The sequence below is a fragment of the Panthera onca genome (genome assembly GCF_046562875.1).
Source record: "Panthera onca isolate mPanOnc1 chromosome E1 unlocalized genomic scaffold, mPanOnc1 haplotype 2 h2.Chr16_ul_8, whole genome shotgun sequence".
Lineage (NCBI taxonomy): Eukaryota > Metazoa > Chordata > Mammalia > Carnivora > Felidae > Panthera > Panthera onca.
The window spans coordinates 598,000-886,357 of NW_027675822.1; the positions used below are offsets into that span (position 1 = coordinate 598,000).

At 40.8% G+C, this 288,358-nt stretch overlaps 5 protein-coding genes, 1 long non-coding RNA gene and 1 pseudogene across 17 annotated transcripts; 5 read left to right on the forward strand and 2 right to left on the reverse strand.

The window, feature by feature from the left end:
- Positions 1–45,942: 45,942 nt before the first annotated feature.
- On the forward strand, positions 45,943–69,503 carry LOC144615250 (integrin beta-3-like). Of its 2 annotated transcripts, none has more exons than XR_013553689.2 (9): positions 45,943–46,029; positions 46,455–46,544; positions 47,248–47,382; positions 48,835–49,264; positions 55,205–55,427; positions 56,592–56,692; positions 59,109–59,228; positions 62,364–62,587; positions 64,891–64,955. XR_013553689.2 is itself a non-coding variant. In XM_078442131.1 (9 exons), the coding sequence occupies exons 1-9, from the start codon at positions 45,955–45,957 to the stop codon at positions 66,454–66,456; spliced, it is 1,407 nt and encodes a 468-aa protein (XP_078298257.1). In that variant the 5' UTR covers positions 45,943–45,954; the 3' UTR covers positions 66,457–69,503. The 2 variants fall into 2 exon arrangements, 1 of the variants encoding a protein (XP_078298257.1); XM_078442131.1 differs by lacking the exon at positions 62,364–62,587 and adding an exon at positions 66,391–69,503 and having other exon boundaries at positions 64,891–65,057.
- On the reverse strand, positions 58,158–58,312 carry LOC144615394 (U2 spliceosomal RNA; annotated as a pseudogene).
- A 24,043-nt stretch (positions 69,504–93,546) lies between the features above and the next one.
- On the forward strand, positions 93,547–141,560 carry LOC144615369 (uncharacterized). Of its 7 annotated transcripts, XM_081794882.1 has the most exons (14): positions 93,547–98,930; positions 101,195–101,266; positions 106,538–106,609; positions 110,464–110,535; positions 111,259–111,339; positions 122,059–122,130; positions 122,694–122,768; positions 130,581–130,699; positions 132,733–134,717; positions 135,100–135,204; positions 139,385–139,434; positions 140,972–141,026; positions 141,106–141,248; positions 141,350–141,560. In XM_081794882.1, exons 1-14 carry the CDS (start codon positions 93,562–93,564, stop codon positions 141,450–141,452), a joined length of 8,373 nt encoding a protein of 2,790 aa, XP_081651008.1. In that variant the 5' UTR covers positions 93,547–93,561; the 3' UTR covers positions 141,453–141,560. The 7 variants fall into 7 exon arrangements, with proteins under 7 accessions (XP_081651008.1, XP_081651011.1, XP_081651010.1 ...); XM_081794885.1 differs by lacking the exon at positions 111,259–111,339; XM_081794884.1 differs by lacking the exon at positions 110,464–110,535.
- Positions 99,104–113,853, reverse strand: LOC144615372 (uncharacterized). Of its 2 annotated transcripts, none has more exons than XR_014137213.1 (4): positions 113,561–113,853; positions 112,033–112,174; positions 111,283–111,337; positions 99,104–100,027 (listed from the first exon to the last, which is right to left on the reverse strand). It is a non-coding gene; the product is annotated as an uncharacterized LOC144615372 (long non-coding RNA). The 2 variants fall into 2 exon arrangements; XR_013553775.2 differs by lacking the exon at positions 99,104–100,027 and adding an exon at positions 106,873–107,059.
- Positions 141,561–153,703: 12,143 nt separating the features above from the next.
- Positions 153,704–174,173, forward strand: LOC145715194 (pleckstrin homology domain-containing family M member 1-like). 4 transcript variants are annotated; one of them, XM_081794892.1, is made up of 8 exons: positions 153,704–153,838; positions 156,266–156,408; positions 159,569–159,657; positions 163,154–163,401; positions 165,136–165,762; positions 171,404–171,630; positions 172,560–172,718; positions 173,564–174,172. In XM_081794892.1, the coding sequence occupies exons 3-8, from the start codon at positions 159,610–159,612 to the stop codon at positions 173,686–173,688; spliced, it is 1,434 nt and encodes a 477-aa protein (XP_081651018.1). In that variant the 5' UTR covers positions 153,704–153,838; positions 156,266–156,408; positions 159,569–159,609; the 3' UTR covers positions 173,689–174,172. The 4 variants fall into 4 exon arrangements, with proteins under 4 accessions (XP_081651018.1, XP_081651019.1, XP_081651021.1 ...); XM_081794895.1 differs by having other exon boundaries at positions 153,707–153,838; positions 173,586–174,171; XM_081794893.1 differs by lacking the exon at positions 156,266–156,408.
- On the forward strand, positions 173,895–189,440 carry LOC145715197 (EF-hand calcium-binding domain-containing protein 13-like). The gene is made up of 8 exons (XM_081794896.1): positions 173,895–174,015; positions 174,315–174,386; positions 177,410–177,553; positions 178,128–178,199; positions 182,005–182,154; positions 183,674–183,724; positions 187,379–187,522; positions 189,311–189,440. Exons 1-8 carry the CDS (start codon positions 173,895–173,897, stop codon positions 189,388–189,390), a joined length of 834 nt encoding a protein of 277 aa, XP_081651022.1. The 3' UTR covers positions 189,391–189,440.
- Positions 189,441–193,547: 4,107 nt separating this feature from the next.
- Positions 193,548–217,812, forward strand: LOC144615390 (EF-hand calcium-binding domain-containing protein 13-like). The gene is made up of 9 exons (XM_081794897.1): positions 193,548–193,680; positions 197,573–197,645; positions 204,044–204,187; positions 204,521–204,589; positions 207,999–208,139; positions 212,107–212,178; positions 213,064–213,207; positions 213,673–213,744; positions 217,292–217,812. Exons 1-9 carry the CDS (start codon positions 193,666–193,668, stop codon positions 217,576–217,578), a joined length of 1,017 nt encoding a protein of 338 aa, XP_081651023.1. The 5' UTR covers positions 193,548–193,665; the 3' UTR covers positions 217,579–217,812.
- The last annotated feature ends 70,546 nt before the right edge of the window (positions 217,813–288,358 follow it).

Below are 288,358 nucleotides of genomic sequence, written 5' to 3' on the forward strand. Positions count from 1 at the left end.
TGGAGGAAATTCTAATTCCACCTTTATTACTGACACTCTTAGATACAACCGAATATACATTCGACCTTTTTCTTTAAGGTGAAACCAATATCTATAACACACAGTAATTCATAGCTATTGTCACATTCTAAGGTTATTCAATGTTGCTTACATTCTTCTCTTTCTTCCAAGGAGGGATTGTTGATGTTGCTAACCTAGACACTGCTTTGCAAAACATGGGAATGAATCTCACAGGAATGGAAAATAGCGATTTGATAAAGAACCTACCTGTTGATGGTGAGTAAGCATATAAATTTTTGCATCACTGAATATAACTTGAGTTGTGAGCTTCTATAAAATCATCTCTGAAGAAGTTTGTTTGCCAGTAAGAAGATATTTGTAAAAACTTAAAAATGAGCTCAGAAAGAAAATAAAGTAATATTCTTTCTTGTCATTTTATTAACATATTTCATCAATCTTTTTAATTCTGGATCCAAAGGAATGCTAAAAACATAGTTGTTTGATTAGGACTACAAAAAGTGAGGGAATAGATAAATAATTAGGGGTGAAAATAACATGAAAAACGGTCTAGAGGAGATACAGAAAAAAATAGGAAAATAAAAGAGAAAATGTGGGAGATTAAACATGAGAGGCACATTCCAAAGCCGTATGATAGCACTCATTCATTTTCTCAGAGCGGTCTGCAAACACTCAGGCTATAACATACGGAATTTTGCCTTTTTCTGAAGCTACATAATATCCCACTCCTATTTCAAATTCCATGATCTAAATAAAGGCCACATTCTCAGGCAGCTCCCTTGGAGAACTAGAAACACTGAAATACAATTGAAGCTGAATTAGGGCTGAAATGCAGTGGTTCAATGAAAATATTATGCTAAGTGAAAGAAGCCAGTCACAAAAGAGCGCGTATTGTATGATTCCATTTATAGGAAATGTCCAGAATAAGCAGATCTGTATGTACTACATATTAATGTTTCCATTTGGATTTTTAGAAATCTTTTCCTCATATAATATACTGACACTTAGTCCTGACACTTTCCCTGACACAGATAGATTAGTGATTGTCTAGGACTGCGGTTGGGGCTATAGATGGGAACTGCAAATTAATGGTATGAGGTTTCTTTTTTGATAATGAGGTTTCTTTTGTGGAATATGAAAATGTTCCAAAATTAGATTACAGTGATAGTTGCAGAATTCAGTCTATATCCTAAAACTGTTCACTTGTATACTTGAAATGGATGAATTTGTTTGGTATGCAAATTATATCTCAATAAATTGTTTAAAAATGAGTATTGGCCTGCTCTGTACTTTTAGAGCCAGAAGATAATAAAGAACAAAAATGACATGAAGCTTCTATTTACATATTTGTCATCTACAAATTAGACAAAAAATAATAATTTGTGCAAATGCAATGTCTTAGTTGTTTTTGGTCTAGTAAGGAAAAATGAATCTGAGATCCTATAGAATCCCAAATTTCTATCTTTGTAATATGCTTTCATGTTAATGTCTTTAAATATTGATTTAAAAATATACAGAATCTCTCCTTTTAAAATTATCTCAAGCCAATCACTGAAGTGATCATTAATTTACTCATAGGGAATAAAGGAGTAAGAAACTCTGTGTCAAAAAAAAAAAAAACAAAAAAGTCAGGAACTACTAAGTACCAGCCTATTACATAAGGAGATCAATTGTAAGAGCCAGATACAAACATTAATATGTAGCACACAAAAATTGTAAATTCTGTTCCTTGTGCATGATGTAAACAGTGGAGAGTTTCCCAACGTATAGGAGTCATGAAGCAGACTCTGTGGGAAACGGTGACTTAATTTTATATCTCATCCTTAACTACCAGAGGTTTAATTTTCTGTAGTTCAATGACTCAAAGCTCTAGTAATATTTTAGAACTTCTGGCTCAAGATGAATATAGGATAAAATATTAGAGTATACATATATTGCTTTCTTTTTTAAATTCCATATTGCTAATGAGTGCCGGTGTTATATTTGTATTTGATTTACATGGCTCTCTTAACAGATAATGGGAAGGTTAAAGTGAAAAAGTTAATGGATGCATTGAAAATGTTTTCTGGTGAGTGGCAAGTTACTATAAAATTGTACTATTTTTAAAATATCTCCTCGACTTCCCCAAACTGTTTATATGTCTTTATATTATGTCTCATTGAATACTTGTTTTCAGAATCTTATGCTGTATTTATTTGTACAACTTAAATTTTAAAAATACAATGAAAATTCTGTGTCTTGGTAAGAAATCTGGCCCAAATGTTTTTAATAAAGCAATAATATCACTTACCTCACTAATATTCAAATAATCCCATACCTTGATAGGCATATATGAAGAGAAAAATCACATAATTTAGGATCTCCCCAGAATTCTAAGTTCCCCTGCCAAAATTATAAATTTCCATGATTTCCATCATTCTAATTTGCTGGCCAATCTTAAAAGCAAATCTACCCTCTGCTGCATTAGATGCACACAGATCCATCACTAAGAGAGTATGCCTTTTAGGAGATTAAGGACCTGTGTTCTATTTGTGGCCTCCCTGTGATTCTGTGTAGTTGTATGTGTTTCCTTTTACTCGCTCGCTACTTCCGAGCTGAAGGTGATCATTTTTTCATTATCTGGAATCATTAGATTCCAAATTGTCACGCACTGATGTTCCTGTCTTTTGAAAGGAAAAAAGATTGATGCCAACGATCTGCTAAAGGTCCTGGGAGCCCTGGGGATCGAGCTCCCTGAAAAGGAACTAGTGAGGCTGAGACAGACGGTGCCTATCGACGGTGAGCCATATAAGTCTCAGAACAGCCTTTCCGGGGACATTGGTTTTGGGGGTCATTGTCAGCAGTTCTAAATTGTTGTCTCTTTGTTTCTCCTAAAAAGTACTGAAAATAATTTTTAAAACAAATTAAGTTTGCTGACGTACAGATTCAACCTGTCAACCCAGCTCTTTAACCATAACCATATTGCCATCAGAGTTGATGCAGGTTGTAATAACACTACCCAGTCACGCCCCTGAGAGGCCTGCATGATAGGAAGGAAACTGAGGGAAGTGAGACACAGGTTAAAAAAAAAAGGGGGGAGGGGACATAAAGAAGTAGTGATTTTTTTTTTTTTTCCTGCACAGTATAGTCTTCCCAGCAGTCTTCTTTGTTGCTGAACACTGGGTACATTTTTGTCACAATTTTTTTCCTAAAATAATTTTTATTTGATGAGGAGATAGAACAGATTTCCTAGGGAAAGAGTAAAAAAGATTGCTCCTAGAATTACCCAGTTGCCCAAAAACTGTGTGTCCATGTTCTTTTCCTTTGGATATAAATTATGGTTTTTCTTTTTTAATAGCTACTGGAAAGGTGTATAAGAACAGATTGTTGGATGGTGTGAAGTCTGTAAAAGGTATTTAAGAACCATGATTAGCAGAAAAGTCTGCTAAATGTCAACACAAATATCAACACAAACATCTTACCCCCAGGTTTTGAGTCATGTCTACATTCCTGTATTTAGATTTTTTTTATTTCATTATGTTAAGTACTTTTGCATAATCACCCATGGTATAGTATTGCAAGGGATCCATTCACTCTTGGAGAATATTTCTAAATAGCACCCCCAAAGAATCATTTGAAATCTAATTTATACAACACATAATATACAGAATATCATAGGCAGTTTTTCTGAGTGTTTGCCCAACAACAATACAAAGGATTTTGGAGTGATCTTTAATAATTTTATGGCACAAATCAAGTTATTTTATTTTTTATTTTTTTAATTTATTTTTTTATTTTATTTATTTTTAAGGCAAAGAGAGACAGAGCATGAGTGGGGATGGGGCAGAGAGAGAGAGGGAGACACAGAACTGGAAGCAGGCTCCAGGCTCTGAGCTGTGAGCACAGAGCCCGACGCGGGGCTCGAACTCACAAACTGTGAGATCATGACCTGAGCCGAAGTCGGACGCCCAACCAACTGAGCCACCCAGGCGCCCCTCAAGTTATTTTCTATAAAACATTCTTTCCTAAAGACCAGTTAACAACAATAGCAGCAACAGCAAATGTGGAAAAGAAGCATGGTATTGTGGCCAAAATGCTTTTTTACTTCCTCTTCCTGTAGGTCCTTAGAAAAAGAGACCAGAAGGGGAAGTAGGAAGGGAAAGAGGAAAAGGGTAGAAGGTTTGCTGCTATTTAATGAGAGAAGCCTCTTGCAGGTGGCAGTTGGCCTCCTGACATCCCAGATACTTGGAATAATTCCAGTCAGCAACATTCCTTGGAGAATTTTGTGGTGAATGTGTTATTCGTGACACTTCTCTTTGAGAGCATTGAGTCCATTTTTATAGTCTTTTCATCTTTAATATACTTTTTGTATATTGCAATAGCAGAACATTGATGATCTGAATCTTGAACTATCCCTCTCAGCTGATACCTTGGCTTTGTTTTGGGGACAGACCTGCACAGTATTCTCTCTGTATTCCCCATGGGGACAGTCCTATCATTGCTATTCTTTTGGCCCCTCTTTTAACAGATGAGTATTACTTAATACTACAAATAGTAACTTTAAACACATAATCACAGCCTGTCACCCAGTAATGCTTCAACCTCAGAATATTTTTTAAGTAGGCTAAATGCCCAATGTGGGGCCTGAACTCACGACGCCAAGATCAAGAGTCACACATTCTACTGACTAAGCCAGCCAGGCACCCCCAACCTCAGAACATTTTATCTAAGTTGTTCTTGACATCATTTTAGGTGATTTACTGAGTCAACCTTATATGCCTGTTCACTAATACAAATAAATTGTACCTTTTCCTTTGTTTTTTTTATCATACTAAAATGCATGTGAGAAAAAAAATTATATATAATCTTTGGAAATCACGTAATATTTTTTTTTATGATTACTTCCTGTTTGTTTCTTAGGAATGGTTAAAGCCAATAACCTAGACAATGTTCTGGAAAATCTGGGAATTGAACTCACTGAAAAGGAACGTGAAGCTCTGGCAGAAAATCTGCCACTTAGTGGTAAGCATTGTAGATAATAATGAGCCTTAGGAGTTTACATTTATGGGCTTGTGTAAGAGAATGTATATTAACTAGTGATATTTGGTATACCAAAAGAAATTAGAAGCATTTGCAAAGATAGGGATGAACAGTCTTCATTTAAGAACAGATCACGTATTATTTAGGGTAAACTACATTTTTATTTAAAAACAAACCTGAAATTATGTCCCGGTTAAATGCAGCAGAAGTTAAATTCTTTCCCCCGTGAAAGTCCAAGGCGAGAGTATCTTTGGGTAACGGACAGTGGCTCTTCTCCATTCAGCGATACAGGGATCCAGGTTCCTTGCCTGTTGGATTCCTTTTTAAGGCCTTGTCATCGTTTCTATCGAATAATGGAATGGAAAGGAGAGCATGAAGGAGAGAGAGTGCACACGTTATTTCCTTAGCCATCCCTTTGTGGAGAACCGGTCACGTGGCTGCACCTAAATAAATGTGAGGCGGAGGTGGGGCGGTAGAGATGTAGTATCTGTCTGGGCATCCACTTCCATTTATGATTCTACGCTCTGAGAGGAAATCAGAGTATCGGTAGGTAGTTGGCTGCTTTTTGTGTTTTGTTTTGTATTCATTGACAGTTGCCTCAAATATACATGCACCATGTGATTTGAAGCCCAGGAGGCCTTCCCTAAAAAGTCTCCGTGAGACTAGAACTGAAGAAGATAAAATAAAACTAAATCAAATCAAAATAAATCAATAAAGGAACACTGTTTCCTAGTCATCTTCATTGAGGTTAACAGTATATATTTCCAGGTAACAAGCCCAACACCAGATTGCAGCAGATAGTTTTGCTTTGTCCCCAGCTGAGGACTGTTAATGCCTAAAGGAGCCTGTAACCAACCACAACTTAGACAAGCCTTAAGTTCCGCAATGGGGAAACTGGCTCATTAATAGAAAAAAGGTGTAGTCGGGGCGCCTGGGTGGCGCAGTCGGTTAAGCGTCCGACTTCAGCCAGGTCACGATCTCACGGTCCGTGAGTTCGAGCCCCGCGTCGGGCTCTGGGCTGATGGCTCGGAGCCTGGAGACTGTTTCCGATTCTGTGTCTCCCTCTCTCTCTGTCCCTCCCCCGTTCATGCTCTGTCTCTCTCTGTCCCAAAAATAAAAAAATAAACGTTGAAAAAAAAAATTTAAAAAAAAAAAAAAAAGAAAAGAAAAAAGGTGTAGTCTTAGGCTTCTTTGCTTCTCTTGCACACGCTTGGCTTCTCTGTCACCTGCCCATTCCAGCTTCATGTTCTTCAAGTCGAATCACTTACCTTCTCATTATGCTTTAAAACATCACTCAGAAATGTTAGAAAGACCTAAGGAACAGGGGTTATGGTTTATGCAGTCAGCTATCCTCTTGAGGCTTTTGGTTTATAGATTTGTGAAATTGTAGGCCTTCCTTTATTTTGCTTTGAGGAATGGTGGTGTGCAACCAGTGAGGTTAGTTGGACAGAGCCGTGATCTCAAGAGTGCCATGCTTGGGGTTTAGTGCTCTGATTTGGCCATCAAGAGAGTCTTCATAATTTGCTTTTAAATTTTTTAATGTTTATTTATTTTGGAGACTGAGAGAGAGCGTGAGCAGGGGAGGGGCAGAGAGAGAGGGAGACCCAGAATCTGAAGTAGGCTCCAGGCTCCGAGCTGTCAGCACAGAGCCCGACGCGGGGCTCGAACCCACGGGTGGTGAGATCGTGACCTGAGCCGAAGTCGGCCGCCCAACCGACTGAGCTGCCCAAGTGCCACAAGAGAGTCTTCACAATTTTATCTTTGAATTTGTGTTTCCTAATTGAAGTCTGATGGGAAACTAGAGCATGGCTGGGGCTTGGCACCCTGGTTCAGGCATGTTACTGCCCCTGCCATTTAGTCCCCAGGATGTATTCTGGATCAACCACTCCACAGCCTCTGGTATGGCCAACCTCCCTTTCACCACCATGCCTGGCAACATCTGCATCCCCTGACCCCAGCAGGGACCTGGGCATGGTTGCAGGGAGGGCTGGCATTGGCAACCTGTACCTGAAGGCATCTTGTGACAAGACATGGCAGCAGCAGTCCCCACTCTGGGCTGGCAGGGTCAAGCCTGTTCCTCATCCCCTTCCAGGTATCTAGTGTGTCCCCATGTCAAGGCTGCATTACTCTTGGGAGTCGCCTGTCCATAGTGAGTTGAGGCAACCAGTGCATAGGAAAGTGAGACACGTGACTCAATTTTCAGATGTGTGGTTCTGGCGGCAGGAGGAAGGAAGGAAGTCTGCTGCTAGTGAGCCTCGTGCATGCTGAGTAATGGGACCACCCAGGGTGCCTGTGAGGTTCTGCACTCAACCCTAGAAGATGCCATGCCTGTGACAGTGCAACATTTACCAGCTGACTTATAAACAAAAACTAAAACAAAAACACCACCATGACAGTTTGGGAACAAGACTGTGGAAGAAAAAAAAAAAGCAAAGCTTTTTTTCCTGATTTTTGAACAAGGGGTCCCACGTTTTCATTTTGTACTTGGCCCAGTAAATAAAGTAGCTGGTCTTAGGGGGTTGATCAATCCTTCCTGATATTGGAACAATGCCATATTGCTATAACTCTCTAGCTTTAGCTAATGATTTCTTTTTTCCCAAACATAGAAAGGTAGAAACATTTACCCAAACTTTATGCATGTGCTGGTAACAAAAGATTGAGAACACATAACCAGCCATTCCAAGTTAATAGTTGAAATAACTAAAGAAAAGTATTAGTAAAAGATAGAACATGAAAAATGTTTTCAACATCAACCATGGGAAGAAGCTTGCGTTTGCATCAGAAGGGCTATCAGAGACCAAACAACATACTTAGCCTACTGTAACATTCCTGCAAGCATAAGACAGAGAAAGCTTTCTTGGGTTAACCCTCTATCTACCATAGAATGAATTCTTTGCAATCAATCCATTGCATAGAAGTTTTTGGCTGGTGAGATTAAATTGTGGGGAGAATCTCTATTTCTTAATTTAGCTCCTTTATCTTTTTATAATATTGCCAAATTATGATATTTCTTACAGCTAATGGGAAGACGGAGCTCAAAAAATTGATGGAAGCAGTGGAAACTATTACAGGTTAATTAGAAGTTTCTATAAATCTAATGTCTTTATTCTTTAGCTAATTTATATTTTTATATAGAACCATCATTTTCACATTCCCTTTTTTATTCTATTCTACCCATTTTTCTTCTATATTGATGAATATCTGCATACAGTTGCCCAGAATTACACATTAGAACATTTGCATTTTAGCACTAATTTTTCAGTGTGAATTTATAGTAGCAAATTTCTTAGTTTCTGGAATATTTGCCAAGAATAGTCACTATTCTTGATTTTGAAAGCCTAAATTTGAATTAGCATAGCTAATGATACAGCAAACTTTCACAGAGATAAAATTCCGTTATCGTTAAGAGATTAGGGGAGAGATGATATCCTTAGAAAATAAATGGATCTTATGCCTACAGTGTCCTAATTTGTATTATATAAACTGCATCAGTATGTCTATTACTTTACTAAGCGTAAGAGAGAAATTCTATTTCTACCCCCAATTAATGACAGTGGCGAACAGTTAACATATTGTGTGTGTTTGCTCATTCAGCTATTGTAGCTGAAGCTGCAAAGGGTCAACAGGTTTGGGGGGGGCTGTGGTTAGGCCCTTCTCTCTACTAATCTGTGACCATTTTGTTATGTTGAAGGGGGAGAGGTTGATGTCAGTGATGTAGGAGATGTTCTGGAAAACATGGGAGTAACTGTCACAGATAAGGAATGTGTAGAGCTCGTAAAAAACCTGCCAGTTAATGGTAAGCATTTAAAATATTAATATGGTCTTGAAGGAAGCACGCATTTCTTATTTTGTTTATGGGAACTTCTATATACTTTCTGATAGCATAGAAAAAATGCTTTCAAAAACTACTTAGTATGAATGATTTCACTCATGTAATTATGTATCTTCACATACTGATAGATAATATGTAGGTATATTCTAGGTTGTTAACATGAATCATCTAGGGACTTGTGGCTGCACCATAGACTCCGAAGGAAGAAATAGAAAAAGGCACTTAAAAAAAACAAAGACCGAAAAAGTACAGCCATTGTGATATGGTTCAATTTATACACTTATGTACGCAAATAATTTTTTTAAAAAAATGAATGGTACGTTTTCACCTTAAAAGGATGCTATCTAATGGTAGAACATCAGTAACTGTAAGCTGAGTGTATATGGGGATTCATTGTTTCTATTCTACTTTTGTATATATTTAAAATTCTTTACAATAAAAACATTTCAAGAGAAGATTTTTAAGAAGGAATTCCATTAATTTTTAGTTGGAAATCAGTTGCTGCTTTATTCACAACCTGCCATCAGGGCTAAGAAGTACCTTTTGTAGTTGTGGTTCTATAGATGGGGAATTGTAAAAGTTATACTGGGTACTAACTAGGTGAGAGAACAGAAAAGGACATTAGAGAGCTGAAAAGGAATTTTAAAAAAAAGCACTAAGATTACAAGATTAACATGCTTAAGTGTCAATAATTGAATAGAGTGGATACATTGGTGGCTATATCATTTTTAAAAATTTGAAAGTAAATTGGAAATTTTCTAGAGAAAATTACAAATCCTCCTTACATTAAATAATGACTTGCTGCCTTGGTGAATCTCCACATCACTTACTTGTGTATGACCTGATTTATGTTTCCACGTAGCTAAAGGAAAAGTCTACAAGAATAGGTTACTGGATGGTTTGAAGTCTCTTAATGGTAAGTGAGAAGCATAATACAAAGCCAGTTGATTCTAAGAGACACATTATACCATGTCCTAGATATCCAATTGTGAACTTCACTAACCTCCTTAAATACTGATATCATTCCTAGCTTCTGATATAGACCTGTGAGCAAATCATCTCCATATAGAAATTTAAATAATATTTTACATAAGAGAAAATAAAGTCTGTGTCAGAACAGTAAAATTAAAGGGAAAATATTTGGGGAATTTGGTTAGGCGTTGAGACAATCAATAAAATAAACAAAAATGAGCCCACTTATTAGTGAGAAGATAAAATAATGTTTTTCATTACTATGAATTATTAAATAGTAATGCAGGCCCTTTTAAAGCTTATGCTTTGTAAACCTGTCCCCATGATCCCACTAAAGAAAGAGGTTCTTTTTAAAGAGCTATTATCTATTATTATCTATTATTGACCCTCTTTGTACTATAGACACTTGATGTTCCTGCTGAAAATAACATTAGTATATGTCAACAATTTGATGTATTTGTTAAAACAAGTCAACTGTCATGCTATATATGAGCCTATTTAAGTTATTTAAATCCAAAAACTATACAGCATGCTAATTGACTATAATAAAATGCATTCTGGACAATTAGTTCAAGATTTCAGTTTTGTTTTTTTTTTTTCTGCAGACGGAAATTTCTAAGAACTAAAATCCCCCAAACAAAAATTTTAGAAAAAGATCCCTTGCCTGCAAAAGAAAAATATTTCTGACAGGGGACACCCTTTATATTTCCACCTACACTACAGCCATGTGGGCCCATAGGTTATTTAAATATAGAAACTGTATTTTTCTTTCCTTTGGCTATTTCTTGACCATTTTGCTTTTCTAAGGAGGGATTGTTAATGCCAATAAACTTGATTCAGTTTTGAAAACCATGGGATGGAAACTCACAGAAGATGAAATTAAGGATCTCAAATGCAACCTGCCCACTGATGGTGAGCATTGAAAATATTTTTAAGTTCTTTGGGAAAAATCTTACCATGATGATTAGATTCCCAGCTCATTGTTCTCTATGGATCTTGGTTATGGGATTGAAGAAGTTCTACCCTTTTCCATTATTCTTCTTCTCACATCTGAAGAAGGCATTGAAGAATAACCCCTTCTTGGGGGCTGGGGCAACTTTCTTAGTGTACTTCCTATTTGTAGAGGGCAGGAACCCCACTTTAAGTCATGAACAGAGTACCTTTTAGTTTAAGTTTTACACTAAAATAGGGTTGACTTTTTATCTGATTGATTACGACTTGCTTAATGTGCCAGTAGTTACATCTACAATTCTTTTTGAGATGTGCTTCTCATTAGATTTAATTGTAGACCCCTTGAGTTTTATCAGACTACCCTGAGGAGAAGCACAACCTAAGATGCTTGTTCCTGAATTATTTTTTCAAATTTGGAGGATTTACTAGGCACCATGTTAATCAAATCAGAGGTTTCAACAAAAGGAATGATGATCACACTCTTCATATTGTCTTTGCCAGAAGCCTTAGTTTTGAATGCCCTTGGTCACTAAAAGAAATTCCAGGTGTTATCTTCGATTTGTAGAAGATGAGAACTAGTTCATTTTTTGTGCCATGTCACACCCAGACTCTCTGGATTCTCTCTGTTCTCCTTTATCCTTGCTTGCTAGCCAGCCAGTTGTTTTCTGGGTTCATTTCTTTTTGTAGTAACTTGTCCGTTGCTGCCAATATCAACCAGATACTCTAGTAACACTGTATTTCCTAGCTTCTTCTTCTTTTTTTTAAAGTTTATTTATTTATTTTTGAGAGAAAGAGAGAGAGGGAGTGGAGGAGGGATGCAGAGAGGGGGAGAGAAAGAGAGAATCCCAAGCAGGCTTCAGCATGGAGCCCGATGTGGGGCTCGAACCCACAAACTGTGCGATCATGACCTGAGCCAAAACCAAGAATTGGAGGCTTACATGACTGAGTTACTCAGGCGCCCCACCCAGCTTCTTCTTTTAAAGTACAAGCATATTCAGTACATTATCTGCCTTCTAAGTTGTTGAAATTGATAAACTCACCAACACCATTGCAAGGCATGGGTTCATTCCAGGCTCCAGTAACAATTTCTTCACCAAACACTTCCAGGACCAGAGCCAATGCCACATAGTTTTGGTGTTTTTGCTACTACTTTTGTTGTTGCTAAGACAGCAACACACTTGTGGTTCCAGTTCCTTTTTTTTAAGTTTCTTTATTTTGAGAGAGACAGAGATGGCCTAAGCAGGGGAGGGGCAGAGTAAGAGGGAGAGAGAGAGAGACAGAGAAACCCAAGGAGGCTCCTCAGTGTCAGTGCAGAGCCCAGCATTGTGCTCGAACTCATGAACTGTGAGATCATGACCTGAGCTGAAACCAAGAGTCAGACGCTCAACCGACTGAGCCACCCAGGCGCCCTGTGGTTCCAGTTCCTATTATCAGCTAGCTATGCCGCAGTAGCAACAAACAACCCCCAAATCTCAGTGGCAACAGAGTTTTTTTGCATGACACTCAATATTAGATACTGCCCATAGGTTGGCTGTCCATCTGTTCTCTACTATAGGGCATAGGATGCAAGAACAGTCCCTGTCTGGACAGTGTCACTTTTGTAACAGGAAAAAGAGAGATGATGGAGCCATGTGATAGTTCTTAAAGTTTCTACTCAGAAGAGACTCAAATATTTCATTTGACAAAGCAAATTGCATGGTATCATTGGGAACAGAAATATAATCCTCCCATAAGACAGACTTGATACAGAGGGGAAGAGAATATTGGAACAAACAAGATATATTCTCTTAAAACAATGGTATCTGAAAATGCAAGGAAAAGCAATTTATACCCATTTTGATGCATTTTAAAATTGATTCCATAATTACAGAACATCTAGTCAATTTAATATATGGAGCCATCAAAAGAACCAGTCAGCTCTATTCTTATATACAAACATATGCATAGAATATCTCTAAAAAAGATACACAAAAAATGTCAATGTTTGTTCCTTAGAAGGAAGAGAATTCTGACAATGGAGATGTTTATAAAGGAGATATATTTTTCACTGTATTCTTATTGGTAACATTTGAGTTATGTAATTTATGCTTATGCTGCCTAGTAAGAATACATTGATTTAGAAACATATTATGCGAAAAGCATGATTCACAAAAGGAAAAAATTGATAAATTGTACTTCATTAAAATTAAAAGCTTTCACTCTGGAAAGCTGTGTGGAGATGGTGGAAGACAACCTACAGTCTGGGAGAAAATATTTGCAAATGATACATCTGACAAAGAAGCAGCATCTATGGCAAAACTCAGCAATATAGGGGCATCTGGTGGTTCAGTCAGTTGAGCGTCTGACTTTGGCTGAGCCTCGTCTTGGGCTCTATGCTGACAGCTCAGAGCCCGGAGCCTGCTTCAGATTCTGTGTCTTCCTCTCTCTCTGCCCCTCCCCCTCTCGTGCTCTGTCTTTCTCTCTCTCTCTCAAAAATAAATAAACATTAAAAGGGTTTTTTTTTTTGATTTGAGAAAACCTCAGCAATATAAAATACAGACAAACCAATAAGAAGATGGGGAAAATATATGAAACTATATGAATGAAAATACATTGCACCAAAGAGGATATACAGGTATCAGATAAACACATGAAGAGATGCTTGACGTCATTAGGTATTAAGGAAGTGCAATTTGAAACTGCAGTGAGATATCACTGCATACCTATCAGAATAGCTAAAATAAAAAATAATGACAACACCAAATGTTGATGAGGATGCTAGAGAAACCGGACCACTCATACTTGGTAGTGGGGATGTAGTGATACAATCACTATAGAAAAAGTACCAGTTTCTTACAAAACTAAGCATAGAGCTACCGTAGCAATTACACATTTGAAACTTATGTTCGCACAAAATCTGTACATGAACGTAAGAGCCAAAAACTGGAATCAGCCCAAGTCTCCTTCAACAGGTAAATGACTAAACAAACTTGTGGTACATACATATTATGGAATACTATTATTCATCAGTAAAAGTACACTATCTGATTCATGCAACATCTTGGACAAATTTCCAGATAATTATCCAGAGCTAAAAAAAGCCAACCTCAGAGCTTACATACTGTAAGATCTTTACATATCATTTTTGAAATAACAAAATTTTAGAAATGGAGGACAGATTAGAGCTTGCCTGGATTTAGAGATAGGGGATTGGTGGAGGCAGAAGGAGGTGGATGTGGTTATAATAGGGTCCTTGTGGGACTGGAACTGTTCAGTATCTTGACTGTGGCAGTGCATACATGAACCTACACAGGTAATAAAATTGTCTGGAATTTAATAATACAGAGACATACACATGAGTACAAGTAACACTAACGAAATCTAAATAACATCGGTGGATTGTCTCAATGCCAGTATTCTGTTTTTGGTATTATTCTATGGCTTTGTAAGTCTTATCATTAAGGGAAGCTGGGCAAAAATGTACAAGGCATCTCTCTCTATTTTTTTCTACTAACTTCATATGCATCTACAATTACCCAAATAAAATTTTCAAAAAAAATATTAAATTGGAAATAAAATCTGTTAGTCTATCAGTGTGATAACTGCCCCCCCCCCCCAATTGCTAATATAAAGGATTTGTCTTCAAAGTGCTTAATAATTTATCTTGTAATCCAAATGGAGGAAATAAATCTTTCTGGGTCTGTTAAAACATCAGGGAATATTGAATGAGAACACATTACCTGAGAAAATCACTGCTGAAACCCAAGTTTAAACATTTTTGAATAGCATGTACCAAACATAACCCCGTTGTCATGGCCTGATAGAAATAAGAAAGTTCTTCAAAGTCTTAGAGCTAAAAAGTAGACCCTGGACAGCAAATGGCTTTTGAATCTTATCCCTTGACTATTGTAGGTTTGATTTTTTATAGAAGGATTAAGTCATAGTTGTACTGTTGACGTTATATTTTTCATATTCAACTTCTTTACACTCATTCTCAAGAAGAGGGTAAAAGTAGAGAATATTGTTAGTACGGAAGTGTTGCTGGAATATTTTCCTCTCCTATTACTTGTGTGTTTCACTGTCTCTTCTTATTATTTGCATTTCTTCTTACAGTATATGGGAGAGCTACAATGAAAAAGTTGTGTAGTGGATTAAACGCTTTTACAGGTCAGTGGGAAGTTATATAAAACCAAGATCTGCAGACTTTATATAGTAGTATAGTTTTAAATCATATTTTTTACCATTCTATTGCTGGTTTGTAAATTGTAGCTTTCAACCTTTTCTAATGAAACATTTGCTCCTAATGTCCCCCAGTTTACCTTTATATATAGTAATTAAAAGCCTATAATTTACTAATAACTTCTGAACTTTCTGGAGTTTTTATACTAATAATACTCACTTCAACATTATTAATAGATTCCCAAGTCAGAGTATATCAAGCAACAGCAAAATAAAGCTTTTTTTTCCCATTCTTGGAACTGGAAAGAATTATGCTGAGTGAAATAAGTCAGAGGAGGACAGATATCATATGTTTTCACTCATATGTGGATCTTGAGAAATTGAACAGAAGATGATGGAGGGAGGGAAGGGAAGAAAATAGTTACAAACAGAGAGAGAGGGAGGCAAACCACAAGAGCCTCTTAAATACAGAGAGCAAACTAAGGGTGGATGGAGGGGTGGGGGAGAGGGGAAAATGGGTGATGGGCATTGAGGAGGGCACTTGTTGGGATGAGCACTGGGTGTTGTATGTAAGCCAATTTGACAATAGATTATATTCATTTAAAAAAGCTTATTTGTTGTCAGTATCAAGAGCAAATAACATATTTCAGAAAAAAAAATTTAAATATATAGTATTCTCTGGTAAGATGTATAAATGAATTGATGTTGATATTTCATTAATCAGACAGTTATTTAGGTAAAATCTATTCTCTTCTACTTTGACTTCTTGTCAGATTAAGAAATCATACTTTTCAGTATTTTTAAGCAAATTTGATATATGACCCTTCTCAATTCTGTATGGATGTATATATCTTATTATATCTTTGAACTTCCTCAAGTTAGGAAGAAACATGCTTAACAGTATTAAATTATTACTTGAAATAATTCTATAAAATTCTTGAATGATCACGTTTCATATTTTCAAAGGAAAAAACATTAATGTGCAACATCTATCAGATTTTGTGAGGAACATGGGTATTGAGCTAACAGATAAAGAACAAAAGAGGCTGCTAAAGAAGCTTCCAGTTGATGGTGAGCCATAAAGATACTTTAGTAGCTTTCTAGAATACTTAGCTTTATGATACCATGGGAGAAGTTTTAAAAGTTCTCTTTTAGGGGCGCCTGGGTGGCTCAGTCGGTTGAGCGTCCAACTCTCGATTTTGGCTCAGGTCATGATCTCACAGTTCGTGAGACTGAGCCCTGCTCCAGGCTCTGTGCTGGCAGCATGGAGCCTGCTTGAGATTCTTTCTCTCTTTCTCCCTAGCTCTCTCCGCCCATCTCCCACTCACTCTCTCTCTCTCTAAATATATAAACTTAATTTTTTTTATTTCTCTTTTAGCATTTAAAAATATATATATATATATTTAAAGTAATTAGAAAAGGCAGATTTTAAGTTATATCTATCAATCTATATATCTCTATCTCTCTATATAACCCAGGCCACCAGGGGCAAAATAAATGCTGTCATGCCATGCCCTCTAGCCAATGACAAAACTATAAGAAAAAAAATGAAGGAATGTGATTAGGGGAGAGAATTTTAGAAGAATTGGACAAGAGAAATCAAAGGATAAAGAAACCAGCATAGGGAGACTGTCAAGTGTTCTGTCAGGGGTTTAGAATGGCATAATTGTCACTATTGTATCCCGTCTCATTTTTTTGTTGTTATTAGAGGATGAATAAGAACATATTTACTCAGTAAATGAAAACCCTCCCTGAAATTCTGAAGTATATGTATTATGTTTCTGAGCATCTATATAATGCTTTGTCTGACATAGAGTGTGATTTGCATTGTAGCTTCTGGGAAGATCTATCAAAATAGATTGTTGGATGGTCTGAAGTCTTTCAAAGGTGAGTTAATGAGCAGTTTGAGATTTAACATTTTAATTTATATCATTAGAGCTTTACCCAAGCCATCCTTTTATGAGCTGATTTTTAAATGTAGTTTCTTTATTTTAAAAGAGGTATTTTGTGATGAGTTTTTTTAAATCTTTGTAGGTCCCACATTTTCTTGTATTTTTCATAACTTAATCTTGAAAGTGTAAATTGAATTCTAGGTAGATAAAACAAAACATGAAGAGAATGGTAGGTAGTCTGAAAATTAGTTAAGCAAAGAAAATAAAAATAGTTTCTATTGTTAGAAATATTGGACATTGTTTCCTGATAGAATCCAAATCATAAATTAATGTTCATTATAATTCCCCTAAAAAGAATGTGTTTTTAGTGTGAGATTCAGTTAAGACAAAAAAAAAAAATGTAGGCAAAGGTACCAACTTGTGCCTAGGATTTGTTTTGGTTTTGCTTTCCCTCCTAGTGCTTAGTCCAAAAGAAGAGAAGAACATAAAGAGAATGAAGAAATGACTTAAAAGCTCTGCCACTTGGTACCTATTGAGAGGAGTCACCTGTCAAAAGAAGAGTGCCTCTTCGCACTCCTAGGCCCTCCAGAAGAGTGGGAGCAGGATTATTTTTTAATTTAATGTGGAAGTTGTCCACCATGCTGCCCATTTGATAGCATCTTGCTATGTGTCTTTATCAACTAAATCGTCACCTTAACAATGAGACAATGATAGCCAGATACTTGTCGGCCTCCCTGTAGTTCTCTTTCCCTACCTATCTAGTTTTTCTAGTCTCTAGGCCTCCTGTTTTACAATTTTAATAATAAATTTTCCTTTCCATGCACTCTGAGCCTCAGCTCCTGCTTCAGCTTCAGAACATTTTTAACTAAATTTTTAACATTTTAACTAAAGCCCTCTGTAAACTACCATGCTAGGTAGTTTACAAGATAATTATCTATTCTTTTTAACTAATACAAATAGTTTTCTATCTTAAAATATTCACCAAAAACTCGGTGTTCATAAACTGTTTCACAGTATGGATAAACCAGGCATAAAGTAATTGTCAGGTTCCAGTGGAAAGCAGTACAAGTTTTTTGGCAACTGAGAGTTTTTTTTCAAAATCCTTCTCTACTGCAAATTCAATTAGTTGTCTTTAGCTTAAGTTGCAAAATCCCTTCATAAATTATTTCTTGTCCATAGTTTCATCAAGGTAAAGCTTAAGGCTCTTTAACACAATGTTAAAATAGAGTTTGGTACTCATGTTTCAAAGCAATATTAATAGTACTGAAAAGGATTCTATTTTTCCTTATTCCTAGTTTTTTCATATTAATAGTAAAAACATTTTCAATATAATAGTAACAGAGCACTGATAGATTTCTAGTATTTAATGTTCTTTCATATTTTAATATTTTTTGTCATTCTTTGTGTCTCTTTCCTAAGGAGGGAAGGTTGAAAGAAGTAAGGTCAATACTGTTCTAGAAAACATGGGAATCGTGCTCACAGGAGAGGAGCTTCAAAGTCTAACAGATAACCTACCAGTTAACGGTAAGCACTGTGGTTATTACTCTGTGTTTCTGCAGAGCTTTGCCTGTGAATGTGCATATGAGAATTTTTGAAATTAGGATTATTTGATGCTGAAAGGAAATGTATCTTAGAGTAGAACCCATTCTAAAGTAAAAAGAAATCCTGCCTCATTTTTAAAATGTAAAGTTATCAACATGTTTTCATATAGAAACCAGAGAAGCCAGAATGTTTATCTGAGGAATAGTCAGAATGTAGAATAAAACTTCTACGGATTAAATTTAAAAGTGATCATACGCTTGCTAACGCTTCATTTCTTAGTTCTTCCAATCTGAACCATTTGCTTTTTTGCTTTATGTGTTCTCCCTGAGTGATTTTATGAACCCCTACTTTTAACCATCTGTTTGAACCATCAGTTATATTCTTTCCAGTCTTCTCCCCAGTCTTCAAACTATTTTATTCTAAATCTTCTGAGACATTTCTATTTAGTCCACCCCAAATAGCTGTTCAAGGATAAAATTCGTAATCTAATATATTCCATATCTTTTTAAACTGATCATCCTTTTTTCTCCTTCACTGACCCTGCCAGAAATCTCTGTCCACTTAATTACTTGCTGCTGCCTATTTAAACTCCTAAATATTTTTAAAATCCATTCCTACTCTTTAGCCCTGTATCACTACCCTTATTTCTATTTCTTTTTATCTCTTCTTAGACTGCTAGATAACTCTCTCTCTCTCTGCCTATAATTTTGTTACTTTTAAATCCACTCTACACACAGTGGGCAGAATGATCCATTTCTATGAAACTAGTTGGGGTTTTTTTCTCCCCATCTTATCTTCCCCTCTTCTACTTTTCTGTACCTTCTTTCAAAACGTTGAAATAACTCAAGGCTCTGATGGGTTCTCTAAGTGATCTTACCTACTTTTTGAGCTCTGAATTCTATCTGTATGGTAATGAATCACTGATAGATATTCCTAACCTAAAACACTCCTTGGATCTCTATTTGGCTTATTTACTACCTATTTGCAATCTCCACTTGGATAGCTCAAATAACTTGTAACTTAACTTGTCTTAGTCTGAGCTCTTGATTTTTCTACTAAAACTCATTCCTTCCCAGTATCATTACAAGGCATCACCACTGGAGTTTGTCTTGTGATGTCTTTGTCTAGCTTTCATATTAAGGTAGCACTAGCCTCATAGAATGAATTGGTGTTTTTTCCCACTTCTGTTTTCTGAAATAATTTATGTAGGACTGATATTATTTCTTTAATTATTTGTAATAATTTACCAAAGAAGCCATCTGGACATAGTCCCTTCTCTCTGAGAAAATTTCCAATGCTTAATTTTCTTGTGTGTTACAACACTACTCAGATTTTCTGTTTCTTTTTTATTCCATTTTGGCAGCTTGTGTCCATTTTGGAATCTATTTCATGTAAGTTGTTTAATTTCTGGCATAAAGTTGTTCACAGTATTCCCTCTTTAGCCTTTAAATTACTGTTAAGTTCAATAGGTTAATCCTTTCTTTCATTACTAATTTTAGTCATCTGTGTCCTCTCTCTTTTTTTCTTGGCTAGTCAATTTTGATGATGTTTTCGAAGACTAAATGTTTGGTTGCATTGAGTTTCTCTGTCATTGTTCTCATATCCACTCTAATCTTCATTATTTTCTTCCTTCTGCTTGTCTTTGGTTTGGCTTGCTCTTACTTCCCTAGATGAAGATAAAGACTTAATTATGGATTTGAGATCTCTCTTCTTCTCTAACATAGTTATTTAAGGCTATAAATTTTACTTTAAGCGCCACCTTCACTGTGTCTCATGTATTTAATTTTTATTCAGATAAAAATACATTCTAATTTCTCTTGTAATTTCTTCTTTGACTCATGGATTACTTTGAAATGTGTTGTTTGATTTCAAAATATTTGAATTTCTCGGATTTCCTTTGGTTGTTCATTTCTAATTTAACTCTGTTGTGGTCAGCGAGCATACTTTGCATGATTTCAGTCCTTTGAATTTTGTTAACACTTGTTTTACGATTTAGCATACAAGACAATCAGACGCTCTTTGGAGTCTCCAAAAACTTCTAACAGCGTAAAGGGATTCTGTGACCAAAATATTTGTTTTAGAGCCTTTTTTTTTTTTTTTTTTTTTTTTTTGATAATTCTAACACTTGAGTCATCCAAGGATTGGCATGTGTTGATTGCCTTTTCACTTGATAATTGATCTCATTTTCCTAACTTTTTGTATGTTAAATAATTCTGAATTGTATCCTCAACTTTGTCAACTATTTTGTTGTGTAGACTCTGGGTCCTTTTAAAATTCATTGAACAATGCTGGTGGGTTTTGTTTTAGCAGGTAATCAACTCTGAGATTCAGAACACAAATTCCATCTCCCATTTCTCTGGATGGTTCCAGTCTCAGTTCATTCTACAAAGCTTTGTTTTACTGCTGTGGGTCTGTCTGCATGTGCCACTTGGGTTAGTCTGAGACTTGGGCCCTGGTTTAAATCTTAATTCAGTTCTCAAAGCCGTTGCAAGAATGCTTTCTTTGTATCTGTCTCATGCATGCACAACTCAAAAGTGAGCCCAAGACTTTTACAGATTCATACACAGAATTAGGGGATCCCTTTCTCCATTGTTCTCTCCTCTCTGGAATTACGCCATATTTTCCAACCTGAAGGGGCCTCTTTTCCAGGTTTCCCTGGTCAAAGAGATGGAGTTTTTATCAATCTTAGCTTCCTGCTCTGCCTCGCAGTTCTGTGATTGGGGCCCCACCCTCAGGACAAAGACATTAGGGAAAAGAGAAAACAAAAACAGAAGGCTCACTCCCCTTGCCAGTCACTTCTGCAAGTTTTGGTTCTCTTCTACAGTCTAGTGTTGTTGCTTTTTGTGTTTTCTTTAGACTTTTAGTCTAATCATCAGGAAAAATAGATTGTAGAGAGCTGATACGGCCATGGCAGAATCAGAATCAGCCTCATATTTCATTATTTAAAAAATATATATTCTTTAAAATTAAAAAAAAATTAAAAAATATATATATGTAAATAATACTTTCACATTTTAGCATGTGAATCAGGATGCATCTTATAATTGTTACCAATCACATAGTAGAGTTATTACATTCTTGTCATTGAGTCTGCATTTGTGAATTTGGTTTTAGCCTGTCACTGTGGCACGTTACCACTTTAAGTTGTGTATTGTTGGTACCCCATGTGTGGAGTTTAATTGCTGTTTAAAAACTTCTCCAAAAAAATTGCGCTGTCATTAAGAATTGAAGGGAAAGTTGTGTCTACAGGAAAAGCATGGAAACAGTGGCAAAGTATAAATTTATGATTAGTGAAGAAAACATCTCACCATTGGAGGAAAGACCACAATTCTGTTTTTCAAAATTTTATTGCAAAGCTACAACAAAATGCTTTTTGGACCTAAGAAAGAAAGAAACCCACAAGTAGAAAATCTATACTACCTGTTGTTAATGATGCATACACAAAAGAATTGCCTATGATACACCATACAGTGTAAGTGAAGGCAAAAGAAACTGCCAAATCCCTCACAAAGGTAAAATAAAGTTCAAAGCAATGAGGATGGACATCAGACATCAACTTGTCAAAATTTCTTGTTAACTTTAATTGCACCAAAAAGAATGAAATGGGAATAAACTTAACCAAAGAGGGAAAAAAATCTGTGCTCTGAAAACTATAACACATTGGTGAAAGAATTTGAAGATGACACAACAAACAAATAGAAAGATATTCCATGCTTAGGGATTGGAAGAACAAATATTGTTAAAATGCCCATACTATCCAAAGCAACCTACAATTCAGTGCAATTTACCAAAAGCGCGTTCTACAAAACTAGAAAAAATAATCCTAAAATTTGTTTGGAACTGCAAAAGACCCCAAATAGCCAAAGTAATCTTGAGAAAGAAAAACAAAGTTGGAGATATCACAATTCCATATTTCAAGATCTACTTCAAAGCCATACTAATCAAAACAGTATGATGCTGGCATAAAAATAGACACATGGATCAAAGGAACAGAATAGAGAGCCCAGAAATAAACCCGTGATGACATGGTCAATTAATCTATGACAAAAGAGGCAAGAATATACAATAGAGAATAGACAGTTTCTTCAACAAATGGTATTGTTGGACCATTTGTCCGGAAAACTAGACAGCTACATATAAAATAATGAAACTGGACCACTCTTTAATACCACACACAAAAATAAATTCAAAATGTATTAAAAACCTAAATGTGAGACCTGAAACCATAAAAGTCCTAGAAGAGAACACAAGCAGTAATTTCTTTGATATCAGCTGTAGCAACATTTTTCTAGATATGTCTTCTAACACAAGGGAAACAAAAGCAAAAGTAAACTATTGGGACTACCTCAAAATAAAAGCCTTTTTTGCACAGTGGTGGAAACTCAACAAAACAAAAAGGCAACCTACTGAATGGCAGAAAATATTTGCAAATGATATATCCAATAAGGGGTTAATATCCAAAATATATGAAGAACTTATACAACTCAACACCAAAAAAAAAAATCTGATTTTTAAAATGAGCATAGGATCTGAATAGATACTTTTCCAAAGAAGTCATACAGATGGCCAAAAGACACATGAAAAGATGCTCAGTATCACTATCAGAGAAGTGCAAATAAAAACCACAATGAGATATCAACTCAGACCTGTCAGACTGGCTAAAGTCAAAACAATGAGAATAATAAGTGTTGGTGAGGATAACAATTGTTGGTGAGGATGTAGAGGAAAAGAACTCTTGTGCACTACTGATGGGAATGTAAATTGGTACAGCTACTATGGAAAACAGTATGGAGGTTCCTCAAGAAATTAAAACTAGAAATACCATATAATCCAATAATTCCACTACTGAGTATTTACCCAAAGTAAACAAAAATACTGATTCAAAAAGATAGATGCACTCTATGTTTATTGCAGCATTATTTATAATAGCCACAATATGGAAGCATCCTAAGTGCCTATCAATAGATGAATGGACAAAGAAGACACACACACTGGAATATTACTCAGCCATATTCATCAAGAAAGATGAAATCTTGCCATTTGGGACAACACGGATGGACCTAGAGGGTATTATGCTAAGTGAAGTAAGTCAGAGAAAGACAAATATATCAATTCACTCACACGTAGAATCTAAAAAAAAAGTCAATAAACGAACAAAAAAACAATCAGACCTGTAAATACAGAGAACAAACTGATTGCCGGAGGGGTGGGGATGTGAGTATTAGCAAAATGGATGCAGAGGAGTAGGAGATGCAGGCTTCCAGTAATGGAATGAATAAGTCATGCAATAAAAGACACTGTATAAGGAATATAGTCAATTGTATTGTAATAGTGTTGTATGGTGACAGATGGTAGCTAGACCTGTGGTGCTATGGCATCACGTGTAAAAACCTATCAGATGACTGCGTTGTACACCTAAAACCAATGTAGCCTTATGTGTCAACTACTCTCAAAAAACATTTTTAATTTCTTGTTAGCTTTAAATAAAAAACTCTAGTGGAGCCCTCATCTAAGAAATGCTGTGTCACCAGTGCTGTTGATAGCACACTGGACAATATTTTGGAGACAAAAGCAGACACCAGTGATTCTGAGTTGAAGAGCTGAATGGCAATTTAAAAGAATTAGATTCTAAATATGAAATTATAGTAATTGCAAGTTTATCTCGCATATTTTTATGTTTACATAAGCATGACATTTTAATTTTTTTTAATTTTTAATTTTTTTTAATGTTTCTTATTTATTTTTGAGAGAGAGAGAGAGACTACAAGGAGGGAAGGGGCAGAGAGAGAGGGAGACACAGAATCTGAAGCAGGCTCCAGGCTCTGAGCTGTCAGCATAGAGCCCGAGGTGGGGGGCTTGACCTCACAGACTGCGAGATCATGACCTGAGCCGAAGTCGGATGCTCAACCAACTGAGCCACCCAGGCGCCCCTGCATAAGAGTGATATTTTAAAAATCGGTTTAACTCTAAACATCATTCAATGATATAAAATAAATATTCTAAATTATAAGGAAAAAAAAGCAAGTTAGCCGATTTCCAGGCCTAGATGATTTTCATATTCTTCTTACAGTTTGTAATCTATCTTTTACAATAGGACATATGTATATTTAAAATACTTTGCTTAAAGGCAACAACCTCTTTGACCTCAGCCACAGCAATTTCTTGCTCGACACCTCTCCAAAGGCAAGGAAATTAAAAGCAAAAATGAACTATTGGGACCTCATCAAGTTAAAAAGCTTCTGCACTACAAAGGAAACAATCAACAAAACTAAAAGGCAACCGATGGAACGGAACGGGAGAAGATATTTGCAAATGACACATCGGATAAAGGGCTAGTATCCAAAATCTATAAAGAACTTGCAAACTCCACACCTGAAAAACAAATAATCCAGTGAAGAAATGGGCAGAAGACATGAATAGACACTTTTCCAAAGAAGACATCCAGATGGCCAATGGACACATGAAACGATGCTCAATATCACTCATCATCAGGGAAATACAAATCAAAGCCACACTCACGCTGAGATACCACGTCACACCAAGTGATCAGAGTGGTCAGAGTGGCTAAAATGAACAAATCAGGTGATTATAGATGCTGGCCAGGATGTGAAGAAATGGGAACCCTCTTGCACTGTTGGTGGGAATGCAAACTGGTAGAGCCGCTCTGGAAAACAGTGTGGAGGTTCCTCAGAAAACTAAAAATAGAACTATCCTCTGACCCAGCAATAGCACTGCTAGGAATTTACCCAAGGGATACAGGAGTGCTGATGCATAGGGGCTCATGTACCCCAATATTTATAGCAGCACTTTCAACAATAGCCAAATTATGGAAAGAGCCAAAATGTCCATCAACTGATGAATGGATAGAGCAAATATGGTTTATATATACAATGGAATACTACTTGGCAATGAGAAAGAATAAAATTATGCCATTTGCAGCAACGTGGATGGAACCAGAAGGTATTATGCTAAGTGAAATAAGTAAGTCACAGAAAGACAGATACATGTTTTTACTCATGTGGATCTTGAGAAACTTAACAGAAGACCATGGGAGATGGGAAGGGGAAAAAAAAGAAATAGTTAAAAACAGAGAGGGAGGGAGGCAAACCACAACAGATACTTAAATACAGAGAACAAACTGAGGGTTGATGGAGGGTGGGGGAGAGGGGAAAGAGGGTGATGGGCATTGAGGAGGGCACTTGTTGGGATGAGTATTGAGTGTTGTATGTAAGCCAATTTGATAGTAAATTCTATTAAAATATATATATAAATAAATAAAATACTTGACTCAACAATAATAGATAATAATCTCCTAATTTAACTTGTTATTTATGGAAAAGGAAAATTACTATGTGGTGTATATGGGAAAATTTCAGGCAATTTGATCAGAGTCTTCCATAAAAGTACACTATCTCTGAATTTTATTTACTCAGCATACCAGTTTTTCTAAACTCTGAAGTCCTTGAAAGTAGAAAGTGTACTTTAATTATCTTTGTACCCTTAAGACCTAGCATATTTCAAATATTAGATATGTAATTTGAGGGAAATGGTTCTTCTCTAACAACTTTGCACATCTCCACCTAGGCCACATAAATATATCTTGACCACAATCTTACCAAAGTCTTTCTTGAAAGCGTCACACTTCCTCCTGGAATAAGGAGAAGTAGACAGCCTTGTGAAGAGCTGCCACCAAGCAGTGTCTCCATCTGTTTCCCTATCTACAGGAGACAGTCACAGGTCATTTCTCATTCATCTCCCTAGTTTCAGTTGAACACAACTTTCCGCCTCTCTCCCTTAGGATACAGCTGCAGATTTCTGTATAAGTCTATAAAACTTGCTGCGTACCATTTGAGTGAGCTCCCCAGCAGCAGAACAACTCATCGTATGTCCCACCAGTCCACTGTCCAGCTGGTTCCGTGTTGTACTCTGGGACTAAAGTGTCAGAGATCCAACACCATGCTGATCTTACTTCTTGGGTATAAGTAATAAACTATCTTAATCCATTTGGGCTCATTGTCTCATTACCATCAAAATCTGTGGAAATGTGACGAGCCAACCTAGCAGTTTCAGTGGCAATCTTTGTGATCCTGTTAAATACCATACCTCTTCTTAGGAACTTCTTGACCACTTGTCAGTAACTAATGTATGATGACTAAGTAAATAAAAGTAGTGGAAAATAAGAAAAAAAAAAAAAAGGGAAATTTGCCTATAATGAGATGAATGAAGTTTTTTAACAATTGCTTCAAAAATACACCAGTCATATGTCACTAGCCATTCCATGATTATCATAGTAATTGAAAAGACTTTTTTAAAAAATTATATTGGGAATATATGAAAGATTACTTCATTTTTCCTTTTATTATACAATGATAGGTAGGATTTATGGATATACCATAATTGAGGAGGGTCATAGAACATGGCCAACATCAATAATAGTTTCTTCCAGGTTTATAAAGTAGGGTGAATCTAAACAATTCAGGAGTATAAATTGCCTCTGAGTGGACTCTATCTTCTAGGGCAGGGTCAGCAATGTTTCTATAAAGGGCAAATAATAAATACTTCAGGCTTTGTGGATGATGTCATACTTCTCCATTATGTTGGTGTAGTACAAAAGCAGCTGTAAACAATGTGTAAACAAATCAGTGTGGCTGTGTTCCAATAAAATTTTATTTATGGACACTAAAATTTTAAATTTGTGTAAGTTTTATGTGTCACAAATAATATCCTTTTGGGTTTTACAATCATTTGAAAATGTAAAAATGATTCTTAGCTCATGGGCCATATAAAAATAGGTGGTGAAAAAATAAAAAGATACGTGGCAGTGGGCTGGATTTGGCCAATGGACGATAGTTGGCTCATGTCTGACAGGGAATAGGGCACGTCTTCTATCACAGGATTTCTGAAGAACTGGATTTATAAGTTGAGGATTGACATAGAGCACAACGAAGAGAAGTGGACTTTCACAATATAAGGTTTTCATACTCTGTTTTTCTGAGTCTGCATCATTTTATTATTTTTATCTTTACCTTTTTTTTTATAGATAATGGGAAGGTTGATCTTGATAAATTGATGGATGGAGTGAAAACTCTTACAGGTGAGAAGTTAATATAAATCTAAGAATATACTCAAAATTATATTTCAAAGACTTTTATTTCTTTGCTTATTCTACCATTTTATCCTTCATTTAATAGATCGTTTTTTATCTAATTTCTTAGAGTTAGACTTTTAAATCTCTGCATGTTAGTAATAAAATTTAAATTCTGGGGTGCCTGGGTGGCTCAGTTGGTTAAGCAGACGACTTTTGATTTTGCCTCGGGTCATGGTCTGAGGTTCATGAGATCAAGCACCACATGGGGCTCTGCCCTGAAAACATGGAGCCTGCTTGGGATTTCTGTCCCTCTCTTTATCTCTGCCCCTCCCTCACTCATTCTCTCTCTCTGTCTCTGTCTCTCTTTCTCTTTCAAAATAATAAATAAGAATAAATAATTTCAATTCTGTGTCTTGGTAGCAAATTCTTTTTTTTTAAATTTGACATTAATATATGACACCTCTTCTATGTTGGGGAAAAATATTCTGTATTAAATCAGTGAATAATAGAGTTAGGACGGAGGGGAAGATGGCGGTGTAGGAGGATGCTGGGCTCACCGCGTCCTGCTGATCACTTAGATTCCACCTACACCTGCCTAAATAACCCAGAAAACTGCCAGAAGACTAGCAGAACGGAGTCTCCGAAGCCAAGCGCAGACGAGAGGCCCACAGAAGAGGGTAGGAAGGGCGGAGAGGCGGTGCGTGCTACGGACTGGCGGGAGGGAGTCGGGGCGGAGGGGCAGCCCGCCGGCCACGCGGAGCCCCCCGAGTCTGGCTGGCAGAAGCGGAAGGGCTGGACGGAGTGTGTTCCGACAGCAAGCGGGACTTGACATCTGGAAGGTTATAAGCTAACAGCTCTGCTCGGAGAATGGGAGGGCTGGAGGACAATGGGAGGGAGAGTTGCTGAGCCCCGGGACGACAGAGCTCAGTTTGGCGGGGAAGAAAGGCACTCGCCAGCGCCATCTCCCTCGCCCACCCCCCAGCCAAAATCCCAAAGGGAACCAGTTCCTGCCAGGGAACTTGCTTGCACCACGCAAACACCCAACGCTGTGCTTCTGCGGACCCACACCTCCGGCGGCGCACCTGACTCCCTCCAGCTGCCGCAGGGCCCCTCCCAAAGCGGATCACAGAAGGAGAAGCGAGCTAAGCCTGCCCCTCCCGCCCCCATGCACCTTGCCTATCTACCCCAGCTAATACGCCAGATCCCCAGCACCACAAGCCAGGCAGTGTGCAAGTAGCCCAGACGGGCCACGCCACCCCACAGTGAATCCTGCCCCTAGGAGAGCGAAAGAGAAGGCACACACCAGTCTGACTGTGGCCCCAGCGGTGGGCTGGGGGCAGACATCAGGTCTGACTGCGGCCCGCCTGCCAACGCGAGTTATTCAAGACAGCACAGGGGAAGTGCCCTGCAGTTCCGCACCACTCTAGGAACTATCCAAAATGACCAAATGGAAGAATTCCCCTCAAAAGTATCCCCAGGAAATAACAACAGCTAACGAACTGATCAAAAAGGATTTAAACAATATAACAGAAAGTGAATTTACAATAATAGTCATAAAATTAATCGCTGGGCTTGAAAACACTATAGAGGACAGCAGAGAATCTATTGCTACAGAGATCAAGGGACTAAGGAATAGTCAGGAGGAGCTAAAAAATGCGATAAATGAGCTGCAAAATAAAATGGAAATGACCACGCTTCAGACTGAAGAGGCAGAGGAGAGAATAGGTGAACTAGAAGATAAAATTATGGAAAAAGAAGAAACTGAGAAAAAGATAAAAAAAAATCCAGGAATATGAGGGGAAAATTAGAGAACTAAGTGATGCACTAAAGAGAAATAATCTACACATAATTGGTATTCCAGAGGAGGAAGAGAGAGGGAAAGGTGCTGAAGGTGTACTTGAAGAAATCATAGCTGAGAACTTCCCTGATCTGGGGAAGGAAAAAGGCATAGAAATCCAAGAGGCACAGAGAACTCCCTTCAGACGTAACTTGAATCGATCTTCTGCACGACATATCATAGTGAAACTGGCAAAATACAAGGATAAAGAGAAAATTCTGAAAGCAGCGAGGGATAAACATGCTCTAACATATAGAGGGAGACCTATAAGACTCATGATCGATCTCTCTTCTGAAACTTGGCAGGCCAGAAAGGAATGGCAGGAGATCTTCAATGTGATGAACAGGAAAAAATATGCAGCCGAGAATCCTTTATCCAGCAAGTCTGTCATTTAGAATAGAAGGAGAGATAAAGGTCTTCCCAAACAAACAAAAACTGAAGGAATTTGTCACCACGAAACCAGCCCTACAAGAGATCCTAAGGGGGATCCTGTGAGACAAAGTACCAGAGACATCGCTACAAGCATGAAACCTACAGACATCACAATGACTCTAAACCCGTATCTTTCTATAATAACACTGAATGTAAATGGACTAAATGTGCCAACCAAAAGACATAGGGTATCAGAATGGATAAAAAAAACAAGACCCATCTATTTGCTGTCTACAAGAGACTCATTTTAGACCTGAGGACACCTTCAGATTGAGAGTGAGGGGATGGAGAACTATTTATCATGCTACTGGAAGTCAAAAGAAAGCTGGAGTAGCCATACTTATATCAGACAAACTAGACTGTAAATTAAAGGCTGTAACAAGAGATGAAGAAGGGCATGATATAATAATTACAGGGTCTATCCATCAGGAAGAGCTAACAATTATAAATGTCTATGCGCCGCATACAGGAGCCCCCAAATATATAAAACAATTACTCACAAACATAAGCAACCTTATTGATAAGAATGTGGTCATTGCAGGGGACTTTAACACTCCACTTACAGAAATGGATAGATCATCTAGACACACAGTCAATAAAGAAACAAGGGTCCTGAATGACACATTGGATCAGATGGACTTGACAGATATATTTAGAACTCTGCATCCCAAAGCAACAGAATATACTTTCTTCTCGAGTGCACATGGAACATTCTCCAAGATAGATCACATACTGGGTCACAAAACAGCCCTTCATAAGTATACAAGAATTGAAATCATACCATGCATACTTTCAGACCACAATGCTATGAAGCTTGAAATCAGCCACAGGAAAAAGTCTGGAAAACCTCCAAAAGCATGGAGGTTAAATAACACCCTACTAAAGATTGCATGGGTCAACCAGGCAATTAGAGAAGAAATTAAAAAATATATGGAAACAAACGAAAATGAAAATACAACAATCCAAACGCTTTGGGATGCAGCGAAGGCAGTCCTGAGAGGAAAATACATTGCAATCCAGGCCTATCTCAAGAAACAAGAAAAATCCCAAATACAAAATCTAACAGCACACCTAAAGGAAATAGAAGCAGAACAGCAAAGGCAGCCTAAACCCAGCAGAAGAAGAGAAATCATAAAGATCAGAGCAGAAATAAACAATATAGAATCTAAAAAAACTGTAGAGCAGATCAACGAAACCAAGAGTTGGTTTTTTGAAAAAATAAACAAAATCGATAAACCTCTACCAGGCTTCTCAAAAAGAAAAGGGAGATGACCCAAATAGATAAAATCATGAATGAAAATGGAATGATTACAACCAATCCCTCAGAGATACAAGCAATTATCAGGGAATACTATGAAAAATTATATGCCAACAAACTGGACAACCTGGAAGAAATGGACAAATTCCTAAACACCCACATGCTTCCAAAACTCATTCCCATTGTATATATGCCCCATATATACCCTCATATCCCATTGTATATATACCCCACATTTGCTTTATGTATTCCTCCATCAATGGATGCTTAGGTTTTTTCCATGTCTTTGCTATTATAAATTATGCTATAATGGATGTGAAGATGCAGTTATCTCTTCAAGACAGTGATTTTGTTTACTTTAGATATATACCCAAGTCATAATTTCTGGATCATATGTAGTTCCATTTTTAATTTTTTGAGGAACCTTCATACTCTTCACGTTGACTGCACCAATTTACACTTTCACTAGCAGTGCACGAGGCTTCCCTTTCCCCCACATCCTTACCAGTACTTTCTATCTCTTGTCTTTTTGATGATAGCCATTCTAACAGGTGTGGGGTGATACCTCATTGTGGTTTTGATTTACATTTCCCTGATGATTAGTGAGGATGAGCCACCTTTTAATGGACCTGTTGGCCATTTGAATATCTTCTTTGGAAAAATGTCTTCTCAGATATTTCACCCATTTTTAAATTGTGTTATTTGGTTTCTTTGTTATTGAGGTATATGAGTTCCTTATATAGTTTGGATATGAACCTCTTATAAGATATATGGTTTGTAAATATTTTCTTCCATTACATAGGCTGTCTTTTCATTTTGTTGATTCTTTTTTTATTATTATTATTCTCAAGTTAGTTAACATACAGTGTAGTCTTAGCTTCAAGAGTAGAACCCAGAGATTCATCTCTTACATATGACACCTAGTGCTCATCCTGAAAAGTGCCCTCCTCAGTGCCTGTCACCCATTTACCTCCCCTCCAAACCTCATCAACCTCAGTTTGTTCTCTGTATTTAAGGGTCTCTTATGGTTATTTTGCCATGCAGAGAAGCTTTTCAGTTTGATGTAGCCCTACTTATTTGTTTATTTTTTATGTTGTTGCTTGTGCTTTATAGGAGTCACATCCAAAAAATCATTCCCAAGAGCAACATCAAAGAGCTTTTTTCTCCGTTTCCCTTGGGAATTTTATGTATGATTTCAGGCCTTACATTTAATTCTTTAATTCATTTTGAGTTGATTTTTGTGAACAGTTTAAGACAGTGGTCTAATCTCACTCTTTGTCATATAAATATCCAATTTTCCTAACACCATTTAATGAAGACACTCTTTTCTCCATTGAGTATTCTAGGCTTGCTTGAATATTGTTGGCTTCTGTGTCAAATAGAAGTTGGCCATATATGTATGAGTTTGTATCTAAGCCCTTGATTCTCTTTCATTGGTCCAAGTGTGTGGTTTTATGCCAGTGCCATACTGTTTTGATTACTATAGCTTTATAATATGGTTTGAGGTAAAAAATTGTGATCCTCCAGCTTTACCCTTCTTTTGAGGATTGGTTTAGCTTTTGTGGTTCCAAATGAATTTTAGGATTATGTTTTATGTATGTGTAAAAAATGCCATTGGAATCTTAAGAATTACATTGAATCTATAGATGGCATTGCCTTAGTGTGGACATTTTAATGTTAATAATTCTTCTAATCTATGAACACAGGATATCTTTCTATTTGTGTCTCTTCCAAATTTACTCCTAAGTACTTTATAGTTTGTGATGCTGTTGTAAGTGAGATTATTTTCTTCATTTCTTTTTCTGATAATTCATTGTTAGTATATAGAAACACCATTGATTTTTGTATGTTGATTTTGTATCCTGCATCTTTACTGAATTCATTCATTAAATTTAACAAGTTGTTATTTTTTTTTTTTGGTTGAGTCTTTAGGATTTTCTATACTTAAAATAATGTCATCTGCAAATAGACACACTTTTACTTCTTTCTTTCTTTCTTTCTTTCTTTCTTTCTTTCTTTCTTTCTTTCTGATTCTGGTGACTTTTATTTCTTTTCTTGCCTAATTGTTCTAGCTAACACTTCTAGTACTATACTGAATAGGAGTGGTAAGAGTGAGCACTTGTCTTATTTCTGATTATAGAGGAAAAGCTTTCAACCTTTCACTGTTACAGTATGATGTTAAGTATTGAGTATTGTCATACATGGCCTTTATTATGTTGAGATTCTTTCCTTCTCTACCTAATTTAGTGACAGCTTTTATCATGAATGGATGTTGAATTTTGTCATATGCTTTTTCTGCATCAATTGAGATGATCATGTGATTTTTATCTTTCATTCTATTAATGCAGTATGTCACATTTATTGATTCGCACATGTTGAAATACCTTTGCATCCTAGGGATGAATCCCACTTAATCATGCTATATTATCCTTTTAATGTGCTATTGAATTGGTTTGCTAGAATTTTGTTGAGAATTTTTGCATTTATATTCGTCAGGGACATTGGCCTATAGTTTTAATTTTTTTGTAGTATCTTTGTCTGGCTTTGGTATCAGGGTAAATGCTACCTTGTAAATGAGTTTGGCAGTGTTCCCTTCTCTTAAATTTTCTGGGAAGAATTTGAGAAGGATTGGTATTAATTCTTCATTAAATGGTAAAAATTCAGCAATAAAACCATTTGTCCTGGACTTTTGGGGAAGAAGATTTTGATTATTGACTCAATATCCTTACTTGTTTTTGGTCTCTTCAGATTTTCTGTTTCTTCATGATTCAATCTCAGTAGGTTGTATGTTTCTAGGAATAATTTATCCGTTTCTTCTAGGTTGTCAATTTTGGGGTCTCTGCTCAGGCACCATTATAACCAGATCTGTAGGATGGACTATGCAACTTCCCAGGTGTTCTGGTTAGGCTTCTTGGTCAGATAAGGCTGGAAGCTATATTCATCCCTGGTCAGGACTTTGAATTTCCTTCCCAGCCCAGTCTCTGTATCATAGGCTCCTTTGCTGCTAAGTCTTATTGGCTGGGTACCTGAGTCAGGCAGGAGTATCCGTCAATATCCCTGGCCAGATAGTGCCACTAGCTCAGTTCTGCAGAGAGGCAGAGCCAATGAGTGGGCTCTTCACTCAGGCACTGCTGTAAGAGGGGCTGTAGGGTAATCTACACAGTCTCTGGGATGCTCTCAATAGGTTTTCTGGTCAGGCAGGACAGAGGACTATCTATACTCAGCAATAGGCAGGAGCCATGAATTTGCTTCCTCATCTGGATGGGGTGATAGAAGAGGCTCCAAGGTCAGAAAGGCTTATTGGCTCGGGACCCAACTCAAGCAGAATGGTTCCCTGGCCAGAGGGACCACCATCTTGGCTCTGCAGATGGGCAAAACCACTGTGTCAGATATCTACTCAGGCACTGCTGCTAGGAGAAACAATCTGCCAAGATCCACGTGCTGGTTAATGTAAGCCATGTTTCCCTTCTCCATCTCATTCTGATCTCAAATGGTTAAGACCCACGGATACCTCCCCCCCCCTCCCCAATACCTATGGGACAGGACCCAGGTGGGCCTTCCAGGAAGCAACCCCCAACTCTGGAGGAGCTGGATGTCTACCTTGGGCTCTCTTTTTCCCACCAGAGAAACCATAGCTCTGGGAAGCCCTCTCAGTGCAGCACTATACTAGCCTGGGAGAGGGGCAGTGCAGCCAGAGCATAGCTGATTGTCTTACCCTTCTAATGTGGTCCTTCTCAGTCTCTGTGGTTCAGGGAGATTCATCAGCCTCACAACCATATCCTGGGATTTTCACAATGGTGTCTTGTCTGTGGATACTTGCAAGATGGTCTTTTTGTGAGGGGGACTGAAGTCAGGAAAAACTTATGTCACCGTCTTGATGACATCACTCTCTAGATATTTCAATATAAATGTAATTTTGTAATAATAAAATTAATTATAATTTAAAGTTAAAGAAAATTAAAATAAAATGCAAATTGGTCCATATCATTCCTGAACTTATAACCACTCAATGATTCTATATAACCTAGTAGATAAAGGCTAAGCTTCTTAAAATTACTTACAAATCCCTTAATAATCTGAGTCCAACCTACCTCTCTTGTATGAACTTTCCTTTCCCAAATCCATACTTTATTCTTCTGCAGTGCTGAACCGACTATAGTTCTCCATGCACTGCATATGTATATGTTGTATATGTTGTACCCAGGTGTGGTTTTACTTTATATTTCTCAGCCCCTCTTCCATGTAGAAGACTCTTTCTATGCATTCCCCTTTCCTTTAGTTAAAATCTGATATTTTAACTTGTCCTGGCACTACATACTCTATGATGTATACATTTAACAGTCTAGTTTGAATTAGTGGTTCCTATATGAGCTATGGCACTCATGGCTCACAGCAGTACCTGAAGTGCTACCAGAGAGCTGATAAATACCAATGATCCAGAAACACTGGAAAAATAGATCAGCTTAAATCCTTGAAATTCACAGATTTAATATAAGTATGTATAAAATTATGATATTAATGGAATTTATGTGGAATTTTCCATCAACATATATCCTTTGTATATGTTTTTTGGAGCTCATGACATTGATTACATGTCTCAATTGTCCCTTCTCTTCATAGCTAATGGAAAAGTTGATCTGAATAAAGTGATGGATGGCGTGAAAGCTGTCACAGGTGATTGAGAAGTTAATGTAAACATAGGATCCTAATTTTTACAGTACTGTTTTTCTTCATGCCTTAATTGCTAGGCTAATTCTATCATTTTTACCTCCTATTTGTTTAAGGTTTTCATAGCCAGTAGCCCAGAAATTGGAGAATTTTCTGATGTATTCTTCACGAATACGCTTCATTTTCCTTATTTTAAGACAGCCAAAACGTACAATAAAGGGTGAAATGAATCTTTGGAAAAGACCCTGGTAATTACTTAAAGGAGAGGTGATACATTCTTCATGTCAATAGAATTATGAAGATAAGCCATCTGCAGCTTGAAAATTGGCAAAAGAGATCTATAATACCCACTTTGTGTCATTGTCATTTTGAGTATGTTAGTCCAAGCCTCCCAAGAAGCAAAAGCCGGGGCAGGGTTAAACATGCCAGGACATTATTAGGGGAAATGCCTGCGTAAGAGAAAATAAGGAGGATGCCTGAAAGGCTGGGAGGCTGTCAGACTGCAGGGCAAATCTGGCACCAGGTGAAGGAAAGAGGAAGAAATGTTTGGGCGGAAGCATCCTAGATTGTCATGCAGTCTGAGGAGGGCCTGGCAAAAGTGCTTTCAAGAATCCTCTGGTTAGAATCACCATTCTGTATCTTCCAGGAACAGGGCTCCCCTAGTATCTTGGCTGCACTTGTGATTGGCCAGTGCCAATGATACATATGGCATTAGTGCAAAAAAACACAGGTTAATTTCAAAGCAGAAGGTGGGGCCCTTGGTTAATTATGTTCTCCATAGTTGGAACTCCTGTGGATACATTCTCATGACCGCCGTTGAGAGTGCCATCTCTCTCTCTCTTGTTTTTTTATTAAGTATAATTTATTGTCAAATTGGTTTCCATACAACACCCAGTGCTCATCCCAACAGGTGCCCTCCTTGATGCCCATCACCCACTTTCCCCTCTCCCCTACCCCCGATCACCCCTCAGTATTGTTCTCAGTATTTAAGAGTGAGAGTGCCATCTCTTATTAGCCTTTAGAAAGCTGGGGCACCTGGGTGGCTCAATCGGTTAAGCGTCTGACTTCAGCTCAGGTCACGATCTCATGGTCCGTGAGTTCGAGCCCTGCGTCGGGCTCTGGGCTGATGGCTCAGAGCCTGGAGCCTGCTTCTGATTCTGTGTCTCCCTCTCTCTCTGCCCCTCCCCCATTTATGCTCTGTCTCTCTCTGTCTCAAAAATAAATAAACTTATTTTAAAAAAAGGCAATTATGTTTCCATAAATGACATTATCTCCATGTATTTGGGCAGAGCTCAGTGATCATTACTTTCCCCAGCTCATAATCCTATTGTTTTAGCATCATAATTTAGTTTAATTATTTGCAATAATTTGATTGTACTTAAATTCCATGTATGTCATTGTTTTGATCTTTTTGTTAAGGAGAAAATGTTGATGTCAGTAGCGTTAAAGCTGTTCTGGGAAACATGGGGATCGAGCTCAAAGGTAAAGAATGCTTGGAGCTGGTGAAAACTCTTCCTTTTAAGGGTAAGCATTTTAAATATTGATGTATTCAAAGAGTGGTTTTTTTTAAGTTTATTTATTCATATTGAGAAGGTGAGAGCATGTGTGAGTTGGGGAGGAGCAGAGAGAGAGGGAGAGCGAGAGAATCCCAAGCAGGCTCCGCACTGTCAGCACGGAGCTGGACTCGGAGCTTGATCTCACAACCCGTGAGATATGACCTGAGCCAAAACCAAGAGTTGGATGCTTAATTAACTGCGCCACCCAGCTGTCCCCAAAAAGAAGTTTTAGATTTCTGCGTCTGCGAGAAGCTCTAAAATTACCTCCATTTCCTAAGTTCTAGGATATAGAAAATCCATTTCAAAAAAAAAAAAAATGTTTTTTTAGAAAGTCCACTTATACCTGAAATGAATCCCTAGGTGGTTTTACTTTTAGATTAGGAAGCAGCATTTCCATTATGATGAGTCTTTTTATCAATAGGGAAAAACAAAAAAGGAAAAAACAAAGGTTAAACTGGGATTTGTGAAAGAAGAAAGGATTAATAATTGGAAGTGAATAAAGGCAGGATTGGGAAGAAGAACAGAGGTGTGCATGATGTGCTAAATTTCACCCAATTTTCTCTCAAATTTTATTAAAATAAGAGAAAACTCTCGAAAAGTCATTTTTCCTAATTTCTCTGTGATTTTCCACATTTCTCTCTGACTTAAATTCTGCCTTTTCTTACAGATGATGACAAGATCTTTCAAAACAGGTTGCTAGAAGTTGTGATGTCTCTAAAAGGTACATGAGCGGCATAATGAGAGTGTAGACCAATATGGGATCCTTGCTTTTATACTGTTTCCAAGGTATCAGTGGTTGCTGCTATACTGATCGTATATACTGATTGCAAATTTATGCTCCCACTGAAGATCAAGCTTCACGGTAGCTGCTGATCTTTTACTTTATATCTAGGAAGAAAGCCTTCTACTTTCTCAAGATTCTTCCAAACTTTTCAAGAGAAAAAATACCAGATTTCAAGTTTGCATAGCAAAATGTGACAGACAAGAATTAGTACTGATTCAGGGAATTTAATCAGCTGCAGATAAATACTAAACTGGGAATTCAGTCATCAAAACCTATTGTTTAGAAGTAAAAAATGTTTGCCTCCAGAACTAGAATTCACTTAGCATTTATTCAATGATATTTAAAACTTTGTATTTTGTAGTCTGATCCCCAAGACAAATCTCACGAGAAGTGACCTTCGTTCTAATGTCATAGTTGACTTTCTCTATAGGCATAATAAGGTCCTTAGTCTCTTGTTCTAAAATTGCTGTGGTTTTTTTTTCTCCACATTTTAGAACAAGGATTATTAACCTTACTACTAAGGGGGGTCTGTGAATAGGCTTTAGAGAATATATGACCCCCCCTGAAATGATATGTAATCTTTGTGAACACTAGCATATAGCTCATGAAATTCACAACAGGGCATGTGTCTCTAAAAGGTTTATGAACCTCTTTTTTGAAGTTACATAATTTTCTTCATGGACTCTCTTTCCTTAGATGGGAAAGTCAATGTCAACGACTTGAACGCAATACTGGATAATATGGGAATCAAGCTCTCAGATAAGGAACTTGAGGCTCTGACTCAAAATCTCCCTGGTGATGGTGAGCAAGTTTCCAGATACCATAGTTCCATGTTGGGAGAGCTTGGACAATAAAGGTTGAGGGGAAAGGGCCCTTAGGAATGGTAATCTACACTGATAGTAAGAAGCTATAAATATGGGCAAAGCATGTAAAGAGCATATAAGCAGCCAGCTACCAAGTCACCGTGAAAACATTGCCCTTTGTATGAATGTCTTTTATGTTCTTTACCCATATTATGGTCACTAGAAGACAGTCTTCCACATTTTAAAAAGAAAAATGCAGGCCACTTAGATGACAGTACTTCTGAATTTCTTCCCATTACTAATGCATATAGCTTTGAAATAGTATAGAACTATAAGTAAAATTAATATTTTTGAAATGGCATGTTGTTATGTTTAGGCTTTTCTTTCTAGTATTAATGAAGCCAATGAAAACTGAATAAATTAATAGCCTAGAAAGATATTCTTCAGTAAATAGTTCTTAAGTAAGCATATATAAAGTACTTAAGATAATGCCTGGCACATAGTCAGTTAGGATTTATTATATTTACTCCGACATTGTCTTTCACAATATTTCATGAGTCTTTTATATCTCATTATGACTTTAATTTTCTTCTACAGTTGATAGGAGGACTTCTCCTAAAACACCGATGAAGGAACTGCAAACTTTTACAGGTAAATGAGAAGTTGATGTAAATCTAGGGTTTCAGTCCTTTATAATAGTTTTTTTCAGTGGTATTTCTGGTATCTTATAAATTCTGATGTTTTATTTTTAAATATATGAATCATGGATTGACATTAGGAAAGTTTCTACACTAGGATACAAGACTATATGTCAATTTTAAATCCTAAGTTTTCTGTTACTTGTGCAAGTAATATGCTTCGGGTCACAAATGTTTAAATGAAAAATATCTAGAAATGTATAGAAAATGGCATGGTGAAGCTTAGAAATGATCAAGATAATGTATTCCTGATATCATCAATAATTCTTACCAAAGCAAATGTTTTTGAAGAATAATTTATATAAGAATCTGCGTTATCTTAATTCACTCATCAGATTTTATTCTGAAAGTTGTTTTTTTCCAGCTTTAGGAAAAATGGTCTTCAATTTATAATAAATGTGGTATTTTATTACCATAAGATACCATAAGATACGCTCATAAAGATATGCTTTATTACCATAAGATATGCTCAAGGGTTCTGCAATTGAGAATATCTTCGCCTAACACCTCATCTTGAAATTAGGATATCATTAAACTTCATAGTACATATTTTACAACTTGATATAATACCAGAGTTCCGAAAGCTTATATGTCTATTGTTCCCTCTCTTAAAAGATGAGAAGGTTGATTCTAATAACCTGAAAATTTTCCTGGGAAGCCTGGGGATTGAGCTCACAGATCAGGAAAAAGAGAAGCTACTGAAAACACTGCCAATTGATGGTGAGATTGATAGAGGTGTCATGGAGGTCTTTTGTTGGTCTTTAGGTCTGTGCAAATATTTTCAACTTTGTTTCTATTTATTTTTCCCCAAAAGTATAAAAGAAAAAATATTAAATTGAGTTATAAGTATATAGCAACCTGTCACTGTCGCTTAGAATTTATATTGGAAGTTAAATAACCCTTTAGACAAGAGTTGACATTAACAGATAAACATATTGTTACCTATCAAGCTACTAATTTGTTCATATCATGAGAAGAGAAAAAAAAAGAAAGATTGGAGATCCATGAAAAAAAAATAAAGATGGGAAGCAGAAATTTAAAAGCAAAGGGAAGCTATACTCATGTTTGAGCAAGGAGACTTCCTCAGGTACTGGAATAAAGAGGTTTGTCACAAGGAGAGAGGTTTCTGTTTCCAACCTTCATTATATTAGATGAAATAAACTAAAAATTAGAGACAACTCTTCTTAAAATGTTATTTTTGAAATTGTTTATTTAAATTATTATTTATTTCACACCATTTTTGCGATTTCATGTTAATTTCCCCATTGCATGAATTATGGCTTTTCTTACAGCTGCTGGAAAGGTATATCACAACAGGTTGCTAAAGGGTGTGAAATCTCTCAATGGTGAGTAAGACCTAATTAAAAGTCATACTGTCTGACATTCCCCAACTTGACAATTTTATTCCAATTATGAATCCTGGCTCCTCACTTTGGTATCATTCCTTATTTATGATTCTTGCAGTCTACCCACATTTTAACTGATAACAGCGTATATTTTATCTTGTAGGAAGTTCCATATGGAACTTGCATTTTTTTTCAACTCTGTACACCCCTTCTCTATGCACGAAAAAATCACTTCACCTTAAACAAACAAACATAATAAATAAATAAATAGAAAGTTGATATGCATGCAGAATTTTGGCATAATACACTTTTTTTTCATGTTCCTACCTTCTATCTTTCCTAAGGGGGAAAGGTTCATGTAAATAACCTGGACAACACCCTTAAAAAATTGGGACTTGAGCTCACGGAAGAGGAACTTGCAAAGCTGTCAAAAAATCTACAAGTTGATGGTGAACACTACAGATGACCTCAGGCCGTTTTTTAATTTTTCCTTTATATCTGATATGTTTGAAAATAGATTTAATTGACAGATACATGTTAGAAAGCTTGGAGGAGAGCCCAATTTTATTTTTTTTACTGAAGTCTTTAATTTTAATTCCAATATAGTTAACATAGAAAATTATATTATTTCAGGTATATAATATATTAACAATTCTATATATATGTGATAAGTATACTCTTTAGTCCCCATCACCTGTTTCACCCATTCCCGCACCCACCTCCCCTCTGGTAACTACCAGTTTGTTCTCTATAGTTAAGAGTCTACTTCTTGGTTTGTCTCTCTCTTCTTTTTTTTTTCTTTGTTTACTCATTTTGTTTCTTAAATTTCACATATGAGTGAAATCATATAGTATTTGTCTTTAACATTTCTCTTAGCATTATACTCTTTAGCTCCATCCATGTTGTTGCAAATGGCAAGATTCCATTCTTTTTTAAGGCTGAATAATACTCCATCATACACACACACACACACACACACACACACACACACACACACACACATGTTCTACGTCTTTATCCATTCATCTATTGATGGACACTTGGAGGAGAGCCCAATTTTAAAGTCAGAATAAATCTTGGATCTTCATTACAATTAACCTAAAACAGCATCACCTCTCCGTAAATATACCAAAAACTGCAGAGGGTGCTGTCAGGACTCTAATAGTCTAAACAATAAGAAAGCAAAATAATAGGGATCTGAAAATCTATTTATAGAGAAGTCAACAAGCCATTCTTCTATCTATCCTCCTGTCTAATGAAATCTTCATTCGAAAACGTGTTCAAAGATTTTTATCATAGTGCATGAGACCTTCAAGCTCCATCTGCCTGTGTGGACATATCTTCTCTCATTTTTCTACTGTTCCAGCCATGTTGAGCTGCTTGTAGTTTTACCCACATAGCATGATGTCCCTGGACATTTTTCTCAACTTCTCCTCCATGTGAAGGCTCTTCCATCCTTCCATATTTCGTATCAACTGCTCTGATACATTAATGTAGTTCACACACATCTCCTGCAGGAAGCAATCTTAGAACATACCAAGCTGGATTAGTGGTCCCTTCCTCAGCTGTTTGTGGGTACATGAAGTAAAGTTACCAGAATACCTGGCCAACTCCAATAGTATCTTCAGCTATGGCTTATAATGGCATCCAAAATACTAGGAAGAGCACACTTTTCCTGACCCAGTTTCTAGTATACAAGAGACCTTTGTATTGATGGAGATCATCTTAACTCCCTGAGATCCAGGCATTTTCTAAATGGTCTCAGGTAAAATGAAGATGTAAGGAATTTTTAATGGAATTGTTTCCTTAAAATATATGTCTTAAATTTGTCTTCTGGGCTTCTGACATTATTTTCATTGTGCCTTTTCTTGTAGCTAATGGAATGGTTGGTCTGAAAGAGGTGATGGATGGAGTAAAAGCTACTACAGGTAAGAGAGAAATTATGAATCTAAAACATTTAGTATTTATAATAATTACATTTCATCATTATTCCTCAATTGCCATATTAGTTATGGCATTTATTTCTTGGTTCATTAAATTACTAGCAACTCATTTGTTTTCTGGTATATTTTTTATTTGTATATTTTGTTCTTCTCTTTTTTAGAATGGCCAAACTCTGTACTAGTGAAATAATATATGAAGTAAAATTTTGATAAAGACTACAGATAACTGACAAAAAATGAGACTAACAGATCTTACCTTATTTTATACATTTATTTGAATAAGTAATTTATAATATTCCAATTGAATAGCAGATACATAATGTAAATCTCACAGGGTTCAGAGTTGCCTTGCCATTGTCATTGTGACTGTGACTTCTTTTATTAGCACTTAGAGATCAAATTCTTTTTCTGTGAAAGTCATCGTCAGTATATTTGGAGAGGTCTCATTGGCCTATGCTCTTTATTCTGTACCGATTCAATCTATATAGCCATAGATTAATTTTCCCTGTTTGGAGTCATTAGATGATCCTTTAAATTCGTATATGTAATGATGTCTATTTTTTTAAGGAGGGGAGGTTGATGTCAAAGATGTGAAAGCTATTCTGAAAAACATGGGAATAGAGTTCACAGATAAGGAACGTTTGAAGCTGCTGAAAAATCTGCCTTTCAATGGTAGGCATTTATATACTGATGTGACCTTAAAGTGTTCTTTGAAGCTTTTAAAGATTTTTTAATTTAAATTCCAGTTAGTTAACATACAGTGTAATACTAGTTTCAGGTGTACAATTTGGTGATTCAACACATCCACACATCACCCTGTGCTCATCTCAAGTGCCCTCCTTCATCCCCATCACCCGTGTCACCCTTCCCTCACCATCTTCCCCTCTGGTGACCATCAGTTTGTTCCCTATAGTTAGGAGTCTGTTTCTTGGTTTGCCTTTCTTTTTTACCCCGTGTTTGTTTTGTCCCCTCTTAAGCTTTTTTTTTTTTTTTTTTTTAGAAACTCAAACTATCCCCATTTGCTAAGATGCAACAGTAAATAAACAAGCAAATGCCAAACAAAATAATTTAAATGTTCACTTATTGTAGAGGGAAATTTCCATCTATGCAGTTTAACTCTCTGTTTTGGAATAATCATCCCCATGATGCTGACTCATGCCATCAAGGGGACTACATTTCTGAGGCTACCCTTACCTTTTTAGATACCTATAGGCAGTTGTGGGAAGCAACCAAGGGAAAGAAGTGGTGTTAGACCGGAAGGGGATAAAAGGTCAGAGGTGATATTTTCCAAAAAAGCTGTGCATGTTATAGAGTGCCTTGTATGCTAAATTTTAGATAGACTTACCATATTATAAACTTTCCCTAATTTTCTCTCAAACTTTATTTTAATGAGGGAAGTTTCTAGGGCAAATCATGAAAATCTCAGTTTTACTAGAGTTTTAGTGAATAGCCACATCATTTCTCTATGACCTTAATTGTGTTCTTTTTTATAGATGATAACAAGGTCTTTAAAAACAGGTTGCTAGATGGTGTGAAGTCCCTTAAAGGTGAGTGAGAAACATAATAAGAATACAAATGAATATGAGATCTTCATTTTATACTGTTTCCAAGATATGAATTTGAATGCTGCCATCTGTCATATGTACTGATTGCAAATGTATGCTTTTTTGGACCTCAATCTTTATTTTAGCAGTTGAATCTGATGTTCTATCTTGGAAGTAAAGCACCACACTTTCTTGTCATATTCGAAATTTTCAGGAAGAGAAATATCAAATTTCATGTTTACATGGGAAAAAATATAAATGATTAGCAGTGATTCAGAGAACTTAATAAATAGAAAAAACTAAATTGGAAGTTCATTCATCAAAAGTCAACCTACTATTGTTTAGAACTACATAATGTTTGCCTCCAGTACCAGAATTCCCTAAGCATTCATTGAACATCATTTTTTTCAACCAGATTTTTTTTAATTCATTAAGAAAATTGAGGCTGGCAAGAGTGATAGCCCTCAGCTTTACATCTTCAATTCCTTTTTTTTAATTTTTTTTTTTTTTTAATTTTTTTTTTCAACGTTTTTTTTTATTTATTTTTGGGACAGAGAGAGACAGAGCATGAACGGGGGAGGGACAGAGAGAGAGGGAGACACAGAATCGGAAACAGGCTCCAGGCTCCGAGCCATCAGCCCAGAGCCTGACGCGGGGCTCGAACTCACGGACCGCGAGATCGTGACCTGGCTGAAGTCGGACGCTTAACCGACTGCGCCACCCAGGCGCCCCCAAAAAAAATTTTTTTTAATGTTTATTTATTTTTGAAGGAGAGAGAGACAGTGTGAGCGGGGGAGGAGCAGAGAGAGAGAGAGAGACAGAATCGGAAGCAGGCTCCAGGCTCTGAGCTGTCAGCACAGAGCCCGATGCGGGGCTCGAACTCACGGACCGTGAGATCATGACCTGAGCCGAAGTCGGATGCTCAACCGACTGAGCCACCCAGGCACCCCTATGCTTATTTATTTTAAACGTTTTATTTATTTTTGAGAGAGAGAGGGAGAGAGAGCGCGCACGTGCGCATGCATGGGTGGGGTAGGGGCAGAAAGACGGAGACAGAGGATCAGAAGTGGGCTCTGTGCAGACAGCAGCAAGCCTGATGAGGGCCTTCAACTCACAAACCGTGAGATCATGACCCCGTCAACCAACTGAGCTGCCTGGGTTCTCTTTAATGTTTATTTATTTATTTTGAGAGAAAGAGAGAGCACACGCAGTGTGCAGGGAGGGGCAGAGAGGGAGGGAGGGAGCGAGAATCCCAAGTAGGCTCCACGCTGTCAGTGCAGAGCCTGATGCGGGGATCAGTCTCATGAACTGTGAGATCATGACCTAAGCCAAAATCAAGAGTCAGACACTCAACCAACTGAGCCAGCCAGGTGCCCTGAGATGCTTGGCTTTGACCAGCCTTTGCCTCTTCATCTGTCCCTGGAGTTCACAACTGGGTTTGCGTTGCCACTTAGTCCATTGCCTCACACTGATCATGGCGTGAAAAGGTTTCAGCACCACCACCGTCTGGGCCACAGCCCAAATCAGCCAAGTTCTAAGGTGTAGAATTCAGGTGAATTCTTAACTGACTTCCACATCCTCCCATTTTACAGGAGTATCCCTCTCTGGGGCTGATGACCGAGAAGCTATCCCAGAAAAACATCAATTTGATCTTTGCTGTAACGGAAAATGTAGTCAGTCTCTACCAGGTGACTGTGCCTTCAGGGATTTCGGGAGTGGGGTCTGTATTGGGTGGAGCCGTCTCTGGGAACCCAGGCACACTAGCACGGGCCATGCTTCCCAACCAGGAAAGCCCCTCCTCCAGCCTATTCCCAGGGGCAAATGGCTCCTTTTTATGGTCTCTCTCCTCCAACCTTGAACCTCACGGGATGGGTGTGTTGGTGTTTGTGGTGCTGGAGGGGAGTAATTTATTGGGGGAGAGGGGTGTGAGAAGTTCTTTATAATTTTTCTCAGGGCTGCAAAACTGCTAGGTTTGTTCCTGGAAGTGACAAGTAAAATATCCCATCCTTCCCTCAATCTTCGTTTCAAGACCCTCATTCTGATTTGGGGAGGGCTTTTGAGATCACCCTCTTCATTTAGTCAGCCTTGTACATCTCTCTGTCTTACCTTCTAGAACTATAGCGAGCTCATCCCAGGGACGACAGTGGGGGTTCTGTCTGCCAATTCCAGCAACGTCCTTCAGCTCATTGTTGATGCTTATGGGGTAAGTGTCTCGCACTGGGGTTGGGTCTGCTAAGAATCCACCTCACTCGGCATTCCCCAGGAGGGAACGCAGATTTTGGAGTCCTGGATGTGAGTCCACGATGCAGCCTTCACTGCCTTCCTCTTATTCTTCTAGAGGCTGGCTGGTGGCCAGCACTGGGAGGAATGCAGCCTTCTGAGAGGGAAATGGCTCAGAAAGAATTGCCAGGGAGTGTCAGGAGCAGTGGGTGGAAGAGCTTAGAGAAGGTGGAAAGGAAAGAGAGGTTGGGGGTGGTGATGAGGAAGGACAGGGTGAGGGATAGGGCTCCAACAATAGAGAGAAGAGGGAGCTGAGCCAAGGGGAAGATGAGGTTGGTTAAAAATTAGGTAAAAAAAGCTACTATCCAAGGTGACCAGTGCTAGCCCTCCCTTTTTGCATGTCTCTGAGGCTTGCAGGAGGGTGTGGCTGGTTTAGATTTTACCCAGATTCAACTAGACACCAGGGGGCACAGAGAGAGAGAGAGGAGCAGACCTTGGGCAGGAAATATTGTAAGAAATAGGCTCCTAAGGATGCTCTCCTCTGGCAGCTTCTAAGCAAACCCCAGCACCCAGCACTGCCGCGGTGAGTCCATGGCCACCTGGTATTTTACTTGGGGTGGAATTGGTTCCTGTCTACTTCCTCTCGGCTCATCTCCTTAACCTTCTTTTGCCCCCTTTCTGCTCAGAAAATCCGCTCTAAAGTAGAGCTGGAAGTGCGGGACCTCCCCGAGGAGCTGTCTCTATCCTTCAACGCCACCTGTCTCAACAACGAGGTCATCCCTGGGCTCAAGTCTTGTGTCGGACTCAAGATTGGAGACACGGTGAGGTGGGCTGGGCTGGGCAGGGGCTGAAGCTTCAGCTCTGGCCCTGGCCTTTGCCCCTGAGCGTCTGTGGGCACCCTTCCATTCCTCCCCTGCACCTTCTTCCCGAAGGTCATTACAAGTTGGATATAACGGAGCTGCCAACCTTTTCCTCTGACTCCTGTTGTCTAAACTTCTCCGCTACGTGGAGATCTTTAAAAAACTTGCGTTTAGCTTACCTCTGTTTGTTTATGCACAGCTGATTGCAAATGAAAATATTTCTTACCTTTGGCCCAGTCTCCAGCCTCCCCTAAGGTAATACCTGTCTTTCCTCTACAATGTGAAATGGCAGTCACATCTACCGATAGTTGCTGAGCGCCAACTTTGTGCCAGGCATCATTCGCTGCTGGAGATTCAACAGCAAATGGAACAGGCAAAAATACCAAATACCCACTGTCATAGACTTCCAGAACGCAAATGTTCATTTTGCCTCTCAGGTCCCTCTGTGGCCTCTATGGCTTTCTTTCCTTACTGGTTCTCTTCTGCTTCTGCCGATGGGGGGAGGGGTTGGTGAAGAGGGAGGGAAGCAGAAAGGGGGATAGCTATATCTCTATCACCGGTATCACCTGTATCTCTATCATTTCTGTATCTAGGTCCATCCATCTGTCCGTACACCTATCTATATTCTAGAACATGTGCACATATCCTGTCTAAGAAATATTGGCCGGAAAGGTGTTTGACTGCACAAGTGATGATGTACTATATGGAAATTAAACAGTAGATCCTGAGCCTTTGGTCACTGTGTGGCATCGTGTGGTGCCATATAGTGCTTTGTGTGTCTGGCTGACTGACCTTGTGTATAATCAGTCCAGCTGGCTTCATTGGCCAGAGAAGAATTTTTATAAGATCACAGGTTCTGTTCCGCTTGAGCTGGCTTATTTCACAGGTGGAATTAAAACACACACACACACACACACACACACACACACACACATATCCAGGGGCACCTGGGTGGCTCAGTTGGTTGAGCATCCAACTTCAGCTCAGGTCATAATCTTGTAGTTCGTGAGTTCGAGCCCCACCTCAGGCTCACTGCTGTCAGTCTGTCAGCGCAGAGCCTGCTTCAGATCCTCTGTCCTTCTCTCTGCCCTTCCCCCACTTGCAGTCTCCCAAAAAATAGATATATATATAAAAAAAACCAAAACCAACCTCTCTCCTGACTGTAAATTATGTCTGTGCACCCAACCAGATACAACTGGACAACTGTCCTCAGGCTTTTCTTTTTGCTTTGCAGACCTTGGTCATTTGGAGGCTGAGGAACTCCAGGTTGCTGGGGGATGAGACACCCAGTTTGGATATTCCCGGGCAGGGCAGGGCGGGGCAGGGCGGGGCAGGGCGGGGCTTCTTTCCCTCCAGGGCTGGAGTGATAACAGGGTGCGCCTGTGTTTGAATGCGGTCTTCCTTTCCACCCAGGTGAGCTTCAGCATTGAGGCCAAGGTGCGAGGCTGCCCGCAGGAGAGGGAGAAGTCCTTCACCATCAAGCCTGTAGGCTTCAAAGACAGCCTCACCGTTCAGGTCACCTTCGACTGTGACTGTGCGTGCCAGGCCCATGCTGAGCCTTACAGCCGCCGCTGCAACAATGGCAACGGGACCTTTGAGTGTGGGGTGTGCCGCTGCGGGCCCGGGTGGCTGGGGTCCCAGTGCGAGTGCTCCGAAGAGGACTACCGCCCCTCGCAGCAGGAAGAGTGCAGCCCCCGGGAGGGCCAGCCCGCCTGCAGCCAGCGGGGCGAGTGCCTGTGTGGCCAGTGCGTCTGCCACAGCAGTGACTTTGGCAAGATCACGGGCAAGTACTGCGAGTGTGATGACTTCTCCTGCGTCCGCTATAAGGGGGAGATGTGCTCAGGTGAGTGAAACTGCACACCCTCCCGCCCCTGTACCCGCGCACGCTCGCTCGCACATCCACAGCCTCTGGAAACTTAGGCCGGGGCTTAGGTGGGCACAGGAAGGCCCAGCAGGCAGAGCCGAGTGGATGGTCCTTCCACTCCAACGGCAGAAGACAGGAAGGAGGTTCTCTGTAATTCCGCTCTGCTCCCCGCGTCCTTGCTCCTGGGGTACACAGCGGAAGGGAGCCTCTGCTCTCCTGGAGCATGGGAACGAGTGGGGGAGCCTGAAGGTGAAGACCGTTATTTTCTTTTCTTCCACCTGCCATCCTGCTAATACTTTAAATCACTGGCTCTTGATCATTTCAAGGATGCGGAACAACTCCCTTTTTAGGTTAAAAAAAAAAATCTCTGGCTGCTGGTAATTAGATTTTTAGTAGTTACAGATTCGGAAACTGCATGGTATCAGAATGCGTAGTAAAGTTGGTAGTAATTATTTTACATGAATTTGTCTTTTCATGACAAGACTTGGAAAATAGTAAAAAAGCAAGGCAATGGAGCACGTTTAACAGCCAATACACTCGGAACAATGAGTGGAAAATCATAAGCTCTTTTTACATGCTGGCACTATTTTGTTATCGCTATTGGCACTATAACGTTTTGGATTCTAGATCTGTGCTGTCAGATATAGTAGCCCCGTGTGGCTATTTATTTGTAAATTAGTCACATTGAATTATAACTTAAATAAAATTTAAATAAATTTAAGTTAAATGAAAAATGAGGGGCGCTTGGGTGGCTCAGTAGGTTAAAGCTCTGACTGCACTGCCAGGGTGTTGACTGCATAGAGCCCGCTTGGGATTCTCTCTCTCTCTCTGCCCCTCCCCCATTGGAGGTTTTTTTTTTTTTCCTCTCTCTCAAATGAACTTAAAAAAATGTAAAAAATAAATGAAAAATGAAAAATTCATTTCCTCTGTTGCTCAGGAGCTCCACGTGGCTCGTGGCATGCTGGACAGCACAGACATGGGAAAGGATTGCCATTGAGAGGCCCAGCCTGCAAACTGGGGGTTACGATTTTGGCTCCTTCTACCTGCAGGATACTTTTTGTCCTTCTCATTACAAAATTCAGTAAAGTCTTGAGGCCCACGGAAAATCTCAACCTGGTCTTTCCTTGCCCTAAAGACTGCTCCTAGGCTACTTCCCCAGCTAGACCAAGTGGAACTAATGTGAATGTCGTCTGTATGTGCTGACAATACTTGCAGAGGCAACTAGGCAGCCTGAGTAGTTCCTGGGGCACTGGGGATAGGTTTTCGCTGGATTATGGTCTCTGAGGCTTGATTCCTCTTGTGACAGAGAGATCAAAGACATTTGCAAGTTGTTTAGGATTGGTTTATGGGTGTATTGTGTGGTTAATTAACACAGATTATAATTGGCTTCTTTGGTGATCAAATCTATGGCGGAGATTGGCTTCCTTTGCAATGGGGCTTAAAGGAGCCGAACTAATCCAACCAGATGTTCACTTTAACATCTGCCTTTAAGAAAGCTTGATTAGAAAGGGCTGCCAGTGTGGTTCAGATGGTTAACTGACTCTTGATTTCGGCTCAGGTCACAATCTCAGGGTTTGTGAGTTTAAGCCCCACGATGGGCTCCTCCCTGACACTGTGGAGCTTGCTTAGGATTCTCTCTCCCTCTCTCTCTGCCCCTCTCCTGCTTGAGCTCGCTCTCTCTCTCAAATAAATAAACTTTAAAATTTATATATATATATATGTATATATATATATGTATATATATATATGTATATGAAAACTTGATTAGAAAGGTAAATCTATGTCATTCTTTTAAAAAAAAATTAAAAAGGGGGCACCTGGTGGCTCAGTTGGTTAAGCATCCTACTTCAGCTCGGGTCATGATCTTGCAGTTTGTGAGTTTCAGCCCTGCGTCAGGCTCTGTGCTGACTGCTCAGAGCCTGGAGCCTGCTTCAGATTCTGTGTCTCCCTCTCTCTTTGCTCCTCCTGTGCCCATGCTCTGTCTCTGTCTCTCAATAAGAAATGTTAAAAAAACAATTTGATTCTAAAAAAACTTAAAAAATTTTTTTTAATGTTTATTTATTCTTGAGAGAGAGAGAGAGAGAGAGAGAGAGAGAGACAGAGACAGAGCATGAGTGAGGGAGGGGCAGAGAGAGAGAGAGAGAGGGAGACACAGAATCCGAAGTGGGCTCCAGGTTCTAAGCTGTCAGCACAGAGCCCGACATGGGGCTCGAACTCACAAACCTTAAGATCATGACCTGAGCTGAAGTCGGAGGCTTAACTGACTGAGCCACCCAGGTGCCCCATAAATCTATGTCATTCTAAAACATGCCCAAGTCACATAAAAAAGACTTCTTTTTATTATCTACAACATTGTTTCCTTTATTCATGTCAGCAAAATTTGACAGAGATTGGAAAAAAATGGTAGCAGGGAGATTAGGGGAGAAAGAGATCAGGCACGGACCCCCCAACAGCAGTTTGAATTAGAGGGTGAGGGAGGCATTTCAGCTCATTTTACTAGTGAATAGTACTTACATCATATTCAGAGTACCAAAAGGAATGGTAAGTTTGATGTGGGAGACCACGGGGAGTAGGGTGGGGCTGAGGGGAAGAGGGTTGTCCTACGTGAGGCCTACAGATAGCCCCTTGGGGGCACCAGGGACAGAGGGAGGGCCACTTGTCCTCCAAGCCTCCTGGTTCCTGGTCTGGTATGAGGCAGGGTGGGAGGGACCGCGGGCAGAGTGTGTTTCCTTCAGCTGCTGGCCCCACCGATGCTGCGAAACAAAGCCATCGGGTTCAGCAGCCTGCTTCCTGCCTCTCACTGGTGCAAGCACAGCTCGTCAGCAATGCGCTCCACCCAATTCAGGAGGGAACCCCAGGCAGCAGCTCAGAGGCCTCCCTCCCCCACTGCCAGCCCGGGTGTTGTGTGCCTACTGGCTGCAGGTCTGGATCCTGTGGTGCTGCCGTCACACTCCCCAGTGACGGATGCTCAGGGACACACACTTATTGAGCACCTGTTCTGTGCCAGGCGCTCAGTCCACACGGGTGAACAGGGGGCATGCGTGATTCCTGACCACTCAGTTTGTAGACCAGTTCACCATTGTCTCTTCCCTGGGCTGCTGGCCTGGTCTGTTCTTTGCTGCAAGCAGTGGCTCACGAGGGGGGCATGCTATGACTTAGCCATTTCCCCAGCCTCTGGCCTTCCCCCTCCCCGCTGGAGGCATGGTCTTTTGTGGTCATCTGTTATCAGCACTTCCTTCGGAAACATCAGGGAGTGCATCCTTCTCCCCGAGGGACTCCCCGAGGGACTCATCCTTCTCCCCGAGGGACATCCATGAGCATAGATTGATCAGACACCCCTGAGCCAGGTTCTGTGCTGTAGTGTTGTGGGATAGGGAGGCATGAATAAGACAGTTTTGCCCTTAATTAACTTACCTGAGGATAATTCACAACATGAGGCAGAACGTGCCAGATCTTAGAAGTGAGGCGTCCTTGGGGCGCCTCGGTGGCTCAGTTGGTTAAGCGTCCAACTTCGGCTCAGGTCATGATCTCGTGGTTTGTGAGTTTGAGCCCCGCGTTGGGCTCTGTGTTGACAGCTCAGAGCCTGGAGCCTGCTTCCGATTCTGTGTCTTCCCCTCTCTCTGCCCCTCCACCCACTCTCACTCTGTCTCTCAAAAATAAATAAAACATTTTTAAAAAATTAAAGAAAAGAAGTGAGTTGTCCCTGGGGAATGTTATAGGAGTCTCCTGGAGAGAGACCCAGTGTGAACAGAGGAGGCCTGGGTGGCTTCATGGAGGAAGTAGGATGTCAGACAAAGGGTCGGCTCATAAGGCAGGGAGGAGTGGGGCTGACATCGGCCTGGGAGTCACGCTCTATAGGGAGAGGTCATTCCCTCTGACCTAAAATACTTGCTCCTCCCTTACCCCTCCCCCTCCCTCATCTCCACCCCTCCCCTGCTGCCTTCTTTTCTATTTCCCTCCTCTTTCTTACACTCTCTCTTCATTTCTCACCCTCCTCCTCTGACTTTGCTGTGAACCCAGGCTCAGCCACCCTTTTGCTGGAGGGATGCCAGTCCTGTGACATTACCGCACTGTAGCTTCCTTCTGAGGGCTGACCCTGCCAGGGCTCGGGCTCGGCCTGCCGGCTCCGGCCCGCCACTCTACTTCCAGCCTCGCTCCGTGGCTGGCCTGGCAGACCATCTTCTCAAAGGTTACTTTGTTTGGCCTCACAAAGGAAACACTATGGGACAAGGGTTTCTGAGGAGGCGGAGGCCTCCGGGTGCTGCCAGACCTCTGTGGCGTCTGCCTTTCCCTGTTCGGGAGCCATCACTGAAAGCTGCTTGTAGTAGACACTGTGGGGCCCCTCCAGCTGCTGTTAGGGCTGCTGATAATGGCTCACAGCTGCCCCTTCCTTGGAATTATCTTCAGCTGACAGGAGCTGTCTTGCCCTCAGACCTGGGCCAATGACTGGTGGACAAAGGTTACACAAGACCATTCCCTTTGCCTCCGGGTGGAGCGGGCTCTACTCTCCAGATATTTGGAGCTGGGGCAGCTGACCTTATGTTTGCCATCCAGAAAGAAGCAGACATCTCTTTCCAAGGCAGCAAAGGTGTGTCTGAGTCTTGAATAGAGGATGGTGCTAGGATCACTGGCAGAGAGACTCATTGACCAAGGGCCTCTAGTCAGACCCACTGGGGTCCCTGGGGAGCAGAAGATGCCAGCTAGTGTCTGTTTGAGCCTATGCACCTCGCTCTCCTCCACCATCTTGGGGCCCATCCGCTCACACAGTGACATGATTTTGAGACCCGTTGAGGTTACTTCCCCTTGGCTCCCTGCCTTTCCTCTGATTAACAGTCAGATTTTTATTATTCATCCACTTCTTCCTGATTCGGAATCCTTGAGAATGAGTCACCCTTTCTTCTGAGTTTGGGAGAGCCAAGTTTTCAAGCCTTGTTAAGTGATTAGGGGGATGTAGCACTGAGAGTTAACACCTGCATTTAACCAATCTACCCCCTACCCCAATCTCTCTTTCCCATTCCTACATTCATGCAGTAAAGTGAGTAGGTCTTTCCTACTAGGGCTGATGGCTCTCTGCAGTACTGTGATGATACAACACAGGGCACATGCTGGTGAATGTGTGTGTGGTTCCCAGGATTTTTTTTTCTTTTTTAATGTTTATTTACTTATTTTGTGTGTGAGAGAGAGAGAGGGAGAGAGAGAATCCCAAGCAGGCTCCAGGCTGTCAGCCCAGAGCCTGATGCAGGGCTTGACCTCACTAACCAAACCGTGAGATCATGACCTGAGCTGAAATCAAGAGTCAGATGCTTAACCAACTGAGCCACCAGGCACCCTACCCAGGAACTTAACTAGGACACAAGCTCCACGGTAATAGGGACCTTTCCTGTCTCATTCACTGCCGAATCTCCAGTGCCCAGTGTGAGCTCAATAAATATTTGTTGCATAAATGGATAAAGAAACATTAATTGCATGCCTACTGTATTTCAGACGTTACGCTAATCCCTGCCGACGGACAAATTGATATGTCCTCTCTCACTGTGGAGCTCAAAATCTAGAAAGAGAAACAGATAGGCAAGCAAATGGGCTGGTCATGAGGGTTAAAATAGAGGCATATGTAAGTGCTGGGAGAACACGTAGTAGACAATTTGCTCCGGGGAGGTCAGAAAAAGTTATGGAGGGGAAGGAACTTTTGAGTTGAGCTTCGAAAGGTAAGTGGGAGTTTGGTAGCGATCACAGGACGAAAGGGCGTCAAGGCAGAGCTAGCAGCATGAGGCTAGAAGGATAGAAGGTGGTGACGCTTCCGTGGGGTGTTAATGAGTGGCCGTGGGAGGAGGGTGGATGAGGGTAAAGCTGGAGAGCAGGCTGAGCCACGGGTTGGGGCCCCTCACCTGCTGCCCGCCCCCTCGGGCTGTGTGCTTTCAGGTCACGGCCAGTGCAGCTGTGGGGACTGTCTGTGTGACTCCGACTGGACCGGCTTCTACTGCAACTGTACCACGCGCACCGACACCTGCATGTCCAGCAACGGGCTGCTGTGCAGCGGCCGGGGCGAGTGTAAGTGCGGCAGCTGCAAGTGCATCCAGCCCGGCTCCTACGGGGACACCTGTGAGAAGTGCCCCACCTGCCCTGACGCCTGCACCTTTAAGAAGTGAGTGGGCAGAGAAGTGAGTTGGAGCCAGTCGGGTGCTAGAAGGAGGGAGGGGGTCCCCCAGGCTAGAATCCCCAACCCTCCAGGTTCTTACTCACCAAAGCTTCAGGAGGAGGCGTCCGCTGCAGCTAAGAGGCTAGCTTTCCTCTTCCCACGGAAAAGTTTGGGCAAAGAGGGAGGGAGAGCCAACCATGCAGGGGCCAAAGTAGCACCCGCTGGACTCCAGTTGGAGAAACCCCTCTCCTGGGATGGCATCCTGAATCCCTGAGTTGGGAGGAAGGCTAAACCAGGGAACTTCTGGGGAACGTTCTCATGTTCCGATCGTGTGGGAGAGTTGGGCTGGAGTTATGAAGGATTCTGTGAAACAGGAGATGTTCGCTAGTACAAACTCCACTCATCTGGGGTCAGGGGAAGCTCCTGCCATTTCTCTTGCCACTTTCAGCAGGGCTGGGCTCATAGGCATGCAACCTGTGCATTTGTACAGAGCCCTGTGCTTAGAAGGGCCCCATGCTTGGTTTACCGCTCTGCTGGCACTGTCTTGTAATGCTTAGGGATTTTTGAACAAGGGGCCTGACATCTTCTTTTGTGCTGGGTCCCCAGATTACATGACCGGTTCTGCCTTTAAGGCTCCTCGAAGTGGCACACGCCTTACCTCCTGTCACACTCTCGGATGGGACATGAAGAAGTTTAATGAGGGGACTGGGGCCTTCTGCCTGCCAGGCTCTGCCTCTGGGTGAGGAGGAACTCCCACCCCTGAACTCCAGACCCGACCCTCTGGGTCCCCCAGAATTGTCTTACAGGGGTTTTTGTTTCGGTGTTTGTTTTCCAAGGTGGGGCAGCTTTCTGGTGTGTGGATGTCAGAGCTGGACTGACACACACGTAGGTTTGCTCCTCTCTCGTCTTTTTTGTTTCTTTATTTTTGAGAGAGAGAGAGAGAGACAGAGTGCAATTGGGGAGGGGCAGAGAGAGGGACACATAGAATCTCAAACAGACTCCAGACTCTGAGCTGTCAGCGCAGAGCCTGACGCAGGGCTCAAACTCACAGGGCTCGAACTCGAAGACGGCGAGATCATGACCTGAGCCGAAGTCGGATGCTTAACTGACTGAGCCACCCAGGCGTCCCTCTCCTCCCTTGTCTTAATCTCTGTGTCGTCTCTCTTTTAGGAAGTGTGTGGAGTGTAAGAAATTTGACCGAGGAGACCTACATAAAGAAAATACCTGCAGCCGTTACTGTCGTGATGAGATTGAGCCTGTGAAGGAGCTCAGTAAGCTCAGCATGTCTTAGAATTGTGCACATATGCGGCTGCTGAAGTTTTCAGTTGATCCCAAAACGTGTCTATGTCTCATCAGTAAAATGGAAGAGTAATCCCTGCCTCAAAGGCATGTTGTACAGACCTGATGCACACTAGGCACTTAATAAAGGCCAGCTTCCCTGAGTCCTCTTGTGCCCTCTGCTAATTTGTTCCACAGTCCCTCCCCATTCTGCTGCTTCCCGGCACCCACAGACTCAGCAAGACCCTACAGATAACTTTTAAAGTATGTAGAAATCAACCCTAACTTGACCTCCCCAGGGAGAGGAAGACAATGCATCCCATTTTACGGATGAAGAAACCTAGGCTAGGTGATGTCAGTTTAGGAGGCTAGTAACCATTTACTGAGTTTACTTAACTGAGAGTGTTCAGCAATGCCCAGGCATACTGCTCTGCTGGTTTGGAGGGAAACCTTCACCCTTATGGATTTTAGCTAAAATCATAATGCTGTAGCCTTTTTTGGCTCTCTGGAGCCCTTCCTAGAATAAGACAGATAAAAATACAGTGGTGAGCAAAACTCTTGCCTGCAGTCATTGTAGTTTGAATTTCTTTTTTTTTTTTTTTTTTTTTTTTAATTTTTTTTTTTTTCAACGTTTATTTATTTTTTGGGACAGAGAGAGACAGAGCATGAACGGGGGAGGGACAGAGAGAGAGGGAGACACAGAATCGGAAACAGGCTCCAGGCTCTGAGCCATCAGCCCAGAGCCTGACGCAGGGCTCGAACTCACGGACCGCGAGATCGTGACCTGGCTGAAGTCGGACGCTTAACCGACTGCGCCACCCAGGCGCCCCTGTAGTTTGAATTTCACCTTGACCAAAAAGGGGATAATCTTTGTTGCTGTCAGCACATCTGATGTTATCTGGGTCAGCTAGGCATTGGTTGGTCTAGGGAGATGGCAATCTCTCCTGAGATAGCTGTCTCTCACGAAGGCAGGAAACATGTTTTCAGTGAGAGCCACAGTGAGACACAGCCAGTCAGTCGGCTTCTGGCTTGGGGTGTTACAGAAAAGGGTCAGCTCTCTGGATCCTTTGGCTAATATCAGAAGTGGGGCTGGTGGGGGGGGGTGGTGAGGGGCATGATTTGGGGATTGAGTTTGAAGAGACGGCTTTTCCTCCTGAGGAGAATCGGTATGCTGTGATTAGCTCAGGCGGGCAAGACTGCTGAGAGAGATGTGAGATGTTTTTATTACCTAGACCAGAGGGGAATCTCAGGTTAGTTGAAAGTATTTCTCTTACCCCCACCCCCGTGCCATGATAATCATAAAGATAAATGCTTGTTTGTATGGAATTGTGTAACTTATAAAAGTTAGGCAAGTATCTTTTCATACACATGATCTTGTCTTTTTCTCAGCCACCTAGTAGAGTAGAACTGTGGTACTGTTGTTATCTTCATTTTGCAGATGAGGAAACTGAATCTCAGGAAAGCTACATAACTTGCCCGAACAAGTTAAGCTTAGAATGAATCTGGAAATCCTTACTCTTTCCACTGTACTCTTATACCACTAGTTTTCGGGCGGCTCATTGAGTTCAAGTCTGATACTACACTTGATCTTAGCCAAAAGGCCGAGAAACAATCATTGAGTTCAAGTCTGGTGTGCTCTGAGACTCCTGTTTTAGTTCTGTTCCATCACGTACTTGTGTTGTGATCTTGGTGCATTTGCTTAACATCATCGTGTGTCAGTTTTACCTGTCTGGTTGCATCACTATAGGACGTGGTGCAAATGATAGAGGGGCACCTATAGTTTCCCTGTCAGAATAAGAGGCTTCAGAATTAGAAGGGGTGAAGCCTACAAAAAAGTGATGGGAGTCAGAGAAGAGAGGCTGGCTCTGGAGAGGAACACTGGATCAGACGCAGAAACGGAAGAAATGTAAGGGCTTTGCCAACAAACTATTGAGAATAGTTGAGCCAGGAGGGAAAGGAAAGAGAGGGAAGGGAACACCCTTCTCTATTAGGTACTGTTCACTTGACATCATTTAGTTCTCTACCAGTGTTGTGAGGTGGGTTATCCTTTTCCTTTCATAGATGAAGAAAGAGCCAATGAGGTCAAGTAACTTCCCCAATATTACGCAGCTGACAGGTGGTAGAGCCAGGCTTTGAATCACACTGTGTCATGTGTTCTGTCATGTCCCTTCCAAGGGAAGGAATACGAACCAAAAAGGGTCTGGGAGGGACAAAATTCAGCAGCGAGGGTCATCTAGAGGCAATTGCCAGGCACAACAGCCATCTCAAGTCTAGGCATCTTGCCTAATGTCAGGCATAGGGTTTCCTGTTGCATACTTTCTCAGAAGTCCCATGACTGGGGTTTGGGGATGGCCCCGTCTTCCAGGAATTGCCTTGTTTTTCACTCTCCCATATTTTCCCCTTCCTCAGAGGATACTGGCAAGGATGCAGTGAACTGCACGTACAAGAATGAAGATGACTGTGTTGTCAGATTCCAGTACTATGAAGACTCCAGTGGAAAGTCCATTCTCTATGTGGTAGAGGAGCCAGGTACGTGAACCGCCAGGGCCCCTGACACTGCACCTATAGGGAGAGGGAGAGCCACGTTAGGCAGCAATTTCCACCCATTACGCCTCTTACACAGAACAGCCAAGTTAAGACTACCTTACAAGTGGTAAGTTAGGGCCTGTCATCTGGGGGTGGGAGATATTTAAATACCAATCTTTGTGAGAAAGTGACTTGCTAATTGAGGAGGCAGAAAAAGAAGGTGAGTAAGGAAAGGAAGAAGGTAGATATGGATCCCACGAAGGGACAAAATACATCCTGGCATTTTTTTGAGGTGACAGTATTAAGAAGTGAGGAATTTAAAGTCTGGGACTCTTCAGCATCCGCTCCACTTAAGGTCAGGTGGTTGCCAAGGGCAACCTGTTCGCTGCTTCAGAGGAAGGCCTGATGCTTTGAGGTGTTGACCTTACCAGGGTCACCATGAGACACAGTACTGGCTTTGAGGCACCAAGCCAAGGTGTTCTGAGCACTGAAAAGATAGTGCTTGCTCTCACAGCCTTCTGGAAGCAGGAGGAGCTCATCCGTCATACACAGACCAACCACAGGTTTGTCGCCATCCAGTGTAGTAGATTAGCTCTCTTCCCCTTACCACCCCCGTCTCCTTCCTTTCTCTTACACAACAGACGAAGCGATGAATCACTAGAAAATATTTTCGAGTACTTATTGTATATCAGCCAGTAGACTAGGTGCTGGGAATATAACAATAAATCAAGCAGATGTGGCACTCACAGGCCAGGGGGAGAGGGACATGTAAATTGATAGTGATACTGCTGAGGGACAAGGGCTGTGCCAAGGCGGGGGGTAGACAGGAGCTTCTATGAGTGAAGGAACAATGTCTGAAGGCAGAGACTAAGTCAGTTGGTTGCTCGTCAGTTGATTCCTACAGCTGTAGAAATTTCTTCAAATCCTCCTTCAGACCAGGGTCCAGCAAACACTTTCTGTTCAGGGCCAGGGGTTAAATATTTTAGGCTTTGGCGGCACCTGGGCGGCTCAGTTGGTTAGGTGTGTGACTCCTGATTTCAGCTCAGGTCATGATCTCATGGTTCATCGGTTTGAGCCCCACATTGTGCTCCGCACTGACAGTGTGGAGCCTGCTTGGGATTCTCTCTCTCTCTCTCTCTCTCTCTCTCTGCCCCTCACCCACTCGTGCTTTCTCTGTCTCAAAATAAATATTTTAGGCTTTGTGGGCCTTGTGGTCTCTGCCATGACTACTCTGCCATTGTAACAGGAAGGCAGCCATAGTCTATATTTAATGCACAAGCCTAAGTATATTTAGAAAGACAGGTGGCAAGCCACATTTGGCTCCCAGACAATAGCTTGCTGGCCCCTGCTTTAGGAAAGTGGGTCTCCAACTTTTCTATGTTCCCCTTGCTAAAAAATCGAGAGTCCTGAGCCCCATGCTGCTTCCATGAGCCTCTATGTTCTTTTTATTTGATTTTTTATTACATTTTTAAATGTTCATTCATTTTTTGAGAGAAAGATGGAGCACGAGTCGAGAGAAAGATGGGAGGGGCAGAGGGAGAGGGAGACACAGAATCCGAAGCAGGCTCCAGGCTCTGAGCCCAACGCAGGGCTCGAACCCATGAACTGTGAGATCATGACCTGAGCCAAAGTCAGACACTTAACCGACTGAGCCACCCAGGTGTCCCCAGCCTCTGTGTTCTTGAATAGTGCTCCTGGCAGTTGTGAGACGCCCCAATATTTGAGTGCCTCTGCTTTGGACACATCACTTCCCCTAGTGAGCCTTCTCAGACCTCCTCCATCATCCTTTCTTCTGATTCGGTTGGGTGCTCCTGTTTGAGTCCCAGAGCAGCTGTGTTTCCCTTAGATGGGCCTTCATTCCACCATTAACTTGCTTCTTTAATCACCCATCTCCCTCAGTAGATCACGTGCCCCACGAACACACGAACCATCTGTCTTATCTATCGTTATATCTCCATACTTGGCTCAGTCATCTACAGAGAAGATACTTAGTAAACGGGTTTTGAATGAGTTACTAGGACTGATTATTCGAGTTGACAGGCAGGCTTGCATACATGTTGATAACCTGCTCGGAGAACTTTGGCTGCTTGGAGAAGGAAGCGGGTGACAGTGGAAAGAAGCTCTACTACATCCGGGTCAGCCAGGGTGTTGCTGGCTGCATGGGTACCGGAGAGCATGGCGCCCCCTACCGTGATATTGTTCACCTGCCTTTCCCAGGGCTCTCACCCTTCAGAAGGGAGAAGGAAGGTAAAGGAAAGGGTATGACCTTAATTTTATTTAGCGACTCAAGGGAAAGCTGACATGGGAAGGGGAGAGGGCAGAGTCTGGGTATGTATCTGTGGGGGAGCACATGTGGATTATTTGGCCATGACCCCTCACACTTTCCCGCCCACCTGTGTTAACACGTTTCATGGATTTTTCCACACCCGCCCTATTTGCACCTTTGTGCTTTCTCATTTTTGAAGGGCAGTACGTTCTTGCTTTGGGGTTTAACGTTACTTCATCTCTGCTATAACAATCCTTGCAGGTGCTTCTGCTGTAACACCAAAATCTTTTGGCTTGATATTCTTAGATGGAATCCACTACTTGGAATTATGGGGCAGAAAGATGGTGATAACCTGAGCTGGTACAAATAACCCCCCAGGGTGGGGGGTGGAGTAGCTTTTCTGATGTAGATTCCATCCTCCACATGAGGAGATGGGACCCCAGACCCATATTCCCTATCTTGTTGCCCTGGAATTCTGAATTTGACCTCTCTTCTCACCTACCGCCCCCAACTATTTTCAGGGGTTCTGGCTTTGTGCAGAATGTGTCATCTGAGGTCCCAGAGCATAGGAGGGGATTATTCTCATTCTCTTCCCCAACTCATGCCTTTGCGGATGGTCTCCCTGAAGGGCTGGGCCACTGCAAGGCAGTAGAGACAGCACTGCCAAAGGGCTTGGCCTTGACTGGGTGGTGTTCAGCCTACTATGTGGAGTGGGCTCCGCTGAGCTGGGTCCTTATCACTCCCAGATAGAGTTGCCTCGTCGAATACAATATGTCCCATTCAACATTTAGTACCTACTTAGGCTGAAAAATTATTGTTTATCTGAAATTCAAGTTTAACTGGATTTCCTGTGCTTTTGTCAAACCTGCCAGCCCTGCCCAGTCTTTCCTGACCTTGGGTCTCCACGATGGGTCCTCATCACCGTGGCTGAGAGAGCTCTCTAGAGACTAGCTGATCTCATCATCTTCTTCCGGGAATCCTGCCATCTACTCCTTTCAGGACAAATGCTTAATAGATGTTTTTGCCTGAAGACCTCTTGACATTCTACTTGTCCTGCCCATACTGACATGCAGAATTGAAGAGATTTCACTCTGAGGTTTGAGGGTCAGCCCTCTCTTCCCAAGAATTCATAATTGTTGTTCCCGGAAGAGCTGGTGCCCTTCACTCCTGGGAACTCAGACACTGGAACCTCACAGCCTCTCTCCAGATGCTCCTTTAATTATAGACAGGTTATAATTTGGTAGCTTGGGAAATAGCCAGCTTGGGTCTGCATCGGTGGTTGTTTTTGGGTCATGTGTGGTGAGCATAGGGTGTATGTTTAGAGAAGAAGGTGGGAGACAGTGTGGAAAGTAGGCATGACCACCTCTCCAGACCCATCAATACCCGTATATTCAAACACCTAATTACATAACACCTGAGAAGTTACTGGAGTGAGGTCACCCATCAGACACCTGTGGTTTATGGGAAGCAGAGCTCTGCAGAGCACAGTCAGCTTGGTCTTCAGAGGGGTGATGCACCTCTGTCTGTGTTGGTTGTTGACTAGGGTTGAACAGGAAGTCGGCTTTCAATAGGGTTAGGATTAAAGATGACGAAATATTTTGGGAAGGAACCCAAAATATTGTCTGGGTTGGCAGGCTTCCTGGTCTCTGTGCTAACAAGGACATTAGGTTCCCAGCCCTCAGAGATGTACATATCCAAACCAGAGAAACAAATACAAATGCCTAAGGAGCTAGGTAAATAAATTAGTGAAAACAGGTGTAACAAGAACACGAGTAATAATGGTAGCTGATAGTTATTGAGCACTGAGTCTGTGCTAGGCAGTGTTCTGAGTTCTTTAAATATATTTAACTTATTTGTTTATTTTTACAGGTTTCTTTTTTTTTAAATATTTATTTTGTGGGAGGGAGAGAGAGAGAGAGAGAGAGAGAGAGAGCATGCACGAGTTGGGGAGAGGGGCAGAGAGAGAGGGAGAGAGAGTCCCAAGCAGGCTTCATGATCAGCATGGAGCCCGATGCCTGGGTGGCTCAGTTGGTTAGGCGTCCTACTTCAGCTCAGCTCACGACCTTGCAGTTCGTGGGTTCAAGCCCCTATTGGGCTCTGTGCTGACAGCTCAGAGCCTGGATCCTGCTTCAAATTCTGTGTCTCCCTCTCTCTCTGCTCCTCCCCCACTCATGCGCACTCTCTCTCTCTCTCTCTCTCTAAAAAAGAAATAATCCTTAAAAAAATAAATAAGTTGGGGTGCCTGGGTGGCGCAGTGGGTGTTCGACTTCAGCTCAGGTCATGATCTCACAGTTCGTGAGATCGAGCCCCGCGTTGGGCTCTGTGCTGGCAGCTCGGAGTCCGGAGCCTGCTTCGGATTCTGTGTCTCCCTGTCTCTCTGCCCCTCCCCCATACATGCTCTGTCTCTCTCAAAAATAAATAAACGTTAAAAACAATTTTTAAAAGTATATATTTAACTTAACTATGCTTCATAAGTTTTGGAATTCAGTGCTATTACTTTCTCCATTTTAAACATGGAGAGATAGGAAACAGACACCCAGAAAGGTTAAATAGTTTATCAAAGGTCACATAGCAAAGTAAGTTGTCAGCCAGGATTCGAACCCTGGCGGTCTAGCTCCAGAACCCACAGTAGCACAGCCTCCATGACAAGTTAACATGTTGCCTCTGTTTAGTGGAGAAAAGAGGGTGGTGACAAGTCTGGCAAACTAGAAAATGTGTCCCATCTAAAGGGGACAGCAGCTACTCACATCTAACCAGAGCTGCCCTGTGGGTGCAGTGTTTCCAGACCTTTTTATTTATGTTTAAAAAATTTTTTTTTACTTTTATTTATTTTTGAGAAACAGAGTGAGACAAAGCGTGAGCAGGGGAGGGGCAGAGAGAGAAGGAGACACAGAATCTGAAGCAGGCTCCAGGCTCTGAGCAAGCAGTCAGCACAGAGCCTGATGCGGGGCTCGAACCCACAAAGTGTGAGATCATGACCTGAGCCGAAGTCAGACGCTCAACCGACTGAGCCACCCAGGCGCCTCTATTTATTCATGTTTTTAAAGGGAAGAAGAAGAATCTGAAGTTTTAGGGGGATAATCTCCTGATTATTCCATGCTGCCAACAAAATAAAAATTTAATCAAGCTTTTGTTTTAAATCCAGTAGAGTTAACATAAAATCAACTTTTTAATAAACACTTGAGTAGGTTAGATTCTACCGGGGGTGACCTGCTTATGACCTCTAACTTAAACTACTCAGGACAGATTATTGCTGTCTTAAATATTGGTGCTCCCCCCCCCCCTTTAAAAATTTTGATTTATTTTGTAAGCCCTGTTTCCCTCAGAGAGATTTCTAGTAATTTCTTACTTGGTCAGGTTGCCTTTACAACGTCCCTGCTCTGTGCTCTCTCCTGACAGAGTGTCCCAAGGGTCCTGACATCCTGGTGGTCCTACTCTCAGTGATGGGGGCCATTTTGCTCATCGGCCTTGCTACTCTGCTCATCTGGAAGCTCCTCATCACCATCCATGACCGGAAGGAGTTTGCTAAATTTGAGGAAGAGCGAGCCAGAGCAAAATGGGACACAGTAAGAGTCGGGGCTGGGCATTTTCTTAAGTCATTGGTTTGAGAGCCTCAACTGGAAATAGTAGGTACTTAGGGGAGCCAGGTTCAGCCAGCACCATAATTTCCCAGTTAGTCTCTGTTGTGGAAATTGGGAGATGGTCCTGTTGTCTTTATTATTCCTGAAAACCACCTGAGTCTCTCACTGCCACACAGTGACCATAGGTCCCATAGGTGAGAACTGACTGAGTACAGGTAGGGCCCAGCTCTGCTCTGGACACTGACATAATCAAAAGGAAACATATTCTCTAATTGAGGAAGACAGGACAAATGATGGGGGGTGGGGAACGTTATTATTGCCAGTTTGTAGATAAGAAAACTGAGCACAGAGACGTTCAACAGCTTGCCCAATTGTGGGAGAGAATCAAGTTATGATAGAAATGACTCTTTGGGCCAGCCTCTTAAAACATATCCTCTCTGCAATTTATTCTGATTGCATTCAATCAAGCATCTATTGAGAACTTTCTATATACTTAATTTTGCTCTGTTCTCCTTTGGCTCATCTTCCACATTCTGACTTTTTTTTCTGGACCTTCCAAAATGGCTGTTTGAGTCCATGAATGTCTAGCGGGAGGCTGAAAGTTTGTTCTCATTTGATGGTCACCTCAGGCCTTGGTACTCAAGGGTCCCAAGAAACTTGAGATGTTTCTGTTCGTACAGTGTAGAAATCTGGAATCTCAGCGGCACATGAGAATGTGTTGTATTTCTTGAAATGGGACTCCTAAAGACGGCCAGATCTTATGGGATTTATCACTTTTTGTTAGAAAATAATTTGGGCAACCCAGTGAGGGTCTTATTTTTTCCTGCTAACATGACAGTGGGTAGCGCTTGGAAGGATGAGATGAGAACAAATTAAAATTATTTTGAGTGAAAGCTATCCTCTCTGTTTCAGCTACCACCTGCTACATTTCTCGTCTCTGCCCGCATCCGCCAGCATAGTCACAACAAAAGAAAAAAAAAATTGGAGAAGGGCAAAAGAGAGAGTTCAGGAGAGAAGCAGGAAATAGATACTGGCTACAAGTGGTACTGAGGTGTTTGGGGATCACCAAAAAGTAATGGGTTGAATTCAACCCCTTCGAAACAGCAGCACAATGGCATTCCACTTTCTCTCTCCTCTTATTTCCTACCCACTCCCATCTCAGGAGCGAATATGGGGTTACAATGAGCACTAAGCGATTCATGGATGGTGTAGCCCGGAGAAAGGTGTCTTGGGTAAACTCTTCAGGCGAAATGTAATCATTGAGGGCAGGGAACAATTGAGGAATTCACTGTAAGACACATTTCTGTTCTCTCCGCAGGCCAACAACCCACTGTATAAAGAGGCCACATCCACCTTCACCAACATCACCTACCGGGGCACTTAATGACAAGCAGTCATCCTCAGTTCACTGTCAGGCTGTCCCAGAATTGTGGACACATCTGCTGTCATGTTTACAGGGAACGAAATCCGTGGGGCAGGATCGGGGGCTGGGAGTGGGGTGGGTTACAAGAATGTCAGTATGTGGAGGTGTGGGTCTCTGTGCGTGTGTGCGCGTGAGTGTGCTGCATGTGGGGGAGTGTGTAATTTAAAACTTGAGGTGTGTCCAGACACGTGGAGCTCCTCAGCCTTTGTCCGCAGAATGCCTCCTTCAGGGATCCTTCCTGCTTAACCTTAGGGTGACCCACGTAGCTGAGCAGGTACTGTTCATTACCTCACTGAGAAGCCAGCTTTCCTTTTCCGGCCATTTCTCCCGAAGAGAAGGGCAGGGCTGAGCCTCTCGTTCCAGAGGAAGGGGCCTTGACTCTGCCTTGAGTTGACGGTTCTTGGGTCCGACGCTCAGCAGCTCTGATAGCAAATGCTGGGCTCCGCAGCCTTGTCGTGTCATCTGGACTTTGATCTCCTTTGCCTTCCCTCAGGCTGACGGAGAAATCAGAAGCAAGAGCAGCCATCGGAGTTGCCTATGTCTTTTGCTGTCCCCTCAATCCAGTATGGTTCTCTCACAAGGGGAGCCCTTGCCAGCAATTCTGTTGGGAGTGAGGATGGGAAGGCCACTCAGGGGTCATGCATGGCCTGGATGAATGTGCCAGAGTCCCCCAGTTCATAATCATCACCCTTCACATTTGTCTCCTTGGCACCCCACCCTAGAAGTTCGATTGGAGGACGCGTGTTACCCTTAGACCAGCATCACCTCTTTACCTGCTACGTCTACACTCTCACTGCTGTAGACATTTGCTACATACTGGGAATTTCTTTCATGACCGGACGCTTTTCCTCCCAGGGAGAGTGCTGTGATGAGAGCCAGAGATCTGGCCCCACCCTTCAGGCCCTCTGCCCCTTGTCCAAGGCACCCCCCCGCCCCTACACCCAATCTGGTGCTTCTGTGTGCTACATCCATCCATGGGGCTGATTGCACTTATCTACCTCTTGGCTGTCTTGTGAAGGAATCATTCCCATGGGTCTCTGAGTCTGCTGGGCATATGTGCCACATTTAGAATGATGGGCCAGTTGTATCAGCGTGTGTGGCCTATTCTCCTACGGGCTGGGCAACCTCATTTTAACTCAGTCTTTAATCTGAGAGGCCACAAGTGCAATTTTATTTTATTTTTCTCATTGGGTCACCTGAAACCATGATGAGGCTTGCTTAATCTAAAGGAACATGTACAGAAACACATTTGCATTATATTTTGTAGTTTTATTTGAGGAGGAAGGAGCATATTTAAAAACAAACAAACAACCCCACATAGACTTGGGATGGATACAGACCCTCCCACTTGGCATCATTCATAGGGAGTTGCTGCCCATTTGCTGGATCTGTAGGGGCTCTCTCATCCTGGGAGCCTGTGGGGATGGCCCCACGGGCATGCTGGGCCATTCTGAGCAGGAGGGGTACAAGTGGTTCTTTTCTCCTAGCAGTTGCTTCCTTGGTGTTCACATTGGTCTAAACATTAACAACCACCCTCACCCCCCATTCATCAAGAAAAAGGAAAGAGCTATAGACAGTGGTCTGACGATCAGAAAATGTAAGTCCTGGCCTCATTGTTGCAGCTGAGGAAGTTTTACCCTTAATTAAGGCAAGCCTCTCTTCCTTCCCTTCGGGGCTCAGTTTTCTAGTTTGAAAAATGATAGTTTGGACCAGCCAGTCTGGAAGGTGTCTTTCAATATTGATAATCTGAGATGCTGGGATTTACTGTGGCATCAGACATACAGTCAAGATTCCATGAGATGTTGATACTACTTTTTTTGTTAAGTTGGGAGATCTGAGAGACCAGCTTTTGCAAGAGCAGATGTCATTCCACATCACCTTTCTCAATGAAAAAGCCTCATTCTGTCCTCTCTTAGAGCCCCTTCTCCAATGTTTGTTAGCAGTCACATTTCCTAATGTAGCACTTAAGCTCCACTTAGTTTATTATTCCTTAGCTCACTTTGCACACGTTTGCATCCACATATAAGGGAGAGGAATCCATTAAGAAGTAGCTGAAATGTGTATTCTGTATTCGTGTGTTAACACTGAGAATAAGCCTTGGAATTAGGAGTAGGGCAAATGACTGAGCCTTGTCTCACCCATGGATTACTCTTTACTGAAAGGGATGGTAGTACAGTAGAGGGGTAAATGGGGGAGGGGAGGGTCGATAATGAATCCCAGAAGTTTAGAACCTAACTATACCCTTTGGCTACTGAGACAAGAGTCCATTAAAGCAGTAGTTGGACCTTTTCTTTAGATAAGATGGTTTATATGAAGACACTATATCAAAGGAGGAAGAACATATATTTAAAGGATGAAAAAATCAGTAGGACTCTTTGAGCTTCTGGAAAGAGACTCCTAGGCTTTAAAAAGGCGCCGGGTGGTTCAGTTGGGTGTTTGACTTTGGCTGAGGTCATGAACTCACATTTCGTGAGTTCCAGCCCCACATCAGTCTCTGTGCTGACAGCTCAGAGCCTGGAGCCTGCTTCGGATTCTGTGTCTCCCTCTCTCTCTGTTCCTTCTCTGTTCACGCTCTCTCAAAAATAAATAAAGATTAAAAAAAAAAAAAGACCAATACTCTTTGTATGCGGGGAGAACCTGTAGCTGCGTTCGCAAGACAGCAAATGGCAGTCAGTTTGGGCATCACGTAGGGTGAACATCTAAATAGTATTTTGGTATCAGCACAGCCCAAAGAAGTTATTTATTTGTGCTCAGCTCATCTGGAGAGAATGTATGTTCAGTCTCAGGGTGTGTGGATAGTAATGGGAAGCTTGGGATGCTCCTGACAAGTTGTCACATAACGAATCCCTTCTTTCTCTCTCAGATATTCCTAGACCATCCATGATTTCAAGATCCCTCTCTTTGTTAGGTATTCCTGGTTGAAATGACTTAAGTGCCTTCCTGACTTCCTAACCACCCCCTCTGTTTGAATTGTGCAACAGTAAATTAAATGTGCTTTCCAAAAAGAATTGACCTAAGGCTGCCCAGTTCTTCCTGTGTTGTTATTTCTGTTTTCTTTGGGTGAAAAGAGTAAATGTCATCGCCTCAAAAATGATTATTTTAGAACAAGCCTGTTTCCAAATGTAACCAAATGATGACCACCATGGGGACTGAAGTTTACTCCAGAACCCAGAGCGTTTCTTTAGACTTTCATAATGTTTTCAAACTGAGTAGGTTATTGCTGTTCTAAGAGTTGGAGTTTTTTGTCTTTTAATTGGGGATTTTTTAGGAACTTGTGCAATCTCAATAGAACAGACTGTCAGTTTGGCCTAGGTTTTGTTTGCAGGAGGCATAAATCAGTACAATAAAGGCTTGATGGCAGATTATTGACAGGATCATTTAAATGCCCAGCTTTAGGGGGAAAAATGCCCAACTTTTATTTAAGGAATTGGGTCTCAAAATGTGGTTTGAGGACCAGCAGCCTCCATATCACCTGGGAAGTTGTTAGGAATAAAAATGCACAGGCCACGCCCCAGGGCTACTAACTCAGAAAATCTGAGATGGGGCCGGGCCCGGTGTTCTGTTTCAGCAAAGCCCTCCCTGTGATTCTGCTGCTTACTCAAGTTTGAGAACCACTGACTTAAGAAGTCACTTACCTGTCCTTCTGGCTTACTAAGTTTGCAGTTAAATCATCTCAGTTACTAAAAGATTATGAATACAGCTTGGCGGGTATATTAAGAGAACCAAATATCTACCCACACAAAATGAAAATGCACTTTTGATCCATTTTCCAAATTAAGTGATCAGAGGCTTCTGGTTCCCTCACAGCCACAAATTCCCATGAAAAACTAAAAGAAGTACTAGATCAAAATCACAGGGAAAGAAACCCAACTAACAGGATACTTGGCAGGCATCTAAGAAAACCTTTAATTCACAGGAGATGGGATGAATATCGAAATTATTAGCATTATCACTTTATAGGGTAAGACTCTAGAATTTGCAACTTCACTTTTTGCTATTTAAAATGTATTGAGCATTGACAGTGTGGGGTTGAAGTACTTTATGGCACACTCATCATCTTTGCCTTTGGGTCTTCCATTCCTTAAATAACGTGCATTTTTAAAAAACATGACGGTGCATGACGTCATAAAAGGATTATGTGAACACACACTGAGACCTTTTATGGTGAAATTTTGTAGGTACACTGTGTTTTATTTACTTCATGGTAACTGATGACTACATATCTGGGTAAAATGGAGGACTTTATGTGAAAATGAAATGAAAAGCTATATATCAAATCATATTTGTAATCCCCTAACTCTTGGCCTGTGTAGTCTGAACTCTATAGTGACAGCCATGTAATGACCACCGGGATCAATTACAAGCAAGTTGCCTTGGAATTATAGTGCAACTATAATTTTCATTTTTCACACTGATGTAAGGAAACAGTAACATATGCTGTGCAAGAAAACCATTTAATGCTTGTTGAAAAATAATTTCTATTTGGTTTTGTAACATATTTCTTGAAATATCTATTTCTGATAGTTTGTAGTTTGACTAAAGCACACAGGCAGTTTTAAATGCTTGTGATTGGGGTTATCTATATTGTTAAATTTTAAGGGGCGCCTGGATGGCCCAGTCGGTTAAGTGTCCGACTCGGTTTTGGCTTAGGTCATGATCTCACAGTTTGTGAGTTTGAGCCCCACATTGGGCTCTGTGCTGATGGTGCAGAGCCTGCTTGGGATTCTCTCTCTCTCCCTCTCTCTGCCCCTCCCCCACTTGCTCTGTCTCTTTCACAAAAATAAACTTAAAAAATTTTTTTAAAAATCCACTTAATGAGACTATCCAAGAATAGTTAGCATGTGAAAAGAAAATTATAGGTCAGTTAACATGATTGTGTTCCTTGCGATTGCTGCCATAGTGCTGTCTCTCTAAACTTTTGCACAGAGAAGACATTTTCCATCAGCTGTGTATTTTCTGACAATACACGGGAGAATGCTCACAGAATAGAAGCATTTAGAAAGCAACATTTAGGAGATTTAACAGCCTTCAGGCAAAATCTCCACAGTAAATTCTTTATCAGTGTCCCTGAAAAGAGCTTTGTAAGAAAAAAAAAATTTCGCAATTCATTGTGGGTTTTTTTTTTTTTTTCTATTAGTTGGGTTTTCCTGTGACTCATACAATTGGCATGATTTCTTTGGAGAGATCACAGTGCTGGGTGTGTAAATATCATTCGGTGGCCAATGAAGAGATTGGTTAGGAAAAATGTTAATGGATCTATGCTCAACTTTGCTTCTCCTGACCCTTATAATCCCCCATTGTGACAGAGGTTGCTAATTGTGCCCCCATATGTGTTTTCCTCTTCTCACATAGTCAGAACTCCTAATTTCCCGTTGGACACATGGCTGCCTGGAATAGATACTATGTCTCCAAGCTTCTCCTAGGCTGCCCTGTCCATCTTGTAGACAGATGTGAATGGAAGAGGTTCATACCACTTCCATCGCGTGCCATTTAAGAAGGGAGCATGCCTCCCCTCTCCCCTTCCTTCTTCAGGTAGGCCGACTGTAGAGACAATAGCTAGAACTTAAGCAGACCTCACGGAACAGGATGGGACCTGAGGGATTGTGGTAGTTATCTATTGCTGCATAATAAATTACCCCACGATTTAGCAGCTTAAAACCACAAACGCGATCTTGCAGTTTTTGCGGCATGTTAGCTGGCTTCTCCCAAAGTGCGGAAGCCAAGAGAGAGCCAGGAGGAAGCTGCAATATCTCTTGTGACGTAGTTTTGTACGTGTCACGTCAGCATTTCCACCATACTCTATTCGTTGTTAAGCAGCCCGCTACAACTAGTCCACATGCAAGAAGCGTGGACCAGATGCCACTTTTTTTTTTTAAATTGTTTTAAATGTTTACGCTTTGAGAGAGAGAGAGACAGAGACAGAGTATGAGTGGGGAAGGGGCAGAAAGAGAGAGAGGGAGACACAGAATCTGAAGCAGGCTCCAGGCTCTGAGCTGTCAGCACAGAGCCTGACGCGGGGCTAGAACTCATGAACCTAGATGCCACTTCTTGAAGGTATGAGCGCCCTGGTAGATAAAATTGTTGCCCCTGCCCATCCCCCTCTCCCAAAGGCACCCATGTTCTAATCCCCAGAACCAGCGGATATGTTACCTGGCATGGAATGAAGAATTTTGCTGATGTAATTAAGGGCAGAAACAGGGAAATTTCATGGATTATGTGGATAGCCTTAATACAATCATAAGGGGGTCAGAGTGAGAATAGGAAATGTAATGATGGAAACAGGTCAGTGTGAGGTTGCCACGAGTCAAGGGATGCAGAAGCCTCTAGAAGCGGGAAAAGGGAAGGAGTAGATTTTCCTTTAGAGCCTCCAGAAATGCAGCCTTTGTAAGGCCAATTTTGGACTTCTGACCTCCAGAAATGTAATACATTGTTGTTGAAGTTTGTGGTAAGTTGTTACAGTAACAAGAAACTAATACACCAAAGAACTTGTGGACATAGTTCAAAACTGCCACAGTCCACCCTCTGGTCACTCCTTATTCCTAGTTCCCTCACTTGCAACAAGTGCTCCCCCTTCCCAAGGACCCCGGGTCTTATCTCATTATAGCATTCACTCAAAGTCCAGAGTCTTGTCCTCTAAATAGGTCCTGGGGCAGAGGAGTCTTCTTGGATATAGTTCCTTACATTTGGCTACTTGAGTATAGTGCCTCTTAATCTGAAGTCCTGTGAACTAAAGGAAAAAGCTATAATGCTCTCTTCCTGCAACAACCAATTAAAATGGCAGGACAGATAGGGTAACTGTTATAGACATTCCAGTTTCAAGGGGCAGAAAACAGGTTTGCAGAAGCCCCCAGTCCATAGCAGTTCTGAAAGTCACTTGGGTATAGGCTGGCAGTTCCATATGAAAGGCCTGGGAATAATTCTCCATGGATTTTCATTCTATCTTCTAGGCTTTTGGTTTTACCCTTTAAGCCATCTTTATTCCATTAAAGGTAGCATATATTTACATGGAAATAGTTTTCTCAGCCTGCTTCCTGCTTATAGAGCTTGAGGGTCCAAAGACCTCTTTCCTTTTCATGCTCTGACTCCTTCAGCCCAAGCTGGCAGTGTTTCTGACAATTACAATACTCTTTTAAAAAAATTATGAATCTCCTGCAAATCTTAATTGGGTTTCAGTCCCATAAAATAAAAGCCCTACCCATAAATATCTTTGAGCTAAATCTTTTGCTACCTCGGGCTTCTGCAGAAGGACAAAAGCCTTAAGCTTCTTAGAAGCCATATTATTTGAATGAGAGGATCCAAGAAGCATAACCTTAAAATCTTTTGAGAGTCTTTTGCCTGTGATATCTCCCTTAAGCCACCACTGGAAAAAATGCCACCGGAGCAGTAAAATAGAAGACTGTGTCCTTGCAACTATGGTTAGCAATATTCACCCTTGAGTGACCATCTCTGAACCTCTTGAATGTGAGAAATAAAATTCTATCTTGCTTAGGCCACTGTTATTTAGGGATTTTCTGTTAGGTGAAAGAATCTAATCCTAACTACTATACTCTTGGTGCTATTTGGTGAGCGTCTCTGAAACTGACTAATACAGTAACTAACTCATCAATAGACTCAGTACTAACAAACTACAAGTGCTCAAGATTGTGAAGCGTCCACAATCTGGTGATCAGACAGACTGAAACCATTATAATCCTTACACGTTAGAAGTTGATGTCTTATGAATAGATGGAAAATGGGCTCAGCTCATTAATAGAGGTGGACTGTAAACAGTGTGTGTGGGTAGGTGGGGAAGTAGGGAATGGAGGGTGGGGTGTTTACAAAAATAAAAGACATGGTCTCAGCACTCATTACTTACAGACTGTTTAGGGAGATAAAACACATACATGTTAAAATACTAAAGAATACTAAAAATACTAAAGAATACTAAAGAATGCCTACACAACAGGATTTGAGATATAAATGGGCACAAGTATCTCTGAAGTAATTAAATGTTTTAACATTTTTTGAGCACTGCATAAACATTTTTGAATTATCACAATTCTGAACGAATGAGAAAACTGAGGCTTAGAGAGCTTAGTTTGCCCCACTGCATACAGTAAATAATTAGGATAATTGACTCAATAATTGAATTTGCATAGATCCAGCTCTAAAGCCCACGCTGCTCACCACAATGTTAACAACGGAGAGCTCAGGTTGGCTCAATCAATGTGAATTTTACCTTTTTGAAAATTTACCTTTACACCTCAAATCATGAGCTTTAGAGGGAAAATATTTGCAAAACGCTCTCCGCTTGACAGAACATTACGACTCTAGTGTAGCAAAAACCTTAAAAATGATTAATTTCACTGTCTTGGATTCGTACAACGTTTTAGCGACATAATATTTGGGGCAAGCCGTGAAAAATCGCTTTGTTGTCTTTTACCAGTAACATTTCATCTGCAGCACGCACACACACAAGAAATTGATCTTCGAAGAAACACAAAGCATCTCTTCCCAAAGAGAGCGTTAGTCCTCTGAAGGGCAGCCTGGAACAGATTTCAGCAAAGTGTCGGGACAAAGAGCTCTGCGCTGTTGTCCGGTACGGAGCGGTAGAAACCAAGAAGGATGGAATGTTTTCGAAGGCAGGGCGGGAAGTATTCAAAGGATGGATACAGGATAATCCTGAAAAGATGTCAGACTGGGGCGGGACACTGCACCAGGGAACGAAGACAGCTGCAGGAAGGGTAGGGAGTGCGGGATGGACGGCGAAATCCAGGTGCCGGGAGGACAGCGCGCGGGGAGGAGCTCGCGTCTGGGCCGCCGAGCGGGGCCGGGTGAGGTCACAGGCCCTTGTGAGGTGGGGTGGAGCCGCGGGGCCGCAGCGCCGTCCAGTCGGCGCGGAGGCGGCGGCGAGCTCAGCCGCTCCCGGCTGCCCCGGAGCCCCTGCGCGGTGGCGGAGGCGGTGGCGGTGGCCGTGCCCTGGGTCCCGCGCTCTTCCAGCGCGGGCCTCTCAGTGGGCGGAGCGTCGGCCTCGGTCAGGTGACCTGGGGGCGGGGCTTCGTCGCGTGGGAGCCCGGGAAGGCGGCGCAGCGAGAGCGCCGGGCCACGCGGGGGGGCTGAGCGGCCTGCAGCTAGGACCTTCGGATCCCGTTGGGCTAGGGCCTCGGCCCGTGAGGCGGGAGGACGGGGACACCCTTGGGAGCCCGAGGGGGTTCACGGTGGGACACCCCCCCCCCCCCCCCGGGGGGACACAGGTGGAGAGGCAAGACTTGCCGAGGAGCGTGCCACCCGGTGCGAGGGACAAAGTAGAACAATTACGGAGATGGACGAAGGTTCCAGAAGGGGCAGCGATGTGACTGGGCGGGCCGGGCACTAAAGGGGCAGACGCGGCTGGATCCCGTGGTGCCTCGGAAATGGTGGTGGTTCTAGAAGGGTGGAGGTCATGGTGGCTGGGACGCTTCCCTGCTTCTTGAGCAAACCCTCAGACCTCTAGTAGAGCACTTGTTTTCATCTGGTGAGTGGTTTAACGTGTTCACAGGTCTACTCACTTTCTTCGCCAGAAGGCTAAACGAGCAGGGCCTGTTGGAATGTTCCACAGCACAGGTTCTTCCATGAAGTGGAAGTTCAGTCAGTATTGTTAAAGGTGGTAGTTGGGGGTGGTGCCGGTCATGTGTGAACGTTAAGGGCAACAGGTGCGGTGAAGAGGTGTCTGCAGTTGCTGTTAATGGACGTTTGCGGTCATCGCTGCAAGGGAAGTGAGGGAGGAAGTGAGGGGCGGTTTGGAAGGGAACCCAAATGGAAAGAGTAGAAAGTACTTTGCAGAAGTGGTGGGTGATGGGAGGGAAGCAGATGTGGAGGTGGTGGTAACTCAGCAAGTGAGAAAGTGCAGTTGTGAAAGCGCAGTGCAAACATCAGAGCGCTAAAAACAAAATAAAGTTAGATTCTCCATATTTCTGCCTAGCTGTGCCTCTGGGTTTACTAAGCAGCAGTGTAAATTTAGTGAAAGTATCCCTGGATTTGGGAGTCAGGGACCTGAATTTTGCTACTATTTTGTGTACGTTGTGTGAGCAAATCACAATCTTTCTGTGTATCAGCTTCCTTATATATAACTAAGGTATTGGACCAGAAAGATTTCTTTTTTTTTAAATGTTTATTTTTGAGAGAGAGAGTACAAGTGCGGCAGGGGCAGAGAGAGAGGAAGACACAGAATCTGCAGCAGCCCCCAGACTCTGAATTGTCAGCACAGAGCCCGATGTGGGGCTCGAAACCCCCCGCCCCGTAAGATCATGAGCTGAGCTGAAGTCAGAAGCTTAACCCACTGAGCCACTCAGGCACCCCTGACCAGAAAGATTTCTGAAATCATCCTAGCTCTGTTGTGGATTCTATGATTTCATGTAACAATAAGCACTCCTCCCCGACTTCATTTACGGCTTTTAAAGTTTGTTTATTTAAATTTCAATATAGTTAACATAAAGTGTTAGTTTTAGGTGTACAATATTCAGCAATTGTATACATTACTTAGTGCTCATCATAAGTGTACTCTTAATCCCTTCAGCTATTTGACCCATTCTCCACCCACCTCCCCTCTTGTAACCATTAGTTTATTTTCTATAGTTAAGAGTGTTTCTTGGTTTGTCCCTTTTTTTCCCTTTGTTTCATAACATATGAGTGAAATCTTGTGGTATTTGTCTTTTCTGACACATTTCACTTAGCATTATACTGTCTAGCTCCATCCGTGCTGTTGCAAATGGCAAGATTATTCATTCTTTTTTATGGCTGAGTAATATTCCAGTGTGTGTGCTTGTGTGTGTGTGTGTATATGTATACCACCTCTTTATCCATTCATCTATCAATGGATAGATGGGCTGCTAACACTTGAGCTGCTTCCAAAATTCGGCTATTGTAGATAATGCTGCAGTAAACATAGGGGTGCATATAGTTTTTTGTTTTTTTTTGTTTTTTTTTGTTTTTTTTTTTAATATATGAAATTTACAGTCAAATTGGTTTCCATACAACACCCAGTGCTCATCCCAAAAGGTGCCCTCCTCAATACCCATCACCCACCCTGCCCTCCCTCCCACCCCCCATCAACCCTCAGTTTGTTCTCAGTTTTTAACAGTCTCTTATGCTTTGGCTCTCTCCCACTCTAGCCTCTTTTTTTTTTTTTTTTTCCTTCCCCTCCCCCATGGGTTTCTGTTACCTTTCTCAGGATCCACAGAAGAGTGAAACCATATGGTATCTGTCTTTCTCTGTATGGCTTATTTCACTTAGCATCACACTCTCCAGTTCCATCCATGTTGCTACAAAAGGCCATATTTCATTTTTTCTCATTGCCACGTAGTATTCCATTGTGTATATAAACCACAATTTCTTTCTCCATTCATCAGTTGATGGACATTTAGGCTCTTTCCATAATTTGGCTATTGTTGAGAGTGCCGCTATAAACATTGGGGTACAGGTGCCCCTATGCATCAGTACTCCTGTATCCCTTGGATAAATGCCTAGCAGTGCTATTGCTGGGTCATAGGGTAGGTCTATTTTTAATTTTCTGAGGAACCTCCACACTGCTTTCCAGAGCGGCTGCACCAATTTGCATTCCCACCAACAGTGCAAGAGGGTTCCTGTTTCTCCACATCCTCTCCAGCATCTATAGTCTCCTGATTTCTTCATTTTGGCCACTCTGACTGGCGTGAGGTGATATCTGAGTGTGGTTTTGATTTGTATTTCCCTGATAAGGAGCGACGTTGAACATCTTTTCATGTGCCTGTTGGCCATCCGGATGTCTTCTTTAGAGAAGTGTCTATTCATGTTTTCTGCCCATTTCTTCACTGGGTTATTTGTTTTTCGGGTGTGGAGTTTGATGAGCTCTTTATAGATTTTGGATACTAGCCCTTTGTCCGTTGTGTCATTTGCAAATATCTTTTCCCATTCCGTTGGTTGCCTTTTAGTTTTGTTGGTTGTTTCCTTTGCTGTGCAGAAGCTTTTTATCTTCATAAGGTCCCAGTAATTCACTTTTGCTTTTAATTCCCTTGCCTTTGGGGATGTGCCGAGTAAGAGATTGCTACGGCTGAGGTCAGAGAGGTCTTTTCCTGCTTTCTCCTCTAAGGTTTTGATGGTTTCCTGTCTCACATTCAGGTCCTTTATCCATTTTGAGTTTATTTTTGTGAATGGTGTGAGAAAGTGGTCTAGTTTCAACCTTCTGCATGTTGCTGTCCAGTTCTCCCAGCACCATTTGTTAAAGAGACTGTCTTTTTTCCATTGGATGTTCTTTCCTGCTTTGTCAAAGATGAGTTGGCCATACGTTTGTGGGTCTAGTTCTGGGGTTTCTATTCTATTCCATTGGTCTATGTGTCTGTTTTTATGCCAATACCATGCTGACTTGATGATGACAGCTTTGTAGTAGAGGCTAAAGTCTGGGATTGTGATGCCTCCTGCTTTGGTCTTCTTCTTCAAAATTACTTTGGCTATTCGGGGCCTTTTGTGGTTCCATATGAATGTTAGGATTGCTTGTTCTAGTTTCCAGAAGAATGCTGGTGCAATTTTGATTGGGATTGCATTGAATGTGTAGATAGCTTTGGGTAGTATTGACATTTTGACCATATTTATTCTTCCAATCCATGAGCAGGGAATGTCTTTCCATTTCTTTATATCTTCTTCAATTACCTGCATAAGCTTTCTATAGTTTTCAGCATACAGATCTTTTACATCTTTGGTTAGATTTATTCCTAGGTATTTTATGCTTCTTGGTGCAATTGTGAATGGGATCAGTTTCTTCATTTGTCTTTCTGTTGCTTCATTGTTAGTGTATAAGAATGCAACTGATTTCTGCACATTGATTTTGTATCCTGCAACTTTGCTGAATTCATGTATCAGTTCTAGCAGACTTTTGGTGGAGTCTGTCGGATTTTCCATGTATAATATCATGTCATCTGCAAAAAGCGAAAGCTTGACTTCATCTTTGCCAATTTTGATGCCTTTGATTTCCTTTTGTTGTCTGATTGCTGATGCTAGAACTTCCAGCACTATGTTAAACAAGAGCGGTGACAGTGGGCATCCCTGTCGTGTTCCTGATCTCAGGGAAAAAGCTCTCAGTTTTTCCCCGTTGAGGATGATGTTAGCTGTGGGCTTTTCATAAATGGCCTTTATGATCTTTAAGTATGTTCCTTCTATCCCGATTTTCTCAAGGGTTTTTATTAAGAAAGGGTGCTGGATTTTGTCAAAGGCCTTTTCTGCATCGATTGACAGGATCATATGGTTCTTCTCTTTTTTTTGTTAATGTGATGTATCACGTTGATCGATTTGCGAATGTTGAACCAGCCCTGCATCCCAGGAATGAATCCCACTTGATCATGGTGAATAATTCTTTTTATATGCTGTTGAATTCGATTTGCTAGTATCTTATTAAGAATTTTTGCATCCATATTCATCAGGGATATTGGCCTGTAGTTCTCTTTTTTTACTGGGTCTCTGTCTGGTTTAGGAATCAAAGTAATACTGGCTTCATAGAATGAGTCTGGAAGTTTTCCTTCCCTTTCTATTTCTTGGAATAGCTTGAGAAGGATAGGTATTATCTCTGCTTTAAACGTCTGGTAGAACTCCCCTGGGAAGCCATCTGGTCCTGGACTCTTATTTGTTGGGAGATTTTTGATAACCGATTCAATTTCTTCGCTGGTTATGGGTCTGTTCAAGCTTTCTATTTCCTCCTGATTGAGTTTTGGAAGAGTGTGGGTGTTTAGGAATTTGTCCATTTCTTCCAGGTTGTCCAATTTGCTGGCATATAATTTTTCATAGTATTCCCTGATAATTGTTTGTATCTCTGAGGGATTGGTTGTAATCATTCCATTTTCATTCATGATTTTATCTATTTGGGTCACCTCCCTTTTCTTTTTGAGAAGCCTGGCTAGAGGTTTATCAATTTTGTTTATTTTTTCAAAAAACCAACTCTTGGTTTCGTTGATCTGCTCTACAGTTTTTTTAGATTCTATATTGTTTATTTCTGCTCTGATCTTTATGATTTCTCTTCTTCTGCTGGGTTTAGGCTGCCTTTGCTGTTCTGCTTCTATTTCCTTTAGGTGTGCTGTTAGATTTTGTATTTGGGATTTTTCTTGTTTCTTGAGATAGGTCTGGATTGCAATGTATTTTCCTCTCAGGACTGCCTTCGCTGCGTCCCAAAGCGTTTGGATTGTTGTATTTTCATTTTTGTTTGTTTCCATATATTTTTTAATTTCTTCTCTAATTGCCTGGTTGACCCACTCATTCGTTAGTAGGGTGTTCTTTAACCTCCATGCTTTTGGAGGTTTTCCAGACTTTTTCCTGTGGTTGATTTCAAGCTTCATAGCATTGTGGTCTGAAAGTATGCATGGTATGATTTCAATTCTTGTATACTTATGAAGGGCTGTTTTGTGACTCAGTGTGTGATCTATCTTGGAGAATGTTCCATGTGCACTCGAGAAGAAAGTATATTCTGTTGCTTTGGGATGCAGAGTTCTAAATAGATCTGTCAAGTCCATCGGATCCAATGTATCATTCAGGGCCCTTGTTTCTTTATTGACCGTGTGTCTAGATGATCTATCCATTTCTGTAAGTGGGGTGTTAAAGTCCCCTGCAATGACCACATTCTTATCAATAAGGTTGCTTATGTTTATGAGTCATTGTTTTATATATCTGGGGGCTCCGGTATTTGGCGCATAGACATTTATAATAGTTAGCTCTTCCTGATGGATAGACCCTGTGATTATTATATAATGCCCTTCTTCATCTCTTGTTACAGCCTTTAATTTAAAGTCTAGTTTTTCTGATATAAGTATGGCTACTCCAGCTTTCTTTTGGCTTCCAGTAGCATGATAAATAGTTCTCCATCCCCTCACTCTCAATCTAAAGGTGTCCTCAGATCTAAAATGAGTCTCTTGTAGACAGCAAATAGATGGGTCTTGTTTTTTTATCCATTCTGATACCCTATGTCTTTTAGTTGGCGCATTTAATCCATTTACATTCAGTGTTATTATAGAAAGATACGGGTTTAGAGTCATTGTGATGTCTGTATGTTTTATGCTTGTAGCGATGTCTCTGGTACTTTGTCTCACAGGATCCCCCTTAGGATCTCTTGTAGGGCTGGTTTCGTGGTGACAAATTCCTTCAGTTTTTGTTTGTTTGGGAGACCTTTATCTCTCCTTCTATTCTAAATGACAGACTTGCTGGATAAAGGATTCTCGGCTGCATATTTTTTCTGTTTAGCACACTGTAGATATCATGCCAAGCCTTTCTGGCCTGCCAAGTTTCAAAGGAGAGATCAGTCACAAGTCTTATAGGTCTCCCTTTATATGTGAGGGCACGTTTATCCCTTGCTGCTTTCAGAATTTTCTCTTTATCCTTGTATTTTGCCAGTTTCACTATGATATGTCGTGCAGAAGATCGATTCAAGTTACGTCTGAAGGGAGTTCTCTGTGCCTCTTGGATTTCAATGCCTTTTTCCTTCCCCAGTTCAGGGAAGTTCTCAGCTATAATTTGTTCAAGTACCCCTTCAGCACCTTTCCCTCTCTCTTCTTCCTCTGGGATACCAATTATGCGTATATTATTTCTTTTTAGTGTATCACTTAGTTCTCTAATTTTCCCCTCATACTCCTGGATTTTTTTATCTCTCTTTCTTTCAGCTTCCTCTTTCTCCATAACTTTATCTTCTAGTTCACCTATTCTCTCCTCTGCCTCTTCAAGCCGAGCCGTCGTGGTTTCCATTTTGTTTTGCATTTCGTTTAAAGCGTTTTTCAGCTCCTCGTGACTGTTCCTTAGTCCCTTGATCTCTGTGGCAAGAGATTCTCTGCTGTCCTGTATACTGTTTTCAAGCCCAGCGATTAATTTTATGACTGTTATTCTAAATTCACTTTCTGTTATATTATTTAAATCCTTTTTGATCAGTTCATTAGCTGTTGTTATTTCTGGAGATTCTTCTGAGGGGAATTCTTCCGTTTGGTCATTTTGGAGAGTCCCTGGCGTGGTGAGGACCTGCAGGGCACTTCCCCTGTGCTGTGGTGTATAACTGGAGTTGGTGGGCGGGGCCACAGTCCACCCTGATGTCTGCCCCCAGCCCACCGCTGGGGCCACAGTCAGACTGGTGTGTGCCTTCTCTTCCCCTCTCCTAGGGGCGGGATTCACTGTGGGGTGGCGTGGCCCATCTGGGCTACTTGCACACTGCCAGGCTTGTGTTGCTGGGGATCTGGCATATTAGCTGGGGTGGGTAGGCAAGGTGCACGGGGGCTGGAGGGGCAGGCTTAGCTCGCTTCTCCTTAGGTGATCCACTTCAGGAGGGGCCCTGTGGCAGCGGAAGGGAGTCAGATCCGCTGCCGGAGGTTTGGCTCCGCAGAAGCACAGAGTTGGGTGTTTGCGCGGAGCGAGCAAGTTCCCCGGCAGGAACTGGTTCCCTTTGGGATTTTGGCTGGGGGATGGGCGGGGGAGATGGCGCTGGCGAGCGCCTTTGTTCCCCGCCAAGCTGAGCTCTGCCGTCCGGGGGCTCAGCAGCTCTCCCTCCCTTTGTCCTCCAGCCTTCCCGCTTTCTGAGCAGAGCTGTTAACTTCTGACCTCCCAGACGCTAAGTCGCGCTTGCTGTCGGAACACAGTCCGTCCGGCCCCTCCGCTTTTGCCAGCCAGACTCGGGGGCTCTGCTTGGCTGGCGAGCCGCCCCTCCACCCCAGCTCCCTCCCGCCAGTCCGTGGAGCGCGCCCCGCCTTGCCGCCCTTCCTACCCTCTTCCGTGGGCCTCTCGTCTGCGCTTGGCTCCGGAGACTCCGTTCTGCTAATCCTCTGGCGGTTTTCTGGATTCTTTAGGCAGGTGTAGGTGGAATCTAAGTGATCAGCAGGACGCGCGGTGAGCCCAGCATCCTCCTACGCCGCCATCTTCCGGAACCTTCTATTTCTGGGTTTTCTATTCTGTTACATTGATCTATGTGTCTTTTTGTGCCAGTACCATACTGTTTTGATTACTACGGCTTTGTAATATAACCTGAAGTCCAGAATTGTGATACCTCCAGCTTTGCTTTTCTTTTTCAAAATTGCTTTGGCTATTTGGGGTCTCTTGTGGTTCCATATAAATTTTAGGGTTTTTTTCTAGTTAAAAAATGCGTTGGTATTTTGATAAGGATTACAATAATGTACAGGTTGCTTTGGGTAGTATAAACATTTTAAGAATATTTGTTCTCTCAATCCATGAGCATGGAATGTCTTTTCATTCATTTGTGTTTTCTTCAATTTCTTTCATCAGTGTTTTACAGTTTTCAGAGTAGAGGTCTTTCACCTCTTTGATTAGGTTTATTCCTAGGTATTTTGTTATTTTTGGTGTAGTTGTAAATGGGATTGTTTTCTTCATTTTTCTTTCTACTACTTAATCATTAGTGTATAGAAATACAACAGATTTCTGAATATTGATTTGTATCCTGTGACTTTACTGAATTCATTTATCAGTTGTAGTAGTTTTTGGTGAAGTCTTTAGGGTTTTCTTTTTTATTAGTATGTTTTATTTAAACTTTAACAGTTCCCCCTCCCTTTTTTCTTGCCATTCATTTATTAAAGAAACTGGGTCATCTGTTCTAATATTTCTTACATTCTAGATTTCATTGATTATATCTCCAGGGTGTTCCTCAAATTTTTTTAAGTGTTTTATTTATTGTTGAGAGAGAGAGAGAGAGAGAGAGAGAGAGACAGCACAAGTGGGGCAGGAGCAGAGAGAGTGGGAGACACAGGCTCCGAAGCAGGCTCCAGGCTCCAGGCTCCAAGCTGTGAGCACAGAGCCTGATGTGGGGCTTGAACCCATGAACTGTGAGATCATGACCTGATCCAAAGTCAGACACTCAATCAACTGAGCCACACAGGCAGCCCTCCAGGGAGTTCTTTAAATGTTCCTCTACCACCTACACATTCTGTACACTAGGCAGACCTAAACACTTGATTAGATTTCAGGTTTGCTTTTTTTCCCCAGAAAGAATATTTACACCTAGTATCATGTGCTTCATATTGCATCACATGAGGAAGTGCATTAGCTTATATCTCTTTCTTTTTTTTTTGTTTTTTGTTTTTGTTTGTTTTTTTGTTTTTTTTTTTTTTTTTTTTTTTTTGTATCTCTTTCTATATGATGTGAAAATCTACATCTGGACTCTGATGATGTCATTCTGATCCCATCCATCATAATATTCTCTGTCAGCCTTTTACCTAATTAATAGTTTTTAGCAGCTATTGATAATCACTACTTAAACCCATTATTTCACTTGGAGTTGCAAAATGGTAAAAATTCTTCATTCTTCCTGCATTTATTAACTAAAATACTTCTGAAAGAATTCTCTCACTAGTTATTTGGATTTTTACTTTTTAAAAATCTGAAATCTGAATCACTTACATCTTCAACTTAAGAACAATGACTTAATTATTAGATTTATACAAAAAGAAATCAATGTTCAGTCTACAAATTTAGAAAAATATACAACTGTTTGGGTAACAACAAACATCCATATACTGGTATTGCAAAGCTCTTATTACAAGAATAATTCCTATTCTAGTTCAAAGACTTTTTCAACAAGAAGACTATATGACAATCTTGTAATTTAGAAGTAACTATGTATCATAGTCTCTTGGGCACCTGGCTGGCTCAGCGGGCTAAGCGTCTGACCCTTGATTTTGGCTCAGGTCATGATCTCAGGATTCAGGAGTTCAAGCCCCATCTCAGGCTCCGTGCTGATGGTGCAGAGCCTGCCTGGGATTCTCTCTCCCTCTCTCTCTGCCCATTTCCCACTTGCTCTTTCTCTCTCTCAAAATAAATAACTTTAAAAAAAAAAGAATCTCTGTACATCAACAGATGAAGTAAAGATAAGCACCTGTGGCAAATGCTATGTGGATATCTCTGAATCAAGAACAATATCTGCTAGTAATGGAAAGACTGCAGACCCTGGCCACCCCCATCCAAAAAAAAAAAAAAAAAAAAAAAGTTGTTCAAAAGAGTGTCTGGAGATTTTGAACAAATCCAGACAAGCATGAAGAAGCGTGTCTGGAGCTGAGCCATGGTGAGGAGTATAGATAAGACTTGTCTACAGAAACATAGAGGCTAATAGTCAGACAACAGGTGCTCTGCTCTCTTAAGACTACAAAAAGAGGCAGCTCAAAATTAGCTTGCACACTGTCTTTCCTGGGGTCTCCTCAGCAATGAAAAACTACAAGGCTCCGGGGTTTTCTATATAGAGTATCATGTCATTTGCAAATAGTGAGTTTTACTTCTTCCTTACCAATTTGGATGCCTTTTATTTCTTTATGTTGTCTAATTGCTGTGGCTATGACTTCCAGTACTATGTTGAATAAAAGTGGTGAGAATGGACATCCTTGTCTTTGTTAGCCATGGATTTTTCATATGTGACCTTTATTATGTTGAGGTGTGTTCCCTCTAAAACTACTTTGTTGAGGGCTTGTGTCATGAATGGATGTTGTACTTTATCAAATTCTTTTTCTGCATCTAGTGAGATGATCATATGGTTTTTATCCTTTCGTTTGTTGATGTGATGTATGACGTTGATTGATTTGCGAATACTGAACCACCCTTACATCCTAGGAATAAATCCCACTTGATCATGGTGAATGATTTTTTAAAAGTATTGTTGGGTTCTGTTTGCTAGTATTTTGTTCAAGATTTTTGCATCTATGTTTATCAGAAATATTGGCAGTGGTGTCTTTATCCGGTTTTAGTATCAAGGTGATACTCACCTAATAAAATGAATTTGGAATTTTTCCTTCTTCTATTTTTGGAATAGTTGGAGTAGAATAGGCATTAACTATTCTTTAAATGTTTGATAAGATTCACCTGTGAAGCCATCTGATCCTGGTCTCTTGTTTGTTGAGAGTTTTTTAGTTACTGATTTAATCTCCTTGCTGGTAATCATTCACTTCAAATTTTCTATTTCCTCCTGCTTCCATTTTGGTAGGTTATATATTTCTAGGAATTTATCCATTTCTTTTCAGTTGTCTAATTTGTCGGTGTATAGTTTTTTCTAATATTCTCTTATAATTGTATTTATGTGGTGGTGTTTGTTATTTCTCTTCTTTCACTGGTGATTTTGTTTGTTTGAGTCCTTTCTCTCTCTCTCTCTCTCTCTCTCTCTCTCTCTCTCTTTTGATGATGAGTCTGGCTAGTTTATCAATTTTGCTGATCTTTTAAAAGAACCAGCTCCTAAAAATCTATAAAGAACTTATCAAACTCAACTTATCAACTCAGTGAAGAAATGGGCAAAAGACATGAACAGATACTTACCCAATGAAGACATGGCTTCCAATGAAGATGGCTAACAGACACATGAAAAGATGCTCAACATCACTTATCATCACAGAAATACAAATCAAAATCACACTGAGATACCACCTCACGCCTGTCAGAATGGCTAACATTAACAATTCAGGAAACAACAGATGTTAGTGACATTGCAGAGAAAGGGGAACACTTTTGTGCTGTCGGTGGGAATGCAAACTTGTGCAGCCACTTTGGAAAACAGTGTAGAGTTTGCTCAAAAAATTAAAAATAGAACTACCCTATGATACAACTGCACTACTAGGTATTTACCAAAAGGATACAAAAATGCTGATTCAAAGGGGCACGTGCACCCCAATGTTTTTAGCAGTACTGTCAACAATAGCCAAATTATGGAAAGAGCCCAAAGGTCCAGCGACTGATGAATAGATAAAGAAAATGCAAAATATATATGCAATGGAATACTATTCAGCAATCAAAAAGAATGATATTCTGCCACTTGCAACAACGTGGATGGAGATACAGTGTATTATACTAAGGAAAATAAGTCAGAGAAAGATAAATATCATAGGATTTCACTCATATGTGGAATCTAAGACACAAAGCATGTGAACATAGGGGAAGGGAAGGAAAAAATAAGATAGAAACAGAGAGGGAGGCAAATCATAAAAAGATTCTTTTAAAAAAAAGTTTTTATTGTTTATTTATTTTTGAGAGAGAGAAAGACAGAATGTGAGCAGGGGAGGGGCAGAAAGAGAGGGAGACACAGAATCTGAAGCAGACTCCAGGCTCTGAGCTGTCAGCACAGAGCCGGACATGGGTGAACCCATGGACCTTGAGATCATGACCTGAGCTGAAGTCAGACACTTAACCACCACCCAGGTGCCCCCATAAAAGATTCTTAAGAGAGCGGGAAGCAAAGCATAAAAGACTCTTAATGGCAGAAAACAAAATGAGGGTTGATGGAGGGAGGTGGGCAGGGGATGGGCTAAATGGGTGATGGGCATTAAGGAGGGCACTTGTTGGGATGAGCACTGAGAGTAATATGTAAGTGATGAATCACTAAATTCCACTCCTGAAACCATTATTACATTATATGTTAACTAACTTGGATTTAAATAAAGTTTTTTTAAAAATTAAGGGGCACCTGGATGGCTCAGTTCATACGGCATCTGACTTCAACTAAGGTCATGATCTCACAGTTTGTGAGTTCGAGCCCCACATCAGACTCTCTGCTGGTCAGCACAGAGCCCACTTTGGATCCTCTGTCCCCCTCTCTCTCTGCCCTTCCTCCATTCATTCTCTCTCTCTCTCAAAATAAATAAATCAACTTAAAATCTTAAAAATAAATAAATACAACTTTAAAAATTAAAAAAAAAATTAATATGAAATTTATTGTCAAATTGGTTTCCATACAACACCCAGTGCTCATCCCAAAAGGTGCCCTCCTCAATACCCATCACCCACCCTACCCTCCCTCCCACCCCCCATCAACCCTCAGTTTGTTCTCAGTTTTTAACAGTCTCTTATGCTTTGGCTCTCTCCCACTCTAACCTCTTTTTTTTTTTTTTCCTTCCCCTCCCCGATGGGTTTCTGTTAAGTCTCTCAGGATCCACATAAGAGTGAAACCATATGGTATCTGTCTTTCTCTGTATGGCTTATTTCACTTAGCATCACACTCTCCAGTTCCATCCACGTTGCTACAAAGGGCCATATTTCATTCTTTCTCATTGCCACGTAGTATTCCATTGTGTATATAAACCACAATTTCTTTCTCCATTCATCAGTTGATGGACATTTAGGCTCTTTCCATAATTTGGCTATTGTTGAGAGTGCTGCTATCAACATTGGGGTACAAGTGCCCCTATGCATCAGTACTCCTGTATCCCTTGGGTAAATTCCTAGCAGTGCTAGTGCTGGGTCATAGGGTAGGTCTATTTTTAATTTTCTGAGGAACCTCCACACTGCTTTCCAGAGCGGCTGCACCAATTTGCATTCCCACCAACAGTGCAAGAGGGTTCCCGTTTCTCCACATCCTCTCCAGCATCTATAGTCTCCTGATTTGTTCATTTTGGCCACTCTGACTGGCATGAGGTGATATCCGAGTGTGGTTTTGATTTGTATTTCCCTGATAAGGAGCGACGTTGAACATCTTTTCATGTGCCTGTTGGCCATCCGGATGTCTTCTTTAGAGAAGTGTCTATTCATGTTTTCTGCCCATTTCTTCACTGGGTTACTTGTTTTTCGGGTGTGGAGTTTGGTGAGCTCTTTATAGATTTTGGATACTAGCCCTTTGTCCGATATGTCATTTGCACATATCTTTTCCCATTCCGTTGGTTGCCTTTTAGTTTTGTTGGTTGTTTCCTTTGCTGTGCAGAAGCTTTTTATCTTCATAAGGCCCCAGTAGTTCGCTTTTGCTTTTAATTCCCTTGCCTTTGGGGATGTGTCGAGTAAGAGATTGCTACGGCTGAGGTCAGAGAGGTCTTTTCCTGCTTTCTCCTCTAGGGTTTTGGTGGTTTCCTGTCTCACATTCAGGTCCTTTATCCATTTTGAGTTTATTTTTGTGAATGGTGTGAGAAAGTGGTCTAGTTTCAACCTTCTGCATGTTGCTGTCCAGTTCTCCCAGCACCATTTGTTAAAGAGACTGTCTTTTTTCCATTGGATGTTCTTTCCTGCTTTGTCAAAGATGAGTTGGCCATACGTTTGTGGGTCTAGTTCTGGGGTTTCTATTCTATTCCATTGGTCTATGTGTCTGTTTTTGTGCCATGAATATGATTCTTATATTAGGGTCAGCTATATTTTTGTGAACCTTGAAAGTGGTCAGGCTATTGAATAGCATCGATTGTGTTCTCTATTGAGTTCTACGATGGTGTGAATGTTACAGGCTGTGCTCCAAGGGAATTTTATAATTAGTAACGAGTCCCCAAACAATTGCCGCCCCCACCCCGCCCTCGCCGCTTCACAGTCTTGCAGGCTTAGAGACTGAGAAATCCTAGCTAAGTTTCAGAGGCCTTATTTGCCCATAAGAGTTGACCCTGGATTGGTCTCAGGCTTCCAGCCTGGACAGCTCTTGCAGTGAAAGTTGACTTCCCTGGTCATCAGGTAGAATCTCCATTAGCTGTCAATTCTGAGTAACAACCTTTAAGAACCAAACTAAACCTTTGGGTTGCTGACCTCTCCCTAACATGCTATGGTATCCCTTGTACACGATCAAAATGTTGTAGCTGTACTTTGCCTTAAGGGGAATTGTATTGTCTATAAGGGACATGGGCCATTTCTGCCAATAAACTGTCCAAGCGCATTCTCTCCCTCCCCCTCCCCCTCCCCCTCCCCCTCCCCCTCCCTCTCCCTCCAAAGCATTGTTCATCGTATCTGGTGGGATTTTGTTTCCGGGGAGTAGACACTTGCCTTGTTTCTAACATGAAGTATCAGCTATAGTCCATGGTCTGTATTCCAGAACTCACACTGACCTCTACCTAATGCCTTACTGTCTAGTCATCTGATTTTGAACATTGTTGTTTCCATAGTTTTAACTTCCTGTGTCATTATTCCTTAGTTCCTATCTCTTAAGATGATAGCGTTTTTGAACTACACAGTTGTTAACTTCATGTGTATTTTTTCACACATAGTTATGATTAAAAACTGAAGTGTGAGATGAGAAAACTTCTAGGGAAATGCTTTTATTTTCTGCTTTTATAAATAAAAAGAATGTCTAGTTATTGGGTGCTATCATTGTATACAGCTAGTTTTAGAACAAGGAAAATTCTGAATTGATCTTGTTAACTTTATTTTTTAAATGTTGATTTTTGAGAGAGTAAGCAGGGGAGAGGCGGAGAGAGGGGGACAGAGGATCTGAAGTGGGCTCTAGTGCTTACAGCAGAGACCCCAGTATGGGGCTTGAACTCATGAACCATGAGATCATGACCTAAGCTGAAGTCAGACGCTTAACTGACTGAGCCATCCAGGCGCCCTCTTTTTTTTTTTTTTTTTTTTTTCCAATCCTTATTCACTTTATTTCAGAAAGTGGTAAAATAGCTGTGGAATACAGACCCTGTGAAGAGATCACAGATGCCAGTACTGAAGACGAGCTGCAGGATTTAATTCAAGTATGTGGAGATTAAAGTTCAAGGGTGACATAGCCACTGTAGCCATAATGTAAAGCAACCAGCAGAATTTGGAAGACTTTGGCATTAGCTCTATCATCCTTTGGGAAATGTGAAACTCAAAAACTGCTTTTGACTGCAGGGGATTTCTGGGGCTTTTCCTGAAGTCCTGACCCTTGGCTCTGACCCCTTATTTGAAATTTGGAGAGCAAATTTCATCAGAGCACTGCCACAGTTGTGGACATAGGAGAGGACACAAGCCTTTTAGAGCTCCCCTCAAACAGAATCTCAAGGATTTGGGAACAGAGTAACTATGGCCTTAAATGTGATTATACTACAGCGTTTGAAACCATTATGCCATTCAAATAGGATGTATCACCCAGATGTCGGCATCTCATATATATCTTGCGTGAATATCTTGCTGAAGAACTTTTCTGTAAATCACTCACATGGATGTCCTGTTTTAGGGATGAAGTTGCCGAAATAATTTCTAAAAAAAATTTTTTTTTTACATTTATTTATTTTTGAGACAGAGAGAGACAGAGCATGAACGGGGGAGGGTCAGAGAGAGAGGGAGACACAGAATCTGAAACAGGCTCCAGGCTCTGAGCTGTCAGCACAGAGCCCGACGCGGGGCTCGAACTCACGGACCACGAGATCATGACCTGAGCCGGAGTCAGCCGCCCAACCGACTGAGCCACCCAGGCGCCCCGCCAAAATAATTTCTAAAAGAAAATAGTAATGTGCCACATACAGAATGTTAAAAAAAAAAAAAAAAAAGCAAAAATGTGTTTCAGCTCATTGAGAGCTTAATTTGGGGCTAGATTTGTGAATTTTTTTTTTAGATTTTTTTTTTTAATGTTTATTTATTTTTGAGAGTGAGAAAGAGCGTGAGCTGGGGAGGGGCAGAGAGAGAGGGAGACGCAGAATCTGAAGCAGGCTCCAGGCTCGGAGCTGTCAGCACAGAGCCCGGCGCGGGGCTCGAACTCACAGACTGCGAGATCATGACCTGAGCCGAAATCAGGCACTCAGCCAGCTGAGCCACCCAGCCGCCCCTCGATTTCTGAATATTTCACTCACCCCACAGTTGCAAAGTTTGTTTTGAAGGGAAGAGAGTGGAGAAAGAGAAGATGGTTACTTTCTGAAAAAGCACTGGAAGATTTTTCGTGCAAAATAATAATGTTAATTGAATCTAAATCAAACCAGTCGAGGAAACTTCAGACGTTTCCAAGTTTAGGCTTTGAGAAGTCTCGCTTCCTGGGGTGCCTGGGTGGCTCCATAGGTTGAGCATCCGACTCTTGATTTTGGCTCAGGTCACGATCCCAGAGTTTGTGGGGTCAGCCCCACGTCGGGCTCTGTGCTGAGCGTGGAGCCTACTTGGGATTCTCTCTGTCTCTCCCTCTGTCCCTCTCCTCCGCTCACGCTTTCTCTCTCTCAGGAAAAAAAAAATTAAAAAAAAAAAGTCTAGCTTCCTGAAAAAGGTGAAAAGATGAGAAAAAGATTCAGCATTGATGCTAAAGATTTCAGAAACCTGATTATAGCAACAGATCCATTCCTGCATGAGGCCAGTCTTGGAATCAGTTCCATATAAAAACTATTCCTGTGTGCTAGACATTGGGATTAAGATAAAAATCCCCTCTCTCTTGCATTTTACATGCTAGAGGTTGTGCCAGACCATAAGCAAGGACTAAAAATACATTAGAAAAGGGGCTGTGAAGGAAGTAAACTGAGTGCTAGTTGCAGTATTTCAAGAAAATTGTTTAACACGCTGACTATAACATCCTAAGTGCCTTCTCCATGTGGGCGCACAGAGTGGACCTCTGAAAAGTGGCCTTGTTACTTTTTCTAGATCAATGGCTATGTCCAGTCAAGATGAGATGGGGGAAGTTTTCCCACCCAGTGTAAATAAAGGGCTAGAATTGGTTTCCGGCCCTCTTTCCCAGAATGAATTGCTTAGCACTCCCCCCAAACTCCTCCTACAGACATTTAGGGGCCATCGCAGATTCAGTGGTAGGCCCCCATCTAACAGCGTGGTGAATTAATAATCAGCCATGGGTACTGAGAATTTAGAGGAAATGGCAACATTTTAGAATATCTGACTGTGAAGTGTGTTCTCCTCCCCATCGCCCTAACTGGTGCTTATTTTGCAGGTCAGCTACTTTTCTTGGAAGCAGTATGGCCAGGGGGAGGAAGAACGTCTCTCGGATTTAAGCTTTGAAGAGCAAGAGTTCAAATTGCTAGAGCTGGACTAGCATTTTTTAATTTCCCAGGATGCCAGGTCCTGTGGCTTCCTTGGAAGCTCTGCTCCACTCCCCCACCCTTCCACCCCTCAGAGCTGCGGGAGTGCGGGGCCACCCAGATCTGAGTCCAAGTACTACCTTGCTGTGAGCAGCCCCGGGCCGGGGAGGGGGGGGGAGGGGGGAGGGGGGGAGTGGGGGGGAGTGGTGGCCTTTGCAGGGTGGAGGGAGGCCTGGGCCCCAAGTGATTCTGGGAAAAGGGCCCGCTCTGCTGGTGCGGAGCCCATCTCCAGGGAGCTAATAAAGGTGGCGTAAATAAAGACATCATAAATAAAGGGTGGGACGTGGGCGGGGAGGGCGCACAGTTGCTAACTGCGCGTGCGCATCATGGGGCTGCCATAATGGTTTGGCTCCCGCTCAGGGCCCAGCGCCAGTACCCCACTCGCCTGGGTCGCTGCACCCCGGAGCCTCCGCGTGTCATGTCCCGGCTGCGCCTGTTGGCCCCACTGCTTCTCTTTATGTGGCAACCATTGTGGCTGCTGGTCCAGGCAGCTCAGCCTCCGGAGTGGGCCCTGGACCCTGCCCAGCTGACTTCCGACCCCCTGGAGGCGGCTGAGCCCTGGTCTTCTCACTCCTCTGATCCCCCGCCCGAATCGCCCCAGGCACTTACACCCCCAGCTGAGCCGGGGGGCTTTAATTACCTGGGGTCCTCTGCTCCAGCCCAGATGTTGGCCCCGCCTAAGGAGTTGACCGAGACTTTGGTTCCATTGCTGGACACGGATTCGTTTGGAGAACTACCCCCAGGGCCAGATGAGGATCTGAATCACCAGCTAACCCAGCATCAAAGGCTCCCAGAGGTGGTTCCAGTGCCAGGTTGGGATCAGAATCAGACCATAGCTCCGCCTCCTCATCTCAAAAGTAAGACTAAAACTGTAGGTTTAGATCAGGCCGAAGATCACCAGTCATTTGATTCCAATATGGGTCTCCTGTATCCTGAGGAGAACCTACCTATGGGTTTCCCAGGGGGACCAGATCAACTTCCAAACTTCTCTGAGGAGGCTGAAATTCCTCCACCCTTGCAGAAGACCCCACATCATCTAGAGTCCCCTGAGGAAGCTGAATCTTTTTTGCCCCAAGGGGAGGCTCAGGCTCAGCATCCAGAGCCCTCTGAAGAGACAGAACCATCTCTACTTGAGCAGGAGGCTCCATCTCAGCGTCCAGAGTCCCTTAAGGATGGAAATTCAGCAAACCCACAAGAAGCCCCAGCTGAGCCTTCAAGTACCCCTGAAGAGGTCGAACCTTCTTCAGTCCAGCAGGAAGCCTCAGCTCACCCTACAGAGGCCCCCGAGGAAGTGGAACCTTCTCCAACCCCCCAGGAGGCCCCTGCTCAGCCTCCAGAGCCATCTAAGGACATCATATCTCAACTGTTAGCACATCATGAAGTAAATGTGCTATCTCCAAGTCAGAGTGAAGCTCAGAAGCCAAGCTTCCCCAATGTCACTGTTAAACCTCTGGATCTTACCATAACTCTAACTCAGCCTGCGGAGCACCCTGAGGAGGCTGGACCTACCCCAGTCCAGCAGGAGGCCCCTGCTCAGCGTGCAGAGCGCCTCGAGGAGGTTGAACCTACCCCAGTCCAGCAGGAGGCCCCTCCTCAGCCTGCAGAGCGCCTCGAGGAGGTTGAACCTACCCCAGTCCAGCAGGAGGCCCCAACTCTAGTTCCAGAGTTCCCTATCGAGTATTTAACTCAACTTGCAGTAAGTGATGAGGTGACATCTCTACCTCTAGGTCAGTATCCAGATTATTTAATGTTTCCCAGGGTTATAGGTAAGCCTTTAGATGTGGAATTTACCACAACTCCAGGGCCTGATAAAGGTGTTGAATCTTCTATAGCCCAGCAAGAGGCCCCACCTCAGCCTCTTGAACATACTGAGGAAGCAGAACTTTCTCTAACCCAGCAAGAGACCTCGGGTAAGCCTCCAGAGGAGGTTGAGCCTTCAAGTGAGCAGGAGACCCCAGGTCAGCCTTCCGAGCCTCCTGGGGTGATTGATCCTTCTCTAAGGCAGCAGGAGACCCCAGCTCAGCCTTCAGTGCCTCCTGAGGAAGGTAAGCCTTCTCTAAGCAAACAGGAACCCCCAGCTCAGCTTCCAGACCGTTTTGGAGAAGCTGAACTTTCTCCAACCCAGGAGGAGGCCTTAGCTCAGCTTGCAGAGCTCCTTAATGAGGCAGAATCTTCAACCCAGCAGGAGACTCCAGCTCAGTCTCCAGGGGAGATAGAATCTTCTGCAACCCTGCAAGAGCAACCAGCTCAGCCTCCAGAGCTGCCTTCCAGGGAGGTGGAACCTTCTCCAACCCAGCAGGAGCACCCAGCTCAACCTCTATGGCATCATAAGATGACAGTTTCACCTCCAGGTCACTACCATGATCAACATTTAAACCTGCCCAATGTCAGTGTGAAACCTCCAGATGTGCAGCTTACCATGACTGCAGAACCCACTACAGAGGTGGGACCTTCTGCAGTTCGGCACGAGACTATAGCTCAGCCCTCAGTGCCTCTTAATGTGGAACCTTTTGAAACCCAGCATGAAGCCCCAACTCTGCCTCCACAGTCCCCTGAGGTTGAATCTTTGCCAGTCCAACAGGAGACTCCAACGCAATCTCCAGAATCTACCACACAGGAGAAACTTCCAACACAGCAGGAGACCCCAGTTCAGTATCCAGAATATCCTGGAGAAGTTGAACCTTCTACAACCCAGCAGGAGGCCCTAGCTCAGCAATCACAGGCCCCTGAGGAGGGTGAATCATCCTCAACCCAGGAGGAGGCCCCGACTCAGCTTCCAGAGGCCCAGGAAGAGGGTGAACCTTCCCCTCTCCAGGAGGAGGGCCAGGGTCAGCACCCACAGGCCTCCGAGGGGAGTGAACCACCTACAACCCAGGAGGAGTCCCCAGCTCAGCATCCACAGACCCCTGAGGAGGTTGAATCTTCAACCCAGCAGGTGGCCCCAGCTCAGTTTCCAGTCCTCCAGGAGTCCCCAGCTATATCCCCTGAGCCCCCTAAGGAGGTGGAACCTTCTCCCACACCTCAGGAGCCCCCAGCTCAGCCTTCAGAGCCCGGTAATGAGGCAGAATCTTTTCCAACTCAGCAGGGAGCCCCAGTTGTATCCCCTGAGCCCCCTAAGGAGGTAGAACCTTCCACACAGCAGGAGGCCCCACCTCAGCCTTCAGACCCTCCTGAGAAGGTGGAACCATCTCCAGTCCAGCAGGAAACCCTATCTCTACCTCTCGAGCCACTTAAGGAGATAGAACCTTCTCTAACACAACAGGAGGTACAAGCTCAGCCTTCAGAGGCCCCTGAGAAGGTAGAACCATCTCCAATTCTGCAGCAGTCTCCAACTCAACCTCCGGAGCCCTCTAAGGAGGCAGAAACTCCTCCAGCCCAGCAGGAGGCCCCAGTTCAGCCTCCAGAGCCACCTGAGGAGGTTGTAGCACAACCTCCAGTCCATAATGAGGTGACAGTTCCACCTCTAGGACAAGAGCAAGCTCAGCATCCAAACTTGCCCAATGTTACTGTTCAGCCTGCTGACCTGGAGCTTACTGTAACTCCAGAACCTACTGTGGAGGCTGAGCAGTCTACAATCATGCAGCAGACTCTAGCTCCTCCAGAGGACACTGAGGCGACACCTCCACATCCAGAGCAGGTCCAGGCTCAGCATCCAAATTTGACTGAAGTCAGAGTTCAGCCTTTAGACCTGGAACTGACCATAACTCCAGAACCCACTACAGAGGTTGAAACTTCAACCACGCAAGAGATCCCAGGTCACCCTTCAGAGCCACCTAAGGAGGTTGTAGTTCAGCCTCCACTGTTTCAGGAGGTGACAGTTCCAACTCCAGGTCTGGATCAAGCTCGTCATCCATCGTCACCTAATGTAACAGTTCAGCCTTTGGACCTAGAGCTTACCATAACTCCAGAACCCCCTATGGAGGTTAAAGCTTCTACAGCCCTGAAGAAAACTACAGCTCCTCCAAAGGACCTTGAGGTAACATTTGCACATCTAGAGCAGGTTCAGGTTCAGCATTCAACCTTGAATAAGGCCACAACTCAACATTTGGACCTGGGGCTTACTATAACTCCAGAATTCAATAAGGAGATTGAACTTCCTCTACCTATGCAGGAGACTCCAATTCAGCCTCCAAAGCCACCTGAGGAGGTTATTGGAGCTCAACCTCCAGTATATCAGGAGCAGACTGTTCTGACACCAGGTCAGAATCAAGCTCAGCATTCATCACTCCCCAATATAACAGTTCGACCTTTGGACCTGGAGCTTACCATAACTCCAGAGCCCACTGTGGAGGTTAAAACTTCTACAGTCCTGAAGAAAACTACAGCTCCTCCGAAGGACCTTGAGGTGACATTTCCACATCTAGAGCAGGTTGAGTCTCACCATCCGACGTTGACTGAGGTCACAGTTCAGCCTTTGGACTTGGAGCTTACCATAACTCCAGAATCCACTACAGAGGTTGAACCTTCTCCAGCCATGCAAGAGACCCCAGATCAGCCTCCAGAGCCGCCTAAGGAACTTGTAGCTCAACCTCCAGTATATCAAGAGGCAGCAGTTCCAACCCCAGATCAGGATCAAGCTCAGCGTCTGTGGTTGCCGAATGTAACAGTTCAGCCTTTGGACTTGGTGCTTACTGTAACTACAGAACCCACTACGGATGTTAAACATTCCTCAGCCCTGCAGCAGACTACCGCTCCTCCAAAGGACCTTGAGGTGACATTTCCACATTCAGAGCACATTCAGCATCCAACCTTAACTAAAGTCACAGTTAAACCTTTGGACCCAGGGCTTACCGTAACTCCAGAATCCACTACAGAGACTGAACCTTCTCTAACCATGCAAGAGACCCCAACCCAGCCTCCAGAGCCACCTAAGGAGGTTGTTCAGTATCCGTCCCAACAGGAAGTGACAGTTCCTACTCCAAGTAAGGATCAAGGTCAGCAACCAACATTGCCCAGTGTCACAGCTCATCGTGTGGACTTGGGGCTTACCATAACTCCAGAACCTACTACAGAGGCTGAACATTCTACACCCGTGAAGGAGACTACAGCTCCTCCTCCAAAGGACCTTGAGGTGACACTTGCACATCCAGAGCAGGTTCAGAGTCAGCATCCAAACCTGACTGAAGTCACAGTTCCACCTATGGACCTGGAACTTACTGTAACTGCAGGATCCAGTGTGGAGACTGAACCTTCTCCAACCATGCGAGACACCCCAACTCAGCCTCCAGAGCCACCTAAGGAGGTTGTAGTTCAATATCCATTCCAGCAGGAAGTGACAGTTCCAACTCCAAGTAAGGATCAAGGTCAGCATCCAGCATCACCCATCATCCCATTTCGTCATGTGGAGCTTACTATAACTCCAGAACCTATTACAGAGGCTGAACATTCGACAACCCTGAAGAAGACTACAACTCCTCCCCCAAAGGACCTTGAGGTGACACTTGCACATCCAAAACAGGTTCAGAGTCAACATCGAAACCTGACTGAAGTCACGGTTCCACCTATGGACCTAGAAATTCCTGTAAGTCAGCAACCAGAGTCATTTGAGACAGGTTTTCCTCCAACAACTGAACATCCTGTGGTGCATTTTGTAAAGTATACCTCAGAAAAGGCATACACAACTTTAACTTGGCAACCAGAACAGAATGCCACCACAGACCTCAAAATATGTGAGCGCTGTACCTGCAAAGAGGAGACACTGTCGTGTGTTGGTCTCAGCCCACAGCAGAGGCTCCGCAGAGTGCCCGTGCTGGAGCCCGACACCTACAACGGCACCTTCACCATCTTGTAAGAATCGCCTTTACTTGTTTGTTCTCTGCCTCCTGCTTGACATGGCAGTCTCTTCCTCAATGTCGCCCTGGGCCTTCCTCATCTCCCCAACCACGTTGACTGACTTTCTGTTTTTACCTTTTCTTTGTCAACTATCCCTTATCTTCATTTTCCTTTTTACTACTGTTCGCCCTTCTGCAATCTTTTACTTGTAATTGTCCTTATTCTTTTTCCTTATCCAATTTTTAGCCCCATTATTTCATTCCTTAACCTCTACTCTCCCATTTTTGCTCCATCCTCTATAATAGGATACAACAGAGTAGTGAAGAGTAGAGATTCTGGAACTAGATTGCCTGCGTTTGGGCCGAGGTCTGTCATCTATTAGCTTTGTGACTCAGTTTCCTTTTCTGTGAAATGGAAATTATGATAGTTACCATCTCATGGGATTATGGTGAGATCTAGATGAGGTAATACATATGAAGCACTTGGATCAGTGCCTGGCGAAATATGAGTGTTAGCTGTTATTATTTTGATTCCCCAGACCTCATCTTTGACGCCCGGCCTTCCACATACAGTACTCAGTTTGGGCCCAACCCAAGAGTAAGTACTATGGGCGCCACACTAGGATGAAATCGTCTTCAGAACATGAAATGACAGGTGGGAAGAAAGGAAATGGTCATAAAAAGGGAGGTGGCATGTAATTAAGTACTAAAAGAGGTACCATGGGTGTTGGAATTCAGCAGACTCTGTAATCAGCGGAGTATGGAGGTCAGGGAGAGCTGCATGGATAAGCTAACACTTTAGCTGAGACTTAAAGAGTGGCTCTGATGTGTTAAATAGAGAAAAAATGGGTATAAGTCTAGGCAAAGGCACGGCTGCAGGAATGATCAGGAATTAAGAATTAGGTTAAGCAGTTAAAGATCCAATTACGAGAAACCTTGACTATCAGCTAGAGAGGTTTGAACGTTAGATTCTGAGTTATAGAGAGCCATTGAAAGTTTTCAAGCATGAGATATACAGACCGCTGAAACAGGATTATTTTCAGTTCCCCATATAGGCCGATCTGGAGAGGAGAGCTTGATCCAGCGAGACCAGATAGAATGTTCTAACAAAACCTGGGAATAAAGTAACAAGGGGCCGACTCAGAGTGGCTGAAAAGAGTAGAAAGAAAAGCCTTGAGAGCACTGCAAAGGAGGAAGTGACAAGATAGACTAACTGATGACAGTCGCGGGTGGGGTGTGCACGGGAAAGAGAAAACTCAGATATTACTCTGAAACTTCTGTCCCAGATAAGAATGATGGAAGTTGAGGCATCTTTTACCAGGGAACACAGAGCAACCAGAAGGCTTCAGGTTGACTGGAAATGTCCACCAGGCACATGGGCAGATGGGTATCTGTTTTGAATTTATTCCTGACTCCCCTGAAAAAAATGTGTATATAAACTGACCAGGTAAGCTGTTGCTGAGGGAAGAGGACAAAACTAAAGGTAAAGATTCAAAGTCATACGCAGAGTTAGCGGTTGAAACTGAACCTCAGGCATTTAATAGCTTCTCTTAAACATGTGTAATTCATGGATACATGAATTATCATGGATACTTTTTTTTGTTTTTAATGTCACAGGTATAGAGGATAAAACGTGAAAATCCCACCCCACCCTCCCTACCACTCATAAGATAACTCCTGTCACCTTTTTGGTGTGTGTCCTTCCTTCCCATCTCTTTCCTTTGCATTTTTTCCTAATTTCCTAATGAGGGGATACTTTTTAATTCCTTGCCCAGTGATTTGTTGCTTTTCCCTATACAATATGTCTAAGAAATCTTTCCATGTTAGTTATTCTAATTTCTAACTTCCCTTATCCTTCTAACACCTAGAGAGGTTTCAGTAGAGGGCTTCTTTACATTTGTTTGCTGATAATGGTAAATTTTTTACCATTTTTTTCGTTGAATTATTATTTTCTCATTGATTTGTGGAAGGAACCATTTTAGACACATAAGTGATTTGGGGAAAAAAAATACTTATCTCCAGAGTAATTAACAGGCGTTATCTACCCAAGGAATGGAACAAATAGGAAGTTCAGGTTCTAAGGAGCTGGCTTGTTTGTGCCAGTGGCCCCACGCTATCTCTTTATTAATTGCACCACCTGGGATGCTGATAGCCGCGGAAATTAGAAAGTTGGCATTTACTGCATTGGAATATTCCCCACAAGGTTGCCAGTGATTCTTTTATTTATTCTGTTCATTCCTTTCCTACCTATTCAAGGATCTGAACTGTGTTTCTTCACAGAAATTTCCAAGGAAACTCTATTTCTCACATTGATGAAAATGTATGGAAGGGATACCGTTGGGCTGAGAAACTGTGAGTATATTCTCTCCAAATACGAATACAAAAAAAAAAAAAAAAAAAAAAAAAAAAAAACTAACTGCATTCTAAGGTCCTTCTTGGTCCAGAACTTTGAAGTCAGTAGCTCTGAGGAAAGGTGTTTCCCCTTCCATATCCCAACTCGACCTCTACCGATTGCAATTCTGTGTTAATTTTTTTTTTTAACGTTTATTTATTTTTGAAACAGAGAGAGACAGAGCATGAACGGGGGAGGGTCAGAGAGAGGGAGACAGAGAATCTGAAACAGGCTCCAGGCTCTGAGCTGTCAGCACAGAGCCCGACGCAGGGCTCGAACTCACGGACCGCGAGATCATGACCTGAGCTGAAGTCAGCCGCTTAACCGACTGAGCCACCCAGGCGCCCCATCTGTGTTTATTTTAAAAATTAAATTTGGCAGGTTCCCTTTAAAATTAGAATCAATTTCAACTTATTTTCCATTATACAAGGAATACGTGATTATAGTCTCAATATATAAAAATGAAATAACAGGGGGGCCTGGGGGGCTTATTCGGTTAAGTGTCCAACTTCGGCTCAGGTCATAATCTCAACGGTTCGTGGGTTCAAGCCCCACGTTGGGCTCTGTGTTGACAGCTCAGAGCCTGGAGCCTGCTTCAGATTCTGTCTCCCTCTCTCTCTGCCCCTCTCCTGCTCATTCATTCCCTCTCTCTCTCTGTCTCAAAAATAAATAAACATTAAAAAAAATTTTTTTGATGAAATAACAGATCTAGTGAACACCTGCCTTATGTTCTAATCCCCCCACTGCTGGGATAGCCACTACTCTGGATTTAGTATATATCCTTCCAGACCTTTTTCCATGCATTTGCCTACATACATATTTACAGCAAAATAGGTTTGTTGTGTGATTTTCTTATCTTTTTTTTACATAAATTGTAACATCCTACAACTCGATTCTTTTGCTTCGTGGTATGTCTTAGACTTTTTTTCTTCCAGTACATAGAGGGTTACCCCATCCATGCAAGCTGCTGCATAATATTCCATAGTATGAGTGTATTATGATTTAGTAATTCCCCTCCTGATGGATGTTTAGGCTGTGTCCAGTTTTCTTATTACATGCATTGCTGCATGGACCACCTCATACATGCATCTTTGTGTACGTGGGTGGGTATTTCTGTAGAATAGATCCCTGGAAATGGAACTGTTGGGATGAAGACGATGTCGATATATACAATTTTAATTGCCCTCAAAAAAGGTGTGCCAATTTACACACCAATCCATACACCATGACAGCATTCATTTCCTCCTACCCTCCCACTCTTGGATATTCTCCATTTCTTGGCTGATCTGGTGGGTGAATAAAATGGGTCCCTTCTGAATTTGAATTTTTCTGATTACGTATACATTTAAATATCTCTGTATGTTTCCTGGGCATTTGTGTTTCTTGTCTGAATTTTCTGTCCTTTGCCAATTTTGTTGTTATCTTTTTTTTAAATTGATTTGTAGAAAAAGTCAGTGTAGACACAAGTAATTTTGGAAACAATATTATACTCAAAGTAACTGACTGGCATTTTTCATGACAGATTGTGTGTCATATCATTAGTTCAACTTGGGTAGATAAGTCATAAATGACTTCTGAATTAATAATAAAAGACATAACAGTCATAGTAATCTAAATGTAGGGATTATGATCCCCCTAAAGTAGATTCCCCCCTGCCCCTTAGTCTGATAACCTTACTGGTAAGGGACAAATGGTAGAACAAGGTAGTTGTTTTCTTATGAATTTTATGAATTTCTTAAATACTATATATAGTTTATATTTTCTCATGATAGTATCTAACTTGGAGATCTTATTTCCCAAACTTGTAAGAAAAATGAAAGTAATTTGGCACAAGGAACAAGAGAGAGTGGAGAGAGTGGGTAGGCTGAGGGACAGGGGTAGGAGAAAAACTTTGAATTGTGTATTATATACCTTTGGAATTCTGAGCCATGCAAATATATATTACCTATTAAAAAAAATAAACTGAAGTTAAAAAAATATTTTTTGAAAAGCGTGTATTTGGTAGTTTATATACTAGAAGATGAATCTGGTAAGATTTGATGATTCTTAAAAAATTTTTAAATGTTTATTTATTTTTGAGAGAGAGAGAGAGAGAGAGAGAGAGAGAGTGAGCAGGGAAGGGGCAGAGAGAGAGGGAGACACAGAGTCCTAAGCAGGCTCTAGGCTCCGAGCTGTCAGCACAGAGCCTGATGTGGGGCTCGACCCCACAAACTGTGAAATGATGACTTGAGCCGAAGTCAGACACTTAAGCAACTGAGCCACCCAGGTGCCCCAAGATTTGATGATTTCTAATTCAGCTTGAGGGTTATGCCTTGTAAGACAGAAGTTTTTAACTATGGGTCAATAGTCCCCTGGGGCAGGATTTTTAACCTTTTTTTCTATATATCAAATTTTTAAAAAAATTTTTTTCAACATTTATTTATTGCTGAGAGACAGAGCATGAACAGGGGAGGGGCAGAAAGAGAGGGAGACACAGAATTGGAAGCAGGCTCCAGGCTCTGATCTGTCAGCAGAGAGCCCAATGTGGGGCTCGAACCCACGAACCGTGAGATCATGACCTGAGCTGAAGTTGGACACTTAACAGACTGAGCCACCCAGGCACCCTTCTATATATGTATTGATGATCTGCAGAAGCTTATGTTCTTGGGATGATGTTTTCAAATGTATAATAAGTTAAAATATATAGGAAAAGGAAATTATGTGGAAATAGAGTTTTCAAAAAATTTTTAAAAAGATTAGTGATATAGCAATAAATCTGCTTCTGTTAGAATATTAAATAACAAAATATAATGGTACGCCTACTAACTATTATAACTTCAAGGTACTGATGAGAATAAATGATATTTTGAGATATCCATGCCAAATATGTGATATGAAAATATCTGATTTCTGCTGGGGACCAAATTAACTACACTAATCTGTGGTTTGTTGCCTACATTCATAATGGAAGGAAATGCTAATTCTAGTTAGAGGTTTGTGAAAATAGAGATGTGATTCTATTTCCCATCCAAGTTTGGCACCCACAAATTCAGTCCATTCTATTCACGGACCTGAGCCCTAAAGGGATGGTCTGCAAATTGAAATCGCATGCACACCTTTGCACGTATTCAAGAAAGTGCAGTTTTCTAGGGAAAGGGTCCATTCCATAGCTTTTATGAAATTCTCAAAAGGTTCTTGTCTCAAAAGATTGAGTCACAAATTGGGGCGGAGGTGGAGAAAGACATTTGTTTTCCTGTGAAGTTGTACTTATTCTCATAAATGATGATAAATGAATGATTTGTTTTAATTAAAAGTAGTATATTTGCAAATTGATACCTGTCACTTTCTGAATTCATTCAACAAATATTTATGGAGCATCTCCTATGTCCCAGGAACTGTTTTACATGCCAGGGATATAAGCCCAAGAACAAAACTGACCAAATATCCCACTTGTCAAGGGGTTTACAAATATATAATATAAAAACAAATATGTAAATATAATAAATACATAGAATTTCAAGTATTGGTAAGAAATCAGTGGCCAGATCTCTCAAGTTTTCTAATTTATTCAACGACCGTTTCTGCTGCTCATAGACTGAGTTTTTTACTAATGATAATACTTTTCATTCATATAATCTTGAGTTGGTTCTTTTTATTAGATGTACTGTTTACCTCTGTCTGAGGATATATTAATGATGCCATTCTAAATTTTGTATACTGTTTAGTTTTGAGAGAGAGAGAGAGTGAGAGACAGAGTGCAAGTTGGGGAGGGGCAGAGAGAGAGGGAGACACAGAATCGGAAGCAGGCTCCAGGCTCTGAGCTTCAGCACAGAGCCCAGTGCAGGGCTTGAACCCATGGACTGCAACCTGAGCCGAAGTCGGATGCTTAACCGACTGAGCCACGCAGGTGCCCCATTAATGTTGGTATTCTCAAATCCTTTTGTGTTTTCTCTGTTAACTGTGTCATTGACTATAAGCTGTTATATTTGTTTTTTATTTTCTGTCCTGAATAGAATTGGCTTTCTCACTCCATTTGGTCATTCCTGAGTGCAATTTATCTTTGTAGTTGAGATTTGACTTGCTTCTGTTTTCTGGTCCTAAGGAAGAGGTGAAATGAACCACGGGGCTTGTTATTGGTGACAGGTCCCCCTGAGAGTTAAAGAAGAGGTGGGAGGTGACTTCTAATGGCTAGTCAGAGTGTATACCCTTCCTCCAGGGTTCTGGGACCCTGCCCCCTTCTAACACCAATGGCTCCTGCCTGGAAGAAAACACCCTTTGCTGCCAGATCCAAGGAGGAAGGATGTGGGGTTGATGTGCTGTCCTTGGTCCTACTGCAGTATCCCAGCTAATCACCCTGTAGGTGGCTCCAAGGCATTTCTGGTGGGGAGTGTTTGTAGAGCTACTCCCTTGGCTTTGAGCTAAGGTTGTGGATTTTCTAATTGTATCTTTTCTAATCATCCTTAGGGACTTTGGTGGAGTTTGGAGTTTGGTAGAGACTTGGCATGTTTCAATCTGCCAGCTTGAAATAGCACAACCTCTTAGGAAGACAATTTTGTACCCCTGTTAAATCCTGGAGAAACTTAGGCAAATGTGTACTAGGATATAAACAGAAAAATGTCCAAAGCAGCACTGTTTATAATAACTAAAAATTAGAAAAATCTAGTATCCACCAACAGTAGAATGAACAAATAGTGTTACACGGGTATTTACTCTATACTTATTAAACTGAGCATTTATGTTATGTGCATTTTATGCACATTTTTAGTTCTCACAGATATTTTTTAGATGGGGAAAAAATTAGATGGCTTTACTTGTAGCACTGATATGGTTATAAATAGGGCTTCCACAATAAAATTTGGGAAAAGAGAGGAGGAAGTGGCAGTTCTGTCCATGTTTTTGCCACTCAGGGCTGGGTTCTAACAGAGATTTTATGATCCAGAGAGTAGGCATTAAATGTACATTTTGGTGTGAAGAGTGGATAGGGGTGTGTGTGTGTGTGTGTGTGTGTGTGTGTGTGTGTGTGAGAGAGAGAGAGAGAGAGAGAGAGAGAGAGAGAGAGGGAGAGACAAAGGAGTATGTGAGAAGAAAAGATTTGAATCAAACAGCAGAGATCACCATCCCTACATTAAATAAGAATTAGTGTATTTGGTGGCACCATTACCCAGGTTTCTCTCACATCTAGCGGTCCTGTGTAGCAAATAGTTGTAGTTATTTTTGCATTTTGACCCAGAAATGACCTTTTCATTTTGCAGAATTCTCAGGGACAATTATCTGACCGAATTACATAAAGACACATTTGAAGACCTGCTATCCCTCCAGTATTTGTAAGTTAATCAGTTCATCATTTATTATGAGTTTTTAGTTATATTATTTATTAAAAAATACAGGGTTCAAATTGGATAATTGCAACAATTTCTTCTAACAGTAGAATTCTATAATTCTCTATAGTGGAATTCTATAATTCTCTCTATTAAATTCTATAACTCTGTAAGTCTGTGGGGACCCAGCCCATCTCTAGCATTAAATACCTCCTATGCATTTTCAACTTTTTAATTTTATAGACAAGATATAGGAAAAAGCCCTTCAGTTGTAGAGGAAAAGGGGTAATGAAGTCTGAGCAATTATGGACACCCATATGAACCTTGTTATGTAAGTGTTCATATACCATCTGCTTTTATTTATATTTATTATTTGTGGCCCATGGATCAAATCCTGTGTATGGTCTGTCTTGATACAACCTATGAGTTCAGAATGATTTTCATGTTCTTAAAGGGCTGTAAAAGAGAAAAGAAGAGAAAGAAACAGAGAATATGTGACAGAGACCGTATATGGCCTGCAAAGCCTAAAATATTTACTGTCTGGCCTTTACAGAAAAGGTTTGAAAAAGTTGGCTTAGTAAAATGAGAGGAATTGAAGTTAACCTCAAATTGTCACCTACAAGACAAGAAAATATAGAACACTTACATTAATTTGAATGCCATTAACCCAGAATTTTTAAATAATTTAATCTAAATTAAATATTTAAATATTAAATATTTAACTAAGCAGGTGAATTATGTAAGCAGTATTACCAAGTACATATTAAATTATTAAGAGATTAAGGATTTCAGTGTGGGAAATTTTATTAGTTTATTTTTTTATTATTATTTTTTATGTCATTTATTGTTAAGTTAGCTAACATACAATGTGCACTTGGCTTCAGGAGTAGATTCCTGTGATCAGTGTGGAAATTCTTATGCCACCATAAAAATAGATGTTTAAAATGATGGTTAAGGGGTTGGGGCTCCTGGGTGGCTCAGTTGGTTGGGCGTCCGACTTTGACTCAGGTCGTGATCTCACAGTTTGTGGGTTCGAGCCCCGTGTCGGGCTCTGTGCTGACAGCTCAGAGCCCGGAGCCTGTTTCAGATTCTGTCTCCCTCTCTCTCTGCCCCTCCCCCACTCATGCTCTGTCTCTCTCAAAAATAAATAAACATTAAAAAAATGATGGCTAAGGGGCACGTGGCTGTCTCAGTCATTAGAGTCTGCAACTCTTGATCTCGAGGTTGTAGGTTAGAGCCCCATGTTAGGTATAGAGATTACTTAAAAAAAATGAAATCTTTAAAAATATAATGATGGTTAAGTGGTATAGTTAGAAATGTTTACACTAAACAAACATCAGAAATGCCTCTAACTTCGCTAATTACAGAATAAACATCTCTCCAGCCTCATTGTCAAGGAAGAAATGTTTGCATATATCTCTGTACATTAGACATACAGAGATACTAATGTTCTTTGCTATGGAGGTTCAGTGTTTATTCTTTGTCCATGCCATGCAAAGCTGTGTATTTCATTAATCCTTTTTAAAAAAATTTTTTAATGTTTATTTATTTTTGAGAGAGAGAGAGAGAGAGACAGAGTATGAGCAGGGTAGGCACAGAGAGAGAGGGAGACACAGAATCCGAAGCGGGCTTCAGTCTCTGAGCTGTTGGCCCAGAGCCTGATGCGGGGCTCGAATTCATGAGCAGTGAGATCATGACCTGAACCGAACGAAGTCAGATGCTCAATCGACTAAGCCATCCAGGCACCCCTCATTAATCCTTATTAATGATGTGCTTTAGAAAATAGATTCTTCTTGCAAATGTGGAAGGCTTAAGGGTAGTGAGTAAAAAGAATCTCATATGACACTAAAAATAGCCCTTCAAATTATCAAACCTTCCAAGTCTTAGGGGACAACCACTTTGTATTGGTCTTCTTGGCTACCTCTGCCATCTGGGCTCCAAACGTTACAAACACAGTTTGGAGAAAACCAAAAGAGACAAACTGCGCAATGGATAGGGCCTTTCATTATTTCTACTATGAGGTACTTTGTAAGCCAATTATTTCATGTCAGGTGAAGTGTTCTCATTCATTCATTCAAAAAAAATGTGAATCAAAACCTAAAAAAGAATGTGACAGGCCCTATGCCCAGTACCATAGGCACGCAGATGGTTAAGACAGGCTTCCCACCCTTGTAGGAACTCATGATTTCACAGGGAAAATAAACAGAAGCTTAAACCATAATGCCTAAGCACTAAATGGATGATGAAGCACTGACAAAGTGCAGAAGAGGGAGCCACAAAGTCGTAAAACCACATTTCTTTTCAGTCGTTTTGCTCCTTCTACTCACTACCCAGCTGTTAATTTATTTTATAAATATTTGAGTTTGTTCTTTGTCCATGCATCAGTTTTAAACACAGTAGACAACGCAGATGAGCAAGACTAGTCCATACTTTCATGGAGTTTATGCCCAGAGGAAATGGAATGCCAGAATAACTATATTAAGAAGAAATTGGGGCACCTGACCGGCTGAGTCAGTAGAGCATGCGACTCTTGATCTCAGGGTCGTGAGTTCAAGCCCCAGGTTGGGCGTGGAGTCTACTTTAAAAAATTAAAAGAAGGAGAAGAAGGAGGAGGAGGAGAGGGGGAGGGGAAGAAATGGATTTGGGCAATGAGAAGTATAAGTTGTTTTTGGAACACAGAAGAGGGGGGGAAGACTTCAAGTTGGATCAGGGAAGTTACTAGAGAAATACTGTTTGAACAGAACCTTGAATGGCTATGACGTATCATCAGATAGACATCTTGGGAAGAATATGCTTGCAAGATAGAGTGAGTGAAAGGCAAAATGCAGGAGAAATTTCTTTGGTATCTGTAGAGTAGGAAACTAGAGCCGGATTTAGGATTTTGAAGGCCTTGGATGATATGCCACGCTACCGTGTTATCACAGCAGTGCTCTAGGACAAACTTTAGACTGCACCAGGGTCACCGGGAGGCCTTGTCAGAACACAGGTTCCACCTCCACAGTTCCTGATTCACTCAGTCCAGAGTAGAGCTGAGAATTTGCATCTTGAGTAAGTTCCCAAGTGACTCTGATATTTGAGAACCACTCCTGGAGAATTAATCTGGTGACTGTGTGCAGTATAGATTAGAATGGGAGAGACCAGAGATGAAAATGCCAGTCAGAAGATGGTGGTACCCATGTAGGTGGAAAGTGAGGGACTCGGCTGAAATCCATGGAAATAAGAGGGTCAACCATAATCAAGAATGGGTGTTTCCAAATAAAAATCCAGGACCGTGTTGTTTTTTTGTTGGCCCCACTTGCAGCTGAAGCAATTGATAAATTCATAGACCGTTTAGGCAACGTACAACCAAAAATAAATTTCTATTAATATGATAATATAATTCTGAGTTCGTTCAAAGTTAGGTATTGATTAGAGGAGTAACTTCTTTTCAAGTTAAATGAAAAGGTATCTTTTACCTCTTCTGGTATTGACTTGGTGTCAAGAAATAGAACTAAACCAGGAAGGTGTGCTAATGTGAGAATATCCCTTTTAATATTAGAAATTATATGTGGCGATCACAACTTTGAGCTCATAATTTAGAAATTGATGAGGCCACAAACAGTCATTTAATCAATTCTTCTGCTCTCAGGAAAGATTACTTCCAAGATCTATCAAGATCTATAGTTGCATATTTTATGTATGAAGATCACAAAGGTGAGACTCTTAAGAAAGGTGAGGACAGGGTTAGGGGCTCTGGAAGGTTCAAATAACAATTCCTAATACTCAGAGTTTAGCCAAAAGCTACTTATTCAATACTACCATCCTACTAATTAGATATCTTATAGCTAATTGAGGCAATATTTTCCTTTTCCTTTTCCTAGAGATTTATCCTGCAATAAAATACAATCTATTGAAAGACGTACATTTGAATCACTACCTTTTTTGAAGTTTATGTAAGTTACAAATATAAATTCATTATATTTGGAATTTGTATTAAACTTAATTGTAAACCTCTTTGTTATTCATTTGGAATGAATGAAACTTTATTAGTCGAAAGCTACTAAAATTATGTAGCAAATCTTTTTTGTCTGTGGCAAAGTTTGGTGTGAGAGTTATTATAGAGATCAGAGTGAATCGTTCTAGAGCAGCAGTTCTCTGCCAGGGTGATTTTGCATCCAGGTGACACTTGGTAGTGTCTGGAGACATTTTTGATTGTCAGACTGTAGATGTGCTCCTGGCATCTAGTGGGTGGAGGCCAGGGCTGCTGTCACACCCTACAGTTCACAGGGCAGCACCCCCCCCCCCCATAACAAAGATTATCCAACCATAAATCTCAACAGTGCTAAAGTTGTGAAACGTTTTTCTAGAGAAATAAACTTACTTCTCTAGAAAAAAATACTTACTTAACACAAGTATTTATTGAGCATTTACTGATTTGTATCTAATGCACCACATGTATAAACATGAAAGTATAAATCTTTCATGCAAATATTTTTTTAAAAAGGCAAGTATCTTTCATAGTGAGATTTCTTTAGTGTATGGAGAGAGTATTGTGGTTATGTTTCATTATCTATAAATTAGAATCACTGCCAAAGGATAAATATTCTGAAAGAATATCTTTTTTTTCTCTTTGTTTGTGTCTTGTTTTGTGTGTGTGTGTGTGTGTGTGTGTGTAGAAATCTTCGTTGCAATTTACTCACCGAACTGAGCTTTGGAACATTTCAGGCCTGGCATGGAATGCCGTTTTTACACAAGCTGTAAGTGAAATAGAAAATGAATACATGTAAAAAAAAAAAAAAAAAAAAAACTACATGTAAAAATATCATACAGTGATTGGTTAGGTGTGTGTTAATAAACCCAGTATGAATTCTGGAAAGTAGGTCTTAAAATCCATTTTTTTTTTCAAATGAGGAAACTAAGGTACAAAGAGGCCAAGAGACTTGTCTTAACTCCTAAATGGCACTCTCTGCCCTCCCTCGTAACCAGCTTTCGTGGGCAATGAAAGCCCCAAGCAAGTAACACCCAAGTCAGTATTATCATGGGAATTCGTGACAGTGATGCTTCCCCAAGGTGTGCATGGTCCTTGAAATCCACTTTTGAATTTAACTTTGATTCCTGCTCATGTGCAAGTTTCCTATGCAAAAGAGAACTTCAAAGAACTAAGTTTAGCACAGAGTTCTCCAGGCAGCAAAAGGTGTGGGTGCTTCTTGAGCCATCAGGAAAGCAGAAAGAACTCCTGAATGCCTGCCACAGGGCACTGCTCTCCATGTGTTTTCTTTCCTGACCACTCTTCAATTAAGAAGTGTGTTATTCCCTTTCAGCCGGAAAATTCTGTGATTTCTCTGTAAAAAAGCAAATCATACTGGACATGTTCAGTGGCCTGAGGGGGATTTTTAGACTCAAGGTTGAAGACCCTCCTCTAAAGCAGACGCTGGAAAAGACTGTCTTACTGTCTTGTGGTTCAGAAATCCGATTTCACAACTTATCTTCCATTAGATGAAAGTGTTTACGGTGTGTCCGGAGCTGGAGTTAAGTTCCTGCGGGTGCCCAAGAGCAGGGGCCTCCTCTCTCCTCTCATTAATTTGCTGATGCCTAACTTGGGGAAAGAATACTGAGGGTCAGTTTTTTGTTTTGCCGGCATGCCAGAGAACGGGCTCATTGAGTTTCTCCACCAAGAGGTTTTAGTGGTGTCAATATAATGTCTTAAAACTCACCACCTCTACTAAGCATCTTATAACACCGAGAGTCTCTTCTAAGAATCTGAATTTCATAGTTATGTAGGCAATACAGGACAAAATAGGGTGGAATCCGTTGATAACAATGAATGAATTCATTGAAAAACACTCAGTGCCACGCGCACTCTGTGTCGACAGTGTACTAAGTACTGGGGGTACAAAGAATACACAGGGACTGTCCCCAAGAATCTTTCATACTGGAAGGAGAAAAAGATGGCCGTTGATGGGAAAACGTATGTGAGCCATGCTGGCATCAGTGCAGCAGGGTAACGAGCTAGGGGGTGACAAAGTAGGGGATGGTTGTGAAATAGAACAGATTTGTCGTGGACAAGGCAACAACTTGCTTGTGTTGAGTTTTCACGTTCATCTTGATGAAGTTTTGGGGAGATGGTGGGGAGTCGGGAGCCGACGGCCAAGAAAGAATTCTTGAACATGTCTTTGGTGCAAAAAGGCGATTTTATGAAAGCACAGGGACAGGACCGTGGGCAGAAAGAACTGCACTGGGGTTGTGAAGAGTGACAGGTTATATGCTATGGAATTGGGAGGTCAAGTCAAAAGGGAAGTCTCCAGAGGGACTGTGATATGTGAAAGAGGACTCCTAAGATACCAGAGGCCTTGCTATTGTCAAGCTAAGGTTGTTTTTCCGTCTAGCAAAGCAATAAGACAGTAGGGAGTTCCTGGAGAAATATTTTATTTGCCTGCCTCAAGTATCTGTCAATAGGCTGCAGGTTATAAGGAAATTTAATTTTACCTGAGATTTCCTTCTTGCCTTTGTTCCCCATATCACTATGGAGGGGTGATGTTGGGGCTCCAGGACGCTGATTCTGTAGGTTTCTGGCGATTAGGCTATTGATAAGATTGCCTTTTTCTTGTAATTTACTAAGATATTTGTAAACTGATGGAAACTCCTATCTTGCCCGACTGAGATCTCTTATCAGTTAACCATTTGTTTTCTTTCCTTTCCTTTGTCCTCGAGCAGCCAGAATCACACATATCCCACCTGGGGCAGGGGCATGTGCTAACTTGTATCTTGCCCTCAACTTGCCTCATGCTCCCTCATCGATCTTACATGACAGAAAAAGGTAATTAAAGAACCAGAGCTAGCTGGTATTGAGAATAAATTAATACTCATGTCATGTGTGTTATGCCCAGAATTCGTGATCCCCAAATACCGCCAGGGAGCCGAGTCCGATGTAAAAGCAAAAGAGCCTTTATTCGAGCTAGCTCGAGCTCAATCCCCTACCTGCACTGATGCAGAGGTGAGATACCGGGGAGAGAGAGCCAGTTTCAAAAGGACAAAGGTTTTATGGGGGCCTAGGGGCAGTTGGTGAGGTAATGGCTGTGGCCTCAGCTGATTGGCTGGGGAAGGGTCCTGGGGAAGAGTGCTGTTAGGCAGTTGGGGGGGGGGGGTTACTCAAGGGGAGGAGGTGTGGTCAAGGTGAAGGACACAGAACAAGATGGAGTCAGCCGGCGTAGGCCCGCCCTTTCAATGTGGTTTGAATAGAGCTGTACTACTAAAACGAATTCACAGTTAACTTCCAAAAAATTATCACAGTACAGTAAGTGTGTATTGGAGGCTGGGCTCCTTGTTTGGGGCCAAACTTTTCTTTTCTTTTTTCTTTTTAACGTTTATTTATTCTGAGAGAAAGAGAGCATGCGCAAGGGAGATGCCATCCCGTGAATTCAGTCACGTTATTACCTATGTGACTTAATTACTGGGGTGTTTATAAGTTGAAACAATATTTTCTCCAGCATTAAATAAGTTTGTAAGCCTTTTGGGCCCCAGCTGAGGTGGATTTATCTTGAACTGACTGAAGCTTAAACTTCAGGTCTTCTCACTTACATAGGCCCCTTCCGAAGTCTTGGGAGGGACCCTCGCAGTTCCTGTACGCATAATTTTGCATGTTTTGATGAGGCAGGATTTCCCAAAGTAGATGAGGTCCAGACCCTACAAGGCCTCGATTCACCCCTGGGTTTCAGGTAATTCTATCTCAGTAAGTTTTTTGAATGAAGCCTCTTAAGTTATTGATAAACACTGAGTGAACACGTTAGCGGTGTGGTAAAGTCTATTTTGAATCTGAAATCCACCTCAAAGCCATGCCAAGAGTTTATTAATAAGGTACCACTTTTTGAATGGTAGTAATAATCCTATTTCTTTCAGATGAAATCAGGAATGAAATATATTATGGAAAACCAACAGTGGTTGATAATCCTAAATGTTAAGTATACTTTTTTTTTCCTGACTTTAAAGTGCTTCTCCTTCATTCACCTACACAGGTGCAGACCGATGGCTTATTTTAAAAAATTCACTTCATTGCTTCTAACAGTACGAGCTCCATGAGTTTAGAAGCCGAAGGACTCTACGATGTAGAAAGGCTGTACCTTATCGGGATAGAGCACATTCACATGCTGGCTCGTCTGTGGCGCATCAGTATTGTGCCAAGAACATAAGCTCTAAGGGAGAATAAGGAAAATCTAAGCCTTACCCCTTTTGAATTATTGTTGAGAATATCGTTGAGGTAGGTGTGGCCACCCTCTGAAGGCAAAGTCGAGCCGCAGTCACAGAGACGCCCTAACGCTCCCCCAGTCAACCACCATCTGCTTCCTTTTAGACGGCTGCGTGCCCACACAAGTTGACACACTTCAGGATATTGTCATCGCTTTTTGGTATGTACTGGAAATCCTGACAGCTTCTTCTCAGATTCAGAAAGGCATCAACGTTAAGGATGAAGATGACAACTCAGGGCTGTCCTTTTGGGGTGATTTAGGGTAACTTTTATTATTTTCCGTGTGTGGTAGTTCAGAAGCTTTGCGATAGTCATACCCAACTGTTACTTTTCTTCTCCCAGCTGCCTCTGATTCTTCCCACGTATATGCCAAGGCATCTTCTTTCTCTGGGAAGCATGGTAGTTGCTCCTCTGCCCCATATCATTTCTTTAATACCTACCTCTGTTAGGTATTTACTGCGCCCCGGCACTACGCTGAGACCTTTCGCTTGTGCTGCAAGTAAGACAGTGTGTCTTAAACTCTTAGAATAGAGCCTGGCACGTGGGAAATGCTCCGGACGTGGCCCCTCACACGGCACTTCATTTTCGTTTTTCCAGCAACTCTTGTGATACAGGTAGTATCATCCTCATTTCGGGGATGAGGAAGTTGAAACTCAGAGACATCGGGTGACTTGCCTAGGTTCACACTGTCAATAAGTGACAGAACCACTTAAGAAGCTTCGCGAGTAATACAATTCCGCATTCCCTGGCACTAGGTAGGACCTGAATGACAACCGGCCTTTTGGGCGTCGTCCCTTGGAGTCAGCTTCTCACTGGAATAGGACCTTTCGAGCAGGGAGCTCCTTTTCCCTATGCTTCGGGAGCTCCTGGCCATGCCACCTATGGGCATCCCCAGGCTTCCTGCTCACCGCCTGGTGCAAATATCACATCGTCACTGCTAGGCACCCACTCTGTGCCCAGCCTTATGCTAGGTGCTTTGCACATGCTCTTTCCTTTAATCCTCAAATTGCCTTATGAGGTAAATGCTGCTAAAAAGACTCGGAGACGTTCGTTACTTAAGTCCCTTCACCAGGAAGTGACAGCCAGAATTCAGACCTAGGTCTGCCTGATTCCGGGGCCCTTGCTTCTTGGGCTGTTCCTCACTGCCAGAAACTCCTCTTCAAGGCTGTTCTCAGAACTTGAATTAAAACATGGGCTCACCATTTCAGATTCTTTAGGCTTCGCCCCTCCCCCCGCCCAACCCCTGAGAGAGGATCTACGTGATGCCGTTAGATGTCTTGTATTGAGGAGCTTCGCATGGGGAGTCATGTTCTCATGGCTCATGGACCTATGTAGATGAATAAAGGAAAGGGGTTATTCTATCCCCAAGTACTTCAAACATACTGGAATAGGGTCTAGATCACTCTACTTATTTCTTCAACTGCTTTCCTCCAAGGAGCCAGTTTTCCCTCCATGCCTTGGGATTCCAGCATAGAGAGTTTGGAGTCTGTCCTATTTGAAATGTATTTTCACTGCCTGCTTTGGACATTTTTTCAGCCAAAGCTGTTAGGATTTCAGGACATTCAGGACAGTGGTGACAAGCTTCAGTCCTCAAGTCTTCTCTGTCTCCTCAGTTAATAGAAAGGAAACGTAGCCCATCTGTCTGGACCTCTGTAGAAGAATTTGGAGAAAAAAAAAATAACACGTAAGAAATGTTCCCTTATTTTGTGAGCTACCTTTAGTCTGTCCCGTTGCTCTGCAACGGAAAGCTTTTGCAAAAATACTTGAGTTTTCCTCTTCAAATAAGATAGAGTTTTTTAAAAAACAAAAAAATATCTAGAACAGTATTTCTTCAACTTTGATTATGAGACAGTCTTTGAGGATAACTGTTGTTATGTTTTACTCCCATAAAGATAAGCCCACGAATATCCAAAAGCCAATAGACTGAGTCAGCACACGTTTTATCTGTAAAATGAGGGAATTGAACGGAAATGGAGATGATGTCTAGTGCAGCGTCCACCGTTCGTGCGTATCGCAGTCTGTGGAAAGACAATTGCTGTCGGTCCAGCAGATGTAACCTGTCGGGTCAGTTCTCATTCTCCCCTTGGCTCAGGCACAATAGCTCCATGAAGAGAAGGCGGCACTAAAGACAGGAGGAGATAGGATAACTTGGAGTGGCCTGTATTTTGTTTTCACTACAGATAAACACAGGGCATTCATCTCAGCAGGAGGGCTGCCTGGGTAAGAGGAAGCACCGAGCCGATGGGTATAAGGCCATGGGTGAGCTACCAGGAAAGAGGGGGGGACAGTGGGGGTAGAGCACTGAGATAGTTGGGGGAAGGATAACAAACTACTAAATTGTTTTGGCTGCATAATTCTTCATAGTCTTTCTTAATAGGGAGCCAGGGGGGCGGGGCGGGGGGGGGAGAAGTGGGCAGGGGAAGACACACACGTGGAAGAGGTTACTTGCACAGAGCCCGCCAGTAAGCTTGTAGGTATTAATGCCATTTTTATTTTTTCAAAGCCAAAGGACATTCGGAGCCTCAAGGTTGAGGAACTGTGTTTAACCAGACATGTGACACTCACGTTCTTTCTCTTCATAACATCGTCTGACTGGATATTAACTAGTGTTACACAAACCCGACATGTTAATGGGCCTGAAAAAACGTAGAAGAAGGGGCTGGAATAGGAAGAATAGGGGAGTTTCCAAGGCAAGAACAAAAATGCATGGCTCCCAGCCGCACCGCTAACTCCCTCTGACCTCCGTTGTGGAAGAGTTTGAATCTTCGCTCCCCTTTTCTCCACCTACTAACATGTTTGATCTTCTGGCAACTGGTTCTCTATTTATCACAACATGGTTCTTTTTTTTTTTCTTCAAATTGAGATATAGTCCGCATAATAGAATATGCAACATTATAAAGTATATAGTCCAATGGTATACTTTGATAGACAATAATCACTGCTAATTCCAGAACATTGTCATTGCCCCCCTCGAAAGAAATACCATACCCATCAGCCTTTACTCCCCATTCCCCCCTCCTCCCAGGCCCCTGGCAACAACTAATTTACCTTCTGCCCCTATGGATTTGCCTATTCTGGACATTTCATAGAAATGTGTGTCTAGTTTCTTTCACATGGCTTGTTGGCTTCAAGATTTATCCGGTTGTAGCATGTTTCAGTACTTCATTCCTTTTTTTAATGTTTATTTATTTTTGAAAGAGAGCGCACACACAAGCGGGGAAGCGGCAGAGAGAGAGGGGGACAGAGGATCCAAAACCACAGAGCCTGATGTAGAGCTCGAACTCATGAACTGTGAGATGACGACCGGAGCCAAAGTCAGATGCTTAACCGACTGAGCCACCCAGGTGCTCCAGTCACATTTTGTTCATCCATTCGTGAGTTATTGGACATTTGGATTATTTTGACTTTTTGGCTATTGTGAATAATGCTGCTATGAGTATTCATGTACAAGTTTTTGTGTGGTCATATGTTTTTAATTCTCTTGGGTACATACCTAAGAGTGGAATTGCTGGGTCATGTAGTAACTCTATATTTAACCCTTTTGAGGAACTGCCGAACTGTTTTCCACAGTGACTACACCATTTTACATTCCCACCAATGTATGAAGATTCTGGTTTCCCCAAATCTTGCTACCACTTATCATTGTCTCTCTGTTCGATCATAGCCATCTTAGTGAGTGTAGAGTAGTATCTCATTGTAGCTTTGATTTATATTTCCCTAATGACCTAAGACATTGAGCATCTTTTCATGTGCTTATTGGCCATTCATGTATTTTCTTTGGCGAAATGTCTCTTCAAATCCTTTACCCATTTAAACATTTGATTATTTGTCTTTTCACTGAGTTTTAAGAGTTCTTTATATATTCTGGATGTTCTGGATACTAGACTTGTATCAGACATATGATAGTTTTGGGTTGTTTTTTTATTTTTAAATAAAGTCCAGTTTATCTATTTTTCCTTTGGTTTGTTGTGCTTTTTGTGTCATGTCTAAGAAACCGTCGCCTAAATCCAAGGTCATAAAGATTTCTCTCCTGAGAGTTTTATAGCTTGAGCTCTTCCTTCTAGGTCTTTGACTCATTTTGAGTTAATATTTATATATGGTGTGAAGTGTAGGAATCCAACTACATTATTTTGTATGGGGATATACGGTTGTCCCAGCATCATTTGAAAAGACTAGTCTTCCCACGTTGAATGGTGTTGGCACCCTTGTTGAAAATCAGTGGGCCATAAATGTGAGGATTTGTTCCTGGACTGTCAGTTCTGTTCCATCAACTTACATGTCTGTTCTTTTGCCAGTACCACACCGTGATTACTGTAGTTTTGAAGTAGGTTTTGAAACCAGGGCGTGTGAGTCTTCCCATTTTGTTGTTCTGTGTCAAAATCGTTTTGGAGCACCCGGGTAGCTCAGTTGGTTAAGTGGCCGGCTCTTGATTTCAGCTCAGGTCATGACCTCATGGTTTGTGAGATGGAACCCCGTGTTGCAATCTGCACTGACAGCATGGAGCCTGCTTGGGATGCTCCCTCTCCTTCTCCCTCTGCCCCTCCCCTGCTCACACTTTTCCCCACTCACACTCGCTCATGTTTGCTCTTCTGCACGGGTGTGTATGCTCGCTGTCTCTCAAAATGAATAGATAAACTTTTTTTTTTTTTTTAAAAAGATCATTTTGGCTATTCTCGGTCCCTTGAATTGACATACAGATTTTAGAATTAGCTTGCCAATTTTTGGAAAGAAGTCAGTTGGGGTTTGGATAGGGATTATACTGAAACCACAGTTCAATTTGGGGTATAGTGCCATTTTAACAATATTTTCTTCTGATCCGTGAACATGGCATATCTTTACACTTATTTCAATCTTCTTTAATTTCTTTCAACAACGTTTTGTGGTTTTTAGTGTGATTCTTGCACTTCTTTGGTTAAATGTTTTCCTAAGTATTTTGTTCTTTTGAGTACTGTTATACATGGAATTGTTTTTCTAATTTTATTTTTGGAATAGTCATTGCTGATGTATAGAAATAAAGCTAATTTTTACATATTGATCTTGTGTCCTGTAACCTTGCTGAACTCATTTATTAGTGCTAAGGTTTTTTTTCTACATTCCCAGGAATATGTCTTGTGGTCTTCTAGTTACCCAGGAAGATGTTGGAGCATTTCAAAGTCCCTATGGACATCTCATTTCTCAGCTTTTTCCTTTTAGGCTTTTTGTTTAGGCTATTTTTTGTCTTGTTATCAATTGCCTCACATAGCTGCCAGATTAAAACATTTATCTATAATTGTTTTCAAAAAATGCCCCTTGGGAAGAGGCTATTTTAGCACTGTGCAGTTCTCAGTGAGGTCAAGGGCAAGGCTTTCAAGTGAAGTTTTTTAGGGACCCCACTAGACAGGTAAAACAATGACAGTTTGTTCCTTGGGAATGAGGCTTTAAGGAACTTGAGCTCCATTCTGTTCCCCTGGGATGTGGGCAATTTTTAAGGCTACCATCACGATGGAGAGCAGAGGTTGAGGACAAGTTAAAACAACAGAGCTCACTGTTCTCATAGAAATTAGTAATTTTTTCTTTAATAAATGCTCTCCGGGTTGCTGCAAGCCCATTGGTTAAAATTTCCAAAGTTCTGAGAAAGTTGATTTTGACCATTTTTGCTAGTTTTTTGTTGTTGTTGTTGCTTTTACGGAAGGATGAATTTTCAGACGTCCTTCCTTTCTCATTTTCACTGATTCACCTGTAACAGGGCTTTAAAATGTCTAAAGTCTCAGGGCACCTGGGTGGCTCAGTTAACTGCCTGACTCTTGATTTCGGCTCAGGTCATGATCTTGCGGTCATGGGATCAAGCCCCATGTCAGGCTCTGCACTGGGCATGGAGCCTGCTTGGGATTCTCTCTCTCTCTCTTCCTCTGCCTCTCCTTCACTCATACTCTTGTACTCTCTCTCTCAAAAAATAGAATACAAAAATAAAAAATGAAATCTCTAAAGTCTCAATGATCACAGGCTAATTAAATACTTAATCATGGGAGATGATTAGAGGAAAGGAATAAAAATAGAAAATGTAATTCTTAGAGAAGCTCTCCCAGATGGAGAGATGAAGTTCAGCAAAGTGTTTCTATATTTAATGCTCTCAAAGTTAAGTTTAAGGTAACGGCTATTTTAAACCCCCTTTTTTTTTCATACAAGTTAAATACAGGCTTTGGAGTCAGAACTGAGTTCAGATTCCAGCTCTGCTTCTTGACTGGCTTGACAAACTGGGACAAATTATACAACCTCTCTGTACTTCAGTTTCCTCACTTGTAAAATGGGGTAATGATGTATCTATCACATAAGGTTATTGTGAGGTTTAAATGTGAAATGCTGATCACAGATGCCCTATGGCTCAATAGTATTGGTTGTGATGATTATCCTTATAATTTTGCAAAAGTACAGTGATGATTCTTGAGCAGAGTCAACCTAAAGGCAGATTTTCTTTTCTTTCTTCCTGTTTCCTTCACTTTATTTTTGCTGTAAAGAACTGAGAAGAAAATCTACTTGGCATTTTGGAATAAAAACTTGTGTCAAGCAGTGACAAAAAGTTATTTATTCAACAAGCCTTCACTAAGTAACTAGTAAATAACAAGCACTCTGTCAGGCACAGGGACAAAAATGACAATAGAGTATGGTCCCTGCCCTCAAGGAGCTGGCAGTCCAGGAGATGGATAAGGAAACGGGATCATATGCCACCTAACAAAGGCTGTCATAGGAGAATACACATGGTGGGGGTATAGCTTTCACCATTTCCTCTTAGATTAATCCCTTTGTCTTTGGCCCCCAAACTGAGGAATTGGTCCTATTTTTGTCTTTAACCGGGTGTTTTAAACTGTGGAATTTTTTACATTTCTAGAGATAAAGGAAAAGCACCTAGAATTACAGAGGACACTAGAAACAGTATTTCCTACAGAGCCTGGGCTTCCTACCAGCATAGTCACTTCTAGGATTTTCAGCCCAAAAAGTTCTTTGGCATATCTTTGCTTTGCTGTCCACGTAAAAAAAAAATTTTTTTTTTTCCTCTTTCTGTTCTCCACTTTATCGTCCAGAGAGCTGGGTAGTTCCCAAAGGAAGAGTGCTTTACAGAATCTAAGGGTGATTTATAGGCAAAGGCAGAAAATGATTAGTTTTCACCTTCCAGTTCCATACCCCCAAAATGAACATAAACTTTCATGGTAGTCATTACTGGAAATGCAGATAATTTTAATTCCATTGCATTTTTCAGAATTATCAGTCGTAACCCTCTGTCAACTGTTGAAGATTCCTATCTTTTTAAGTTGCCAGCATTAAAATATTTGTAAGTATTGCAACAATCTCATGGCTCATGAGATGATTTCTGATCTTTTTTGTTGTCATCAAAAGATTAAGTATTTTGCGTTTTGGTTAAAAAGTCGTAATTTAAATTTTAACTGGGTTATTGAAATAAGCATTATTAGCAAAGAAAAAACGTATATGGGCAAGATAGCCTGCAGAGGAAGGAGTAGTATTGAAGAACACATAACAGACATGGGACTTGTAGATGTAGGTAGAAATACCATTTATCTCAAAGTGGAAAGTGGAGTAAGGTGTATATTAAAAGAAAAAAAGACTAATCAAGAGAGGTGGATGCAATTGAGAATGAAAATGAGGATAAGAGTAAAAAGGATTGTACTGTTGAGCACCAAGGTGATTAATTTGATGATGCACATAAAATGTCTTCATTGGGAGCTTTCTGAAATTATTGTCCATAGCAAGAAAACTCTTGAGCTGACTTGACAAAGAAGCCAGAATTGAAGTAATCACATGTTGCTAAGTATCTTTTTAGGTACAGAATTTTTATCCTTGGGTTCAAATCACGCATGTTTGGGCTTTCTCCTTCAGAGACATGGGATCAACACAGGTGTCACTTACAACAGTTGAGAGCATCCTCATGATGACCGTTGAATTGGAAACACTGTAAGTTGATTTTTCTTATGTGTATTTTCACTTAGTTGTTTACTTAGATTTGTTTTATTGTTTTCTTAAGTCAGATTTATTGAGGTATAAAATTTACTCTTTTTAAGCATACAGTTTGATGAGTTTTGACAAACGTGTAGTTATGTAACCACCACCACATTTGAGACGTAGAACATTTCTGTCACCCCAAAAGGCCCCTATGTGCCTTTGCAGCCAATCCCCTTTTCTCACCACCAGCCCTGGCAACCACCAACCTAATTTTTGTCCCTATAGTTTTGCCTTTTCTACAGTGTCTTATAAATGAAATCATACAAGGGGCACCTGGGTGGCTCAGGCAGTTAAGCGTCCGACTTCAGCTCAGGTCATGATCTCGCGGTCTGTGAGTTCAAGCCCTGCATCGGACTCTGTCCTGACAGCTCAGAGCCTGGAGCCTGCTTCAGATTCTGTGTCTCCCTGTCTCTCTACCCCTTCCCCATTTGCACTCCATCTCTCTCTCTCTCTCAAAAATAAATGAACATTAAAAAAAATAAATAAATGAAATCATACAGTATGCAGTCTTCTGTGATTGGTTCCTTTCAGCATAATCCTTTTGAGATTCATCCATGTTTGTTTTTTTTTTAACTTTTTTAACGTTTATTTATTTTTGAGAAACAGAGAGCATAAGCAGGAGAGGGGCAGAGAGAGAGAGAGAGACACAGAACCCGAAGCAGGCTCCAGGCTCTGTCAGCACAGAGCCCAATACAGGGCATGAACCTGCGGAACATGAGATCATGGCCTGAGCCAAAGTCGGTCACTTATCTGACTGAGCCACCCAGGCACCCCAGAGACTCATCCATGTTTTTGCACATGTCAGTAGTTCATTTCCTTTTTATTGCCGAGTAGTATTGCAGTTGTGAGGATATACCAGTTTGTTTATGCATTCATCAGTTAATGGGCATTTGAGTTGTTTCTAGCTTTTTGGCCTTTATGAATAAAGTTGCTTAAAACACTTACATGCAGGTCTTCGTGTGAGCATATGTTTTCATTGGGGGAGGGGGGCAGGTGGTAAAATACCTAATGGCAGGATTGCTACATCATATGCTGAGTGTATATTTAACTTTTTAAGAAACTGCTTACCTGTTTTCTAAAGTGGATGTACCATTTTGCATTCCAGCCAGCAGTATATGAGATCTTCTATCTATCCTTTCTTCTAATGTCTTTATCTATTTTTCATAAGGTGAATGTTGGCCTTAAAATTGAGTTGGGAAGTATTCCCCTCTCTTCAATTCTCTAGTACAGTTTGTGCAGAATTGGCATTATTTTTTCCTTAAATGTTTGCTAGAATTCACCAGTGAAGCCATGTGGGCTTGAAGCTTTCTTTGTGAGAAAGTGTTAAACTACAGATTTTATTTTTGTAATAGTGCTACTTAAATTACATACTTTATTTTTTTGAGTAGTTCATGTCTTTCAGGGAATCTATTTCATCTTGAAGTTATTGACATAAAGTATTTTATAATAATCCCTTATTATCCTTTTAGTATCTGTAGAATTGTAGTGATGTCATTCCTCTCATTTTTGATATTGATAATTTGTGTCTTCTCTTGTCTTTTCTTGATAAATCTGGCCAGAAGTTTATCAGTTTTACTTATCTTCTCTAAAAAGTGCCTTTTCATTACACTGACTTCTCTATTTTTGTTTTCCTTTTCAAAAATTTCTGCTTTGATCTTTATCATTCCATTTTCTCTCCTTACTCAGTGATGAATTTCCTTTTCTTTTTCTAGTTTCTTAAAAGTGGACACTGGGGAAGATGAATACTATATGAGCAACATCCCACATGTTGACATGTTGTGTTTTCAGTTTCAGTTGGTACAAAATAGTTTCTAATATCCATTTTGACTTATTTGACCAATAGGGTTACTTAGGAGTGTGTTGGTTAGTTTCTAAATATTTGGAGATTTTACAGATCTGTTAATTTGTTATTTAATTCCATTGTGGTCACAGAACAATATGTTGGATGACTGAAATCCTTTTAAATTTATTGAGGCTTGTTTTATAGCCAATGAATTCTGGTAATAGATGAGAATATGGCCTATTTTGATAAATATTATGTGTCCACTTGAAAGAAAATATGTAGTCTGCTGATTTGGTGTGGAGTATTCTATAAATGTCAACTAGGTCAAGTAGGTTGGTAGTATTTTTCAAGTCTGATGTATCATTACTCATTTTCTATATATTTTTTCTGTCAATTATTGAGAGAGGGATATTGAAATCTCCAACTATAATTGAGTGCTTATGTGTCTCTCTTTCCTATTCTCCTTAATATATTTGGAAGTTCTATTATCAGACACATAAATTCTTAAGTTATGTCTTTTCTAATAGTTGACATTTCTATCACAATGGAATAACCTCATTTATCCCTGGTAATATCTTTGCTTTGAAATTGACTTTGTCCTATAGTAAATATAGCCACTCAAGGTTTCGTTTGATTAGTGTTAGCAAAGCATAATTTCTTCCATATTTTTAACCTACTTATATCTTTGTATTGAAGATGAATCTTATAGACAGCATATAGTTGGCTTTTGCTTTTTTATCCAGTATGACAACTCTATCTTTTAATTAGGTGATTATACCATTTATATTTAATGTAATTATTTATATGCTTACATTTAAAGCTACTGTCTACTCTTTTCTATGTATCCCATCTGTTCTTTGTTTCTTTTCTTTTTCTTTTTCTTCTTCTTCCTGCTCTTGGGTTGATTTAGTACGTTTTATTATTTTTTGGTGGGGGGATAAATAGTTACAACTCAGGTTTTGTTATTTTAGTAGCTGTTTAATGGTTTGTAGTGTTCATGTTTAACTTATCACAGTCTATCTTCAAATGATATTATATGATTTCATGAATAGTATAAGAACCTTACAATAAATAGTGTACTTCCATTGTTCCCCTCCTGACCTTTGTGCTATTGTTTTCATACATTTTACTTTTAGCACACCATATTATTTTTTTTGTTTAAATAGTCAGTTATCTTTTTTTATTTTTGTATTTTTGAGAGAGACAGAGTGCAAGTGGGGGAGGGGCAGAGAGAGAGGGAGACACAGAATCTGAAGCAGGCTCCAGGCTCTGAGCTGTAGACACAGAGCCTGATGTGGGGCCTGAAATCACAGACTATGAGATCATGACCTGAGCTGAAGTCAGATGCTTAACTGACTGAGCCACCTGGGTGCCCCTCAATTATCTCTTTTATTGAAGTATATATAGATCATGTAATATTAAATTAGTTTCAGGTGTACAACACAGTGATCTTTTATATACATTATGAAATGCTCACAACACAGTGATCAATTATATACATTATGAAATGCTCACCACAATAAGTATATTACAGTATTATTGACTATATTCCCTATGCTGTACTTTTCATCTGGTGACTTATTTATTTTATAACTGCAAGTTGGTACCTCTTAACCCTTTTCACTCATTTTGTCCATATCCCCAGTTTGTTCTCCGTATTTACAAGTGTTTTCTCTTTTTTGTTGTTGTTTATTCATTCATTTGGTTTTTTGTTTATTTTTTGTTTATTTTTTACCTTGTTTTATTTTTTATTTTTTAAAATTTGCATCCAAATTAGTTAGCATATAGTGCAACAATGATTTCAGGAGTAGAGTCCTTAGTGCCCCTTACCCATTTAGCCCATCCCCCCTCCCACAACCCCTCCAGTAACCCTCAGTTTGTTTTCCATATTTATGAGGCTCTTCTGTTTTGTCCCCCTCCCTGTTCTTACATTATTTTTGTTTCCCTTCCCTATGTTCATCTGTTTTGTCTCTTAAAGTCATCATATGAGTGAAGTGATAGGATTTTTGTCTTTCACTGACTAATTTCACTTAGCGTAATACCCTCCAGTTCCATCCATGTAGTTGCAAACGGCAAGATTTCATTCTTTTTGATTGCCAAGTAATACTCCATTGTATATATATACCACATCTTTCATCCATTCATCCATCAATGGACATTTGGGCTCTTTCCATACTTTGGCTATTGTTGATAGTGCTGCTATAAACATTGGGTGCACATGCCCCTTCAAATCAGCATTTTTGTATCCTTTGGTTAAATGCCTAGTAGTACAATTGCTGGGTTGTAGGGTAGTTCTATTTTTAACTTTTTAAAAACCTCCATACTGTTTTCCAGAGTGGCTACAGCAGTTTGCATTCCCACCAGCAGCGCAGAAGGGTTCCCCTTTCTCCACATCTGTTGTTTCCTGAGTTATTAATTTTAGCCATTCTGACACATGTGAGGTGGTATCTCATTGTGATTTTGATTTGTATTTCCTTGATGATGAGTGATATTGAGCATCTTTTCATGTGTCTGTTAGCCTTCCGGATGTCTTCTTTGAAAAACTGTCTATTCATGTCTTCTGCCCTTTTCTTAACTGGATTATGTATTTGATTTTTTGGGTGTTGAGTCCTTTATATATTTTGGATACTAGCCCTTTATCAGATTATGTCATTTGCAAATATGTTCTCCCATTTCATCAGTTGCCTTTTAATTTTGTTGATTGTTTCCTTTGCTGTACAGCTTTTTATCTTTTTTTCATGGATGTTTATTTTTGAGAGAGAGAGCACAAGAGTGGGGTAGGGGCAGAGAGTGAGGGAGACAGAGGATCTGAGCAGGCTCCGCACTGTCAACAGAGAGTCGATGCGGAACTCGAGCTCACAAACCGTGAGATTATGACCTGAGCTGAAGTCAGAAGCTTAACCGACTGAGACACCCAGGTGCCCCAGAAGGTTTTTATCTTGATGAGGTCCCAATAATTCATTAAAAAAAATGTTGTTTGTTTGTTTGTTTATGTTTATTTTTGAGAGAGAGAGACAGAGTGCAAGCAGGGGAGGGGCAGAGAGAGAGAGGGAGACACAGAATCTGAAGCAGGCTCCAGGCTCCAAGCTGTCAGCACAGAGCCTGACACGGGGCTCAGACTCACGAACTGTAAGATCATGATCTGAGCCAAGTGAGATACTTAACCAACTGAGCCACCCAGGTGCCCCTATTAATTAATTAATTAATTAAGAACATGGACACACACATACATGTATGCATGGGGGGGAGCAGAGAGAGAGGGAGAGAGAGAATCTCAAGTGGAGAGAGAATCCTGATGCGGGATTCAATCCACGACCCTGAGATCACGACCTGAGCCAACACCAAGAGTCAGGCATTCAACCCGCTAAGCCACCCAGGCACTCCTCAGTAGTTCATTTGTACTTTTGTTTCCCTTGCCTCTGGAGACATGTCTCTAGTAAGAAGTTGCTTTAGCTGAGATCAAAGAGGTTTCTGCCTGTGTTCTCCTCTAGGATTTTGATGGTTTCCCGTCTCACATTTAGGTCTTTCATCCATTTTGAATTTATTTTTGTGTATGGTGTAAAAAAGTGGTTTAGTTTCATTCTTCTGCACGTTACGGTCCAGTTTTCCCAACACCATTTATTGCGAAGACTATCTTTTTTCCACTGGATATTCTGCTTTATCGAAGATTAGTTGACCATATATTTGTGGCTCCATTTCTCGGTTCTCTATTCTATTCTATTGATCTATGTGTCTGTTTTTGTGCAGTACCACACTGTCTTGATGATTCCAGCTTTGTAATACAGTTTGAAGTCCAGAATCATGATGCCTCCAGCTTTGTTTGTTTGTTTTTTCCCAACATTATAATTCGGGGTCTTTTCTTGTTCCATACAACTTTTAGAATTGTTTGTTCTCGCTCTGTGAAAAATACTGGTGTTTGATAGGGATTGAATTGAATGTGTAGTTTGCTTTGAGTAGTATAGACATTTTAACAATATTTGTTCTTCCAATCCTTGAGCATGGGATGTTTTTCCATTTCTTTCTGTCTTCTTCAATTTATTTTCATAAGCGTTCTATTGTTTTCAGCATACAGATCTTTTACCTCTTTGATTAGGTTTATTCCTAGGTATCTTATGGTTTTTGGTGTATTTTTTTTTTAATTTTAGAGTCAGAGTGTACAAGTTGGGGAGAGGGGCAGAGGAGAGAGAGAGAGAGAGAGAGAGAGAGAGAGAGAGAATCTTAAGAGAATCTTAATCTAATCCATGCTGAGTGTGGAGCCTGACACAGGGCTCGATCTCACGACCCTGAGATCCTGAGCCGAAATCAAGAGTAGGATGCTTCATCGACTTAGCCCATCCAGGCACCCCTTGTTTGTTTGTTTTTTTCTGAGATTCTACATATAAGTGAAATCATATAGTGAAATGATATACATACATATAGTGAAGTGAAATCATAACCTATATAGTTACCAGTTCTAATGTTCTTCATTCCTTTGTGTGGATCCACATTTCCGTCTGCTATCCTTTTCCTTCTGCTTAAAAATACTTTCTTTAGGGGCACCTGGGTGGCTCAGTCAGTTAAGCATCCAACTCTTGATTTTGGCTCAGGTCATAATCTCACAGTTTGTGAGCTCAAGTCCCGCGTTGGGCTTTGCTTGGGATTCTCTGTCTCCTCAGTGCTCTTTCCCCCTTGCACACGCATACTGCACGTGCCCTCTCTCTCTGTCTCTCAAATAAACATTTAAAAAAATACTTCCTTTGGCATTTCTACAGTGTAAGCCTGCTAATGATGAATTCTTCCAGCTCTTGTATGTCTCAGATAGTCTGTCTTGCTTTTATTTTTGAAAGATTTGGGTATAGAATTCTAGCTTGATAGCTATTTGGTCCCCCTCTCCTTTTCACTGCTTGAAAGATGTTGCCCCACCGAGTTCTGGCTTACATTATTTCCAACAAGAAATATGTTGTCATTGTTATATCTTTGTTGCTCTGTGTGTCATGTGTGGTTTTGTTCCTTTGGCTGCTTTTAAGATTTGCTCTTTATCGCTGGCTTTGACCAGTTTGATTATCATGTGCCGTGGTGTAGTTTTATCCGTGTTTAATGGATTAAACTAAACATGTAGTTTAATCCATGTTGTGCTCAGATTTCATTGACCTTGCTGGATTTGTGAGTTTATAGGGTTTACTTATTTGGAAATGTGGGGGCTATTAGTTTTTCAAATTTTTTTTATATCTCCTCTCCTTCGTGGACTCTAAGTATACATATATTAGGCCACTTGAAGTTGTTGCACAATTCATTGAGTTAAGGAGAGGCATGGGGTTTTTTCCATATATGAAATACTGTTATAATAACTTTTTTAAATGCCCTTGTCTGCTAATTGTAGCATTTGTGTAGATTATGGATTAGTTTTTGATTGATTGCTTTTTTAAAAAAAAAATTTAACATTTGTTTATTTTTAAGACACAGAGAGTGATCAGGGAAGGGGTAGAGAGAGAGGAAGTTAAATCTGAAGCAGGTTCCAGACTCCGAGCTCTCAGCACAGAGCCTGATGTGGGGCTCAAACCCATGAACCACGAGATTATGACCTGAGCCAAAGTTGATTGCTTTTTATCCTCAGTATGGGCCATATTTCAGATTTATTCAAACTCTTAGAAGTCTACCCTCTTTCTGTGTGCTCTCAACCCGAAGTGAGACTTTTGGCTTGGAAGGAGTTACCTGTGTATTAAACTACTGATCAGTGTCACCCAGTTCTAATCTCTATCTCATTCTAAGGGTACCATACCCCATGTCATCCTTACCTTTCCGTTGGGCACCTCTGTCCTTCTATCTGTGTATTTATAATATTCAAGAGCAGCAGTTGGCCAACTGGTCCCTACCCAACCATCCAGGCCATGTGCCTCAAGAATTCCTTTTTGCACAGCCCTGTGATGACTTTGGCCCGCCTCTTCTACCTGCTCGAGTAACTCCTTTACCACTAATTTAATTGTCTGTGTTTCCATTTATAGGATTTTACCTAGCCGTATGGCCTGCTGTCTCTGCCAATTTAAAAATACTATTGAGGTTGTCTGTAAGACAGTCAAGCTACATTGTGACAGTGCATGTCTGACAAATGGCACACGTTGTGGTAAGTCCTAATTGCCTGATGATAAATTTGTAAATTTTTATTTTATTTGTGGTTTAACTTTTATTTTTAATCAACAATGATAATTTTTTTTAATGTTTATTCATTTTTGAGAGAGAGAGCATGCACGTGCGTGAGCTGGGAGGGGGCAGAGAGTGAGTGAGGGGGACAGAGAATCCGAAGCAGGCTCTACACTGACAGCAGCAAGCCCCATGCGGGGCTGAACTGTGATATCATGACCTGAGCCAAAGTCGGATGCTTAACTGACTGGGCCACCCAGGCACCCTAACAATGGTAAATTTTTAAACTAATGATGTCATTGCATTATTTTTACTCATTCAGAGTTCAGATCCCTAAATTTCTAAGAACTATTCCTTTGTGAAAAGTCAGATTCTCAGTTACATTATTAAGTCAACTACCCACCCCCAAATGAAAACCTGTTCACATAGTACATCACAGCTTATAAGCTGATTTTACGTGCGTTAGGTCTCAGGTGCCCTTTGTCTTATAGGACAGGTGGAGATACCTTTTTGTTTATTTTGTTGTTTTTATAAGTGTGTAAGAGTACAAGTGATGCTGATTTCTGAAAAAGTTTTATTTGGAGCCTCTGTGTTTCTGTGCCCTAACCAGAAGCTGCTACCCAACCGTTCTAACAGATGAGAGGGCTCTTCTATTCTTGGGCTGTCCAACTCTTGTTCTGAATCTTAAGCTTTTCTATCCAAAACACAGGTGCTTTTAGGTATTTTTCTGTTCTTAGGTTTTATTGGCACTAACTTGGTGACTTCCAAAATGTGCTTTTGCACCTGGATAGCTTGAATATGGGTCCCTGTCAATGGTCTAGGGCACAGCATAAATTACACTTTGCTACTTCTATAAGTGGTGTTGCTTGTTTTCCAAAACAATGTTTTACCAATTATCTTACTCCCTTCTCCCTTAGAGGTGGGCAGAATAGGCATTTTTTTTTTTTATCTCCTTTGACAGGCGAGGAAAAATGAGATCAGAGGTGCCTTAGCCTAGCACTCGAGTCTCCTCTCCCGTTTTGGGCGCTCCGCCAGCCCGCTGCTCCTCCTCTCTCGTGACCTTTATCACCTCCTCCTCCGATTCTCACCAGCACCACTAAAAATACTTTTAATTCTTCTGGAAAAACCCAGCTGCACAGTGCTGTTCAGTGTACACAAGCTGTACGCTTGACCTTCATGTAGTTGGAAGCTCTGGATGGTTCCCTCAGTAAAGCTAGAAATCTGGAAATGAAAGGAAATGAAAGCAAAGTAGGCATTTGACCAAAGTTTCTTTATCCCTTCTGCATTTTAAAACCTCAAGTATCATTCCGTTGATTTTTTTGAATGCCCCACAGTGGCATCTCTCTCATAGCTGGAAAATCTCTTAACCTATACCCCACATCTCTGCCCAAATTTAAGCAAAGAACCAGGGTGGACTTAGCGGGTCTTGTGTTTAGTTTTTTCTGTCTAGAGCTTATGTTACGGGAGGTGCGATATATGGGAGCAGGGACCAAGCGAAGGAATTGGTGGGTGGGCGGAGAGGGCGTGTCCAGATGAGGGCCTGCTGGTGACGGGTGTTGTCCCGTGCATATGTGATGGTAGCAAGAACTCAAGCCCACTGAAGACGTAGAAGGAGGAAGACTCGCGCTCCCTCTGCCCCCGAAGCAGGACAGGGTGGGGTATGTGAATGCCAGGAGTCGCACTAGAGCTGCACACAGTTTAGCCGAGTATCTTCCGGCCTTGGCTTTTCTTGAGGCCTGGGCAATCGGCCCTTAGGGACCAATGGAATAACTCTAAATATACTTATTCACACTGTGGAATGTTCTGAGGAAATAGCTACTTTTTCAAAACACATCTTTTTGTCCTTTTGTTGTTGCCAATCGTGGGTCCAAGTTTGAGTTCGTCTCCTCTCTAAATGGCGCTCGAGTATTTGCTGATTCTTAATTTGCTTGACTGGGACGTATGACTGTGCATTGACAAAGAGCTGTGCTGTCAGTCTTCCATTATCAGAACTCATCTCTTCTTCTTCTTCGACAGATCAGGAAGTATACCTAAGGAAGGCAGAGGGATCATTCATGAAGGTATTGACAGCTCGAAAGAAGAGCGCCAGCACGGAGCTGACTATTGAGCCAGAGAAGGCGTCCTCAGACATAGATCGTGTCAGTTTGTCAGCCTTTATGAACGAGCAGCTAGACTTCAATGACGAAAGTGATGTCATTAGTGCACTGAATTACATATTGCCTTATTTCTCGGAGGGCAATCTAGAAGACGTAGAATCGACGCTGTTACCGTTCATTAAACTTCTGTTTTCAAATGTGCAAGAGGGAGACAAGCCCGTGGGTCACTCGATGAACGACACAGGGGACCCTTCTCTTAAACCTGGATCCAACAATTCAACTTACAAGAATAAACTGAGAAAACTCTACTTTCTGGAAAATTTGGTAGATGCAGAAATTCAGGAAAAAATTGATGACGTGAAAAAGAAAGAAAAAATGGCCATGCTTATACATTCCAGCCTTTTAGGTCCCAAGTTTAAACGTCAAATCTTTCCAAAGAAATTGGAAACTGCCCAACCGCAGGAGAAGAGCCTAGACGAGGTTGAGAGTGTGGGGAAAAAGTTCCTGAGAGTGAACAAGGTCATCAAGGGCCCAAAGGGCATACGGAAAAGGCACTTAAAAGAACTGAGACGTCAGAACATCCAGAGGAAACAGAGCGCCCAGCCATCTGTGGAGAACATGGCCAAGGAAAGAAGGCTCAGGACACCATCCCCGGGGGAGCTTCCCGTGGCGCACAGGCCCAGCAAATCAGTGGGAAGCTCCTTCAATACAGAGCCTTCGTTCATAGATGAGCACAAGGCAGCGGTCTCTTCTCTCATGAAGCAATACTTTTTGGACAGGCCTTCTGCCACCCCCGCTCCCAAGGAAAGAAGGCTCAGGAGACCATCCCCAGGGGAGCTTCCCGTGGCGCACAGGCCCAGCAAATTAGTGGGAAGCTCCTTCAATACAGAGCCTTCGTTCGTAGATGAGCACAAGGCAGCGGTCTCTTCTTTCCTGAAGCAATACTCTTTGGGCAGGCCTTCTGCCACCCCCGCTCCAAAATCCCCACCTGACGTGAAAAAAGAATCAAAAGACTTAACGTACACCATTTTTGTTTTAGAAGATGCAAATGCTAGAGTTAGAAATATGAAGCCTTTCAGACCAGCCTCACTCCCCAGAAAGACACACCGCTTTCATAAAAGTCGCTCCCGTGTGGTCCACAGAACACCCAAGGCCAAACTGAATCGAAAGTCCAGAAAGGAAAGTTCACTCAGTAATAGACAGCTGCTTGCAAAGAGGCCTCCATCCTCTGCAGTCAGGAGCCTCATAAATTCCCCTTCACGAGAGGATTTTTCATCTCCGGGAGAACTGAGTCCTCAGAAAAATCCTTTTCCAGAATTATTTGCTCCTTCAGGAACTTACAGAGAAAACACTACTGTAGAGAACACTACTGCCCAAAATGTTTCTGAAGAAAATATTTCTACAGGAAACACTACTGTGCCAGAACAAACCCTCCCTGAATTCACAGACCGTAAGAATCTTTCCACTGCTAATTCTACTGTTACTGCAGACAACTCTATGCCGACCATTAAACAAACCAATGATACACAACGGGAATACCACAATGTGGGCACTGGCTTGCCCCCAAAAGCCACAGGCTTCACTGTGTCAAAGCTCTCGTCCCCAGGTGATCTGTTTGAAATTCAGTTAAACCAGCAGCTACAGTCCCTCATCCCCAGCAATGACGTGAGAAGGCTCATTTCTCATGTTATCCGGACTTTGAAAATGGACTGCTCTGAGACCCAGGTGCAGCTGGCCTGTGCCAAGCTCATCTCCAGAACAGGCCTCCTGATGAAGCTTCTCAGCGAGCAGCAAGAAGTAAAGGTGTCCAAGGCAGAGTGGGATACGGACCAATGGAAAAATGAGAATTATATCAATGAGAGCACAGAAGTCCAGAGTGAACAGAGAGGGCAGGAGTCAAGGGAGGTGAGGATAAATCCCCAAATGTGGGGTCTCGACATTTAGGTGGTTTAGGACATGGACCCAAGCACAAGGACCAGGGGCTCCTAGTCCGGGTCTTGTCTTGGCCACATAATTTTGGCTAAGGCAGTGATCTGCCACTTTGCTCATTTAGGAAACAGTGCCGCTGTTCCCAGAGGAGACAAAAAGAGGACCTAACATACAAGATACATCAAGTCTTGAAGAAAATGCTAATGATTAAGATTACATATCACATTAGATTTGGTATATTCCTTAAGAACCTATAAGCGATTCATCGGAAAGAATGGGGTTTTAGAGTCGTTAAAGAATAGTTAACTTTCATCCTATCTCTGTTTTCTAAAAAAATTGTTCTTTCCCTTTTTTTTAGCTCACAAAAGAAGTTCCAGGCTATGGCTATAACAACAAACTCATCTTGGCAATATCTGTGACTGTAGTAGTGATGATTTTGATCATAGTGTTCTGTCTCATTGAGGTAAGGACAACAATTAGTTCAGATTCCCAGACTATATTCCTTCTTTATAATAGATTCAGAACCCACAAACTGAAAATCAAAGCCACTTTCCCACCTATCACGACTTGATATCCCTCTTCAGTCTGGAGGACTGAGATATGCTTTGTCCTTTTATTGCAAAGTATATTCCAGGGATTTTAAAAGGAACCCCACTGCCGGGAGACATCTGTGGATTGTAACCAAGATAACAAGCCATTAGCTTGTTCTGAGACATTAGGTCTAAGAAGGCCACAGTTGACATGATAGTAAAATTTCTTCAACTCAAAAAAATGATGTCGATTCGATGCACTCACCAGTCATCCTCCTACTACCACTGATTTCTTTCCTCGTTGGCTAAAATGATGAGAGAGAAATAGTCTTCACCTTCATGGAGCTATCAGTCATCTTGGAAGAAAGGGCATGGCTTAGAGATAAAAGTGTCATCTTGTTGATTAATTAGATGTGCCTACAGCTCTCTCCCCCACTTCGCAAGGCATTGTGTAAACAGGTTCAGTTAAAACCCTGCAGCTAAAATCCTGCATCAGGCTACTCAGAGCGTGTCATAATTACAGTTGCCTATTCCTGGAGCTTGCCTGTTTACCTTTTATTCAATTATGTATGAATTGAATATATATTCAATATATTTATTCAAATATACATATGCTTATTATATATCTATATCTATATCTATCTATCTATCTATCTATCTATATATATATAGATATATATATATTGCCATCTGTCATGGCAACCCTCCATTTCAGCCAAAACAGCCCCTCACCATCCCCTAGTCAGACCATGCCCATTCCTACTTTTGTTGGTGACTTTGCCCACTTGAAATTCCTTTATTTCACTCTGCTGGTGGAAGTCCCGTGAGCCTTCAAAAGCCAACTCGAGTTCATCTTTCTTCACAAAGCCTTCCCCGAATACTGTAATACTCCTGGACCTAGTCCTTCTGTGAGATTGTCACCATTTCTTAGGGTCTACAGTGACGCATTCCCCTCCCCTGATAACAAAAATATGCTAAACAGTTTGTTAAAAGGCAGCTCCTCAAGAGAGAAATATCAAGGTCATGGATCAGAGCAGAGATATGTAAGGCTTCCTGGTCTATCAGATTTGAGTAAAACCTGACTGGATGTATTAACTGCTAAGGAGAAACATGTCTGTCTTCTGGAGGGTTGGTCAGTAGTAAAAGCATAGAAATGGTGAGGAAGAGACCAACATGGGCAGTGCCCACCTAGCCTTGCCTAAGAGTAGAGATGGCACCTCAGGCAGCAGATGAGAGTCAGGCCCACCAGCCGGGCTGTGCCCGCGGGGCAGATGGATGGATCTAGCTACCTCCGTCCTTTCCATGAAACACTGGATTCAGCTAATTACTTTTCTTCCACTTCTCTTCTCACCAAATAGCCTTCTGATTATACTTCAGTGTGCCACAGAGGCCTGTCTCCACAGGAGGTGATGCCCAATCATGTGGACACAGATGCCCTATCTGTGGAATGGATGTTTTCCTTATTGTCAAGTCATGACCTGACATTCTGATTTTGATCAATCCTGTGACATTGGTAAGGTGATATTGCCTCCATGCAGAAAGAAGTGCGTTCTCTCTTGATGAGATCAGAGTCTGATTTCTCAGCCTAAGAGCCTAGGAACTAGCGTGGGGTCAACTTACCATGACCTCTGGGAAGAGAAATCATTGGCCATTGTCCAGTCAGTACTCTGCATCTTGAGGTGGCCTGCAGCCTTTTGCTTTTGGGAAGTTCTATAAACTCCTATTGCTGTTTTAAATTCCTATGTGGTTTAACCTTGTGTTTATATTTTTTTATGTGGTTTCATTATTTCCTCTCCCTACTTAGATGATACACTTTTTGAGGTCAGAGACCATGCAGTTTTTTTCCTGTAGTGGACAATAATGATGTTCAAAGGAAGAGATGAGGCATTGTGTCAATTTCACAATGAGGAATAATGCAACGTAATATTTATGTGAAGTAGCCTACAGAGTCCAGCAATAGACAGATCCGTGGGTGACGAGGACTTTTAAAATGTTACCTTTTAGAGGCGCCTGGGTGGCTCAGTTGGTTAAGCGTCCTACTTTGGCTCAGGTCATAATTTCATGGTTCAGGAGTTCGAGCCCTGTGTTGGGCTCTGTGCTGACAGCTCAGAACCTGGAGCCTGCTCTGGATTCTGTGTGTGTGTCTCTCTCTCTTTGCCCCTCTCTCACTCTTACTCTCTCTCTCTGTCGCTCTCAAAAATAAATAAATAAACATTGAAATGTTACCTTTTAGTATTCAAATCAGTGGAAGAAAATAAATAAATGGTAATAGAACAACTGCTTAATTATTTGGGAGGAAAATAACAACAGATCCCTATTTCTCACCTTAAAAAAACATATTTCAGTACATGTAACAAAAGAGAAACAGGAACCCATCAAAGTGCTAGAAGAAAACAGAATCAATACTTTTATAATCTTGTGGTGAGAAAAAGCTTTGTGACCTGATACCACATGCAGAAACATTTGATAGATTTGATCGTCTTGTCTGATTTCTGCTTGGAATAAACCAGACATCTGATTTAATCCCCACAGTCCTGTGAGGATGATATCACCATCCTTCTTTCCTACATAGAAGGGGATCAGCTTAAGGCCCCTGTGGCAAAACCCAAAGCAGAACCCAGCTGTGCCTGCAGTCAGCCTGTGCTCCTATCCCACTGTTCCGTCTCCTTCACGATAAAAACACTGACAAATATTTGAAACATTGAAATTCAGTGAAAGCCTTTGAAAGGATTAATATATTTCATATGAAGAGAGTTTTATAAATCAACAGGAAGAGGACAAACAATCCAGGGGATCAAGGGGGCAAGGACTACGATGAACAGGGGGTGTGGACAGTCCGTCACCATATCTGCCTCATGGCTTATGGGACATGGGCCTCGTTAACAAGGCCTTTTCGCCTCATGGTATAAAAATAGTCTCTGATATTTTCTTCTGTACTCTTATAATATTTGTTGTGATTTATTTATTTTTAATCTGTATGGAATCTGTCTGGTGTTTTGGTACGGTCGAGGTAGGGGATCTAACTTTTTTCCCTTGCATAAAGATCCAGTTACTTTAAAATCTTTTATTGAATGGTTCATTCTTTCTTCATGGATCCAAAATACTAGTGTTATCTGGACTCTATTCTATCAACCTGGTTTTCTTTTCCTGTATCAGTATCACGCTACATACTTAACTGCAGTTGCTCTGTAAGAACGTATTTTAACGTCTGCTCTGTGATCTTCTTCTTCATCCATTTTGTAGCTATGCTTGCACATTTTCTCTACCAAATGTCAGCTGGCCAGTTTTTGTTTGAAAAACTGTCTTGGGATTTGAATGGGATTGCCCCGAATTTGTAGGTTAATTTGAAGGGAACTGACATCTTTACACTATTCTCGGAAAATAGTGTCTCACATCACGTATTCGTTTCTTCTTAATGTCCTTCAGAAGAGCTTTAGTGTTTTCATCTCATAGGTCTTACCCATTCTTTGCTAAGTTTATTCCTAGGTACTTTATGCCTTTTTATTGATAATTGTAAATGGGATAATTCTTCCATCTTTTGATTAATTATTTATGGAACATAGGAAAGTCATTGAGGTTTACATGTTGATCTCTTGATTTTATATATATCTAGCCATCTTGCTGAATTCTCATGTTTCTTCCAACAAAATTTTAGTTGATTCTCTTGGGCCTTTTAGTTTGTCTGTAATTTCATATGCAAATACGTCTTAGTTCTTCCTTTCCACGACTCCATTTTTTCCCAGTGCATCAGTTAGGACCTCCTCAACACCAATGAATAGCAGCAGTGATAACAGACATCCTACTCTTGTCCTTGATTTTAAAACAGTGCTGCTGTTTAGGTTTCTGGTAGACACTTTTCTTTTCCTCCTCCCAAGAATTTTTATTAGGAATTACCTGTTGAATGTTATCTGAGGCAGTCAGTAAAATGTATTACCAGCTGCACGCGAGTTAGGTGTTATTGAAGAGTCAAAGGACTATTCAACAAATTCCTGTCCTAGGAAAAGTTATCATCTCACTGGGTAGATAAGACCTAAAATGCAAAGGAATGAATAAAGATGTGGAGGGAGTGGTTATTGTGATGGGTAACTGTGATCATGTTTTCTTCCAAAACAGATTTATTCTCATAGAACAGCAGCCAAGGAAGGTAAAGAAGGAAGCTCAAGGTAAATATTAGTCTGGCAATCGTTAAAGTAGAATTTTAGAACTAGATTTTCAAACTCATCTATTTCAATCCCCTTGTTTTACAGCCAGGAAATCACCAAAGGCAGAAAGAATACATATTTGGCCTAATGCTTTGCCTGGATCCAGCAAAGTTAGCTGCCCAGCCAAACCCGAGTTAGAATGGGACTGGCACAGAGCACCTGCTCACTAGACCTTTAAAGAAAGATCGTGGGGGGACGGGGGTAGAAATGTTCAGACCCGTTCCCGCTGGCGGTGGGCATCAGGCCTGGCCACAGACCTTCTCAGAGGCTCTGGAGAAGGGATAGGGAGGGCCAAAAGTCGTGGGGTAAAGGGGCTAGTCTTCAAGCATGATGGAAGGTAGAATACATGAGTCCTTCCCGTAAAGTAGGGGGAAAACTTCCTTCTTCCTCCTTCTGGTTTTCGAGGCCCCGCTCTCCATTCCCTTTATCCAGACCCAATAGAATTTGAACTGGGAGAGACCTTAGATAATCATTTATCTCTTCCTTTTATAATAATGAGATGGAGAAGGAGAAAAGGAAGATATCTTGCCGGATGGTTGTATCACTAGTACCACTAGAACCAGAAAGAAGATGGTTCCTTTCCAGTTGGGCACGTCTCTGACTACACTGTGCTTGGGCTGTGAACTGCATTTTATGTCACACGCAGTGCACACATACCGTATAGACATAAGTACCTTCTAAAACAAACTTACCATACACTCTGATTCTTTCTGTTCTGTTTTTTTTTAAGTTTATTATTTATTTGGGGGGGAGGGTGGAGCAGAGAGAGAGAGAGAGAGAGAGAGAGAATCCCAAGCAGGTTCTACACTATCAGCACAGAGCCAGACACAGGGCTCGATGTCACAATCTGTGAGATCATCACTTGAGGCAAAATCGAGACTTGGGCTGCTCACCTGACTGAGCCACCCAGGTACCCCCTATTCCATTTGTATTCAAAAAGAGTATTTTGTGTTTTAGCGCTAGCCGTGTGTTTTCAGGTGATTTCACGACTCACTCACTCATCTGCCTGCAGTGTGAAAGTCAGTGAGCTAGATAACTGCTGGTTGGACTCAGGCATTCACTCGGTGCGATTCATCTTGTAAGGTAAAGCAGCTAGGAAAATAGAAACACCTCCCCACCCGCCAGCAAATGATGCCTGTGAGGCTAAGCCTGGCGGGGACTGATGTAAAATGCTTCTGGAGAGAGTTGGTGCTTCTGCCGTGTGGTCACCCAGTTTGTTGACTGTACAAGGGCACTTGGCCAAGGGCCAGAAGGTGAGCAGGGTGAAAATCCTGCCTATACTTCATGTCAAGTTACATACAAAGGTCTCCCAGGGACACTGTGGGGCCATTATGGACAGACACAGGAAAATTCTGAAAGCCCAGCATGTATGGAATTATTTCTGAGATCCCAGGTCTGTGTTGATTTTGCTTGCTAATAAGACTGGAGAAATACATTGTGAGAGGCATGGAAAATGGTACGAATCACTAATTGTCTGTGTGTGTGTGTTTCCTTCAAGGGGCTTCTTTGGATCTCTGCTGCGTAAGAGATGCTCAGAGGAAAGTGACAATCAGGTAAATCTGAGGAGGATAAAGTACCGTGGCTGGAGAAGGCAGGGGAAACAGACCTAACGTTGTCCTTTCTGTTTTCTAGGAGGGCTTTTTCTGGAGAAGGCGGCCACTTTGGCTTAGGGACATGTACAGACCCCTCAATGCCACACGCAAGAAAAACATGGCACAGAAGCTACACGACAAGGATTCTTCTGATGAAGATGAGATTTTCAACATGGAACTAGGGTACGTGATTGGGGAAGATTTTCTCTAAAACGAGGAAATTATGAAGAGTTGAATTGTTCCTTTCGAGAGTCAAAGCCTTGGCATTCTTCTCCTTTTCCCAGGGAGGCTGGCAAAGCCACAGCAGAGAAGACTCGGACCACAGATTCCACTACTGAAGAGCTGGGTGACGAGAGTGAGACAGCATGTGAGATTGTCACAGAGTGAACGCCGTCCTGCCTCAGGCCACCTACAAAGTTTACTTTCCGATACTGGCTTCTCAGCATTGCTTGTAAAATACTTGTTTTTCTCATATTAAAATGTATAAATCCATAACCAATTCTAGCCACGTGGTAAGGAATTAAAACGTAAACGGTTAAATATTTATCTACAGACAACAGGGGCCACAGGCGAGAGAAGCAGGACTGAAGCCAGAGTCCCTCGTGGTAGCCAGTATTTCCACAAGACACAGTATGGGCAAAGTAGGGTGAACGGGGCGTCTTTCCGTCATTTCCCTGATACGGTCAGTCTCTGGAAACTGGAAAACGTATCTTCAAGGGGCTTAGACTATTAAGTTAATTAACAGCCTATTCTGGTGCTCTCTCCCCTGGCTCACCAAATACCAGTTATTCACAACGCGCTTGACCCCCTGCCCATAGAGGATCATCTCTCTCTGGCCCCTCTGTGAGGTCTTTGGGGTTGCCAGAATATTTGGATCGCTGAGCCGACCTCCACTGTAGGGCTGAGGCCTGTCTTTCTTCCCAAGAGCTCAAACTCAGACACAAAATGTGTAGTTGGAAGTAGGGTGTTCCTCAACCTTACAAGCTAGTAGATAATTCCCATTGGGTTTTTTTGTTTGTTTTCTTTAAAAAAAAAAAAAAAAAAAGTCCCCACCCTCAGAGAGCTAGCAGGGAGATGCTGGAGGGTTAGAGTAAAGAATGTGTGAGAGCAGTAATTACCCAGGACTGCCCTGCTCAGGCCTTTATTTCAGAACACTTATTGGTGGGGGCACTTACTGTTCACCTGTACCCCACTAGCCTCTGCTGACCCCACTGAGGGTCGGATGCGTGCGGCTGGGCTCTCTCCAGTTCAGCCCAGCACCACACCTACCACTGCTTTCCTACCCAGCTCAGATCAGGGCTGCACGATTCCAAGAGATAATGCAGCACAACGTGCAGAAGACGCAAACATCCCTCCACTTCTGCAGAGGAGGGCGTTAACCAGTCACATTTAGGATGTTGGGAGGAGTCGGGGTGCCTGGGTGGCTCAGTCCAGTGAGCATCCGACTTTGGCTCAGGTCATGACCTCATGGTGTGGGAGTTTGAGCCCTGCATTGGGCTCTCTGCTGTCAGCACAGAGCCCACTTCAGATCCTCTGTCTCCCTTTCTCTCTGTCCCTCCCCCCAGCTCACACACTGTCTCTCAAAAATAGATAAACATTAAAAATAATGAAGTCATCTATGCTTTCTGAGTACATGAATGACAGGTTTTAGAAAAAGGACGTCAGAGTCAAAATACAGTAGTGAATAAAAGAAATCCTGAATTAACAAGGTTTGATAATCTCTTTTCTTAATGTCTGTTTATTTTGAAAGAGAGCAAGGGGGGAGGGGCAGAGAGAGAGGGAGAGAAAGAGTCCCAAGCGGGCTGTGTGCTCAGTGTGGAACCCGATGCGAGGGACTCGATCTTACGACCGTGAGATCACAGCCTGAGCTGAAGTCAAGAGTCGGATGCTTAACCGACTGAGCCGCCCAGGCGCCCCTGACAATCTCTTTAAATGCCCCCAAATAAATGCTGGTGGCTTAGCGATAGGTGATGGAATATGGCACCAACCGCTGGCCACCAACAGAGTCCCCCGAGGGGACAGTAGGACTGGGGCACAGCCCAGCAGGTTTGGCAGGGTTGGTAGGAACGGTTCCAAGCGGGGTGATTGGCCCATCAGTGCCTCTTCGGCTTTATTAGTTTGCTGCTGCTGGGCAAGGACACCTGTTCTCCTGGTGCCTGCTCCCGTTCCCCCAGCGTTTTAGTGAGAACGGCCACCAAGTGTCTGTCTCTGTGTGGTGACGTCAGCCAACAAATAACTGTGTTGAAAGCACAAGACTAGAGAGTAACAGTAATCGGAAGCGGCAGCAGCACCTAGTTTACTATTTGCTTACTTGGTGTCAAGGCCTGGGTTGGGTGTTTTGCAGTCTTAATTTAGCCCAACAGTCCGTGAAAACATACTTTATTATCCCCATCTGGCAGATAAGGGGACAGGGCTTAAAGGATGTAGGTACCCTGTTCAGGTGCCCAAGGCCGCAAATCCAAAACTGCCAGGTAGGGGTTTAATCCAGGCCTGTTAACTCCAAAGCCTGCTGACGGTTATACTGCCCTGCTGCAGGGTGCAGGGGTACAGAGACGTCTAAGCCATGGTTACCATCAAAGAATCAATAATTATAACGATGAGGATGGTGGCCGCTACTGTTTGTTGAGCACCTGCTTTGAGCCAGGCGCAGTACTAGGCCCTTTAGTCACTCTTAGGTCACAAGGGCAGAAACTCCTCATGCCAGCTCAAACTCCTTCATGAGCTGGGTGGAGCGGGGGCCGGTGGTGACTTTTTGAAGAAGAGAGGTGGACACAGAGACAGAGCTGACGAGAAACCAAGAAGACCCATCTGTGCATAGTTGGGCTTCCCGAAGTGTGGGCCGGGATTCCAGGCAACTCCATTCTCCTATTTTGGAATATTTCCATTAGCTCAAATGTGGTTCATAAAGTGAAGCTTAGAAAATGTTGTTTCTATAACACGACCTCAAATTTGCACAATACTTATCAGTCTCAAATGCTACCTTGCCGTATTTCTTTTAATTTTTTTAACGTTTATTTTTGAGAGAGAGGGAGAGAGAGAGACAGAGCATGCGGGCAGAGAGAGAGGGAGACACAGAATATGAAGCAGGCTCCAGGCTCTGAGCTGTCAGCACAGAGCCCGATGCGGGTCTCGAACCCATGAACCAACCACGAGATTATGACCCTCTCTGCCACCCCTCCACTCGCACTCTATGTCTCTGTCTCTTTCTCTCTCCAAAATAAACATTTAAAAAAATTTTTTAAAAACAACAATAAACATTTATTCCTCAAAAAACATCTTTTTTAATGTTTATTTTGAAGAGAGAACAAGAGAGAGAGGGAGACACAGAATCTGAAGCAGGCTCCAGGCTCTGAGCTGTCAGCACAGAGCCCAATGCGGGGCCCGAAGCCATGAATGGTGAGACCATGACCTGAGCCAAAGTCAGACGCTCAACCAACTGAGCCACCCAGGCGCAATACCCATCCCCAACCCTCCCCTCCCTCCCACCCCCCATCAACCGTCAGTTTTGTGAACATATTTTAAAACTACCATAGCCAGGAAAACAAACCATTCTAGATATTGCAAACACACACACACACACAAAGGTCATACAAGCAATTGGTGCTCACCACTGGTGGGGCTCGCGGTGGTGAAGGTCAGGGCCAGGGGGGAATCGCACCACTAGCTCTCAGGTTACTTTACCACAGTTGCTCTCCATAGATTCAAAGCTGCTGCTGCCACTCGGTCAGGAAACTTCGGGAAGCCACTGCCGGGGTCACTACAGCCCCATGGCCCCAAGCCTGACTGGTGGGGAGTATGGACTCCAACATTCGGCCCGCATGTCTGCTGCTACAGAGGAGAAAAGCATGGCTTCCACCTCCTTCCACCTCCGCCTTCCAAATTTCACACAGGTACGCTTTATTGGCACAATTCTGCTGTCGAGGGAATCTGTCAACGATGGTTCGTGGGTTTCCAGGACCTGCAAAGAAGGGGCTAGAAATGGGTGTCAAGAGCCAACCAACATCATCCAGCAAACCCCTCCTGATGGGGGGGTGTTCAAAGGCTTTGTAAAAGGGGGGTGGTGTCCACGTGGAGTAACCTGGTGGTCGTGTTTCTAAGTCGGAAACCCTGAAAGGTGTCATTCTAGCTGGGCAGCAGGTGAGGCGCTGGATGCTGACGACATACACTCATCCCCAGAGGTGACTGGAGAAGCGCCTGGAGTTGATTCTTAGTTTCATCTCTGGAACGTTCTCACTGGAATTAAAGCTGGATGGACTATTGGCAATGCAGTATCTGAGAAAACATAGCCCCCATTCAAAAGGGCTGCCAGAGAAAAGATCTCCACAGGGAAACATGTTTTCTCAAAATACAGCCTTTGGACCTCTATACGCAAACATCCCTGGGATGCTTACTTAAAAAGCTGATCCTGAAAATAATTTAATTTCAAAGGCTGTTGGGGCACCTGGGTGGTTCAGTCAGTTGAGCGACCGACTTCGGCTCAGGTCATGATCTCACGGTTCTTGGGTTTGAGCCCCACGTCGGGCTCTGTGCTGACAGCGCGGAGCCTGGAGCCCGCTTTGGAGTCTGTGTCTAACTCGCTCTCTGCCCCTCCCCCACCCCCCTGCTTGCACCCTGCCTCTCTCTCAAAAATAAATATTAAAAATAAAAAAATTAAAAGGCTGATCCTGCACACCTCCCCTGATGAAAACAAACAAAAGCAGACACTACTTAAAGTAATCCAGACAGATTTCAGTCAGTAACATAGTATTGCAGTGCCGTAGGGGAAAGGGTTCATCGTGAGCAGGCACCCGACTGGGATTATTACAGAGGTGATGGGGTATTTCACAGGGAGAATGAGGGACTAGGGAAGGGAATGAGTGGGGGGCTCTATAATCAGAAGTGAAAGATGACAAAAAGCAGGAAGGGACGCTGGCCCATATGAGACCCATCTGGCTTTGCTGACACTTCTCAAAGTTAAGCTCCTGCCCTCTCACAGAAGCTGGGAGACAGGGGCCCGATCTTCAGGCGTTGGCTGGACTCAGCAGCCAATCCTTTAGACAGCCGGGAGTTTTGCAGGCAGGCACTTTAAGGGAGGCTAGGGTCCTACTAGGGATGCGGCCACGAGCTGCCAGCAACCACGTCCGTGTTTGTTCGCCTTCACAGGCCAAGCAAGGTCGAATCAAGAAGAGGGCTCGGAGGAGCCTGGCGAGCATTTGGAGAAAGAATCTGTCACCCTCCGAACCCACATGCCCACCCCTCCTGAGCCCATCCCCCAAACAGAGGGACCACTTTGACAGGCCTTTTTATGCTCACCAAACGACTGAAGTAGGACAAGGCGGACGGGGAGGTGGGGGAAGCAGAGGTTCTCCGGCTTCTTCAGGGCTGGAGGTCGGCAGGGATTTGGGGGTGGGAGACGAAGGGCAGAGCAGATTGAGGATGACCAGGAGGCTCAACTGGATTCTTAACCTGGGAGTCCCGACTGGTCATGCTGGCCGGCTCCTGCCCCCACGGAGGTCAGGGCCTCTCAGTCCTGAGGACCACCAGGCACGACCAGCTCTGGCTCCTGTGGTCCTGGTGGGGGTATGTTGTTGAGACCTGGGGGATGGCGTGGAGCACCAGCTGGGGGGCGGGAGCACACTCATTCAAGAAGAAGAAAAGTCCCGAGGCCCAGAGCAGAGGCAGGAATGGTGCTTAGGCTGCGTGTGTTTCCAGGGCAGCGGCAGAGAGCGGTCTGGCGCCACACTGTGGAGGAAATGAAGATTTCAACGGTACAAAGGCCTCGTCTGGATGAGGGCTACACCCCAGGGTGGTAGAGCAGGAAAACAGAAGGAGCCTGGCTCCCTGACATAAGAGCCACCGAACCAGCCCCAGATCCAGTACTTAACCGGATTATCATATGAGAGATCAAGAAGCTGCTTCTTAAAAAAATTTCTTTTCAATGTTTACTTATTTTTGAGAGACAGAGACAGAGCATGAGCAGGGGAGGGGCAGAGAGAGAGGGAGACACAGAACGTGAAGCAGGCTCCAGGCTCTGAGCCGTCCGCACACATCCCGACATGGGGCTCGAACCCATGAACGGCAAGATCGTGACCTGAGCCAAAGTCAGACACCTGACCGACTGAGCCACCCGGGTGCCCCCAAGAAGCTGTTTTTTAATTTAACCCACTGTTGGGGCGCCTGGATGGCTCAGTCGGTTAGGTGTCCGACTTCGGCTCAGGTCAGGATCTCACCGTTCGTGGGTTCAAGCCCCACATCGGGCTCTGTGCTGACGGCTCGGAGCCTGGAGCCCGCTTCAGACTCTGTGTCTCCCTCTGCCCTTCCCCCACTCAATCTCTGTCTCTGTCTCAAAAATAAATAAACATTTAAAAACAAAGGAATTAAAGGGCGCCTGGGTGGCTCAGTCGGTTAAGCATCCAACTTCAGCTCAGGTCACGATCTCGGGGTTCGTGAGTTTGAGTCCCACATCGGGTTCTGTGCTGTCAGCCTGTCAGCACAGAGCCCGCTTTGGATCCTCTGCCCCACTCTCTCTGCCCCTCCCCCGCTTGCACTCTCCCCCCCGCCCCCCGAAAAAAAGGATTAAAAAAAAAGAATTAAAAAAAATCACTTAACCACTGTTGTGTTGGGTCTCTACTGCAGCAGCTGAACCTGTACGTAACCTGATAACGGAGGGAATCCATGTATCTGTTATCTTTTGCCACAACAGTGCTAACTAATAGACCATCCTCAAAACTCAGAGGAGGCTGGGAAACCGATTCTCACAGGTTGGCCGTTACCGCTGTACTTTAATGCCCTGCTGGCTGGATCGGCGCTGCTTCTCACTGCTGGTCTTTTCTCCCTGTGTTGCTGCCGGGACCCAGGCTGAAGAGGCAGCGGCTACCCAAGAGAAGCGTAAGAGAGCAAGCAAAAGAGCCATCGGGCCTCTTCGAGCCTAAGCACGGAACCAGCCCCCAGCCCCAAGCCAGGGGATGGGAAAGTACACTGTGGCCACGAGGAGACACAGCAGGAGCGGGGATGCGGGGAGGGCCCATAATTCTCTCTCCCAGAATGTGACAGAGTCCTGGGTCAGAGGCTACAACACGGTGGCCCTGCTCTTCTAGGCGTCACCTACGAATGGCGCAGAGTGAAAGACAGCGTCCGTCCATGTGAAGACTCAACCGCAGTTCTCTATCAGGTCAGGAGCCCTGACAAGACAAGAATCACATCTCCTTCCTCTTCCCAACGCCTAGGGCCAGGCCCTGCCCTCAGGGCTGACTCAGGGAGATTACTGGGTGAATCTGAGACCATTTCTTCACTCTCTGCGTCGGATTCCTTATGTGATACAGACTGACCTCCTAAAGGTCAGCACACAGTGCTAGGGGTTTGCCCGCAAAGCTGCAAAGGGACTGTGCCATTGGGAACTGAGATGTGTACCTAGGTCTGTCTACACCGCATCCTGGATCCACTGCCTGCCAGAGGGACCTCCAGAAGAAAGGACTTCTACAAGTTAAATATCGCAGACTTCACACTCCAAAGGAGAACCGTTTGAAGAGAGCCATGGTTAACCCTGACGAATGCCACCATCACCACAGAATTCCAGGCACCGGGCATGTGGGTAGAAAGCATATTTTAGGGCAGTGACTCATGGTAAGTCGTTTCCTCCAGTCCCTAAAACGGGCTATTCAATGTCAAGCTGTCTCAGGCTCAGGCTGATAACAGGGCAGCCATAGGGGACCTAGTGGGAGCTGCGTTGTCACGGTCCAAGTCTGTACGCACCGCTTGTATAACCTGCCCAAGTTCACAAAGACAGGATATCAGTCGCCGCTCTTTATGCTCCCAGTGAAAGAAATCCAACTAAAATATGCTTAAGCCAAAAATGTCATACGGTGTATCGGCTCACATAACCGGGAAGCCTAAGATCTTCAAGCTGGCCGCATCTAGCGCTCAAACGTCATTCTCTCCCCAACTATCCCTCAGTTGTGCTTTCCTCCATGACGGCTTCAGGCCACAGGATGGATGCCCCAAGACTGCAAAGATAGTCCTTAGTAACTCCAACTCTCCACTGAGGTTGAGCAAGCCTCATAAAGGAAAGCCAGTCTTCAAAAAGCCTCTGATTGGTCTGCTTGGACCCTGTATCTGGCAGGAGGAGACCCTGATTGGCCAGCCATGGTCAGCGTGCACCTGCAAGGTGGGCCTTAAACCAGTACTTAAGTCTCTGCTAGGGCACAGGAACTGAATAGAAAGTCAAGAGAGGGGGTTGTCTCACGGCAAGTTGAGGGGGCGAGGTGACAAATGGAAGACCAGACATTGAGGCTAGATTGAACTAACCCTAAGCCTAAACTTTGAACAGGCTTTCACACGTTCATAGATGCTATTGTGAGTAAAACACAAATTCACTTAAGAGCAGGAGTGCCTTCATAGTAACTTTTGGTCTTTCTGTATTTTTTGTCCCAATTAATAGATATCGAAAGGATCCCTACGATCACGAGCAGGTCCGAAGACCATTCTATTTTTTAATATTAGAAAGGGATTCTTAACTGCAGATTAAGAGAGAGAGTAAAGAAAGCAAGAAGAGAAGGGAGCCAGGAAAACCCCAGCCCAGGAAGCAGCGAAGGAAGGTTCCAGGACAGCAGCGTATGACAGGTCAAGGAGGTAGCCGAGGGAAACGGCACTAACTGTCATGCCAGAGCACTGGAGCGGAGTGGAGGAGTGATCGTGGCGGGCAGCACAGAAAGAGAAGGAGAAGAAATTAAACCCCGGGGGGTCAGGGGACAGAAACGAGTGCCATCGGACTACATGAGCAAGCTCTGCGGTGAACAATGCTTACCTAGTCACAATTCTGCAACCACTATCAATCATGGGGCAAGAGTGACAAAACTAAACCCCAAGAATGGAATGGGTGGGGGGTGTTAAAGACCTAACTCCTTGCCTGTGTTGCTAGGAAGTCCACAGATAGCGTCTAAAATGGGTGAATCAGAGCACCTGGGTGGCTCAGTCGGTTGAGCGTCTGACGTCAGCTCAGGTCACGATTTCACGGTTCGTGGGTTCGAGCCCCGCATCGGACTTTGTGTTGACAGCGCAGAGCCTGCTTGGGATTCTCTCTCTCCTTCTCTCTCTTTCAAAAAAAAAAAAAAAATTAAAAAACTCTTTTAAATGGAAGAATTAAGAGCTAGAAACACAAGATAGGTGGAGATAAGCACCAGAAGATCCAGCGAGAGGTAAGGAGGACCGAGGACTGGCGAGCTGGCCCAGGAGGGTGGGGATGGTCGAGGCAAGAAGCTGCTGCGGGTCATTCTGTTTCCTCACCACTTCATTTCGTACTATTTGAACTGTAAACTATGTGTGATAACATTTGGGAGGCTTAAAGAGTCCATTCTTTTGTCAACGGCACCTCAAAGCTGTATTTGTGTCCAACTTTATTGAGATAGAATTGACACATAATTTTTACGAACCCTTTAAATCCATTTTTTAAAGAGAGTGGGAAGAACCAGCTTCCTGCAACAGAAGCCATGAGAACATTACCTATTCCGGTTTCAAAAGAAATGGTGGCATTAGTTCTGCTTAGATGATTTCGGTCAGAGACCAAGTAAGCATACATCTGGGGTTCAAACAAGAGAGGCTCTCACTCCAGTGCTCAAAGACCAGTTAGAAAACGGAGATCTGACTGAACTGGGTAGGTACGAATTAGCCAAAACTGTAACAATAATAATAATAATAATAATAATAATATAGCTAGTTATCCTCAAGTGCTTACTTCAGACCAGAAACCGTCCTGAGGATATTATCTTATTTAATCCTCATGGCAACTGATATTTTCCCCAATTTACAGATGAGGAACTGAGGCTCAGATAGTTTGGGGAACTTCCCGGAAGTCACACACTCTGGCCCCTCTGCCTGAGGCAGAGGGGCCTCAGCGTGTTGTGATTTACTTCTCTTTTCTAACCACCAATCAAACTTAGAAGTTTCTATCTCTGGTGCCATCTCGAGGGGCCTATGAAAACCACTGACTGTGGCAGTGGTCTCAGGCCCACACTTGCTGGGTTGTGCTGGGCCCTGCGCTGTCTTAGGGAAGGCCTAGAAAACAGTATGGGGTAGAGCCGGTATTCAAACCTAAGCATTCCCGGCTCCAAAGCCCACTTGCTCGGCCACTGAATTATGCTAGTTCTCCAGCTAGAATCAGAGCTGGGTGAGGATCCCACCTGTAGTAATTATGAGTTGTATGGCCTTGGGCCCCCAAGTTCCTTAACCTCTCTTAAGCCTGTTTTATCATCTATGCCATGGGGATAACAATGGTGCTTACCTTCAGGGTGGTTGCTAAGGATAAATCAAAATTCCTATCTGGCAAATAGGAGCCTCTATTTTCCACACCTGTTAAATCCCTTGCCCTTCAGCTCCTAGGTTAAGGAGAGATTCTCACATTTTCTCACCCTTCAGATCCACGGGTGGTAGGGCAAGAGACAGAAAAGGTTTGGGTCAAGGCTAAATACTTGGACCTCATCCCAGAGTGACTCTCCAGGGCAGGGGCGGGGTTCAGGAATCTACACCTTAGACCCCCGAGAAATTCAGATGCCTGCAGTCCTCCTGCCTGGCTTTGAATGACTATGCGTAGTGCTTGAAATCTGACAGACCAGTGCCTTTGTGAGCGTCTGAGCCCTTCCTGCACTGGCCTCCAGCTCTGTCTGTGCCTCCTCCCTTTCCCCATTGCCCAATCTGTCTTTATCTCCCCCTTCCATTCTAAGCCCCCTCCCCTTACTCTAGCCTTACTTCCTAGCTTCCTCTCCACCTCTCCGTGCACCCTCCCCTGAGCTCAGTCTGCATTCCTACCCACCGGCCGTTTCTCTACCAGTCTCTTCGCAGGCATTGCCCTTTCCTGTGTCCACCCGGAAGGCTCAGATAAAAGTTGCTTCCGCCAGGATAACCTTCAAGGCCTCTTCCCTGGCACCATGGCACTTTGCACGTACCTTTATTATTGCTCAAATAACAGGGTAATGGGAGATTTTTTTTTCCGGCCTCAGATTACCTGGTGGACTCGTGGCCCACGAATGGTGGAAATGTGCGCCAGAGTAAGATGGAGAGAGGAGGACAAGCCCGTAGACTTTGCAGAGGGGCCGAGAGGCCTGAGAAGTAAGAGAAGACCAGGAGACAGGGGCTCCTGAAAAGATAGATAAGAGATTACCATGCGGGGTTCCCACAGCTTTTGCAGACAGCGGCTGCGCAAAAATTCATTGGAAGAACTGAGGAATGTTGCTGGCTCCATCTGGGGGAGGGCATGCTTGTATCAAGACACTGATGCTCTTGATGTGCTATAATTATAACCAGAAACACTATCCTTTTGCCCAGGAAACTGGATTTCCCAGTAAATTCCTTACTTTCCAAGTTGTTTAACGCTAAGATAATGCTTTGCTTCTGTGTCCTTATTTATTTATCTTTAACGTTTATTTACTTTGGAGAGGGAGAGCACAAGCGAGGGAGGGGCAGAGAGAGAGAGAGAGAGAGAGAGAGAGAGAGAGAGAATCCCAAGCAGGCTCTGCACGGTCAGCGCAGAGCCCAATGCAGGGCTGGAACTCACAACTGTGAGATTGTGACCTGAGCCGAAGTCAGACACTTAACCGACCGAGCCACCCAGGCATCCCTCCGTGTCCTTATTTCTAACTTTCTGTTCAACTGTTAACCATACTAAATGTACTCAGATTCATCTAGTCTAAAATCGAGGAGAGGTGGTTCTCGCTCCTAGAGACAGAATTATTGAAGAGGCAGCCCGCACACACTCAGGTGCCACATCTCCAACAGCTGGTTTTATAAATGGAAACAGGCACTGGGACCCCTTCTTCTCCCCTTCCCAGAAAGGCTGATGGAGAGCCTGGCCCAGATCAGTGGAGCTTTCTTCCAAGAACTGTCCCGTTCCCAGACCAGCCCTGTAGACACCCCCAAAGTCCCCCTGGACCTGCAGGTAGCAGTACCTCTCCACCCCAGTACTCACCCCACACTCAGGCCCTAAGATCCCACTTGACCTGAGCCTGCAGGTATGAAGTGTCCAAAGCACAAGACATCTGTCCCCACCCCCACCAACACACACTCTTGACCTTTTGTTCTGGGTCCATGTGAAAGAGAAATGTCAACTCTACCAAGTAAAGGAAACAAACAACTTCCTGGCTAGATGAGAATAACCAGAACCTTAAGCTTCATGCCTGGGGGCTGACGGGTACCTAAAGGTGCTCCCTTGGTGATAGGGGTGATCAAAACCTGTATGCTTGTCCTGAGAACCACCAGGCGGGAAGCACCAACTGCACTGATGCCCTCAGGGAGGCAAAACTAGGGTAGACGTTATTGGTCCGATTTTACAAGTGGGAACCTTCCGGGCAGGAGGCCAACAGACAGCCTCGGTAGACAGCACGGTAGATAGTGCTGTGCCCAGGCAAGGTCGTGAACCCAGAAGGCGGCCGGGATCTAGTGAGACGCAGACACTGCTGGGGGCGGGCAGTAGGACACGTTCCGCCCGACACTGGTGGGCTAGCCTGGTGGCCTCGCCTCTTCGTGCGCATCTCGGGTCGCAGAGTCCCCAGCCTCCCAGATCACTCACCTGCTCTGGAGCTGGGAACTTGGGCTTTCCTGAGCGCTGGCCCCGCCCCGAGGCTCCGCCGGCCCTGCGCTGGGCTCCGCGGTCCGGGGGCGGGGCCGGACGCCGAACCAACGTGATGGCGTCAGGCGCCGCGAGCGCCGTTTCCTGTTGTCCCTGGCCCGGAGGCCGCAGCGCCTGGTCGGAGGCTTAGGGGCTGCAGTGGCCAGGAGTGCCCCGCGCCCCCTCCCCGCTCCCTCTGGTGAGTTAGGGGTCAGAGGGCGAGGAGGGTGAGAAGGGGACGGCGGGGCCGAGACGAGAACGGGCGATGGGTCACCAGCCCTGTCCGTGATCGCAAACCCTTGGTTGCTTTGAAACTGTCCTGCTTCAGAGCCTTTTCCCTGCCCGGCCTGAGCCCCGCACCCTACCCCACTCGGACCCGAGCCTTCAGCCCAAACAGCCAGTGCTGACCCGTCCCCTTCCTCTTCTCCACCCGTGACCCGAGCCCAGCCCTTACCCTCACCCGTTCACCACTGGTCTTGCGTAAGTGCAGCCACACTCGACCCCACGGTAGCCCACTTCCAACCCCTAGGACAGCCACTTCCCTCCGCCTCCCTCTAACGCATCTCCTTCTCACCCCTCAACCCCTTTGGCAATCCCAGTGCTCCACGCAAACCTCCTCGAGCCCCCCCTCCCCCTCCCCGTCTTTCTGGCTTACCCCTTTTCAGGCTCAGCTTTCTTATCCCAGCCCCCCTGCTCAGCCCCCCAAGGTCTGCTCAGCCAAAACACCCACCTCCCCCCACTCATTTAATACCTACCACTACAGTAGATGCCCTATTGCGCTTACCCCCCTCTTCTTGATAACTCTGATCTCAGCCCTATCTCAAGTCTTGTATGTATCTTCTTGCCCTCACCCACTCAACCCCTAACTTCCAAGCCCACCGCATACTTTCTTTCCATCCCCAGCCAGCCTGAGGACACTTCATTCCTGAGTCTTTGCTAAACCACCCCCCAACTCTTGCTGCCCTAGTTCCCACCACCCCTACCCAATCTTGTTAGATTGACGTCTTCCTATCCCCATTTCAACTCTTCATCCCAGCTCTGTGCCCACTCTTCCCTTGATGTGGTCCCCATTTGATCTGAGAACCTAGTGCAGTCCCCTGCCAACCCCACCTGCTTTCTCAGAGCCAGGCACTTGCCGAACACCTCAATTGAGGCAGGGCCTCAGATGGTAAGTAAGTGTGGAGGAGTAGAGATCCTTCTCCCGTGGGTCAAGTGCTTTTCCTGGATGTCAGGCCCCCTGTACCTGTCCTTAAGGATTGTATTCCTGGCATCCATATTACATTACTCGCGTTGGCTGCTGGAATGATAGGTATCATCCAAATACCTGGAAGGTGAGGGAGCTACTCATTCAGCTGGGGCAGTGGAAGCTTATCACTTCCTTTTGGGTGACGATCTGGAGAAACTCAAGCGGTTCCACTGTGTGGGGTTGGCTGTGGTCACAGAATCATGTCCATGTGCATTGCCCTGCCGCTCAGAAAGGACCCTCACCCAGTGCTCCTCCTGGCCAGAACTGGTTGTAGATTAGTCCCGCTACCGAATGTGCCAGAGGTGACGTTACATGTTGTGAAGAGTAGAGATGAGTGGATCCTGGGGACGCCGAGGCCTCCGTGGAGGCTGTTGAATTGCTTCCTCTTTTTGCAGGTGCTGGATCATTGAGTTTTGACCATTTTGATTACCCATGAACACAGAGAGTCAAGTTATCTCAGAGTAGCTAGACATTCTTGAGGCACCCAGGCTCCATGGTTAACATTTATAATCTCCTGGGATTTGGGGGTGCACATCCCCTCTAAGTTCTGGTGACCAAACTCCAAAGGATTGGCCACTTGACAGCCATTGTAAAGGACCCCAAAGAAGACCCCTTGTGTTTGCTTGCATTTATAGTCTCACGCCTTTGAGAATCGGATGTCCTTTTACCTTCAATATCCCCTTCCGTTAAGGTGTGATCTCTGAAGGGTTTCAGCCTGTTGGCAGCTTGGTGTAATGGAAGGAGTTCTGCAGTGACCCCACCACTGAGAAGTTGTATACCTCAACTTCTTACAGTCTGAAACGGTCTGAGCCTTTTTATTTTACTCATCTGTTCATTCAGCAAGTATTTTGTGAGCACCACTGTGTGCCGTGCACTGTTTGAAGCATTAGAAAGACAATGGTGAATGAGTCAGGCAAAGGTCCTGCTTTCATTCACTCAGAGTTTGGTCCTTGCCAGAATCTTAAGGGATCTGGGACAAGAATATGGGAGAGATGGGTGTTGTTGGATGGAAGGAGGGAGGGAGGAAAGAAAGATACCCAGTGTTCCTAGACCTCACATTTCTGGCCTCACCCACTAGCCTTTGGACTGGGAATCACGAGCTAGAAGTTGCTTGCCCTCCAGCTGATATTCAGTTGCTTTGTCGCCCTACCCACTCCCCCCCCCCCACACCCATCCCACCCCCCACAGGGCTCTTGTCTAGAAATCCAACTTTCTTCAGGTAGAAGGAGGTGCTGTTTACTCAGCACTCACATGTCTGAAGTATCAGCTGTCTTTCTGAATCAGAAGATAACTTTGTCATTTGTTTCCAGCTGAAAACCCTGACTCATCACCTGGTACAGCAGCTGGAGGGCTTAAACACCGGCCTGTTGTCCTGCATAGCCAGGTGCAGGATCGGAGTCAGGCCGTAGAGACGAGGCTGTCGCGGATGGCGGGGAAGTCTCTAAGAAGAAGAGGTTGCTGTTTACTGATGAACGGAGTGTTTCGAAAGTGGTGAAGCCAGGTTATCCATTTCTTCTTCTAATGTAAGTCTCATCTGAGTCCTTCTCCTCTTTTCGTTCTTCCTTAGTCTCTGGAGGAAGTGAAATTGGATGTTTATAGAAGGCCAGGCAGTATCACGAAGAGAATCAACCCCAACGATTCCTTCCTGTGTGTTGGAACATTTGAGGAGGGACAGCTCGGAAACCTGGCTGCCATGGAAAGGACCTGTGGTCAGCTAGTTGGGGCCACAGATCTGATGGGCAAGATTGTTTCTTGTCAGTGTTAGGCCTTCTTTGATAAGGTGGAGCTTCTGAAGAGTCTGTGAATAATAAGTTTGCCTGAAACTCTTTGAACCAAGGACCTGGGACAGTATGAACTGACGAAAGGCACAGAGCTTGGAATGAGAAAATTCTGTCCCTCACCTGAGGCATGTTTCTACTGAGCCTCAGTTTTCTCTTCTGTGAATGAGGGATACTCATCCTTCTCTCACAGGATTGTTTTAAGAATTAAATGAGGATAGAGAATGAGATCCTGTGCCAGAGTGAACCAATACAGAGGGGCAGAGGTAGACGAAGGGTGACTTAAGAGTTTCCTAAAGGCACACGGCACTCACCTTTTCTGCTCCACTGTATCAGGGATGTTTGAACTCTCTACTTGCTCTCTTTCTTCTGGGTCTCCTGAAGACCCACCCCTCTTTCGTTTGCTTCTTGGTGTCAGTGAAGACAGCTCTGAAGATAGAAAGTGAAACCAGTCCCATAGCATGGTAGATGGGGGTCTGGCTCACCCAAGGAGCCTGCTGGAGTGCTGACCTAGCAGTCAGGAGACCCAGAGCCCAGAGATCTCACATCGTAGATGGTCGTGGTCCTGCCTCTGAGCCATTTCCTGCCTTCCTGAGGCGTTCTAGAACCGACAGGCCTATGTAGGGAGCTTTGGCTTCCTGCAAGGAAAGATGTGCCCGGAACTTTGGCCTGACCCCCACGTCTCAGTTCTGTTTTGTGAATTGTCAAGTGGCAATTCTTCTAGGTTTCTCTGCACTGTTGTCCTTTTGTGACGTTCCCGACACTGTTTTAGGTCACAGTTGTCTCTTGTCTGGCCCTGCTCTGACCTCAGTGTCAGTTTACTTTGTTTTTTCAGCAGACCCTGACTTGGCCAGAGCACCCACTTAATGATAAGCCTCCCTCCCTCCAGTGAATATTATATTCAGTGAATTAGTTGATGAGGCCTCAATGGTCTTCCTCTTCAGATTGCTGAGGCCCAAGCCTTGAGGCCGGCTGAGGGAAGGGCAGTTTTAGGGCTTGAGGCTCTGTCTAGAAGGGCAGGCCCCCGGAATTGCCAGAGGGGATTGGATGCCAGGGTCTCAAAGCCAGCGAGCCTGAACGTGGCCTGCAGGGCTGCGTAGGGTAGCCTTGAAGAAACCCAGCCTCTAGGATCAGGCACGGTTTCAGGACCGACTCTATAGTATGTCCCCTTCTCCCGGTGCCCTGGTGGCCAGAGCATGGAGCTGGTCTCCAGCGAAGGGTCCTGAGGATTCCCAGTGGGTAGGAGCTGGGAAAGTGGTGGAGGGAGAGACAGTCTGATGGGCTGTGGCCAGGGGCTAGTGTTCCTCCTGTCAGTCTGTTGTGCGCTGACCAGAGCTGGTTTCGTGGGGGCCGTCCTCCACACACCTATCTGCCTTTGCATGTCCTTACTTAGGAAGGTCGGCGCTGGGTCCTGTTCACCCTCTGCCGGATCCAGAGGCCAGGGCTTGAATCAGAGCGTCTTTCATCATTTAGGGCCACCCTGCCGTTCTCCATGCCTCACTGTTCGCCTGTAAACCTTTCCTGCCAGACTCAACCCTGATGCTCCCTTGCATCCCGCCACCTGGGCCCCCAGCTGGAGAGCCCTCCTCCCAAGACTTCCCTGCCCCCTCCCCAGCCACCCCTTAGCCCTAGCTCACACCCGCCTCTTCCAGAAGGGTGGATGTCATCCTGGCCGAAGGTGGTAGAGCCCGCCACTGATCAGCCCTGGGATCTTGGGAAGTTCCCTGACCTGGGTCAGCTTTGATTTATCTGGATAATAAAAGAGCTCGCCTAGGGTGGTTACAAGGAATGAATGAAGCAATGTGTGTAAACAGTACAAAATCCATTCATCATGCCTCCATTTGATAACTTCTTTGGGCCATAGGTTTTTGAGAACAGAGACAGCGATGACCTATTTTTTGGTGTCCCTCCATGCTCGGCAGCGTGGTCACTAGAGATCTGTTTAGATGGGAATGTGCCTGCCCAATCCTGGTCCGTCCAAGTGGCTGGGGCGGTCCAGGCGAGCCAACAGCCACCCCCCGAGGCTCAGGTTGAGCCCCCCCCCCCCCCCCCCACCTAAGCCACCCCCGGGGGGGTGGGGGGGAAGCCAGTGCCCTGAGGGATTTACCTGTGTACTGACTTCAGGTAGTTGAGCGGACTCATTCAGACAGTGGCCTTTGCCTATAAGGCTTGGCCACATCCAACCGGGGTAATAGATACCATTTATCCTTAGTACCGTCAGGCACTGTGCTGGGCGTTTTCCACATTCATAACCTCCGTTTGAGACGTCTGCCGTGGTGCCCCACCTAGCATGCCTAAGTGGTTAGTGGCAAATTGAGATTCGAACCCGTGTTGTTTCCCTTTAGGCGTGTCCCTGTGCTGCTCCAGCTGGACCCTCGTGCCTGGAGGGGAAGCAGCTATGTAGCAAGAGGCCCTCCCTTTGGAAACTTCCTTCAGTTGTGCTTGTCCCTGCCGAGCTGGCAGACATCGGGCTGGCACAGGAGTCAGAGGCTCCGAATGTGAATTGTGAGCCCCTGCTTCCTGGTCCACGTGGGCTCTTGGCACCTCCAGCGGCAGCATCCCCCTCGCACCCTTAGTTCTGTATCCAAATCGGCCCCTCATTCCCTGCTTTTTTGTGCCAGCGTTTGGTGTGGCATACAGAGGCCTCTCCATGCCCTGATTAGGGTGGACCCACCCACGGCACATAGGATTCCCCACCTCCTGAGATTCGAGCCCTCAGATTTCTTCTCTTCCCTTGTTTCCTTCCTTAAAATCCACTCTTGGCTTTTACTTTTGAATTCAGAGGCCTTTGCATTGCAGTTTGAGGAAGATGGGCTGACCCGCTGCCTGCTGGGGGGAGGGGGAGAATTGGCTGGGGGTGGTGAGCTGGAACCTGCTCATCTGGCCGCGCCGTCTGTCTCTGCAGGTGTCATGTGATTCTCCGAGGGAGCTGCAGTGTGAGCGGAAATGCTCTCGGTGGTGGAGAATGGACTGGACCCCCGGGCTGCCATCCCGGTAGGCAGTCGGAGAGGCTCAAGGGTGGGGAAGGGGGCACGGGACAGCCATGTCATTGGTCTTCCTCACTTTGAAATGAATGAGTACTGTCTGGAAAGCGAGGCTTCGGGCTGAGAAAGAGTTATAGCAGAAGCAGGCTCTGAGGAGACCCTGCCCTTTCTAGAACATCTTATTGGTGATAGAATGGGAATTGATAAAAAACAACGGATTTTAATAGGGGCTGCCTGAAGACCAAGGATTTCTCAAAGGAAGTCATACATATGGGGCGCCTGGGTGGCTCACACGGTTAAGCGTCATGATCGTAAGCGGCTCATGGTCTTGCAGTTTGTGAGGTCAAGCCCTGCATTGGGCTCTCTGCTGTCAGAGCAGAGCCTGCTTTGGATCCTCGGTCCGCTCTGTCTCTGCCCCCTCCCCCACAGGCACATACATGTATGCACATTCTCTCTCTCTCTCTCCCTCTCTCTCCCTCTCTCTCTCTCTCTCTCTCTCTCTCTCTCAAAAATAAGTAAACATTAAAAGAAGGGGCAGCTGGGTGGCTCAGTCGGTTGAGCATCCGACTTCGGCTCAGGTCATGATCTCACGGCTCATGGGCTGGAGGCCCGCATCGGGCTCTGTGCTGCCAGCTCAGTGCCTGGAGGCTGCTTCATATTCTGGGTCTCCCTCTCTCTCTCTGCCCTCTCCCTCCCATGCTGTCTCTCTCTGTCTCTCAAAAATAAATAAACATTAAAAAAAAGAAAAGAGGGCATTAGGGTGGCCTGGGTGCCTCAGACGGTTGAGCGTCCATTTGGCTCAGGTCATGATCTCACGATTTGGGAGTTTGCTGCTGTCACTCCCTAGCCCACTTTGAATCCTCTGTCCTCCTCTCTCTTTGCCTCTCTCTCTCTCTCTCTCTCTCTCTCTCCAGTCAAATAAGCAAACAATAAAAGAAGTATATGACCCATAAGTCATATGAAAAGATGTCTAACATCAAAAGACTGCATACTGTATGACTTCATTTACACAAAATGTCCAGAATTGGCAAATCCATAAAGACAGAAAGTAGATTAGTAGTTGCTAGGGGTTGAGGGAGAGGGGACTAGAGAGGAGTGACTGCTCATGGGCACAGTGTTCCTTTTTGAGACAATGAAAATGTCCTAAAATTAGGTAGTGGCTGTAGTTTCACTATTCTGTGAACATACCAAAAATCACTGAACTGTATAGTTTAAATGAGTGAATTTTAGGCAATGTAAATTGTGTCTCATTAAAGCTGTTATAAAGAAAAAAAAAAAAAAAAACAGGGGCTCCTGGGTGGCTCAGTTGATGGAGCGTCCGACTTCGGCTCAGGTCATGATCTCACGGTCCGTGAGTTCGAGCCCCGCGTCGGGCCCTGTGCTGACCGCTCAGAGCCTGGAGCCTGTTTCAGATTCTGTGTCTCCCTCTCTCTCTGACCCTCCCCCGTTCATGCTCTGTCTCTCTCTGTCTCAAAAATACATAAACATTAAAAAAAAAAAATTTTTTTTTTTAAAAAAAAAAGAACATTCGACTTTTCAAAGAACATTAACATGAACTGTTTGGGCTAAGATAAAAATAAAACAGTAAAATATTTATCCATAATCCTATCAGCTAACAGTTCAAACCAGGTTTTCTGTATTCCCTCCCAATCCTTTTCCAAAACACATAGGTAATTTTGACATGCTTATACTATGACAGAACTGTCTTTATCTTTCCAAAGGATTTTACATATATGTATTTTATAATTGATTTATGTAACAGACCTTAACGGAATACTTACATGTGTCAGGAACCAAGCCAAGTGTTGAGGATGCAAGAATGAAAAAAAAAAGCAAGTCCTGCCCTCAGAGTAATCCCCCCGCCCCCCAACTCCTGTGCTGTAGGTCAGGAAGTATTCGTTCCGTTTAACAGATGAGGAAATTAAGCTCAGTGAGGTTAAGTGAAATGTCTGTAGTGACCCAGCTGTTGACCAACAGAGCTGAGACTAACATCTGCCTCTGACTGCCAGGTCAAGGATCTTTCCTTTTTTCTTTCTTTCTTTTTAAAGTTTATTTATTTATTTTAGGGGCGCCTGGGTGGCTCAGTCAGTTAAGCGTCCTATTTCAGCTCAGGTCATGATCTCACGGCTCGTGGGTTTGAGCCCTGCATCAGGCTCTGTGCTGACAGCTCAGAGCCTGGAGCCTGCTTCGGATTCTGTGTCTTCCTCTCTCTCTGCCCCTCCCCCCTCCTCATACTTTGTCTCTCTCTCTCTCTCTCTCTCTCTCAAAAATAAACATTAAAAAGATATTTTTAAATAAATAACGTTTATTTTATTTATTTTGAAAGGGAGAGTGAGCATGAGCAGAGGAGGGGCAGAGAGAGGGAGAGAGAGAGAGAGAGAGAGAGAGAGAGAGAGAGAGAGAATCTCAAGCAGGCTCCACACTGTCAGCACAGAGCCAGATACGGAGCTCAAACTCAAAAACCGTGAGATCATGACCTGAGCTGAAATCAAGAGTCAGATGCTTAACTGACTGAGCCGCCCAGGTGCCCCTAGGATCTTTTTTTTTTTTTTGAATTTTTTTTTTTTCAACGTTTTTTATTTATTTTTGGGACAGAGAGAGACAGAGCATGAACGGGGGAGGGGCAGAGAGAGAGGGAGACACAGAATCGGAAACAGGCTCCAGGCTCCGAGGCATCAGCCCAGAGCCCGACGCGGGGCTCGAACTCACAGACCGCGAGATCGTGACCTGGCTGAAGTCGGATGCTTAACCGACTGCGCCACCCAGGCGCCCCCCTACGATCTTTCTTAATGTGGACCATGCTCCTGTTTTCTTGGTGTTTTTATGGTTCTAAAGTGGCACTTGTTGCCTCTTCATGGAATCGTAGACCCCTAAACAAGGTGGAAAGCTTCACCCCTGCCCTAGATGGATCACCCAGGCTCCCACACCTGTAACTATGATGGAGCCGGTATTTAAACACAAGATTTCTATGGCTATCAAATCACTGAAGTTCGGTTTAAAAAGCAAAACAAAAGAAAAATATACAAATATCTTTGCAAAAAAATAACTATCTCTGGGTGGTATAAGTACGTAATTTTCCTTTTCTCCTCTATGCTTTGTCTCTGTTTTCTTTCTTTTTTTAAAATTTTTTCCAACGTTTATTTATTTTTGAGAGAAAGAGAGAGCGTGCGTGCGTGTGCAAGTGGGGGAGGGGCAGAGAGAGAGGGAGGCACAGAATCCAAAGCAGGCTCCAGGCTCTGAGCTGGCAGCACAGAGCCCGACGTGGGGCTCGAACCCATGAACCGTGAGATCACGACCTGAGCCGAAGTCGGACGCTCAACCGACTGAGCCACCCAGGCGCCCATCTTTGTTTTCTATGATTAGCTTGTGCTAGTTTTGCTGTATACACACCCACAGGTAGACGTGAGCACGTGTGTGGGTGTGCGTGTATTTGGTGATAAGCACTTACCTTCCAGGGGTCACCGCAGGATCTTCTAAAGGCCTGTGTTATGTCTGACACCGACTAGGTCATCAAGAAGAAGCTAGTGGGATCTGTGAAGGCGTTGCAGAAGCAGTACGTGTCCTCGGACACAGTGGTCACTAGCGAAGACGGAGATGCCAACACCATGTGCAGTGCCCTGGAGGCCGTATTTATCCACGGCCTGCATGCCAAGCACATCCGAGCCGAGGCCGGAGGGAAAAGGAAGAAGAGCGCCCACCAGAAGCCTCTGCCTCAGCCTGTCTTCTGGCCCCTCCTGAAAGCTGTCACCCACAAGTGAGATCAGCAGGGGAGGCTTTGCTTTGGGGAGGAGCTTCAGTGTGGGTGACCCTGGGCTCTCCCTCTACAGCTATATGGGAAAGCAGCAGAGATGCTCTGTGTTCTAGAATGGAGATGGGTGAGATAGGGGTTATTGTTAGACCAAGCCTCAAGAGCCCCTCAGCGCACAGGCAATGGCCTGGGGCTGCTCAGGCCCCTGGCTGGTCGCCTTTAGCAGGAGCCGCCTTTTTGCCACACCGTGGCAAAGTTGGGTAGTTGGAACAGAGAATGTGTGGCCTGCAAAGCCTAAAATCTTTACTAAGTGGCCCTTAACAGAAGAGGTTTGCTGACCCTGCCTTGGAATGTTTGAACATCTCTATGCTAAGTATTATATCCTAACAGGCTATGGCATTTTTTAAAGACGTGGAATCCAGATCATCTGAATATCCACCCTGGGACGTTTGCCTCTGCGGCCCTGGCCCTAACTGCCTGGGCTTTGGAGCAAGCAGCTGCTGGCACGTTGCCTCTAAGGGCTATTAAATGCCACCTTCAGCCTGAAGGTGCCTTGTCAGTCTGTATCTTCCTTTTCATGCTGACTGCCACCGCCCTATCTCAGGTTCTTACCTCACTCCTAGGTGGCAGTGGCTTTCTGATTGTCCCCCTTATCTCATTGTGTCTGTCCTTAGGTCAGGCAGCTGGTCAACATTTATTGAGCTTAAGCTAACCCGAGCTCATTCCCTGAGCCCTGTGGCGCACGCACTCCTATGGGCGAGACGTGCTCAGGGCACTGTGATGGTCAGAGGAAGGGCATTTACATCAGACCAAGGGTTCGGGAACTGAGTTGGGTACATGATCTTATCCCGAGCAGCCCACCCAGAAGTCTGCGCGACTGCGGTCAAGTCATTTCCCGGTGTAAAAACTCTCAGGCTCCCCAGTGCTAGCCTGGAGTTCCATTCACTTCGTTGGGGCCCCGGAATCTGTATCCTGACCAGGTTCCCAGGTGATTCTGACGCACAGCCAGGTGTGGGGACCCTTGCCCCACCTTGCCTCACCGGTTGGATGCTCAAGACCCTGCATCACCTGACTTTGCAACCCAATCAGCCACTCCTCCTCCTCCCCGTGCTGTAACGGGAGTGCTCACCACTCCTGATACACAGCTGCTGCTTCCCTACCCTTGGTGCCTTTTCTCTGTCAGTCCTTGGTGCCTGAGGTTCCCCTTCCATCTTTGCGGCTTGAAATCGCTCAAGGCCCAGCTCAATGCCTTGCCTGTGCCTAATCCCTATGCCTAATCCCGCAATGCCTTGCCTAAGGCATTGTCCTTACTGCAACCTGGAAGTGATTGCCTTCCCCCCACCCCAGCTCTACTGACAACAGGGTTCACTTCCGTGTGCCCTTGAAAGGTAGTAACCTGGACTGAGGGCAGGACCATGTCTGTATCCTGTATCTTCACAGCTCCAAAGACCTGGCACTTAGGGGCTCATCACATGTATGCCGGATGAGCAGGTGATGTCAAGGGCGCCTGGGGAGTTGAAACTAAAATGGCAATTATCCTGCATGACAGTAACCTTGAAAAAGTGGGGAGTTGTAGCTAAATATTTCTCAATTCCCTGTAGAACACTGCTATCTGAGATATTTTCCCAAGCCTGTATATACTTGCAGTCGTTATTACTGGCTCCTGCTCACCAGTGGATAAAATGATCCTCTGTGATCTGAACTCACTTCTTGAAACAAGCCTGTCCTCTCCACCCCCAGGCACATCGTCTCGGAATTGGAGCACCTGATCTTTGTCAGCACGGACGTGGGCCGCTGCCGGGCCTGGCTGAGGCTGGCCCTCAATGACGGCCTGATGGAGTGCTACCTGAAGCTGCTCCTCCAGGAGCCCGCCCGCCTGTGCGAGTACTATCAGCCCACAGCCCTGCTTCGAGACGCCGAGGAGGGCGAGTTCCTCCTCAGCTTCCTGCAGGGACTGACGTCCTTATCCTTCGAGCCCTCCTACAAGTCCGCCATCTTAAACGAGTGGACGCTCACCCCGCTGGCTCTCTCTGGGCTTTGCCCGCTCTCTGAGCTCGACCCCCTCACCACCTCTGGGACAGAACTACAGCGGAAAGAGTCTCTGGATTCAATTTCCCATTCCTCAGGCTCGGAGGACATCGAAGTCCAGCACTCAGGCCATAAGATCCGACGGAACCGGAAGCTCACGGCCTCCTCCCTCAGCCTGGACACCGCCGGTTCATCCCAGCTGTCTTGCAGCCTAAACTCTGATAGCTGCCTACTCCAAGAGAATGGCTCCAAGAGTCCAGACCGTTCCGAGGAGCCCATGTCCTACGACTCCGACCTGGGGACAGCAAATGCCGATGATTCAGACCCGTCTCTGCAAGAGTGAGTGTCCTTCCCCCACTCCTCTCCTCCCCCTGCCTTCCTTCCTTCTCCTCTTCCTCTTTCTCTCCCTCCCTATAGCATGTGATTGCCTGTCACTGAGCATTGACCTCTCTAAGGGCATAAAGGAAAAGGGGATCGTGGCTCTTCCTCAGGGACTGGAGTTGCCGGGACTTGTAACTGGAGGCAACATGGGGCAGCGAGGAGAATGGATTCAGGGAGGGCTCGAGCTGAATCAGGCTCCAGCTCTGCCCCTGGCTGATCTTCGACCAGTTACCTAATTTCTCTGAGGCTTCGTGTAAAATATTATTGCCTCTAGGGCGGAAACCAACGGTTCGGAGTTAGATATACAACTTCCAAAAGACGCAGTGAAGCCCAGCGCGTCTGGGTGCTCCGCTGCGACCTCCCAGAAGGCCTCTGAAGGACACAGACCCTGAATGAGGCCTGGAGGAGGTGGTGCACAAAAGGGGCCAAGCGAGTGAGTGGAGGAAGAGCACAGGGAGCAATGAACTTGACTAGAGAAGGGACGCTGGGCAGAGCTGTCTCTTTAAAAGAACTTTTTTCTATTTGAGTATTGTTGACACACGGTGTTACATTAGTCTCAGGTGTACAAGGTAGTGAGTCACCATCTCTCTATGTTGTACCATGCTCACCCCAGCAGAGCCTTCTTCGTTCAGGCCCTTTTTAAACACTCATTTTTTAATAGATTTATTTTTATGGTAAGAAAAAAAAGTCTACCTACAGTGAAACGTCTTCTCCACCTTTGTAACCATAATTATTAATTCCTTACATCTTTCTTTTTCTTTTCTTTAAAGTTTATTTATTTATTTTTGAGAGAGAGAATGAGCAGGGGAGGGGCAGTGAGAAAGGGGGACAGAGGATCTGAAGCAGATTCTGTGCTGACAGCAGAGAGCCCAACGTGGGGCTCGAACTCACGAACCGTGAGATCATGAGCTAGGCTGAAGTCAGACATTTAACTGACCGAGCCACCCAGGCACCCCCTTTACATGTCTTTTTCTGATGTTTCTAAATGCATCTAACAGATATGAATAGATCTGTTAATAACTGTTAATATCTGTTAATAGATCTGTAATAGACTTTTAAATGTCTTTTATATTTCTTATCTCTGCCCCATCCCCACAAAGCTATTATAAATATACTGTTTGATACCTTGTCTTAGAAGAGATCAGGATTTTTGTTTTGGAGCTTCATATCAGTTTCTTAATTTTTTTTCCCCCCTATGGCATGTGTTTCCATTGTATGAATGTACCTTAGTTTATTTGACCAGCCCTGTATTTCCTGGACACTGGAGTTCACTCTTTCTGTAAATAACCGTGTGTATGTGATCTTTGAATTCTATGCAACTATCTCTGTTCAGTAAAGTCCCAGAAACAGAATTGCTGAGGCAAAGGATAAATGAATCTACAATTTTCATAGATAATCGCCTGTTTACACTCTGTCAGGAATGTACCTGTGCCCCCTCGGCCTTGTAGGCAGAAGGTATTATCAAACTTTTGGATATTTGCTCATCTAATAGGTAGAACATGATAAACTTTTTTTTCAAGTTTATTTACTTGTTTTGAGAGAGAGAGAGAGAGAGAGAGAGACAGCAAGCGAGCATGAGTGGGGGAAGGGCAGAGAGAGAGGCGGGGGGAGAGAGAGAGAATCCCAAGCAGGCCCCTCGCTGTCAGTGCAGAGCGTGATGCAGAGCTTGATCCCAGGAACTGTGAGATCATGACCCAAGCCAAAATCAAGAGTCGGGCTGGTACGGAGTGAGCTTAGAAGACATCTGTGAGGAAACAAGGCCATTAGGGCAGCCATCTTGCCCAAGCAGCAGCCTGTGGGTGGAGGAACCTAGGCCTTTGCTCTCAGGAACATACACCTGCTTTCAGGGGAAAGATACGCATGCACACACCCACCACACACACACACATGCACACGGTGACAGAAATAGCCCCATTCTGTGTTTTCATGGCATTGATAGTTTTTTTTTCCCAATGTTTATTTATTTTTGAGAGAGAGAGAGAGAGACAGAGTGTGAGCGGCAGAGGGGGAGAGAGAGAGGGAGACACAGAACCCAAAGCAGGCTCCAGGCTCCAAGCTGTCAGCACAGAGCCCGATGCTGGGCCTGAACCCATGAACCACGAGATCATGACCTGAGCCGAAGTTGGATGCTTAACCGACTGAGCCAGCCCAGGTGCCCCATCCAGTTCTTCACCAAGCTTCCCACCACCTTAGATTTAATATCCATTGATGATTCTTGCCCAAACTAATCTATGATGGCTGCAGAGTGATGATTTTCCAACCTCATGACCACCTCCACGTTTATCACTCACCATCTTATTGTCAGGAAGAGCTCCAACCCCATCCCCGTTATGTATCTGTTTGTCTATTTATTACTATTAAGGACTCAGGGATTCCTATCTCTTTCACTAGATTATAATCTGTCCCTATCCTTATTTTTTTCAAAGACGCTCTAGGCCCAAGGTGGGGTGCTAACTCATGACCCTGAAACCAAGAGTCGCTCGCTCCACCAACTGAGCCGGCCAAGCTCCCCTGTCACTATCTTTATTTGTGTCGATGGCCAAACTGTCCCAGACTACCTTAGAAACCATTCTGTATTAATTCTGTAGCTACGATACCAAAAGCGTAAGCAACAAAAGAAAAGATAGAGAAAACAGTCTTCATCATCATTGAATTCTTTTGTTTCTAAGAATACCATCAAGAAAGTGAAAGGCAACCCACAGAATGCGAGAAAATATTTGCAAGCCATGTATCTCATAAAGAATTTTTTATTTTTTATTTTTTTTAATTTATTGTTTTTAATTTTATTTTTTATTTGTTAAGAGTTACATGCAAATTAGTTAGCATCTAGTGCAACAATGATTTCAGGAGTAGATTCCTTAGTGCCCCTTACCCATTTAGCCCATCCCCCCTCCCACACCCCCTCCAGTAACCCTCTGTTTGCTCTCTATATTTATGAGTCTCTTCTGTTTTGTCCCCCTCCCTGTTTTTATATTATTTTTGTTTCCCTTCCCTTATGTTCATCTGTTTTGTCTCTTAAAGTCCTCATATGAGTGAAGTCATATGATGTTTGTCTTTCTCTGACTAATTTCACTTAGCTTAATACCCTCCAGTTCCATCCACATAGTTGCAAATGGCAAGATTTCATTCTTTTTGCTTGCCGAGTAATACTTCATTGTATATATATATACAGTCATCCGTCATCCATCGATGGGCATTTGGGCTCTTTTCATACTTCAGCTATTGTTGATAGTGCTGCTATAAACATGGGGGTGCATGTGTCCCTTCAAAACAGCACACCTGTATCCCGTGGATAAATGCCTAGTAGTGCAATTGCTGGGTTGTAGGGTAGTTCTATTTTTAGTTTTTTGAGGAACCCCCATCCTGTTTTCCAGAGTGGCTGCACCAGCTTGCATTCCCATCTGATAAAGAATTTTTACAACTCAATAAAGAAGGACAAATAACCCAACTAGAAAATGGGCAAAAGATCTGAATACTGAATTTCCCCAAAGATATGCAAATGGCCAAAGAGCACATAGAAAGATGCTCAGCGTCATTAGCCACCAGGAAAATGCAGATCCAAACCATCATGTGTACGACTTGGCACCCATTAGGAGAGCTTTGATCAGAAAGACAGTTAATAGCAAGTGTTAGTGGGGGGGGGGGTGCTGGTGGGCTCAGTTGGTATAGAGCATGGTGACTCTCAACATCAGGGTCATGGGCAGAACCTACTTAAAAAAAAAGAGTAAATTGAATTAAAAAAACAAACAAGCGTTGGGGCACCTGGGTGACTCAGTCAGTTGAGCCTCTTGATATCAGCTCAGGTCATGATCTCACAGTCTGTGGGCTCAAGCCCCGCATTGGGCTCTGCGTTGACAGTGAGGAGCCTGCTTGGGATTCTCCCTCTCTCCCTCTCTCTCTGCCCCTCCCTAGCTTTTGTGCACCCTCTCTCTCTCTCTCTCTCTCTCTCAAAATAACTAAATAAACTTTATAATTTTTTTTTTTTAAAGTAACCAGTGTTGGTAAGGATGTGGAAAAGCCGATGGCAATGTAAAATGGTACAGCCACTTTGAAGTCAGGCAGTTGCTCCAAAGTTGAAACTTGAAGTTACTCTATGGCTCAGCAGTTCCATTCCTTGGCGTATATGCCCGAAGGAATGAAAACATTTGTCCACACAAACACTTGTGCGTGAATGTTCACAGCACCGTCATTCATAATAGCCCCAAAGTAGCCCAAAAGTCTATAAAACGATCAATAGAGAGACAAAAGAAGGATTCATCACAAGGAATGAGATCCCAGTGGCTGCCACAACATGAATAAATCTTGAAAACATCGTTAAGCGAAAGAAGCCGGGCTCAAAGGCCACCTATGGTGTGACTATTTGTGTGCAGTGTCCAGGTTAGGTAAATCTAGAGAAATGGAAAGTAGGCTTGTGGTGGGCAGGGGTTGGAGGAGGGGTGGATTAGTGACAGCTAATGGGTATGGGGTTTCCTGTTGGGTTGATGAAAATGTTTTAAAATTGACCGCGATCATAGTCGCACGGCTCTGCAAACACACTATTGAGCTGCACGCTTTAAATTAAGTGATTGTGCGGTATGTGAATTATGTACTGTGAATTTTATCTCAATAAAGCTGTTACCAAGAAAGTGTTCCAGATTTGGCCAGTGGGTGCCCCTCTGAGCTGGCTCTCATGTCCATTTGACGTGCCCCAATCCATATTTTGAGCACTTTCTTACTTTCTAGCACAAGATAATTCAGACTTATTTTATACTCTTTCCTAACTCCAGCCTAGGAATCAACCTTTGTCCCAGAAGTCTTGCTTCCTATTTTGGGGGGGAATGCAAAACCAAGATTTAGGCATTTATCATTTCGTTTAATCATCATGACAACCCTAGTAAGTGGGTACTGGCATATCTTCCTTTTACAAATGAGGCCCGGAGAGGTAAAGTATATTGCCCAAGGTCACACTGCAGCCCAACCTTTGAAAGCAGGCGATGTGAATCCAGAGTCCCCGCCCCTTGCACCTCCCCCTACACACACACACACACACACACAGAGTGTGAAAGTGAAGTTTATTTCTTCAACAAGGTCACTTTTACTTGAGTGACCCCAGTTTTGAGTGGAAACAAAGGTGTAGAGCTTATAAGACAGCCTCTCAGGAATTGCACATGGCAGGGTATACCCTTGGGAAAAGTCACATATCATGCGTCTGGGAGCGTGGGGTTGAGGGCAGACCAACACCCAGTGGCCTGGCCCTTCCTACGAGAGCACATGTTCAAACCCACACACGCAAGTACCAGTAAAGTCCAGTGCTCATCAGTCTCCTTTGCCAGCCTCACTCCCCACCCCTGTACCCAAATGCTGCCCATAGCCAGGTGTCCTTTACAAGAGTGAGAATGGCTAAAACAGGAGAAAACCTATAGATGAAAGGAGATCAGCCTCGGTTTTTCACTGTTGACGCTGGGCAGTGGCTACATGGAGATTCATGATATTATTCTCTCTTATTTTGTAAATGTTTGAAAGTTTCTGTAGTAAAAGAAAGTATAAAATGGTGAGAGGAAAGAGAAATAGCCAGGCGGGGAGCCGTGAGTGAGCCGGGACATTTGGCTGCTGTCTCCAGATTCCTCAGGTGCTCAGAGGAGACCAGCAGCACGTCTGGGAGATCCTCGGGACCACAGGCCCTCAGCTGCACCTTCTCCCCTCCGAAGATGATGAGGATGCTACTCATGTCCTTGGTCAGCTGCCTCGTTGCCATAAATGAGGCCAAGCTCATCAGTCGCTGTGACTTGGCCAGAGTGCTGCACAAGGAGGATCTGGATAGGTGTGAGGGCTACTCCCTGAGTGACTGTGAGTGCTGCTTTCTCACACTCCCGCCCCCCCATTCCTCTTCTGCTCCTGGTCACCTCCTATGTGGCCATCTTTCCATCATTCATCTTTCAAAGCCAAGTTCAAAAAGCAGCCCTCCCCGAGAAGCCCCTCCCAACATTCTATATTCCTTCCACTGAATATTATTAACTGAGCACTTACTATGTACCGGGAACTATTTTAGGGGCTGGGGACAGAGACATCAACAAAGCCCCTTCCTTCACAGTGTTCGCATTCTAGGGGGAGAGGCGAGTCCCAAACAAACACACAAACATATGAAGCACTTCCTGGTGGTGATAAATGTTATGCAGCAGAATAAAGCCAGGGGAGTGAGAGGTAACCTTGTCCTTGAAGGGGAAGTCAAGGAATACCTCTCTGAGGAGGTGACATTGAGCAGCACTGAATGAGGCAAAGGACCGGGTCACCCAAATGTCTGGGGAAGAGCATTCCAGGCAGAGGGAGCAGGCAGTGCAAAGGCTTCGTCCTCCTCCCTGGTGGGGCTAGCTTCCTTTTGCCCAGATTTTGCACACACCTGTCTTGTGCCGTCCTTCTCGTTTTATCTTGTCTTGTGGTCCTTTAAGGGGTGCGTCTTCGTTCTTGCTGAAGGCACCAGCTGCCTTTGCCCCAGCTGAATGTCCCTCACTGGGCTTTGCACGGGTCATGGCACACAGTAGGCGATCATCAAGTGCAGGAGATGCGGATGGACAGCGGGATGATGAGCGGTTGTACTGAGGGGCAGGTGGATGGACCGAAGGGCGAGGAGAGAAGCTAATGGGTGTTTCCGGCCAGCTCGCCCCGTCTAGCCTCTTAGGCCTTGTTCCTTTCTTCTGCTTCCCCGTCTCCCTTTCTCCTCCGTGTCCTTTGTCCCTCAGTTCAGAGCCCTCTAAAAACCTTCTTCTCCCTGTTCTAAGGGCTGTGCCTGGCTTTTGTGGAGAGCAACTTCAACCTATCAAAGGTAAATGAAAATGCAGACGGCAGCTTCGACTATGGCGTCTTCCAGATCAACAGCCACTATTGGTGCAATGATCACAAGAGTCACTCGGAAAACATTTGCCACGAGGACTGCAAAGGTCTGGCCGGGGTCTCAGGGTGGGAGAGGGGAGAGGATGAGTGGGGTCTACTCACAGGACTTCTCGTCCCACTCCAAGCCTGGGAATGCACCCAGGAGTGCCTTTGCTGAGCAGAGGATTTCACTAGTGGCTACGATGCCCCTCCGGTTAGGAGATTCTCCGGGGTGCAGGCTCCAGAAAGGCTCTGCACACCCAGTAACAGAGGACAGCAGCGGCCAACATTTAGCGAGAGTGTGTTGTATGCTGAGCACTTCACATGCCAGCTTCTCATGCGGTGGAAACTATTATGATCCCCGCTTTACAGACGAGCAAACTGAGGCTCATAGAACCAGTGCTGAATGCCAGACTGGTGGCCCTGAAGGCTCAGCTCTAACCATCAAGTCCTGACTTTGGTCAATGGCCTGATTGATTCGAGGCCAAGGGCAAACTCCCCACCTCAGAGCCACTCGTGGAGGCTCCACAGGTCCATGACTTTGCCCCTTACTCCCTCTTTCGTACTCTGATCAACATCCCTGCACTCTTCACCTGAAGAGCCTCTCTCATTAGGCAAGGTTTACCTCGGCCTCTGTGCTGCCTGTTTTGACATTTCCTTTCCCTAGAAACCCTCAAACGTGGCGCGAACCAGCATGTACCCTAGCTAGGATGTGTGGTAGTAAACATACATTTACTCCTGCCCCTCCTGCCCCCACCCCTAGCCACCCTTGACCTCTAGCAGCCATTGTAGGGATATCTCCATGGGCCTCTGGGAGGGAGCCCTTGCCTAATCTGGAAGGACTCAGCCCCCGGGGGGCGGGGAGAGCCGGTGTGTGCCTCAGTCTCTGGGACTGTCCTCTGTGTTCTCACAGGTATTCTCTGTCTCCCCTTCAGAACTGCTGAGCCCCGATCTTCTCTCAACCATCAACTGTGTGAAAAAGATTGTGTCTGGAGCAGGGGGAATGAAGAACTGGTGAGGAGGTCACTGTGGGACTAAGTCAGCAGGCAGAGCCCCAAGAAGGATGTAGTGACAGGAGGGGACAGGAGGCAAGGACTCCACCCCTTCTAACCATCTAGAAAAATGTGGGAGAGCGGCGGGCTTGGAACTGGGACTTACAAGACTTGGGATCTGGGTCTTTCTCTGATGTTGTATTAAAACTGTTTTGGACACAGTAGCAAAGGAACTTGAGTTAGCTGAGGGAGATGGCTTCGGAGGGGACAAGGTGTCTCACCGAGCTTACCCAAGGGGTCTCTTCTCTGGAAGAGAACGGAGGCGGAGCTGGGAACTGTCAGTGTGGCTTTCCTGACAAGTTTCTGCCTCCTCGTGCATTTCCTTCACTACTTTCTTTGTAGAGCAGTATATTCTGCTCCCCATTCCAGAGGACAGACTGTGGCTGCCCCCAAGTTAACGGGCTAATGTTCTGAGCAGTCACGGAGACTGGCTAGTCTCAGCCCCAGAGTCCAAGGGGCTGGGATAGAGAATCTGATTGACTCGAGCCCCTTGTCTGGCTCTGTGCTGACAGGATGGAGCCTGCTTGGGATTCTCTCTCTCCCTCTCTCTCTTCCCCTCCCCCCCCCCCTCAAAATAAATAAATAAACTGAAAAAAAATGTTTTTCTTGCAGAAGATGATGAAGTACAAATAGAAGAATTTGGACAAGTGGTAAAGGATATTCGTGATGCCTCCAGGTTAAAAGGTAACTAGTAAATTATTTGTGACTGTTAAATTTACTTTTATTGAATGGATGTCTTTGTGTTTTGTTTTTTAGAATTTCTAGTTCTGTTAATTTCTGCTTACCATGTTGGCATTGATCTGTTTTAAGGCAGGCAAAACTTGATTTTGATTAAAAGTTGGCAGCATCCATGATGAAAGAAAAATGCCTTTTTCTGGAATGGGGCCTGTGTAACCTATTTTAAATCCCTTTTTTTGTTGTTGTTATTTGTGTGTGTGTGTGTGTGTGTGTGTGTGTGTGTGTGTGTGTGTGTTTTGTTCTGGACTTTATGTAAAGTCAGATACTAGCTTTACAATTTTTCAGATATGAAAATTTTCTATACCATTTTTAGCCTCAGACTTAGGACTCTACCCTGTGTAAAGGCTTATATATTATAGAATTTCTCAGAAATCTTCTACCTCTTCCTTTAGTAGACATTCCTCATGTTCCTTTCTTTGGATTTTGTTAACATACAAGAGTGACCATGTGCATTTTGGTACCATGGCTATTTCCTACCACTTGACTTCCATTTTTGCTTAAAAGTTAAATCATAGACCTAAAACCAATGGAGATCATACTCATGGAGTTTGTGTACTTTTCTATTGGGAAAATAAGTTTAAAACTTAATTATCACTGGTAATTTATTTGAATAACATTCAAATGACTGTTTGGTCAATGAGCGCTGTCAGGAGAAGAATAACAACATAGGTATATGTTTAGGAAAACGGAAGCGGAGTCATTTCTGGGTGTAAAGAAGTAGATAGATACTTTTCAGATTTTTCATAACCACTCTGCCCTGGTATAAAATTTTTAACATCATTGTTTCTCTTTTAGGTTAAGAAAAGTACTTAATAATTCCCTGTTGACATATAAATATGTTACCTGGGTCACATAACATAATTAGCATCAATATAGTATAGTGAAATAGATTAGCTGTGCTATAGGAAACAATGCATACAGGTAGAAAAGAACATGGGCTATGGAGTTTGATACATGGTGGTTTGTGGGTTTTTGACTTACCAGCTGGGTAGTCTCTGTAGGTCATTCTGGTTTCCTCATCTTTAAAACAAGGAAGCTAATAAAATCACGTTTCTCCTAGAGTTGTCAGGATCAACTGCAAAAACACATATAAAGCACATAATCTAATTATTAGGCACATACTATATACTTGGTAAATGGTAGTTAATTTTGAAATCAGAAAACAGAGTTCAGAAAGACTGGTATTCAGGACAGATAACTTTTTATGTGGAGGAAGGAAAAAAAAATGGAAACTAAACCATTGAGAAAGGAGAACAGTGAAAAAGGAGAAAGGTGTAGTTTAGGTACCTGAATCTGGGAGCTGGTCATAATGATTGGGGGTTGACACTGGAATCTGTCAGCCAGTGCAAGAAAAGGCCAATAATTACAGGGAAGAGTGAGGAAGGGCCACCCTGGAAGAAAAGTGTTAACATAGCAGGCCTGAAACTGCTCTTTTTAGAAAAGTCTCCTTGCAAGGTTGACTGTCATATGCTCAGACTGTTCCCTTCATTACTGACTGATAAGGTTAGTTCACTGTGCCTGGACTATTTGTTGACAAACTTGGAGGGGCTGAGAAAACAGGCATATTGTGGATCAAGTTCTATGCTTTCCTTCAGTATACACACAGTTTTAAGGGATTATGGTCAGTGTCTGATCTTGTAGTTGAAGATTTTAGAGGTTGGGCAGGCAGTTCTAGGTATTGATGAGGATTAAGGATAGCCATTGATCTGGATGACTTTGGAAAGGAAGTGAAAGTTTTTGGAGTTGAGAGGTCAAGGTCATTCTTATTGTCATCAGATGATAATGGGAAATGGGGCTGAGGGAGGATTATGAGCAGGGTGACCAAAGATCCTCCAAGAAGGTGAAAGAGTGATCAGAAAGTCAGTAGATGATGGTGTCCGGAGGGTAGTGTAGGTCAATGACAGGCCTGAATCTCAGGGGAGGGATAGGTTTGATTGAAGGTGGAACTAAAATAGCCAGACAGCAGAATCTTAGGAGTGTTTCTCTGCTTCCTGGTCCTATGTGGAGCATGGGAGGATGAGCAGACTCCTCTTAAGGTGTCTGTGCAAAGAAACCATATTTTAAAGGGAACCAAGCTTTAGGTAAAACAAGCAGAGCTGATACAGGTTTTTAGGTGACTGTCATTTGCAGTTGCCTCGCTGAGATGTTAGGGGGACAGAAAGTGAAGCGGGATCGAAGGTACTAAGAAGCTGTGATTACTGTTTGCAGCTATTCCTGAAGGCTTAATAATAATAATAATAATAATAATAGTAACTTTATTGCTATTAATATGACACTTAGTGTTTGCTATATACCTAATGTTGTTTTAAGTGTTTTTCATACATCATATATTTAATCTCCATATTAACTGTGTGAGGTAGATAGTATTATTAAATTATTTTAGATATAAGACTACTGAATTTGATAGAGGGGTTAAATAGTAATAATTTGCTCAAGGTCAGATAGTTTCAGGTCACAAATCCTGGAGCCAGGATTTGAATGTACTTAACACTGCCTCCTTTGAAAGGGCTGGAAATAAAGCAAAATTCCAGATGCCAGAGTACAACTGGATCTTGGTAGAATTGAAAAGAAAAGGTGAGTGAGTCTTTGTGATACTTGTGTTTACAATTTTACATTTCTCATGATTCTGAAATCTATTTCACTTCCACCAGGATGAGTTAATTTTGTTTGCTACCATTAGAGCTCTAGTTTAAAATAACTACTTTGTGTCATTGCAGTGAAAAATTCAGCCATAGCAACCATTTTGGTTGTGCCAATTTTATATTAGCACCAAAGAAACATGGCAGACCAAGCATATTGTTTTGCTGGACTTAGAATTTCCTGAGGGCTGGATTCTTCACTGAGATTTCTTATTCAAGAGGTGATCATAAATCATGGACTACCACTGACAAAAGTCTTGAGTGATGGCTACTGTTGTTTTTTAAGTCAGAGGTTAGTTCAATTACCGAATCACTTTTTTCTGTTTCTAGAGTTACAAGACATTGTCTTAGCTCTTGATGGGCTTGAAGGTGACATGATATCTGGGAAGAACTTGGAGAGCTTTCTAGGCAATATTGGGATTAAGTCACCTGAAGAAGAGGTAGAGAAAATTCTTCAGTCAGATCTTGTTTCTGGTAAGCATTTAAATATTATTATCCATTTTTTTGTTTTGGGTAGGAGTAACTGAAGAAAGTGTGCAAGGTTTTTGTTCAAGCGAATAGGGCTCCTTTGAGCTAATATCTATAGGTATTTGCTTGTATTGCTGTAAATGTCCTTAAAGAGGAGACTTTCTTTTAAAGTCCTTTTTTACAGTTAATGAGAATACTCTTAGCAAGCAGGTAGAAATTTTGTGGGGGAGTGGGCTCATTGGTATCCACTCTCTTTAGATAGATCTTGATTTAGTGACTAACACATAGTTTGGAAATTCCAGCTCTGTGAATAGAAAACCTAGCTTTGCTGGTTTGTACCAAGTAAAGTTATTGGACTTACAACTTTCTTAGTAGGTTAGTTGCCTTACAGGTAGAATCAGAACTAGCATATCTACAATCTTGTAAGGTTAATTGCAAGGCACAGTGGGTGAAAATGAATCCCAAGTATCTTGTATGTAAAGTAAAGAAATTGTATGCTGGTTTTGATTTTCATATGAGCTTTTTAATATTACGTTTTCCAGGGATTCTTGTCTGTTCCCCTCCCCTCTCTCTCTTACAGATGACAACGTGGTGAATGTTAAAGACTGTATGAGGGCTTTGAAGGACACTCAGAAATTTTCCACTTTTGTTGGTAAGAACTTTATGGTAAAACTGTTGAATGGCAAACAACACAGGACTCATTCAGAGGTCACGTAGCCAAACATTATATTTGGTGCTCAGATCTTCTTTGTAGTATCTGTGCCAAATGTTTGTTTCATCTACATTTGAACTCTTCCAGTTATGGCAAACTTGATTACATTTGTTTTTCATTTAAGAATTTGTATTTGAATGGAAAAGATTGGGAAAATGACAAGGTTATGATGTTTTCCAATAGCTAAAGTAAGGACATTTTATTATATAATAATGGTAATTTTGAAACTGTTATAAAAAAATTTAGTGACCAGAAATGTAAGAGATATAAAGTGCAAGGCTCATGTAATGTCACCTTCTGGAAATATCCCTGTTAAAGTGTGGTAAATATCCCTTTAGCCTTTTTTATTTGAATCTATGAATATTTGTGTATTCTGATATTATTTAAAAATTAGACGCACTTGGGTGGCTCAGTTGGTTAAATGTCTGATTTTGGCTCAGGTTATGATCTCATGGTTTGTGAGTTCAAGCCCCACATTGGGCTCTCTGCTGTCAGCACAGAGCCCACTTCAGATCCTCTGTTTTCTTCTCTCTCTGCCCCTGCTTGTTCTCTAAATAAATAAATCAATTAATTAATAATTAATTAATTAAAATAAAATTACCATGGGGGCGCCCGGGTGGCTCAGTCGGTTAAGCGTCCGACTTCAGCCCAGGTCACGATCTCGCGGTCGGTGAGTTCGAGCCCCGCGTCAGGCTCTGGGCTGATGGCTCAGAGCCTGGAGCCTGCTTCCGATTCTGTGTCTCCCTCTCTCTCTGCCCCTCCCCCGTTCATGCGCTGTCTCTCTCTGTCTCAAAAATAAATAAAACGTTAAAAAAAAAATTTAAAATAAAATTACCATGTCCATAATATTCCACGACTTGCAGGTTTAAAGAAATTAACAGTGTATCTTAGATATTGTTCCATGTTCCATTGTATCATAAACAACCTCATTCTTTTTTTTTTTTTTTTTTTTTTCAACTTTTTTTTTATTTATTTTTGGGACAGAGAGAGACAGAGCATGAACCGGGGAGGGGCAGAGAGAGAGGGAGACACAGAATCGGAAACAGGCTCCAGGCTCCGAGCCATCAGCCCAGAGCCTGACGCGGGGCTCGAACTCACGGACCGCGAGATCGTGACCTGGCTGAAGTCGGACGCTTAACCGACTGCGCCACCCAGGCGCCCCGCAACCTCATTCTTTTTAAAGACTGCAATAATATTCCATTTGGGGGATGTACTGTCATTTTATCCACAACACTTTTGATGATATTTGCCAATTAAAAATCTGAAAATTTGCCAATTTTTCACCACTGAAACATTTTGATGAGCATTGTTGTATGTATATATGTGCATAAAGTTCTCCTGGGGGATAAAACCCTCAGAAGTCACACTGCTAGACTGAAATATATGCAGATGTGAGATGTTAACAGCTACTGCTTAATTATCCTCCAAAAAGTTTGTAAAAATTCACACTTTTATCAGTAATGGATATTATTTATTGAAAATTCTGCTGGTAAAAGAATTCTATTATTGTTTTAATATGCATGTCTTTAATGACTAGTGAGGTAAAACATTTTTCATATGATTGTCGAATATGCTTTTCTTTTATTTTAATTAGATTGTCTTTTTCATATGAATTTATAAATAGCTCTTTTTTTTTTTTTAAATAGCTCTTTATATATAAGGGACATTAATGTTCTGTCTTGTCTATTGCCATTTTTTTTCTAGTTTATTATTCATCTTTGACTTTGATTTTGGTGGACTGCTTATTGCCATCCTCTGTTTTATTTTGTCAGTTTTGGTAATTTTTATTCTCCTAGGAAATTTATTTTATTCAAGTGTTTTTTGGGAATATTAGTACAATCCTATGCAGTGATAATTCTTTTGATTTTTTTGTGTCTGGTTATTTTCTCATTCTTAAATTTGTATATATATATTTGTGTGTGTGTGTGTGTGTGTATATATGTGTGTATATATACACACATATATACACATATATATATATATATCTTCTTCTAGATTTCCTAGCAGATCTTTTAATTATCTCTCTTTTTAAAGCTCTACATCTTAGATTTATCTTTAGTGTTTCTATTTGTAGTAAAAAAAAAATTCTGCTTTTATCTTTAGGATGTCCTTTCTATTGTTCCCTTTTGTCCATTTTGTAGTTTTTCTAAGTTGTTTAAATTATGAACTTACTTTTTTCTTCTTACTGAGAAATAAATGTTTAAGACTATCAATTTTCATTTCAGTAAGACTTTGGTTTATCAAAGTCTTTATTCTTGTTTTTTTCTAAGCATATTCAGTTGTATTTTGATTTTCTCCTTGATGTAAGAGTTGCCTAAGAGAAAAACCTTAAATTTTAAAGCAATTATTTGAAAAATTTTAAATGAATTTAAAAATTTTAAATTTGAATTTGAATTTCATTATTGTCCTCTCTTTGTTGTTTATTTTTAGTTTACTGTGGTCAGAGAATGAGGTCTATAGTAGAGGATTTGATAGTTTCTGTGTTAATTAGATACGGAGTTTTTTCGATTTTTACATGTTTATTTAAAAACCGCATTAGGGGTGCCTGGGTGGCTCAGTTGGTTGAGCGTCCGACTTTGGCTCAGGTCATGATCTCGCGGTTTGTGAGTTCGAGCCCCGTGTCGGGCTCTGTGCTGACAGCTCAGAGCCTGGAGTCTGCTTCAGATTCTGGGTCTCCCTCTCTCTCTGCCCCTCTCCCACTCATGCTCTGTCTCTCTCTGTCTCAGAAATAAACATTAAAAAAAAATTTAAAAAACACATTAGTGGGCTTCAGGGACAGGCTAATCGTAAGGGACACTCATCCTACTGTTTGTCTTGGAAATCCTTATGACTCTTTGAAGCAGCGCATTCCATAATTTTTGGACAGCTGTAGAACTAGTCAATTGTTCCACATATTTGATGGAAATCCTGCCTTATAATTCCATTCCCAAACTTAACATTTGGACTCTTCCCCGTCAGTAGCCCTCCAGGGATGGGAGGAGAGCTCTTATATTTTCTTTCTTTTATGTTGAATCATCTTTTCTCTGGACTCAGATTTCCTTTCAACCATTCCTCACATGGCCTATTTTTGAAACTTCTTACCAATGACTAATGACTAACTCATGGAACAACATAATATATTAAATTATACTTTCACATAAATTAGCTAATTTTAAAGTAATTTATTATATATTTCTCTTAATGAATTCTGAAAGATTATTTTTTTAGACATGTACTTTAGAAATGTGAAGAGGTTTTTGTTTGTTTTAATTAAGGGGGGGGTGGTCAGTCATGGATTTCCTAGTTCAGATGTTTGATATTATCATGCTAAACATAATAGGCTTTGCTGATTCTCTAAATTGGGTAAAGTGAGCTGACAGGAGCAAGGGGTGTAGGGAAAGAAAGTAGAAAGGGAAGGATTGGAGTTTGGGAGCAGGTGTGACGAATGGAGGGTATTTTTTATGAAATGGTGAGCTCGTTAATAGAATCCCTAGAGAAACTTTGGCATACTTTTTTGTTCATAAAGGAATAGCCCACGCAGAACCCAGAGTTTTAACAAAATAATTTTAAGAATAAAGATAAGGGGCTATAGAAAACTATAGTGGAGAACGGATTGCTCTACCTTTTTAAATGGCCACATGTGGGTAGTGGCTGCCATTTTGGACAGTGCAAAACTGGAAGAATCCATCAGTTTTACTGTTATGTTCCAAAAATTTAGATCCATGGACTGAATTACATGTTGCATGTATATTCTCTGTGTTTGTAGTATTGAATGACATCATCGGTACATTGGAATGTATGGAAGAAAGTGATCAGTCTGGCAAGGACAACTATGCAGATGTACTTGGAAACACCAATAGAATTTATTTCACTGATAATAGTTTTCAAGAAGTGTTGGATGATTCCTTGCTCGACGGTGAGTTGATTGAGCAGATAACCAGCAACTTGTAATAAAAATTTCTTCTAAAATTTTATCCAAGGTTTTAAAATATTTTACCAAATACTAATTAATTAAATCTTAATACTTAGTTCCTAAATACTACTGTAAATGTATTGAAATGCAATTTACTACAGATCAGATTTAGAGATATATCTTATATTCTATATTCACGGAGATTTAGTTATTACAGTATCAAATTCCTGGATGATCTCTTGGACTGCATTGTAAACTTGGTCTGAAAGTATTTATATACGTTGTCATATGGCTTTAAAATGTTTCTTTCTAGAGTAATTTCATTTCAAAGTTAATCCCTTTCCTTTTATGAATTTTAGAGAGGTCCTAATAGTTGTCTAGCTTTCTTTTTCTTTTAGGTGACAGGCTCTTTGAAAAATACAAGTTATTGTTGAACAATTAAACCATTGGTCTATATAACATTCTGTGTAAGTGTTGATCTGGCTATTTGCTCTATTTACAAAGAATTTACCTGATCCATCCATATTCTTATCTGGGATATACCCAGATGGGTTTTATCAATACTTGGAAAGCCATCCCCTGCCTTTAAATTTAACTTCAGCTAAAAAATGAGATCAGATCTGTGTCTCAGGGAAAACTGGCAATCTGCAAAGACAGTTTAGATTGTCAAAACTGATGGGGGAGGAATGCTGGGATCTGGTGAGTAGAGGTGAGGGATGCTACTAACCACCCTATAATGTATAGGACAGCACTCCCCCACATAATTAGCTGGCCCCAAATGTAATTTTGCTCAGGTTGAGAAATTCTGTTTTAGAGTTATCTTGTAAAATTGCCAAACCTACTATTTTGAAAGTACTTTTTAATAGGTTAGTTATATTTTTTTAATCCTGCTTGGATCACATTTTAAAAATTAATGTAAATATAATGTATCTTGATTCTAACCTCCTTTTGCTTCAAGGTAATACCTGTACTAGTTGTGAGTTATTCTAAACTGCTCTCTAACTGCGATGTGGTCCATCTATGCAAATGGACATATTTTGTTTCTATCACTTGTCCCTCAAATAGATCTCTGTATCAATTTGCATTTGTGTAGAAAATGTATAGGATGAAGCGTATAACTGCACCTTGTCCTTAGGAAAAGCTCCAGAATTAGATAGATAGGTAGGCAGGCAGGACTAAAAAAGGACAATTCAGACTAATAATTAAACACGTTATTGAATATATGAGCCTGGGGATTAAGCTGTTCTCTTAGGGATAAAGGAAGCATTTGTAACATTAGAATCTCAGCCACATTTAAGAAGCTTGGTGGAGCTTGACGAATCCATGGAGTCTAAGAAGTAAGAGGAAGATGAGTAGAGAACGTTATTCTGGAAGCTAGTGGAGGATTTTGAGAAGAAGGGGATGGTCAATGCTAAATGTTATTGAGAAATGAAGTATGTAATTTATCCATTGGTTTTCTTCCAAACTGGGTAAAATCAGGATGCTGTTCCTTATGGCATAATCTCTCTATTTAAATTTGCAGACTTTAGGAAAGAGGCTTTGTCTTCAAATCTGAAACTACCAACAGCAGATGGTAAGGACTTTATATATGTATACAAGAAAGCATTCCCTATGAAGGAGTTATTTTTTAGGATCATTGCCAGGTGCCAATGGATTCCTAGTCCATTCTTCCCACTCCAGCCAGAGTAATTTTTTTTTTTTCAAAAAAGTAATCTGATTGTGTGATGTCCCCCTATTTTCAACTCTTTAAACATTTTTCATTGTTGTTAAAGATCAAAATCCTGCATGTCCTAGCTCTCTGGTATAATTTTGTACCATTACCCTTGCTTTCTGCATTTTCAAGTACAATGGCTTTCTTTCATTTCCTTAGAACTCCAACTACAAAGCTTTTGCGTATTTTGTTCCCTGGAATAGTTTTCCCTGACACTCTTTGCCTAGTTAATGTTTACTCATCTTTCAAATGAGTGATGGGGTGCCTGGGTGACTCAGTTGGTTAAGTGTCTCACTTTGGCTCAGGTCATGATGTCGTAGTCTGTGAGTTTGAGCCCTGTGCTGAGCTTTGTGCTGACAGCTCAGAGCACGGAGCCTGCTTCAGATTCTGTGTCTCCTTCTCTGTCTCAAAAATAGACATTAAAAAAAAAATTGAATGAATGTCAATTTCCTCTAGGGAGCCTGTCATTATCTGCTAGTCGAGGTCAGCTTCTTTTATTATAAGCTTTCATTAAACTATGTCTTTTTCATAGCATTTACTTCATACTATAAATACCCATTAATATTTTTTTAAATGACACTAGAAATGCTCAATATATTTTAGCTTATATAGTGACAAAAGTAGGAGCATCTGACTGGTTCAGTTGGTAGAACATGCAACTCTTGACCTCAGGGTCATGAGTTCAAGCCCCATGTTGGGTGTAGAGCTTACTTAGGAAAAAAAGTAGCAAAAATATTAGAGAACTTTGAATTATCTTAATTCATTAAGACCAAAATAATATAATTTCTCATTAAACTTTTTTTATTTGAGTACGGTGGACACACAATGTTATATTCGTTTCAGGTGTAGTGATTCTCTATACATTTTGCTATGCTCACCACAAACATAGCTATTTGTCACCATACAACAATATTACAATATCACTGACTATATTCCCTTTCCTGTGCCTTTTATTCCCATGACATAGTCATTACATTCCTGGAAACCTGTATCTCCTACTCTCCTTTACCCCTTTTACCCATTATCCCCCTTTCTCTCCGGCCACCATCAGTTTGTTCCTGTATTTATAGGTCTGATTTTGCTTTTCTTTTTTTTATTTGTTTTTTAGATTCCACATATGAGTGCAATCATATGGTGTTTGTCTTTCTCAGTCTGACATATTTCACTTAGTATAATACCCTCTAGGTCCATCCATGTTGTTGCAAATGGCAAAAAAAATCTCATTCTTTTCCATGGTTTTGTCAAATTCCATAATATACCACATCTTTATTCATTCACCTATTGATAGATAGTTGAGATACTTCCATATCATGGCTGTTGTAAATAATGCGGCAATAAACATATAGGGGTGCATATACCTTTTTGAGTTAGTGTTTTTGTTCTCTTTGGGTAAATACCCAGTAGTGGAATTATTGGGTCAAATAGTATTTCTGTTTTTACTTTTTGAGGAACCTCCATACTGTTTCCACATCAGCTGTACCAATTTACATTCCACCAACATTGCACAAGGGCTGCTTTTTCTCCACGTCCTCGCCAGCACTTGTTACTTCTTATGTTTTTGATTTTAGTCATTCTGACACGTGTAAGGTGATATCTCATTGTTATTTTGATTTGCATTTCCCTGAGATTGGTGATGAATATCTTTTCGTGTGTCTGTTGGCCATCTGTATGTCTTCTTCAGAAAAATGTCTATTTAGGTCTTCTGCCCATGTTAAAATCTGGTTGTTTTCTAGTCATATTTTTGATTATTTGGTTAATGATTCTTTTTCTTACGTGCCTGGAAGCATCATTGGGCCAAGAACCATGTTTCCATTTTGCTACAAGTCCTAGCATTGTTTCTCCAGATCCTAGCACAATTTTGGCTTTCAGAAGCCCCTTATTAATAGCTAATTTAATAGCTAATATTAGATGATATTTACTGTGCTAGGCATTGTTTCAAATCTTTTATATTATTGACTTATATAATTGTGAATATTTATGGAATTAAAGAATGACAATAAATCTGTCTTCTTATCTCATTAGCCTCATCTCTCATCACTTCTGCATTTGTATTTATTCTGTAACCATATTACTTATTATAATTTAAATTGGTTCCATATCTTCCATGTGCTTTTGGTTCCATATATTTGCATGTGCTGTTTCCTTTCTGTATATTTTCTGTCAAACAAATTCACATTTTCCCCCCAAACTCAGCTCAAACATCACTCCTCAACCCATAAGACTTTTCAGAGTTATAGGTTAGGTGAACTGTCTCAGTGCTTTATATCTGAGTGCTCAGTGCTCATATCTGGCACACATTTTTCTCATAGTACCAACTATATAATGTATTATAATTTTATTTACAGACATGACAAATTCAGTCCCTGTCTTCAAGGAATTTAAAGGAAACTCTTTAAGAGGGCTGAAATTTTCATTGTTGGTCTTAGTAGCTATAAGATAAATGTTAGTAAAAATGAATATAGGTCTAAAATGGTATTATGGTATTCTTTCCAACTGAAGGTTTAGATCTGTTAGTATAATGCAACGATTTTCGGACTGTGGAAACATACATGACAACTTCGTTTTGGGGTTGAGAGAGAAATGGGGTGAGAAATGGTATTGACAAAAAATTGAAACTCCCAGTAATGATCATGTTTTATATTTTAAATTGGTGTGGTATCAACAGGACTACATTTGGTTGTATGGGTTGTGCTTGCACAAAGATGCCTGGTTGAGAGGGTACAAGTAGAGACTGAAATGCATTCTACATTCCACTGTGCTCTCCAGGCTAGGACCACCAATGCTAGATTGCAGCTACCTAGAGGAAGGTATGCCTCTTTGTAATTGATACATAGAGAGGGGTGCCTTTTTTCAATTCACACAAAAGCACAATATAGACTGGTAGTGGCCCTGGAGATCAAGAGCTTTAATCTCAAATTTTAGCATTTTTTTTTCGTTTATTTCATCAGTTGATAGAAGTCTTTAGATCTACATGTACAGGATGTTACTATTATTTAAGAAAGGGTCACAGCTTACTCAGTATTTAATGGATGAGTGGATTCAGGTAACCCATCATATTCTGCATATAATTTTTTGGTTTAATTTTTTCTTTTCTTAAAATGTTTAGTTTTAAGAGACAGAGAGAGAGAGAGAGAGAGAGAGAGAGAGAGAGAGGGAGAGAGGACAAGTGGAAGAGGGGCAGAAAGAGAGACACAGAATCTGAAGCAGGCTCTAGGCTCTGAGTTTTCAGCCCAGAGCCCAATGCGGGGCTTAAACCCAGGAACCATGAGATCATGACCTGAGCTGAAGTTGGATGCCTAACCGACTGAGCCACCTAGGCGCCCTTAATTTTTTTAAATGCTGCTTGAAATAAATAGGTTGTCAGTTACAAGTAGAAAATACTTTGCTTTTTTTCTGCAGAGATTTTAGTTAAATATATATACTTAAATTGAGAGTTCACCTATAGTGGACTCTGGGCAAACTATTTTGCATTTTTTAAAATAATAGTATCTTATATATATTTATTTATCTTTGTAGCAGTTAAAGAAGCTGCTTATATCTTGACAAGTGTTGATAATGGCAAGATTGGCATACGTAACTTGGAGCATGCCCTGAAAAGTTTGAATGTTAATTTAGCTGAGGAGGACGTCAGTGAAGCCCTTAAATATTGTGACATCGGTGGTGAGCATTTTTTTTGGCTTGAGATTCTGCTCATTTTTTCCTGTTTATAGGAACCAGTTTTAGAGTGTTTTATATGGAGGTAAAATGCTAAAGGCAGTCGCAGTGAGGCCTAGGTTGATATAAATTAGAGCCAAAATAGTCTGCTAATTTATTTACTGACCGTATCTATCTGTTCATACTCTACATATGCTTATTTAGATAATTAGCATTCATTTCTTGTAAGCATGGGTGGGAAAATACCATTATGTAATAAAACAAAGACATGACATCAGCAGCTTCATTTTGATCTGCAGTCTTTCTTCAGAGGAGACCCAATTTCACCTTTTATTTTGCTTGTCCCATTCTGCTTTTTTAACCAAAGGAAATACCCAAGGTTTCATTACATCTCAGAAGAATAATTATTTAGTCTTGATCATTGTTTCCAAGTGGTCACATATTTATCTTTGTTTTCCATCTTTGACTTCATGTATTGTGAACTTGATCTCCTTTCCTATTTACATCCACTCTTAAGTGTCAAATCGTGTGGGAATACTTCTAGAAGCTGGTGAGTTTTACCAGTTTTAGGTGGCTTTTTATTTGGGGTTTATCTTAACCAGCTTGTTTTTTCTATGGGAATCCCATGAGCATGTCTTAGGTTTAAGAGTACCTCCCCAGCATTGATTGGTTATTGCTTTTGCCATAGATTATTATTGACCTCAATCAATTTTTATGTTTTGACCTGGAGTTTTTCATATCATGAGAGTGGTATAAATTTAGACCCTAAGCCCACATGAGTTGCAGGAGATTTTTCACAGGTGATCTTTTTTACCCACTGCCTCTCAAAATTGGGAAGATTTAGGTCACCCTGGTGTTTACATGGGCCAGTGAATATAATATTTTAATCTCCCTTTCACTGGATTGAAATTCTTTAAGCATCCCAGTTTCATTTGGTATCTAAATTCAAACTCTCCGTGTAGCAGGACCCAAGATTTCTTTTATGAATATGCATGAACATTTAAATCAAGCACCTTGCTGCTTTTGGATCTAATATGTATCCCCAAATAGCTGTAGGCTTAGTATTCACTTGGTTTTCCCCTCTGGATCTCTGTGCCCACTTAACGTTTTATTATTTCCTTTTCATACAACTTGATAATGCATTTATAGAATAAAGTATTTCATACAGCATCTTTAGGAATTTGTAATCATTCCTGTGCTACCCAGCTTGCCATTTTGTTATAAGTTAAAGTCTTTTCATTGTAGGTATAGCCCTATATTTTCTGCTGTGGTTACATTACTGCATTTTATTTCCTGTGTGTGTGTGTGTGTGTGTGTGTGTGTGTGTCCCAATAGTTAACATTGTCACCTCTGGCCTTAGACTGCCTTAGTTCAAATACAGCCTCGAGCACTTTCTGGCTCTTGTGACCTAGACAAGTTATTTAATTTCTCTTTGCTTTCATCTTTTAAGGATAGGCACATCAAGCATGTTATAGAATGAATTCTTGTGCATATTTTAGTTAATAAATGTGAAGCATCATAAAAGGATACTTAGTATACATAAGGAACTCAAAAGTTATTTTAAGTTCTTACTTTTGAGTAAGAAGTCAAAAAAAGTGAACTATTAATATCATTAACTGATCAATAGGTGTGGTTCCTGAAAGTATGAAAAATTACATTGAAATAGTTTCAGCCATTTGAGAGAGAAAATAAGGTAGAATGAGACTTTAGGTATTGTTAATCAGAGCCTTTATTTTGTGTACTGACTGAGTATCAGGGTTTTAATGACAATATGCTTGATTTTGATATTTCCAGATAATAATGAGGTGAATTTAAAAGATTTCTTTGAAAGAATTAAAGGAAGTCCACCTTTCAAAGAGTCCGTAGGTAAGTGAATACTTCCAGTTTAAAGAAGTGACTGTAAAATAAAGATAATGAAATCACATTTAAAAAAAATCACTAAATGGATTTCAAGTGTTTAATTTGTAGTCTCTATAGTGTCAAAAAGGATTTCAAGCAGCTTATGCGATATAAAAAAAAAAAAAAAAAAAACAAGTGAAAATGGGACAAAGTTATAAAGGAGGGAAAAGAAATAAAACAGGGTCGAAGAAGATACACAGTAAATACCTTTGCTGTTAATATAAAGTCCTTCCTCAAGAGGAGATAAATTTTTCTTCACTCAAGGGGTTCTGGATCTATGAATTAAATCAGGTGTGGAAATTGGGTGAAGGACCACTACCCTCTGTGCTGTCTCAAGACAGGCCTTTGGAGTTTTCAGGTTTACCCAAATGGACTGGCCATTGATTTCATTTATAGAAATCTTAGCTTCATCTATCTAGTTTCTTTAAATGCTTGGGCCATTAATCCCTGTATCATTCTTACTACCATGTCATTTCTGTGGCCTAACCACATCATTTTGCCCCTGCTGCATAAAGACAATTGCTTGGTCTTTGTCCCCAAAGTTCCTCTCGTGCTCCTTGAAATTAGGGAAACCATTTCAACACCAGCATCTTTCCCTAAACGCCCATGTCTACAGAGAACACCTACCAAAGAACTCTCCGCAAATGCAGACACCCCTGCCAACAATGTATTTCTAAATGCGTTGGGGAAACAAATGTCTTTTTTTCTTCACGTTTGAATATCTCTAAAATTAGAACACCTTTATAATCAATGGCATTATTTATCAAATGTACATTTTTACTGAGATATAAATCACGTACCATAAAATCTCATCCTTTTTTTAAAAAAAAAATTTTTTTAATGTTTATTTTTGAGACAGGGAGAGACAGCATGAACGGGGGAGGGTCAGAGAGAGAGGGAGACACAGAATCTGAAACAGGCTCCAGGCTCTGAGCGGTCAGCACAGAGCCTGATGCAGGGCTCGAACTCACGGACCGCGAGATCATGACCTGAGCCGAAGTCGGCTGCTTAACCGACTGAGCCACCCAGGAGCCCCAAATCTCATCCTTTTAAGGTGTTCAATTCAGTGGTTTTTGGTATATTCACAAAGTTGTGCAACCATCACACTCTAATTCTGGGACATTTTCATCACGTCAAAAAAACCCCTGTACCCTGTAGTGCTTATTTCCCCACTCTCCCCAGCCACTGACAACCACTAGTCTGCTTTCTATCTGTGTTGATTTTTGAACATCATATAACTAGAATCATATAATTTGTGGCTTTTTGTGTCTGGCTTCTTTCATTTGGCATACTGTTGTTTGTTTTTTTTTTTTTAATTTTTAATGTTTATTTTTGAGAGAGAGAGAGCGAGGAAGGGACAGAGAGAGAGGGAGACACAGAATCTGAAGCAGGCTCCAGGCTCTGAGCTGTCAGCACGATATGGGGCTCGAACCCACGAAACCATGAGATCATGACCTGAGCTGAAGTCGGCCGCTCAACCGACTGAGCCACCCAGGCGCCCCAGCATACTGTTTTTAAGGTTCACCTGCATTATAACATAAATGAGTACTTTATTCCTTTTCGTGGTAGAATAATATTCTGTGGTTATACCACATTTTCTTTGGCCATTTATAAGTTCATAGACATTTGGGTTGTTTCCCTTTTTTGGCCACTAAGAATAATGCTGTTATGAACATGTGTACATTTTTTTGAGTACAGGTTTTTGTGTGGACGTACATTTACATTTCTCTCAGGTACCTACCTAGGAATGGAACTGCTGGGTCACGTGGTAACTTTACATTCAACTTGAGGAGCTGCTGGAACATTTTCCAAAGCAGCTGCCCCATTTTACATTCCCAACAGCATTGTACATTTCTTTAAATCCTTGTCAGTACTGGGGTGCCTGGGTGGCTCAGTTGTTAAGCGTCCGACTTCGGCTCAGGTCATGATCTCGCGGTCCGTGAGTTCAAGCCCCGCGTCAGGCTCTGGGCTGATGGCTCAGAGCCTGGAGCCTGCTTCCGATTCTGTGTCTCCCTCTCTCTCTCTGCCCCTCCCCCGTTCATGCTCTGTCTCTGTCTCAAAAATAAATAAAAACATTAAAAAATAAAAAAAAAGTTTTTAAATCCTTGTCAGTACTTGTTACATTGTCTGTCTTTTTTATTCTAGCCTAGTCTCACAAGTATCTCACCGTGGTTTTGTTTTGCATTTTTCTGATGGCTAATAACTTTGAACATCTTTACATGTGTTTACTGGCCATTTAGAGATATGTACCCTTTGCTTATTTTAAAATTGGGTTATTTGTCACGTTGTTAGGGTTCTTATGTCCTGGATACTATAGCTTTATCAGATAGATGATTTGCAAATCTTTTCTCTAATTTTATGGGTCTTTTCGCTTTCTTGGTGGTGTCCTTTGAAGCACAAACGTTTTTAAATTGGGTGAAATCCAGTTTATATTTTCTTTTGTCACTTCTTTTGATATCATGTCTAAACATAATCCAAGATCATTAAGATTTATACTAATGTTTTCTTCTAAGAATTTTATAGTTTTAGCCTTTTAATTTCAATCTTTGATTCATTTTGAGTTAATGTTTGTATGTGGTGTGAGATGGGAGTCCACTTTAATTCTTTGGCATGCAGATAGCCAGTTACCCCAGCATCATTTGTTGACAAGATCATTCTTTTCCCCCTTAAATAAATGGTTTTGCCATCCTTGTAAAAAATCAATTGATCAGAAATGTATGGATTTATTTCTAGACTCCCAGTTCCATTCCATTGATTTTTATTTATTCTTATGCCACATGGTCTTAATCACTATAGCTTTGTAGTAAAGTAATAACCTAAACAGTAATTTTCAACCAGAGCAGGGCATCAAATTTACCTATAAAGCTTGAGTTACCTGGTTCTACTTCTGACTATGATGGAGTAGCTTATGTGAAACCAACCCTCCTGCTGAGAACAGCTAGTAAAATGTGGATTAAATTAAACAGCATCAACAACCACAACTGTTTGAAGGCATTGGAAAGTGACCAAGGCTGTCAAGATTTGTGGGGCTATAAGATAAATATAAAGAGCACGACTTACAGAAACAGCACCTTCTTCTTCTTCTTATTTTGTCTCTGTAACATAACTTTAAGTGAAATAAGGCAATAAAGTTTTGATGTAAACTTCTTTGTAATGCTTCACAATTATTTCAGGGTCCACATATGAAGTATTATGTAGCTGTAGGCATCATGGTTGACCAGTTACATACGTCTACTTGAAAGGCACAGTAGTTAAGAGCATGGGCTTTGGAAATATCGTGCCTGGATTTGAATCCTGGCCCTGCCACTTAATACCAGTGTATTCTTTAGTAAATCACTTAACCTCACAAACCTCGGGGCGCCTGGGTGGCTCAGTTGGTTAAGCGCCCAACTTCAGCTCAGGTCATGATTTCGCGGTTAGTGAGTTTGAGCCCCACGTTGGAGTCTGTGCTGACAGCTCCGAACCCGGAGCCTGCTTCAGATTCTGCATCTTTGTCTCTCTCTGACCCTTCCCCGCTCGTGGTCTGTCTGTCTGTCTGTCTCTCTCAAAAATAAATAAACATTAAATTTTTTTTTTAAATCTCACTAACCTCAATTCCTTCATCTGAAAAATGGGGATAATAATGCCTATCTTGGAATTATTATAGGTAATAATAGACTTAAGTAGGTAAAGTAGAAGTACTCAGAAGAGTCTCCAGCACTTAGTGTTCAGTAACTGCTAGCTGTTACAATACACAATGGTTTTTTTTGTTTTTTTTTTTTTTTTTTTTTTTTTTTTCAACATTTTTTATTTATTTTTGGGACAGAGAGAGACAGAGCATGAACGGGGGAGGGGCAGAGAGAGAGGGAGACACAGAATCAGAAACAGGCTCCAGGCTCCGAGCCATCAGCCCAGAGCCTGACGCGGGGCTCGAACTCACGGACCGCGAGATCGTGACCTGGCTGAAGTCGGACGTTTAACCGACTGCGCCACCCAGGCGCCCCTACACAATGGTTTTTAAAACTACTAGTAATTTCATGTAAAGTTCTTTTATGCAACTCAAGCCCATTAAGTGAAAGTGAACAATGTACTCTTATTTCTGCTGTTGAAGCACGTTTTTGCTCTTTTTTTTTTTTTCTCAGTGACACAGCTACTCTTCATTACTATTCAAATTCTCCAGAATGATCTAATTGATGTCTCTAGCCTCAAGGCATTATTGATGAACAATGACTTTCATGCAGCTAATGTTTTACTTGATGAAGTATTAAGACATGGACCTGAACATGGTTAGTAGTCTGAATGCATCTAGTTGTAAAGGCCATCATCTACCAGTGGGGATGGGAGATGTATGGATGGGATATACAGCAATGGAGGGCACCCTGGGGGGGGGGGGGGGGCGCTGCAGTGAGATGACTGGTGAGCACCAGTGCCACCATAGTGTGCCAAGCCTGAGCTCTGTGAAACTGAACAGATGGGTGAGTCTGGGCCTACTTTATCCCTGTGGGTGGTGGTACTTGGGAGATGAGGTCACTTTGTGAACTGACTGGCACGGGCAGTATTCAGTCAGAATGCCATGCACAGAGTACAACAGAGTCCGTGAGGCCCTTCGCCACGTGTTAACCCTTTGGAAGGTAAACTATGCTGATATCCAGGAATACCTCAGGGGGTGTTGCCTGCGGCATTGGCTCAAGGAAGCAGATGTTTATAAATGTACAAAATAACTGCGTTATTTTAATGACTGGTATTGTTGAATATCATTTTTGTTACGTTTTCAAAAGAGTTGGGGAATATTCTTTACTTTCCTATTCTCTGTAAGAGATTTTTTTTCTTCCTCAAATGTTAAGCAGAACTCACAGGTGAAGCCTTATGGGCCTAGAGTTTTATTTATGGAAAAATTCTGGACTATTGATTTAATTTCTGAAATTGTATGGTATTACCAAGAAAATATTCTATTTTCCTGTCAATTTTGGCAGGCTGTGTCTTTATAGGAATTTGTCCACTTCATCTGACTTTTCAAATGTATTGGATAAAGTTGTCCTTGACATCTGCTTTTTATCTTTTTTGATTTCTGCTTCATCTGTAATGATACCTTCATTTTCATCCTCAATATTAGTGACTTAGAGCTTTTTTTTCCCCCCACTCCACCTCCACAGAGTTTTTCTTTTCCTTTTTGTAAAATTGAGATAGAATGGGCATATAATAACATTATGTAAGTTTAGAGTGTCCAATGTGTTGATTTGATACATTTATATATTGCAATATAATTATCACTGTAATGTTATCTAACACCTCTATCACATCACGTAATTATCACAATTTCTTTTTTTGTGGTGAGAACATTTAAGATCTAGTCTCTTAGCAACTTTCAATTATGTAATACAGTATTAGATCAGCACAGCATTAGATTTCCAGAATTTATTCATTTTAACTGCAAATTTGTACTTTTTAACAGTATCTCCCCAATCACCCCACCCCCTAAGTCCTTGGTAACCACCATTCTGCTCTCTTTCTGTGAGATCGGCTTTTTTAGATTCCACATATTAGCGATATATACAACATTTGTCTTTGGCTTATCTCCTCTAAGCATAAGGACTTCAAGATCCTACCATCTTGTTGCAAATGACAGGATTTCTCTCTTTCTCATGGCTGAAAAATATTCTGTTGTCTATTTTCACACTACCTCTGTTTATTCATCTGTTGATGAGCACTTAGATTGTTTCCATATTTTAGCTATTGTGAATAATGCTGAAATAGACACAGGAGTATGTCTTCAAGATCCTGTTTTCGTTTCCTTTGAATATACACTTGTAAGGGGAATTGATGGTTCATATCGTAGTTCTATTTTTAATTTTGAGGGGAATTTCTATACTATTGTCCATAGTGGCTGCACCAATCTACATTGCCACCAACAGTGTATGAGGGTTCCCATTCTCCACATCATCACAAATCCTTATCTCCGGTCTTCTTGATGATAGCCATTCTAACGGGTTTGAGCAATATCTCATTGTGGTTATGATTTGCATTTCCCTGATGGTTAGTGATGTTGAACACCTTTTCATGCACCTGTTGGTCATTTGGATGTCTTCTTTGGGAAAATGCCTATTCTATTGCTCTGCCCATTTTTAAAATAGTTCATTTGCTTGTTTGTTATTGAGCTGTGTGAATTCTTTGTTATATATTTTGGATAATAATCCTTTATCAGATATATGGTTTGCAAATATTTTCTCTCATTCTGTAGGTTGCCTTTTCATTTTGCCGATTGTTTCTTTTGCTGTACAAAAGTTTTTAAGTTGAATGTAGTTCTGGGGTGCCTGGGTGGCTCAGTCGGTTAAGCGTCCGACTACAGCCAGTTAAGCTTTCGACATCAGGTCTTGATCTCATGATTCTTGAGTTCAAGCACCATGTCGGGCTCTGTGCTGACAGCTTGGAGCTTGCTTCAGTTTCTGTGTCTCCCTCTCTCTCTGCCCCTCCCTGCTCATGCTCTGTGTCTTTCTCTCTCTCAAATAAATAAACATTAAAAAAAAGAAAAATCTTAAATGGCATCTAGTTCTACTTGTTGATTTCTGCTTTTGTTGTTTGTGCTTTTGGTGTCATGTCCAAAAAATCATTGCCAAGACCAATGTCTGAAAGCTGTTTCCTTATGTTTTCTTTACAGTATCAGATCTTACAATTAAATCTTTAATTCATTTTGAGGTAATTTTGGGGAGTATCCCAAGTGGTTATTCAGTTTCCCAACACCATTTGTTGAAGAGACCATCCTTTCTCCATTGAATGTTCTTGGCTGCCTCGTCAAATATTAGTTGAGCATATGTGGGGTTTATTTCTGGGCTCTGTCACTTCTGCTGTAAACTTTTCTACTTTTTTTTTTTTTTTTTTTGCATTGGGTTTTTTTTTTTTTCTTCCTTTTCTCTCTCCCCCTCCTTTTTTTTTTTTTTTTTTTCCTTTTGGTTCTTTTCATGTCTATCCTTTATGTCCCTTACTATAGTTTGTCATATCCATTCTACCTTGTGTACCTTTACTTTACTTGAGTCTTTATTTTGGAGCTGACTTGGTCTTTCTACACAGTCTATTTTCTGAGTTGTTGGCTCCCATCTCAGATCTTCCTTTGTCCATTTCTATCCTGATTTGTTGAAAGAGTTGAGGGTGTTGGGTGGCACATTCAGTGTGGAGCTCTGTCTTCAGTTTCTACTGAAGTAAATGAAGTCCGTTTACTTTAATGGCACCTTTGGGGCAGAGGGTGGGAGGTGGGGGTAGTGAGCCTTCTGACATTTTGATACTGTTTAGTAGGGACTTCATCTTTAACTGCTTCTTTCTTTTCCTTCACCACCAAATTCTGTGCACTGAGTTCCACATCAAGATGCCATCTTTGGTCCTATGGATTTCTAAGCCTTTTTCTTAGATTTCTCCAGAGTAAATTTAGGTGGTTACCATTATCCTAAAAGTAGTGTTTCTTAACCTTTAAAAAAAAATATCACTCCCCTAAGGAGACTTTTTAGACATTTTTGTCTTTTTCACCATCCCACACGCTATGAATGTTTAATGCCAAAAATAAATATTTGCTTATGTACTGTGGCCACAAACCATTGTAATGGCTAAGATTTTTTCCCCTCCAAGAACCTGTTTTCCTTCCTGAAAGCCTATCACCCTCAGTGAAAATGCATGTCCTAAAGGTATCTAGAACTTTAGTTTCTGCTTATACTGCTAAACCCTATTTTCTAGAATTTCACTTAGATGTTAACACATTTGTAAGGAATATTGGCCTATAGCCTCTTTGCCTGCCCACCGTGTGTTTGTTTTGTTTTGCTTTTGTAGTTTTTGGACAAGTAGGAGCTACTGAAGGGTTTTATTCAGAGGAGTAACCAGATTTTTTTTTTAAAGAGAAAGACCTCTCTTGCTGCATTGTTTAAAATAAATGGAGAGAAATGAGACTGATGCGATAGATTTTTAGCAATGCTATTGTAATAGCATAGGCATTAACTAATATAGTGATATATTCAAGCAGTATTTGGAAATAATTGAATAGAAATTGATAATCATATGTATGCAGAAGTTAAGGAAGAAGGAACAGTACAGGCTGACCCCCGGGCTTTTCACCTTTGTTATAACTTGACTATTAACTGCTGACAGATTAATTCAGAAGCAGTAATTCCTTCATCTACATTTTACTTTGCATTACAGAAAATGGCAAGATTACCTTTGAAGAATTTTTTTATTAAGTTCTGTGATACATTGAACATGCCTAAAGCCTCAGGTGAGTTCCACTTAATATGTATCTACTGGCTCTGTGTGGAAGGACAGGCAGTGGTTTTCATGTTAAAACAACACAGGATTGGGGCGTCTGTGTCACTCAGTTGGTTGAGCAACTGACTCTTGACTTCGGCTCAGGTCATGATTCCAGGGTCATGGGCTCAACCTGCATCCATTCGCGCTGAGTATGAAGCCTGCTTAAGATTTCCTCTCTCCCTTCATCCTTCTCCCCAGCTTGTGCTCTCTCTCTCCCTAAAATAGTAAACAAACAAACAAACAAAGATGTTTTCAAAAAAAAGATGTTTTTTAAAACATCTTTTAAAAAACACACAGGATTAGATAAAGCACAGGTAAGTAAGAAACAATATAAAGATAAAACAATATAGGGGCACCTTGGTGGCTCAGTTGTTTAAGCGTCAGACTTCGGCTCAGGTCATGATCTTGTGGTCTGTGAGTTGGAGCCCCCCATCAGGGTCTGTGCTGACAGCTCAGAGCCTGGAGCCTGCTTCGGATTCTGTGTCTCCCTCCCTCACTGCTCCTCCCCCACTCGCTCTCGGTTTCCCTGTCTCTCTCTTTCTCAAAAATAAACAAACATTAAATTTTTTTAAAGATAAAACAATACAGTATTAGTTTATATAACTTGTGTTTGAATTATATGGCAAAGACTGCTAAATTTACCCCAAACTCAAAGTTATGGGTGGTTTTACTTTGATAGTGCTAGAAAAATATTAGATTATATACTGTTCTCTGAGATTATTCACTAGGTATATCTGACCTGAATTTATTAGAATATTATAAACAATGAGAAAATAATTTTTAGAATGCAAATTGGTGCAGCCACTGTGGAAGACAATATGGAGTTTCCTCAAAAAGTTAAAAATAGAACTACCCTATGACCCAGCAATTTCACTACTAGGTATTTACACAAAAGGTATACAAATACTAATTTGAAGGGCCACATGCACCCTGATGTTTATAGCAGCATTGTCAACAATTGCCAAATTATGGGAAAAACCCAAATGTCCATGGATTGATGAATGAATAAAGAAGTTATGGTGTATGTATATGTATATGTAATGGAATATTACTCAGCCATCAAAAGAATGAAATCTTGCCATTTGCAACAATGTGGATGGAACCAGACTGGATTATGCTAAGTGAGATAAGTCAGGCAGAGAAAGACAAATACCTATGATTTCACACATGTGGAATTTAAGAAACAAAACGAATGAACATAGGGGAAGGTGGGGGAAAGAGAGAAGCAAACCATATGAAGAGTCTTAACTATAGTGAACAAACTGAGGGTTGGTGGAAGGAGGTGGGCGGGGGATGGGCTAAAAGGATGATGGGTATTGAGGGCATTTGTTACGTTGAACACTGGGTGTCATATGTAAGTGATGAATCACTAAATTCTACTGAAACCAATAGTACACTATATGTTGACTAACTAGAATTTGAATAAAAATTTGAAAAATAAAAAGAAGACAACTTTAAAACTTTTGACCAACCTAGCAAAGTGGATTTTATACCTATCTTTTCTGTTTTTATGTATTCTCAACTACTCTCTTGACTATATTTTTGAGGAGCAAATTTATATTTATTGCAGTATAACTTGCGTGTAGTAAAATTCACCTTTTTTTAGGTATATTGTTTTTTGAATTCTTAAAAATAATGTCATGTAACCATTACTAAACAGCACATAGACTGTATCACCACAGAAGTTTCTTTGTGTCCTTTTGTAGTCCATCCATTTCGCTAACCCTCATTCCTGGTGACCCCTGATCTATTCTTTGACTCTAAAGTTTTGCCTTTTCTAGGTTGTCATGTAAATGGAATCATAACATATGAAGCTCATTTGAGTCTGGCTTCTTTCACATAGCATATTATACTTTACATTCATCAACTTTTTGCATGCAGTGTGTTTATTTTTATTGATGAGTATTATTCCATTACATGAATGTAATGTTTGTATATTTACCAATTGATAAACTATTGAAGTTTCCTGGGTTTTGGTGATTATGAGTGAAGCTGCTATAAATATTTATGTACAGGTATTTGTGTGGACATATATTTTCATTTCTCCTAGTTGAATACCTAGAAATGGGATTGCTGGGATATATATTTAAATTGATAGAAACTGCCAAACATCAATTTATGATAGATAACATCCATTTATGATTAAAAAAAACCTCTCAACAAAGTGTGTACAGAAGAAACATACCTCAGCTTAATGAAGGCCATATACGAAAGGCCACATATATGCTCAATGGGGAAAAACTGAAAGCTTTTCTTCTAAGATCAGGAACAAGACAAGGATGCCTATTCTTGCCAGTTTTTTTGTTTTGTTTTGTTTACTAAAATATAGTTTACATAAAATGTTATATTAGTTTCAGGCATACAACATAGTGATTCAATAATTCTATGTATTGCTCACGTCTCACCATGATAAGTGTAGTTATCATCTGTCACAATAAAATGTTATTACAGTGTTATTGACTATATTCCCTATGCCGTAATTTTTCTCACTACTTTTACTCAACTTGTGTTCATAGTATTGGAAGTCCTACCGAGAACAATTAGGCAAGAAAAGGAAACAAAGTCATCCAAATTGGAAAGAAAGAAATAAAACTGTTACTATTTGCAGATAACACAATATTATATGTAGAAAACCCTAAAGGCCCTATTAAAAAAAAACTGTTAGAACTAATAAACAAATTCAGTAAAGTTGCACCATATGAAATCAAATAGAAAAACCAGTTGCATTTCTATTTGCTAATAAACTATCAGAAAGAAATTAAGAAAACTATCCCATTACAATTGCATTGAAAAGAATAAAATACCTAAGAATAAATTTAACCAAGGAGGTGAAAGACCTGTACACTGAAAACTATAAGACATTGAAGAAAGAAATTGAAGATGATGCAAATGAATGGAAAGATATTCCATGCTTGTGGAGTCAAAGAATTAATAATGTTAAAATGTCCATACTACCCAAAGCGATATACGGGCTCAATGCAATCCCTATCAAAATTCCAATGGCATTTTTCACACCTAGAACAAACAATCCTAAAATTTGTATGGAGCCATAGAAAACCCTGATAGCCAAAGCAATCTTGAGAAAGAACAAAGCTGGAGCCATCATACTTTCTGATTCCAAACTTTATTACAAAAGTATAGTAATCAAAACTCTATGGTATTGGCATAAAAACAGACATCAGTGGAACAGAACAGAGAGCTCAGAAATAAACCCTTGCATATACGGTCAATTCATTTATGACAAACGAGGCAAGAATATATAGTGGGGAAAGGACAGATTCTTCAATAAGTGGTGTTGGGAAAACTAGACAACCACATGCAAAAGAATGAAACTGGATTCCTATCTTAGACTATGATTAAATACTTGCTCTTGTAAGACCTGAAACCATAAAACTCCTGGAAGAGGAGCGCCTGGGTGACTCAGGTAAGTGTCTGGCTTGGCTCAGGTCATGATCTCGCGGTCTGTGGGCGTCGGGCTCTGTGCTGACAGCTCGGAGCCTGGAGCCTGCTTCGGATTCTGTGTCTCCCTCTCTCTCCTCCCCTCCCCGGCTCATGCTCGCTCTCTCTCTCTCTCTCTCTCTCTCTCTGTCTCACAAAAACAAATGAAAAATGTTAAAAAAATTTTTTTAACGTTTAAAAAAAATCTAGGAAAAAACATAGGCAGTAAGCTCTCTGACATCCATCTTGGAAAAAATTTAAAAAAAAAACAATTTTATCTATTAATACAATATCATAGGTAAAGTCAAAGAACAAATAACAATATGGTAGAAACTATAATGTATATCACAGAAGAAAAATAGAAAAATGGGCAAAAGTCATGGATATATAAATCATAAAAAAGATCTTAAATGGCTTATGAACATATTAAGAGATGTTTGATTTTACTCATAATAAGAAATATGCAAATTGAAATGGACATACAATTTCTCACCCATTAGATTGGCAAAAATTGAAAACCTTCACAACTGTTAGGTTGTAGAGAAAAAGACGTTTACCTATAGCTGGTGGGCGTTTAACATGCTACCAGTCTAATGGAGGGAATTTGGCAATGTCTAACAAAACTACATATGCCTTTACCTTTGGACCCAGCAATCCTGCTTCTAGGAATTTTCCCTGAAGATACCTTCCAACAATGTGAAAATATAGATACATAAGATTATTCATTACAGAATTATTTGAGATGGCAAAAGAATGAAAATACTTAATGTGTAAACATTGGAGGTTAGTTGAATAAACTTTAGTTTCTATGTACAGTAGAGTATTATACAACTCTAAAAAAGAATTTTTTAAAAAGGAGTTTCAGGGGTGCCTGCATGACTTAGTCGGTTAGGCGTCCGACTTTGGCTCAGGTCATGATCTCACGGCTCGTGAGTTCAAGCCCCGTGCCAGCCTGGAGTCTGCCTTGGATTCTGTGTCTCCATCTCTCTCTGCCCCTCCCCTACTCATGCTCGCAGGCGCGCTCTCTCTCTTTCAAAAATAAACATTAAGAAAAAAGAATTTCATACCACTACTTTTTGTACTACTGATTTTATACCTTTCCAGCATTTAAAACTACAAATTTCCCTCTGAGCACTTTCACAGCATCTCACAAAATTTTATATGTTGTGATTTGATAATCACTTATTTAAAATATTTTCTTTTTTTTTTAAATTTTTTTTTTTCAACGTTTTTTATTTATTTTTGGGACAGAGAGAGACAGAGCATGAACGGGGGAGGGGCAGAGAGAGAGGGAGACACAGAATCGGAAACAGGCTCCAGGCTCCGAGCCATCAGCCCAGAGCCTGACGCGGGGCTCGAACTCACGGACCGCGAGATCGTGACCTGGCTGAAGTCGGACGCTTAACCGACTGCGCCACCCAGGCGCCCTAAAATATTTTCTAATTTACCTTGTGATATCTCATTTGAAACATGAGTTATTTAGAAATGTACTATTTAGGGGCACCTGGGTGGCTCAGTTGGTTAAGTGTCCAACTTCGGCTCAGGTCATGATCTCATGGTTCCTGGGTCGGAGCCTCGTGTCGGGCTCTGTGCTGACAGCTCAGAGCCTGGAGCTGCTTCGGATTCTGTGACTCCCTCTCTGTCTGCCCCTCTCCCACCCACGCTCTGCCTCTCTCTGTCTCTCAAAAATAAATCAACATTAAAAAAATTAAAGAACTATATTATTTAATTTCCAAATATTTGGACATGTGCTAGGGATCTTGTTACTGATTTCTAATGTAATACACCTTGGTCAGAGAATTTATTTCGTACAATTTAAATTCTTTTAAATTCATTAAGATTTGGTTCAAAGACTAGCATGTGGTCTACCTAGGTGAATATTCCATGTGCACTTGAAAGAATGTATATTCTGTAGTTGTTGGGTAGTGTTCTATAAATATCATTTGGTTAGATTGTTTGCTAGTTTTGTTGGATATTCTAATTTCTGATTTTTTTTAAACATTAAAATTTTTTTTGTTTTAATATTTATTTTTGAGAGAGAGAGAGAGAGAGAGAGAGAGAGAGAGAGAGAACGAGCAGGGGAAGGGCAGAGAGAGAGGGAAACACAGAATCCAAAGCAGGCTCCAGGCTCTGAGCTGTCAGCACAGAGCCCAACACAGGGCTCTAACTCATGAACTGTGAGATCGTGACCTAAGCCAAAGTCAGACACTTAACTGACTGAGCCACCCAGGCGCCCTTAATTCTTCCTGATGTTTATTCTAGTTGTTCTATTAATTACTAAGTGCAAGATTTTCAAATCTGCAGTTCTGATTATGGGTTCATGCATTCCTCCCTTTAATTCTGCAAGTTTTTGCTATATTTGGAAGGCTCTTGTTAGATGCATGCACATTTGATATTGTTGCAAAATTTAATGTATATGACCTTATGAAATGTACTTTGTCTGTTGCTCTCTTTTGTCTTATTTTTGCTGCTCTTCTGTTTCTTTCCCCCAGTTTCCTTACTTATATTTATACATTTCTGTGTACCTATTGTCACCTATTTTAAATTATTGTAGGTACATAAATAAATACAAATACTGCCTTTTCTCTTAAGTATAATTTTATATCTTGGGAGATTTTTTTCCCCACTTTTTTTTAAATATAAAGGAGACGGGTGTCTGGGTGGCTCAGTCGGTTGAGCGTCTGACTTCAACTCAGGTCATGATCTCGCGGTCTGTGAGTTCGAGCCCCGTGTCAGGCTCTGTGCTGACAGCTCAGAGCCTGGAGCCTGCTTCAGATTCTGTGTCTCCCTCTGTCTCTGCCCCTCTCCAGCTCATGCTCTGTCTTTCTCTCTCTCTCTGTCAAAAATAAATAAACATTAAAAAAAATTAAAATATAAAGGAGAAACATGAAAATTCCTTTCTAACTGAAGGTGATTATCTCTTCCCAGGAAATAAAAATCAATTTTACAACATCAACATTTACAAAAATGAACTTAAAGACATTCCTGTACTTCAGCAAAATTTAAATGCCATTGGAATCTATCTAACAGATGATAAAATAAAGGAGACTTTGGATAACACTAATCCTAACGGTGAGTAATTATTTCAATTTAAAATAACAAATTTTGCATATTTCAGAAGTTTCACTCTAAATGCCAAAGGAAATATACTGCCATATATCTTTTAAAAGAGAAATTAAAAGTTGTTTCTTGTCTATCAATTTACGGGTTTTTATCAGAGGAATTGATGTTCAAAGTGCATCTCTGACAGCTTTATTTTAGGTCTATTCTGCATATCACATGTGTCACAATAGGATTACCAGTCCTCTCCATTATTTTTGTGTTTATAGCTCTGGTGTTATAACATCAAATGGTCCTTTTTACAATAATACCTAAATTCTTTCTTTTTTTCTTTTTTAAAAAAAGATGAAGTGGTGAGTTTTAAGGATTTCATCAGAGAATTGAACAACAGTGATGAATTTATCGAGTGCCACAGTAAGTATGAAATTCAAAATGCATATGAACAGAAACTTCATTTTTGGGGGTTGGTGTATGTATAGGTATGTGTGTATATAGACTTTATATATACTCTACCAAACCCCCCTTTTATGCATTTTCTCATTTAAACTCAGTTCATGTTGTAAACTCTAGGTTTTCACACATAGATGCATATTTTCCATACTGTAATATTCTTGAATTATTTAAAAAAATTTCTGTTGTCTCTCTTTCTTCCTTGTCATGTGTTTTATTGCTATATTCTTTCTTTTGTCCTCACTAATGCTGATGGGGTTATCCATCTTATAATCAAAGTAACAGGTTTGCTTTTTTAAATCACATCTAATGACTTTTCCCCTCTGTATTCTTATCTTTCTTGTTTATTTCTTCATATATATATTTTTTTACATTTGCTCTCTATCTCCTTGTGAAAAACACTGGCTAAATGCTTAACTTTTTTCGGTTTGTTTTGAAATTTCAGCACAGTTCTATCATGGGGACACTAAAAACAGCCTTGGACCACAGACATTGAGATTGAGAACTGTAGTCCTAAAACTGGGGTTTTAAAAGAAGTATTGAAATAAGTGGATTCTCTCTAAATAATCTGTACTTGGAATGCAGTTCCACTCACTATCTCAGGATAAGTTTGGTGGGAACCTTGACAAATTAATGCTATATTCATTATAGAAGATTATAGATCTATGAATAGCTAAGACCCTTTTGGGAAAAAAAAAGATAAAGATCTTGCTTTGTCACATGTTAGTACATAGCATAATGCTGTTTTAATATAGACCTGTGAAAATAGACCAGTGCATCACAATATGGAACCCAGTAGAGACTTCTATTAATGGGAACTCGGAATGTGATAGAAATGACATCATCAGTTAGTGGGGGAAAAGATGTATTATTTAGCTTCTGATTTGAGAAAATTGCCTTACAATGCAGAGAAAATGAAGTAGAATCCCTATGTCATACCATATACAAAAATAACCTTCAAAGAATCAAATGAATGTTAAAATGGATCTCAAAGATTAAACTATAAAGCTGTTGGAAGAAAATGCAAGAAAAACTATTGTGCCTTGTGGTTATGGATGCCTTCTTAAAGATGTTACTCCCCAAAAGCACAACCATGGGGTAAAAAAGGATTTGATCACATCAAAATTAAGGATTTCTGGTAAATGAAGGACTCTAAAACATGTAACAGACTGGAAGAAGATAATTACAAGATAACTAACAAAAAATTAATATCTCAAATATAAGGGAATTCTGCAAATCAACAGTAGAAAGAAAGAAATCAATTGGAAAAATAAGTAAGGATATAAGACTTAGTATACAGGAGGAGAAACCCACATAGCTAAATATGTGTATGAAGAGAGTTGGCAATACTCACAAATTGCTAGTGAGTAGGTAAAATGGTACAGCATTCCAGATTGCAATCTAGCAGTACTTGTCAAATTCAGTATGCATATTTCTTATGATCCAATAATTCTATTGTCAGATAAATAGCCCAGAGAAGTTTCTTGTAGAGACATGTACAGGGATGCTCCCTGCAACATTATGGGAGGGAAGAAATGAAAACAATCTATGAGTCCATGATTTGGGAAATGGTTGAATAAAATATGGTCCATACATACACGTCATAACAGTAAACTAGATTTACATTTGCACCAGAGAGAGACCTCAGTAATAATACGGTTCCATGAAGAAAGGAAAAAATGGAATACGTGTATAACAAAGAATGCTTTATATAAGTTGGATTTCTACTAATGCCCATAAAACACAACCATATTTATATCTATTTCCAGGTAAACACTGAATTCTAAATAGATAAGATTGAAATAGACGGATTGAAAGAAATTGAGAAAGAGATTGAGATTGAAGTGACAATATTAACAAAGTTGACTTCAGAAACAGATTAGAGTACTCTGTATGCTAAAAACATACACATTCTTTTCAAATACTTATGGAATATCCACAAAAATAGATGATGTATTTAAGCCACAAATAAAAATTTCAGTGAATTCTGAAAATCAGAAGTCATTCAGACCACATAGTCTGACCATGATGTTGTGACATTAAAATTATTTGTGAAAGAAAGGAAAAGTGTTGCTTTTAAGATGAAAAACAAATTGCCTTGTAAGTAATTCCTTGGTGGAAGAATAAAAGAAACCTGAAAGATTTTAGAAATGATGACAGTGAAAGCACTATGTATCAAATCGTGTAGAGTGTGACCAAAACAATCTTACAGGATATTTTATAGCATTAAATGCTTTTATTAGAAAACAAGAAATATCAAAAATAATTTATCTTTTTTTAAGTTTATTTATTTTCGGAGAGAGAGTGCATATGACGGGGGGGAAGAGCAGAGAGAGAGAAGGACAGAATCCCAAGCAGGCTCCTTGCTGTCAGCGCAGCTGACATGATCATGACCTGGGCCAAAATGAAGAGTGGGACGCTTAACCGACTGAGACACCCAGGCGCCTCCAGAACAATTTATCTTAAACGTTCAGTTTACAGAGCTAACCAGCAGCATAAACAACAAAAGAGCAGTACAATCCCCCTGAAAAGTGCTAGTCAGGAGCTAACAAAGTGGAAAGTTGAAGTTAGTGAAATAGAACACACACACACACACACACACACACACACACACGCACTTATCCATATAACCAAAAGTTGGTTCTTTCAAAAGACTAATAAAGAACTCTTTAGGAAGTATGATGAAGGGGAAAAAATAGGGAGGACATAATAAAGAAGACAGTTGTAACTTGGATACAAGGGAGATTAAAAGATATAAATGAATAACACTTGAGTTAGTAAAGCAACAAATTATTGGCATGTCATCAACAACACTGTCATTCTTTCCAAATGTTTAGATAAAGACAGAAAGGGCTGCCTTTTTTTAAATGTTTGTTTATTTATTTTTGAGAGAGAGAGAGTGAGCGAGCATGAGTAGGGAAGGGGCAGAGAGAGAGAGTGCCAGAAGATCTGAAGCTGGCTCTGCGCTGACAGCACAGAGCCTGATGTGGGGCTCGAGCTCACAAACCGTGAGATCAAGACCTGAGCCAAAGTCAGACACTTAACTGACTGAGCCACCCAAGTGCCCCCTTTTGTTTCCCCATCATGGCACTATTTTCTTAGAGATAATTTTGGTATTTTGTTGTTTTGTTTACCTTCCTGTGTTGAACTAGTAAGGTAAACTATTTCAGTGTGTCTTGTTTTCTGATATAAGCATTGTAAACCTATAAATGTTGTAGAGCTTTCAGTTTGGAGAATATTTCAGAGAGGCAAAATCTCTCAAGACTGGGTATTCTAGAAAATGAATACATCTCACCCAAATCAAGTTGTTATGTGCTTCTCTGGATAGACTGACCAACTAGATATCTTTGTATTTTGTCATGTCTCTGTTTAGGAATAGAAGATGCATGTAACGTTGTTAATAGTGTCTTTGATAGGAAAGTTGAAGTTACAGACCTTTTATCTGCGTTGGAGGGCCTGGAGAAACCTTTAAATGAAGAAAAACCTGAGGTGTTACTGAACTCTGAAACAGATGGTGAGTTCTTGAGTTACCTCTCAGTTTTCCTGTTTAGACTATACGTGTTCATGCTGGCTCATTTTTTTTTTTTTTTTTTTTTTTAAGAATACTAATACCATAGGTTTAGGAAGATTGTTATGGGACTGCTATGTTTATAAACTGGTTACTGAGAATTGTTGTAACCCTTTTGGAAAGTGTGTGGATACTCTTCTTTATTTGGAGAAGACTAGTAGAAACAAGTACTGTTTTTATCCAGGTTTTAAAATCAGATACTTCTTGGGGTGCCTGGGTAGCTCAGTCAGTTAAGCGTCCAACTCATGATTTTGGCTCAGGTCATGATCTCACGGTTTGAGATCACGATCTCACAGTGCTCTGCACTGACGGACGGAGCCTGCCTGGGATTCTCTCTCTCTCTGCTCTCTGCCCTTCCCCTGTTCTCTCCCTCTCTCTCTTCCTCCAAACATAAATAAATAACCATTAAAAATGTTTAAAAAGATGTTTCAAACATTTTAAAAAATAAATAAAATCAGATACTTCTTTTTTAAAGATTTTTAAAAATGTTTTTATTTATTTTTGAGGGAGAGAGAGTGGAGGAGGGTCAGAGAGAGGGAACACAGAGTCTGAAGCAGGCTCCAGGCTCTAAGGTGTCAGCACAGAGCCTGACACGGGGCTCAAACTCATGGACCACGAGATTATGACCTGAGCCGAAGTCAGACGCTTGACTACTGAGCCACCCAGGCGCCCCATCTTTTTTCTTTTTAGGTCATTTATGCTAGCGGTTTGTCAATTTTAATAACTCTTAACTAATTCCTGGCTTTCTGATCCTCTCTATCGTGTTTATTGTTTCCTCAATTTATGTTTTCATCTGTATCATTTTCTTCTCTACCATTGATTTTGTGACATTTTGTATATATATTTCACATAGAGAATGAAATGATCACAACGATAGATCTAGTTAACACGTCACCATGCATAGTTAAAAAGGGGTTTTTTTCTTATGTTGAGAAATTTTAAGATTTACTCTCTGAGCAACCTGCGAATATGCAATACAGTATATTTTTGGATATATATGTATTTTCTATTCTTTTAATTTCACTCTTTCTGTACTCTTCTAAAAAAAGATAAATTTGAAAACATGTAAGGGAAACTAAAATTTGAAAAGAAAGAAACAGGACTTAAAGAAATTAAAAATATAATAATTAAAATTAATTAGCAGACAACAATATTAGCAGATTAAACATAGGTGAAGAGAGAAATATGAAGTGCAAAGGAGTTTGAAGAAATTATACAGAATGCAGCATAGAAAGACAGAGTTGGAATATAGGAAAGAGGTTAGTGGCGCTGGGGTGGCTCAGTTGATTGAGTATCAGATTTCTGCTCAGGTCATGATCTTGTGGTTTGTGAGTTAGAGCCCTGCATTGGGCTCACTGCTGTAAACATGGAGCCCTCTTCAGATCCTCTGTCTCCCTCTCTGCACATCTCCTACTCTCTCTCTCTCCCCCAAATAAATAAACATTAAAAAAAAGAAGAAGAAGAAGCTAAAAGGAAGGCAGAATGAAGAGGTCTACTTATTGTGGCAATCAGTTTGAAATATATATGTGTATCTGATTACGTTATATATTAGTTACAACTAATATAATGTTACATGTCAGTTATATCTCAGTAAAGCTAGAAAAAGAAAGAATGAAAAGATGTGATATATAGCCACACAGGAGAGAAGAGACAGAGTGGTTGCAGAGAAAATATTTGGAGAACTATAGCTGAGAATTTTCCAGAATGAGAAAGACCTAAACCTACCAATACAAGAATTCCAGTGAATCCCACATAGGATGAAAGGAAATCCATACATAGGGTTATCATGATGAAACTGTGACATACCAAAGAGAAAGAAAAATCTTAAAGGTAGCTAGAGAGAAAAGTCAAATTATCTATAAAGGAGGAACGTTTTCTTATTCTTGATATTTTTTTCTGGGTCTTGAAATCTAGAGAAACATTTTTGTAAATTGAGGATAACCACCCCACGTTCCCCTCCACTTTGGGAGGAACTTAGGCTTTGTCTGAGCCTTTGAAACTACAAACTAAAATTCATCCAATTTTGTTTTGTTTTGTCTTTGGCAAACACTCTTTGGGTAAAAACAGTCGCCGTGTTTCTGGATTACAGCCTTTCATCAGTTGTTTGGTCTGGGAATTTCTTACTTTCTTGGCAACACATTGATGAATTCAAGATTTTTTTAAAATTTTTTTTTTTAACATTTATTTTTGAGACAGAGAGAGACAGAGCATGAGTCGGGGAGGGTCAGAAAGAGAGAGGGAGACACAGAATCTGAAACAGGCTCCAGACTCCAAGCTGTCGGCACAGAGCCCGACGCGGGGCTCGAACTCACGGACTGTGAGATCATGACCTGAGCTGGAGTCGGACGCTTAACCGACTGAGCCACCCAGGCGCCCCAAGATTTTTTTTTTTATAGCAATAATTTTATTTAGAATTTTTAGTTGTTTTTAGTAGGAGGGCTGATCCAGATATCTGGCTACTAAATACCAGAAATTGAAATCATTTTTTTCTTTCAATTAAATTAAATCAGACCCTGGGGGCAGGGTGGTTGATTACTGGCACCCTCTCCCATTCCAAAGTCACACCATAATGTGGGAGACAGAGGAAGAGCTTTTAAAACTTCCTTGCATTGTGTTTCTACTGATGCTTTGTTGTTGGAGCCTGTGGTAATCCTGCATCTGTGTGAAGGGAAGCTCCCACAGGGTAATTCTCACTCTTTCCCATCAAACCTCTAGTCTCTCAACCCCTCCCTGTCCCTCTCTTTCCTTCTGTCTCTGTCTCCAGACAAACTCTTCCTCTCTATTTAGGCATTTGGCATATTTTCTTCAATGATTCTAGGTTTTTGCAAACATAGTCCCTACCAAAACTCTCAGTCTACAAAAATCTCAGGAGTGAGGAAATATTTAAGGCCAAGCTAACTGCTTCGAATAGGAAAGATGGGTCAAATTATCCTGCCACTTCAAAAGGTATAGTGCCATAGCTCCAATATTTGCCATTTAGATAAATTACAATAGACTTCAATAGAGAAGGGTAACTTTTGAATCAGGCTCTGCAGAGTCCGCTAACTCAAATGCCTGCGGTAGCCAGGCACGTAATGCAAAATTAATAAAATGAGTTGGCTGTAAGACAAAAGGAAGGGGTGTGGACTGTAAGGTAACTTGAGAGCATGTGTCCTAGATGAAGATAGTTAAATTCAAATGGAAAGAAAACCCCACCACTCCCTAGGACAATGGACATGACTGACTCTCAGCTATATTCAGTCTGTGGGCTACCAGCCTATGACCCCTGAAGCAGGCTTCTGTAGGAGTGGGAAAACAATCTTTTCCTTCTGCCCTTCTAGGTTCCCAGCTGGAGCTCTGTAACAAGAGACAGATCAACAAGAGAAAAGCATTCAAAGTTAATATAAATTTTACATGAAAGGGAAATATTCATAAGGAGTTGTTAAAGCTGAATGTTTTGGTGTTAGCTTTGATGAAGTGTGGAAAGTGGTAGAAAACTGTGATAGGACAAAATGAGATGAGCTGAGGGTGGTAAACCAGGGGAAACTTAGTAAGGTCTGTTCGTTCAGATTCCTCTTGGTGTCCCTCCAACCCTCAGTCTTCAGAGATAAGGATGCACCCTCCCTCTGGGTATAGCAAGGGCATCTCTCACATGAGTGTCTTATGACCTGCCTCGGGGCAGGGGATGGGGAGGTCTGAATCCTAACTGTACCTTGCAATTCCCAGATTGTGTTTCCTTGCATTCCCTTTTTGTGTGTGTGTACGTGTGTGTGTGTGTGTGTGCACACGCACATGCTCATAATCTAAGTGTATTTCTTACCATGCATTATGGTCACAGAAGTTTGAAAGCTGAATGAAATTGAAACAATACCAGATCCCTGCTTTAATGAGCTTAAAATCTATTTAAATTCCATTTTATTTCTTAACTTTGCAGAAAGTAAAAAGATCTTAAAAGATGTAATTGATGTTTTCATTAATTCACCTAAACCATCAACACCATTCAATAGTAAGTATAGTAAAAGAATGAAAATTAAAAGTAAATTTCTAAGATCATTCAATGGTATTCTTTTTCTAAAATATAGTTTGTTTTCCCCTGTATTTTTAATTCCTTAAGTTTTCTTTGCTGTATCAAGATGTTATAATCTGCTTTCTTATTCCTTATCATATTTAATCTGTGCTTTGACTGTAATGAATTATTTAGAATTACATTCCTAGAATATGCTTTCTTAAAGCAAAATAGTTTGTCTCAGTATATGCTCCAGTATAAGGTACACATTTTCTCCCCTGGTGAATCTAATACAATTTTCTCTCACCTCCGATAATTTCCATATGCTTCTTTTTCTCACCTATAGTGAAACGTTAAAAAAAAGTACAAAAAAAAAAAAAAAAAAGGATTTACTGCATGTAATACTAGTAGGTAGGCTAGCAAGAAAGAGAGGCTTTCTAATGCCTAGGAGAGGGTGTGACTGTTTTTCAGAGTATAACAGATTTATATTTTTCAGTTTTCCTTTTGCCAACTAGCTGGGTTCTATTTTTGATATTTGACTTCATTCTAAGCTATTTATTATCAAGCTGTTCTTGAAATGCTTTACAGTCTATGAAAGACTGGAGCATGTAGTAGAAAAACCTTTGAGGAGAAATAGTTAATAAATAAAAGCAAACTTCTACAAAATGTTGCAGAAACTCAACTTTTAGCTGGCTAGGGGTATGTTAAATTTTGCTTATTGTTTAAGTGACTTCTGAAAACAGAGCCCACTGACATGTTTTGAAAGCCCTCTAACTCAGAATTCCTTTTGTAATGCATCTACTCTGTGCAGGTTAGGGTGTTAAGTCTAAAAAAGGGCTTTGCCTCAACTTCCTCATCACTTCTCTATTCTTGACATGTTTACAGATTTATTTAAAGAGATTACAACTCTTGATAAGATCAGAAATGATAAGATGCCTATAAATGAGCTGAGGTCCCAACTCCGGAAGGCTAGAATTCTATTAAGCAACAAGACGTTCCAGGAAATTCTGGGTCAAGCATCTATTGATGGTGAGTCCTTTTTAAAAGAACAATCTCTGTTGAAGTCCTAGTTTTACTGTGTGCTTGGGATATGTTTTATATATGTATGTTTTAGATAAACTAGGTCTTAGAAACATAATGAGAATGTAGGCATACTGAGAACAAATTAAAATTAATATTTTTTTACTCTTGGAAATATTTTTAAGAGTCACCCTCTGTCTGGCATCACATTTGTAAAATGTATACATCAATATTTAATTAAGACAAATAATACCGTTAGAATTTTTTCTTGTTTTAAGGGAATAGATTCGTGGTAAAATTATTTTAAATTGATTAGTTTTTATCTGGCTAATTTTCAGACATTAACAAAATTTGTCCCCTCCCCCCCCCCCCCCCCCCACACACACACACACCATTCCCTGTCATGGTTATTTTAATGATGATTATTAATATTGACACCTTGCCATTTTATAATCCTTATACTTTACTTTTTAGAAAATAGTGAAGTAAGTCTCAAACAAATTTTGGAGGCTTTGAACACAAATAAGCCAGCTCCTGAATTTGAAGGTGGGTCATATTTCCCATTGCCTTTTGTTATTATTAAACAGTATTGTGAGCTATAAATGATATTCAAAAGCTGTATATTTTTATAATTAAAAGTACACAGTTTGACATATGCACACACCTATAAATCTGTCATCACAATCAAGGTAATGAACACATCCCTGACCTGCAAAACTGCCTCATGCTCCTTTGTAATCTCTCCTGCCTTTTTCCCATCCTCTTCCTCATCCGTAGGCAACGACTGATCTGCTTTTTGCCAGTATAGATCCATTGGCATTTACCAGACTTTTATAAAATGGGTATATTCTTTTTTGCTAGATGCTTTCATTCAGCATAATTATTTTGAGATTCATCCACGTAGGATGTATCAGCAGTTCATTGTCATTTATTACTGGCATAGCACTCCATTTTGCTGATACACTGAAGTTTGTCTACTTACCTGGTGCGGCTCGTTAGGCTATTTCCAGTTTGGGGCTCTTATAAATAAAGCTGTTATGAACAGTTGTGTACAACAATATTCATCGTATGAATATATGCTTTCCTTTCTCTTGAGTAGTTACCAAAGATTGGCTGGTTCACATGGTAGGTGTATGTTTCACTTTTTAAGAAACTGCCAACTGGTTTCCAGAGTGGCCACACCATTTTACATTTCCACCAGCAGTGTATGAAGAGGTCCAATTCCTCCATATCCTTGGGAGTGCTTGGTGGAGTCAGTCTTTTTAATTTTAATCATTCTAATAAGTGTGTAGTAGTATCTCATTGTGGTTTTAATTTGTGTTTCCTCACTGATTAATGATGTTGAGCATCTTCTCATGTGCTTATTTGTCATCTGTGTATCTTTATAAAGTGTCTGTACAGATCTTTTTTAATGTTGGATGGGGGGGCGCCTGGGTGGCTCAGTCAATTAAGCGTCTGACTTCAGCTCAGGTCATGATCTCACGGTCCGTGAGTTCGAGCCCTGCGTTGGGCTCTGGGCTGATGGCTCGGAGCCTGGAGCCTGCTTCCAGTTCTGTGTCTCCCTCTCTCTCTGCCCCTCCCCCGTTCATGCTCTGTCTCTCTCTGTCTCAAAAATAAATAAACGTTAAAAAAAAATTAAAAAGTTGGATGGGTTTTGGGGCGCTTGGGTGGCTCAGTCGGTTAAGCGTCCGACTCGGCTCAGGTCATGATCTCACGGTTCGTGAGTTCAAGCCCTGCGTCAGGCTCTGTGCTGACAGCTCAGAACCTGGAGCCTGTTTCGGATTCTGTGTCTCCCTCTCTCTCTCTGACCCTTCCCTGTTCATGCTCTGTCTCTCTCTGTCTCAAAAATAAATAAACGTTAAAAAAAAATAAAAAAAAATAAAGTTGGATGGGTTTTTTTGTATTTCTGTTTGTATTCTGGATACATGTCCTTTATGAGATATATACTTAGCAAATATTTTCTCCGAGTCTTCTACTGAGCACATTTTTCTCTGAGTGTCTTCATTTTCTTAAGTGTCAAGAGCATTAGTTTTAATTTTGATGAAGTCCAGTTAATTAGTTTTTTTTTTCTTTTATATATTGTGCTTTTGGTGTCACATGTATGAAATCTTTGCCTCACCCAAGGTTACAAATGTTTTATTATATTTTCTTCTAAAAGTATTATGGGTTTTGGTTTTGCATTAAAAAATATTTTTTTAATATTTTTATTTATTTTTGAGAGAGAGAGAGAGAGAGAGAGAGAGAGAGAGAGAGAGAAAGCACAAGTGGGGGAGGGGCAGAGAGAGAGGGCGACAGAATCCAAAGCAAGACTCCAGGCTCTGAGCTATCAGCACAGAGCCTGAGGCGGGCTCAAACTCACGGGGAGATCATGACCTGAGCTGAAGTCGGATGCTTAACTTACTGAGCCACCCTGGCACCTCTGGTTTTGTATTTTAGCTCTGTGATCTATTTTGAGTTAATCTTTATATGTGGAATAAAGTATGGATCAGAGTTCCTTTTTGTTTTGTTTTGTTTTTGCATATGGACCTTCATTTGTTCCAGCACCACTGTTGAAAAGATTGTATTTTCTCTATACTTTCTATACGGAAATTCCTTTGTAGTTTTGTAACAAATAATATAAATATACATATATATTTATTTCCTGGATTCTCTCTTCTGTTCTATTAATCTTTGTCAGTTTTTTTTTTTTTTCAACGTTTTTTATTTATTTTTGGGACAGAGAGAGACAGAGCATGAATGGGGGAGGGGCAGAGAGAGAGGGAGACACAGAATCGGAAACAGGCTCCAGGCTCCGAGCCATCAGCCCAGAGCCTGACGCGGGGCTGGAACTCACGGACCGTGAGATCGTGACCTGGCTGAAGTCGGACGCTTAACCGACTGCGCCACCCAGGCGCCCCTCTTTGTCAGTTTTTACACAAACCACATTGTCTGACTGCTGTTGCTTTGCAATAAACATTGAAACCATTCAGGTAGTATTGGCCCTCTAACTTTGTTCTACTTTTAAAAAGTTGTTTTGACTGGGGCACCTGGGTGGTTCAGTCAGTTGAACGTCCGACTTCAGCTCAGGTCATGATCTCATGGTTCGTGGGTTTGAGCCCCATGTCAGGCTCTGTGCTGACAGCTCAGAGCCTGGAGCCTGCTTCGGATTCTGTGTCTCCCTCTCTCCCTGCCCCTCCCCTGCTTGCTCGCTCGCTCTCTCGCGCTCTCTCTCTCTCAAAAATAAACATTAAAAAAATGTAAAAAAAAAAGTTGTTTTGACTATTCTAGGACTTTTACACTGCCATGTGGATTTTAGAATCAGTTTGTAATGTCTACAAAAAAAACCTGCTGGGATTTATTGGAGAAATAAGGCACTCATGAATTAGGATTTGTTGGAAAATGTCTTATCTAATAATGTCTTACTAAATAGTACAACTCTTTCCTGCAATTCTTTTGAGTACCAGTACTTTGCCTCCTTTTAAATATTCTCTTAGATAAACTAGAGATTATAATCCAAACAGTGACCTTGAGTGTACCATGATTTGTGGGAGTCATTGAAAAGGCAGACAGAGGCTTGGCTCTAATCCTAAGGACCCCATTTAGAAGGGAAAATCCCTAGAGGTTTTAGATAAGAGCTGGGAATGGGGCACCTTAATACTCCCACACTCCTTGGCGGACTTCTAATAATAGAGTGAAAGTTATGAAGAATATGCAAAAACTGAAAGCAGTAGCAAAATAAGCAGAAGAAAATTCAGGACTAATATTTTTATACTCTGAAATTTGGGCTATTTCATATAGACAGAAGTAAGCCCCAAATTCTGTCTCATGCATATACAATGAAACATTTCCCTAAAAGATGCAATGGCCTATTTTAACTTTTGAGAAGCTGATACCTTGAGTGTATGATGATTTGTGTAACTCATTGGTAAGGCAGTTAAGTTAAAAAACAAAAACAAAACTGAGTCATCTTAGTTTTTTTAGTTTGAGACAAAAATAACTGAACATCTCAGGGAAATATGCTTGGAATAAAGGGATGTTTGGCTTATTAATTTTGGAATCATAATGATAATATTAATTGAAATATATGACCTATAGAATCCCCCTGTGTTTTCAGGTTTATGTACTGCCCTCCAAACTGTCAACTTGATGAACTGCAACAGAATTCAGATTGGTGACTTGAAAGATGCTTTTGATGACCTCAGTGTTTCTGTAAAGCCTGAAGAACACCAGATGTTAGTGAAAACGCTTGATGTTGATGGTATATATAACTACGTTGACTTTCCAAATAAAGTGATAGCAAATTTTCCATTCCCCTTCCCTATCCTCCATTCATCACTCCCCAATAATTTTTTTCTTTATTATCCTAATGGAAAAAGTACTCTAAGAGAGCGTGTCTACTGAGATCATAGATTTATCTTGACAGAAAAATCTTTGAATAAGATTAATAAGATTTTTTATGACCCATGAAGTATCCTGTGTTGATTCCATCAGAGTGTATCTGTGTGTATGTTTTTAGCATCTTCAGGGAAGGCAAGGTCATTCTCTGTGAAAGCTGTGCTGAAGGGAAACTGCTCTGAGCCAGGAAGAGACTGAGGGAGGACTTTCTCCCCTCTGCAGGAGACATTTGTGGGAGGAGACTGATTGAATCCTAAGAGGTTTCAGAGAAAACAAGGTATAATTTTCAAATTTTGCCAATTATTATGTGGTTCTTTTATTCATTTAAATTCAGTTCCTAAAAGTATTTTCTTTATCCCATTATTAAATGGGTTTAAGCATTGTTTCATTAATCATATTGACTGGAGCCGCTGTACAGCACAACTTATGGGTGCTTGTAAACAGCACCCTTCAGCGTTAGGCAGTGCCTGGCCTGTATGACTATGGGACAGACCTGATCCTGAGTGTCTTTGATATGTAAGGGGTCATGTAATGTGTCAGATAATCGAGTAAATATAAAATATTCATAGGAAGCTTTCAGTCTAGTTGGTGAGGCAAGCTGTAAACAACAAAAGGGTATATAACAATATAAGAGATAAAAGTTTAGTGAATTTACAATGGTATATGGCAGTACTTGAGTAATAGCCAGGGACATAGTGATGTGATGTGTTGTGATTTATAATAAGAAATATATATTTGCCCTTCAACCCCATTCCTGGCACGGAGCTCCTAAAACACTGGCAAATCCCTAAGTGATGAGAACTCTAGGGGCATCTGTTGTTCTAATAGGTGATTCTGGGAAGGCTTCTGGTTTCTAGGTGGGGACTTGTCACCATAAGGATAAGCCATGATTGGAACTTTGGAATTTTCAGCTCTATCCCCCACCCGCATTCTTCAGAAAACGGAGAGGGTCTGGAAATGGAGTGAATCATTGATTATGCCTATGTGAGGAGGTCTCCATAAAATCCTAATAGTATGGGGTTTGGGGAGTTTCCACGTTGGTGAACACATCTACATACCAGAAAGATAACTGACCCAACTCCACAGGGACAGAGCTGCCGTGCTTGGGATGCTCCCAGACCTCCCAGACCCTATGTATCTCTTCATCTGGCTGTTCATTTGTATATTTTATCATATCCTTTAATAAACTGATGAATGTTAAGTATTTCCCTGAGTTCTGTGAACTATTTTAGGAAATAATTGAGTCCAAGGGAGAGAAAGTCATGGGAACCTCCAATTTGTAGCCAAGTTGGACAGAAGTTGTAGGTAACCTGGGGACCTACTACTTGTGATTGGCATCTGCAGTGGAGGGGGAGCAGTCTCATGGGACTGAACCCTTAACCTGTGAGACCTGATGCCATCTCCAGGTAGATAGTGTCAGAATTGCGTTAAATTGTATGACACTCAGTTGGTGTTGCAGAGAATTGCTTGGTGGGAGAAAACCCCCCACATATCTAGTGTCAGAGTGCTGTAAGCGTGGCCGTAGAGTGAGAGTAAAGAAGAAACACAGGAGGAGGACTGAGTTTTTTCCTCCACAAGTGATGATAGTGAGTTGTATGAGAGTTCAGAGGTGAGCTATTTCATTCATTCAATGAAAGTTTATTAAGCACTGTTGCTTGCTAGACACTAAGTATATAAAGATAAAAGAGCTTACAGTCTGTCAAGATGACAAACAACGCGAATTCCAATTGTTAAATACCACGACAGAGGTAAACAGAGTGTTATGGGAACGTATACAATAGGTACCTAACCCACACAGGGTTGGATAAGGTAGTCAGAGAGGCTGTTTGGAGGAGATGCTGTTGGAGTTGAGTTTTGAAATATGAGTAGGAACTAGCCAAGAATTGCAGGTGCAGGGAAAGGGGCTGAAAGGAGTTAGGAAGGAATGTTCAGTATGTACAAAGTACAGAAGAACAAAGCTCATGGAGAAGCCAAGGAACTCTAAGTAGTCCAGTAGGACTTACAGCATTGGATCTCAGACTGATTTACATCAGAACTACCTAGGAATTTGTTAAAAACCCAGAATATCTGAATCATGGCCAAGGTGTATGTGTGCGTGCGTGCGTGCGTGCGTGCGTGTGTGTGTGTGTGTGTGTTTAACAAGCTTTACAGTTCAGGTTGATGTTTGACTATCAACTTGATGGTGCATAGTGGTGGAAGGAGTGGGAAAAGAAAGAAATGAAGTGGCCATATAGTCAAGAGCAGATCCAGAAGGGCTTTGTTTTTATCTTTGTTGTTCTCTGAGCAACAGAGTTTGAATTTTATCTTGAAGACTCTAGGGAGTCATTGAAGAAGTCAAATTTGAAAAGTGACATGACTAATTTTGCACTTTGTAATGGGCATTATGATAGCAGTGTTAAGAAAGAGCAGAGGGGGGCAAGATTGGAAGCAAGGACACATTTTAGAAGGCATGCAAGAATTCGGGTTAAAAGTAATGAGTGTTGATGTAAGGCATTGGCTCCAGGGATGGGAAGAAGGGAACAGATATGAGTTCTAGGAGGCAGAAATTCTTCATTGTTTGGTTAAGTTAGGGAAGGAAAAGAGAGAGGAATTGAGAATGATTAACAGACTTCTGGTTTGGGAGACATTTCATGGTGATGTCTTTTTTTTTTTTTTTTTTTTTAAGTGTATTGATTTATTTTTGAGAGAAAGAGTGTGAGCTGGCTAGGGGCAGAAAGAGAAGGAAAGAGAGAATCCCAAGCAGGCTCCATCCTCTCAGCGCAGAGCTGATGTGGGGCTCAAACTTACGAACCACTAGATCATGACCTGAGCCAAGATCAAGAGTCGGTCACTTAACCGAGTCATCCAGGCACCCAAGTGATGCATTTTAATAAGCTGGGGAATATAGGAGGAGGCTTTAGTGCAAAGATGAATTCAGCTTAGGATATATTGTGTTTGATGAAGGGCATGATGGAGGGAAGAGATTGAAATGAGAATAGATAAATCTAAATTCCTTCACAAAATGCACAAGGCCTTTTTAAATCTAGTTCCCGTTACTGGACCTGTTAAGATTAACCTTTGCCCACAAACTTTCTGACACATTTTTGTAAGGTTTCAAGACACTTACTAGACACAAATAGAATAATTTAAACTAAATCCAAAATTAAAAAAATACTTATAGTTTCCAGAACGCATCATACTCACTTATATACATTTTCCGTATGAGTCTTTCTGTCAACCTTCAAATATGCCGCCAAGTCAGTAAAAATGTAACCTCCTTGAAGCTTTTCTTAATTCATTCAGTTAGATGTGGAAGCCTTTTACATTTCAATAACATGCCATGTTTAGCATCATTGAGACAATTTTGCTTTATAACTGTTTGAGAAAAGTGATATTATTTTGGAGAAATTTCCATGAGAATTATGAGGAGAGGATACATTTTGAGCATTTGGTTACTGATGAAAAATGAATACTTAAACTGTAAGCAAATTAAAAGTATTCTGTGGGGAGAACAGGTTAAATATTTACAGCCATAATACAATGTGAGGTAGGTAGAAAGATCAAATGAGAAACATATGTTTTTGTTTGGGTTTCCACTTCTTACTTTGACCTACATCACAGTATCTCATTTATTTTGCAGGTTCTTCCAGCTAACGGGAAAAATATAAGTACTTGCATATTTCTGAATATACAATATGTACATATTGCTTTAAAAAATTTAACAGGAGGGGGGCGCCTGGGTGGCGCAGTTGGTTAAGCGTCCGACTTCAGCCAGGTCACGATCTCGCGGTCCGTGAGTTCGAGCCCCGCGTTGGGCTCTGGGCTGATGGCTCGGAGCCTGGAGCCTGTTTCCGATTCTGTGTCTCCCTCTCTCTCTGCCCCTTCCCCCGTTCATGCTTTGTCTCTCTCTGTCCCAAAAATAAATAAACGTTGAAAAAAAAAAAAAATTTAACAGGAGGGGTGCCTGGGAGGCTCAGCATCAGACTTCAGCTCAGACCATGATCTCACCATTTGTGAGTTCGAGCCCCGTGTCGGGCTCTGTGCTGACAGCTCAGAGCCTGGAGCCTGCTTTGAATTCTGTGTCTCCCTATCTCTCTGCCCCTTCCTCCTCTCTCTCTCTCTCTCTCTCTCTCTCTCTCTCTCTCAGAAATAAAATAAAAACATAAAAAAATTAATAGGAACTACACTACCACTGGGTAGGTGGTCATTTTTAAAGTTTGCCCCCTAGATGAATCTTCAAGTTTCTTGTTTTCAATTGTTTAAAAAGTAAGAAATTGTTAGACAAATAGTCATTGGTTTACATTAAAACTGACTTCTCAGAAATGCTCATTCTTTTAACCAATTAATATGTGAAAACTAATTCCTTTCAGATATATGTTATAAAACCCAAAATAACAGTTTAAACTGAGATGGGAGGGTTGATTTATAATAAAATGATTTTGTTTTAAAAAGAAGATGCAAATTAATCCAGTTATTGCTTGCTTTAGACCTAATTTTGCCTCATCTTAATTTTTCATTCTTTTATTTAAATTTTGTGTTTACCTCTTCTGTCTTCAATATAAAGTAATACACCAGGAAAGAAAGTGGTGAAAATAAGTAAGAGAATATCATAAAAATAATTTGTAATAACATTAGTCAATACTTTTATATATCTAGCGCATCCAATTATCCTAGTTCTTTTTTCTCTGCATCCATTGTGCCAATTGACACTAGACACTTCAAACTAGACTCATACTTAGAGTCTGTGAAAACTTCGTACAGTGTTCATTAAAGAAGGATGTTAATACAACTGTCAAAACCACAGAAAGTTCAGAGCCATGTCGAGTAAGAAGTTGCTGCGGCTGAGGTTAAACAGGTTGTTGCCTGTTTTCTCCTCTATGGTTTTGATGGTTTCCTGGCTCACATTTAGGTCTTTCACCCGCTTTGGGTTTATTTTCGTGTATGGTGTGAGAGAGTGGTCCAGTTTCATTCTTCCGCATGTTACTGTCCAGTTCTCCCAGCACCATTTGCTAAAGAGACTGTCTTTTTTCCATTGGATACTCTTTCCTGCTTCGTCAAAGATTCGTTGGCCATACACTTGGGGGCCGAATTCTAGGTTCTGTATTCTATTCCATTGGTCTATGTGTCTGTTTTTGTGCCAGTACCATACTGTCTTGATGTTTACAGCTTTGTAGTAGAGCCTGAAGTCTGGGATTGTGATGCCTCCTGCTTTGGTTTTCCTGTTCAACATTACTTTGGCTATTCAGGGTCTTGTGTGGTTCCCTACAAATTAAAACATTGTTTGCTCTAGCGCTGAGAAGAATGCTGGTGCAATTTTGATTGGGATTGCCTTGAATGTGTAGATTGCTTTGGGTAGTATCGACATTTTAACAATATTTGTTTTTCCAGTCCATGAGCGTGGAATGTTTTTCCGCTTCTTTGTGTCTTCTTCAAGTTCTTTCGCAAGTTTTCTATAGTTTTCAGCATATAGATCTTTTACATCTTTGGTTAGGTTTATTACTAGGTATTTTATGGTTCTTGGTGCAATTGTAAATGGGGTTGATTTCTTGTTTTCTCTTTCTATTGTTTCATTATTGGTGTATAGAAATGCAACCAATTTCTGTACATTGATTTTATATCCTGTGACTTTACTGAATTCATGTATCAGTTCTAGCAGCTTTTTGGTGGAGTTTTTCGGGTTTTCCACGTAGAGTATCATGTCATCTGCAAAAAGTGAAAGTTTGACTTCTTCTTAGCCAATGTGGGTGCCTTTTATTTCATTTTGTTGTCTGATTGCTTAAGCTAGGACTTCCAACACTCTGTTAAATAACAGTGATGAGAGTTCCAAAAGCGAGGGAAATAAAAGCAAAAATGAACTATTGGGACCTCATCAAAATAAACAGCTTCTGTACAGCAAAGGAAACAGTCAACAAAACTGAAAGGCAACTGATGGAATGGGAGAAGATATTTGCAAATGACATACTGGATAAAGGGCTAGTATCCAAAATCTATAAAGATGTTACCAAACTCAACACATGAAAAACAAATAATCCTGTGAAGAAACAGGCAGAAGACACAAACAGACACTTTTCCAAGGAAGACATCCAGATGGCCAACAGACACATGAAAAGATGCTCAACATCACTCATTATCAGGGAAATATAAATCAAAACCACACTGAGATACCACCTCACACAGGTCAGAGTGGCTAAAATTAACAACTCAGGAAACAACAGATGTGGGTGAGGATGTGGAGAAATGGGAACTCTCTTGCACTTGTTGGTGGGAATGAAAACTGGTGCAGCCTCTCTGGAAAACAGTGTGGAGGTTCCTCAAAAAATTAAAAGCAGAATACCCTACGACCCAGCAATAGCACTACTAGGAATTTATCCAAAGGATACAGGAGTGCTGATTCATAGGGGCAAATGTACCACAATGTTTATAGCAGCACTATCAACAATAACCAAATTATGGAAATAGCCCAAATGTCCATCAACTGATGAATGGATAAAGAAGATGTAGTTTATATATACAGTGGAATACTACTCGGCAATGAAAACGAATGAAATCTGGCCATTTGCAACAACATGGATGGAACTGGAGGGTATTATGCTAAGTGAAATAAGTCAGTCAAGGAAAGAGAGATCTATGTGTACACTCATGTGGAATTTGAGAAACTTAACAAGAGATCATAGGGGAAGGGAAAGGGAAAAAATAGTTTCAAACAGAGAGGGAGGCAAACCATAAGAGACTCTTAAATACACAGAACAAACTAAGGATTTATGGGGGGGTGGGGATCAGGGGAAAGTGGGTGATGGGCATTGAGGAGGGCACTTATTGGGATGAGCACTGTATATTGTTGTATGTAAGCAATGAATCATGGATTCTACTCCTGAAGCCAAGAGTACACTGTATACATTGAATGTTAGCTAACTTGACAATAAATTATATTAAAAACACACACACACAGAAAGTTGTCCTCTCTCTTTTCTTACAGCTTCTTAAGTTATGAAGGTAAAACAAAATGTAATTAGAATAATCCACTAGGATCTTTATTTGCCACCTACCATTCTCTGAATGCCTGCTGATCAAAGTTTTTAACTGCAGATTTTCCTTGATAGACTGGAATGAGGAAAGTTTCCGTCTACTGTCAGTGCTCCAGCTGCCACAGGGGGATAAATATAGAACTGATCAAATTAAAATTTGGCAATATGGAAGTAAAAAAATGTATCTGATCTGTCCCAAAGAGTTGTTATTTGCATGGAAATAAAATCATCAGTTCATTTGAATTCACTGAATTCATTGAATCACATTCAATATATCGCACATTGGATTCATTGAACCACATTCAATATATCACACAAAAAGGAAATATTGTGTTTGAGGGCATGGAGTGGACACGGAGTTGAAGATGTGCAGTAGACAATGGTCTAGCCTAGAAATAGAAACTTGAGAGTCAGCAACATACAGTTTGTAGTTACAAGAGAATTCAGGAATGGTTTATAGAGTGCAACAAGAAGAGGGCCAAGGACATTGAAATGCTAACATTTAAGTAACGGTGGAGAAAGAATAGTTTATAAAGGACGTAACAGGAAGTAACTAGAACGAACGGTAGGAGAGAAACCAAAAGAAAGCTATAGCAACAAAACAAAGAGAAAAAAGAGTTTGAAGGAGGAAAGTATTAGATAAGACCAACAAATTAAGAAGCATTCATTAATTTGGGAATGAAAGAGGAAAGTATTAAATAAGACCAAAAAAAAAGTATTCATTGATTTGGCAGTAAATAGTTAATGGGTGAACTTGGTAAAAGCAGTTTTGAGAGGGTGGAAGCTAGATAAGACCAGTTTGATGTGTGAATGACAATATGATTATGATGAATAAGAACATTTCTTTCCAGAAAATAGTTTGGGAAGGAAAGAAAAAGGAAAGAGTAGTGGTTAGAGGGTATCATCTAGGTTCAACAGAAGGCTTTTTAGAAATCTAGACTTAGGAGCTGGTTTTGACATATGAATAGGATTTAAATAGGCAGACTGTAGATTGCATTCAGGACAAAAGTTTACGTAGCTAGAAAACCATAAGATGCTTTAAGGGGCAGCAAGAGAACCGATTTAGCTCACTGTGGAAGTACTTTATGTTTCTTGAATCTACTAATTTTTCTTCTGTTTTTGTCTTCACAGAAAAGGGAGATACTTCTCTAAAGACTGCCCTTTTAGCACTGAAGAGCATTAAGCGTTTTCGAGATTTTAGAGGTGAGAATAATTAGGAAGTTTTGAACACAGTTAGAATATAGGAAACTTTTAGCTAGTTGTTGAAAAGTGATGGACTACTTACATCAACATATAACTAATATGCTACAAGATTAAATGAATGGTATACGCTCAGTATTTTGGGTATTCAGATGAAGGTGAGCTTCCTGTGTTCACGTAAGTCTAGTTTGAAACATTGCAAGTTTGTAATTGAAGCAAATAATATATCTTCTAACAAGGTTGCCAAAAATACATGACCCTAAAAATATTTTAATAAATTTAAGGGTTTTGATTAGGTAATACATTCACACAGATCATAAATAAAAAAGTATTGGGGTGCCTGGGTGGCTCAGTCGGTTAAGCGTCCGACTTTGGCTCAGGTCATGATCTCACAATTCATGGGTTCAAGCCCAGCATCAGGCTCTGTGCTGACAGCTCAGAGCCTGGAGCCTGCTTTGGATTCTGTGTCTCCCTCTCTCTCTGCCCCTCCCCTGCTCATGCTCTGTCTCTCTCCGTCTCAAAAATAAAAATAAAACATTAAAAAAATTTTTTTAAGTAAAAATAAGTAAAAAAGTATTTAAAGATACACAATGCGGGGCGCCTGGGTGGCCCGGTCGGTTAAGCGTCCGACTTTGGCTCAGGTCACGATCTCGCGGTCCGTGAGTTCGAGCCCCGCGTTGGGCTCTGTGCTGACAGCTCAGAGCCTGGAGCCTGTTTCAGATTCTGTGTCTCCCTCTCTCTGTGACCCTCCCCCGTTCATGCTCTGTCTCTCTCTGTCTCAAAAATAAATAAACGTTAAAAAAAAAAAAAAAAAGATACACAATGAAAATCTTCTTGCCTGGTCTATTCAGTTCCTATTCCTTTTCCCCAGTAACTAACTAATAAGTAACTAGTTTCTTTTTTTTTTTTAATTTTTTGTTAATGTTTTATTTATTTTTGAGGCAGGAAGTACTTAGATCATTCAAGAAAATATGAATATATGTATGTATATATATGTATGAATATATATATATATGATATATATATATCCCTCCCTCACTTTTTACGTGAGAGCATGATATGTACATTGTTCTGTATCCTTGATTTTTTAATACAGTAATATATTTTGGATATTTGTTCCTATCAGAATATAAAGGCCTTTCTCATTCCCTTTTATAGTTGCATAGAGAACATGTGAATTCTCATTCTGATGGAAATTTATTCTTTTAATTTATTTTTAAAAAATTTTTTTGTTTATTTATTTTGGAAAGAGAGAGAGGCAGAGTGTGAGCAGGGGAGGGGCAGAGAGAGAGAGGGAGACCCAGAATCCGAAGCAGGCTCCAGGCTCTGAGCTGGCAGCACAGAGCCCGACATGGGGCTTGAACTCACGAACCGTGAGATCATGACCTGAACCAAAGTCAGACGCTCAACTGACTGTGCCACCCAGACACCCTTTGGAACTTCATATATTTAACTTATTGGGATCAGTGATCCTTCCAACTTGAATCTTTGTCTTTTCGATTGTGGTACCAAGAAACATTTTGCAGCGTCACATGATGGATGCCCTGTGTGAATTATCTAACTTTTGAGTATAATTTTGAAAATATCTAACTCACTTTAAAAATGAGTTAATTGAATTGCACCAAGAAGCATAAAATACCTAGGAATAAATCTTTTTTTTTTTTTTAATTTATTTTTTTAATATATGAAATTTACTGTCAAATTGGTTTCCATACAACACCCAGTGCTCATCCCAAAAGGTGCCCTCCTCAATACCCATCACCCACCCTGCCCTCCCTCCCACCCCCCATCAACCCTCAGTTTGTTCTCAGTTTTTAACAGTCTCTTATGCTTTGGCTCTCTCCCACTCTTTTTTTTTTCCTTCCCCTCCCCCATGGGTTTCTGTTACGTTTCTCAGGATCCACATAAGAGTGAAACCATATGGTATCTGTCTTTCTCTGTATGGCTTATTTCACTTAGCATCACACTCTCCAGTTCCATCCACGTTGCTACAAAAGGCCATATTTCATTTTTCCTCATTGTCACGTAGTATTCCATTGTGTATATAAACCACAATTTCTTTCTCCATTCATCAGTTGATGGACATTTAGGCTCTTTCCATAATTTGGCTATTGTTGAGAGTGCTGCTATCAACATTGGGGTACAAGTGCCCCTATGCATCATACCTAGGAATAAATCTAACCAAAGATGTAAAAGATCTGTATGCTGAAAACTATAGAAAGCTTATGCAGGTAATTGAAGAAGATATAAAGAAATGGAAAGACATTCCCTGCTCATGGATTGGAAGAATAAATATTGTCAAAATGTCAATACTACCCAAAGCTATCTACACATCCAATGCAATCCCAATCAAAATTGCACCAGCATTCTTCTCGAAACTAGAACAAGCAGTTCTAACATTCATATGGAACCACAAAAGGCCCTGAATAGCCAAAGTAATTTTGAAGAAGACCAAAGCAGGAGGCATCACAATCCCAGACTTTAACCTCTACTACAAAGCTGTAATCATCAAGACAGCATGGTATTGGCGCAAAGACAGACACATAGACCAATGGAATAGAATAGAAACCCCAGAAGCTAGACCCACAAACGTATGGCCAACTGATCTTTGACAAAGCAGGAAAGAACATCCAATGGAAAAAAGACAGTCTCTTTAACAAATGGTGCTGGGAGAACTGGACGGAAACATGTAGAAGAATGAAACAAGACCACTTTCTCACACCATTCACAAAAATAAACTCAAAATGGATAAAGGACCTGAATGTGAGACAGGAAACCATCAAAACCCTAGAGGAGAAAGCAGAAAAAGACCTCTCTGACCTCAGCCGTAGCAATCTCTTACTCGACACATCCCCAACGGCAAGGGAATTAAAAGCAAAAATGAACTACTGGGACCTTATGAAGATAAAAAGCTTCTGCACAGCACAGGAAACAACCAACAAAACTAAAAGGCAACCAACGGAATGGGAAAAGATATTTGCAAATGACATATTGGACAAAGGGCTAGTATCCAAAATCTATAAAGAGCTCACCAAACTCCACATCCGAAAAACAAGTAACCCAGTGAAGAAATGGGCAGAAAACATGAATAGACACTTCTCTAAAGAAGACATCCAGATGGCCAACAAGCACATGAAAAGATGCTCAACGTCGCTCCTTATCAGGGAATACAAATCAAAACCACACTCAGATATAACTTCATGCCAGTCAGAGTGGCCAAAATGAACAAATCAGGAGACTATAGATGCTGGAGAGGATGTGGAGAAACGGGAACCCTCTTGCACTGTTGGTGGGAATGCAAATTGGTGCAGCCACTCTGGAAAGCAGTGTGGAGGTTCCTCAGAAAATTAAAAATAGACCTACCCTATGACCCAGCATTAGCACTGCTAGGAATTTACCCAAGGGATACGGGAGTACTGATGCATAGGGGCACTTGTACCCCAATGTTTGTAGCAGCACTCTCAACAATAGCCAAATTATGGAAAGAGCCTAAATGTCCATCAACTGATGAATGGAGAAAGAAATTGTGGTTTATATACACAATGGAATACTACGTGACAATGAGAAAGAACGAAATATGGCCCTTTGTAGCAACGTGGATGGAACTGGAGAGTGTGATGCTAAGTGAAATAAGCCATACAGAGAAAGACAGATACCATATGTTTTCATTCTTATGTGGATCCTGAGAAACGTAACAGAAACCCATGGGGGAGGGGAAGGAAAAAAAAAAAAAAAAAAAAGAGGTTAGAGTGGGAGAGAGCCAAAGCATAAGAGACTCTTAAAAACTGAGAACAAACTGAGGGTTGATGCGGGGTGGGAGGGAGAGGAGGGTGGGTGATGGGTATTGAGGAGGGCACCTTTTGGGATGAGCACTGGGTGTTGTATGGAAACCAATTTGACAAAAAATCATATATTGAAAAAAAAAAGAGTTAATTGCCTAATGTTTTATGAACTTACCAAAACTCTTCTTTAACTCTTATTTTCAGTATTAAAAGTATCTTAGGGTCAAAAGTACATAGTTTTATTTCATAGTCTCTAAAGGTATACTTTATTTTCTTTGGTTTCAAATAATATCATTAATGGTTGGCAAATAATATTTTTGCATAGTGTTTGATGTTTTACCAAGCACTTTCACATAATTTATTTTTTAATAATTATTCTTTTTTTAAAAATATATATTTATATTGAGAGGGACAGAGACTATGAGCAGAGGAGGGACAGAGAGAGGGACACAGAATCCGAAGCAGTCTCCAGGCTCTGAGCTATCAGCACAGAGCCTGATGCAGAGCTTGAAATCACAAATTCACAAATCGTCGTGAGATCATAACCTCAGCCGAGGTTGGACGCTTAACCGACTGAGCCACCCAGACGCCCCTCACATAATTTATTTTTTAACTATTCTTTATGACTATCCTGTTAAGTAGAAATCTTACAATAAAGAAAGAGAAAAGTAAAGTTCGAGGAAATTGTACCTTACCTAAGACCCCACAGCAAGTGTTGGACTCCATGTGCAGCTATTTTTTTTTACTGTATTATAGGTTAATGGTTCGGTTTCAAAATTCATTTAATGCTATAACTTACAGATTAATATTATCATGATCAGCACACATATATTGAACACAAAAATATGCATAAAGTAGGCCGTGAGAAATCTTAAAATCTAGATGAAAAGATAGGTCATTTACATAAAAATATAACTAGTATTCTGTAAGGGCAAATTAGTGATGCATATTATTTTAAGAGTTTAGGTGAAGATTAGATTCCTATGAAAAAAATGGAGGAACTGTGAAGGAAGGGTAGCATCTTGCTTGATAGGTAGAGGGAAAACCAGAAAACATTGACACCTAGAGATTTAAAAGGGAAGAAAAGATCAGAGGCGTAAGTAGGATTTGAAAGATAAGGAATGAGAGATAGTTGGTAGGTCTACATTGGAGGAGATATTAAATGTTTTGCTCAAAACAGGTCTCACTATAGTCTTTGGGCAAGAGAGTGTCAGGTACTAAGCTGTCTCTAAAAATTGATTTAACAGTGGATTGGACTAAGGAGCCACTAGAAGCAGGAAGATCGTTTATTTAATCCATTCAGTCAGCAAATGAGTGACACTATGCCGGTAACCAAGATAGGTAAATACTGGTCTCTGACCCCAGAGAATTCACTGAAGAAAGACAGATGAGCAAATAAATAACTACAAATTGTGCTAAATGTTAAGGAGAAAATGTACAAGGAGGAGGTAGAGCGTTAAGGTGCAGGGACTTAATTTAAATAGGATGGCCAGGGAAGCATGTTCTGACATGTGACATTTAGGCTGAAACCTACAGGATTAGAAGGAATCAGCTGCTGGAAGAGTTGGCAGAAGCGTCTTTCAGACAAGAGGAAGAAGCTGTGAATGGTTCTAGGGTAGGAAATAACACATATGTTTAAGAAACTGAAAGGCCTTTCTGGCTGAAGTCTAGTGAAAGCATAAGAGACTGTTAAAAACTGAGAACAAACTGAGGGTTGATGGGGGGTGGGAGGGAGGGGAGGGTGGGTGATGGGTATTGAGGAGGGCACCTTTTGGGATGAGCACTGGGTGTTGTATGCAAACCAATTTGACAATAAATTTCATATATTGAAAAAAAAAATGTAAGGAATTTGAATCAAATTCAAAATATAATGGAAACCAATGAAGTGTTTTTATTTTATTTTTTTTTAATGTTTATTTTTGAGAGAGAGAGAGTGAGAAGGGGAGGGGCAGAGAGAGAGGAAGGCACAATCTGAACAGGCTCCAGGCTCTGAGCTGTCAGTACAGAGGCCAATGTGGGGCTCGAACTCGCGGACCACGAGATTATAACCTGAACCGAAGTCAGAGGCTTAACTGACTGAGCCACCCAGATGCCCCCAATGAAATGATTTTAAACAACAGAGTGATATGATCAATTTAGTCACTCCCATTGCAGTGTGGAGATTGGATTGAGAGAGGGAAAGTATTTAATGGTATTTAGAAAAATTTGGAAATAATACAGGCCTGGGGAGGTGAGGACCTGAATAGGGTCCTCAGTATGGACTAGTGAGGAAAAATGAATGAAAGAGATATGCTAAAAGGGGAAAAAACTGTGGTGTCTGGGTTTAGAGAGAAACAAATGAAAACAGAACCATGGGTTCCAACTTAGGTTAATGAAGGAATGAATCTAGTTGAAAGTATATTTATTTCAAGTTAGTAGCAATGATGGTACCTCAGAGACTATCCAGAGAAATAGGCACATGAGAAAAGCTGGAGATGCAATTTGGCCATGTAATTGCCTCATGGAGGTAACAGCTGGATAACAATCAGGAGAAATAAATCTCAGAGATGATATAGAGAAGAAAAAGCAATGACCAAGACCTTCTAGCCTAGATTCTTAATCTGTTTAGTCAATTTCATTACTTTGATTGTTTTATCAATCTTTGAGTTAATGCTAATCCCCTTAAGGTAAAATGAGAAAGATTGTGGTAGGTAAAATGTGAAAGATTTTACCATTTTATGGATAGATGTCGCATATCATACATAAGTCACTTCTCTTTAATTGATAAATGTAATATAATTCCTGAAGAGATGTTTTTGTGGGAAGGTGTTGGAGGAAATGATTGACAGCATGATCTTAAAGTTCTTCCAGAAGAATAAGAAGAGAATAAGGAGAAATAGGAGTTGGAAAGGATGTGGTGAAATGAATGGCTTTTTTTTTTTTTTTTTTCACTACCTACGTATTTGTGTAAATTGGGCCAATTCTTCTGAAAGAAAATTCTAAGAGGGTTCATTATTAAGATTCCACTGAATTTTGGATTAGGAAGATAGGATGCAGTGGAATACTATGTGGTCATTTAAAAATAATACTCCTAGAATAATATGCTGACAAGGGAAAATGTTGAAAATACATTGCTAAATGAAATGAAACTTGATATTAAAGAGTATTAAGACCAAACACCGTTAAAATGTAAATCATTAAGCACGTGGCACGGCGTGTACTAATTCTGTAATTGGAAGGAAGGAAGCTAATTAAGACGTGAGAGCAGGTAGTCAGCTACCCAAATTGTACAGAGGACAGTGAAGGCTAAGATTATTAGATCTGACAAAGAAGGGGATTGAGAGGTTATTTGCTGTTCTTTGTAATAGCAGAAGCATTGTGCTCTGCATCAGAATGTTTGACCTGTAGTCTAATGTTTTCTTCCTCATGATCTTGGACAAATCACTTCATCTAAATATAAAATACAGGTATATGTGCTGAACTATAGATAATAGTACATGTCCTATATATTTCATAAGATTTTTTTGTGGCTGTCAAAAGAACTAATATAGAAGTACCCCATAAGTTATAAAAAGTGTCAAATGTAAAGTAGTATTGTTCCAAGAGAGCTATGGGAGCTTAAAATAGAGATTGGGTGATGAAATAGGGGCAAGAAATACTAAATTACTCATTTGAGAAGCTCAGTAATACAGAATGGAGGGAAGTAGAATAGTAGGTAGGCATGACAATAGGATAGAGGAATGGAAACATTAAGGGAGCAGAGGAGAAAATACATTAAATAGTCAATAATCAAGTAACAATTAGTGAGTCTATTTGGTATGCATAGTAGAGATCGTAGAAGTATTATAGCGCAAGGGTCTTGTGCTCACAAGGGAGATTATGGTGAGATTAGAGAAAAAAAGACATTTAGAAGATTGTATACTAGATCATGTGGCACCAGCCATAAGAGCTACAAGAATTTAAGTATAATGAGAAGAATACATCTTATATATACTGATATTATGCCATTATTATATATAATGGTATATCAGAACGAACTATGATAATCTGGGGAAGCCTAAAGGAGCAGATAGAGCTTGAACTGGTTGCTGGACTGGGGAGAGAATTTAGATGTATATTCTAGATGAGGAGACTAGCCTGCCCAAACAAAACATGTGAGAATGACTTAGATGTCTATGAGGAATAAAGTAGAAAGATGTGGGATAGATTTGGGAATGCACAAAATCTGAATGATAAAATACCTACTTTATAACATTGCAAATTATAATATGGCTGAGTTTGTCTTTCCCCAAATACATAATGGAATTACTAACTACCTTATAGCTATCATATTTTTAGGTGTCTATTTCTAGGCAGAAAAGTTTTACCTGAATACAAAGGCAGTGTCAGCAAATTTTGTACCTAGGAAGTACAGTCATCACAGTCAGAAGTTATAAATCCATATTCCAAAGTGCTAAATTCAGATTGATTATATACTATTAGAGAATAAATACGGGTTTTTCCTAGACAGAATACATAACTACTTAAAGTGATAGGAAGGATAGTTAACCTCTAAAAAAAAAGCTCTGTAGGATCTTTCACAGCATCAGAAATTACTATCATTAAGACATTCTCTTGTATTACCTATCTTAGGCCACTATTAAAGTATTGTTATTAAATAAGAAGGAAACTGACATGGAGGGGGAAGCAAAGCTCTCTCTTCTGTTAACAATTATTATTGTTAAATTATTAAAAAATTATTAAAAAATATTAAAATTTTTTAAATAAATTATTTAAAAAATTATTTAAAAAATAACAATTCTAGGTTGATGGGGGGTGGGAGGGAGGGGAGGGTGGGTGATGGGTATTGAAGAGGGCATCTTTTGGGATGAGCACTGGGTGTTGTATGGAAACCAATTTGACAATAAATTTCATATATTAAAAACAATAACAATTCTATCAGCAGATTAATTAGCTGTTACTTGTGTATACCAAGGTTCTCAGATCTAAGTACAAGAGAATCAGTATAAGACAAATTAAGTTTAATAAAGGAACGGGAAAGAGGTAGATTTGAGGTGGCAGTGACTAGGGGCAGCAGAGAGATCCCTGGACACATACCGAAAGGATGTAAGAAACTTGAGAGGCAAAGATAGATGGACAGAAGGAGACAGATAGCAAGGCTTAATTTCTACTACGAGTTTGCCCTATAAGTGATCTATTTTGTAGGTATAAAATGAGAGTTAGATGTGTATGTACCTCAAGAGAATATTTAAGGTGAATGCTTAAAAAAATGCTAGGTATCTATATTAGTTTTTTGAATCATAGTTTAAGCTAATTGTTTAGAATTTGCATCTAAACTGAAAGTATTTTCTCTTGATAGAGGTTAATGAACTTGCAAAGGCCTTAAACAAAGTCACCAATGAAAAAGTTGTTGTTGATGATATAAAACCTATACTGAAAGGCTTGGGGATTTATTTGCCAGAGGAAGAATTGCAGGAGATGCTTACATCCATTTCTCTTGATAGTAAGTATTTCTTTTCTGAGTCATTTATTACATATCACACTTGTGTTTACTTTCACTCATAAACCCACAGAGCTGATTGATTAGGAATCAAATGCAGTGAGTTCAACAACATTAGATTTTCCCTATTAGGCTTGGGTGAGAATTTGCTTTGGATTATTCTCATATTGAATTATCCTAGGGATGTTGGATATCCTAGGGATGTTGAATTATCCTAGGGATCCTGTCTTCATCCCATTGCTTTGCCTCCTGAGGTTTGAATCATACGTTTTTATTGGACAGGAGCTGTGCAGCTCTCTCAAGCCCCTGAAATGCAGGGCCAAGCCTTAGTGTGGTGACACACACTTACCAGTTTGGTTTCCCCACAGTCCTCAAAGGGCTACAGTGGTGTTTTTGGAATCCTGCCAGTGGGAGGTTTAACTTACATGCAAAGCAAAGGGGTACTTTTCTTCTTCTTCAGTTCCAAATACATGGCCAATAAAAAACAAAAGATGCACACTTCCTTTACTAATATATCTTTGCTTATAAGTATATATATAGTCTCCATTAGGTATTTCGGTTGGGGTTTGGTTTATGGTACTTGTAGGGAATATCTTCTTCCTTCGTAACATAGATAGTGGTAGTAGGACTTGTAATGCTGAAAAATTCAGAGAATGTCACATACCAAAAAACACTGGTCCCAAGTGGTTAAAATATATGTAAAATTCATAAAACACTCATTGGCTCTACAACAAAAAAGACTGCAAGTGTTATCATAATCATGTTCCTTTTTATAGTCTGAGGTGTGTTTAGCAGAATCAGAGTTAGAAAACAGGACTAACTTGGTTCTGAAGATTTGGTAAGCATGCATATCTTTTGAGCTCATCCCTTTGTATCTTTGGGTTAAAGACCATTCATTTCTTGATGTTTCATTTTCAGATGAGGGGAAAGTGAACTTAAAAGATTTCCTGACTCAGTTAATGAAAATGCCATATTTTACAAAAGTTCAAAGTAAGTGAGAATTTTTTAACAATAAAAATTTTGAGTGGAAACCTTTAGTTTTGATTATATGCATTTGTGCAGTTTTCTAATGCTGAAGCACATCATGTATATAACAAATGTACTCTGGATGATGAATCAGTAAGGGATCCTAGTCCTGACCTTTTCTTGACTTAAATTTTATGAACTTATAGTATTTTTCCATCACTCAAAAGGGATTAACTAAGTGTTAATAGCTGAATGAATAAGGAAACCATAAAAAGGATGAGATCATGCCATTGGAGACAACATAGATGGACCTAGAGGGTATTATGCTAAGTGGAATAAATCAGACAGAGAAAGATGAATGCCATATGATTCAAATTATAAGTGGAATCTAAAAAAAGCCAAACAGGGGCACCTAGCTGGCTTAGTTGGTGGAGCATGTGACTCTTGATCTCAAGCTTTTAAGTTCAAGACCCAAATTGGGGGGGCGCCTGGGTGGCTCAGTCGGTTAAGCGTCCGACTTCGGCTCAGGTCATGATCTCACGGTCCGTGGGTTCGAGCCCCGCGTCGGGCTCTGTGCTGACAGCTCAGAGCCTGGAGCCTGTTTCAGATTCTGTGTCTCCCTCTTTCTCTGACCCTCCCCTGTTCATGCTCTCTCTCTGTCTCAAAAATAAATAAATGTTAAAAAAAAAAAAAAAAAGACCCAAATTGGGTGTAGAGTTCACTTAAAAATACAACGAAGAATTATAAATAAATAAATAAATAAATAAAGCCAAACAAACAACAAATAAATAAATAAGCAAATAGCAGAATCAGACCTATAAATACAGAAACAACTTCGTGGTTGCCAGAAGGGAGGGTCTTGAGGGTTGGACAAAAAGGGTGAAGGTGAGAGGGAGATACAGGCCTCCAGTTATGAAATGAATAAGTCACAGGAATAAAAGGCACAGCATAAAGAATACAGTCAATGATATTGTAATAGTGATGTAATGGGACAGATGGTGGTTACCCTTGTGGTGAACAGAGCGTAACGTATAAACTTGTCAAATTACTAAGTTGTATACCTGGAACTAATGTAACATTGTGTGTCAGCTATACTAAAAAAAAAAAAAAAAAAATCAATGTTACCTTTTCTTTTTTTATCCTATTATATGTTCATAAAAATGGGATTTTATCATGAGAAGATTAACTATTGAAACATGTAGGAATATGTTGAAACATACAAGCTTCCTCCATATTTTGTAAGAGGTATTCTTCTCATTATTCCACTGCCTTAGCCATGAGGCATTGAATGTAATCTGGTTTTAATGTGTTCATTTAATTGACATCTCCAACTGTGAGATATCTGTGATATCTGTGGAACTTCTGGGTCTCCTTGGAGCCTTTGTTCTTGAGATTAATTGAAATGGCTTAATTTCCTCTAAATTTTAATTCCCGAGATTGAAACTGAACAAAATTCAGAAGGCCTAATTTAGGTAGCTACAAAAATGAAATTATTCCCTAGATTGTAGGTGTTTAGGATGTAACCAAAATGGTATGTTTTTTCAACTGACAAAATATTTTGTCCTTAATCTCTGGTTTTCTGAATGGGATCTATAAAACTCTCCTAGGTATGTTGTTTATCAGCAAATCTCTTACAGGATTAATGTTTATGATATGATAGTGTTTATCATAATACATTTAAAATTTGTTTTCTTACTTGAACAATTGAACCATGATACTTTCAGAAATGAATGTTACCTTTTTTTGGTATTGATAGCAGTGCTGATCCTTCCATTATTTGGGGGACTTTTTGTATGTATGTGTTGGATATATCCAAGTATCCATTGAATGAAAAAAATTAAGAATAGTCACATCAAACTATGGCTGGTTATCTAATTTTTGGCAAGAGAATTGCTAGAATTACTTTTATGCTTAGTTATCCTAGCTTTAATGGAATTCCCAGCCTCTGATATGCCAGAGATGAGTATAAGCGGATGTCCTGAGATTCCTTTATATGTAATCATTCCTCAATCTCAAATTAAATATTTACAATGCCCTGTTTAGCCTAGCGCCTAAACGTTCTATGAAATCAGATAGCCTGCACTTCACACTTGGCTTTACATTTAATAACTGTGTATGCTTAGACAGACTAGCCTCTCTAAGGCTAGGTTTCCTTATCTGTTAAATAAGGGAAATATTGGTAACAACCTCACAGAATCTTTGTATTAAAATGGGATGGTGGAGGGGTGCCTGGGTGGCTCAGTCAGTTAAGCATCCGACTTCAGCTCAGGTCATGATCTCGCGGTCTGTGGGTTCAAGCCCCGCCTAGGGCTCTGTGCTGACAGCTCAGGGCCTGGAGCCTGCTTTAGATTCTGCGTCTCCTTCTTTCTCAGCCCCTCCCCCACTCTCACTCTGTCTCTGTCTCTCTCAAAAGTAAATAAACATTCTAAAATTTTTTTTAAATGATAAAATGGGATGGTGTGTATAAAGCACTTAGCATAGTGCTTAGCAAGCACTAAGCTGAATACTTAATAAGTGGTAGAAGTAGCAGTAGTAGTACTACTAGTAGTAATTATTGTCACTCAGGACCCACTGAATATTACATATTTTTTAACTTCGTATATTGCATATTTTTTTGAATATAGAAAAAGAAGGCCCCTTGAAAACTTTGGCCGCCATTAGGAAAAATGAGGTCACTCCTGATGATCTAGACTCCATGATGAAAAATATAGGAGTTCCATTATCCCAAGATGCGATTCAAAGATCCCTGAAGAATGTGGCTATCACGGGTGAGCATTTAACATTTCTAGGTATCCTTTATCTTAGCTGACATGCATGTGTTTGAACTTTTCAAGAATCCTTAAAGGGTTTATCCACTTCATGGATTATCCGAGCTCTTTTCTACCAACTACCCACTTGGGTTCTACTTATTTTAAGTAGCATCATACAGAGGAGGATCTATACGGTAGGAGGGTATGTGTCTGAATGATACGCATGAGTCTGTCTTTTTGATGGAATCTACAAAATATCAAACGTTTTTCAGTATAGCAATTACAGTTGCCAATCTCTGTTCATATTCCTTGTTCTCTGACATGCATTTTTTCTTTCAGAAGATGGGAAAGTGAATTTAGAAGGGTTCATTGGCAATTTAGTCAATTCAGGATTTTCATTTCTACCTGAAAGTAAGAATTTTCAGTTGAATGGAGATAGCTAATGATATGTAGGTTATAGATCTCTTGGGAAAACCCTAGCTAGATTTTGAGATGGTCTTAAACTGATTTACCACTGGCATAATTGTCTAGTATCTTTACTCCACACATGTCAAATGTGTATGTAGCACATGAGAACATGCCCTTTAGAGAGCTCTAGTTACCTCTTCTGCCTAGTCTGAGACCAGAGTCTTAACTGCAGTTATCTTTCCACTGAGGACCTTGTGAAGAAAAAAATCACATTAATTAAAATGACTAAACCAGCACTTAGAATTACACTGTTTGCAAGTTACTCTACTTTAACTCAAGTGTAATTGTGTGAGACATATTAAAATGATAAATAGTGGGTTCCTGATATTGATTTACAATAATTCTTCTTTAAGAAATGAGTGAAAATCTTTGTTACTGTTAGGAAAATTTTTCTTCAGGTTTGTTTTTTTTCTTTTGTTATTTCTTTTTTTTCTCTTTTTTTTTTTTTTTTTTAACGTTTATTTATTTTTGAGACAGAGAGAGACAGAGCATGAACGGGGGAGGATCAGAGAGAGAGGGAGACACAGAATCTGAAACAGGCTCCAGGCTCTGAGCGGTCAGCACAGAGCCCGATGCGGGGCTCGAGCTCACAGACCGCGAGATCATGACCTGAGCTGAAGTCAGCCGCTTAACCGACTGAGCCACCCAGGCGCCCCATCTTTTGTTATTTCAACGTTGTTTTCTTTGGTTATTTCTTTGTATGGGCTCCATGTTTTTGCCCCTAGTTTCTCTTTATACACTAATTCAAAGTTTAATTTTAGCACAATGTTTGTCAATTATAATGTTAAGGACCCTTTTCTTCTTTGGGTTTGCATAGTATTTCTGTAACCTTAGGCCTCTGAATTCTCTGATAAGCTGCCCTTTCTTGCCACGATGGTGCTGAAAAGGAAGGAATGATTTACATTTTGCACGTGTAAGTGAGAAGAATATCTCTGACACCAAGCCAAAATTATACACACATTCAAACCACTTCATATCGTCCATTTTTAAGTGCCCTCTATGGTTGCAGAAATTCAAGGTTTACTTCTTTGACCATGTCCACCTACTTTTGGATAAGCACATATATGTAGCTTTGATAAGCAAAAAAATATTTATGAAGAGATGTTTTGTAGAGATGCCTGGGATCCAGACCTGAGCTGAGATCAAGAGTCGGATGCTTAATTGATTGAGCCACTCTGGCGTCCCTAGAAATGCCTTTTTTGAGACAACTTCCTAATAGTATATATCAACTGCTTTTGGGAACTGGTGTTAAAAATGGCCATATCAAGGGGCGCCTGGGTGGCGCAGTCGGTTGAGCGTCCGACTTCAGCCAGGTCACGATCTCGCGGTCCGTGAGTTCGAGCCCCACGTCAGGCTCTGGGCTGATGGCTCGGAGCCTGGAGCCTGTTTCCGATTCTGTGTCTCCCTCTCTCTCTGCCCCTCCCCCGTTCATGCTCTGTCTCACTCTGTCCCAAAAATAAATAAAAAACGTTGAAAAAAAAAATTAAAAAAAAAATGGCCATATCAAGAGTGTCACTATATCTTCAGAAGATGTTGCCCATTAGATTATTTAGTGATGAAAAGTGTCTTGAAATTTAGATGATTGATTGATTTTTTAGAGAGAGACAGGGCAGGTGTGCTCACCAGCAGGGGAGGGGCTGAGGGAGAGGGAGAAAGAATCTTAAGTAGGCTCCATCGTGAAGCCTGATGTGGCTCTCCATCCCACAATTTACCATGAGATCCTGAGCTGAGCTGAAATCAAGAGCTGGATGCTTAACTGACTGAGACACCCAGGCACTCCTTGAAATTTAATATCAGAAAAAAAAAAATCTCTCTTCCAAAGACCAGTGTGCTTCTTTGTGTAGGTAATAACCCGAGTTCCCCTTTATGCCTTAGCTTCCAAAAAGTTTCAGATCTAAACTTAATATTTAAGCACTATTAACCATGTTGGCCTTGTTTGTTATTTACTACCTTTTTCTCATGTGTTTTTGATGCTCACATTTCTAATTATGATTGTTATATTTTCTATTTCTCCATGAAATTTTGTCAGTTCTGTTATATACTTTTTAGACTCTCTAATTTTGCTCATCTGCATTTATGATTGTTATATCTTCCTGATGAATTGGCTGGCAGAGAATACCGAATGTATCATTTTGGAAGAGAAATCACTTTTTCCTCTGAGTACAAGCTGAAAATTGATTCCCCATTCTATGGCTACATGACTCCTTATTTACCACATTTTTTTAATGTTTATTTATTTTTTTGAGACAGAGAGAGACAGAGCATGAACGGGGGAGGGTCAGAGAGACAGGGAGACACAGAATCCGAAGCGTGCTCCAGGCTCTGAGCTGTCAGCACAGAGCCCGACACAGGGCTCGAACTTACAGACTGTGAGATCATGGCCTGAGCCGAAGTCGGACCCTCAACCGACTGAGCCACCCAGGTGCCCCTACCACAGTTTACATAGTGGCTCCTAACTGTTCCCTCAACATCAGCCAGTAACACTTCTTGTCTAATATCATATGGGCTGTACTGGGTTAAATGTTCCTGTGCTTATAGCCATATTCTCTTTAAAATGATCAAAAGAACATGTTTCTATTTCTTTTTTTTTTTTTTTTTTTTTTTTTTTTTTAAATTTTTTTTTTTCAACGTTTTTTATTTTATTTTTGGGACAGAGAGAGACAGAGCATGAATGGGGGAGGGGCAGAGAGAGAGGGAGACACAGAATCGGAAACAGGCTCCAGGCTCCGAGCCATCAGCCCAGAGCCTGACGCGGGGCTCGAACTCACAGACCGCGAGATCGTGACCTGGCTGAAGTCGGACGCTTAACCGACTGCGCCACCCAGGCGCCCCCATGTTTCTATTTCTGATAGAAGAACTGAAAGTGTGCATCTGAATACATGTCAAAAGACTCTTCTTTTCACACTGAAATGGAATATAGCGATGTGAAGATAATAGGAAGTATTTTTCTGAAATTGAAAATTATTAGCATTTCCCATTCTCGTAGCTTTTACCGCTTCTATTTTTCTCCTAGGAAGTAAGGTTGATGACAGCAACTTAGACACTTTTCTAGGAAACATGAAGATGGAGATGTCAGGTAAAGAATTTTGTAAGATTCTGAAGCACCTGTCAGTTGAAGGTGACATTTACATAGACATCGTTCACATGGTTCTATGTTGTGAGAAGTCTTTTTATTAATGTAAACTTCTTAGATATAAAATTCTTATAGAAAGAACCATAGAAAATGATAAAAAATAATAAAAAATTACCTTAAGTGTTATGCTTTAGGCTCTCTTCCTTGAGAATAAATTTTATGGTTTCCAAAAGTTCCATTTGGGAGGTGTGGAAGAAAGATGGAAATGTATTTGTTTTGTTAGTACTTTAGATCCAAACTTACGTTTCTAGGAATACTTTGGCAACCTTTCCTCTGTATCACTGATTCAAAAAGCATCATTAAGATCCCACAATATTCTTTTTATTATTTAAAAAAAATGTTAATGTTTTCTATTTTTGAGAGACAGAGAGACAGAGCATGAACAGGGAAGGAGCAGAAAGAGAGGGAGACACAGAATCCAAAGCAGGCTCCAGGCTCTGAGCTGTCAGCACCGAGCCCGACGAAGGGCTCGAACTTTGGGAGCGGGGTAGCACCCTAAACTGCCACCGTTACCATGTATACCCAGTCCAATCCACCAAGAAAGGCCTGGCACACAACATTCTGTTCTTTAAACTTTTTTTTTTCAATTTTTCCTCCTTTCTCCTTTTAAAATGCTATTCTGCACTTTGAAAACAGAATCAAGACATGATGAAGAATCAGCTTCTGAAGAAAAGGATTACTATAGAATAAATACAGCTGTATTACACTGCTATTAAATAGCTCAATGCAGGAAAAAATTTACAAGATACAAGTTTGTTTGTGTTTTTTACAATATTAAAAGGCAGGAGTTTCAACTTTATAAATCTAAGAACATTTTATGCATAGGGTAACGTGCATTACTGTTATTTAAGGAAACACTGACAAATCCTTTAACTTGCAAATCTGATTAAAAAATATCAAAATGTTGAAAGTTGTGGAACAACCTACCCATTAAGCAATTTATCTACTATTTTTATATGATTACAAAATGTGAGGGGCACCTGCGTGGCTCAGCCGGTTTAGTGTCTGACTTCAGCTCAGTTCATGACCTGGCGGTCGGTGAGTTTGAGCCCCGCTTCGGGCTCTGTGCTGACAGCTCAGAGCCTGGAGCCTGCTTCAGATTCTGTGTCTCCCTCTCTCTCTGCCCCTCCCCCTCTCACGCTCTGTCTCTCTGTCTCTCAAAAATGAATAAATGTTAAAAAAAATCAAAATGTGATAAAAAGCCCTTATCTTGCCTCCCCCCTTTTGGTGATATGATCATACCTGGGACAGTCATAAGATTGGCCAAGGAGGGTGATGAGCGAGCAATGGGAACCACAGCTAGGACCAGACAGGGCTCCACAGGCAAGGGGAGCATGAAAGAGGAAGGGCCTAACTGATATCGACAGGGAACTGGATGTGAAGGAAACAGGACTAAATGAATCAGTCTGTAAAAATAGAATTTTACAGGGAAGATGACTGCTCATGTCCTAGACCCCCTAGTTTGCAGAGAAGTGGGAATAGAGGTGAAGTAGTCCTAACATGGACTTTATAGACCAGGGCAGGTAATAAAAGCATTCTGAATGGAAATACTGGTGTGTGGGGTTATGTACCTGGTGGGGTGGAGCACAGAAAAGAATATGAAGGCATGGGCGGGGGTGGGGGGGAGAGAAATACAGTTGTAGTAAAAATCATGGGAAATTGTTGATTTCTTATGCTGTTTCACAGTTAAGAATTTCATGTGTTTGAACCTCATTATGATCTCTGTAATTTGTACCTCATTTTACAGCTGATGGAAGAGTTGAACCTAATAAACTAATGAATAAAGCTGAAGCTGTTACAGGTAAGAAGTTGATATAAAACTGAGAGAGCGATGCTTTAAACTTTTTTTAATGTTTTATTGATTTGCGAGGGGGGGAGGGGCAGAGAGATGGGGAGACACAGAATCAGAAGCAGGCTCCAAGCTCTGAGCTGTTAGCACAGAGCCAGATGCAGGGCTCACACCCACGAACCATGAGATCATGACCTTAGCTGAAGTCAGACACTTAACCAACTGAGCCACCCAGGCGCACCTGAGATAGTAATGCTTTTAAAACATATTTTTGCAAGAGTATTCTCAGCAATATTTTTTAAAGTATTGAAGTATAGTTGACATACAACGTTATACTAGTTTCAGGTGTGCAATGTAGTGGTTCAATAATTATCTACTTAACTAACTGCTCACCATGGTAAATGTCGTTACCATCTGTCATCATGCAACGTTATTATGATATTACTGACTATATTCCCTATGCTGTACTTTTCATCTTTGTGACTCTGTTCACCTATTTCATGTATCCCCCCCACTCCCCTTTCCTCTGACAACCAACAGTTTTGTTCTCTGTATTTATGAATCTATGGTTTAAGAAAGTGCAACTGGGGGGAGAAATAGAGATAAAGATCTCTCTCTCTCTCTCTCTCTCTCTCTCTCTCAAAAGAAGGTTCAAGTGTTCTTGCTGCCTGCTGCACACCCCCATCATCTCTACCCTCAACCCTTCTTTCTAATCAAACCCTGATAGGAGGTAAGATAGAAGAAAAACTCTAGATGTGTTGATGGGATGGGAGTGAGGGTATAGAAAAAACCAAGGAGACCTTTTGTCGTGCTTCCTATTTGGAACTCTGGGATGTCACCACCTCACTGAGTGTCCAGACAGGATGCCATTTTCACCAGAATAGATATTGCGGTATGGTGTTCTTAGGCAGAGGGAGGGCTGGAAACAGGCCACCGCTTTGCCCCCTTTGGCTTTGTGTGGTATGAAGGATATCCAGTTTTCCCACGTACTCCCAGTAAGCAATGTAGAAGGTTTCTCAGAGATGGGGGTCAGTGGGTCTGCCATGGGACACCAAGTCAAAGGGAGAGGTGATCCCTCCAGAGGCTATGGAGTAGACAGTATGGTCTGGGGACTAACAGAATACTTGACTGAGACACAGAGGACCTCATCACCAGTGAATGCTAGGGCTTAGCCAACCAAGTTAGTGAAGGAAGGACCAAAGAACCTTGACTTTGCTAAAAAACAAAACAACAATGACACAGACCACAACGACACAGACCACAAGTTTCTCAGGCCATCAGCTTCAGCAGGAGATGTCAGGACTCATGAAATGTGGATTTTGTTGAAGAGGCTATCGAGAATCCAGAGGGCAACCCAAGGTCTGGCCGCCCTCCTTCACGGGCAGCAGGACCCCCAAGCTTTCCCTGATACTACGAGGAGGCCTCTCAGAGCGGAAGTGCGGAAAGGTTTGAAAAACTGAGAATTTCCCAAAATAAACTAGGTCAACCAAAAAGGAACTTTTTATTTTAAACCGGAAGAAACTAGGTTAACTCTATTTTTTAAGTTTTTGTTTAAATTCCAGTTAGTTAACATACAGTGTGATACCAGTTTCAGATGTGAAACTGTTTCTCCTCCATCACCTGTTTCTCCTCCCCTCACCCACTCCCTTCAGGTAGTTAACGGACTTTTCCCCTCCTCTTCTTACCAAACAGGCTATGGGAAGAAGGAGGAAAGGGAGCTTCCTTGTGTCATTTTTTTTTTCCCTTTCAACCCTCTGGTTCACAGTAAAATGAAATGTTAGATTTTCAGGTTTGCTTTATAAAAAGTAGCTTTTGAAAATTAAAAAAAAAAAAACCCTCTTTCCTCTGAGTTATATAAATTCTATGGCTGAATAGAAAAGTTTTATGGAAGAAAAGGAATATGAAAAAGAAAAATACATGAGTACAATTTACGATGTCATACCTGTACCACATGTTTCAACATGGCAGGATGTCACTCACAGCTGCTTCAAGGGGAAAAGATTTTGACCTAGCTTTTATATTATTATGGAGATAGGTATTCGAGATGTATAAGCCAAATCAGAAAAGTGCTTCTTTATGAAACTTAAGCAGTTTCATGAATTCCATTTCTCTTTCTCTGTGATTTGAATTTTGCCTTGTCTTTAGCTAACAAGAAGCTGTATCATTATGAAATCTTACCTTTCCAAGGTGAGACTGATGATGAATCAACAAACCACTCGCAATGTATCACTTATTGTCTTATTTCCTAATCATGTGATAAAGAATCCTGATACTCTCCAACATATGGATTCAATATAATTGAAATTATTTTATCTTGGTAGGTTGTTTTCTTTGGGGCTTTTATATTGATCTTATTGATATGAATTTTAACAAATTTTCCAAGAGACAGAATTTATTATTGCAGGTTAATTGTGAAACGCAGAATAAGAATGTAATTATTCTGTGATTTTGGTTAGCACAGGCAATGATCTAGTTAGAGCTAAAAAAAAAAAAAAAAAAAAAAAGGAAGCCAATGCTACTTTGGCTTAGATGTAGTTATTAAAATGTATCACGTGGGGCGCCTGGGTGGCTCAGTTGGTTAGGTGACCGACTTCAGCTCAGGTCATGATCTCCCTGTTCGTGGGTTCGAGCCCCACGTTGGGCTCTGTGCTGAATGCTTGCCTGCTTCAGATTCTGTGTCTCCTTCGCTCTCTGCCCCTCCCCCACTTTGCTCTGTCTCGCTCTGTCTCTAAAAAATAAATAAATGTAAAAAAAAAAAATTAAAACAAAACGTATCAAACGTCTGCTACATACCTGACAGAGTTCTAGATCTTTTCATAAGTGTTATTTTATCTTCACAGAAGCTCTGAGAGATAGTCTCATCTTTGTTTCATACAACAGAAAACTAGGACTCAAAGTTAGGTTATTTACCTAAGTTCCAGTAGATAATATATAGTAGAGAACAATATTCAACCCTTGTGTTCTTACTCCAACCATGGTGATTTTCTCATTTCACTGGAACTGCCTATTTATTTTTCTTAAAAATTTTTAACATTTAGTTTCTTTTGAGAGACAGAGACAGAGCATGAGTGGGGGAGGGACAGAGAGAGAGAGAGAGAGAGAGAGAGAGAGAGAGACATACAGACAGACAGAATCTGAAGCAGGCTCCAGGCTCTGAGCCGTCAGCACAGAACTAGATGTGGGGCTTGAACCCAGGAACTGTGGGATCATGACCTGAGCTGAAGTCGGACACAACTGACGGAGCCACCCAGGCGCCCCCTGCCTGTTTCTATCATAAAAATTATACACTGGAAAGTAATTCCGTTCCTTTAGAAGTTTATGGGGTATATGGTTATTTTTCCAAAAAGGTTTAAGAGAAGTGAGCTTAATTCTAACCATATTGAAGCTCTGCCTTAAACTGAAACATGTTCCATGGATCTTGCATATTTCTGCCAAGTCTATAATGAATGGGTAAAATATATGGAACATTTCAGCATTAGTAGGCATTTTCATATTTTTTTCTCTTTCCCTAAGGAGAGACAGTAGCTGTCAGAGACCTGGACAAGATACTAGGGAACATGGGCTTTGAACTCACCAAAGAAGATTCTGGAGAGATGAAAAGAAAACTTCCACTTTATGGTGACTCATTTTAGATATAAAAAGTCTTTCAGGAAAATTTGGTCTCGAGGGTCTATGTAAGAGTTATTCTGAAACCAGATTAATTTTGTGATGTAAAATCTTAGGGAAAAATGTAGTTCTAGAACAAGAACTAATCCTGTCTTCCATTTTCTGAATGTATATAGAATACAAAGCACTTGACTAGACTGATTCCAAGACCATCTTTCACATCTGGGAATGTTGAGGAAGCACAGTTAAACGACGGAAAAGGAAATAAATGCAAGCCCACTGTGTACCCTTCTCACATTCCCCATCATTCCTCTCTTCTGACACAGCCCCATAATACTACTGAAAGTTCTCTCTGGGCACCAGTAACCTGCCATTTGCTAGTTGCATTAGACATTATTGACTTTTTATTGGAGCTTTCTACTGTCTTTTGTATCAGTGATAATTCTCACCTTCTTGAAATTATTCTCCTTTGGCTTCTGTGTTTTTTTCCTCCTAACCTGGATCTTCTCATTTTTTGATTTTCATTTTGCATACTCTACCTGGGTAATCTCATCACTGTCTTTTGTTCAACCTATCATCTACATGCTTATGACTGTAAATCTGTGTTTCTATACAGCTTCAAACTGGTGTATCCAAATGCCTGCTACACATTTCTACTTGGATATTCCGTGGGACGCTTCTTTTTCTCAACTGAACTGAATTTAGAATTTAGAACTGAATTCAGTATTTTCCTGTCCAGTCTCCTAGTCCTGTATTCTCAATCTCATTTGTGCTCTCCCTATCCATCTATTCACCTAAGCTAGATATATGGAATTCATTTTTGATTCCCCCAATTCCTGTCAACCACGATCTGGATTATCTGCCACCTAATTTTGTAAGTTTTACCTTTATATAAACCTAAATTTAAAAATTGCTGCACACAGATGGGTAGATGGATGGATATGTGACAAGCCAAGTATAGTAAAATGTTAAATAGTAGAATCAGATGGTGGGCATATGGGTGTTTATTGCACAGTTCCTTCAACTTTGCTATATGTTGACAAATTTTCATAATAAACCATTGGAAAAAATCCCATATGTAAATCCATCAGTTTCTCTCACTCCCTGCTACCACTGCCCTATTTTAGGTCCTTTCATTCCTGACTTCAGCTACTACAAGGGCTTCCACAAAATATTAGACATTAGAGTGATCCATATAAGATGCAAATCTGATGACATTCTGCACCAATTTAAAATCCTTTAATGGCTTTCAGTTTGGTACTTGGGAATGTCTCAAGTCCTTTTTATGGCAAACAAGTTCTTTCATTATCTGGGTTGGCCTTATCTGTCCAATCTAGTATTTTACCCTCACTAACATTGAACTTTTATTCCAAGCATACGTATATCATGCTTTTTGTCGCATCTTTGTTTTGCTTATACTTTCCCCGCTATTCAGAGAGTTTCCCCTTCCCCTTTGTTTGACCTACTCCTCACCATTGCTTATTAGAGTTGAGGGCACTTTTTCTAGTAAGTTCTTTAAATACGCAGGCTCCATTAGATGTCTCTTCTCTGTGTTTCCACAATAACTGCATACATTTTTCATTATAATTGCCACATTGTGTAAATGTATGCTTCTTTGCCTGTCTTGTCACTTTAATGTGACCTTAGAATAGAAAAGGGTATTCTGTATCTAGTACCTAGCAGAGTGTCTGGCCTATAAGTAAGCACCCTATAAATGTTGAGTGAGAGATGATAGAGTAAATGAGCGAAAAAGTGAATGATTCCTAAGGAAAACAAAAACTGCCTTTGGTCGGGCCACTAATACTTACTTCTAATACATTGTACATTGTAATCATTTGCAGCAATTCTGAGCAACAGGGAGAATCAGAGTATATTAGCAGTAAACCAGAGATGAAAATAGACTTTTCTTCACTAGAGACTCATACTTAAGAGTCATAGCATTACCAGAATCGAGGGCCTTTAGAGAATTAACTTGCATGGATGGTATTTTCTATCCTGTTTATAAGGACTAAAATAGCTGAGTAAAAGCATATTTTTCCATGGGCCAGACTTTATGGTTCAAGGGTCAAAGGCCAGCTTACTAAAATAGAATCAATGTCTTGGGGCACCTGGGTGGCTCAGTCGGTTAAGCGTCCGACTTCAGCTCAGGTCATGATCTCACAGTCCGTGAGTTCAAGCCCTGCGTCAGGCTCTGTGCTGACAGCTCAGAACCTGGAGCCTGCTTCGGATTCTGTGTCTCCCTCTCTCTCTCTACCCCTCCCCTGCTCACACTCTGTCTCTCTCTGTCTCAAAGAAAAATAAATTAAGACATTAAAAAAATTTTAAAAAGTAACATAGAATCAATGTCATAAAACTAAGAATTAAGCAATTCAAGTGAGCCCAAATGGTGATGTGGAATAATGAAATTCAGCTTATTTCTGGTTTCTTATTTTATAATTTTTTAAAGAACCTGCTTTGTATCTCCATTATGTCTTATTTTTTAGCTGAAGGGAAGACTGATCTAAAAACATTGATAGATTCAGTACAAGTTATTACAGGTCAGTGAGAAATTACTATAAATATGAGATCCCAAGTCTACACTAAATTATATTTTTTCCTGTGATAAATATTTTACTGAAGTATGAAACACGTAATTACTACATTGTATAGTGTGTCCAGCTTAAGAATTATTACAAAGTGGACATACATATTTATCTATCACCTGGATGAAGAAATACATTATCAGTAATACAGAAGATCCACTGTACCACTTCACAGTCATGTCCTCTGGACTCTCTGGAGGTAACTGCATCCTGTATTCTAGGACCACAGATTAGTTTCACCCGCTTTTGGAATTTGTATAAATGCAGTCATCTGATCTGTGTTCCATGATGTCTGACTTCTTTCACGTAACATTGTATTACATCTTATTCTCTGAGATTTGTCCACATTGTTGCATGTAGCGGCAGTTTGTTAGTTTTCATTGCTGCATATTGTACAGTCTACCAAATTACAGTCAAGGAGATCTTTAGAGAATGTGCGGTAGTAGGTAAAATGATTTCTGACTAGCTCGTTGTACCTGAATTGCCGTGCGATATTCCACTGCATCAGTATACCACAAGATATGTATCCAGTCTACCGTCACAGGACATTTCTAGTTTGGAGCAGTTATGAAGAACATATTGCTATGAATATTCTTGTATATGCCTTTTGGTGAACATATGTGCACAATTCTAGGCCATCCACCTAGAAATGAAATTTCTTTGTTGTTAGATGGGATTGTGTGTACTTGATTAGATGTTGTCAATCCATTTTCTAAAGCAGTTGTACCATTTGACACATCAACCATTGCTTTACATCCTTGCTAATACTTGGTATTATCTCTCTTCTCCGTTGTAGCCATTCTGGTGAGCATGCTGTGGTATACCACTGTTATTTTTGGATTTCCCTAATGATTAATGATGTTGAGCATCCATGTTTACTGGTTATTTGGATACCTCTACGATAAAGCTCCTTTCATGTCTGTTGCCTATTTGCTTGGATGTCTGTGTTCTACATACTGAATTTTTAAAACATTTTTTATTTGTTTTTTAAATTCAAGTATATTTATCATAAGGTGTTATATTAGTTTCAGGTGTACATTCTAGTGACAGCTATACATTATTCAACAGCTCTATACATTACTCAGTCCTCATCAGCTAAGTGTACTCTTCAATCCTCATTACCTACTTCACTCATCCCCCAACCCACCCACCCATCTGCCTCCTGGTAACCATCGGTGTGTTCTCTGTACTTCAGAGTCTGTTCCTTAGTTTCTCTCACTCTTTTTTTTTCTCTTTGTTTGTTTTTTTCTTAAATTCCACATATGAGTGAAATCCTTTGATATTTGGCTTTCTCTGATTGACTTATTTCACTTAGCATTATAGTCTCTAGCTCCATCCATGTTGTTGCAAATGGCAAGATTTCATTCTTTTTATGGCTGAATAATATTCCATTACATATATATTCCATTATATATATATTCCATTATATATATTCCATTACATATATATTCCATTATATATATATTCCATTATATATATAGTCCATTATATATATATGTATATGTATATATATATACCATATATCCATTATATATATATATATACACATATGTATGTGTATGTATGTGTATATATATATATGTATGTGTGTGTGTATGTGTACATATATACACACACACACACACACACACACATACACACACACACACACACACACACACACACACACACACACTACATCTTCTTTATCCATTCATCAGCTGATGGACACTTGGGCTGCTTCTATAGTATGGTTATTGTAAATAATGCTGCAATAAACATAGAGGTGCACATATCCTTCTGAATTAGTGTTTTTGTATTCTTTGGATAAATACCCAGTAATGTGATTACTGGATCATAGGATAGTCTATTTTTAGTTTTTTTGAGGACTCTCCATAATGTCTTCCACAGTGGCTGCACCACTTTGCATTCCCACCAACAGTGCACGAGAGTTCCTTTTTTTCCACATCCTCACCAACACTTGTTGTTTCTTGTGTTTTTGATTTTAGCTATCCTGACCGGTGTGAGGTGATATCTCATTGTAGTTTTGATTTGTGTATCCCTGATGATAGGTGATATTGAGCTTGTTTTCACATGTCTGTTGGTCATCTGTATGTCTTCTTTGGAGAAATGTCTGCTTGTGTCTTCTGCCCATTTTTTAATTGGTTTATTTGGGGTTTTGTTGATGTTGACTTGGTGTAAGTTCTTTATACATTTTGATACTAACTCTTTATCAGATACATCATTTGCAAATACCTTCTCCCATTCAATAGGTTGTCTTCTAATTTTGTTGATTATTTCCTTTGCTATGCAGAAGTTTTTATTTTGATGGCATCCCAATAGTTTATTTTTGCTTTTATTCCCCTTGCCTCAGGAGACATATCTAGAAAAAATGTTGCTACAGCCGATGTCAGAGAAATTACTGCCTGTGCTCTTTTCTAGATTTTTATAGTATTAAGTCTCCTATTTAGGTCTTTAATCCGTTTTAGTATACCTTGGTGTGGGGTGTAAAGTGGTCCAGTTTCATTCTGTTATATGTAGCTGTCCAGTTTTCCCGGCACCATTTGTTGAAGAGATTGTCTTTTTTTCCCATTGTATAATCTTTTGTCAAAGATTGATTGACCATATAATTGTGGATTATATGCCTAAATATGCTTTACATGCTTTCTACCCTTTTCTATTGATCTATATGTCTACTTTTATACCAGTACTATATTGTTTTGATTTGTACCGCTTTGTAGTATAACTTGAAATCTGGAATTGTGATACCACCTGCTTTGTTCTTCTTTTTCAAGATTGTTTTGGCTGTTTGGGGTTTCTGAGGTTCCGTATAAATTTTAGGACTATTTGTTATAGTTGTTACTGGTATTTTGATAGAGAATTCATTAAATCTGTAGATTGCTTTGCATACTATGGACATTTTAACAATATTTGTTCTTCTACTTCATGAGCATGGAATATCTTTCCATTTGTTTATGTCATCTTCAAATGTTTTCATCAATATTTTATAGTTTTCAATGAGTGGGTCTTTCACCTCTGTGGTTGAATTTACTCCTAAATATTTTATTATTTTTAGTGCAATTGAAAATGGGATTGTTTTCTTAATTTCTCTTTCTTCTACTTCATTATTAACGTGTAGAAATGCAACAGATTTCTGTATATTGATTTTGTACCCTGTAACTTGGCTGATTTCATTTATCGGTTCTAGTAGCTTTTGGGGGCTTTTGTAGTTCTTCTTTGTTCCTTTCTTCTCTTGCTTTCTTCCGTTGTGGTTTGATGGCCTTTAGTGATATGCTTCAATATCTTTTTCTTTTGTTTTTTGCATATCTATTACACGTTTTTTTATTTGTGGTTGCCATCAGGTTTATATATAATATCCTATGCGTATAGCAGCCTATATTAGGTACTGGTTGCTTAAGTTTGAACCCATTTTAAAAGCACTAAATTTCACCCCCCCACACACACACATTTTATATGTATGATTTCATATTTTACTTCCTTTTATTTTGTGAATTCCTTGACTGATTTCTATAGCTATAATTGATTTTACTGCTTTTATGCTTTAGCTTCCATACTGGTTTTATAAGTGATTGATCTACCACTTTGGTTATGTTTGTATGCCCCCGTGAATTTTTTTCCTTTCCTAATTTGCTTGCTCCTGATTATGGCCTTTCCTTTCCAAAGAATTCCTCTTAACATTTCTTGTAAGACTGGTTTAATGGTGAGGAATGCCTTTTACTTTTGTTTGTCTATCTCTCCTTCTATTCTGAATGATAGCCTTGCTGGATAGAGTATTCTTGGTTGCAGGTTTTTTTCTTTCAGCACTTTGAATATATCATACCACTCCCTTCTGGACTGCAGAGTTTCTTCTGAAAAATCAGCGGATAGACTTAAGGAGTTTCCCTTGCATATAACTTTTTTCTCTTGCTGCTTTTAAAGTTCTCTCTTTACCACTATTTTTTGCCATTTTAATTATTATGTGTCTTGGTGTAGACTTCCTTGGGTTTATTTTGTTGGGGACTCAGAGTCTTCTGAATCTTGATTTGTCTCCTTCTCCACATTAGGGAATTTTTCAGCTATTATTTCTTCTAACAAATTTTTCTGGCTGCTTTTCTCTCTCTTCTCCTTCTGGGATCCCTATAATGCTAATGTTATTACATTTGATGGTGTCACTGAGTTCTCTCTTCTCATTTTATATTGTTCTTTTACTCTTTCCTTTTCAGCTTAGTTGCTTTCCATTACTGTTCTTTCAGTAATGATCTGTTCTTTTGCTTCCTCTAGTCCACTATTTATTCACTCTAGTGTGTTTTTAATTTTAGTTAATGAGTTCTTCATCTCTGGTTCTTTTTTTATATTTTCTAATATCTTTGTTGAATTTCTCACTATGATCCTCTACTCTTTTCTCACATCCAGTAAGTATGTTCATGACCATTACTTTGAATTCTCTATTGGGTATATTGCTTATCTCTGTTTCATTTAGCTCTTTTGCTGTGCTTTTGACCTGTTCTTTCATTTGGGACATAAGCCGCAGTTTCATTTTGTCTAACTCCCTGTGTCTGTTTCTATGTATTGGGAAAGTCAGCTATGTCCCTGATCTTGAAAAAAGTGGTCTTATGAAGAAGAGGCCCTGTAGTGTCCTGTTGTGTAATGTCCCCTGTTCACCAAAAACTAGCATTTCAGGTGTCTTCTCTGGGTGTTGCATGCCCTAGGGCTGTGATTGTTGAGTCATGTTTGCCATCAGTTGTCATCTGCAATGGCCTTCTTTGCCTGTTGTGGACAAGGTTTGGTCCCTGTGATGTTAAAGGGCCAGTCTGGGGCCACCTTGGGCTTGAGTTGGGTCAGACCAGATGCCTGGCCTCACCCCATTTGCCAGAACTGTGGTTGTACCAAACTTCAGGGTGCTCACTTTCTGCTGCCCGCTGTGAGATCATCGTTGGTGGGTAGAGCTGGCAGTCAGAGGTCTGTACCCATCCCAGAGCTGGGAATATAGTCAAACTGATGTGTGTGATTATATTCCCTCTCCCAGGGCAAGAGTCACTTGGGAGTGGTCCTGGACAGTGTTGGAGCTGCCTGCTGCTTACAAGATGAGAGGCATCTAGTGCTGCTTTGGATGGACTCCTGCCCAGTGGGGATGGTTGGAGGGGGCAGCCTGCAGGAGAATGCAGGAGTGGGTGAAGCGGTGTTAGCAAGCTACATGGCAAGTGTTCCAGCTGGTTCCTGCAGCTGTCTGGGTATCTGGATTAGGGTGGGGGTAGGGGAGAGAAATGGTGCCTGCCAGGTCTTTTATTCTTGGAGAAGTCTCCTAAAAATCCCTGCCCTTCCAGGAGAAGTTCTGAGATTAGTAAATAAATCTCCTTTCTCAATATCCCAGCCACTTTTCAAACTGCCACTTCTATGCTGTATCCCTGCAGGGCTGTTTGTTATGCTGTCTCTTTAAGGATGGAGACTGTTTCCTCTTGCCCTCCAGCTCTCCCAGAGCCAAGCCAAGTGATTTTTAAAATTCTAGGTGTTAAGCTCCAGTGATTGTAAAAGTTAAAAAAAAAAAAAAAAAAAAAAAAGTTAAGCCCCTCTGTCTTTCAAAGACAAATATTACGGGGGTTTGTCTCTACAGTGCAGGTCACCCATGTCTGGGGTGCCTGGCAGGAGATCTCTTCCTCTCCCTTTTCCGTGCTTGTGGCATCCCTCACATTTGTGGTTGGTTTTCCTGGGGGTCTGGTTCTAACCACATCTCCATTATTCCTCCCATTCTTTTCATTGTGGCCTCTTCTCTTCAATTAACTGTGGAGGGTCTGTTCTGACCGTCTTCAGGTTGTTTTCTGGGTTGGTTACACTGATACGGGTGTATCGAGGGGTATCCATGAGACAAATGAGCTTAGGATCCTCCTACTTTGCCATCTTTCCCAGAAATTCATATTGCATTTTTCATTTATCTTTTACCTGTTTGTTTTTTTTAATGTACTCTAGATACAAGTCCCTTGCAGGTTATATAAATTATAAATATCTTACTGTATAGTTTAACTTTTCACTTATATTTTATCTTCTTTTTTTTTGATAGGGAAAAATGTTTTTTAATTACACACTCAATCCATTGGATGTATTTCAAAATACCCCCCAAAACACTTTTCTTCATTTATCAGTGAAAGAAGTTAGAAAGTAATGTCAAAAAAATAGCATATGGCAATCAAATTTCCCTGAAAGTCACAGTCACGTATAGAGTACATCCTAGAAAAGAGGAGGGGCCAGACAGGTTCTCCCTACTTTCAGGAATTTCATCAAGTACTGGACCTACTCATGGGTGGAGAGAAAAGGCAACTTTTAACTATGAGTATGTTATTAAATGAGGCGTTTACTATACTCCTTCCTAAGAGTACCAGGTGGGGGACAAGTGTTCTAAACTTGATCTAGGAAATGGAATGTGGAGTCAGTCCATCCTCTTCCCTCTAAGAGCTGTCCAGTGGCTAATGAATTTAAAAAACATGACTAAATAAAAACAAATGCCCCACATACTCTCTCCTCCCCCCCCCCCCCAATAAAGGTAAAAGAAAAAACCTGGATTTCCCAGATTATTCTCCAGAATAATAGTTGCTTTATATATTTGGTATAAGTGGGATGTTAAAGTCCTTTACTGTTAGTTCATTGCTATCAATTTCTTCCTTTACATATCTATTAATAGTTGCTTTATGTATTTGGCTGCTTTCATGTTGGGTACATAAATATTTGCAACTCGAGAGTGGATGGAGCCTGGGAGTAGCTTTAACAACCCAAATTCGTCGATTACAGAGTCATCACAAGCATGCCTTGCTTTTAAACAACAAAAAAAATATTTTTGAAACAACAAGATAAAAACCTAGTACTAATCACTTTCTGACAATACACAATTACTGAATTAACTAATATTGAGAAGGGGAAGGGAATCATACCTATGGGCCTTGTCTCACACAAGTGCATGTTTGTAGGTGCAAGGCACTTGTCATTATTGCAGAAATGAATTTTAATTTTTCATCTTTAGTTTAACATTGCTTTTAGTACAATGCTGACACCAGCAGTGCAGAAAGGACTCTGGAGAGTTGTTCATAGCAGCAGCTCTCCTTTGGTTCTGGAGGCTCCAGGCCAGCCAATATTGCCTCGTCACATACATTCTTTAGGCCTTTCTGTGAGTGCAGAACCTGCCACATATTTGACCACCTTCAGGTCATGGGCCAGCTTTTCACATCATTTCAGCAGTCTCCGGAGGGATAGACTTCTCTTTGTTCTTGGTTTCTCAATCGTAGAGGAGTCATCTTTAAGATCAATTTGGGTCCCAACAAGCAAGAAAGTCTTGGGACAGTGGTAAGTTATCTCAGGCACCCACATTTCCTTCACATTTTCGAGTGAGGAGGCAGAGATCACTGAATAACAGACTGGAATACATTTGTAGAAATGTATTCGTAAATACGTTGAAATACGTTTGTAGAATAACTTGGCAGTTGTAATCTGTCATAGTCCTCTTGCCCCGCAGTATCAGAAAGTCCAAGAGTGTATGGCCCCCTATCGATCATAATGGTGACTGCATAGTTGTCACCAAGAGTCGGTACATATTCAGAAATGTGTTTGTTGTGTAGGATATCAGGAGACACGTTTTACCAACAGCACCGTCACCCACAGCAACGCACTTAATTGTCTGCATTACTGAAACAATTTTGTATCCACTTTAAATATTTCAAATTCGGTGGTGATCTCAGCTTCTCCGCAGGGGCATTGGCAGTGCCGTGTGGTGTCTCCTCTTGTATTTTATCTTCTGATGAACAAAAGTTTCTCTTTGACACGTAGTCGAATTAGTCAACCTTTTTTCTTTTATAGTTAGAATGTTTGGGAGCCTGTTGAAGAAATCCTTCCATACACCGCGGTCATGAAAACGTCTCCTATTTAACTTCTGGGAGCTTTATTATTTTCCTTTCACATTTAGATCTATAATCCACTTAATTGATTTTTCTATATGATGTGGGATAAGGGTCCCTTTTTCTTCTAAATGGATATTCACCATTTATTGACAAGGTGATCCTTTCCCTACTTTAATGTAAGGCTAGCTTTTTCATAAATGAAAGATAATAAATGTGTTGCTATATCTGGACTTTTTATTCTTTTTGTTCTTTGTTCTATTTGCTGGTCCTTGCACCAGTATACCTACTATTTTAATGTAGATTTAATATGTCTTGATATCTGAAGCATAAATCCTCCCAATTTTATTTACTTCTTTAAACTCTTCTTGGCTATTCTTAGTAATGTCCTTTTTGTCATTAGAAATATTTATTCTTTGTGCTTTCTCTCTTTTTTTCCTTTGTCAGTCTTAGTGCAGGTATGTATCACTTTTGTTGGTCTTTCCAAAACCCAACATTTGGTTGTATTGATTTTATTTAAAGTTTGCTTTTCATTTCAGTAGTTTCTGCTTTTGTCCTTAGAACTTTTCTTCTCCTTTTGAGGGGTTTAATTTGCTGTTCTTTCCTAACTTTTTAAGATAGAACCTTGGGTTATTGATCTTTTCATCTTTTCTATTACATGCATTTAAGGCTGTGAATTTCCCTCAGCACGACCTTACCATATCCTACAAGTTTTAATATGTAATATTATTATTTTTACTCAATTCAAAATATTCTAACTTCCAGTATGGTTTATTTTTTTGACACATGATTTATTTAGAGAGGCATTCTTTAGTTTCCAAAGTTAGGGGAGTTTCCTAGTAGCTTTTGCTATTGATTTCTAGCTTAATTTCCATACCCTATGTTAAGTTATTTGTACCGATCATCTTTATTACTCTAATAATTTTTAAATTATATGAACCTTATTCAATTGTGAAATATTACTTTATAACCATTATTATGGGAGCATCTCTTTTACCAGTGTTAAAGAAACACTGTTCATTTTGTGTCTGTAACTGACTGCTTATTTTTTAGCAGGTATCATTATGCTTTATTTCTCTTTAATAATTGGAAATTATGCTATTTTTTAAAATGTCATCTTTCTCTACTTCTTTTGTTCTGCAGGAGGAGAAGTTGACCTCAGTGACCTGGAAAATGTCTTGCAAAATACGGGGATAGAGTCCTCACCAGAGCATTCGGAGCTAAAGAAATTACTTCCAATTAATGGTGGGCATTTCAAATATCAGAATAGTCTTCAAGAGAGTTAATATAGTCATCCAGGGAGTTGTTCAGCCATTGCAAGTATCAGGTAGAATCTTGAGGGAATTAGAATTATAGCCTACAATTTTTTTATAATCCAAATCTCCATGTTTATTCTAGATCACTTAGAAGTTAGAGTTAAAAATATCCATAATTCTAAAGGTAATTATTTTTAATATTTAGGAATACATAAATTACCATTTAAAAATATGTCTAAATCAAGAGGCTCATCAATCATCAGTCTTGCCATTTGGACTAAGGAATATTGATAGTTATTTTTCCTTCCATTGAGATGCCTTGGGTTGGAGAGGAGGACGAGGAGAGATGTAGAACTATACTTACTAGTAGAGGGGGTAAAATGTGGACTCAGAAAAAATACAACATAAGGAAGTGTTTTTTCTTTGGCCTGGTAAATATTAATAATTGTCTCAGGTGCTAAAGAATTGATTTACCATATTAAGAATTTCGTTTACATTTTTTGTTTTATTATTTCTAGAAGATACTAGGTAAATTTTAGGAGCAAATTATTTTATGCTGTATATTTCTGAACTTGGATATTTGATATTGTTTTAGCATGTCTAGATGTTTTCTCTATGACCTAAATTATGTGTTTCTTGCAGCTACAGCTAGTAGAAGAATATATAAGACTAGTTTGCTGAATTGTGCAGATGTAAAAGGTGAGTGAGATTCAAATAAAGATGTCAGATTGAGACTCTTGTGTTTTGCTTTTTTTCTTATTAAATATTGCCCCCTGCCATTCTCATATATATTTCCACGATTAGTTTTAATACACACATATGTTCATACTGATTAAATAATTTTGTCTTGTTTTTAAAAGGTGTTCTAAATATTTAGGTTTACCTAGATTTTTGATGTGGAAATAATAAAATTTAGGCCCAGCTATAAAAATTTAAGATAGTATATCTTGAAATACAGTGACCAAACTGAATCTCCTTGTATAAATGTTTATATAAAAAAAACTATTATGTTTGCAGTTTTGCTGCTAAAATTAACCTGAGTGGTGTCTCAGCCTTATTCTGATGTATTGTGTTATGTAAGCTTATCTTCAGTGTAGGATATTTTGGGTATAAATGAATAGATAATTTTAGTCCATTAGTATTTCTCTTTAAAAATTTAAATGTCCTTAGCCTCTTTTTTTATGATGAAATTGATACCACCATACATTAGGAATTTATATTATATTTTGATTTTTATTTTAATGTCCTCATATCTTTCTCTTTTGTTGGGTTGCAAGATGATGACCATGACCTTGACTCTATTCTTGAAAACATGGCAATCAGACTTACAGCTGAGGAACTTAATGATGTACCAGTTGCTTCAGATGCTTCAGATGTACCAGTTGATGGTGAATGATTTAGATATCATTATGCCTTCATGAAAATTTGGGTTTTGCAGCTGACATTTTTTATAGGACTTATGTAGCTGAAATAAGAATTATTTTTTCTCTCAATATATTAATCTAAAGTTGATACTTATTCGTTTATTTAACAAACATTTACTGAGCACTATATATCATGTATTCTGCTCAGTGCCAGAAATACAGTGACCACGAAATACAGACATAGTCCTTGACCCAAGGAACGTAATGTCTAGTGTATCACAATTCTTAGTATTCTAGTAGAGGCTGAGAATGTTGCTGGGGCCTCAGTCAGGTTAGTAGTTTTCACAGGAACAAGGGCTTTGGTTTCAGCCAATATGAATGACATTTTTGCTACTTCTATGTAGGTATGGATCATCATATCCTTGGACCAGACTTCACGATTCAAGGTCAGTATTGTATGTATTAAATAAAATATAAGGATTGAAGTGTGATGTATCACAAAGTAATCCCCACTTTAAATAAACCAAAAAAGAATATATTTAGCTGAGCACAATCCACTGAGGTCAAGCAATATCACCTAGAAACATTTTACTGAATACTGCCTCTTACCTGGAAAAATATTTTTTTTCACTTGATTCATATACTATTTAGTTATGTCTTTGCCATGGGTTTTATACCCTTCTGATAGGGTGAGTTTTTTTTTCCCCAAAAGATATTTTTATTAAATCATTCCTTAATTTTCAAGTACTACTGTGTACCAATGAAAAACTTGTAGTTAGTTTTTTATTTGCTTATTTTCTTTATGCTTTTAAGTTTCCCTGGGACATCTGGAAAAAATAATGAAGTGGGACTATCAACAATTGCCAGAGGTTATTTTTAGCTTCAGAAACTCACTTGTCGATGTCAGATAAAAGGCAGAATAGGAGCCACCGAAAAACTCTCTCCTCCATAAGAGCAATGAGCAAACTGGCAAAAATTGTCAAAATTAACATTTTCAGAACTGGAAATTAACCAAAGGTTTGCTGCAATCTGGGGAGGATTTAAGAGAAAAAAGACTGAATCTCAGTAAGAATAGTGAGCTTTGTGATATTTTAATTTGCCCTATTCCCATCCTCTGTCTCACAGCTCCATAATAGCCTTGAAAAATAACATTTTCTATTTGCAGTGAAAACTAGTAGCCTGGAAACCACTGGAGGGAGCAGAGGGGAACTGGAGCTCTTTCAAAGCCTTATTGCCAAAGAACTGTCATTATTTGGTCTGTTTGGTGGTTCCTTGGAGTGAGGCTTTATATCTGTCTCCCTTTATGTATGAATTGATAAATGAATAATCCATGAGTATGGAAAGATGAATCAACTGAAAAGAGCAGAAAAGAATAAGAAAAAATAATAATTATTTGGAGTCATAAAGAACTAATAGCAATTACTGCAGTGGTAGAGTAATAATTAGTCAGCAGCCATACTGAAATGGACGCAGTGATTAGAAAGAAGAGGAGAAAGTATGTTAGTAAAAGACATGAGATGAGAATTATGGCCTTTACTTCTTTTACTCTTGGTACCTGCATGAGTCTTGTCCCTGCCAGAACAAAGATGAACACAGAGAGCATGAACTGTCCTGTAGAGTTTATGAACTAGTGTGGCATCATAAAATGTTTTTCCTAGACTCCGAGTCCATTTTGCAAATACAAATTGAACCCCAGAAAGCCTGAAATTAAAAATTAAAAATGGACTCAAATAAAATAGTGGAAATACTGGACTCTGCCTTAAGTTTTTTTACAGTATGGGTACTTTATGTTTTCATTCTAAAGCTCTATCATTTTCTGGATCCCAACTAAGTCTTTTTTTTTTTTTTTTTTTTTTTAACAACTAATGGGAACTTTGATGTTGGTATCTTAATGGATGGAATGGGTGGAATAAAAGCCAAAACAGGTAATAGAATAACAACTAAGAGTAAGATGCTACTAGAAATCTAAGAACCAAATTATTTCCACTAAATTACAATATAATGCTCTTTCCACATCATGATTGCATGGACTTTTAAAATCTGTCTTACACATCTTATAAAAATGTTTATGTATAAATGCCTACAGTTAGATAATAGATTATCAGAACTTTTAGCAATAAAACTTCAGTGCTCTTTGTTGTTTCCCAAGTCATTATCTGAAATCTCTGCCAATAATTAGCATACCTTCTTTTATGGCGGAAAGCTAAATTCCAGTTTAACACAGTAAAAAGTGAAGGAAAGTTTTGGTAAAGTTAGAGGCGATCTCAAAGCAATAAAGGTGCTGATAAAACTATTTAGATCAGCAATCTGTATCATTCTAATGTACTGCAAAGTTTATACTCAAATCGCATGCCCTGTTGCCCTGCCTATCATTCAGAGATTATGCTAGAAATAACGAGAAACCTTCTCTGTAGGCCCAAAGGCCTATTTTTTTAGGCTGGGTCTCTTTTCATTCAGCAGTTAGCTGTAATGCTACAAAGGCAATTTTTTTTTTTTTAATTGTGTGGAATCACGACATCATTCACAATAATACCAGAAGTCTCCCTTCTTTTGCTTTGAAGGAGAGGTTGAGGTCAATGACATGAAAAAAGTTCCAGGAAACATGGGGATAGAACTCAAAGATAAGAAACAGGGAGAGTTGGTGAACAATCTGCCAGTCGATGGTGAGAATTTCTCTAATAATTCTATTTCATATCTAAGTGAAAAAGATTGTCCAAAAAAATCTTTTACAAGGTAATGACTGTTTTCTCTTACGAAGAAATACCAACGGTGTCATCTCATTCTTAGTTGGGAATGAGGTGGCTTTAGTCAGAAATCCTGCGACCATGGTTGAGAAATCCTGGCTATTATTCTTGAATACACTGTGATTCTGAAATTTTAAAATGAGAAGAGGAAAAGGAAGGCATTGAAAAGTATGAAATGGAAATAAATGAGAAATTACAAAGAATAAATGGATGGGAGGGGTTCTGCCTGTTAGAGGGCCAGCAATAACTGCCTTAGGTGCCAATGAATGAAGAGTGGCCTTATTTTCTCCATTTCATATATTTTTAAAAATTATTGAGAGTATATTTGTACTGTATGGAAATGTAAAATCTGACTTTGTGAAATGATGGCTTCTCTGTTGCTTAATAACGAATTTTGGTGAGATTTTGATTTGTATGCTTCTTAAAGCTGATACATCTGTCAGGATAGGCTGATGGTTGGCACGGAGGCCTTTTTCATTAATTTATTCTAAACCAAAGGATAACTGACATATAACATTAGTTTCGTGTGTACAACATAGTGATTCAACAATTACACACATTATGAAACACCATGGGAAGTGTAGTTGCCTTCTGTGGTCATAGTTATTACATTATTGACTCTGTTCCCTATGCTATACTTTTCATCCCTCTGACTTATTTTCTTTATAACTAGAAGTTTGCACCTCTTAATCTTCTATTTCACCTAATCCCCCACCCACCTCTACTTTGGCAACCACCTGTTCTCTCTATTTATGAGTCTGTTGTTTGTTTGTTTTACTTTTTAGATTCCACAAGTAAGCAAAATCATACGATATTTGTATTTCTCTGTCTCACTTACTTCATTTATCATAATAGCCTCCAGGTCCATCCATGTTGTCATTAATGGCAAGATTTCATTCTTTTTTACGGCCGAGTAGTATTCCATTATGTGTATGTGCACCACATCTTCTTTATATCCATTCATCTGTTAATGGACACCTAGGTTGCTTCCCCATCTTGGCTATTGTAAGTAATGCTGCAGCAAACAAAATGGCATAGTATCTTGCCAAATTAGCGTTTCCATTTGTTTCTTGTAAATACCCAGAAGTGGAATTACTAGACCACATGGTACTTCTATTTTTAGTTTTTGGAGGAACCTCCCTACTATTTTCCAGAGTGGCTGCACCAATTTACATTCCCACCAATAGTGCACAAGGGCTCCCTTTTCTCCTCACCTTCACCAAGACTTATTATTTATCTTTTTGATACTACCCATTCTGATTGGTGTGAAGTGATATCTCATTGGGTTTTGATTTGCATTTTCCTGATGATTAGTGATACTGAGCATCTTTTCATGTGTCTGTGGGCCATCTACATGTCTTCTTTGGAAAAGTCTATTCATGTGCTCTGCCCATTTTTAAATTGGATTATTTGTCATTTTTCGGTGTTCAGTCGTATGAGTTCTTTGCATATTTTGGATTTTAACCCCTTACTGGATATATCATTTGCAAATATCTTCTCCCATTCAGTAGTTGCCTTTTTGTTTTGTTGATGGTTTCCTTTGCTGTGCAATGAAGGCCTTTAAAGATGAAAATATACATAAGATGTTAAATTTTGATACTTGCCACTTTTCAGATATTTTGATAAGATATTTATGCTTCTTTTAATCCGCCCGTGCTTTTGCAGACAATGTATGTTCTATCCTGGGGGATAGAGTTCCATAATTTATTGAAAAGTTTACAATTTGTGGCAAAGAAGAACATAAGTCTAGTCTGAAAAGTGATTATAATAAACAAAAAAATTAGTAATGGTTAAGGAAATTTACTCAGAAAAAGAAATTTTTCTCTGGGTATCATCAACAAAAAAATCATGCTTATTGGATGGAAGGATGAAATTTGTTATCCCCACTGGTGTATTTCACTGAGAAGCTCACCGATTACCTTTAAAGCTTTCTGCTCTATGGACTGACCAAAGGAAGATATTTTACTCTAACTCTATTATTGAACATATTTTAAATATTTGAACAATGTATTTAGCTATGTTTTTTGTGCTAGAACTTGTAACTGTATATTATACACGAATTAATAGTTTTGGTCACATTTAAGAGTGACTACATTTTGGTGTTATTTCTTTCAGTTTCCTAGGGGTGAGGATGATTGATATCAACAATCATGTTGATATAACAACAATCACTGTTCTGGAAAACATGAGGTTGAATCTTACAGAAAAGGAACCTAAAAATATGAGACAGAATCTACAAATTAATGCTGAGCATTTAATATAGCATTGAACCACTTGGGAAGTCTTGGGCGTATGAAGTGATGGAAAGACTCTCGAAAGCCACTAATTTGGCACTAAGAAGACATTTTAAAAACTCACAGAACACATCTCTAAATAGAAATGAATGCTATCCTAAAAACTTATATTAAGTTTATTATATCAACAACTTCTTTCACTGTGAATCATAAGTAATGCTGAGGTTTCCACAGGCCACAAAAGGCCAGAGAAGAGTCAGGGGGACAGGGAGCATGGAAATAAGATGAAAAAAAATCTTAAATTGGAAAATCAAATCTAGGTCTATACCGCAGACACTGAAGTGAAGGACTGGCAATTGTTCAGTGGAAGTGACCTGGGAGTTCAGGAAAATGAGAATGGCTCCTGTTCTTGTCTGCAGCAATGAGATCTGTGGTCTAATAGCCCTAAGGTGCTAAAATATACCTTAGCACCTTTTGCTGTCTCAAGTTGTCCCAAGATAAGGTGAAAGGAGACAGGTTCTGGTTTTACCCATCCTATTAAATTTTTCCAGATAATTAGAAAAGTCAAATGAGTCTTGGTACTACTATTTAAAATGTTAAATGATAATATGAAGACATAAATTACACTTTCTCTCTTTTTTCATATCATTAGCACGGGCTGATTAAGTTAATAATACACAGAAACGAATGCATTTTTAATATTGTGGAAACATTCCATTTTTCTTATTTCCCATCCCTATTGCTTTCCTAAGGTGGGAAGGTTAATGTGAGTAACTTGGACAGCATTCTGGGGGAAATGAGGATTAAGCCCCCAGGAAAGGAACAGAAAAAACTGACAGAAAACCTGCTACTTAATGGTGAGGATTTTAGAAATAACTGTGTCTTTGAAGGGAGTTAGCGCTTGTGAACATGCATACCAGAATTTCTAAAGCACTCAGAAGATATTTGCAGATCTTAAGGAGGGATTAATTCCTAATGTAAAAGTCCTATTTCTTCATTTTTATAAACTCCAGGGAGCAGAATGAAGTTCTGTTTGTAGTTCATTGTTTCATTTAACACTCTCTGAAAAAACTTCCTTTCTCCCATCATCCCTATATCCTCAAAATATTTAGATTTATATCTTCAGATCAATTTTCTCACTCAAATATTGTGTGTTATAAGTTTTATAGGACACTTCTTTCTTTTTAAAGTTTATTTTGAGAGACAGAGACAGAGAGAGTGGGGGAGGGTCAGAGAGCGAGGAGAGAGAGAGAATCCCAAGCAGGCTCTGCACTGTCAGCACAGAGCCCAACGCAGGACTGAATTCCACGAACCATGAGATCATGACCTGAGCTGAGATCAAGAGTCAGACACTTAACCAACCGAGCCACCCAGGTGCTGCGTAGGACATTTCTATGACTGTCCTTCAGACATCATAGATTTTGTCAGAAACTGAATTCATAGTTTTCATTGTGGTATTTGACCAAAGCAGCTACATGGGGCTTTTAGAAATATGTTGGGGGAATATCTGGTTGTTACAAACTGTTGTCACCAAGTGATTGTAAAAGTGGATGCTCTTAGCATCATATTCCCTGAGCGTCAAGGATACTCAGTGCTGTGCAATTCATCGGGCTTTTCAACACAATGAAGAATTATTCCTCAGGAAGATGCCAGTGGCTCTTCCAGTAGCTGAGAAAACTCTGTTTTTATACTCTTTTACAATTGTGGTACTATCGTTATTACCCTAGTAATATAAGCTAAAACACTGAGAGACCTTTCCTCACCTCACTCTGACTTAACTAGTTGTATTACAAATGAGTACCACTCTTGCCTTTTATAAAACGTGAGCTTCTTTTGTCAGAGACCCTGCCTGATCCTTCATTGTAAATCTTTCTCCCCCGACCCAGCAAAGTATCTTTTACATATTCGCTATGTAATAAATATTTGATTAATGAATAGAATAAATGAAAGGAGTTTCTTCCCCAAATGAGAGCAACAAATAAAAAGAATGGCAATCCTAGCGAGTGATAGTACAATATTAACAGATGCCTCAAATATTTGCTGACTTTTGTACTTGAATAAACCCTTTGTAGTAATCTTATACCAACTGTTCTTTGGTACCGAGACGCTCTCCTGGTTATCCCACACAGAATCAATTGTCTTCTGACATTATAAGAAGTACTGCTATTTTGTTTGTGTTTGGGAACTTGTATTCTGAGGGAAGCTTGTTTATTTATTTTGTATTTATTTATTTGGATAGAGAGAGACCGAGCATGCGGGGGAGGGGCAGAGAAAGAGGGAGGGAGAGAACCCCAAGCAGGTTCCACACTGTCAGCCCACAGCCTAACGTGGAGCTCGATCCCACAACCCTGAGATCATGACCTGAGCCAAAATCGAGTCAGATGCTTAAGTGACTGAGCTACCCACGTGCTCCGCTCAAGGAACCTTGTAACCTATTGCAGTCTCTTCAATTCTCAATGACATGGTAAAAAGGTGGTTTCATAGACAATACAGAGATAGAGACCGAAACTTCTCTTCTTATTTTCTTCCAATTTCTTCTTTGTCATCTCCCCATTCTACCCCATGTCCTTCTAGTCTGAGTCACTGAATGTCCCTTTTTGGGTTATCATTTACTTTATTGGGACTAATTACAATTTCATTATAGTTAGTAGCTTTATCAAAGGACTTTGTGAATACCCAGAACACCCCAAAAGGAAACCCTATATCCTTTAGCTATCACCCTTTTATTCTCTCCCCACCACCCTACAAGCCCTAGGCAACTTACTAATCTATTTTCTGTCCCTATAGATTTACCTATTCTGGACATTTCATATAAGTGGGATAGTATGTAGTCTTTATGATTAGCTTCTTTCACTTAGTATGATGGTTTCAGGTTCATCTATATTGTAGCATGTATCAATATTCGATTCTTCCTTTTTTCCAATTTATTTATGGTGGTAAAAGGCACATAACATAAAGTTTATTACCTTAACCATTTTTAAGTGTCCAGTTCAGTGTTATTAAGCACCTTCACATTTTTTGTGCAATGACTACCACCATCCGTCTCCAGAATTCTTTTCATTTTGTAAAATTAAAACTCTGTATCCATTAGGGATGCCTGGGTGGCTTGGTCAGTTAGGCGTCCGACTTCGGCTCAGGTCATGATCTCACGGTCCGTGAGTTCGAGCCCCGCGTCGGGCTTTGTGCTGACAGCTCAGAGCCTGGAGCCTGTTTCAGATTCTGTGTCTCCCTCTCTCTCTGCCCCTCCCCTGTTCATGCTTTGTCTCTCTCTGTCTCAAAAATCAATAAACGTTAAAAAAAATTAAAAAAAAAAAAACCTCTATATCCATTAAACAAACACTTCCCATTCTCCCCTACCACGAGCCCCTGACAACCACCATTCTACTTTCTGTCTGTATGGTTTTGACTAATCTAAATACTTTATATAAGTGGAATCATGCAGTGTCTATTTTCGTGACTAGTTTATTTTACTTACCCTAATGTCCTCATGTTTCATCCAGGTTGTAACATATGTCAAAATTTCCTTCCTTCTTAAGACTGAATAATATTCTACTATATGTATATATGTTCATTCATCCATCAGTGGATACTTGAGTTGGTTCCACATTTTAGTGATTGTGAATATGTTCTGTGAACATGGGTATACAATTTCATTCCTTTTTGTTGCCTAATAACACATTCTGTTGTATGTGTATATGTTTTGTTTATTCACTCATCCTTTGATGGGCATCTGGGTTCTTTCTGCCTTTTGGCTATAATGAGCATTTCCAAATGTATACAAAGTAGGAAGAATAATATAATGAATGATAAAGAATAAAGAATAATAGAATGAACCTAGATTCAACAGTTATGAAGATTCATCTCACTTGCTTCTTATTTATTTATTTATTTTTTAAATTTTAACGTTTATTCATTTTTGAGAGACAGACAGAGACAGAGCATGAGCGGGGAAGGGGCAGAGAGAAGCAGACACAGAATCCAAAGCAGGCTCCAGGCTCTGAGCTGTCAGCACAGAGCCTGACGTGGGGCTTGAATTCACAAACCGCGAGATCCTGACCTGAGCCGAAGTCCAATGCTCAACTGACTGAGCCACCCAGGCTCCCCTCTGATTTATTTTTTATATTTCTGACTGAAATATTTCAAAGCAAATTTTCATTTAGTCCTTATATACTTCAGTATACATCTTCTTAAAAGTATGGATTTTTTTACATGACTGCAATACCATTATACAGCTTATTTTTAAATTTCCCTTCTTTAAAATATTTTTTACAGTGAGCTTATTCAAATAAAGAACCAAACAAGCTTTACACACTGCATCTATTATGACACTTAAATCTCATGTACTCTACAGCTATTCCTCTACCTTCTTCGTCTTTTCTTTTTAGGCACTGATTTTTTTTTAAGAAACTGGGTTGCCAATTGTCTTGTAGCATTTCTATATACTAAAAAAAGAAAAATTTCCCATATACTAAATTTACCCGTTTTTGTCTGTTTTCTCATCTCTCTTGTTTCTCTGTTGTCCGTATTCCTCATAAACCAGGAGTCAGCTCTGATGGCTTAGTTATTTTCATCTTCAACATTTTTTCACAAGAATACTTCATAAGTAATACCGTTTATTTCACATTGCATTCCATCGGGAAATACAGATCTAGTTTATCTTTTTGAAAACGGCTCTACAGTTGTCCCAAATCATTTATTTAAAAGTCTGTCACCACATCCTTGAATTTGAGATGCCATCCTAACTATATACTTGATTTCCACGTGCACTTGTCTATTTTGAGAATTTCCATTCTGTTCTATTGGTCTGCTTATTCATGCTCTAAATTGTGTTGAGTATAACAGCTTTATAATCTTTTGCTATGAGTAGATCTAACCCCTCACTCCTCAGCCCTTGTACGCACACACACACACGCACACACACACGCTCCCTTGTCCACCCCGCCCAGTTCTGGCTGTTCTTTATAGAAACATCTTTTTTGTGTGACTTTTAGTAGGAGTGTATTTGTCTTGGTTTTTTTTCTTTCATTTTCCACTTGCTGTGTGACATATTTCCTGGTGAGAAGATTGATTTCTTAGGGTTTGAAAACCACTTATATTATGAGAGGACTTATCACATGTACGTGTTTACTGTTGTGCCAAGTTTAAATCCCAACATAGGGGCGCCTGGGTGGCTCAGTCGGTTGAGCGCCGACTTCGGCTCAGGTCACGATCTCGCGGTCCGTGAGTTCGAGCCCCGCATCGGGCCCCTGTGCTGACAGCTCAGAGCCCGGAGCCTGTTTCAATTCTGTGTCTCCCTCTCTCTGACCCTCCCCCATTCATGCTCTGTCTCTCTCTGTCTCAAAAATAAATAAACGTTAAAAAAAAAAAATTAAAAAAAATAAAAAAATAAAACCCAACATAATGAAGAAATATGAAAGCATATCATGCACCCTTATTTCTTGTTTTCTGTGGTATAGAAATACTGACTAGCCTTTCAACTTTAACATCGAAATCTTCCACATTCAATACAGATCCGCGTTATTGTGAGTCAAGATTTAACCACGTGGTGATGTACCCACTTGGCTGTAGCTCCGGCCTCCATGGGTGCAGACAATGCCATATGCACGGTGTGCACCAGTAAGAGTGCCCCGTAGACACCGTGAGCTGCCCACTAGGAAGCTCGGGAAAGACACACCACCTCTACTTGGCACTAAACCGAGGATTGTCCCAAAGGACTTTCCCACAGCCCTAGATTCACTAGTGGGTAGAGGATGAGTTCCACGTGGTTCAAGGTCCCCTTCATGTTCCCATACAGCTGTCTTGTTTCCTTCCTCCCTCCTTCCTCCTCTTTCCCCCTTCTTTTCATTTCTAAACATTTTTTTTTCTCTTTTTCGGCTATCCTGGGTCATTTTGTATTGTTTCCTATCTCCTGCAGATGCAGATACTTTTAGCTTGTTTTCCATTGCTTTACACATAGGAAGCACAATAGTTTTGTAATTTGTGCCTGATAACTTCTAAATCTAAAGTTTTTATGAGCATGTTGCTGCTGCCCGTTATTTCTGCTTATTGTCTCTCAGGTAACTTGTTTCGTTCTGTGTTTGGTTCTTTTGAGCGTGAGCTATTTTCCTTGGAAAATTATAGAAAGAAACCTTTGAGGCTAAGGATGGAAGCATGTTCCTAAGGAATACTTGCCTTTGCTGCTGCTGGGCACTTGGACAGAATCACCCACACTCCATGAGGTCATCAACATGACAGTTCAAAGCCAGATGGAGCAAGTATCATTAGAACAGAAACAGTAACAGGGCTCTGCTTACCTCCCTAGGTTCCTACTTTTGATGAGACTTTGCACTAGTAACTTACTCTCTTATCAGCTCTTTAGTACTTTTGAGGAGATGCTTTTTACATTTTATCCAAGATTTCAGTTTCCAGAGGAAGGTTGGTCTGAATAACATCGTCCTCCACATAAATGGAAACAGAACTTGATTATAGATTTTTGTCGGGAGTTGAGGCATCTAATCTGGGAGTTCAGGAAAAAAAAAAAAAAAACCCTCATTGTCAGCCACAGTTTGATTTTACCATTTGCTGTGAAAGATTTGAAAATTGCTCATTCACCTGGAAGATTTCTATTCAAAGTCTAACATCCTTATTGACCCCCTTGATATATGTGAATAGACTATATTACATCTTGTTTTCCTCATGAGACTGATAATCATTAATGCACTGTGAGTAATGCGAGTGGTCACATTTTGGAATCAGTGAGTTTTCCCCATATTCTTTACTTTTTCACAAGGAGAGATTATTGATGTCGATAAAATGGATTCTCCTTTGCAAACTATGGGGATGAACCTTTCAGAAGAGGAAATTAATGATCTGACACGTGATCTACCAGCTGACGGTGAGTATTTAAGATATGTTTGAATTGGTTAGAATTGGTTAATCTGAGCTTCTATAAAAGAATCTCTGAAAACTCTACTTTGGCATTAAGAAGACGGAAAACATGAAAGATGACTCAGACTGAAAGTAAACATGTTTTGCCCCTTGACATTTTCAATAACTTCATTTCCACTTGGAGTATGGCCAAGGCCAAGGCCACTATTAGAACTGAACAAAATTAGAGAGAGACCCTGCTGTGGAGGGAAGGGAGTGGGGTGCATTAAATAGAAGAAGCTTTAACACAGAAAAAATTTTTAAAAATTATAGAGAAAAGAGAGCAGAGCCCAAAGTGGGAAATTATTTTTAATTTCTTTTAAGTAAGCTCTAGGCCCAGGGTGGAGCTCAGTTCACAACCTGAGATCAAGAGTTGCATGCTTTACCACCTGAGCCAGCCAGGTACCCCTAAGTGGGAGGTTATTAAAATAGCATTTCTGTCTTCGCCTCACCATTTTCAAGGACATGTAGAAAGCCAGAATAAGGGCGTTTGGGCGGTTCAGTCTGTTGAGCATCCAACTCTTGATTTCGGCCCATGTCATGGTCCCAGGGATGTGGGATCGAGCCCTGCATCCAACTCTGTGCAGAGTGTGGCCTGCTTTGGACTGTCTCTCTCTCTCTCTCTCTCTCTCTCTCTCTCTCTGTCTCTCTCGTGCACACGCGCGCTCACTCTCTCTCTCTTAAAAGAAAAAAAAAAGCGTGATAAAGGAGGAATATGAAGTGTAGGACCTATTTCCTGCACCAAAGGAATAGGACCAAGTTTTCCAGATACCCTTGAGGGGAAAAGGAACAGTAACCACTCAGGCCTGAATGTGTGGAATGCCTGAATGCTCAGTGGCCCCCACCTATGCCTCTGCTTACATCCCCTCATTCTGAGCTGGATTCCATGGTTCAAGGACTGACTGTTCCCAAAGCTCTAATCTCCCTTGATGGGCTAGAGACAAAGTCTAAAGTTTAGTACATTCTGAATTGGGGCTAAAAGAATTCTCAAGCTAAATAAGCAAATGTTAAATATCAGCCTGAGAACGTTATAGTAGGGCTAAGAAGTATCTGTCTGGAACATTCCTTAACTATCATATAACCTTAGATGAATCAATACTTGCTCATCTTATTAAGGCGCATTTATTCACATCATTGTGTAAGATAAGCACTGTACCCTTAAAAATATTTTTGTTAATTCATTTAATTTATTCTCTAATTTTTACCACTAGTAGTATACAAGAAGGACCATGCAAGTGGTCTTCATTGTCTTGTTTTCTTTGCTTGCAATGGTGTATCCATGAATGAGACTAGATATGGAACAATCAGCTTTCATAATAGAAAACTATTTTTTGTCTATTTGAGATTATGGTGGAATTTTTTTTAATATTGCTAAAAAAAGCAGAATTATGGGTGGAAATATAGCTATTATTTGAAACTATCCTCTGGTATTGCCATTGATTTCTGTTCCTTATTTTAAAATAATAATTTCAGATCAACCAACATAATGAAAATCATTGTGAGATTAAAAAGTACACATGAAATAAAATGGACATGTGGAATGATTAATCCTTTTTTCTTTAAGTCAGAGTTAGAATTTTTTTAAAGTTAATTTATTTATTTTGAAAGACACGAAGAGAGCGTAAGCGGGGGCTGGGACAAAGAGGGGGGTGGACAGAGGATCCAAAGTGGGCTCTGTGCTGACAGCAGCAAGCCTGATGCAGGCTTGAACTCATGAACCGTGAGATTATGACCTGAACTGAAGTCAGATGCGTAACCGACCGAGCCACCCAGGCACCCCCAGAGTTAAAATTTTTAAGTTATTGCTTATTGGTGATCTGCTCATCTGAAGAGTTACCATCAGTATTGAGCTTAAAAAGAAGTTTTGTGAAAGATTAAGGCTCAAGCATAGAGCCCCAATTATATCATTTGGGACAGAAAGACCCCATTTAGGGCAAAGCTTTTCTCATACTGTGTCTGTCAGGACGGAGATATGAATTTACTGGAGAGGGCAAGATTCAGTTGAAGTAGGACCCAAGTTAAATAGCAAGTTTTACACCCAATAGGTGTTATCATCTTTGTTTCTGAGAATTTCCAGTGGCCCCATAAAACTGACATGTATCTTCATGCTTTCCTGACCTCACTAAATGGTTTTACTACAGAAATAACTTTTGGAGTATTCTGCCTCAAAAGATCCAGAAGAAAAACAAGGAAGATTCTCGTTAGCCTAGATTTAGCAACCAATGAATACATGTATATTTATCCTGCTCCCTGTTCTAATACTTGTTATTGTGTACATGTAAGTGTCACACAGCTTCTGCTAAGAGTCACTGCGTACTTCTAATACTTCAGTAAATATTTTTGAGTTATCCAGGACCTTCATTTGTAAATTTTCCACCGTATAGGGGTTTTTAGATATTGTATACTATAATTTATTACTTACAATCTAAAATCAGGAATTTTTCAAGTAACTTACCAACAGTGACAGTTTTTTAGGTCGTTTTTCTTTCTTGGCAAAATATAGATCTCAAAAATCATCTATTTGTGAGATATTTCTGTTCTTTAACATATTAATGTCTTTTTAAATATTAATTTGTATGAAATTCAATTGGGTGTCTACTATGAAAACTATGCACATCATTAGAGTTGGGAAGTTAAGCTCAAAATGAATATTGCCCTCAAGCAAATCATACGTCATGCAAATCAAGAGTAAACTGGTCTGCCTGGGTCAGTGAACATGAAAGGAAATAGTAATTAGAATCTCAGTAAAGAAAGAGATAATTTCAAAAGTCCAGTTGAAACAGTGGTGAATAAGATCCCAGTTTTAAATTTTGTTTTCCCTGGTGTGGCCCAAATCATCTTTGGTTTTCCAAAGTCTAAAGCTAAAAATAAAGTCTGATGAGAAAAGGTGACTTTTGAATCTCACACCTTTAGAGTTTTGCCATATGACAATGGATGAAAGCAGTTGTTAAAACAGGCACCTTTGTAACAAGTAGAATGATTATTTTCCATGTCCTTTTGTGCTCCTTGGGATAGGTGGGGGATAAAATTCAGTAGCCAATGAATGCCATTGTGCTTCCTGTTTTGCATTTCTCCGTGAATACCACTGTGTATTTGATTTCCATTTTCTTACAGTTCATGGGAAGGTTGAAATGAGAACGCATATGGATGGAATGAAACCTTTTACAGGTAAATAAGAGACTGTCACTTTTGTCCTGGAAAATATTTTGCTCACAGGGATGGATGATCAAAAACAGTTTGGGGAAGGGGGTCAAAATGCCACAAAGCTCTCTTACTATAAGTCACCTTTTTCTCAATTCTGCTTTCACTTGGTTGATGTACCAAACTTGGACTCTTTTCCAGAGTTCTAATCAGTTCTAATCAGTTCCAGAATCAACTGATTCTGGTAGTTCTTTCTCACTCATTTAGTGTTTCGGTGGAAGGATAGTTTCATGAAGCAACCCACTCACTGCTCAGCTGTTTTTGCCAATGTCGCTCAATCTTTCAATAAGAAATTACTTTTAAGTAGATCTAGAGGGTACAATGCTAAGTGAAATAAATCAGTCAGAAAAAGACAAATGCCGTTTGATTTCACTCATGTGGAATTTAAGAAACAAACGAATGGGGCGCCTGGGTGGCTCAGTCAATTAAGCATCCGACTTCGACTCAGGTCATGATCTCATGGTTCATGAGTTTGAGCCCCTCATTGGGCTCTGTGCTGACAGCTCTGAGCCTGGAGCTGCTTCAGCTTCTGTGTCTCCCTCTCTTTCTCTGCCCCTCCCCCACTCACGCTTTGTATTTCTCTCTTTCTACACAAATGAATAAACATTAAAAAAAAATTTAAAAAAACAAAACAAAACAAAACAGAAACACAAGCCAAAAAAAAAACTAGACTCTTAACTATAGAGACCACATTGTTGCCAGAAGGGAGGCGGTGAGGGGATGAGTGAAATAAGTTGATGGGATTAAGAGTTCATTTGTTATCATGAGCACCGATTAATGTCTAGAGTTGTGGAATCATTATATTGTGCATTGCACACTTATTCCAGTTACACTGTAAAGCTTTGACAGGATCAAATTATTGTCATTATGTAGAAAAAAGCCACATTATTCAGAGACAAGAATAAATACAATAAATGATAGCTGAATTTATATGTTTTCCATCTAGTATCTTAATTTGCTGGCCAATTGTAAAACAAATTTGTTCTCAGCAGGGCAGACTTGTTCCCAGAAATAAAAGACCTTCCTTTTGTAAACACTAAGGGGTTATGTTCTATTATGTGACTTCCCCATAATTCTGTGTAAACGTGTTTCCTTTTCCCCTTCCATTTCCTCAGATGGGGGGGATGCATTATAATGAGAATGAATTTTTCACCATTTCATGGAATGATTATTCTCAGACATTAATGTTCTTGTATTTTCAAAGGAAAAATGTCAGTTCATGTCAGTGATCTGGAGAGAGTTCTGGGAAGCATGGGGATCGAGCTCACAGCTGAGGAGCTTAAAAAGCTGCAGGAAACTCTGCCAATGGATGGTGAGCTATACAGAAGCCACAAAGACTTTCCAGGGAACTTGGTTTTGTGGCCCGTGTGAACAATTTAAAATTTTTACCTGTCGAGGGCTTTCTGAAAAATCCTGAAATTGATTAGGAAAAGGCATTGTCATTTGGATTTAGTCTGCAGTTTACCAAACCCTTCAGCCATAGCTTTGCCATCTGAGTGTCAGGTAGTTGATCAGCCTATATCCTAAGGAAGAAAAGGAAGGAAACTGGAGGGGACTAGGAAAAGAAATAAAAGGGGAAGTCAACCGAAAAAGGAAAGATGTGTGATTGTTCCAACATAATAGTGTTTCCCTCAGCTGTCAGTCGCCTACTTGCCAGAAAATACATATATTTGTCACACTGAGACAGTTTTCTTTTCCATAACTTCTTTTTAAATTTAATACCGAGACAGAACACATTTCCCACTCAATTACAGTTGTTTTACTGAAGTTGTAAGTAAGTGAATGTTCATACCATTTCCCTTCTGACATGAATTGTTCCTTTTCCTCTAGCTGCTGGAAACGTATTTCAGAATGCAATGTTGGATGGGGTGAAATCCACTAAGGGTAGGTTAAAAGCCTGATAAGAAAGGCAGAGACATCTGAAATCTTCAAGGTTCACATTTATCATTTAGATGCGAGTCCTGTCTAGCTTCCTATGTATAGATTACTTAGTTACTTTCTTTTATTTTAAGTTTATTTATTTACTTTGAGAGAGAAAGATAGTAAGTGGGGGAGTGCAGAGAGAAAGAGAGAGAAGGGGAATCCCAAGCAGGCCCTGCACTGACAGTGCAGAGCCAGACGCAGGGCTTGAACTCACCATCCCTGAGATCATGACCTGAGCTGAAATCAAGAGTCAGATGCTTAACTGACTGAGCCACCTAGGCACCCCAGTTACTTAGTTACTTTCATCATCATAATATTTTATGCTATAATGTCTCAATACATCTTTCTAGGAATCCATACTCACAACCCAAAAAATCTAATCATACACAGCAAATTATGAAGAAAAGGATTACCAAATTTTTAGGGAGTTGTGTAAGGAAAACTTGTTATGAAGGAAGATCGAAGGCAAATCCATAGAAACAAAAAGTAGATTAGGGTTGCGGGGGGCTGGGTGGAGAGGGAAGTAGGGAGTGACTACTTAATATGTATGGGCTCTCCTTTGGGGATGATGAAAATGTTTTGGAACTAGAAGTGATATCTGTACAACATTGTGACTATGTACCAAATTCCACTAAAGTGTTCACTTTAAAATGATTAATTTTATCTAAAAAAGTGCTAAGATTCTGCTTGTTTTTAAGGTTACCTTATGATCTTCACTCTGTTTTAATATTAGCTAGTTAATAAATTAATGAGGTCCTATCATCAAAGCTCATTCCTATTCTCTCTAATATTGGTTATAATCAAATCATGTAGCCTATCCCTTCATGAGCTGTTTATAATACAGGCTTCTATTCAAGGTTTAAAGGAAGAATTACTAATTCTGATTTTTCTGTTGATTATTTAATGCTCTTAGACATGTTAAATGGGAGTTCATACAGAAAAGTAATAATCACATAAGTACATTTTCTCTTTTGTTTTTTATTGTAATAATGACAAAGTGTATATATTCAGATAACAATTCACATTCAAAAATATATTTCTAATATTTTAAACTCATTTTTTTTCATGTTTCATTCCTGTATGTTTCCTAAGGAGGCAAAGTCAAGGTGAATAACCTGGACACTGTCCTGGAAAACTTGGGAATCAAGCTCACACAAAAGGAACACGAAGATGTGACAGAAAATCTACCACTTACCGGTGCGTGTTTCACATACTACTGTATCTTACAGGAGACTTTCTGCACTTGTACATGAGTGTGTCCATAATTAGTTTTACCTAGTATCGAAATGACATTTTTGCAAAGCTTAGAGAAGAAACTAGCCTTCTCTTCATTTCTATAAGCCCCATATCTTTAACCTCTTCTCTTTTGGATTCCAAGCATCACACACAGAACTATTATAACTACTTTCTGACCCAGTAATGAATTTACAAGAAGCAAAATGAATCTCATAGGCTATAGAATAGAAAGGAAGGAAGAAAAATATGACTAATTTCCCTATTATTAGTATCCCTCAAATAGTTGTGTCCTAAGCCCCATTAATCACTCTAACTTTTACAATTCCGTGTTACAATTTTCAGTGGACAGTATTATCCACACTCCTATTTCCAACTGTCATTATATGCTGAAAACTTCTAGATGTTTTTCTGCAGCCCAAATTCCTCCCCAAATATGGGTTGGGTAAAACCACATCCAGATTCCTGTTGGGTTGTATCTGCCAAATTCATTCTTGCTCAGCAAAGCCTCAGATCTTAAATTCACTATATTTAAAAATACCTACCAAAAACTATCTCCTAATTATACATTCCCTTTCTCAGCTGGTGGCACCATCATGTTCTCAGTAAAACAAATTTAAAAATTGACATTTTTCAGGGCACCTGGGTGGCTCAGTCGGTTAAGCCTCCAACTTTGGTTTAGGTCATGATCTCGCTGTCCATGAGTTCGAGTCCCGTGCTGGGCTCTGTGCTGACAGCTCAGAGCCTACAGCCTGCTTCAGATTCTGTGTGTGTGTCTCTCTCTGCCCCTCCCCCAATTGTTCGTTTTCTCTTTCTCTCTCTCTCTCTCTCTCTCTCTCTCTCTCTCAAAAAATAAATAAATATTTTTTAGAAAACCCGAATTGGTATTTTTCACTGCAACTTTTTCTTAGTGCCACATCTCATTGAATACCAAGTCCTACCAATTAGGAGTGCTGACTATTTCATACGTCTGTGATCTGACCCTTGCTTTCCTTTTGGCTTTATCTTATATTATTTCCTGCTTCCACATTGCCCTATAACACCTCAGTGTCTGAACCATAGTATTGGATATAGGCAGGGTTCGAGATTCTTATATAGTCGGCTCTCCACCCTGTTGCAAAGCAGTAGCTATAAATGGATGAATTTTAGCGGGAGCATCTCCTGATTTTATCATTTGCTGTACGTCAACCCAACTGCTCTATTACAGTATGTTTACTTGTCCGTCTCACCCCAGAAACTGACTTGTTCAGAAATTATATTAAATTTATTATTAAATATATTTTAATTTTTAGTGCCTCATATGGTGCCTGAAATTTAGTAGATAATTCATGAAATTTTCTTCAGTTAATATACAGATCTTCTTTGTTATTTAATGCTTGTACCATGGCATCTGATTTGATTATCCAATTGTCCTTTTCCACATACTCTCCAACTCCTAGAACAAAAATACTTAGGCATATTTCACCAGGCCAATTCTTGTCTATAAAATTAATCTCAAAGTTTACCTTTTCCAGAGCTCCCTGATCCCTGGAATTCACTTTATTTACTCTTCCTCTTAGTTTAAAATTCATCCTATTCACACATATATTATTATATACTCAGCATATTGTATAAAAAGTGAGTGTCTTTATGTCACTCTTCTTTGTTTATGAACTGTGATTTTCTTGTAAGTAGAAACCATACCTACATCATTTTATATTTAGAGGCAATAAATATTGAAGAATGAATGGAATGATGGAATAATTAGACTAAACAAATGAAAAACAGTGAAAAATACAAATAATTCAAAGTGACAGAAAGTCTTCAAGAGGAACGTCAAATATAGGCTGGCCTTCTAACACTTCATTTGAGCAGTACATAACCAAAGGGCTCCAAATCATTGGTATAAATGTTATCAAAGCAAAAAGACAATTGCCTAATCATCAGTCATGCAGTTTTCTGCTTTCCAAAGAAGGTTTGGCAGAAATTATACTCATTTTGAAACAACCAGCAACATCCTGGCCAATTTCATTGGTATACAAGGGAATACTTGTTCATACTTAGCACACGGGTGCAAACTTGGCCTTCTCTTGAAACCCCCCCTCAGAACCATCCTACTTCCAAGTTATTACCAATAAGGCATAATATTCTTCTAAAGTTTATTGCTTTTTTTATGACTCATGACCCTTTTTTAAAAAAAAAATAATTACTAGTGTTACACAAGGACTTCATGAAGCCTTAGGACATAGGAGAGCAAGTCTGCACATTCGACTCATCACGTAGAATTTTTATTAACCCATTAGCTTTCAGTGAACTGTTGAATCCCCTTTGTAACTAGTTATTATGTTACCACAAGTCCTTTCAGTTTGGAGACTCTCTGAAATATCTACCCATCTTTTAGGGTTAAAGAGAAATACATACGTATCTTTACACACAAGTGTATATAGTGTTAATCGAAGAAACAGGTCACCAATTTATGTGATCAAAAATCCCAAGACAGTTGTGATAGACAAAGAAACTAGAGAAAGACAAATTGGGAAAAGGTAAGAAGACAAGAAAGGTGGTCCCCAAAGACTCCTCTGACAAATGTGGCTGAACCAAAGCTGATAAATTGCTACACAGCCAAATAAGTCACTGGGACCTCTCACCCTGCCAGTAAGATGGAGAGCAGCCTTCAAATTCAAGAGGTTCATTCAAGACTCCATTTTGTCCAAGAGATAAAGACTCTCCCTCAACTAATGTGGAGTTAATTCTTTAAATCCAGGGTTTATATCCTTATAGTTGAGTCAGATAAAGCAGTGGAGCTAATGAACTTCGATCTCTTATTTCCCAATTTACCCTATTTTTTGTCTGTTTATATATGGCTCTCTGGCCTTATTACCTTATTTTGGCTTTCCTTGTAGCTAATGGGAAGGTTGAGCTCAGCACATTGATGGATGCAGTGGCCACTGTTACAGGTTAGTGAACAATTACTGTGACTCTAAGCTCCTAATTCGTACATTAAGTTATATTTTAATGCTCTATTCCAACTCTCCCTCACTACCTTTTTACTCTGCCATTTTACCATTTTATTGGGGAAGTGTTTCTACTTTAATTGTCTAAACTACGGGTTGGCAAACTCTGACCCTTGGGCCAAATCTGCTTCCGTTTGTGTAAACAATTTCATTGGAACACATCCAGCCCATTAGTTTGTGCATTATTTATGGCTGCTTTTACCATACAAAGGTGGAGCTGAGTAGTTGTGACAGAGATCATAAGTCCTACAAAACCTAGAATATTTCCTATTGTTTATAAACTTTTATAGAAAAGTTGGCTGACTCCTAGCCTAGAGTTTAACTTCAGAGTGATCTTACATCCTCGATTGTTATGGTTTACCACGGAGGGAGATTAATTTTAACGAATTATTTTTAATACCCTCTTTTACTCCAAGTAGTCCTTGTATATGTGATAAATTGTATGGAATTTTAACTTTTGATATTTACACTATATACTGAAGTGCAATGCTTGATAAAAAATTCTTTATCCTCTGAGGTTTCTTCCAAACAGTACTTCGATATGCATAATCTGAGTGTCATGAAGGGAAACTGACTTTCTGCAAACGTAGCCTCAAAGTACTAGCCCAGAGTGCACAGGACAGAAAGGCTCATGGACCCAGTTAAAATGTTTGAGTCACACAGTATTACATCATTTAAAAACACACAGCAAAACAAAACAAAACAAAATAAAATAAAAACACACAGCAAAAATGGGGCAGAAATATGGAATACATTAACAAATTCAGGGTAGAGTGAATGGAAGGACTACACTACTTGAATCTAAGGTGTGTGATGTGCATAATAAGTTTTGTGTCTCTCTCTGTTCAGCAGCATTAGTTTTCCCTGCTGCTGATGTGGTTATAAGGACCAGAATTGAGATTCAAGCAGATGGACCACAGATGGAAAGTGCTCTAGCCTGTGACACAAACTCTTTCAGAAAGACTCAGGGTTAGGGGCACCTGGGTGGCTCAGTCAGTTGAGCATCTGACTCTTGACTTTGTATCAGGTCATGATCTCACAGTTCGTGAGATCAAGCCCCATGTCAGGCTCTGCACTGACAGCACAGAGCCTGCATTATGGGATATTCTCTCTCTCTCTCTCTCTCTCTCTCTCTCTCTCAATCTCTCTGCCCCTCTCCCCACTCTATCTCAAAGTAAATAAACTTAAAAAAAAAAACAAAAACAAAAAAAGAAAGACACAAGGACAAGTACCTGTAGCTAATAGTTGTAGCTTGCCATTAAGGCCATCAAAGAGCCATAGGTTTTGTGTTCCTTGAGCAGAGGACACAGAAGACCTAAAAATGGTGTCACCAATGGATTGCCAAATTAGAGTCATTTGAACAAGTGTCATAAATATTTTCCACATCTTGAATATTTGGTGCCTCAAGCAATTTTAGAGTATCGCAAATATTTAACGCTTCTTATACATTTAGCCTAGCATATATTTAGTGAACAGGTTCTCCATGTGCATGTAATGCCTCGTGAGTATTAAATATTGCTCAGTTCTTTCATTCCCTTCTATCTCACTTACATACCCTTTACTTAACTACTTGTCTGTACTGCAAAACATCTTAAAAGATGTAGCCCGTGTTTTGTAAACTACAAACTTGAACTAATGTACTTACTTCACTTGTGTAATAGAATTAAATGTTCTCAAAGGCAAATGCACATTATGCTGAATTAACATATTAAGTAGTGAAGTAAAACCAGACACAACACTCATAATTAAGGTAATAACAGAGACACTGAATTTTAAATATCTGTGATATTTTAAATAACTTGGAATCCCCCAAGCCACTTATATCTTGCTTAAATTGCTTTACTCAAAAAAAATTGCTTTACTCCATAATTATAGATATTGAATTTTTTGAGTAAAGGGAACAATTCTGTTTCCATGATGTCTGATGGCGCAAAGGTCTCATGCTACTTTGTTCATAGCTGTTGCATGATCTGCTAAATAGATAAATGACTTCTTTTTTTCATATTTTGGAGATTTTAGGTCATATCCAAACTTTTCATCTACTTACATTTCTTTCTTTGAAGGAGGAGAAGTTAATGTCAGTGATATTCAAAGTATTCTGGAAAAAATGGGGATAGAGCTCACAGATAAGGAGTGCTCAAAACTAAAGAAATATCTGCCAGTCAATGGTGAGTATTTAAAAAAAACAATGTAGCCTTTAAGGAACTTAGACTTGTGTTTATTTTTTGAGAAGTTCTAGAATTATTTCCATTTGATAAGAACAGGATTTAGAAGGAATTATGCAGTTCCAGTTTAAGAAGTAACCCCAGCAGTGCCACTTTATTTATAGAATCATTGGCCCCTTCGGTCACTAACCTGGTATTAAGTCAAGGAAGTGTCTATTCTAACTTTTGATTCTAGTCAGAAGGCATCCTCAAGAATAAACAGGGACATACAGGAAAGTAAAAAGAGTGAGAAAATACCAGAAAGGGAAAATGGGGAAATTAAAGGGAGGCCTAGGGAATTAAGATGTGTGTGTTTCAGCATAGTAGAGTGCCCATAATAACTCCCTCAGAAGCCAGGGAGCCATATTGAAAATTTTTTCTACTTGTTAATTGTTTTCTTGGTTATTTACAATTAAATTAGGCCTTTTCTGGGGGTAAATTATGATGTCTGTCTTTCCTAAATGCCTAACTTAATCTCTCATGGGTGTGGTCTGATTTCTTTCTTTCTTACAGCTGTTGGAAAGGTGTACCAAAATAGGTTGATGGATGGTGTAAAAACCCTTAAAGGTGAGTGACAGGTATAGCAAAAAAGCAGATGAATCTGAATCTGAAAAGCAGATGAGAAGCCTTTACCACTGTGTGTGTATGTGTGTGTAAAACTACATTCATGTTTTTTCCAAAGATCTTTTCTGTATTTATTTTACGAAATGGCCTCCTGTACCATTCTTTTACCTTAAGATGGAAGCAAAAATCCACATAAAAGTAGAACTCTTGAATAACTTCACCCTTAAGGAAATGGTAAACTAGAAAAATGTCTAATCAGCACAAGTAGGTAAAAGGAAGTTTATGTGTATAGTCATGGATTCTAAGATCATGAAGAAATGTCTTCTTTGAAAATTCATGACTATGGACCTATGTTCATGTTGGTTCCAATTCATATCTGCACTCCCTGCATGGCCCAGGAACTCACAAAAATTTAACAAAAAGTGAGGCACCTGGGTGGCTCTGTCAGTTGAGTGTGTGACTTTGGCTCAGGTCATGATCTCATGGTTTGTGGGTTTGAGCCCCATGATACGCTCTGTGCTGAGAGTGCAGAGCCTGCTTTGGGTTCTCTGTCTCAGTCTCTCTCCGCACCTCCCCCACTCACATGCACGTGCGTTCTCTCTCTCTCTCAACAGAAATAAATATTAAAAGAAAATTTTTTTAAAGTTTGCACCAGCATTGTAGTAACTCTAGTATTCAAGAAATTCATCCTCACATCATGGTCAGAAGAATTTTCCCTATAAAACTTTTCTTAAAATGAACTTGAAACAGAAAATTACAAAAGATGAAAAAATTTTGCCAAAAGGGAATTAAAAGCAAAAATGAACTATTGGGACCTCATCAAGATAAAAGGCTTCTGCACTACAAAGGAAACAATCAACAAAACTAAAAGGCAACCGTCGGAATGGGAGAAGATATTTGCAAACGACATATTGGATAAAGGGCTAGTATCCGAAACCTATAAAGAACTCGCAAACTCCACACCTGAAAAACAAATAACCCCGTGAAGAAATGGGCAGAAGACACGAACAGGCACTTTTCCAAAGAAGACATCCAGATGGCCAACAGACACATGAAACGATGCTCAACATCCCTCATCATCAGGGAAATACAAATCAAAGCCACACTGAGATACCACCTCACGCTGAGTGGTCAGAGTGGCTAAAATGAACAAATCAGGTGATTATAGATGCTGGCCAGGATGTGAAGAAATGGGAACCCTCTTGCACTGTTGGTGGGAATGCAAACTGGTAGAGCTGCTCTGGAAAACAGTGTGGAGGTTCCTCAAAAAATTAAAAATAGATCTACCCTATGACCCAGCAATAGCACTGTTAGGAATTTACCCAAGGGATACAGGAGTGCTGATGCATTGGGGCACATGTACCCCAATGTTGATAGCAGTGCTTTCAACAATAGCCAAATTATGGAAAGAGCCTAACTGTCCATCAACTGATGAATGGATAAAGAAGATGTGGTTTATATATGCAATGGAATACTACATTGGCAATGAGAAAGAATGAAATCTGGCCTTTTGTAGCAACGTGGGTGGAACTGGAGGGTATTATGCTAAGTGAAATAAGTCAGGCAGAGAAAGACAGATACCATATGCTTTCACTCTTATGTGGATCCTGAGAAACTTAACAGAAGACCATGGGGGAGAGGAAGAGGAAAAAAAAAAAGTTAGAGAGGGAAGGAGGCAAACCAGAAGAGACTCTTAAAAACTGAGAACAAACTGAGGGTTGATGGGCGTTGGGGGAGAGGGGAAAGTGGGTGATGGGCATTGAGGAGGGCACTTGTTGGGATGAGCACCGGGTGTTGTATGGAAACAAATTTGACAATAAAGTATATTTAAAAAAAATTTGCCAATATATACGATAAAAAATGGAACCCCCAAAGACTTCATATGATACAAATATTTTAGATAGTCCATAAAATAAGTATGCTTTAAATGACTAAATTCACAAAAGGAAAATGGAAATACTCTTAAAAACTAGCACAGGAAAAAATGGATTTGAAAGGAGTCAAAATTTCTAGAAATGAAACGTCTAGCCTGAAAAATTTAAAAACATAATGGTTTTATTAGCAGATGTAAATGAAGAATTAATTGGATTACTGGAATAGAACTCTGAAAAAATTACCAAGATTCCAGCATAGAGACAAAAACGTTACAAACAGGAAGGAGGAGTAAGAGGCCTGAGGGTCAGAGTGAAAAATCTGCCAATTTATCCAACAGCATACAAAAGAGCTAACAGAGACAAAGAAAGAAAATGCTAATTTGAAGACCTAACAGTTGGTAATTTTTTGTGATTGTTCAAAGACATGGGTCCTAAAACACAGGGCACGTAATGAGTCCTAAAATGTTGCTTAAGAGGTCTCTGGTTAATCATATCGTAAGGAAGTCACAGAACACCAAAACAGAACAAAACAAAAAACCCTACGGGCAACCACAGTGCATTCTGACTACCTACAAATGAACAATTAGACTTATAGTGGACTACAATGAGATGCCACCTTACACCCCATAGGATGGCGATTTTATAAAAAGGGACAGAAGCGCCTGCATGGCTCAGTCAGTCAGTTAAGCATCCAACTTCAGCTCAGGTCATGATCTCACAGTTCGTGAGTTTGAGACCCACATCACGCTGTGCTTTGGATCCTCTATCCTTGCTCTGCCCCCCCCCCACTACACCCCGCTCATGCTTTCTCCACTCCCCCCACTCAAAAATAAACATTTAAAAAAATAAAATTTTTCAAAAAGGAACAGAAAATAACAAGTGTTGGTGAGAATGTGGAGAAGTTGGAACACTTGTGCGCTGGTGGTGGAAGCGTGAAATGGTGCAGCCACTATGAAAACCAGTATGGCAGTTCCTCAAAAACTTAAAATTACTACATGATTCAGCAATTCCATTTCTGGGCATGTGTCTTAGTTCATTCAGGCTGCTATAATAAATTTCCAGGGACTGGATGGCTTATAAACAACAGAAGTTCATTTCTCACAGTTCTGGGGACTAGAGTCCAAGATCAGGATGCCAGCATGGGCCCTCCTTTGGGTTGTATTTGTACAGTGACTTCGCATTGTATCATTTCAAGGTGGGAGGGGCAAGGGATCTCTGCAGGTTATCCTTTATAAAGACACTAATCTCATTCATAAGGGCTCTGCCCTCATGACCTAATAACCTCCCAAAGGACCCATCTCTTTTTTTTTTTTTTTTAATTTTTTTTTTTTTTAACATTTATTTATTTTTGAGACAGAGAGAGACAGAGCATGAACGGGGGAGGGTCAGAGAGAGGGGGAGACACAGAATCGGAAGCAGGCTCCAGGCTCTGAGCTGTCAGCACAGAGCCCGACGCGGGGCTCGAACCCACAGACCGGGAGATCATGACCTGAGCCGAAGTCGGCCACTTAACCGACTGAGCCACCCAGGCGCCCCTAGGACCCATCTCTTAATACCATCAATTTGAGAATTAGGCTTTCAATATATGAATGGCAGGGGGTAGGGGGGCACACAGACATTCAGACTTTTGTAGTGCGTATCCAAATTTGTATATCCAGCACTATTCAAAGAGCCA

Excerpts from the sequence above, each read along its gene's own strand:
- LOC144615250 (XM_078442131.1), top strand. The coding sequence starts at position 45,955 with ATGACCGAGAAGCTATCCCAGAAAAACATCAATTTGATCTTTGCTGTA. Across the intron at positions 46,545-47,247 it reads TCATTGTTGATGCTTATGGG|AAAATCCGCTCTAAAGTAGA; the intron begins GTAAGTGTCTCG and ends CTTTCTGCTCAG. Across the intron at positions 47,383-48,834 it reads GACTCAAGATTGGAGACACG|GTGAGCTTCAGCATTGAGGC; the intron begins GTGAGGTGGGCT and ends CTTTCCACCCAG.
- LOC144615369 (XM_081794882.1), top strand. The coding sequence starts at position 93,562 with ATGTCCCGGCTGCGCCTGTTGGCCCCACTGCTTCTCTTTATGTGGCAA. Across the intron at positions 98,931-101,194 it reads AACGGCACCTTCACCATCTT|AAATTTCCAAGGAAACTCTA; the intron begins GTAAGAATCGCC and ends GTTTCTTCACAG. Across the intron at positions 101,267-106,537 it reads TACCGTTGGGCTGAGAAACT|AATTCTCAGGGACAATTATC; the intron begins GTGAGTATATTC and ends TTCATTTTGCAG.
- LOC145715194 (XM_081794892.1), top strand. The coding sequence starts at position 159,610 with ATGCTCTCGGTGGTGGAGAATGGACTGGACCCCCGGGCTGCCATCCCG. Across the intron at positions 159,658-163,153 it reads ACCCCCGGGCTGCCATCCCG|GTCATCAAGAAGAAGCTAGT; the intron begins GTAGGCAGTCGG and ends GACACCGACTAG. Across the intron at positions 165,763-171,403 it reads TCAGACCCGTCTCTGCAAGA|ATTCCTCAGGTGCTCAGAGG; the intron begins GTGAGTGTCCTT and ends TGCTGTCTCCAG.
- LOC145715197 (XM_081794896.1), top strand. The coding sequence starts at position 173,895 with ATGGCTTCGGAGGGGACAAGGTGTCTCACCGAGCTTACCCAAGGGGTC. Across the intron at positions 174,016-174,314 it reads TGACAAGTTTCTGCCTCCTC|AAGATGATGAAGTACAAATA; the intron begins GTGCATTTCCTT and ends TTTTTCTTGCAG. Across the intron at positions 187,523-189,310 it reads TAAATATTGTGACATCGGTG|ATAATAATGAGGTGAATTTA; the intron begins GTGAGCATTTTT and ends TGATATTTCCAG.
- LOC144615390 (XM_081794897.1), top strand. Across the intron at positions 197,646-204,043 it reads GAACATGCCTAAAGCCTCAG|GAAATAAAAATCAATTTTAC; the intron begins GTGAGTTCCACT and ends ATCTCTTCCCAG. Across the intron at positions 212,179-213,063 it reads ACCATCAACACCATTCAATA|ATTTATTTAAAGAGATTACA; the intron begins GTAAGTATAGTA and ends ACATGTTTACAG.